Raw genomic sequence first — 279,838 nt, forward strand, 5'->3', positions numbered from 1 at the left:
TCGTTCTGTTCTTCAGGCATATCGAGCTAATTGGTGATGTTGAGGAAAAGCACGTTATGGAGGAACGCACATGTTCACTCCAGCTAGTAGTCGGTGGTATGGCCAAAAATGTTACTCACAGTATAATTCAATTCTCGGACGGTTCAGTATATATATATATATACACACACACATGTACATACATTTATATAGTAGCGTCTAGGTGAAAAAGGAGACGGTGGAGAGACAATGATTTCTGCTATAAGAAGTGTTCTACAAGAAGATCACTACTAGCCATAGTTCTTCATTCTTAACAGCTAAAGTGAACCTGAAATCACAACTCCATTTCCAAAAGAAATTGGGACGCTCTGCAGAATGTAAATAAAAATAGAATGCAATGAAATGCAAATCACTTAAACCATATTTTTAAAGGAAAATATTACAAAGACAACAAATCAAATGTTGAAATTTATTGTTTTTTAAAAAACATTTGCCCATTTTGAGTTTGATGCCAACAACACGTTCCAAAAAAGTTGGGACGGGGGCATGTTTACCACTGTGTTTCATCACCTCTTCTTTTAACAACACTCTATAAGCGTTTGGGAACTGAGGTGACTAATTGCTGTAGTTTTGAAAGTGAAATGTTTTCCTTTTCTTGTTTGATTTAGGATTTCAGCTTCTCAACAGTTTGGGGTCTCCTTTGTCATATTTTTCATTTTACAATATGCCAAATGTTTTCAGTGGTGAAAGGTCTGGACTGCAGGCAGGCCAGTTTAGCACCTGGACTCTTTTATTACAGACCCATGCTGCTGTAATACATGCAGAATGTGGTCTGACATTGTCTTGCTGAAATAAGCCCAAAGATCATGGCCAGCAAATACTGGTTTTTGGCCTTGTCCCTTGCATACAGAGATTTCACCAGATTATCGGAATCTTTTAATGTTATAATTTACCATAAATGAAAAGTTCTTTGCTATTTTATGTTGCACTATTTGTTCATACAGTCTTTCACAGAGTAGTGAACCCCTCCTCATCTTTACTTCTGAAAGACTCAGCCTCTCTGGGATGCTTTTTTATACTATATTTTTAAATCATGTTACTGATCTGTTTCCAATCAACCACAAGGTGTTTTTTTTAGCATTACACAACTTTACCACCCTTTTGTTGCCCCGTCCCAACTTTTTTGGAATGTGTTGTTAGCATCAAATTCAGAATGGGCATATATTTTTCAAAAAACAATTAAATTTCTCAGTTTCAACATGTGATATGTTGCCCTTGTACTATTTTAATAGTACTAATTAAATATAAGGTTTAAATAATTTGCACATCATTGAATTTTGTTTCATTTACATTTTGCACAGCATCCCAACTTTTTGGGAAATGGGGTTATAATTTTACTGTGCAAATAATATTAAAAACCTGAACTGAACAATATCTAAATAAATATATTGTGCTATAGAGAAACCTAGACTGTTAAAACTATATTGAAACAATATTGTTTTCAGAACCTAACAAATGCTATAATGTAACCTTTTAAGATGGAATGGGAAATTGAAAAAAAGCTGGAGAGATTTCTCAAGCAATTGGCTCATGTATGCATTTCTGACTGTCACAGAGGCTGCCAGAATTTGGTAAATAGGTCATTCATGCCACATAATGTTATTTAAATTTGATTGTTGTTTTTTTTCAGTTTGTTTTAATAACAAAAATCAGAAAAATTATATTAAAATGTTTTTTTCATTCTGCAAAACAAGACTGTATACACAATAACTTTACTAAGTTCAGATCGTATTAAAATAACTTCTACTACAAACACAAATGTGGTATCAACTGCAAATTTAAAATCTACACTTTCAGAATGTCTTTTCTTTACTATGAGTGAAATGTAATTAAAAACATACGAAAAGGAGGTTTGTATACCACGCACCTAGCATGGTTAAGATGACAGGCGGACGTCTGCGCTTAGCCTCCTTTACAAAACCATAAAAGACTGCTATGTCTTGACCTTCTGTTCTACATGTGTTTTCATCTCATAAAAAACTCACTGATATCAGATTCAGCAGTTTTGCACTTTGCACTTTTGGGCTGCACTGGAGCATAACGGCGTAATGTACGGTTGACTTTTCTCAGTAGTTAAACGAAGATAGCTGTTCTGCTATTTACAGATAGACGGTGAGGCGCGGGTGGGTTAGAGTAGTGGGAGGGGGAGCAGCCCACTCTTCAGTAAAATAGCAAACATTTCCACTGACATCATGGCTGTATGTAGTAAGGAAAAGGTGAAGAGAACGAATTAGCTTCTGCACTGTGGCATACAGACCCTGTCAGATCAGGATCACTTACAGTTGTAATTAACATCAGCTGCTGTTCTACAGGCACAGCACAATGCTCTACGTCTTTCTTCTAGCTCAACCTTTTCTCCTTCACAGGAACAATTCACATAATTTAGTTTTCATTACTGTAAACTCACAAACATCCTTTTAAAATGGTTAACTCCTCCTGCTTTTTATGACTATGTAGTTTGGTATTTGTGTCAAATGTGTTACCACAGCACAAATTTAAATTTTCCATTGAAAACACAGACTTTCTAAGCACTTCTGTAAACAAATGTAGGGTGCTACATATCACCTTATTTATTTATTTTTTACATAACAAATAAATTTCAACTTCTGGTCCAATATACTAAAATAGGCTAATAAGAAGATTACAATGTGGTAATAGTGGATTTGGGCTACAGTGCATACCTGCATTAAAACAGCTAAAGTTTTTAATGTTTGGAGAGGGCAGCAAATAGCTGAAGTAACTAGTGAACAAAAGCTAGCAAGCCAGCCCATCTGCCTGCTTTTCTATCACTGGATTTTTCATTTGTCAAACTGACCATGCTAGCATTCCATGTGTACATCAATCAGTGTGAATAGGCTTTACCTTCTTTAAGGCATCACTACACTGAGACTTTACTGAATGTCTAATATAACACTTTCATTTGCTATCAAAAAACATTTTGATGTTTTACATTTTGTTCCCTAAGACTTTAAAGCCTTCTCTTTAAAGTGACTGTTCAGCCAGAAATCAAACTTTCCACTGTCCCAGATGTAAATGTATACTCCACCAAATAGCATCACATAAACTGCATGTGAAAATCACACTTTCTTCAAATCGCATCAAATTTTTAACACGTTCTTACTTGGTTTCTGACATGGTATGACATGCTGTTATCTATAAAAACAAACAAATCTAAACCTGTGCTGTATCTGCTTTTGGCCAGTTCACATAAACAAAAATGTAGATATGCTTCCCTGTTTCCTTTCCATATTTTTGTTTTTTATGTATTAGATTGTTTCTTTGATCTGTTTATCTATGCCATGCTTTCTTTAGAATATTTTAAATATCTGGGAAATAATTTAGAATAAAGAAGAGTTTGTTGAACTACTCTGATAATAGGAATTCGTCTCTGACAGCATAGATTTGTGTGCGGATTTCCCTACTTTTTGGATGCCAAAAAAAGGCTATTGAAATTATTTATCTCTCAATCCCTCCATTAAATGCTGACATTTCACTTTCTGCAGTCACGGCAGGTCTCCAGGAAGAAATTCACTTTGCTAAACATTAGTGACAGAAGCAAACTAACTACTGTTCCAAAAGCGGCTTGGTTAGAAGCATTTCTGCTCTCAGGCCACACTGCTGGTATTATTTATCATCTGTGAGGGGAAACCGAAGGCCTTCACCTGCGCACTTCCTGGAATCCCTCTATTTTTTTTTTTTCGACCTATAAAATTATGGGAGCTGTATGGGAAGCCTGTAAAACCACATGCTACCTCACAAATGTCACCTCGTTCCATCTCACAAACTATCTGAGAGAGCATTAACACCAAAGTCACTGTGTAGCCTCAACTGCTTTTGATAGGTGTTTATGGCACACCACAGAGCTGTATCACAGTGGCCTTCCCCTTCCTCAAACGCTGTAGCGGCCCCAGATGCATGATCTACCAGTGCAGCTTATGCCAAGTGTACACTACAAGATTTTAACTTTTGTTCCAAATGTTTTTACCAAGATAAAATTTACAAGCAAAAATATATAAGTATTAAAATGTTGAAAAATATTTGTTGTAAATACAAATGATAGGAATTTGACCAACCTAGCTAGCTATTTGTATAAATTACACAGAAGTATACTGCTAGTCTAGCAAGCCCTTTAGCAAATGCAGCTAGTCTAGCTAAGATAGCTGTGAAACTAGTAACCTTAATTCTGCAAAAACAAAATGTGTTCTAGCGACATCTAACAAAGTACACCGACTTTATGTAAATGATGATGTATATACTGTAATGTAAATGCAGCTAGGCAGGAACAGCCAGAACAAAAATAATCATGGTGAAGGCCACTTGCATTCTGTGTAGACCCAGAGGCTGAAGAGCTTTGGCAAGAGCATGAGGGTTTGTTGGATGGTTGGATGTGAAACTAATATGTGTATATATATATATATATATATATATATATATATATATATATAAAACGCAATGTTCTGCTTTTTTATGCACAACCGAGTACAGAGATGATTACAAAATCAAGTTGCTTGGGCTCCATTTTGGCAAAGTCAGATGCGCTGGATCATGCAGCTAGCATATCCACTGCCATGTTGACAAGACAGTAGACTGCAAGTAATAAAATATTGTGTAGTGTGAACAGTGGAGTAATTGAGATTTTGAGAGGTGTGTATTTCCACTTGGATTAACTGATCGGTGCCAGCCCTCATCTGTCATACACTTAGACAATTCCATGCATTAAGGGGTCCAAGTTGTTTATTCCTTGGGTAAATAACAGCAGGGAATGATTAAATCCAATGTGTGAATGTTCACTGTCTTGTAAATGGAGCCACCTGTCTTTAAAAAGCACATTTTGTAGATTTGTTGATGTGCCTTCTGAGAGAGGCAATTATATAAGCAGTAAATAGACCAACAGAAAGGTGCTGTAATGACAGTAAGTGTAAGCTTGTTTTTGAGTCATTTACGGTCAGTGATCCTAGTTAGCCATGTAACGTTAATAGACAGCTGTGTGACTAGGTGAATGCAGTTTATAGAAAACCTGTAGAAATCAAACGAAGGAAACCTTTTAGTTTTGTAAAACCAGTAATTGCTTTCATTTTGGCATACTATTTAAAGTAATTGCATTACCACAGATACATAATCAGTTAGATTTACTTTCTAACCTGATTCTGTTACAACACTTTTTCTGCTTGTTGCGATGTAAACAAATGACAAAACAAGGAGAAAACAAAGGATGTTTTTCTTTCTGCCAAACAAGACTACACAACAGATTCATCAACTTAAAATCATAAAATATTTTCTCTAATACACAGAAACACAAATGCAGTATTGATTAAAAGTTCGAATTTGCACTTTCAACAGAACTTCTGCTTGTTTCAATAAGCTATAAGTGAAAAATAATTCAAATAAATTACAATGGTCGCTATGTTTCTGTTAGCTGCCTATTACTGTGACTGTTGGGTAAAGAAGCTGCTGAGCAGTTGAAGTCTTTATACTACATCACAACCACCCGGAACAGCAAAACACTAATCACTATCATTACTTCTGAGCAGTCAAACTGTTATAGTCTACTGGGATATTAGATCATTTTCCATACGGTCATCCCCTCTCAGCTGTGGGCCTCTACTACAGTGAAGACAGGATCATATTCTTCCTTCAGACTAAAAGATCCCTGGAGATATGTGGGCTAAACCGCTCCCAAGATGTAACACACAGAGTGCATAACACACGAGCTGTCACGTGAGTGTAAGAAAACGGATGTTGCTTATCAGTTTGATGCTTTCACCACACTGCAAGACTTTTGTCCTTCTGTTACTTTCCCTTTGTGGGATGACGTTATGGTGGTGAAACAAGGAAAGTTCTGACAGAAGCTCCAAGTTGGTCGATTTGTTCTCGTCCGGGACCACTAACTAATGGGAACCGATTGCAGCCTCAGAACCAGACAAAAAAAGTGAGAAAGAGAAAAACAAAAGTAGGACCATGGGAGCCATAATTCCTCTGTAGTTAGGACAAGAAGGATGCAAGGCAACTTAATCTTCTATTATGCCTGCAATACTGCCGTTGCTACGGTCTTCACAGCGCCAGATTTTTCAGGATAAACATGTAACAGTGTCCGTATCACCATATTCATCACAGCATTCAGGGTTAGTGTGTTAGTAATCCTTTTCCAAACATTTATACTGAAGTTAAAGTTCCCTGGCAACGAGAACATGAAACATGAGGAAATTGCTCAGATTAAAGGTAAGCCCCCAAAAAGGGTTTCCCCTTTCATCAGAACAAATCTCTGAAACTAAGAGCAAGATTGTACTACTTTAATCGATGCTCTACCAATTTCACCCATTTTCATGATTTTCCACAATCTACAGCTGTTTCAGAGCCTGAAAGATCTATAATACTGAATAAACTAGTAAATCAGTTTTAGCAGTGCTGTTAACAATTTGATCGCGCTGTGATTGCCTCAACAGAACCATTATAAACACTATTATGCTGAAATAGCAACATAAACTGCTATTAGCACCTGTACTTTGACATGCAGTAATGAGATCTTATGCACAACCGTGTAACCACATGTAACCAGCAAAAAATGTACACGTACAGTACCTTTGTTCCTGACAACGTAAACACAAGTAGCCATGCCAGCTCCTTCAATTTAATGTAAAAAGCAGTAAGGATTTAACAGTTTTACTAAGAAGCATTTCAAAGGGGTGCTACAGTACCCTTCAATAAGCCTGAAAGAGTATCCCACGGTGAATGTACTGGTACAATTTTTTGACTTGTGTTTAAGTATTTGATATTTATAATGGGAGGTTGGAAAGGATACTCTTACATTGTCCAGGTTTGGACGGGCTACAACTCTCTTCCCCATATTCAGTAGGTCTAAGTAATTGTGAGGAAAAACCTGATAAAACTCTAAATCAACAGGTCCCTGAAGTGCTGAGCAAAAGACAGAGACCACCCTTCATTTATTTAATTTCCAGTCAAAATGACCTACGTTATTTATTTATCAGGCGATATATTTGTGCGGAGATCAGATTTAAAATAAATCTACTCGAATAAGGAAGGGAAAAGACACAGAAACAAGTGAAAAAAAAGAAGTTTTCAAAACCGGAGTTCAAAAAATTATTAAAAGCTACAGAGGAAATGAGATCACTAACAACAACCTGCAGGACCTGGTAGACACCAAAACTGTCCTCATCAGACAAACAGCACTTAAAGCTTTCATCTTTGAGAGAGAGGAGAAAATCAAGCTGCTTCAGATCTGAAAACATCCACAGGTGTTTCTGTCCATCCTTCCATTGTGAGAAGACAACTCAGCGCTATGGGTCTGAAAGGATGTGTAGCTGCCAAGAGCTGTCAAGCCCTCACTGAGAAAAGGGACTGAACAAAAAAGAAGAGCATTTGCAAATCAAATTGCTGGTGATCTCAGAACAACAGACTGATAACCCCAAAGACCAAACCTCAGCATCACTGAAAGTGCCTGGGTTTACTTGGATCACAACAAGCAGAAAATGCAAACTTTCAAGTAATGAAAAAATATCCCTTCAGATTCATGTAAAAAATTTAAAAGTAACACTCCTGAAAAGGACAGAAGCTGTAAAAAAAGGAAAAGAGCAGACTTATTAGTTACTCAACATGTATTTAGTTGTTGAGGCATCGTTTTCTGTCAAATATATGCTTTTTTTTCCTGATGTTGAAAAATGAATATCTTCTATTTAAAAGTGTTTTTTTTTACTGGAAACTAAATAAATAAAGGTTGATATCTTGACTTTTTCATAGCACTGTATCTTACTTACTGTAGCTTACTGCAGCTTTGATTGAAGTACTGGAATTTGGCATGCACATTACTGAAAGATCTGTAGTTGGCCCTAAAAGCGAAATTATAATGACACTGTGTTTCATCAGGCTTTGTAAATTTTATGACTCAACAGACACAACATTGCAGAGCAGGATAATATGCAATTATGTAACTAATTATTTCAGGAGATATGTTACAGATTATTGTTCCAAGTTGCAGGTGTTTTGCCTTTGTTTGTCAAAATTAATGCTTCTTTTGACATATAATGGAAGGGCCGATAACAGCCTATATCACACAGCCAGTCAAACCAAGTCTGACTGCTCTTTGGGTCAAAGGGCAAATCATATGAGAGAAACCATGTATCAAAGTACGTCTTACTAGCAAAGGTTTCAAAGAAGAATGATTTGCAGGATTAGGCAATTTACAAGAAAGCCACCACATGTGCACAGATCATCTGCTAATTTATTCTATGGAAAACTTTAGTATTTAAATGTCTGATTCTCCTATAACACACCAGATCATCTGTATAGTCTACAGCGTTACGAAAAGAGACATCTATCACGGGAGGGTTTTGTTTGCGCTTTGATGTCTAAGTATGACTACTCTTCATGTCATCTCTTTTTGTGTGGAATTCCTGAAAGCTGTTTTTCAACTGGGACTGTTTAGGTTAGAGCTCCACAGGAGACACACAACGGAGACTGATGACACATCTGCTGCTCGATGATCTCATCGACTATAAAACCCAGAAACCTCCCAAACACACTCATTAGCACAGAGCAGTAATCACTTCAGCCTAAATGACTGCCCCATTGGTCTACTGATCATATATAAAATTAATTTGGAACAGAAATGCTCAATTGAAGGATGATATCAGATATTAACTGTAGACAGTTGATGTTATTAGTTATTCAGCAAAGTCACAAATTATGTTTCAGCATCAGTCAAAACATAAACTGACTGATCACAAAAAAAGGTGACTGTGGCTAAATGTTTTTACATGTTTCTGAAGACTGCAAAGCATGTCGATATTTCAGGCATTTTTTCTGAGAACAATGGTCTAGAACAGGGGTCAGCAACCCAAATGTTAAGAAGAGCTATTTTGTCCTTTCAACAACAATCCAACCACCTTGGAAGCCACAACAGTTTATGTCCATTTTACCATCTTGGCTGTAAATATGTCTCAGTATGTGCTAATGTACTAGTATAGACCACAAAATATAATATAAATGAAAATGCAGGAAACATTTCCGCAAAAGCAGAACAGTTTCTCGTAAAATATCTCTCAACATTCAACTTTTTACAAGACTCATATCAGGTTCTCATTTGCCAGCTTTGCGTTCCAATTTTGCCATTCCACCATAAAAGGTGCCAAAATGTAACTGCTGTACCATTTAAGGTGGAACGAGAGAATTCGCACAAGAATGAGAAACTTCAGCTTCACATCCTTTTTTAGTGTTTTTATAACCAAATTATTGATGTTCATCTTAAACCTTTCTCTTTGCCTTTTCATTAGCCGCTAGTTAGGCAAGAGTCTTGCCTGCATTGCTACGGTGACCACCAGTCTGTGCGGCAACCTTCAGGGTCAGAACTTGGTGAATTAGCAGTTATACATTAACTCCAGCATTTAAGACCATTTATTCCTAAAACTGTGTTAAAACAAGCAGCAGAACTGTTCTTTTTCTGCAAAGGAGGATTATTTTGACCTAAAAAATCTAATTCTGCTATGGAGCTGCAACAAGGCAGTAAAGGAGCCGCACGTTGCCGACCCCTGGTCTAGAAAAACATATAATTCTCACAGATTGTTTAACATTAGCCCTGAGAAGTAACAATTATTGCCAACAACAAGCAGGTTGTAATTTAATTTAGTTATTTCTAACTCGTAGTTCTTTGAAGTACAGAAACTCTTCCAATCCATACCACTCTGTCTGTAAGAGATAATTTATAATGATGGGGATTTAAAGTTTCAGTTTTGCGTTGTCTCGTCTTTGCAGAAAGAAAAAAGGCTCTTTAGATTTTTTTGCCATTGTTGTTATTTTTTGATATTTGACATTTGAGAAAATGTCATAAGTTACTAATCTGTTGATATTTAATGAATTGCATTTCTTTTACATTCTATAATTATGTAATTCGTTAATTACGTTTAAATAATGAAGTTAAACCACAGCATATCTAATCTTTGATTAATAGTAAGGAATAATGAAACTGGGCTCCAGTTTCCCAATAGCATCTTAGTGTAGATGATAAACTGGTAGAGAGACTGTTCAGTATGACGCTTCCTCTACCATTTAAGAATCATGCTTGTGCCATGACGCTTTTGGGAAACCCAGCCCTGGACATAAGAGTCAACATTTGAAGCGGCAGTTTGTTATGAGGAAAATGGCCAAAGAATCATGTAATACTCACATCTTCTGTAACAGTAAATCGAAGAGTAATCTTTTGGTTTTAGAACTATTGTCCAGAACTGTTGTACTTTTTGATCACTTTTACTAGTGATGTGTTCCACAGACTTACTCATGAACATCAAAGAGCAAGTAAGCAGAAGCAGGCCTCATCTTCAGCGAGCATTCTGATTTGTGTTTATATCTGGAAAAAGTCCAGAAAAGTGAAAGGGCCAAAACCTTAAAACATAACATCCTGACCCACACAACCCTCTATCATACTCAGTCATCATTTGAATCCTGCCGCGGTCATTTAGACAGTGCATGGCCAGCATTCTTTCCGCAAAGAAAAAACAAGCGCATTGTCTAGCAATGATAAAGTTCTTTGGTGTTCCCCTCAGTAAATTACTGGGGTCAGGGGAGTCCTTCTTTTCCATAGGTCCTGCATCAGAGCAGTGATGACAAAAGCGTCTGTGTTGTGGCCTGGCCTTGTGTGTGTGTGTTCATAAAACATGTAGACCAGAGATGCACTCAATCTTGAAACTCTTTTCCATTTCCATGACTGTGATTCCCAGAACAGCAATAGTAAATTTCACAATGAGAGTTTAAAATATTTTCATGTGGCACTCGAGCTGTCATCCAATTACTTGTACCAAGCTATGAGCTATTAAGACTACTAAGGAAATATAAAGTCTAGCTAGCCTTAATATTTGTGTCACAAACTACTGCCATCACCATTTATTATACAAATCTTTGTTTTACTGCTGTTCTTAAGAGGCACTTCAATTCAAATGTGGTTTTAATGTTAAAATGCTTAAAGGCCTAAGAGTTCCAAAAATAATAGCCCAAGACGTATTTAGCGTGAAAGCTGAAAGCTCTTTCCATTTGATTGTTTAGTGTCCTGATAATCACTGACTAAGAATTATGTGACTGTCTGTGAATAATTACATAAGATTGGGCCACATCAGGGAATGACAACATCATTGAGACTGAGACAGCTGTTGTGTCACTGCTGCAGTCGGTTAATTTCTCAGTCATGGAGAACAGAACATCCTCCAGGTTTGTGAGACACTGGGAGGCACTCGAGTGCTTGGGAAGACAGGCTGAAACGGTCATTTTAGTTGCATAAACTAAACGCATTGCTCTAATACCACAGTGCTCCAATACCAAAATGGGAAGACATCTTCTGACTCACTGGACGCTCCCAGACCACAAAGCTATTTGACATGCCCATGAACCGCATGCTTCCTGAACACCATTGGTGATTCACAGTGGGAAAATGCTGTTACATGCAGCAGACAGTAGTTATAATGAGGACAGATACAAGTGTCTGTTAATGCAGATGGATGATGCTGTTAACAATAAGCTGCAAGACTTAGAAAGGATATATTATTCAAGAACACTGATGATAAGGAGGAGAAGAAGAATTGATAGCCACATAAGCTTGATAGATACATATATCATTTAAGTCTTAATTTTCTCACTAATTCATTTACATTAGGGCAAGGCATGTGAGACATTGTAACTATTTAGGGTTCAATCTATTTCTTTACTTTTACATGCACACCTATCGAACATTTATCCGATTTCAGCAGTTATCTGTGTAAGTGTTAAACATCATGTAAACATAGTGAAGATAGTGAAGAGCCACCCGGGAAACAGTTAACACTTATTTCAACACTACAATTGCAAAATGCCAACAAAAAACACATTATGTGCAATTTGGAGCCATACAAATTCCCAAATAAATATTTACCAGCGAAGGAACTCCATGTTAAAAAGAAAACTGAGGCAAGAAGTTAGAATTATGTCATGTGCTGAGCAACAATAAAGGAGCACATCATGTAGCTAGAAAGATATCTGACTGTTGATTTTCTCATCAGTTTATTGAAGTACCTGTAAACATTGTAGCATCAGTCCAGAAGTCTGCCATTTTTTGTAGGAAAACGTTCTTTATTGAAATAACAGGCAAACTAGGAGAGAGAGGGGAACTAAACTGCAGGAGAAAAATGGGGTGGGTGATCACCAACAGCCAAACACAAGATGGTTAAAAACTTCTATCACGCTAATTAGCTAAAAAAGACACGATTAAATGCAAACAACAACATTGATGTTACTGTGGGCGACGACAGCAGCAGCTGCACTCTTCTCAGCCACCTTCCACTTTCTGCGTCGTCCACCATGTCGTCGATGCTGGGTGCTGCCCATGTGCAATGCCCATGGCCCTCAGCCTGACAGCACACCCCGTCGGCTGTCAGGTCAAGGGAAACGTGTTCAACCGGCTTTGATGCTGCACGTTTAGCTCCTCCAGAGCCGGCCGCTTCTCCCATGGGGAACAAAGGCCAAACAGCCAGAGAACCCTGACTCTCTGTCTTGGCTCCGCTGCTAGCCGCCGCAACCAGCTTCACTTGTCCCATCTCCAAGCCCAGCTTTTCGTTCCCGAGGTTGAGCACGGCCCCAGCCACTGCGAGGAAATCCAAACTGTGTATGCACGCATCCTGTATAGGTGCGAGCCAGAACTCGTGCACTTGGCTTAGGACGCCGCACCCCGTCACTTTCTCCCTCTCATGCCGACTCAGCTGTCGGTGACTGACTTGAGTTTGACAGTCATCGCTTCCCAGTTGACAGGTGTGCTGCCCTCGTGGTAAGGGAGCATGCTTTGTCATAGCAGCACACCGACCAGCCGGTGTCAATGATGGCAGTGAGCTGTTTCCCATTTATGCTGCACTCGACCGCGGCAGCAGCAGGTATTCCTGGCTGGCTCCTGTTACCCCACCGGCTGAGACAGGTGCAACGTCCCCACTTTCCGCACCACTAGCGCACCAGTCGCATCACACCACTTGTCAGGGGCCGCTGGGCACATCTCCTCTCCTCCTCATCTGCATAGCATTGTGTTGGCCACTGCGATGTCATTACACCAAGGATGAATTCTGTTTTCCCTGCCTCAGCGGTGGCTACTTGGAGGCTGGCTGGTATAGCGAGCAGCACATGCTGTCTCAGCTCTTCTGGCAGCAGCGCATTCAGGAAGTGTTCTTGCAGCAACTCGAACCTTCACACTCAGCTCCAGTGCCAGCATGCTTATCTACATTCCCTTTAGCCTCCACCTCTCTGGGAGCAACTGACCAATAACGTTGCCAGCACCTGCTGGAAACGTTGCTGGGGGGTTGTGTTCAACAGCGCTAAGCTGTCATGTTGTTCCCATGGCAGATCCACAAGCATCTGTAGTGTTTTCACCTACAGTGCCAAACACAACCCCATCGTCACAACGGACACCATCCGGGCGTGATGCCAGGCGACCACTTGCAGCTGTACTGCGTACGGCTCCCAGGTGCCCTCACCACTGAAGCGTGGTAACCGGATGCATGCCATCTCTCTCTCACTGGGCACCAGCTGGGCTCTGCTGCTGAACCTCGCCACACTGTTTCCTTTGCCATCGCCCCCAGCCAGCCCCCAGCCAGCTGGCTGGCTGGACCCATTCAGGAGGGTGCAGGCATAACACTCGGTACCCGTCTTCTTTGCTGCTCACCTTTGGGAGCTTGTCGATGCACCGCTCAAGTTCCTCCAGCTTAACAGCTGCATCCCACTGCTGACACCAGTGTAGCATCAGTGCAGAAGACCTGGAGTCTACTGTTGCCTGTAGGAAAATGCTTTTTATTCGAACTACAGGTAGAAAACTAAACTAAACTATGGGGGGAAAATAGGATCACCAACAGATAAACACATCTTGAAGATGGTAAAACACTTCCAGCACACTAATTAGCCTAAAAGGACATAATTAAATGTTCACAGATTTCAATTTTAGAGCAACAACATCTAAAACATTAAATGTAAACGAATTACAGGCTGGGGAGAAGTACACAGCATTCTGAGAGTCCTCTGTGCACTCCTCTCTACTCTGCCACTTGGCCCAACCCCCAAGTCCGGTGGTGGCGCCATGTTATAAAACAAATTGTCATTGTGATTTTCTACAATTATTCGAATATTTTGTACATGTAAACCTACACATTCACTCATAGCAATAATGAACTGGTTAATAAAGTCCTTGAGGTAAAAATTCTTTTTCTAAAAGTCTAATTTTCAGAACTCTTAAATGTTTGAGCACAAAGAATCTTCATACTCACTGACTAAATTGTACAAAAGTGCTGAATTATATGTCCACAAAGGCAGACGCACTCAGTGCTGTTTTACAGAAGATTCAACAGCAGTACTGAGAGTGTTACAGAAAACCTTTTAGTGCAAGCAAGGCAAAGTTCCAATGACTACTGGGAAAGAATTTGAGGCTGAATTTAACTCACTGCCAACACTGCTGACATTCTTGCCATATACAGCAAGATCAAGGTTGAACTGGCTCATGCTCAATATTTCCTATGCATTACCACACAAATACTCTGAAATAGTGTTCAAATGTATTTCTCATACTGATATACCAAATACAAAGACAAAAAGTTTCCTGATTTGTTTTTTTTTATCTTTTATTTTGTAAAAAAGTGGAAAAATGTAAATCCATCAAACAGTTAAATCCTTAAACTCTAAGGGTCTGTATGTGGTTTCATACACTCGTGACTACAGAACTTATACATTACATTCATAGCAGATACTGAATAATACATCTTGAGATTAATAACTGGATGATGGACTAAGCCTGCAGCTTATGTAATAAAATTTAAAATTTGTGCAAACGTAATGATGTCCACTAATTTTTTTAGCCTCAATTCACAAAAAGAACTAGATGAAGAACCAGATGAAGCCCATGTGAGAAGATTCAGATGTACACTATTTGTCTAAAGACATACTGATACAAGAAACTCGCTCATCCAATGTTTTATCCAAAATCTAATTAATGGGAGATTACTCCATTAACAGTTTCTGCTCTTTTGACTAGATCAGGGGTGTTTAATCTTATGAACAAAGGGACAGTGTGGTGCAGGTTTCCAATCCAACAAAGCAGGAGCACACCTGATCAATTTTTTGGAGTTAATATTACTGAATTCACTAATTAGAAGGTGTGTGTGTGTATGAAGACATTTAAACTTTCTAGACTTAGACATCTGCTTCCACTCCACATATTTCTTAAGACTCCTTACATGTAGAACTCAGTGTTTTTAAAAGGAGTTCTTGTTTGTAGCTGATGGTGTGACAACCAGTGCTCTATATGATCTGTATGCTTGCCAAACTGTAGCTTCACCTTCAGCCTGAGGAGAACAATCATAACGGGTCAGAATGTCAGCACAGCTCAATCTATCAGCCCTTCAACTGCATGTATGAAACACACCAGCTCCAAAACCATTTATTTAACTTGGCTCCACTATCGGCAGTAATCATTCTCCACCATACAGGAAAAACAGTCTCAGTTGTATCCACATCTTACAGTGTTTATGGAATAATACAAAATTATCACGTTGCACACATAACTGTAAAGCTATAATCACCTAAACACAGAAAAGATGCTGCAGTTGCTTTTAGAGGATATAAAATACCTCTTTCAACAAATGGGCCTTATTCCATTGTCCTGCCTTAACTTACCCATGCAACACATTCAATCACAGCTACTAAACATATTGTGAAGTTGCAATTTATTGTGATGGTCTCCACTAGCTTATGTACAAATGCACAAATTGTTTATAAACTACATGATGAAACAAGCCATCAACAGTGTTAGGTTGCAGAAAAAAAAGAACCAGCTTATAGTTCTGAGCTGAGGTTAAGGTTTGGGTAGGAGTCAGCGTTAAAGAAATGTTAAGTTAAATTTAGTAGATATTTAACAAAATCTTTTTCAATAACTATCAAATACTAGCCATAAATACTAGCCATAGCTTAGGATCATATCTGAGCCCCTGCTGTCAGTAGGAAAAGTTGTATGTCACGTTATCTTAAGTGAAAGCAGAGTTTCAACTGCAAACAAAAACTGAATTGCAATCAAAAGAGCTTCAGATTCAGCTTATCCATTCAGAAAGCAAAGAAACTGACAGTGTAACTGAAATATTCTTGGAAAATACTTTGTTTTTACAGTGATGAAACAAAATTCAAACATAAGCCAATTCTAATTACATTCCCTATCCAATATCCCTCTGTTGTGTTTGTGCGTACATGTTGTGTGTGTGGTGTACAGTACCCCATCTGTTGTAAGCTACCCATAGCTTCTGACCTCAGAGCCACTCTTGGCTGGATATTTTTTGGTGAAGGTCCACTTTCAACCTAGCAGTGATACTCAACCCCAGCAACACCGTTGTGTCCGATACACTCATACCAGCACCCCCAACACACACGCACACACCCACTACCATGTCAGTGCTGTGCTAAGAAGATCTACAAACCAAAAAATAAATAGTCAACAGCAGTCCTGTGGTCCAAAACTGACCAGTGATAAATGGGGTACAGGGGGCTGATAAAACGTGCTGGGTAAATGGGCTACAGTCTGTAACTGTAAACATATAAGGTAGATGAAGCTAATGAAGTGGCCAGTTAGTAGAAGCACAAGCTAGTAGGGGTGGGTGATATGGCAAAAATGTAACATCAGGATACTTGGAGACATTTTCATGATACACATCACAAGAATTAGTGTTTCTAATTCTGTCAAAAACTGTGTGCAATGATTTTTATTTAACAATTCACAAAACTATGCTTTTATTCAACAGGACCAATTATACCTTCTCTGTAATGAAACACACAGTTGCTCAACGTCCTTTAAGTAAAGATGATAAATTATGTCACAATATGCTTTTATCACATTAATGATAAAATGCAAGTGCGTATAAACTAAAATAATGAAATCTGATTAACAATCAAAGAAAGAGAGAACCTCTAAGTATAGCATAGCTTCCCCAGAGCATCATTGAATCATCAAACTTTAGTCTACACTGGCAACGTACTCAGACGCACAGCAGCCACCATCAACACTTGCCAGTTTTGTACCTAAAAACTACAAACACAGACTACATCAAAACACTTAAGTAATCAAGAATAAGTTGCAGTATGTAAAACTGGAATACTTATTCATTTTCCTTTCTTTCCTGTTAGCCACCGCGCTTCGACCCATGCAGTTCATTAATTACCCTGGAAAGGGAATATGCTTCTCTCCAGTCATTAATCAAGCTTGCTTAGTCACCCTCTTTCCAAAGTCAACACGAGCCCGGGCCTTATTATTCACTCCATTAGCCTCTTCGCTATGCTGGACACTGCTACTGGTTTTCAGGAGGTGAGTCCCTACTTGTTGGCGGCTAGACTCTGGCTGAGAAAATGTGTGGGGGCCCATAGTGCAACAGCACAAAGCTACTGCAACTTTCCTTCTGTAAATTTTCCTCCCGCATGCCACACAACTGGCTTTGATTTAACAGCCACCATGGAGTAAACTAAACCCAATCGTATTTCAGAAACCGTTGGTCACTGTTTGAACACATCAGTGGAGAAGTATCTCACAGACATCCTCGGTATTGCGGTTTTGACATTCAACGGAATTGTCATGGAATAAGAATCTGTTTACAAATACAGCCACCATTAAGGCCGTGCTTATATATAATCCAGGTGTTATGTCTCTTTCCATGCTGACGTCTCAAGATGCCTACTGGAATATGCCCCGTGAGTGTTTTTTTTTCCCCCTTTCCAGAGCCAACCCAGCTATGAGATTGCATCCATATGGTTGGAGTGAATGAAGCAGAAGTGAATGGAAGGTTAAAGCAGCTGAACGGCAGCAAGGCCCTACTGCTTGGCCCCTGTGTGTTAAATGTCAGCCTGATGGAACGGCACACATCAGTGAGACAAATGCAAATCAGCACCAGCCATGATGAGTCATCCAATCCACGGGCATTACCGTGTTCTCCAAAGACACGGGGAATGAATTAGAACTGTTGAACAAAATATAATAAAAACAGTCATGTTAATGTGCTGCAGTTATGTGCTAGTAGTTTTTTAAAATGTATCAGAGATGAGCACAATAACCTACACCCAGAGTCAGGTAAATGCAGCTATTTCAATTAAATAATGATGATTCAAACTGAAGTAAAAATATCCTCACAAAAAAAATTCAGTATCAAAAAGTATCAGTATCCTCAAATCATGAGCTCCCTATAGAACTGCAGTGGAACGTAGTACATCCAACATCTATCAGCATTAAAACAAAAGCTTGTTAGTTTCTATTCTTCTCTGTTTGGGATCCTTTCGGTCCAAAGAAACACTAAAGCTCCGAAGCAAGAGAAATGAGCAACAGCAAAGCAACCAAAGAGCTGAACCAACGGAACCGAATGAAATTAAATCCAAAAAAGAAATCAGCAACATAATGTGAAGGACTGAAAGCAAACTAAGAAAAAAGCAGATTATTTTCCTTATTTATATATTTGAGTAGAATACTCTGAAAAGTGCAAATCCCTAAAAATAATATTGAAGTAAATGTAAGAGTAATGGTTGTACTAATTACTGCCCACATACAGTACTGTTCAGTACTTTTAAAAGAAATATGCAGGGATATTAGTTCACATCTCCAAAATTCAGTCTGAGAAGTTGGTTGCAATCTACTTCTCACAATCCATGTAAGCCCAAACACATTCAGTGATGCTGAGGTCTGGACTTCGTTCTGCGAACGCCAGCAGCTTTTCTGTTTGACTTGCAATTTTTGTTGCCTATTTGCTTTTCTCAGTAAGAGCTTTTTAACAACTACAAATCCTTTGAGAGCCATAGCGTTGAGACATCAAAAGACTTTAATTCTGCAATATTTATATGGCTGATGAAAAAGCATTGGTTACTTCATCTTTCACAATTACATCCATCACCACCATGATGTTCTAAGCCTATTATTCTACTGTAAAGAACTGATTTCAACTAATGTATTTTGGATGTACTTTTAACGCCAACACATTGGTCCATTAATGTACACCCAGACAAAGATTTCTTTTTCATTGTCCTTAAAACAGGAAAAAAGCTTCTTAGAGCTTCTTAGAGAATCACACAGCCAGTAGATGACTCCCACTCCAGCAGCCATGTGACCAGTGATGTGACAAGAAATATTCAACTAAGGCATAAAAAACAATTATTTAGTGCACTTTTCAATTTGGCAAAGTAGAGAGAACTATCTCTGTTAGTACTTCCAGAAGGTCCCTTGGAGCAAAAAGCCTCACGTATTAACGAACAGGTAGTAAAAGTAGACAGCTCATTTGTCTTGGATGAAAGGACTGAACTGTTAAAAGAAAAGAAGGAAAGAAGAAGAAATGGAATCTCTGATATTTTCCAGGAAATTTCAAAATGAAAATAAATTTCTTGTTCATATTCACTGTTTTGAAAAAGCAATGAACCAATTTATTTGTCTCTACTGAGTAAAGGTATGCCTGATTCTTTGGAAATGCAATGTCCTCCTGCTCCATGTCAGGTTACGGTCACTTTTATACCTGCACTGTTTGGTGTGGACCAATCAATTTTTTTCTTTACTGTGGTTCAATTCTGACTGATATGAAGCCTCCACCTGTACTTGGGTGCGTACCAACCAACTGAACCACAATCCATCAAAAATCACAGGTTTCCGTTTGAACCCTTGATCAGTTTGCAGCTGGTGAGAAAGCACTTTTACATTGCACCAAACGAGCCAATGCAATATCAGAGCATGCTTCTCTCTTCTTCCAGTGATACATCAGAAGTGTATTATCTGCATAATCTACCAGTTTAAACATTTAACATTGATATTATTGTTACTGCAACATGAGCTGTGACTAATAATGGCAAGCAGTAAGCAATGCATTTGACTTTGACACATTAAACGCTGAACGCATTTTGATAGTTGGGCCCAGGCATAAGCAATCTGACTGGTTAAATTTAAATGGAAGCCAGTGGATGCAAAAAATTAGCCCCAACTAACTGCCACAGAGGAAAATGTAGAAGTAAATCTTCAACATATTCCTGACCAATCAGTGGCCACGTTTACATGCAGCCTAATAATCCGTTAATAATCCGACTAACAGCTCAATCGTAATAAAATACCTCCATGTATACACTTCAGTGGGAATAGCCTAGTCTGATTGAGGCCATCCGAAATACAATTTCTACCTGATTGAACAAGGTGGGTGATCCTGTAAATAATCCATTAAATAGAAGAATAAGAGCCATGTAAACTGTATCCAATTACATTTCCAATCAGAACATGTAAGTACGTTTTGCGCATGTGCATTCGCATCATAGCAAAAGCAGAGAACTCAAACCAGCACTGGCTAAAGTCTACAATGTTCAACATGGCGGGAGCAGAAACTGGTCTGCAGAGGAGATGAAGTTTATGCTTTGAACTTTAAAAGACGGCGGTGAGACGGCGTATGTGTCTCAAAACATGACGTCTTCCTCTCGCCCTTCTTTAATAAGCACATGAGGTAAATTTTTCTGAGTCTGACATAATTTAAATTAATTAAAAACACAAGCACACCAACTGAAAACTCATCTCACTCTGACTGGACTCATGTGAGGTTCGTTGTCATGGTAACGTTTACTCTAAGTGGTACTCCATGCATGCATGTCATTTTCGATCAGATTACTTGTAGTGCCCATGTAAACGAAGATTTTCCATCAGATTGTTTAATAGAGTGTGCATATAAACACCTCAGTCTTAATCTATAATCAGAATGTATTCAATTCAATTCAACAGCCAGTGAAAGCTCACGTTTAATTTACATTCTTTAGCCAATGTAATGTGAAATGAATCAAGCCAAACGACACGATACAATGTCACAAAGAAAAAGAGTGCAACCGGAATCTGATCCCGGATGTTTTGATTAGGATGGCCAAGGTAGGACAGAGTTCATGAGGACCGTGACTTAATGAACACCAGGTGATAAAAAGCTGTAATTACAATAGTTTGACATGTTGCATGATTCAGCCTATGTAATTTTATGAATAATTTTCAGCCCACTGTCATGTTTATAGTGTTTTTTTATGTTGCAGGGTTGTGGTGGCCTTTATAGTGTTTTTTCATGGTTGTAGTTTTTGTTCTACTTTAATACTAGTGCACCACCATAATTAGACATGCTAACAAGAGCTGTGGCCTTCAACAACCACTTCAGATTGAACCTGCACATCTCTACTGTTCCATACTAGTTCCTGAAAAATAAATAAATAAATAAATAAATACATATTAATAATAATAATAATAATAATAATAATAATAAATTTATATTTAATAAGCACCTTTCCAGGCACCCAAGGACACTGTACGATAAAGATAACAAGAATAAAATAGCATGTACAAACATGCAAAAACAATACACAAAAAATACCTGTTTTATAACGCATCACTGTATTATTTTATAAATGTGCATTAGTGCTAGGTGTCTATAACAGTATACCAGGTTACTGATTTTCTGTGTTACAAATATTCATAGATAATTAAAAATACAGATTGGATCAGATACATCAAGCAGCATTAGATCCATAATAATGTTGTTTCAAAAATTGTGTTTAGTTTTCTGTAAATCCTGTTGTACATTTTACACATGTCCAAGATTTGACCGTTAACTGCAATGCATGTCATTTGCTGGTGCTTCAGACTGTTTGAAAGGACAGCTCAAAATGCATAAACAAACAGTAAACAAATAGTAATTTTCCTTCATAGAAATGTAATTTCCGTCTGGAATACTGTGAAAGGCTCCCTTTGGTGTAATTTTAAGAAAACAAAACAGTTCAGCCAAAGAAAGCTATGCCAGGTTTTTAAGATATTCCTTCAGCACAGTGTACCATGAGATCTAGGGATGCATCAATTGTGAATTTTTATGGCTGATTACGATTTCTTTAGCAGCATTTAAACACAGCTCAAGTGCACTTACCTTACGCACAATATCTGCCTCAGATAACTACAACACACATCAAACAAAATAAAAATAAACTTCCTGATCGCAGATTCCGATCTTGGACGATTTCAATCGTGCATACCTAATGAATTCATTAACTCTGTTAAAGCAAATTAAATTATATCAGATATTTTTGGAAAATATCATGGTATTGAATTTTATTAATACCACCCAGCACCACTTCAAATTCATCCGCAATATTATTGCAAATATTAGATGTCTTTGCAGACACTGGACATACACTACATGTCCAAAAGTATATGGCTGAAACACCTAAACTCAAAAATTAAGAGAAGTGTCCACAAATCTTCGGCCATATAATGTACATAAACATTCATCTCTCTTAGCTCTTCTTATACATTGGCTCAATTTTAATGTAAGGTCCCTTTAAATAATACAGTCAGGTTCATAAGCATTTGGACAGTGATCATTTTTGTAATTTTGCCTCTGTACACTACCACAAGGAATCTGAAATGAAGCAATCAAGATGTGATTGAGGTGAAGACTTTCAGCTTTTATTCAAAATTACTGCATTAACTGTAAGAATTACAGCTGTTTTTTTTTTACATAGTCCTTCCATTTTCACAGGCCCAAAAGTAATTGGACAAACTAACATTTATAAATACAATGACCCATTTTTAATATTTGGATGCAAATGCTTTGCAGTCAATGACTGCCTGAAGTCTGGAACCCATGGATCACCAAATGCTGAGTTTCCTCCCTTGAGATGCTTTGCCCGCAGGGGTGTAACAGTATTTGTCTCAAACCATCAAGATAAAGATGTTACGGTGCAGTGCATGCAGTTGTATGGAGAGAATGCAGTGTGTGCAAAGACGGATAAAGGTAATGTAGAACCACATTTCACAAGCATGAGTTTCAGCTGAAAACCTTAAGCTGCAAGACGTTGACAAGTTAGCACCGGTGGTCCACGGAGAAGCCTTCGTCATCAGCTAGCGCTACATGATTCGATCTATCGAGGGTTCATAACTCCTGATTCCCGGTCAGCTGTGAGGTTTTCACACTTGAAAGTCAGGACTAAGGTCTGAACCAAAATTTCTGTTTTTGTTACACTGTATACATCTGATTCAATTAGTGTTTCATGTTGCAATTTAGCGAGCACACTAAACAACTTTGCATGACATACTTACGTCCTCTCGTCATCACCTATCTGAACCTTGATGTTGATCTGGACTGAGACCACTTCTTTTGGTTAAACTAAATTCTAGTCCTTTGGCCTGGACCAAATCCTTTACACCAGCTATTTTGGTTCAGTCCAAACGGAAAAGTCTGAAGGTCCAGACCAAAAAAAAAATGGGTGTGAAAGCACCCTGAGTTTAAGGTGTTTGAATAGCGAGTGGGAGTTGAGGAAGGCAGCTGTCGAGGTAAATAAAGAGAGTAAATTTTTAAAAATAAATAAACAATAAATAAATAAATAAATACAAGCTGATAATGACTTATCCCTATCCACAGCCTGCAGTATTTTTGCACCTGTGAAGAGATTCAGCTCAAAGCCTTACACATTTTTTTGTGTCTTCTCTGCTCTTCACTTCAAAATTACAACTGTAGTTGAACCATCACCATACAAATTATTAAACGTTAGGGACTTTCCCAGTCGAGTGCAAATGACACACACTACAAGCTGTACCTCAGGGGGGATTATATCCTAGGAACAAACTGTAACTTGCACTACTGTCCGTTTGAGATAAATGAAAAGAATCCTAGCCTTATTTGTGTGGGTGTTTTTGTTGCTTTTTTCTCCCCATTGTACCAAACTTGTACAAAACTGTGATGTCCAAACCGCAGTGTGAACCGAACTGTGACTTCTGTGTACACTTACACCTCTTTTTGTCTGGCATTTACTGCAGCCACCTTCAGCTGCTGCTTGTTTGTGGGTCTTTCTGCCTTCAGCTTTGTCCTCAGTAAGTGAAAAGTATGCTCAATTGGGCAAATGACAGCCATTTAACAACATTCCATTTCTTTGCCTTAAGAAGCTCTTGGGCTGCTTTCGCAGTGTGTTTTGGGTCATTATCCGTACTGTAAAGCACCATGCTGTCAGCATTTGACTGAATCTGAGCAGAAAGTATAGCAGCTCTGTACACTGTAGAATTTACCCTGCTACTTCTATCAGCAGCCACATCATCAATAAACAATAAGCAGCCATTCATGCCCATGCCATAACACTGCCTCCACCATGTTTGACAGATGATGTGGTATGCTCTGGATAATGAGCCCTTCCTTTCCTTCCTTATACTCTTCTTTTCCCATCATTCTGGTTAATCTTCGTTTCATCTGTCCAAAGAACCTTGTTCCACAACTGGGCAGGCTATTTTAGATGTTTCCTAGCAAAGTCTAACCTGGACGTTCAGTGTTTTAAAGCGTTACCAGTGGTGTGCATCTTGAAGTTCAAGTTACATTTATTAAGGTGTCTCCTAATTGTAGACTTTGACAATGACATGCAAACCTTCTCTAGAACGCCCTTGATTTGACTAGATTTTGTGAAGGGTTTTTTCTTCACCACAGAAAAAAAAATTGCTATCATACACTTCTGTAATCTTCCAAGGCTTTTGGTGTTTCTGAGCTCGCAAGTGCAAAAGGGTCTATGTAAAAACTGGCTGTAATTCCTGAATGGCAAATGCAATAGTTTTTGTTACACCTGTTGAATTAAAGCTGGAAATCTACATTTTAATCACATCTTGATTATCTCATTTCAAATCCATTGTGGTGGCATACAGAGGCAAAATTTCCAAATTGTGTCACTGTCCAAATACTTATGGGACTGTCTGTAGATCATATTTCGCAGTCAGATCTGCTGAATAAATGTCATTCATATGAGCACTCTGTAGGAAAAAAAAAACACTGTATTTAACACACTTTAGAAAATAAAACTGATTCTGATACACAGCACTAAATTAAATAAAATTTCAACGTCAGATTGCAAGCTGAAGTTAGTTACATAGCTATGTATTTTCAATCTGTAGAAATGTTCAGGACTGGGTACACCCTTTCCTAATAGCCATTTTCCTAAAGTGGACTGCAGTTACATTTTTGCGAAATGTGGTTTGGACTAGAAAAATGATAAACATCGAACTACTGATTAAACTGGCTACTTGTTCTCACTAACGTTAGCTATATGTGAGAGGACTGCATGGCAAATTCCAGCACATTTATGGACGACACATCAGATGACAGAACTTCACGTACCTCTGCGTGTAGATGGGTCTTCCTACCTGTATGTCCTGTCATAAGCTGAAGACTCAACTGGGCTTCTCTTTCACTGTGGCTCGTTCTGTTTCCTGTCCCTCTTTTTATGAAGAAACTTTGCATATCTTGGCTTCTTTTCAAGCTGCCTATGAATATAACGTAATTCAGTCTCTAATGTAATTCAATTCTCTGACTTCACAGAGCATGTGTAGGCTATAATGCAAGCTAGCCAGCTAGATTAAAGTTACCTACCATCAAATGTTAACTGTTACTATTACAGGAGGATCATCACTTACAAAAAAACAGTTAGCTGCATCATTATTTCCAGCTGAAATCTGCAAAACGGTTTTAAACATCTTCAGTCTTGAGGTACATTAGTTAGCTACACAGGAAAAATGCACAGCACATAAAATGTCCAGTTAACAGCAGCAAATATAACGTAAAAAGCTCAATTTCACGTTACTTGTTTAGTTTGGAGTCCGACTGAGAGTAAAGCTAGCAAACCTAGTAAACTAGCTCCTTTAGTTGCCCTCCTATCCAGCTAATCTAGCTCAAGTTTGCTAGTTCGCTAGCTGGTATTTAGCTGGCTACTGAGCGCTAGACACAGTTTTTATACATTCAGAGAGAAGGTTAATCTTAAAAAAACACAGCTACTGTACATTAAACGGAACATACCTCTTAGGCTTTATTTTTATCCTACGATAGACGACCAGTAAATACCACGGAGGAATGTCATGACGGTTGAAAACGGCGCCATCTTTAATCAGCGCGCGCTTCCCCCAAATTCAAACCAAACAACAGTCGATCAGATTCCGAGTTGGCCAATGAAATTTCAAAGCATCTCTTGAAAATGCCTGTGCCTGTGACCTGTATGGCAAATTAGTAAGTGTGTATATTCTCTATGAAAATGCAGTAATTTAAATCGTTTTTTAATTTGTTTTATTTTTTAATTATTAAACAGGAATGGTAGGGATGGGAAAAAGTACAGTGAAACTGTACTTAAATGAAAGTGTGGGTACTGTATCTAAATCTTCCTCAATTAAAAGTGAAAAATGGCCAGTGGAGAGTCTGGACTGAGCCTTAAGCCGCTTGCCTTAGCGACAACACATTTTCACTTCAAGTACATAAAGGCATGAAAAGATGCCTTGATGTTTTCAAGTGCAGAGTTTGGAGCAGCACAACCTCTCTGTGGACGTTTCACTGTGAAGGCAGCTGCACGTGCGCTAAAAAATAAAACAACAGTGAAAAAGCCACTGTATTAAGTTTACTTTCATGTGGATATCGTAAAGGTCCAGCTTCATCTCTGATTATCCTTTAAATGAAGTCCTTACAGCCCGCGGTCTCTCACGTGTACACACCTCTGGTTTGCATTAACAAAATGTGCCTAACTGCCTGCACTAATCCACCAGCAGAAAGCAGGTTGGCTTGGGCTTCATGCTGCATGTTTATGTCTCTGCTATGAGTGACTGAATATTGGGAGCTGTTCAACAAGAAGCAGCGTTGACAGCAGGAGTAGCTCTCACAAAAAACAGCCAGCAAAAACACAGTAGGGTACTGCCACACTAATCAGGCTGCTCACTTCATAAGAAAACGATTCTTAACTCATGATTCTGACTCTGTTGAAATATTAAAAACAGCAGCCTGGTTGCTTCATATGACCTTCAAGTAAGCATTACTGAGGATACTATTGTCTTGCAATGGTAAAAATTAATTATTCAATTAATTAAGTAATTAAGTAATTACACTTTTATTTAATTTTTCATGGTAAAAGGCTGAACTGGTAAACCTGAACACAAAACACCATCATGTAGAGAATAATGAAAACATGTAAAATGTATCTAAACATAAATGAGAGAATGCCATCATGCAAAAATAACACTTTGAAATGACAATTTGTTTATAAATTAGACAAAACAAAGTTAATTAATAGAAACTGACAAAACAGCTAAAATGCTGGGAAACTTTTTTGACAAAAGACTGTTCACTCTGTATGGCCTATCCAAGTTAACTGATCTTAATTAGATTTACAGAAATTAAGGCATTATACAAGAAATAGTGCGTGTTACTAGAGTTGTATTAGTAATTTTAACCAATTAGTAAAAAAAAATGAAGTGCAGTTATAATGTTTTATAGCTAACTGTAGCAATGTAGGCTCACAACACTGCCGTGTTTACTAATTGTTTAATGACGCCTTGCATACTCATGGTAGACCACTACAACCATTCAAAATGTGATGTTAGATATGAGTAAGAGAAGCATGTGAATGATAAAAAGTCCTTTGCCTGCCAAACAAGGATGAGGTTGAGGTTTGCCCATTGGAAAAATATAGTACACTGTTCCAAAATACTTTCCAGAAGTCTAGACCCCTAATAAGCTTTGCCACAGGAGACAGTCAAGAAACCTCCCTAAGAGCGTGAGGAACAAACAATGAGAGGAACCATGTTTTAAATAGAGAAACTTCCTAAGAGCACAAGAAAACCACCATGTTTTAAATGGGGAAAAACTCCCTAAGATCATGAGGGAGAACCACTGAGCGGAACCAAGTTTTAAAAGAAGAAGCTTCTTAAGAGTATGAAAGAGAATCACTGAGAGGAACCAAGTTTTAAAAGGAGAATCTCCTTAAGAGCATGAGGGAGAACCACTGAGAGGAACCATCTTTTAAAAGGAGAAACTCCTTAAGAGCATGAGGGAGAACCACTGAGAGGAACCAAGTTTTAAAAGAAGAAGCTTCCTAAGCGTATGAGGGAGAACCACTGAGAGGAACCAACTTTTACAAAGGGAAACCTCCTAAGAGTATGAGGGAGAGCCACTGAGAGGAACCATCTTTTAAAAGGAGAAATTTCCTGAGAGCATGAGTGAGAACCATTGAGAGGAACCAAGTTTTAAAAGGAGAAACTTCCTGAGAGTATGAAGGAGAACTACTGAGAGGAACCAACTTTTACAAAAGGAAACCTCCTAAGAGCATGAGGGAGAACCACTTAGAGGACTCAGGTTTTAAAAAGAGAAGCTTCCTAAGAGTATGAGGGAGAACCACTCAGAGGAACCACAACTTAAGAGGAGAAACTCCCTAAGAGCATGAGGGAGAACCACTGAAAGGAACCAGGTTTAAAAAGAGAAGATTCCTAAAGAGCATGAGGGAGAACCACTGAGAGGAACCAAGTTTTGAAAGGAGAAACTTCTTAAGAGCATGAGGAAGAACCACTGAGAGGAACCATCTTTTAAAAGGAGAATTCATCTGAGCATGAGGTAGAACCACTGAGAGGAACCAAGACTCAAGGGGAACACATCCTCTGTGCCGCACCAGATCAAGGAACACTATTGTAGGTGACAAGTAAATCCAACTGATGTGTTGATTTTGCTCTTTCACAGTAGGGACAAAATGTAACTTGGCAGTGCTGGTTCTTCAGGCCAGGACTGCTCAGGACAGGGTGGTAAGGCCTGCATGAACTTTTTTAATCAGATATTCGGACATTAAAATGTAGTCTGCAAAGTATGTTTTTTCATTTGGCAATATTTTTTGGAGATGTTTTTAAAAACTTTTTAAAAAGCAAGTTCAGCAATACCAACTAAATGTGCATGTTGAGTCTGCCACAGATTAAGATTTCTCTGGTCTTTAGTTTGCACTTTGAGGTTAAACCAAGCCATATTTCAGCTCACATGATCTGTTTATTTACTGGTTTTGGTTAGGCGTGTTTTGGCTACTCCATTTTGTTTTCATACCATCAAAAGGCACAGTCAAAGCAAATTACTCTGGGATTTATGCTTAGCCTACATGTGACCTCTGTCAAACATGATTCACTTTGAGGGCTTGTAGAAGAGGGAGTCAGAGAAGCCTTGAAAGTTTAATGTTACGCCAGGCCTCATTCATCAGTCATTGGTCATGGACACACTTCAAGAAAACCGCTTCAAGGGAAAAACTTTAACAATCATTTTTTGTTGGTAAATGGGAAACGCCTATATGAGGACGAGACCAACCACATGGTGGGTGTGATTGGTGAAGGTAATGCTTACATAAGCTTTAACACACAGGTGAGAATTTTGGCTAAATACACTATTTGGCCAAAAGGATTTTGAATACACCTCCTGAGTTTAGGTATACCCATTGCTAACAGGTGTATAACATCAGGCACACAGCCATGCAATATCCATAGACAGGCCCAGGCAGTAAAATGGCTTGTACTGAAGAGCTCAATGACTTTAAATGCAGCACTATCATGCCACCTTTGCCACAAGTCAGTCTGTGAAATTTCTTTCCTGCTAGATCTGCCTCAGTTATTTGTAATTTGTTAGCTATTAGTGTGAAAGGGAGGCATCTAGTAACAGCTCAGCCACGAAGCAGTGGCCCATGCAAACTCACAGAATGGGGCTGCCAAGTGCTGAATCACATGAAAATGACCTATCATCTGTGGCGTAAAACTCCCTACAGAGTTCCAGACATCAGCTTAAGATCTGTACATCAGGAGCTTTATGAAATGAGTTTCCATTGCTGAGCAACTGTACACAAGCCTAAGATCACTATGCGCAATGCCAAGCTTTGGCTGAAGAGGTGTAAAGCACACTGCCACTGGACTCTGAAGCAGTGGAATCGTGTTCTCTGGAGGGATGAATTACGCTTCACTAACTGGCTGTCTGACTGACGAATCTGGGTTTGGAAGACGCCAGGTGAACACTACCTACTGGAATGTTTTTTAGGGTTTTGGGCCCCTTAGTTTTAGTGAAGAGTAATTTTAATGCTATAGCATACAAAGACATGTTAAACCATTATATGTCTCCCACTTTATGGCAACAGTTTGGAAGAGGCCCTTTCCTGTTCTGGCATGTCTGTACCCCCCTGGAGCTCCATGAAGACATAGTTTGATGAGTTTGGTGTGGAGGAACTTAAGTGGCTATATAGAGACCTGAACTCAACCACACTGAAAACTTTTGGCATGACTCAGAATGTCAACTGTGAGCCAGGCCTTCTGATCCAACGTCAGTGTCTGACCTAAATGTTCTTTTGACTGAATGGGCAGACTTTCCCACAGACACACTCCAAAATCTTGTAGAAAACTTTCCCAGAAGAGTGTAGGCTGTTATATATTTACAAAGGGGAGCCAACTCCATATTAATGCCCCTGGTTTTGGAATGGAATGTCCAACAAGCTCATATAAGTGTGATGGTCAGTTGTCCACATACTTTTGGCCGTATTGTCTACATTGTCCATTTATTGATTTATTCATTGGGCATACATTGTACATGTTTGTTTTTTCCACAAGAGCGAGATTAACCTAATTAGAAAGAAAATATGTTTTTAGGTTCCCTGGTGCTTTAACATATAATAAAGTGGATTAGCCTAGATAATACCACACTGATTTCCTTTCGCATTGTATGATTTCTCATGGTGTGTTTGGTATTTAGCATGAATAATTACATCTCAAAACATCTTCTGTTTGGAAATGGCCATTGTTCTTAAATGCGCTGATTATCACGAATTATCCTTAGGAATTTACAGAGTGAGAGTCATTTTGTTGTGTATCACACAAGAAGATAAGCCAAACTATGACCGCTAACACTGCCTCAGCCCTAAGCTTTAAATATATGTCATTTCTCATATGGATTCATTCATGCAAATTCAACTGATATCATGATTGCAAATACAAATTACGTACCATAAAAACACATTTTTTAAACATGTTAACGTCACTATGTTACATTTCCATTTTCTCAGATTTAAATCATTTCCAGTTCTCAGTCTTGCAGGTGTGGAAGCCTCTCTCTGGTGTAAGGGTCAGCGTTATGGGTCTATGGTGTGATTCTTGCAGGAGTGTTAGGTTTCAGGCCTCCAGCACTGTGCAGTCAGATGCTCTAACAAGCATGAGGTCATGACCCGAGTCTGGGTGGTTTTGTGTTGGAGGGGGTGATTGGTTTGGATTTTGGTTCCCACAAACCTGCTCAGTTCTCATCACAGCTTAAAGTGAACGAAAGAGAACTTTTGTTCTCCACATTAATGATGATTATTTTTTAATCAAATAAAGTCCTCTTATGAAAAGTGATAATACATTGGTTTACTACCTTTCACAATAAGTGTACATGGCAATTTCCACATCTTATAAACAATGCAAATATGTAAATATATACATATATATTTTTTTCCAATATAATGTTAGTACACTGTGTTTGTTTGTCCCACTGAGCTTAGCTAAGCTACATAAATCATTTCAAACGAAAGATGTACAGGCACATGATTCAAGACACAATATTGCATTTACTGCTATTAGTATCATGAATGTACAACAAATTTACATACAGCATAAACATCTATGACATACACTAAACATCCAAAAGTATCCAGATAGTCCTTATTAGTGAAATTCACCCCTAATTAGTGAATTATGCTACTTTAAGATGCACCCTCTCAGGACAAAAGGCACTGTTCAAGTGAATTTTAGTCCCTCAAGTTACAGCATGCATATATCCTCAAAGGCGCAACAATGTCCTAAATGTCCAGCTGTGTTCCTTAAATAAGTTTTAAAGGTACACTAGAATCACTTTCCCAGGGGAACAGGACACATTTCATAACTTTTTCATAAAGTTTTTAAAACAGAAAAAAAACATTGGTGTACGGAGTCAGTGCAACTTAAAAAATATAACTGCAACAGAATATCGTACAATTATGTTCCTTGACTTAAGATGTACCTTTAAGGGCACCACCCCAGTGACAACATTTATACCCTGCATTTGTACATTTTTTAGATGCAAAAAACCCACGTTTAACGAGATTGTCCAGGGGGAACTACTAGCACTAGGAGAATTCCCGGTCCGCCATTGAGAGAGTGAGAAAGAAAGAAAGAAATGCGTGGTCTTTCTAATGTAGTTATATAAATACAAGGAATGGAGACCACGACAAAAGGCCTGTACAAAGTGGATACTGGAGTGCGCAGACACATTAGTGGTCCACTGCATTCTCAGTTTGTGGCCATTGGCCGCTGCCCCCAGAACAAAGCATTATAATAACAACCGGGAAAGTTAAACCATGAAGGCTAGCTAGAGAGAGATGGAGAAAACTTCCAAAAGATGAAAGGGGAGGAGACTGATTTAAAAATAAAGTTAAGACAAGAGTCTAGACAAAAGTCAAACCACAAAAAAATGAAGAAATGAAAATACACAATGTGTTTGGATCTCAGAGTGAGGAACCACAGGGCCAAAGTGCAGATGCTGAATGTTAATGTATTATCATACACTGGCTAATTAACTAACTTAGCGAGCTAACTAGCAGTCGCACCAGCTCTCAGCCAAGCTGCAGCCTCTTTGACGTGTTCACACTCATGTTTTTTTAATGGATGAATCATGTTTAATTTTGTTCAAACATGTTGATAGCAGGCTTAGTCCAGGGTGGGGATGGAAGATGGGGTGTCGTGGTTGGGGGGAGGTCACTTTGGCTGTAGTGGGCTGGTCTAAACAAAAGTCCAGGGCTGAATTTAGTTTCCAGTCAAGCCCTGCTGTATATGTTTTCATAACTAAACTGTTTTTAAGTAAAAATAAATCAAATAAAAGGCCTGGAGTCAAGATAAAAAATATTACTATTATTAAATATAGTGCAGTTATATTCCTTAACTAAAACTACCAAAAATGTAAGCTTGAGGATACCACCCCAATGGCATTTGCACCCTGAAACAATTTTTTGCGAGTATAAGTTCAGTGGTCATTTTGGATAGTAAATAAAATGGCTTCTTTTGTGTTGTAGACATTGTGACCCCTGGTTTCTATCACCACCACTGTAAAGAAATCCAAGTCAGTAAATTTCTCTACAATGAACCACTTCACTTCAAACTATGACTTTACATCTCAACAATTGATTTATGTGGTGAAATAACTCCTAAAATTCCCTTGACTAGTGTACACATTTACAACCCCATTTCCAAAAAAGTTAGGACGCTGTGAAAAATGTAAATGAAAACAAAATGCAGCGATGTGCAAATCATTAATACCCTATATTTCATTAAAATACTACAAAGACAACATATCAAATGTTGAAACTGAGAATTTTTTTTGTTTTTGAAAAATATATAACAATTTTGATTTTGATGGCAGCAACACATTCCAAAAAAGTTGGGACAGGGGCAACAAAAGGCTGGTAAAGTTGTATAATGCTAAAAAAAACACCTGGTGGTTGATTGGCAACAGGTCAATAACATGCTTAGGTATAGAATTAGCATCACAGAAAGGCTGAGTCTTTCAGAAGTAAAGATGGGGAGGGGGTCACCACTCTGTGAAAGACTGCACAGACAAATAGTGCAACAATTCAAAAATAACGTTTCTCAACATAAAATAACTTCTGCTTTTTATCACCTACAGTACATAATAACATTAAAAGATTCAGAGAATCTGGAGAAATCTCTGTATGCAAGGGACACGGCTAAAAACCAGTCTTTTCTGGCCATGATCTTTGGGCCTTCAGACGGCACTGCATTAAAAACGGACATGATTCTGTAGTGGAAATCACTGCATTGGCTCAGAAAAACTTCTGAAAAACACTGTTTATGAAAACAGCTCGGCGCTGCATCAACAAATGCTAATTAAAACTCGTAAATGCAAAGAAGAAACCATATATAAACAGGATCCAAGAATGACGCCTCTGGGCTACAGACCTCCCAGCTTGTTATCAGTGCACAGTTCAAAAGCAAGTATTCATGATGGTATAGGGGTGCATTAGTGCACACGACGTGGGTGATGTGCACATCTGTAAAGGCACCATTAATGCTGAACGATATAAACATGTTTTGGCAACATATGCTGCCATCCAGGCGACGTCATTTTTAGGGAAAGCCTTAATTATTTCAGCAAGACAATGTCAAACCACATTCTGCATGTATTACAACAGCATGGCTCCATATTAAAAGAGCCTGGGTGCTAAACTGACCTGCCTGCTGTCCAGACCCTCACCACTGATAACATTTGGCGCATTATAAAATGAAAAATACAACAAAGGAGACCCCGAACTGATACAGCTGAAATCCTATGTTAAGCAAAAATGGGAAACCATTTCACTTTCAGAATTATGGCAGTGTCTCCTCAGTTCCCAAACGCTTACAGAGTGCTGTTAAAAGAAGAGGTGATGAAACACAGTGGTGAACATGCCCCTGTCCCAACTTTTTTGGAACGTGTTGTTGGCATCAAATTCAAAATGGGCATATATTTTTCAAAAAACAATAAAATTTCTCTGTTTCAACATTTGATAAGTTGTCTTTGTACTATTTTCAATGAAATATAGGGTTTAAATGATCTGCATTCATTTACTTTATTTACATTTTGCCCGGCATCCCAACTTTTTTGGAAATGGGGTACCTCTGTCCATACAGACCTATATTGTATATGACCATTGGATTTTCTTAAGGGTTCCCACAAACAGTGCCCCATCCTTTTTATTATGGTTTCTTAGGTTAGTAATACGAATGCACATCAGAATGTGAAACTTTATCACTTTCCCACTACAAAATATTAAATTACACGTTTTACCTGGACGGGTAAACTATGTGATCATACCCCATCATCCACAAAGAATCCAGCTGTAATCACCTGGTCTCTATCAGCTCATTACAATAATACATCATGGGGAAATACAGCTAATCTAAGTGATCATATTGATACGGCGTTAATGTGGAAAGTCTGCTTCCCACACAGAGACTGACCTCATTCCAGTGGGTCTAGGATCATTTGGAGGCAGCAGTCTGTGTCTCATTTGGAAAAAGCATGCTCAGACACACCAGGAAGTTCAACTTCTCCAGGGTGTCAGATTCATCCCATCACCATGACAACCAGCAATGTTGTCAACGCGGAGCCGGTTGTCATGGTTACTGACTTTCGTCCCACTTTCAGATGATTCACAGACCCACACTGCTCCCAAAAGCCTTACAGAAAGAGAAACATACACATAAAGGCCCTTTTATATGCGAGCTGAACAGAGTGCTGAGGCGTTCCCCATTTTTCAGCGCTGAATTTTCTCCTCTAGGAAATCCATCAGCGTAAGAACTAAAGATTTTTTTTTAAAACAAGGGCTTATGAAATTCCAGAAAGAAATCCCTTCCCACATTACAAACAGCATCCTCCCAGCTGGCCGAGAACGTGTGTGCCTGAGCAAATGTCCACACACTCAAACCCGACTCGCTAATAGTCAGCGGGTAATGATGTCTTGGAGAGACTTCATAATGTGGATTTCCAGGCCCCAAACAATTGAATCCAATTTTGTGTTTCTGAGCGCCGGAGAATACATCAGTCCGCACTTGTAAAAAGGGTACAGGTGCGGCTCTGTTCTGGTGGTCACGCGTGCACACAAGGGTAATTAAAACTGAATCATCATTCCCAGCAGTGTAAATGAAAAAATTAAGTTGCTAATTGGTCCATACAGTGACCAAGATGACGAAGCTCCTTGCAGATTCTCTGCGTAACTTGGTCCAGTTTGGCTTCTACTGTTTGCGCGTTTCTGGATAAAATTGCCTGACACTCATTGGCACGCTTACCACATCCACTTATCACCCATAGCACTGTGCAAAAGTCAGAGACGACCCTTTGTTCCTTTATTTTCCCACTGAAAGCAGTCATTAAGTACAAGGAGAAACTTCTGAGGGAGCAGATATAAGATAATCCACTTGCACAAGGAAGGAGAAAGTCAAAGGAAAATAAGTGAAAGAGTTTACAAAACTGGAGTTCAAAAAATGATTAGAAGTTACAGACAAAATTTTAATCATGGAAAGAGTTCTTTGAGTGTTCATGGTTCTATATAGAACCACTTTCTTTACTAAAGAACACTTGAAGAACTGTCTTTTTTAAGAGTGTAGAAAATTAACAAAATATGCAGGGGGCACCCAAGGGGCACTCAAACTTTTGCATACAACTGTAACAAATGATAGTCGTGACATGATAGCATGTGTTGCACTGATATGAGTAGGTTTATCTACCACTTGTAGGTTTATCTAATAAAGTGGCCAGAGAGTGTGTGAATACAAGTAAGTGTTCATTTGACTCCACTTATTTTCAATGAATAGCCACTGTATATCGGCTGCATGGTTTCTGTTGTCGACAGTGGAAGTTTCAGGAGATTTGAAAGCTGCAGCAAATTTGCGAAATGCTCTTGCAGCAGGCCTACAGCGTCACGGCCCAGATTATTTGAGCTCTGGAGAACGTGTGGCAGCGTTTCAGTACGGCTTTGTTTTAAAAACATGTCACAATAAGATCCTTAGTGAACAAAAGCAGAAGTTTTAAGATGCTACCAGATCCAGCCTCACTGTTCCGTATTCTCTTCTCCAGGCGTAAAAGCCTGTGCGCTGGAAGCATTGTGTTTTCTCCACACCTGCCTGGGTGAAAATGGTATGTTAAAGTCTAAACAGCCCGTGGGAATGGCGGGGTTGCTGCAGTGTGAAAATGTGCGGAGCTGCATGTAGTTATCCCCAGCTGTGCCCTTATGAGGAGCAAGCCATGGGCCAAAGTCACAGGGTGCAGAGGAGATTCTCATTTATCTCATTCTGCATTTTTCTTCAGGGACACGAGACAGTAAACAAACACATAAACTCCAGCATGGCTGGCAAAGCTGCTTTGGTATATAACATAATCAGGCGGTCCTGGGCTTTTATAAACGTTGTCCCAGTGTTTTGGCCCATGGCCTCTGACCAGATGATGGTGTTGATGATTCTTGGACATTTTCATAAAGTAATAACAAATCACTATAAAAACTGAACAATGCATGATGACATACTTACACAGGCTCACGTTTGGCCTCAGTCTGGGTATTTATGGGGTGAAACTGTTCTTGGTCTCTATAACTGAGTCTAGGTCAAAGTCTCACATCTTAATCTCTTAAGCTAGCTGTGCACAATATAGTCATGATATATTATGTATCAGTTAATGGCAATTTTTAAATTATTACTATTTGTCCAATATTGGAATTATAGACGATGACTCAACGCTCCATTTTTGCCCATACATGCATTGGTGCGTCTATAGTCAGGATATGGTTCTGTACAGTGAAAATCTCAGCTCTGTGAACGTTTTTCTTGATTTCAGCAGAGTACAAAAGAATATTAGTTTGCATCATATATTCAACTGAGGCAGAGTGAGGGGGATCCATGCTAAATATTATCAATATCACTAATCTAACTAGTCATTTAAATGTTCTATGCAGCCTAAAGAATAGCCAGCTAGCTTTAGCCAGTATGGAACCCTCAGTGAAGGCCTAATGAATTCTGGGAATTAAATAATGTTTTTTTCAATTTTTTTTTAAATTGTTGCCTAATAGTATCATCATACTTCTTGTTTTCAAAGACTGTAACTACCTTTAATTCATTGTTAGGTGTTCTCCAATCAGAATTTTTTCACAAAGGTATATAGGCAGATACAGCCAAATGAGCTCTCCCATTGGTTAGGACTTCAGGAGCTGGACAGAAGGTCTAATGAGTTTAAATAAGAATCACATTTTGATTTACAATGGGTGGGACTTATTTTGTAAGCAGGCTTCTGGAAGTTCTAGATATGGCACAATCTAACTAGGTTTTAATGGAAAACAGCAGAAGCATCTCTACGTCGGGACTCTTAACTGAAAGAGTCACTGTAAAACTCATACAACTGATACAATAGAATATATTTTAATGTCTGTTTCAGGCTTCAAATACATGTGTAATACTTTCACAAGCTATAAATGTCTGTGTTTAATCTAGAATGGCTGACTTTAATATTTATGGACCGGAGGCCTAACTCTCATAGTCGTGGTTCGCCACCAGCATCAGCAGTCAGCATGTAAGAGTTTCTCCCTGTTTTAAACTTTCTGAACTTTATATATCCCACTGACTAAAGTCTGAACTTCATTTACAATGTTAAAAGCTAAATCATCAGCTGTTGCGTGGATCCAGATAGCAGTCCTTTGGTTTTTAACCCGGACATGCAGGCCCTTACAGGAGTGTGAATTTGGGAAAAGCCGGTCGGATGTTTTTCATTCCGCTGCGCTGTCCGCTCGTGTTGCACGCCAACTCTCACAGACACACGTGTTCTCAATGAAGAGATTGAGTTGGTCATTTGTTTATTTACAGGGAATCCTTTGATGTGGCAGATGATATCTCATTCCAAACACTTTTTCAATTTGAAAAAAGAAGGACATGTTACGTATGTAATCAACACAAAGGAACATTTCCTGTAATGAGGAGGAACGCCTGCTGCATCAGAGATTCGCAATGTCACTGACCCGAACATGTTTTGAGTTTCTGACATCCTTCGCTGCGTCATTTATTAGTAACGAATCAGACATGTACACTCAGTTTGTCTAATATGGTTGTATAGAAAAGATTGGTGAAAATAGGACAGAAGCCAGCACCACACACACTACCATGCCAGTGGATTATTGTTTACAGTGTTAGGATTGAGGTCTTCGGTTGAGGTTAGAGTGCTGGGTTTAGATTTAAAGCCAAAGGCAACTTAAATTCATGTTTTCTTGGGTTAATCCTGCTCACAGAGCATACATGTACAAAATGGCTGATGTAGGTTGTCCGGCAAAGCTGTGTACCCCTAGGGTCTTCTTCTCTCTGTTCGTCAGAAAAACTTACCATAAGAAAGCTAATCATAGCAAGAAAATATAATTTCAATGGAAATATAAATATAAATTCAATGGTCCCACCCCAGTGACAAGAGGGGTACTGCCCCAGTGACAGTTTGTTAGCGGTAAGCTAACAGCAACTCACGTTATCATTTTTGGCCACTTTAGACTAAAGACAGACATTTAAAGTTTCTAAAAGAAACTCCATGTTTTACTTGAAGCTGACAGACATCTTAGTATATCAGTTTCACAGTGACTCAGCAGAGAGTAGAGCTGCTGCTGCTGTTTTCCGCTTGTAACAACCCATTGATTAGGCTGGAGTGACATTTTTTCTCATGAAATTGCTCCTTCATCTGTCATGTCATAATCATGTTGATGGTTAGGCCTTCTCTTTAGCTCTTGAAGTCCTAACCAATGGGGTAGCTCAGCTATATCTACCTTGATACCACAAAGAAATTGATTGGCCAATTCCTCATTGTATGGATTTATATACAAGCTTCTGAACACATTTTTAAGTATTTTTAAGTTCCCAAAAATCATTTGGTCCCCTTCACTGACTTCCTAGAAGGCCCCGAGGGCTCCTCTCCGGTTTCTGGAAATGTGATCTGGCACTTTACGTTTGTTGTCACTGGTTCTGTTTCCCTGCAGAACATCTTTTATCACTGTAGTTTATAAGCTCGGCTCTGTTCATGGTCTTTTACTCCAGTATTTGTGACACTGACAACATTCACACACTCCCACTGGGGTCATGCAGCATGGTCAGAAGACACAGTCTGGACAACCGTCTGACCACATTCGAGTGAACTTTGGTTCCAGTTTTCCAGGAGATTCTCACACCGGCACATTTTCCATCACAGGGCAGATTCCTGAAGCTCAGTGAATAAAGACTCCCAAAACACAACAGTGCGCTAATGGTGCTTAGATGATTTACTGTGGACTGGAAAATCCAGACCACCCTCATATTATTCCACATACCTTGGCTGGATAGACAATTATTCATTAATTCATTTCTTCATTCATTCGTTCATTCAGAATGTGATTTTACTGGTTTTCAGTTGATCAGTTCATCGGATCCAGTTCAGCCTGCGTCCGGTGGAATCTCACAGACGTGTATTGCGAAAGAAAGCTGGAAATAAAAAGCAGAGAGAGAGAGGGGAGAGAGAAAACTGGCAAACATTTTGGAATGAAAATGGCAGACCATTTCCATTATAAAGGTTATCCAACGTCTCTCCCTCAGACATGCCACTCATGTCTTATTAATTCAACAGGGTGAGAGCGACGGCAAGTCTGAATTATTCGACCATTTTTCCAAATCATTTGAGCATTATGTTTTATTATACAACTTATGGCACAAGTATTTGTTGTTACATTTTAGAGGGACTCTAAGATTTACTCCCAACTCATACCTTCTTAATGTCCCCTCTTTAATCTTAACTGATCCCCCTGAGCTCAGAGGGTACGGTTATGAAAGAGAAACAATAACGATGCTTATGCAAGTTTGCTTTGTGCACAGTGTGCAGTGCTCAATAAAAGTGATCCAGCGCTGGGGGACCTAATGACTGCCGCATTTGTTCTGCATTTATGTGCTGCTATTGTAATGCAGATGTTGAGCCTGATGGTCACGCTCTCCCTCAGCTTTTTCCCCTTAATTGCTCATACAGTGCAGATTTACGGCTTTAGGATGTGTGCTGGGCCTTGGCAGAAGTTCTGATGGGACCAAATGAAGACACGTCGGATCACTGGAGTCTGGCTAGAACAGGCCTCCGGTGAGACCAGACAATTTATTGTGATACTTCAAGCTGTTTTCTTCTGGATTATCATGTCACATGCTGAGATTCACAGTAAAGGACTGAGGATGCAGTTCTGATTTGTGTGTCTGCAGTTCTCAGCAGTGACAGCGCCATAATTGGTGTGTAACATGGTTTTCATTGGTTACATGCTGCAATGACAGATGTGATGATGCAGTTGTAGTGATTAATACTCAACAGAAGTGGCTTCAGAAGCCTGTTCTGCATCTTCAGAAAATGCGGAAAATAGCAACAAATCAGCTGCTAATGAGAGTAAGTCCATTGAAAGGTTTCCCATCTGTCCCAAAGCTAAACACTACTTTAGCTTTAATTAAATGATAAATGTGGCTGCTATTCACCTCCACAACATTCAACTCTGGCCTGAGGTCAAGTCTCCATTAATCTAAATGGATTCAGGCATGCCGTTAGGCTGATTTCTGCAGCTGAAGAATACGCCTCGTGTCACGGAGCACTCTACCCAGGTTTCCCCTTAGCCTCTCTGACCACAGCACGGCTAGACAGAGTTATCACTTAAAGACAGGGGCAACGTTCACCTCATTCATCACTGGCACTGACAAAAAGGAATCCACATGTTGCAGAAAGTGAAACAGTGCTGAAATACTCTGAAGTAAAGTCTTGTCTGCATGCTGGATTAAATGTATTAGAAAATACATACGAGGAAAATCAACTTATGCCATTACATTATAAGTTATATAATGCTATAAGTCAAGTAATGATTGTAATAAATACCTGATCAAAGTACATGTTTGATTTTCTGAGTACAACCCCATTTCCAAAAAAGTTGGCACGCTGTGCAAAATGTAAATGAAAACAAAATGCAATTATGTGCAAATCATTTAAATTGTATATTTATTTGAAAATACTACAAAGACAACATGCCAAATGCTAAAACTGAGATATTTTATTGTTTTTTGAAAAGTACATGCCCATTTTGAATTTGATGGCAGAAACACGTTCCAAAAAAGTTGGAATGGGGGCATGTTTACCACTGTGTTTAACCACCTCTTCTTTTAACAACACTCTATAAGCGTTTGGGAACTGAGGAGACACTGCTGTAGTTTTAAAATTGAAATGTTCTCCTGTTCTTGTTTGATATAGGATTTAAGCTGCTCCACAGTTCAGGGTCCCTTTTGTCGTATTTCTGGTTTCAGAAAGTGCCATATGTTTTTTCGGTGGGTGACAGATCTGGACTGCAGGCAGGTCAGTTTAGCACCCTGACTTTTTTACTGCAGAACCATGATGTTGTAATATGTATCATTCAGCATTAATGGTGCCTTCACAGATGTGCACATCTCCCATGCCATGTGCACTAATGCACCCCTAAACCATCATGAATGCTGGCTTTTGAACTGTGTGCTGATTACAAGCCTGATTGACCAAATGTCCATGATTTCCAAAAAGAATTTCAAATTTTGATTCAGCAGGTGTTACGTGCCTGCGATGCATATATGTTTTGTTTTTCTTTTTTTTTTCCTTTCTCTCTCTCTCTCCTCTTTCACCCAACCAGATCGTGGTGCAGGTGTGAATAAAAGGACCAATGTGGACAACATATGCTTGGCTGTGCTCTGCCCTCTACCAATCCGGATGGCTGCTTTCTGCAAAGGGGCGGGCCTTGGCAGATAAAAGGACTCACCTGAGACTAGTTATGGAGGGGAGTGTTTAGTGTGCATGAGACTTGTGGTGTCAAGCTGTGTTACTTTAGCCGTGAAAATGTAACCAGTAGTGCTAGTCTCCTATGCTCCCTCTCTAGTTCTCTCTCTCTGCTGCTTTCTCTCTCCCAGCGCATGTGTGGACAGGCAAGTTGGGCGCGCCTATACATATGCATACACAATAGTGGTTGGATTGTTTAGACACATCAGGTAAGGGGCGAGTGCCACCCGCTGTATTTTGGTGAGGATTAGCCTTGGCTAGGCAGATTAGATTTTGGTTTTCTTTGTTTCATTTCTTTGGCACCGTCCTCCGTCCACCCTTGCGGTTGGTTGGGTCCCCTTAGTCAATGTTCTTGCATACTTGGTGGTTAGTTGACTCCTTTTCTTTTAATCTATACGCATTCAGCTCAGCTTATTATATTAACTCTCTTTTCTTGCAAATATATTGTTCCTGTATCAGACACTTTTGCAAGTGAGAAGCAAAACTAAAGACTTGATTGCAAACACCACTATTGTGTACTTGTGTCCTTCCTTTCCATCTCCATCACATGCCATGTTATTTCCCCTCCACCCCTAGCTACATGTGAGGGGAAACGTAACAGCAGGCCACAGAACATTTTTCCACTTCACCTCAGTCCATTTTAAATGAGCTCGGGCCCAGAGAGGGTGGCAGTGTTTCTGGGTCCTGTTTATATATGGTTTCTTCATTGCGTTTTAGAGTTTTAACTTACATTTGTGGGTGCAGTGGATTTCTGAAGTGTTTTTGAGCCCATGCAGTGATTTCCACTGCAGAATCATGTTTGTTTTTAGTGCAGTGCTGCCTGAGGGCCCAACGATCATGGCCAGCCAGTACTGGCTTTCAGTCTTATGCCTTACATACAGTGATTTTCTCCAGATTGTCTGAATCTTTTAATGATGTTATGTACTGTAGATGATTAAAATCCCTAAGTTCTTTGCTATTTTACGTTGAGAAACATTATTCTTGAATTGTTGCACTATTTGCCCGCACAGTCAGAGTGGTGAACCCCTCCCCATCTTTACTTCTGAAAGACTCAGCCTCTCTGGGATGCTCTTTTTCTACCCAGTAATGTTACTGGCCTGTTGCCAATTAACCTTCAGGTGTACCAAAACTTTTTTACCAGCAACTTTACCAGTTTTTTGTTGCCCCTGTCCCAACTTTTTAGGAACGTGTTGCTAAAAACTCAGTGGGCACATATTTTACCAAAAAACAATACAATTTCTCATTTTCAATGTTTGATTTGTTGTCTTTGTATTATTTTCACTTAAATATAGGGTTTAAATGATTTGCATATCATTGCATTTTACACAGCATCCCAACTTTTTTGGAAATGGGGTTGTAAAAATAAGTTAACGGGGAGGAATTCAAGTACCTTGGGGTCTTGTTCATCAGTGATGGGATCGTGAGATCGGCCTCAGACTGGGACAGCGGTTGCTGTACCGAACTGTAGTGGTAAAGAGGAAGCTGAGTCATAAGGCAAAGCTCTCTGTTTACCAGTCGGCCTACATCCCAACCCTCATCTGTGGTCAGGAGCTTAATGACCGAAAGAATGAGATCACGAATACAAGCGATGAAAATGCGCTTTCTTCGCAGGGTGGTGGGCTACACTCTACTTGATAGGGTGAGGATCTCAGTCATCTGGGAGGAGCTCAGAGTAGAGTCGCTACTCCTCCACATTGAGATGAGCCACTTGAGTTGGATTCAGGCATCTGATCAGGATGCCCCCTGGCCACCTCCCAGTGGGGGTTTACCAAGCACAGCCTACTGGCACGAGACCCCGGGGTCGTCCTAGGACCCACTGGAGGGATTATATCTCTAAGTTGGCCTGGAAGCGACTTGTGGTCCCCTGGAATGAGCTGGGGGAAGTTGTGGGGGGCAGGGTCGTCTGGGATTCTCTGCTCTCCCATCTGCTACCATGACCCAATCTGGATTAAGCGGTTTAAGATGATGATGATGATGATGATGATGATCCTCTACAGAGAACACACTTCTGCACACTTTAATGCACAATTACTGTTTATTTTGCTGAATTTAACATACTGGGGAAATACAATAAAATGTGGCCTGTGCAAAAGCACTTGATGCACTTAAATTTGATGAACTTCATAACTGTTGGTCAACTCAGGAGAATTAGAATTCAGAACCATTAGCCAACATATATGCACACTAGTGAACACACACACAAGGGGGCAGTGAGCACACTTGCCCGGAGTGGTGGGCAGCCCTATCCACAGCGCCCAGGGAACAGTTGGGGGTTAGGCGCCTTGCTCAAGGGCACTTCAGGCACGTACTGTCAGCTGAGGGGATCAAACCAGCGACCTTCTGGTTACAAGGCTGGTTCCCTAACCTCCAGCCCTCGACTGCCCCCAGGAGCATCAGCTAGTCAGACTTGTGATACTATTGGCTGAGACTCCCCAGAGTAAACAGCCAAGGTAACTATCTAAACAGTAGAGAGTAGTTCTACACAGTTCCCAAACTCCTTAAGATTCTCTAAAACTGGCAACCCCTCAACTTCCCCAGAAAAATATTTTGCATGATGAGTTCAAGTTCAAGTTCTAAACGCAGAAAAAAAACATGACATTACTGAACAAAAAGAAACAACAACTATCTGTGTTTGGCTTTAATTTACATTTATTGGGAACATTTAAATCATCTGACAGCTGTTTCACAGCACCATTCTGAACAGAGCTGTGTCTACTTTATAAGCTGAGTAATAGGCAGAAACAGGTTCTGATAATGAGGTAACTGAACAACCTGCTTCAGATGGCTTTTCTGACTTTTTCTGACAAACCAGCACTCCAAATGTAGTTGGTTTGTAGTGTAGATAAACAGTAGTCACACTCCCAGAAGTTAGGCTGTTTGGCTAGCTGAGTGCTCACTGCGTGCAGTGTGACTTTGTTCATGCAGCCGCTCTGTTTAAGGTTACAGTTAAATTCTTATATCACAGGTGTGGGAGTCTCTCAAAAATATGTTATCAGTAATGAAGGCTATGTAGTAAGTATTTATAGCTATTAATGAAAATTTTGATATGTGCTCTAGTGATAATATTGTTCATGAGAACTTGTGGTCACAAGTCTGTCCACAAGAGGCGTAAGTGTTCTAAACAAGCATTTTATCTACTCACTGGCCAATTTATCAGAAACCTCTCTCTTGTATCTCCACCTTGCTGGTGTGCAGCTCATCCTCATAAACGGTCAGAGCTGCTCCTTTGGTCTGGATATTTTTGGGTTTTGATCCACTCTTATTCTCTAGTACCACACACAGTACCATTTCAGTGTTACTGCTGTGCTGAGAATGGATCAGTACCCATACAATATCTGGACAACAGGGGTCTTTAATTAAAATTCAGTAAGGTCCAGTTAGAGAAAATATCCTCAAGTAAAGGTCCAGAACATCATAATGTCTAAGTTGCATTATGATTCAGTGCCATATACTGTTTACTGAAGTAGCCTAGTAGTTATATCAACATCTTATGCAGTCAACAACCGAATGTCAAATCAAATAAAGTACAACTCAGTAATATTTCAACAACATTTATTGTCACTTTTCTCTTTTTAGATCACACCATGTGAAATAACTTCCCTCTGACTCACTTTCTTCTCCGACTGCTGTGTCTCACCTTGTCCTTCCTCTGTGTGTGCATCACTCACTAGAGTCTCAGTGCTCATCATAATGCACAGATCTGATTGGCTGAGTAGCATCACGTGTGATATTTACAACACATGCGATTGGTCTGTGAGTCTCCTGGGCCGCTAAAGCGGTACTGTAAAGGCTAGAAAAGTTACGCTGATTAAAATAGGACCACCCTGTCGAAATTAAACAATTCTCCATAGTTTATCGGTTATAGGTCCGGGTCCACACAGGACAGCGTCTGGATCTGGATTCGGACCGCGTTCCGCCTATTATTGACATCTGCTCTGTTGTATACACTATGTAGTATGCAGTTAACTGCATACCATTTACAGTATACAGGATACACCAATCATCATGTCTCACTAAACCCATTATTTTTATACGTTTCTACAGCGACAGGAGGCAGAAAGACCAAAGTAAAAGTGAATGTTGCCTTATGCACCAAACACAAAAGGCTACATCGACTAACATAAGAGGGTTTGAATGTATCACTCTATATTGGCTGCATTGTAGGGACGTGCTGTACTGGCTGGCTGCATTGTAGGGATGTGCTGTATATTGTGGAAAGATAAATTAGCATTTGCTAATAATTACGTGGACATATCTAGTTTCATGAAAAGAGTTACTGGTAACAGCTTATTCATGGTTGAAATTCCCATTTTGAAAGAGTTTAGACCAACATAACACTCAAACTAGTTTGTGGAACGACATTTGGAGTTTCCAGAATTGCATTTTAATTGAGCTGCCCTGAACAAAACACTATTTTGAGGGTTAAGTAATTACTTTTCTGATGTACAACCTGACGGCTTTTATTGCCTTTTGATATCAAGGTTTGCATTTTGTCAAACAGCTCCACTTCTGTGTTTGTAAATTCTTCTCCAACTCCTTGTACCATATTATGACATTAATTTGAGAATCTCTCTGGATGATGTAACGTGAGCCTCAACATTGCCTCAAGGCAAACCCTGTTTTAAAAAGCATTGTCCACTCGCTAACGATACTCAATACTCCGCAGCAGAGCTTGCCACGGATACGGCGAGCAGGAGAACCCCCGTTGCCCAGCACCCACAGATTAGCACAGTGAAGAGGAAGTGGAGTGGCTCCTTGAGGAGCACCTCCTGTTGTGCAAACAGCCATCACAGCCAAGCTTTCTCTGCCTCCTCTACTCTTTCCATGATGTAACGCTTGGCAGGCGACGTGCTGAGAGTTTATAGTTCTGCTAAGGGCCTGAAAAGAAGAGGGAAAATCTTATATTGTACTTTGCTGGGTATTAGAAGCACTGGTGCACACGTGTTGAAAACGTTCCTCATGTGATTTCTTCTGGTTTGTCTCATGGACTGGACTCAGCCGCCTCCACTGTTACACAGTCTGATTGCAAGATTTAAACAATATACACTGCCTGGAACATACGCGACATGTCAAAAGTTTGGGGACACCCACAAACATTTCAAAATGTGTTTAAAGTCCTTTTGCACTTGTAACTGATCCAGAACTAATCATCCAGCATCTGTACCTGACCTCACTAGTGCTCTTATGGCTGAATGCAATTAAAGCTTTTCCACAAGAGTAGAGACTGTTACTGCAGCAAAACTCCCCATTGATATCTTTGATTTTAAAAGAAAAGCTGGGTTTGCAGGTGTGCACAAGCATTTGGACATACAGTGTAATAATTCCTGTAGATGTTCAAAATGGCTTTGAGTAGTACTGCATCATGTTTGGCCAACTCTAGCTGTGCATTTGCTCATGAGGTGTTGCATTATGATTATGATTTTTCTTGTATTCATTAGTTTGTTTTCCAGAGTGTTGCTGATTGTCACACTGAGCTCTTTAAATACCCTCTCAGTCCGCACAGCTCAGAGCCTGTGGTAGGACTTTGCTGACTCAGCTAAGAAACTGAGTTCATGCTTGATGGATATTAACTCTCCACACTGCAAACAACCACACTTCAGTTGCACTTCAGTTCAACACTGCTAACTTTACAGAACTAGATAAAAGACGTGAAGTGTTTTTTAGAAGTGTGACAATGTCCAATTTCTATCTAATAAACTGTCAAATATGAGTTATAAACTGTCAAAAAGTGAGCTACGCTAGTGATGTACTGTCAAAGCAACAGTAGATTAGCAAAATAGTAGCTTCACACACCACAGCACAGGTTCAATTCCAGCTCACTGAAGCTCCACTGATGCAACTTCAGAGGACGAGTCGAATTTAAGAGGGTGAAGCTGTGCTGTTGCATGTGGAGCTGTTAGCTAAGCTACTCTTGCTCCACTATACTGTCCTCGTTAGCATTAGACGCTAGTGCAAGGTTGCCAACTCTCACGCTTTTGGAATGAGACTCATGATTTTTGGTCTTTTCTTAACAAACCCACACACTCAGAACTATTATATATTTGTTCTGCATCCAATTAGTTCACATTGTAGCCTACTGAGAGGACATCAGCTGTATCTCCCACAGTTTGCAGTGTGTTTGCAACACACCAGATATTTAGTGTTCTTGCTTTCAGAACCATCGGCCTACATCCTACTAACTATGAGTTGAGGTTCAAATTAGTGCTTTATACAGTGTAAAAGTGGATACACCTTCATGCAACATTGGAAATCTCACTCTACAGCCACCTGAAAACCTCACTCGAGTCACCTCACCAAAGTTGGCAACCCTCTTAGCATTAGCTTACCAATCAGGCTGACACAGCTTTATGCGTGCTTGCTTTTATGCACAACACAGGTTCTGTTCTGGCTCTCTACTGCTTCAGTGTCACTTTTTTAGAAAGACTCAAAACTGAGAGCAAAGTCAAAAGGCTGGTGACACAAAGAGTCTAACCTGTTCTGTAGTGTGTTGAGCTACGTTATTAGCTTGCTAAGCTAGCGCTAGCCTAATCAGCTCAACTGTGCTCTCCTTAGTGCTATTCAACATTTAACAACTATTGTTCAATTTATGGTTTAACATTTACTGGTTGATTTATTGAAATATTACTAGTTTATTTTCTGATTATTAATGTTACAGTGGAAGCTTATTTTTATGTCTGTTGTGCTCCATCTCATCTGTTCAGTCTGTTCAGACAGTGACTGACCAAAGGTAACCAAAGGTAAAAGCTCAGTTTGTGGGGTAGTAGAGGGGCGGGCAAAGTTTGGAAACCAGGCAGCAAGGGGACATTTACAATTTGCATAATTGTGCATAAATTTTTGCATTTTTGCATAATCATCCAACATCAGTACCTGACCTCAGGAATGTTCTCGTGGCTGAATGCATTTAAATCATTACTCACAGCAGTGTTCCGGTATCTAATGTAGAGCCTTCCCAGAAGAGTAGAGGCTGTTAGTGCAGCTAAAGGGGACCAAACTCCCTGTTAATGTACTTGATTATGAAAGAAGAGCTGGGTTAGCATGTCCACTGCATCATGTTTGGCTAACTTTAGTTGGGCATTTGCTCATGAGGTGTTGCATTATGAGTAATTTCTTGGCTGTTTGCTTATATTTCTTGTATTCATTTGTTTTTTGTTTTCCAGAGTGTTGCTGATTGTCACACTGGGCTCTTTAAATGCCCTCTCGGCCGCACAGCTCAGAGCCTGCGGTAGGACTTTGCTGACTCAGCTAAGAAATTGCCAGAGTTCATGCTTGATGGATGTTAACTCTCCACACTGCAAACACCCACACTTCAGTTCCTCACTCTCATAAATCTTTAACGTACATATTAGGTTCACAGTAGTTATAGAATATAACAATAAGTCTTGAGTTTAATATCTGAGTAATAAACATGCAGTTTAAAGCAGTGCTTCAGCCAAAAATGTAATTCATACAGTTTCCCTCTGACCCCAATAATAATCGATCTACCCAGACTTGTTTGATGTCCAAAGTTTGCTTTTTTATTCTTGAGCTATGAGACTAATGAATGTGGTGTAGAAAAAAACTGTGACAGCAGCCATCTTCAGAGGTCTGGATTCTGTCTGTACATCAAATCACAGGCACAACCAACAAATTTGTTTGATTTGCAAATGTTATTTTTTGGTCTGTCTCCTTTTCACAGTGAGGCTTCTTGTCAGCTACACTTCCTTTCAGACTCATAGCGCTGAGTTTTCTTCTCACAGTGGAAGGACGGACAGAAACACCTGTGGATGTTTATCTGATGCTGACAGTTTTGGTGGTCATCCAGGTCTTCCAGGTAGTTGTTAGGAGTCCCATTTTCTGTGTAGCTTTTAATATATTTTTTTTTTACATCGAATTTCAAAAACTCTTTGACTTTCTCCTTTTCTTAGTGGATTATCCCAACCTAATCTCCTCAGAAAAATCTCATGAAAATGAATATGTTATACTTAATGGCTGCTTTGGCTGGAAATGAACTAAATAAAGGGTGTTCTCTGACATTTGCACAGTACCATATGCAAGTGCTACTACTGAGCAACAACAATCCATCAACAAAACAGGCTTTGAGTGATATCACTACATTACTTACAGCCTAGTCTTCCATTATAAGTTTGTAGGGAAAATTGATTTAAATGTTGCTGCATTTCAACCAAACAGTAATACATGTAACTTACAACCTAGGACGTTTGCTGGACTGCATAGGCTTCATTCCTCTGCCCTTCTAGTGGCATACTGTAAATGTCTGAAAGCTCATCAAAGGTGACTGGACAGTTAGTTATTTAGGGATTAAGTTACCCCCATAATTCCTCCATAGGGTTTTAGAAACTGTCTGGACAGTTTTTCCAGTGAGCTGCTATACCAAAGACTACATTAATAAAAATGGTCTCCCAGTGTTACTTATGTCTACATGTAAGGGTCATATAGTTTCAGAAACCACACAAGCAGGTCTATCTCAGATTACTTTGCATGATGCTAATTGGTGGTGTATAAGGTTCTTTTTAGCTTGATAGCTACATAAGCCTTGTAGCTCTGGTGTAAAACTAAAAAAGCTACATTTGGGAAAAAAAAAGATAGTGGAAGATCGATTTTTGGCTGAACTGTTGCTTTAAGGGTTTAACCCTATTAACTCTTAGCCTTCGGCAGATCTTCACTGATGTTTTGGATTTCCCCCTCTCCAAAGATCACGTCCCACTCTGCATTCCTCCACAGGGCAAGTCTGGATTACAGGACGACTTCAAAGGCTCAGTTCTGATAAGAGTAAAGCTCAGTACTGTCAGTCAATCACAGCTTCCCCCCACCTGTCCAGCAGCACCGAAACAAGTCAGAGTAGCCTCATACTCATGAGGAGCTTCTCTAAATCACTGAGGACGATGCCTAAGGAATGAGCCTATATCCTCCAGGGAGAATCATGTGTTTTAAGTAAATCTAAGTCATGCTATTATGTAACTGGGTTTGCTATAAATCAGTCAAAATTGGTTCTAATCTACAAGGAGATACTGTAAATATGAGGGAACCCTTTAACATATATATATATATATATATATATATATATATATATATATATAGAAGAACATAAGTGACACCATGTTATATTTTCAGTAGTTTTATTGAAAAATGCCTCCTCTGGTTCAGAAATAAATAAGAAAATAAGGCTGTGGAATTCACAATTTGCAGTTAAAAACATGAAGCAGCAATACTATATCCATAGTCTTGCACACAAATGCCAACTGCATTCGATACTGATAAAACAACAATGACAACAACTATATTCTGATTTTTTTTTAAAAAAAGAAAACAGACAAATAAACTAAATATACACCACAGACATGCAATTCCACTTTTGGTAAAATCAGCTGTGTGTTCAAATTAGAAAACTGATAAATGTTTGGTTTAAGATAAAGTAATGGAGGCCATGTGTTACCATACCGCGGACGATGACAAAAACAAGTATTTCTCAGGCGATGAATACCGATATAGTGAAAGACTGGCGTATATGAGGGGTGTGTATGAGAGAGCCGTCATGATTTACGATGAATGAAGCATGGATGAAGGCAAAACTTGTGAAAGTAGGGGTGAATGTATAGGCTGTCATGTGGCAAGCGTGTAACTACCAGCAACACTGCTGGGATTTAGCATAAGTGACACATTAATAACTCTAATGTGGTAAGTATTTAATGAAGCAGATCATTTACAAGCGCACAAGGGGAGCAGATATAGAACAAGTTGGTCAAGAAAGTCTGGATTTGGTCACACACCCAATCTACCCTGCTAAATCCACACACACTCTAAGGTGTTAAAAGGATCAAAAAATAAAAAAAAGAAAGAAAAAAGAAAATGTAGTACCTCTGTTACATCAAGTGTTCATAGATCTTTATAGTGGCATTTGTGAAAGAAACTTTAGAAAAGAAAAAAAAAAACTACATTTATGCAAAAAACTTTTTTTTTTTAGAATTTTATCCATTTGGTTTGTCTTCCAGATAGCGATCTCTTGCGACGTTCGCTGGGTGTAAGCTCAAAGTCTTCCTCAGGTATTACATGTGGTTGGGGCTCACGTGGAAGCGGCTCTGCTTGGAAATACGGTTGTGGCCAGTTGAGCATGGGAGTAACATTACACTCAAAGTCAACAAAGCAAAAAGAGCAAAAAGAGCATTGTGTTACGTCTGTCAGTGCTGTAATGCCACAATCACTAGACTAAAACCACAGCAGAGACATAGGAAAAGACATTTGTGAGTTAGAGACACTGATAGAAAGGGTAAGTAAACAGCTCAGCACTTTCTGCTCCGCCCCCCCCTTTGATGAAACTACTGAGACATGGGAATATTTAATTCAGCTGAGAATATTCAGAAATCACATAAAGCCCTATTGTCGCTGGATGAGTTTTCCCATAAGAGGTTGTGTATAATAATTTGTTGGAATTTAAAGTCATTGCCTGAATGTTTACATCAGCATTACCCCACAGGCCGTGTCTATTAGCAGGTTTTGTTATTCCATTAGTGTGAGGTGCGTTAGATTAGGACTACTTACTACTTACTGAGGGAGCTTTGGGTTCAGCCAATTACAGGAAACCATTTACTCAACAATTTTTTACTGTCAGACTGCAAAAACTACACGCATTGCAGATTCACACTAGATTCAGATCCCTCCACCGTTGCAAAAGCTGCACACAATGCAGATTCATTCTGGACTAAAATCACAGGATCACATCAGTAATCACTTAAATCACAGCACCTCTCTGGTAAAACTAATCCAGCTCCAACAAGGCTGTGATTCCACATGGAACACAGCTGAGCTACAGCTGGCTGTACGAAAACTATTTTGACTACAAATGATGAGAACAGGATCGTTCCTAAAAGTACATCTGGGCTAGTGTGCACACAAAGTGATTTTTTTCTTTGAAACAAATCTCCAAAATCACTTGTACAAAAAAGCACATGCTTCAAATCACCCCTGAGCAAAATCTGAGGGTACATCACTTAAGGCACATGGCATAAAAAAGAGGCAATCATGTTGGCATTCAGCAGACAGCAGGACACAATGCAGAAGCTCACTATTGGTGTTAAAAACTACTTTTAGTGGATTTGGGTTCATTTACAAGGCACAATTAGTTTATTTACAGAAAAAAAACCTTAGGAGTTAACAGGTTAAATGACTGTCATCTTGGCTACAAATCCTCTTGGTTAGTAAGTGTTGTTGTTGTTGCTGTTGTTGTTGTTTGTGTTTTGAATCATGCTCCTCCACCAGCCTGTCTGCTGTTTGGCTTCAAGATGCAAACAGGCCACTATGTTGCTGCCATCACCCGTTGCTTTGGCGGTTTAAGTTGCTGTGAACTGTTGTTAGTACCAGTCCGCTATTTATTTATTTTTCTTTGTTGAACTTGTTTGTTTTATATTGTTTTCAATAGGTTCGTTAATCATTTCCTTGGTGGTTATCCTCATAGAACACATCAACATGTGCGAGCACAAAGCTCAGAATCAGGCCTTTCTCACGATTTCAGCGTGAAAAGCAGCACAGGCGCTTTAGAATGCTTATGAACCTGAAACAGGTCAAAGAGGGTGTTAGAGTTCACTGAGCTTATAAACTACATCATCAGGCTTTGAAACACGGCAAAAATGATATTTTGGCTGGTGAAAGCATGTAGGCAATGTCTCTAGTATTTATTATTAGATTGTTATAAGAATACTGAAAGATTATTCAGGCTACTTCTAGATATTTTAAGTCTTATCAAGTGAAATAATCTTATTGGAAATATAATTTGAAGGAAGAAAATATACGTAATATACATAACAATGTCCGGAAAAAGTTGAATTATTTTAAAATATTCTTATATTCTAACATATAATGCAAAATTTTACATACATTGCCTACATTCAATTCATTTGCCAAAATATTATTTTTTTTCCAGTGTGTACCTGATGGCTGTTTACTATGTTAAAAAACAACATGCTAAAAAAACATTCTGTATCGCTGCTGTCATCAGGAAACCACTACTGTAACAATTAGGTAGCTAGCTCTTCATGCACTACGCTAAAACATGCTTTTAATGTTATTAGCAGTGTTTTTTAACGTCATGCAACAGGCACGTCTATGAAAAAAGTGTACGTACCTCTGTATCCCTGTCCGTTGTAGGGGATACCTACGCACTGAGAAGAGTCGCAGTATCCTGGTGGGCCAGGTGGGCCCCTAGCTCCTGTGACACCGTTACGACCAGGAGGGCCACGAGGACCTGGAGCTCCGGAAGGACCTGGGGGGCCTGTTCTAGACTCACCTGGAGGTCCTGAAGGATACAGAGGGAAGCAAAACTCAGAAAACTGCACTGACATCGCTGTTTAAATCTACTGCAGGACTTGGCCAGGGCTGAGAGAGAGCTGCTCAGTAAGTCAGCACAGAGAGCGAGAGAAAGAGGTTTAAACCTGGAAGGAGAAAAGAGTTATGCCCTTTTTTTCTTAGTTTCTATTATGTAACTGTGAAAGCACACTCAGGGTCATACTTCTGGGATGTAAAATAAATCTGGCTGGGCTAAAAGACAATAAGAACTGCACCAGAAAAATAGAAAAGGCCCAGAAAAAACAAGCTCCTGCTACTGACACAAAGTTTTCATTTTGTGTCAGTTTACATTATAAAATTAAAAAAATAAATAAATAAAATAAAATGGGAAATACCTGTAAGAACTCTGCTGACAGCTATTGAAAGTGATGCGAACAAATTAGGCACGTGTCTAGTGTGTGTGTGCTTGCATGTGCAAAAGAAAACAAAAAATCCTACCAGGTGGTCCAGGCATGCCTCTCTGTCCTCTCTCTCCAATTCCAGGACTTCCCCTCTCGCCCTTCTCTCCAGCTGGGCCTGAATAAAAGGAGTTCACATTTGTACACACATAAATACCAGCATGAGAACAAAGACAAACCTCAAAAAACACAACAAAACATGTGTACGCAAAAATTGCATTGATGAAAAACCTGTGGAAAGCCTGCACTGAGAGATCTAGAAATGGATTCAAGAAAGAAAAGCCACAGCAGAGTCTCTTAAGCTGTGCAAGGAGAAAAATGTGGGAATCTCCCACGATGCTTCCATTTCAACAAAATCAGAGGACTGTAGCATCACCTCTACTGCAGTGTGACAAGTGCACTTATGAATATTTTTGTATAGAACCTTTCATATTTGTACTATTTATTTAGTTTATTCTCAATTCAGTATGACATTGAAATTAATTTTCTTTGTTGTAGCTGCACTGCACTGTTGCTGGGGCTGTGCAGGATTTCGCTGATCTTTTGTAAATTTTTATTTCTGTTTAAGCTGTGACATTACAATGAATTCAATCTAATCTAAACATGCAGATACTGGGCAGTGCTGCACAGGCCATAGCTCTTGAAGATGTGGGCAGTAGATGTGGAAAATGCCTACAGCCCTTGTCGGTGCTGTTGCAAGCAGTGACAAAATTTTACAGAAAAGCTGTTAGATAGAATTATTAATTGGACAGAAAGTACTTTGCCTCAGTGTCATACTCTGATCTGATTCATGCTAATAATGTTATTTAAATAAATCAAAATCAGTAATAAATATTCATGATTGGTGCATCCCTAACTGAAACTTTGTGAGCTGTAATTTCTTTGTAAAAAACAAAGCTAGCTAGTCAGCTGATGTTAGAGAAAATTGTCATTCTTGCGCACAATTTATCTGTGTAACTATCTATGATTGACAAGTTCAAAAACTTTAGTTTTACCTCAAGTCATTAAATTGATGCATTTGGCCCAAACTAGTTACAATGTTCAAATACAAGGTCAGTGGCCATAGAGCAAGGGGTTATTGCTGAGTTGAATTAGGGCTGCAGTTCTTTATTAAACACTTTCAGTGTTAATTCAACACAAGGGATGCCATCAGGTGGTATCAAGACCTACAATTATATGCACAAGTTTGAATACCCCCAGTCTTATTTCATGTTTTTTTGACACAGAACTGGGTTTCAGGGTTAATTGATTACCTTTCTTTCCTGTGCTAACATTTCACATATAAAGGCTAGAAGTGTATCACTAAATCACTAAATGCTCTATGAAATAGAAAAGAAAAAAAAAAACACACCTCTGTCTCCCTGTCGGCCAGGTAATCCCGGGGTTCCTGGGAAGCCGTTTCGGCCTATCCGTCCAGGCTCTCCTTGAGGACCTGGAGAACCAGGCGGCCCCGGGGGGCCTGCAGGTCCGGGACTGTTGCTGCGCACCTCATTGGGGATGTGGTTCAGCATGTCATTGAATCGACCCATCTGACCTTAGAGAAGCACAGCAGCCACATATAAACAGTTACTAGAACACAATGGAGAGTGAGCAAACGAGTGATTGTGAAATTATAATTAATGCGTACACAAAGTTGAACGTACTTCTGCAAGCACAGCCTGTTTGGCTTTGTGGTAGTGCCGGACAATGCAAAAATGTATCTAAATAAATAAAACTTACTGTTTACTAGCTGTTCGCAGACTTGTCTGGCAATAGAACGCATCATGCCCTGAGAGGCAAGGTCACCCTGAGAGAAATAACACAAGAAATCCATTTTGCTCTTCTTCAAAAAACGTCTCATGCAATTAAAACGAAATGAGAGCAAATATTGAAGCCATCACTTACTCTTTCACCTTTGTCTCCCTTCAGCCCAGAAGGTCCCTGCGTAAATTAAAAACAGTATCGCAGCTTTACATACGCACCACCACATTAGAACCCGCAAATCCTGCTAACGCTTAAATTACCCCCTAAGCATACTGTCTCATCTGTCTGCCCTGTGATGGACTGGCGACCTGTCCAGGGTATTTCCTGCCTTCCACGCTATGAGCGCTGGGATGGGCTCCAGCACCGCCCCACTCCAAAAAACCAGAAGGATAAGCGGTTTAGAAAATGTGTGTGTGTGTGTGTGTGTGTGTGTGTGTGTGTGTGTGTGTGTGTGTGTGTGCATATTGTCTCCCAGTGGTTATATTTATGCCCCCAACCTCACCATTCATTTAATCTAAAAACTATCCATTCACTTATCCAGAGAAGCATGAGCTCAAGAGGCCATTGTTTGAACCTTAGCGAGTGAGTTGCTGAAATGTCTGTATTATGCCTGCTGTCTGTCTTTAAGGTGAACAAGACTAAGGAGGCTGTAGGTTGTATTTCACACAGACTTTTGACAGCATAATGCTATGCTGTGCTGGAATGCAACTAATTTCATCATTGCATACCACAGTGCTACACATCAAAGCAATGTTTTGCAAGCAAAAGATAATATCCAGTTCAGTAATCATCTGTGTTAACATACCTGATGCTTTTTTTTTTAAACTCATGATTTCAAAGGATGTTCTTGGCATACTTACAGGAACACCATTATCACCAGGATTTCCAGGCTTTCCAGGAGGTCCTTGCATTCCAGGAGATCCAGGGGGTCCCTAAACAAAAAAGACACCAGAAGCATTCATTTTCCAAAAATCCATTTATGGAATTTGCAAATGGGTCCAAATTCAACCCAGAGTAAGCAAGCAATATGGTGGGGACGGGCAATATGCTCCCGTTATCGTGATAAATTACGAATAAATTACATAATCACTAATATATTTCACTTTTGTATTATAAACAAGACAGAGTTAGACTAATTACACTAACAAGTATACAGTAACTTACATAGTAACAAGCAGCTGATTGGATGTCAGCCAATGATAACATTAACAACTTATTTTACTAATTTATTTTTAACAACTGTGTGATTTTTGCCAACTTCTTTTTCAAGAAACAAAGTAAAGTGTCCAGGTGAACCACTTGCTAATACAAATTTTACTGCAAAACCCACATTTGAACTTGGAATGGATGTGTATGCGAATGCACAAAGGAACATTTTTTAACTGTAAGCTAATATGTAACCAGAGACAAGTTCCTTGTATGTGCAAATATACTTGGCCAACAAAGTTTGATTCTGATTCTGAATTTGTGTGAACGCACCATCGGTCCTGGTGGTCCTCTGGGTCCAGCCGGTCCTTCCTTCCCTGGAGGTCCCTGCATTAAGTGCACATACACAATTAGATCCAGATTTCTTTACTAAAGGCTGATCTGCTGTTGTACTGTAGTGCAGTGTAGTGTACGCAGTGGCAAAACTCACTCACCCTCACACCAGAAGGTCCCATAGGGCCAACAGCACCGGCTTTGCCAGGTGGACCCTGAGAGAGAGAAACACAGACTTAGAGCCAGACACTGCACCCCCACTTGCCCTAGACAGCATTAACACAGCTCACCTATCTTTGTCTAAGCAACTCAAAGCAGTTTGTTACACCAGAATTTTCCTTCTGTGCTTAAAATAGTAAATCTTTATTTCTGATTTGCGTTTAAAAGACCTCAGCAGCTTGCTCTCTTCTTTCCCCCCTTTTTTATCCTTCCCTCATCAATCCTCTCTTGCCTTTGATGCTTTGGCATAAGATTTACAGGCAACATAATATATTCCAGATCCATTTTACTGGCCATTATAAACCTGGACTGCGAACTCTGCAAGTCATTAAATGCATGTTGCTATAGCATCTGCTCCAGTATGCTTCTGCTCATCTGCAAAGCAATGCCCAATTCTGGTCATTAAAACTGTGATTTTAAAGTGGCTCCAACATAACAAATGCTTTCTTCTCTTGCTACAAAATTTAGAAGGTTGTGCAACTGCAACAATCTCATTAGCCTCTTCCAGAAAACTGACTTTTGTTTCACTTCTTTGCAGCAACTGTCATCGCCTTATTTTGCCTTTTATTTTGAGCCTTCAAACTACTGTCTCACTGCTAATCCACAATAATTGATTTAGTCACCTAACCACCCAAGAAACACAAGGGTGGGTGAGACTGGGTGGGGAGAGATGAGACGGAGTGAGTCTTTGCTTGTTTCATGATGTTTCTTGTCTGGAATGTAATGGTCATAGTAATTTCATACCACCATGATGCATCTTATGCATCTTTCTTAAGCGAAGTGCCATCCAATGGCAAAAAGCTAATGGCAAAAGCACACCTAGCCTGCAGCCAGATTTTATAATTCGCTGTGGAATTTACACACATTTATCTATGAGTACATGGCGCTTAGCCTCACTAAATATCCACTTATCTGCATGGCAGCAAGCAGCCATCAATGTTATTAATTCATTCCCTAGGCCCACACATGTTCTAAATAAAAACAACCCAACAAAAACTGCAGAAAAGCACCAGGCCAGACACATTACAACAATTAATATTGAGCTCAGCTAATCTGCATTTCAACTCAGATGAAATGTTAGAGCATGATCTAAGCCTATTGTTCACTTCTGCCTCCCTTCTAGCCTCCCCTGCACAGATACGATCTGAGCTTTGCCATATGGAGCCTGTCCAGAGTAGTAGCAGGGTCTGTACAATAAGAATTATCCCCTCGTTCTCCTTTCCAAGCCACAAAAAGCTCTTTGAGCCAAAAGAGCACTCACTTTCTGCCCAGGTAGCCCAGCATCACCGGGATCGCCTTTCGGTCCTGGACGGCCCTGTGGAAAAAAATAGAAGAAGAAAAGCTTATAGTAAAAACAAACTAATGCAAGTCTTCATTTCAGTGAGTGAAGGAGGATGTGTACTGTCATGCCGTTGGAAACCCAACACATCAATCAAGGCAGAAAGTCAGGATTTGTGGAAGTGGATTTTTGGGCAAACTTTTTGCTCCATCCTGACTAAAAAAGGACATGAGTGGAAGCAGCTGAAAGAAGGGAGGGAAGAAGCTCTATTCGAACTTACGCAACTGAGTTTAGGATTAGATGCTTTCAAAGTTCTCTGATATTGAGTGCAAATGTCCACAGACATGGAAGAATGCAGGATGCTGAACCTGTTGCCATAATTACTGTGTAACTACAGTTCCTGGGAAAATAAATGGTCGGAATAATCCCTGTTCAGTGCACAGAGGCACTCAGAGATTTACGGCTGGCTACTGAGAACTGGCGGAGCGCAGAGACGGCGGATAGAGAAGGAGATATTAAGCAGGAAGAGTGAGGAGGGGGACTTACAGCCTCTCCTGGAATGGAGAGTCCACTGGGGCCCTGAGGTCCAGGAAGACCCATTGGTCCTGGTGGTCCTATATCGCCACGAGGCCCAACTGGACCCTACAGAAACACATGAGAAAGGTGTTCACAGTCGAATTTGTCTTTGGTTTCTCTATAGGTGCATGTACAAGACGGCCTATAAGAAATAAATAAATAAAAGACACAAACACACTTTAAAACCACACACAAGAATAAGCATCATGGCAACTGATCAGCATCATAGAGTACAAAGACCTAGAAACCCTAACTATAGCAATTTAATGATTGAATAGCTTGTGGGACAAAAGACTTTTTATGTTCTTGCTGGCATTAGGGACCCTAAAGTGTCTACCACAAGGAAGCATCATAAACTCAGAGTAAAGAAGGTGAGAAAATTGTTTAATGTACTTTTTGCCTTCCTCTGCTATCAAAACTCAGTAATCCAGTTTCATTAAAATTGGCAATAACCACCACACTAAATGATAAGGAAAAGCCATGTGCGCAAACATTAGTCAGGCTAAAAGGTTATATTGAGAGAAAATCATGGGGTACATGGTACTTACAGCTGGGCCGGACTCTCCTCTTTCACCCCGAAGCCCCTTGCTACCAGGTGCACCCTGGTAAAAGGAAAGTGTTTGGACAAATTACAGAGAGAATTCTTTAGCTATCTGCTCATCCAACTAACAATCACCTGTCTACACTCTAAACTTGAACCGTCTATAACCATGAATGAATGACTGAATGAAGTGACTTGTGCACATGGTAAGTACAACATTTCTTTCAGAAAAACATTTGTGAAATTACTGTACTTTGGGACACAGTATGTGTCTAATGAACAGCTTGTCTGAATAGGTTGATAACCCAACGCAATTTAAAGAATTGGTACCTTTCAATCTACATACTGTCTACCCATCGATACGGATTATCTTGATGTTCTCCTAAATCATACATGTAGGGTTCACACTTCAATTCCTCACTCTCTCAACTATATAACGTGCACAGTAGTTTCATAATAGTAACCGAACAATTCATAGTAGTTAAAAATAAACTCCTCCAAAGAGGACCACAAAAGCCTCTTACCACAGGTCCCATCGGTCCAGGAGGTCCTGAGCTGTCAGAGGTGCATGTGCAGGCATTGGGAAGAGGTGGACACTTGGCCTCATCTCTCTGGAAGATGACGAGGGAGTGTGAGAGGTTAGTGAAGATGATTGAGGGTCTGCATACATAAGAGCAGGACTCTCTCTATAGCCTTGAGGGGAAATCTTATCCACACCCACAAACCCAGGATTGACTCTTTCTCACCCTGGAGAGCAAAGTACAATGTCCCATGGTCAACCCTCTACGTTCAATGTAAAAAAGGGGACTATTTCTGCAGTTTAATCTACTCTGTGCAACTAATAACGTAATGTCACCTCATATTCTGGCAGCTTTCAGTAAAGCATATACTCAGGTTAAAAAATCTGGTCTCTGTGCCAGGCTCTGTGAGCGGGCAGAAAAACAAATTATGAGGACCACCAACATCCAGCCATTCAGGATATTGGCTACTGAGTTTCAAAACTTTTGCCAAAAGATTAAGATTGCCTTTAATGCCAAGAATGTGTAAAAGAGGTATGGCTTCAGAACTCCAGTAGGTGTTAATATAATATTGGTTTGATTGATTTGCTATTTATAATAGGAAAGAAAATCAACAGTGGTAATATTAATGGCCACAGAAAAACAACAGTCAAACTGCTATTTCTTAGAATGTATTGGTGCTGTTCCTCAAATGAAGAGAGAGAATGTTCTGGAGGTAGTGAAGGGATTTAGTGTAGACATGGGAAAACAAAAGTTCAAGCAACTAAGCAAAAATGACACTTGCACACATTAAAAAGGTTTTTTTTACAGAGCAAAGCCTGTTACTGATGACAGCATCAGTGCCCACAGGGCAGGCTGGACTGGATTAAGCACAAACTTTGTGATGTGCAGGCAGAGTTCTTGCTGACAGCCTTCTGACAGGGTGGCAGTGGTGTGTGATTCATGTGGTGCTGCTAGAAGTAGCCCTTTTTTAGGCTGTCATGAGAGGACTTTTGCAGTTTCCCCAGAGTGATGAGGTACTAGGCTACACTATTAAGCCTCATCACAGAGGGAATACAGCAAATCAGGAGAGAGAAGAGAGGAAAAACAGCAAATCAGTGACACTCTCATTGACCATGGGCTGTTCTGAAGCTGCAGCTGGACTGTTTAAACACTTTTTGTCCTTCAGCTTTCAGGAACTGCTAATCACAACCAAAAGTGCAATTTCATGTTCCTTCAAAAGCAAGGATTTGCAAAGTTTGCTCCAAGAGCTCAGAAAAAAAGAACAGTACAGCTGTCCTTTAATAGATGCACACCCTGCATGGCAACCTTTACTTTCTTCTTGCAAAGAAGATTCAAAACATTTAAAGCAGTCCCATGCAAGCACTTGGTGTGGCATGATAACCCAGAGGGTATGCCACATATATATATGTTAAAATTCTTAGTTAAAAGTATCAGTCAATGACCCTGTTAATGACACAATAAAGGGCTGACTGGGTCAAACTGTACAATAGCAGATGTTCTTGTAACTGTTCCATTCCTCTACACATGTACTGGTTATGTCAGCATGTCCTTCAGCAAAGATGAGTCATTGTTCTGCACATGTCTAGTTCAATGGGGTTCAGTTGACAAAGCAAGGGTTAAAAACACATGGCTTACAGGATGTTAATACAAAATCACACTCATGTCATACGCACAGACAGCAGTTGAGCTTGAGAAAGACCACCCACAAATATTTGACATGGACATAAAGACTGACTTTGCGTGGGGATGCAGATAAGGTGCTTTAGACAGGGATAAACAGCTGTACAGGAGTCTTTTTTAGGTGCTTCTTACCATTGAGGGAAGGTCACAACATCTGTCCCGACTCGTCCAGCCCAAGCTGCAGATAATATCAAACATCTGGATCTGGAACTGTGCACCACAAAATGAAAGAGGTTGCTGAATGTGTCTTTGATGGATGCTTTGCATTTAAAGTTAGCAAAAAAAGAGAACACAACAATAAATGAAAAACATCAGATGAAGATAATTGACACAGGCATCACCACAGTGAAATCCATCTGTGAATTAGGTGCCCCAAGCTTAATAAATGTCCAGGGTTGTACTGCAGTAATGTACTTACTGTTGCTGATTCTCCTTTTGAGCCAATGGATTTGGACATTTTGCCTAGCACCTGATAGCCATCTGCGGATGTATTGCCAGCTTCCTTGATCTCCTTCTCAGCCACCTCCTTGCAGTCTATGTTCAGTTTGACACTCTTGGAGGACACAAGGATGTGGAGCTGGAGAAAAACAGGATTGTGAAATGGGCCACGTTAGACTCCCAGTGTCTGTCCCACATCCTGATTCTCAGCTAATCTTTATGCAATCTAGGGTTAGCAATCTCTCCACGGTCTTGCTTAACTCAAAAACCTTTTTATCATTTGACACTTAATTGGAAACTGACTTTAAGTGCACTAAAGCACAGATCCACGCACAAACTGAATACAAGGCCATGTTGGAAGGAAAATAATTCCTTAAACAACCAGACAGAAATTAAAATCAGATGGAAAACTCTAAAGTTAACAAAGCTCTTGTCAGCATTAAAACTGGAGATGGAAATTAGCAGTTAAAGTGCTTGTGTATTCTTCTGTATTTCTTTTTTTTCTGAGCCGGTTACATGGTTTTCGTCATAATTTTATGGATGGGACTGTATTAGTTAACACAGCAGTATCTCTTCACAATGCCAGGATGGAAATGAACACCTTAAGTGTCCCAAATTGCTTTGTTTTTTGTGTATGTTGCCCCACAGTCACCCACCAAAGCTTTGCTGTTTGTAAATGACTCAGCAATCATCCGTATAAGTGTTCCAGACCAGAACAACATGCACAGTCTGACAGCAGACCGCACACCATGCACTACAATAAGAAAACCCCCTTTAAAATGAATCAAGAGTGCCTGGTGACTTACTAAAATGACCACTTTTTTCTACAAAGTTCTCTATTGTTTCTTTTCCATTAGGCTTGCAGTTTGCACCATGCTAATTGATGGACACTTACTTGTTTCTACCCTAGCCTCATAGCTCCAATGCAAAACTAAAGAAGAAAACTTCAGACAGCAAATATCTTGGCTGATCGACTACATCTGGGCTAAGGGGTGAATTGTGTAAATTTGATTGTCTGGCAAACAATTCCTTTAAAGACGATTCTAGCTCAGTTCTTTCCAGAACTGCATTCCACAGCATCAGCAAAAACCAAACTATGGCAATTCCCAGGTCAACACAGCTTATAATGATGATGATGATGATTATGGAGCACTCTTTCTCCTTCTATGCGTGTACACCATCCGTTCCATTTAAATCTTAACAGCAGAACAGCAGCGGCGTGATTCTGTTCACTCTCTGGCAGCTGCAGCTGCCTCTCACTGAAACAGTGTGATCTTAAGCACTTGGCATGACTGGAGGATTCTGGTCAACATCCCTGGAAGAGGATGGCTGAGTTGAAGTGACCACTGTTTGGACTGTGATGGCTGTGGAATTCAGACAGTCTGCAGGCAATAACGAAGACTCATCATTTGGGAACAAGGGGTAAATGAGGTGAAGAGAGTCAGCACTGAGTGAATGGAAAGAATAGATTAGACCTAATGGGATGAGCCCACTGTCTCTGAGTGAGAGTCAGCGAGTCTGTGAGAAACCTTACTCAGCAGACGTTCAAACTCTTCTCATCTAGCTCTGCTTCATTTCCACCTCAAGCCAACGTGACAAATGGAGCACAACATCATCCAGGATCCACTTCCAAATGTGTTCTCAAGTAGTTTGTCATTTGAACTGCATTCAGCACCTAAACTGCACACTGGAGCAGAAAACTTTTATTTTCTGAGGTTATTTACTAGGATGAAATACTATTTTGCAGTTATATTGTTACATGTTGCAACTGCAAAAACTTCAAAAGAAAACTACCTACTGTCTGCAGTTGTTCAGGATTTGCCATCACAATACAAAAACACTGTAATTGGTTAGAGGGCTCATTTGCATCTTGAAGCCGTCTGCAACATCTGCACTGCAAAAGCCAGTACTGCCATAATGTCTAACAATGTATTGTGCAGACATACAGTAACCAAAAAACTGTGTTTCTCCTCTAATCAATATATTTAAGCTGGGACAGTGTGCCAAATGCTAATAAAAGCAGAAAGCAGTAATTAATATATTCTGATTGACCTCTATTAAATTGAAAAAAATATTGTATATTTCCTCTTTTGAATTGTGCTGTTTTTTGATGCCTGCAACACACAAAAAATGTGTTGCTCCAAATATGTTAAAGTCTTTCATTGTTAATGATGCCTTCACAGATGCAAGGACAAGTAATCCATGCTATGGGCACTATATCATGACAATCTCTGGTTTTTGACCTTTATGCTAGTAACAGTCTGGTGGTCCTTTACTTCTTTGGCCTGCAGACTACGACATCCATTATTTCCATAAACAATCTGAAAGGTTGACTCGTCAGACCATGACACATGTTTTGACTTCAGCTTGAGCCCAGAAAAATTGGCTAAGTTTCTGGAATGGTGTGGTGATATCCATGACAGAATTAATTCAGTGCCGTCTGAGGGATCAAAGGTTACAGGAATTCAGTTGTGGTTTTTGGCTTTGCCCTTTATGCACAGAGATTTCTCCAGGTTTCTCTGAATCTTTTGATTATATTATGCACCACAGCACCTAAAATCCTTGCAATCGCTCGTTGAGGAATGACATCCTCAAACTGTCAGACTATGTGCTGATGTATCTCTTGGAAAAGTGGCGGACCTTGACCCATTCTTTCTCATAAAGTACTCGGTCTTTCCTGAATGCTCTTTTTATACCCAAGGAGGACTGCATTGCTAGTTTAATATGTTTTTTGAACATTTCTCAACTCTCCTAGTCTTAACTTGCCCCTGACCCAACTTTTTTGGAATGTGTTGCAGACATCAAGTTAATATTGAGTTTATATTTACACAAAACAATGATGTTGATAGATAACACATTAAATATCCTGTCTTAGTCCTATTTTTGTTTAAATATAGGTCAAAGTGGATTTACAAACCATTGTTTTCTGTTTTATTTGCATTTCACATACCTCATAACTTTTTCAGAATTGAAGTTTGTACTTTCTCCTCACTGTCCGTCACACAGTCTGCTCTGATAATTACAACCTCCTCCAGCCATGTTCTCTTTGTAAGCAATATAATGCATATTGCCATCCCCTAACTTTCTGGGTGTTCCCATTGTCTGTAATTTTTTTGCTGTTGGCATAATCTTCATAAGCTTCAGTCAGTCTGTTTGACTACTTAATGCACCACTCTCTAGATTGTGCTTTAGGATCACAAAACTTGAAGATTCGCCATGTTAATAGCAGACATGTCAAGAGTAATGTGATAGCACACTAATTGGGAACATGACACACTAGGGTACCATCCCCATTTTATGTGAGCAAGAAACTTTAACAGTTGACTAGTTGCTGTGGCTTTCACTAAATTTCTTTCGCATCAAGCAGCTTTAAGAAGTACTGACACTGCTATTGCCTCTGCATCATGTCTTTTGTAGTGTACTGTCCACTTTAACGCACCTGAATGAAATAATCAGGTCATTAATAATGCTCAGGAGCTGAGCTTGCTGGGTCAGTACAGGAAAAACCCAAAAATTTCCAGTGAATTGTGTCTCAAGGCAACTCCATTTATAAATGTCTGTGGTCAGCTTTAACAGTGTAAAATGTGGGCACATGGATACCCAGTGATATTCCAACCAAAGATGGATTGGACGTAGCAGACTCTGCCAAAGAGGCTTCCGGAGAATCTAAAGAATCCAACTGCTGACGGATATCTGTTCCACTCATCCTTAAGCTCTTTGGTTTCTTTGCTATTAACATGTCCGAAAGAGCCGCTGAATGTGCTCTTTTGGCTGCTCTGGGAGACAAACAAACAATAAATCAAAGCTTGGTTTTAAAAACTGCTCTAAAAACTCAAGATGCATAAAACTCACTGAATACTTTAATACATCAAGCCAGAGAGCATTAATCAAAAAAAGGAGTGAATGCATAGGCCAGAGCTAAACCATCTAAATCATGTTTGTTTATCCAGCACACACTGGCAGCATTTTAATGGTTGACTAGCACAGAAAAAGACTTTATAAGTAACAGTGAAAAACGAAAGCATGCCAGCGCTCATACACTCGATCACTTATGTCTTTAAAAACATTCCCACTGATGGATTACTCTTCTCTAGAGAGAAGAGATCTGAAGCATGACAGACAGTTTTAGCATCCCCACTCACTCCTGAGAAAAGCTGTGAGTGAAAAGGATGCACTACTCAATTTCATTTCGTCAGAAGCCGTCATTCATGCTTTGTCCTGAGTGCTCACATATGCTAAAGCAATAGTTCTGCAAAAAAACAATATTTCCCTTTAGCTCAAACGTGGTCAATCAGCCAAGACATGTTTGGTGTTCAATGTTTGTTTCTTCAGGTTTGAATTAAAGCTAAAGACTAATCTAGCAAATTAGCATTGTGCAAACCGCTTGCCTACATTCTTACACACTTGCTTCAAACTGTGTCCAGTTGTTACATAATCTCAAACAGACTTTGTTATCTGGTTTTTTATACTGTATGACATACTGTATGCCATACAGCTGAAAACAGTTAAAGCCTGAATTTTGTCATTACTTCAGGCCATTTTTAGACATAGTATGTATTACTGTCTGTTTAAAAGTACATAAAACTCAACACTGTCTGAAACAAGCATAAGGTAGGGCACAGGGACCCTGTAGCTCCAGGGCAAGACTAAAAGTATGCTACTTCATACAGCCTGAAACAGAGCCAGGATGCAGTCCAGACCTAAAGACTGACATGGAGGTAGAGATGGACAGAGAAAGACAGACTGCACAAAACTTCTCCCCCTTCTTCGCCTGGCATTTCTCTGCATTTCCGAAGTAATTGTTTAATGGCTAATGCAGCAACATTTTCCACCCCTAACGCCAGGCAACAACTTCACTGTGGTTTTAAGAGCTTCCCCAGACACACATATAGATTCTTGCAAATGTGAGAGACCTCACTAGGTCTCACCATTATTCCCAGGAGGAGATGGTATAAATAACTGTCATCCAGTCTTGCTGACTATTCTGGATGCAGACATATAGGATGACGCACTTTTCATTTCAGAAAGATTATCAGCTTACAAGAGGCTTTCTGCACTGGCAGATCCTTAAAGGCCCAGCACACAGTATTTTCTCTTCTTACTCAAAATCTTAACCTAGTAGCAAGTTTGTAATTATGTGCATAGTCTGCAAACTACATAAGTTGTGCACTGAATATTTTACACTGCCCTCTGACCACCTTTTTGGATTTGCATTTATTTTACTGAATACAGAATATCATAGTCTGTGGTGATTCAATTAAAGTTGTGAAATTAACTTTTCTTCCTACATCACCCCACCTAACAGCGTACATTAGGGTTTACAAAAGTTCTGAAGTGTAAGAGGGAGTTATATGGTCACTCTCTCTGCTCAGTTTCAAATGATAAGACTAAAATAGTCAGAATTTTCTGTGGGTCTGTAGTGTATCCTGGTGCTTCTTTGATCATTTTTGGAAGAAGACTGATAGATATTAAAAAGCTTTAATTTTTCATGTAGTTCAGAGATTTCTATTCTTTTCTCAAGCATCCACAAGAAGCATCTAATATCCCCTACCTTATGCAAGGCATACATGGTATTAATTAAACTGAGAAACATTTAGAGAATGGACCTTACGCACTCCAGGCACTAAACACTCCATAAAACATTCTGCCTAATACAATTCAACTTTTTATATAATGCATTGATTTATACAAATCTACCAATTAAACTTTCACCATCGGAAACCAGCCAAATAACAATTTTGATTACCCATTTCTACCCCTTTTAGAGCATGGTTTGGATTAGTTTTACTGATAAACAACTATGAATTTTTGCCACATTCAGGAATTACACCATTTCCTTTGATCCATAAATATAAGTTGGTTGTGGAGAGTATCGGCAGCCAAGAGTCACTGAAAGCGTGGATAGTTGCTTACAGTTTTCCAAAGAGGCTGCAGGCCAATACAACAAACCTTTGGAATTCAGTGACCTATCCTTAGAAAGTGATCATTATATTGTTATACTTGTAACTTCAAATTCATTTATGCACAGGAGTTATGAATTTGTGACTAAAACACCCTTCAGGCTTGTAGTTTTTGTCTGAGCAGTTGTGTTATGCAAGCCATTTCAGAAACAAATCCAAAAGGAGCTGGGCCATGCATAACTACTACTATCCCCAATATAACAATGTTCCTGTTTTACTTCAAGCTAGTGCTTGGCGATATATTGCCTATATCAGCAGCATCAGAGGTACTGATAGTTAACAAAAACTTGAGTATCTGCAGTGTCAGTTACTTGGTGCTTTAGAGGTGTAAAAACTAAATAAGTTTCCTTTCTAGAAATGTGACTGTTGTCTGGTTAATGTTTAGAATATTATGTAATGCTTCCTTTGGTGTAATTTTAAGAAAAGCAGAACAGGACAAAACGGTCCAACCACAGCAAGCTCCATCATTTGTGCCTCATTCCTTTACGATAAAGAACCCCTAAATCATTATGGCTTCATTAGCTTTATTCATGCAATTAAGATTTATTGCCATATTGCAATGACACATTTGGAAAGTACTGTGATATTGAACCTTATCAAGAACTCCCAGTACTACTCTGAGCATTCCTGAAAGCGTGACCATTGTAACAAGTTATTCAAAATCCTTTTACGACAGCATCTGACTCTTTCGATAACACACTGGATAACACAGCTTGCACTGAAAGCAACATCTGCTCAAGAACAGACATTACTCTGAATCACCTGTAATCTTAACATCAGGAATGTTCGCTATTCCAAAACTCTATACATCCTCAGGTCACTGAATGCAGATAGGCACTGGAAAACACTTTTGACTGATGTGCCACACCCCAACCTGCCTAGGCATTACTTTATGTAGCCATTTACAGGGCCACATAGACCTCTAGAGTGACAATACACAGAAGTGTTTACCTTGTGGAAGCTTCCATGGAAGATTTTCTTCACTTGATGATTGTCAAATGTGGCTTTCTGGATCTCTCCCCGTGTGTCCTTGTTATAAAACGTTACAGTCTGGCTGGAGGCTGCGCGAGAGCGAGAGAGCGAGAGAGAGCGAGAGAGAGAGAGAGAGAGAGAGAGAGAGAGAGAGAGCGTCAGACAGGCCAACTTCTTATTAGACTCACTTATTAGACTAGTGTCACGCAAAGCTCCTCAAACCAGAACCAGCACAAAAGCACTTATCAGTCAAACAACCCTGAAATACTGCACCACAAACAACAACATACAACTTGGACTGAGGAGCCAGACAAGGCCAAGGCTCCTTACTGAGAGGGGCTACAGGCTTAAAGCATGACTTTAGCCTGTACTGAGAGGGGCTACAGACTTAAAACCTGGAGCCCATTAAGTACCACTTACTGTGATGGGAGCAGGACTAAATCAAATGGAAGAACAGAAAGAATGAAAAAAAAAAGAAAACAAAGAATGAAAGGACACAGCAGATGGGTGTCTTTAATCTTTTCAAATTAACCATTAGAATTAGCATTTTTTGCCACTAATAACAAAAAGCATGTTGTAATTTTATATTATTTCTCACTTGTACCACATTGAACCAAGCAAAGAAAGTCTAACATACATTTTAACATATCATTTGTATTCATAAGGAAAAGATAACATACTTTACTGTGACTTCAGTTTCATGAAAAGTTATTCCTGTGTGAACAGTCTTATTTTTTGGAAATAAAAAAATCTCTTTCACATTTTTGCATTTTTTTTGTTATTTTTTCATATGGAAAAAAGTTAGAAGTGTTGACTCTAACTTGAACTTTTTTGGTTATATTGTGTAAATGCAATTGCATAAATAATTACATAATTATGTAAAGAATGACATTTATATGGTATAGCAAAATAACAGTAATAACTCTAGACCTCTGTGGGTTAATGGCATCCAAACTACTCCACTCTTTAGGATTACTTGATTTGAAGTACTGTGGTCAGACTTACGGTCAATGGTGACGCCAACCTCAGGTTTGTGGTTCTTGTCTGAGACTTGCCAAATATCAAAGGCCTCTTTTGGTGAGTCAGAAAGAAGTCGGAACATCAGGATGATGGTGTAAGCTGCGGGCAGACCATCAGGATGGATGTCTCTGTTGAACCCAAAACTAGAGTTAAAAATGCAGCTTAATAAATAATTACTGACACCTGATAAGGCCTAAGCTGCTAGGAGCCTGTTTTCACATTAGGTTAATGGCACTGTATGCATGAGTTCCCAGTGGAGGTTTGAAATCAATGCTGGAGTGTGTATGGTAAAAAGATCATAGAACCGTGGATTATAACGCTTTTTGGAACATGTGGCTGAACAGGGGCCCAAAACTGCAGCCTTCAGGAAAACAGAGCTCCAGGGCAGGTCATATTCTTTTACAAATGTCACGACCTGTCAGGATTGCCCAGGCAATCGACTTAACAGAGTGTTGTAAATCTGCTGACCCAGTTTAGGCGACAGTGGGGTCTAAGTGTCTGGCTAAGAGAAGCCAGGCAAGACGCATCATGTTGAGTGCAAAGTAACAAAACTCAAAAAGCTTTGCTCCATAACTCTCTAACTGCATACTTTCCACAACAAATTGTGATTACACGTTAAAGAACATTCGGATGCAATGCACATTGCTGGAACATGATCATTAAACACAGTTTATCACATTTTTTTTTCCATAATTGCCTTAATCTAGGTGCAGTTCCTCTGAATGCTATTCATTACTTCAAATTAGGATTATCATTCAGCAATTAGATTAATTTCATGGTCAGCTAAGGACATGTAAAGAAAATTCCTATTCCTGTGCTAAAACTGTCTGAACATACTGCAACTAGCATGAACTTTTGGGCAAAAAAATACATTTAAGATAACAGTATACTAAGCAAGTCTATTTGAGATTACTTAGCAACTCGATGCTGTTTGAGAAACATTTAGGGTGATTTACACATACCGTTTGACAAAGCAAATTAGATATGAGCTATGGTATAAGGTGGGTTATAGGGCTATGTTAGCCCTGTAGTTTTGTAGCTCCAGTGAAAAACTGAAAAAGTAAACTTTGGACACCAAACATGTCTAGGCTGGTTGGCTATGTTTGGGATAAGCAGGGAAAAGATTTTTTGCCAAACCGTATCTTTAAATGCAGGGGCAACTGGAGACACAATGATATGACAAAACACAGAGGGGTTCAGAGGTCTTACACTGAGGGCTGACTGAGGAATGCATCTTTGTGCAGCCTGTAGGCTGTATAGCTGTTGAAGGAACCTGGCTCCATGGACACTCCCTTGGTAGCAGCATACGTTCTTTCAGTCAGATTGAAAGCCTCCAGCATTCTGAAACCTGAGAGGACACATTAACATTTCACTTTATCTGTATAGTCCTCTAAAACAGGGGTCATGAACTCCTACCTGGGTCCAGCAGTTTGGTAATTTACCTGTTGAAACAAACCCACTAAACCAGGTAATTAACAGATGAGCTGAATCAGATGTGTCTGAGCAAAGAAATCACCTTCGTGCTGGATTTTTTGAGACTGCTGCTCTAAAGATTATTTAAAGATGCTAAAAGTGTTATTACCTACATGGTGACACTGTGTCGATTCTAAACAGAGCTGTGGTTAGGACCACAGTTAGGTTTAGGTTAACTTTAACCAGCTAATTAGAGCTATGAGGCTAAAAAGCAACGGAAGTCTCTATTCCATTTTACATCGCTTTGTACCTCCAGTGCCACAAAGAAACTACAGTGGACTACACATGAAGAAGTGAATTACGGAGATAGATGTACAGTACAAATCAGCAGAAAAGACTTGACTGGGGTGGATACTTGATTATATTTACCCGGTGATGTGAAGCCGTTCACGTAGATCAACGGACACGCTGTGAAAAGACAGAGTATACAGAGATCTTATAAACTGAGCAAAAAAAAAAGCAAAAAAAACTGAACTGCCTCATATAAAACCTTGTATATGTATAAACTTTATGTCCCCACTATCAAACCTCCAAAACTGAAATATCAACATCATCTTAAAAGCACAATTAAAATATGGCAAAAATTGACCCTGATGTCTGATGCTAAGCATTAACTATGACTAATTTACTGGGTTAATTTTCATTGTTTCCTGGTTTCCACAAGAGACTGAAAAGTGTACCAGCGATTCAGTTTTACCCCAGTTTTACACCCTTAATACACGCTGACATTGAAAAGCATCTGTAACAGACAGTATGATTAGTACTTACAGGATGACGCAGTCTCACAGATGAAGGTGACCAGATTTTCCTGTATTGTGGAAAAGGCATCAAAATCATCCACAACGAAGATGTGCCGCTCACTTGGCTTGCTTCCAATGTTCTGGAGCTCGGCAAAGTCCACATCAGCCACACCAATCACGAACACACTATAACCTGAAATGGGAGAACACATCTAAGTTAATGTTCAATTTACAAGCTTTACTGCTCAGTTTCGCTTAGGACCCATATCTATCATATCTATCAAAGGACCCACATGAGCACCTTTTTGAAGTCTATATGTGACAGTAGATGATGACCACAATGAAGTATGATGTTAAAACACAGAAGAAACCTCTTAAAGCTGTAGTTTTTCCTATTTGTGAGTAAATTTTGATGGTAGTGGTACCTTGGTAGTCTGAGAATCTGACTGAAGGGCTCTGAGCTATGGCTGAAGAAATCATAGGTTCTGATGAGGGTGGCTACTATTTTGTCCTTGATCAAGGCACCTGATCCCTAGTTGCTGCTAAGGGAACACACTTGTACTTGATAATATAGTGATTTTGGACAAAACTTCAACAAAATGTGAGTGCCTTACCAGCATGTTGCAGCTTGGCAGCGTTTTTCTTCACCTCATCCTGAGAGCGTCCATCAGTAACCGCAACCACAACCTTGGGGACATTTCTCCTCATTCCATTGTCTGAAGCAAACACCTTTTCCTGTACGTGTTTCAAAGCAATGCCTGGATACCAAATACCCAGAGACAAACTGTTAGAGGGTAGTACGAGTTACTTGTTTTGTTATGTTTTATGAGATTTATGAGATTATAAACTATTTTTTTTTTCTAATCAGTGGAGAATATTTTGTTGCAGTCATAAAAAAAAACTTGTAACATTTTTTGAATTTTAATTTTTCATACCATTTGAAACGTCAGTTGCCCTTTACATTGTGTGAATATTTAATGTCAAAAGGCCGCCAGAACAGCTGTCAATTGGCCCTGCACTTTTTAAAGCACCCATCACTTTTGCTGGGTTCAGGCTACTTATTTTAGAAGAAAAAAAAACTTTCCCTAACCTCAGGGACCACTGACTTACAAGCATGAACAGTTAGACAATCAAATTTAGTGGCAGAATCTATTATAATCTGTTTAAGTAGGGGGTGGGGTTGAGGGGGGGTTAGCGAGAGGACTGCTGCATCTCATTAATCTGTTAAATTCTTATCCTGTGATGAATGAGCTAATATTTAAGCAGTGCATCATCCTATGTGAAATGTATTAAATGTTGAGTGAAGCATTTTTACTGCTACCTTGATAAGCCAGGATTTTAAGTTCTTAAAGATGCTAGCTAGTAAAATTAGCAATCTGAGAGGATTCCAGTGAACCAAAAGGTCAAAACAAACAAACCAACACTGACAATGTTCATTATAGTGACATTATAGCTATAACCTAAACCATATGTAATGCTGAAAGTTATTTTTGTTATTTAACGGGTACTACAGTCAGTGGCTCTGATTTTTGCCAATTTAGAGAAAGAGATTAGCACTTTCTCTTGTCGCTATGCCAGAATTTGCTATGCCAACTACCTTTTTCTGTACCACAAAATCAAGTATTTTTCCTCCTCATATAAAGTTACCATCTATGGAAAGTTACCTTGGTGATTTATGGGAAGTGAGTATAGAATATGATGTTTTTGCCGGGAAAGTATCTTGATGGCTGTTTGTGAAATACAACACCTGTCTTTGTGTTTCCTCCTTTGTAGTGGATTAACTGAGTGGCTGCCAGTGCAGTGCCCTTGTCATCGTAAGTGTTCAGCTTGTACTCTGTCTTGGCATCATCGCTGTACTGCACAAAAGAAACCTGTGTACCCAAACACAGGGAGAGAATCAGACACCATAAATTCAAACTCATTTAACCCCTACAAGTTTCAGTTAATGCCAGTGATAAAAGTATGTTGTCAGTTTATATTAATTATTTGCAACTTATAGCCATACGTGAAAAGTGCAGACTTTAAACAATCAATCCATATCCATGTTTGTAAATAAATGAAGAGATATTTTTTCTTCTTATTTGAATTTATTGCATGTACAGTTTTGTGGAATGAAAAACCATCCTTTACAATTTTGTCATATTGTTTGGGTAATTTTCTAACATTGAAAACAAATGAGTTACAGAATGTAACTCAAATGTAAATAATTCATTATGTAACCATGTAATAATTTGTGTAATTATGTAATCACATTCAATTAATAAAGTAGAAAAAATAATACCTCTAAGCATTAAAACAAAATAGGAGTAAAAAGGTTCGTAGACACATTCCAGGTTAAACATGTTCAAAAAGTATTTGGTTGAAGGTTCTCCTCTGAAAGTTCCTTGTACTGTTTTAAGCTGAATGGCTCATGGTAAATTCAACGAGGTCCCATACCTGCATTCCTGATGGGCCAATAACATCAAAGGCTCCTATGATACTGAAGATGAACTGCAGCACTTTGTTGAAGCTTTCTTCGCCAATACTCCACGAGCCATCAATGAGGAACACCACATCTGCCTTGGCACCTTTGCAGACTGAGGCAGAAAAACAACAGATTTAAGTGCCATGATTTCCCCCTCAGGCTTCCTCATGAAGACCAGCGTAAAGCACGGGCTTCTAATTAGAGTCAGCCAGTCAACAAAAGTTGTGAGGGGAAAAAAAGACCTTCAGAATTACACAAACAAAACCACTGACATAATGAACCTATACATTGCAATTACTGCTTTAATTGATCACACTTTCCTGTGAAAATAAACAAAAGTGGGGGGAACATTTGGTGACCAGAAGGACTGGGAATGAGCTGAATTTAATGGCTTTTTTTCACTCAACGGAGAGCTTGGCAAAATTTTAAGATAATGTTTGCCTGATGCATTGCGGCGTAGTTCAGCATCCTCAGCTTCCCTTACACAGTCTCCAGAAGGCACATTTTCAGATTTTTGATCTCTTCCAAGGTCACAGTGCTTCTCTAGTCTCACTCAACACCATAAAACGAAGAAAGTGTACATGAAAAGGAAACATTCATGGCCTTCAACATGTGGCCACTATGGAAAGATTCACATTCAGTAAGGAAAATCAATTTAAAGAGAGTCCAAGGTAGAGTTGGTGTCCATCCAGTTTAGTGGAAAAAAATACTTGGAGTTCCACTTTTATTGGACTGGGCTATCCAGCATACTAAACTGATTTGAAAAAATCTTTGTCCAAGATCCTTTAACTGTGTTTTTTCAGGCCTGTAGATAAACGCTCTCTCACTAGCCACTTCATATATCAGAGTCACTTACTGTAATCTTTTAACTGTCAATCATTCCAGACATAAAAGTAGCAGTCACATATCTCAGAAGCCAACTGCTTCTTTAGTTCCTAACTACACACAGGCCCAATCACAATGACTGAGTCACTGTACTATCAAAGTATGCCACATCTACAACACTGCATTTGAGTCTAGCCACTGCATATGGAAGGCAATCAGGTTTGACATTCTAGTGTAATGCAGAAGTCTCCCAAAAACTTCAAACCAAGTTCTAACGGTTCCCTCTGCACACCACAAGGATAGACTGAGAATGTGGTTCTCACTTGCAAATGTTATATTATACACTTTCCAAACTGATTTAATTCTGAGGTTGAATAGAGGTGTGGGTCATAAAATATGGAATATATAGCAAGTTTTTGACTTGTTCCAAAATCTAAATCTATTCCAATACTGTACATTTAGGAAAACACTTACCTGCCCAGCCAGGAGGAATGGTGGGTGGGGGTGGAGGAGTTGGGGGCAGAGTTGGCACTGGCGTTGGCTTGACCACTGTAAGAGACACAGCCAGTTAGAAAGGCATTCACCAGGATGTTAAACCTGATGACTCATATGAGCTAATGTTGCTACAGAAACAGAGCTTACATGTGCGCTCGTTTTTGCTGACTCCAGGCCCTTCCAGGTTGGGAGTCTGTACAAACACAGTGGCACTGTACAGCGAGTCTGGACTCAGGCCTTCGAAGCAGTAATGACTCTGAGCAGCTGTGATGGTGACCTCCTGCTGCCCTTTGGCTGCAGCTGCAACAACAACATTAAATGCGTGATACACTGATACAGAATTTCTGGGCCAATAATGAAAACCGATACCAAATGACTGATACCATTAATACCAATAACAGATGAACTTAGTTTTGCTCCAATAAAAAAAAATAAAAAATGACTGTAATGCATAGACTACATATGGTGGAGTGAGCATAAAATAAGCTAAGTGATAATGTTAGCTGCATTATATTCTTTTGGGTATACTGATCACTGGAATGACAAGTTTTCAAATGACTTATTAGACTCAACTAGATAAAAATAGGGCACCAAGTTATTGAATGTAAATATAGACTGTAATCTACATTTCAGACCAATATTGGTGAATAATATATCGCTTGCTGATATATCATGCACCCCTAAATAAAACACAACCATCAGGACAAGACTACAGCTGAATACCGCCGCATGCTACTCTGGTGCACATCTAATGCCACGTTCTATTGAGCCAAAGTAATCCTCTTTGGTTTAATTCTTTAAACTCCAAGTCTTTTTCAGGAACACACCAAGCAACAGCTGATTAAGACTCTTCTGATTAAGACGTTCTTTATTAATCCAAGACTTTTGTGGTGAACTAATTTCCTCTTTCTCACAGCCCTCTTGGCATGATTTGCTGTATTTCGGTGAAACCGCTAGCACGTTGTTTACTTCTCGGAAACTTGGCGAAAGGGACCCTGACTGTCAGGCTAATAACTACCATGAACACTTATAGATACTCCAACATCCTGTCTTTAACAGCCATCTTTAATCTATGTATGAATATAAACCAGATGGATTTAAGAAAAAAGAAGGAATTCAAATGTTCTCACTCATTCGGATTAGTTGGTGGTTGAGTGTATTTTGTGTTCTATATCCAGCTACAGAGAATAAATAAAGATTAATAGTCAGTCTAGACTTAGTCAGAGCCACTCATGTGTTGTCATACCAGACGTCTGATGAACACACAGCAGTGGGCTGTTTAAGTTTCTATAGCAACGATCAAAAACAACTTCATCTACTTACATACACAAACAAAGGAAAAGGAAGAGGTAAATTAAATGATCCAAATTAACAGAAAATGACCAGAACTCATGCAGGATTAGGTTGTGTGACTCACGATCCAGAGGTTTCAGTTTGATCCTGTAAGAAGTTGCAGCTCGATGAGGTGACCACCTGATGCAGAATTTGTCATGATCTACATTGTAAGTTTCCAGGTTGGTTACATTGAGGTATACTGCACAGGAGAAAGCGAAAGAAATAGTCAGTAGCTGAACATCGTCACTCCACAAAGGAGAACAGGGATAAAGTGTATGAGTCATTACACTTACATTTAGAATTATTCATGACAAATTCATTGGCAAATTCAAAGCGACCACACCACACAGAACAAGCACCACACTTCAGTGCAAATGCTGGAAAGCTATGTTTCTAGGATGTTACCATAATAATAACAAAGTTGCCCCAGAATAACTTTTGAGTTTACTTTAAATATCTACAGCATGGTAAATGTACCTGCTGTACTGTTGTTCAAAAGCCATTGTTACTCCAGTTGTAAAAACACATGCAATTGTGCAATTTCCTTGCCAAAAGCCTGATTTGGATTTTAACATCTTAAGAGACCCCTCAGCAACCAGATGTAAATTTATTATATATACAGGTAGTGTGAAAAAGTTCTAGGCGCCTAATTTAAAAAATATATAGATATTTTTTTGTCAGCAACATTTATTTGCTTAGAAAAAGCACTAATTCTAACCTCTCTTTCTGGCAGCCCAGTATTGTTTTTATTTATTTGCATTTATTTTGAGAATATATGGTGATCTTAAAGGCAAAACACACATATTGTCAAGATAAATGGTCTTAAATAATGTGCTTAGGTGCCTACGACTTTTGCACAGTATTGTATGTTACTGCATATTTAATAGGAAAATAATAAGCCTGAAAAGTAAGCCTGGAGAATAAGGGCTTAACTAACAAAGCAATACATGAAAGAAACGATCAGACACGTACGTGTTGTTCCCTCTCCTGTTAGTGCTCCACTCAGCCCGCCGTCGTACTGAGCATACACTTTTACATCATACGTCGTGCCAGGGAGCAGGTTGTGAAGAGTGTAGGAGGTAACATCGCCAACAAACACTTCCAACGACTCATCTTTATCTAAGCAATGAATATCACCAAAGTTGTAAAAAGCACATAAAAAAAGACAAATCTGTAAGTAGCATACAAAATGAAGTATGAGTCATACTAAGGATTACAGCTGACAGAGATACTCTGACATCACAATGATTTAATTTTATCATAATTATTTAGGAAATGATTCAGTACATCATGAAATCTCACATTTCATGGTGTTTTGATTTGATTACTTTGGTATGACTCAGGATTAAAAACACACTAAATACATGTGTAACTGGAGAAACTATTTACACAGTAGCAGAATATAGACAATAAAATCAATACACCAAGCTTCTTTTTGGATTTTCAAATTTGAACGTAATTTTATTTTTGGCCAAAAAATGAGCCCATCCTAAATATTATTATAATAGATTATAAAAAACATTCCAAAATTGATGTATCAATGTATCAATATATCAATGTATTTTCAAACATATTTTACACTACAAATAGGATAAGACTTGTATGTACCTGTGGGCTGATAGACCAGCTTGTAGCCCATCACTGGAGCTGGAGCAGGGTCCCAGGCCACACGGAAGCGGGTGTACCACTCATCAGAGATACGTAGGTTTCTGGGCTCCAATAGGCCAACTGTGGACACACAAACTGGATGACCCTTTCTACCAGTTACTCAGCAAAAGCAAACTAAGGCATGACTCATTTCCAAAGTGCTAAGGCAATCCTAATTGACATGACACAGCCAGGGCCGCTACTGAATGCCCCCCATGATTTTCCTTTCCTATGTTTATGCTGCCATTATGAGTAATGTGCACATTTATTTTGGGTTTATTTTGCTCTGGTTTTGCTGAGGTAGCTGGGTAGTGGGTAGGTCAACAGACAGCATTTCTGGAGCCTAGCCCATGCTAACTGCCAGGCACAGTACCAAAAAATATACAATGGAAAACTCACTCACAATGTTGGCTACCAATCAAAGAGTGGGCTGTGTACTACCAATAACCAATTTCAAAAACCTTTAGATATGTGCATAGCACACATATATAAACATGAAACCAACCAATGCTGAGAAATGGCCTAGATACTCCGAACACAAACATGCCTAAAAAAGATCTAATGTGACTGAAAAGATTGTGAATTGCAAATAAACAACAAGCAATTTTACTCAAAAATCTTAGTGTTTTGTGTGGCATTTACGTGTTCTTCCATTTCCAACGAGAGAGCCTCCTGCTCCGTCCGCATAGATTGCCTGCACTGTGATGTTGTAGGGGGTGTCAGGGAGCAGACCTTGGAGGATGGCATTGTTTCTGTTTCCAGGAACAACAGTCTGTTGATAAAATCAACAGACATATCAATTAATATTTCACCTAGTGATTATAGGAGCAAAATAGAACAATAATGTCAAACAGCTATGGGTGGTATGCAGCCTCATACACAAGGTCCAAAGCTCAAATTTCAAAGCTTAAGTCAAGGAAGGAAAAGGGGGAGCTATTACAGAATGACGTGGTCCTGGTTTAACATAAGCTTAATAATGATTTCCCTCAACAGTCACTGAAAATAAATCAGTTAATTTCCCTTTTTAACCAGAGCTTCAAACAGGTGCTGGAAGAGCATGTATGACATAAGAGCAGCTGGTAATTTACCTAGTAAAGGCTGGCCTCTGCCCACACTCCTACAGTAGTAATACTGATGACAGTAAATACTCTTCTAACCACATTAATTCACTGTATTGGCCATGTTAAAATAAAAGTTGGACAAATAAACATTATTAATGCTTCTTAATGTTAATGGAGAATTCTTATAGACACTTGTGAAACTGAAACAGAGGAGAAAGATTACTTTATGTGAATACTCACAAACTGAAAATGCATGACTACTCACAAATTCTGTGTCTGATGGTGTAAAGCATTATTTCCTGCTGCTGGTGTACTCATGCCCTGAATGTTTTAGTGTTTTTCCTGCTCTAATGCTCCTGATACAACCAATGAACTCATTCATAAGTTGGGAAACACTGGCATATTGTGTGTGAATACTTACAAACTCCGTGATGGGGTCTCCGGTGATTGGAGCATATGCAATCTTGTACTGCTGTACAGGACCCTCAGCATGGTCCCAGGCGATACTGAGAGTGCTGGTGGTGGCATCAAACACACGCATGTTCCTGGGTCCGGCCCGTGGCACTGAAACAGACACATCACTTACTGTTAATGGACTATATGCACTAAGGGGCTAAAACAACTAATAAACAAAATGAATTATGATGAGAGGTGATGCCAAACAAGTGCTTTATATATGCAGTCACTTCAGGAAATGTAGGGCAATGTAAACTGCTAGACAAACAGACAAAACTTTGAGTAATGATGGGGAAAACTGGAGAGCCCCCTACAGACATAATGGTCTGTATAGCTGACTAATCAAATAAAAATCTAAATATAAGTTAATAATCCCTGGTTGCAGCCCTAACTAAAATGCAGACACTCACACACACAGGACCTCAGATGTGGCAAAACGACAGTTCCGTCATGCATTCCAGTGCGTCCTCATAAGTGTTAGCGAAAGTGTTTACATTCAGTGTAACCAGTGTGATGGTAAAGATTTAGCTCACATGTTTTTCCGTTTCCTTTGATTTGTGGTCCATCTCCATCTGCGTACACCGCCAAGACATTTACAGAGTACGGCGTGTCAGGGATTAGCTGATCCAGGAATGCATTGTTGACGTTGCCTGGAACCAAAACCTGCATAGAGTATTATCATCCAGATAACATGCAGATGAGCACAGTTAAAAGTGTGTCTTACTTTACTCAATCAGTTCTGCAACCTTCACTAATCTGGCAACACAAATATACATAATGACCTCACTGTTAAACCCCTGTTTAGATTAGCAGAGCAAGATAACATTTCTAAATAGATGTGTAATGCAAACAAAAGCTCTCATGGGTTAAATGCTAAATAAATACTTTCTCCTCTACATAACTGCCTGGAGCCTGCTGCCATCTGAGGAGGTCCACCTCTTGCACAAGACTAAACACATCCCAAGCTAGCATTAAGCGGCTGTCGGGAATCCCGTCTTTTACCTGTCAAAATGTTGGAGGACAATCGCCCCATCGGGTATCTGTTTATCTTTGGATCATTACATCATAGGGACTACAGGTGTGAGTATAGTAAGTAAGTAACAGTCAGAAGTACTAAGTCATATTACTATACATTATTATTGCCAAAAGGCTGAAAAATACAGAGACATACATTTTTAACTACATCGCCCAGCAGTACAACAAAGAACACCCTAATTATAAGTCTATCCTCATTATCTTTCAGCAGAGCCTTTGTTATGTCCACATACAAAGTTCATCAACGCTTCTCACACATGTGCCGAGGACATTTTCCTATGATACAGTCAAAACTGCATTTTAGGGGAAAAATTTGCCCTGTCTTTACTTCCTAATCCAAGATCCACCCATAAATCCATGCACATTATGTTAAAGACTAAAACCTCAAAATGCAGGATTTCCGCATTCATAAAAATCAGGCTTGCAATTACTGAACATCTGTGGGACCAATAAAACGCCAATCTAAGAGCATTTACGTTTTCAGGGCCCTGAGAGAAAAAGCAGAGCAGAGCCTGGACTTTTGCAAAGGCTTTAGTGCTGAGTGAGTGGGATGGATGGGGCGGGTTGCTGCTGAACGTAGATGCTCACACTTCCTTTCTTCACATCCTCTGCCTACGAGCAAGTGAGGCTATTGTTTGACCCTTAAATCCAAAGGTATTTCTCCAACCATGTGTACATATCTCAAAGCCATTAGCCACCTGGCACTTATATCTAATGCAAACTGATCTACTACACTTCCATAATAGCATAGTAGGAAGATGACAAAATAATGAACTAATATAACACCAACGCAATTACAACGAAATCTAGGGCTGGGCGATAAAACGATAACGATAAGTATTGCGATATAACCTTTCCTCGATAGAGCGATAAGACAGGTTTGATAAATGTTCGATATAACACACCATTCTCACACTTCCACATTTTAGCGAAAGCCCTGGTGGCGTTTTCTACTGCAAGGAAAGCGACACTACTCTGCTGTCACCAGGAGAGGGCGCATTTCCGAGTTTTTCGACTTGATTAGAGAGGGAGGAGGCCACGAGTAAAAAAAGGGTCGTCAAATATACTTCAGCAACATCTGAAATGTGGAGTTATACATTCCCTGTTTGAGTGGAGCGACCGGCGATCTGTTCTCCTGTGAGTGCGAGTGACGAGATAAGTGACGTAACTGTACTGTCCTACGGTGAACTCACCTCTTTCCGTACATCCTAACAACTTTAGCGGTGTTAAATCACATCTGCAGCGCTGTGTTACAGCGCCAAATCGTCATATTTTAGTATTAGTGCATTCTCGACCAACGAAAGTGAAAGAAAGAAGTGGGTTAATGTTAGTTACAGCCCTGATTTAAATGAAAGTAAACTGAGGAAGCTGTGAGGCATTGGAGAGCGGGAGAGCGCTATCTTTCCAGGCTAGCTGTTTTTAGCTGCTGGCTAAGTGAAGCAGCCAGCTCCGGCGCTCCGGCACAACACGGTGAATTGATGATACGGTAGATCAAACACGACACAAAATCACTGCTTTCAGTTTAAACATACCTAAAAGGAGGACTCTGTGACTGGTGCGAGAGATTCACACTGCAGATAATGCTTTTACACAGCGAACGTCAGATATACTGCGGTTCACAACTTAAACTACTACGATAGCACAGAGAAATCCAGTCGTCGCTAGCTGGTGTCTGAATACTGTGATATGCTCTGACATGGATGTGGTAGGAGTGACAGCAGTGACCTATCGAACCGAGTTGACGTTGTTGAGAAACTAAAGAGTTTAGCACTGTTGTTGGCCACTTGTTTAGCATTTGTAACGGGATAGCCGAGCGCTCGTCACCAGACAGCTAAAATAATCTGTTTTCTTTCTTAAATTATGACTATTACAAAAATTGCAGCTGTGCTTTTCCAGCTGATAAAAACAGCTCAGAAACTTTCTCCCACTCTCCCAAGACAGATTTGTGAAATGTTCCACTGTTTGCCGAGTGTTTGTCATGATCCGACCATAAGTGATAGTTTAAACCCACAATTAACCACCCAGGAGCAAAATCAGCCTTCAAACGTGAAAGAAATAATGATTTGACATTTATCGCGATATTTATTGATATCGAACGATATGAATTTTGTTTATCGTGATAAAGTTTTTGGCCATATCGCCCAGCTCTAACGAAATCTAACAAAAACAACTTCAAGTGTTCATTTGATGGTTGATGTGTACACAAGAGTAATGTTTTTCACCAGCTCATCTCCATTAAAAAGTTTTAGGTCAGAGTTAGATTTAGATCATGCATCGCATAATCAGGACAAACCAGAGATGTGGTTTTAAACTGCTATTATATTTTCATTAGGTAACATTAGCTACCTTGTTAAGGCTGGTTAGGTGCCAGCTTTGTTCTTCCAGCTAATAACTGCATTTTGTTTACTCAGTTGTTATTTCTACCACACTATTGATAACTTAGCTAGCTTTAGAGCTAGGCTAGCTAACGTTACAGCTATTCAGATAGTCTCTTTCTCCACAGAAACTTTCACGATTATGTCACAACAACCAGCGGCTATTACAGACAGGGTAAGAGACAGACAGAGAGACTCACAAACTCAGTTGGCCGGACTCCACTAAGAGGTGCATAGAGGACCTTGTACTGCTGCACCTGGCCTGTGGCTGGCTCCCAGCGCACATTCAGGCTGTTGGGGGTGGGGTTGTAAACCTGGATGTTCCTGGGTGGGGTGCGAGGAACTGCAAGAGGACATGAGAGAAAGACAGGAGGATGTAGAACTAGTCCTTGAAGGCAAAGACACAAAAATGCTCATTCTAAGCTAGGAATTTAAGATTCGGAGGTTTGCTATACACAGGAGGTAGCTCTATAAAGCTGGGGAATAAATGCCGAGCTAAGCAGTCAACAGAAGCACAGTGGTTTTTATGGTGCACATGCTGGGAAACACAGAGGTTGGGGTACAGTTAGGCATCATGCCTAAACTAAATACACTTTTAAAACTGAACCAGATGTGGCCTTTTGTTTAATAGTTCAATAGAGAAACTCCAAGCCCTCAAAAGCTTGTTGTTAGAACAATTGCCCCACTGTCTGTCATGTTGTGTGACATTCCACAGTAATGTGTGAGCACAAAATGAAACATAAATCTTTTGTGCACTGGAGTATTGAGTACAAGTACAGTAGGGTGTAGTTTCTTGCCAAATATACATACTGTGCAACGTAGACTGAGCGAACAAATTTCCGCTCTGATTGACTGAAACTTGCTTAATGAGAACTTGCCAAATGTTGCTGTGATTAATCAAACATCGATATGAAATAAGGACACTGTACATTGTTGGAATTCAGCAGGTTGTGACAGACGTGGGGAGGGAAATGCACATAAATGCACAGTTTCGTGTTGGTTTTAGCATTGCTCAGTAGGGAGGGGGAAGGAACTAGGGATTCGTTTCATGCCATAAGCTGTGCAGCATTCACACTCCAGTGAAAATCAGTCTTCTCTGGATAAATCATCCGCTGAGTAAGCATGGCATGCAATAAGAGCCAAAATAAGATCAATGCACAAAGCATAATCAGACCCAACCCTGAACTCAGCAAACAGCATTGAGATAAGGCTCTAATCTTTCCACATGCTTGACATTTTTGCAAGAAGTAAAGATCTGGCTGGTGCCTAACCGATTCCATTTCCTTATCATCAAGACCGTAGGCAAACAGTGCTGAGGGAATTGAGCTTCTCCCAGCACACTTACGTGTCTTTCCATTCTCCGAAAGCCGAAGACCCTCTCCCTCAGGATACACCGGAGCCACGGTTACAGTGTAGACTGTATCTGATAGGAGGTTTCTCAGAACAGTGTTAGTGGTTCCTCCAGACACTTGCTCCTGTTGACACACAAGCGAAAGAGTCAACATGAACAAGTCCAGGTGCACTAATAAAATGATTTTTTAAAATGACTTGATTTGCATTAATAAAACATGTTACAAAATATTAAAATAAATTTTTTAAATCACTCATTGCCAAAAGCAGGTAATATGACAAACCAAAATTGTTAATGTAATATATTCGCCTGAACCAAGGTGCTTCATTTAACATGGAACAGCAGCAGACAAGAGGCAACAACACAAGGCTACAAAATGAACACAATAACTTAACTTAACAAACTATTCATTACCACACATAACTATGTTGAGCAGTTTTTCTGAAAAGGAGGAAAGTATAGTGATGGCCCCTTTCTCACCATGTCTTCAGCCCCTCCAGAGGCAGGGACGTAGAACAATCTGTACTGACGCACATTTCCTTCAGCAGGCTCCCAGCGCACCCGGAGTGAGCTAGTGGTGGGATCAGTCACTTGCAGGTTCCTCACCCCACCCAAAGGCTCTATCAATAACAGTACATTGGAGTACCAAAGTCAGTGACAAGACCATTACCAACCTTACCTGTCAAAAGCAAAAACATTTTGCTTTCTTTTGAAATGTTTAATTTTCTTGTTCTTACTTTTACAATTAAGTAAAAAGGGTTTGTTCTGACAAAGAAAACATGCTCATTTATATTAAAAGCATTTGTGAAAAGTCAAATGTGTTTGAACGGTAGTACATGGTATTGGTAATATGATGTTTTATGTATACTATGAATCCATTTGTTCTGTTTGGTACATACTTGTCTTTCCATTCTCTGACTGTCTCTTCCCCTCCATATCTGCATATACTGGCACCACGCTGACCCTGTACTCCGTGTTCGGCTGCAGGTTCCTCAAAACTGTGTTGGTCGAAACTCCAGACACTTGGGTCTGTAGGAAAAGTCACAGTATTAAGCGACAGTGTAGTAGCTAATTATTTGCTGCAGGGGCATAACCTACTTGTGAGGATGAGGGACATGTCCCACTCAAATAAGCCTAAATATAATTAAAGCTAAAATCACATTCATTTTGAAGAGTGCAATTACACCTTTGGAGGTGCTTTCCATTTTGCATTTATACACTGTTCTCCCCTGTCTTTGGTCACAGCTTAAGCCAATGTTATTAAGAAACTACCAGACAGAAAGACAATTTAGCAAATTCATTGCTCTTCCAGGTTAGGACAAAGTCACCAAGCACTGTTACGTGACCATTCAAGGTCACCAGAATGTAAACTAAAATGGAGTGTTGATGTGTTGATTGTAATTTTTTAAATGATTGCTTTGTGAAGAGTTTGGTAAAGTAATATTACAAAGTTAGGTACATAATGGCAAATTTATTAGCATGTATGCTAGCTGCTACCCCAAATTATAAATCGCTGCGCCCTATTTCGGGTATATATAATGTTCAGTATAATTTTGTCTTTTCCCACATCTTTTCCTACTACACTGATGATGTCCTTTATCCTTGTGTGGTGTTGATGTTTTTGTTACTCAGTGGTCTGGTGAACCCACCGCATTATTGTTTTTTTTTTTAAATCAATACAGCCATAACAATTTGTGTAAAAACACCAGATGTTTAAAATATCACAAGTGGCCAGCATAGGGTTCTCCTTTAGCAGCTGTAGCCAGTTAGCAGCCTGTCCACGTTGTCCACCCTCACACACACACGCACACACACACACAAACACACACACAAACACACACACACATATACAAACACATACACACACAGACACACCCTAACAGCAGGCCATGTATGAGGAGAACAGAGTGAAGGGACACAACTCCTCCACACTTTTATTCCCCACAGGTTCACCCCAACACCACATGTGTAATATAAACGTGTGGGGGGGTATACAGTGTGAAGTCATTGAAAATGAACACCACACAAGGGTTAATAGTCCTTCATGGGTCATAGCTAGAGGCATGCTGTGACAGGTTTCCATACCATGCTTTCAGTGCCCCCTGCAGCAGGCACGTAGAAAACGTTGTACTGACGAACGTCTCCATCGGCCGGGTCCCAGCGTACCTTCAAAGAGTTTACAGTCGGATCTGTCACCTGAAGGTTCTTCACCGTACCCAGAGGCTCTGTACAAAACACAGGCCATTGTGAGGCAACCAAAATTAACCGAGGCTATCCATATAAATCTGCGGTGTAAGCCACAGAGTACAATGCTAGCAAGCTTACTTACTTGTCTTTCCATTTTCAGATTGACGTTTGCCCTCCACATCTTTTTCATATATGGGCAGCAATGTGACCTTGTACACTGTGTTAGGATTCAGATTGCGCAAAACAGTTGTGGTGGTGCTGCCAGAAACTTGTTCCTGTTTACAAGTTAGAAAAGAAATGGAATAAAACAAAGAGAGACAAACTGCTTTGAAAGACAAGCCTGTTACATAACAAAGACTAAATAATCACTTAAAATTCTTATTCTAACAATTTAAAGCTGGAACATGCCAATCTATTATTAACTCTGCTTACTGGTTCTTTTTTAAAATATAGTCAAAAATCAGTGAAGCTTAAGACTCAAAACAGTAACAGCTGAATGATTAAATTAATTCCCAACAGACAAGACAAACACAAGATTAGAATCATACCATTTTCTCCTCTGTTCCTGGCTGTGGAACATAGAAGACCTTGTAGTGCCGAGGATTTCCATCAGCATGATCCCAGCGTACAGCCAGGGTGCTTGTAGTTGGGTCTGTTACTCTCAGATTCTGAACTCCACCCAATGGTTCTATTGAAAAGAACAAAGTTCTGTTAATATCTGCATCCTAATTTGTTTGCAATCACAGTATAGACAAGTGGTTCTCAACCTTTTCAAGCTGTTTGTAGACACTAAACCAAATGTTACTTTACCTATGACTAATTATTTACAAAAATAGAACATCAAATTTAGGTTGACCTAATTTATTGGTCTGACAAATTTCTCTCTATGTTCACATTTTCAGTGTGAGTCGTTTCTCTTTTCGGTCGTATAAATTCTATCCATCATGGATAAACTGTTACAAACAGGGTTCTTAAACAAGAAAGACCCTGAGGCTGGGCCACCTAAGTGAAACGGCTACTGTATCTCACACTGAGAAAACCAAGAAACCAAGTATAAACCAAAAGGACGAAAGGTACAGCTGTGAGTAAACAGCCTTAGTATGCTGTGACAAAAACACATAAACAGGTGGAATGTCTCCAGGTGACCTTTTACCCCTTTTCTCCTCACAAGACAGACAAATGATGACACTGAGTGGGCTTCTTTCCGTTCTGTGAAGTTTCAGACTGTCAGATTACAGCTCAGACTGTCTGTAACTTCTGTAACGTCTGTAACGTCTACACCATTCGTGAGGAAGCAGAAGGCAAACAAATATTGTTGCCAATGACAGTTCACAAATAAAATAATGTTGTTTTTTTGCCATACAAAAAAATCACATTTGGTGTGCAAGATATTATAAGTTCTACACATGATCAAATTAATTTACTGTCTTTCGAAAATACTGCACGAATAAATCATGTTCTGTCACGTCACTGCACAAATAAATCATGTTAGTTTGCTTTAAGCTTTACATGTCCGAGAACAGAACATGAGTAACTACTGCTGTGTGCAGAACACTAAGAGGTCTTTTTTAAATAAAGCCTTAAAGCCAAACACATTTTGTCATCAGTTGGACGTTAAACAAATATGCATTTAAACCTATTAAACTGAGCCAGACTTTTTTCACAACTATCGTTTCTTCAGCACGTCAGTAGCTGCCAAACAACATCAGCTAATACATTAGGTGAGTTAGAAAATATTCAGTTATTTATTAGTGTTTATTGTGTTGTGTTACGTTACAAAATCAAACAAAATTGATAGGCTACGTTGACTATCGTATTATATCTGTTTGCACTCTAAATGATCTGGTTGGTAAAATATTGTGGGCCGCGGATCCTTTTGTGGTCGGTTGTGTGGGTCGCGAGTCAGAAAATATTGCCACATTTCCATAATCAGAAATGAAAAATAATAAAACATATAGACTGTTGATAAAAATGTAAATGTAAGATCAAAGAATAATCACACATTTTTTTATTCATTAAGTTATATAGAGCAAACAGATTGGAAATGAAAAAGCTTAATCTACAAGGTAATACTGGTTTGGCCTCAGTGCCCAAGTGTATAAAAGATTTTGGTTTTGCAAAATATGCATTTTATGGCTTTCCAAAAGAGAGGTGCCCACCGACATCCAAAAAACTTCACACAATTCATTTGGTTTAAAAAAAACTAACGTGTAATGATTTAGTTACACATCTGTTGCATCATAAAAGTAAAACTAATACAAGCAGGCTTGCAAACTAAAATCCACTGATTCTTGGTTGTTCGTTCCCAACAGTGAAAATAATAACAATGGACAAACAGAAATGATCCAAAATTGCTCTGAATAAAATCCAACTACACTTGGATGGTAATGTGAATTTAGACCAATGATTTTCGCAATAAATTATATCACTGTGATCCAAACTTAGTTATGAAGTGAAACATGTGAGCGTTACAGAGCCTTATCACTGATAATAATATAGTTACTATATAATCACCAACTGGGCTAGCTTCTAATATTACTTAATAATTTATAATGATAACTATATTCTGCATAGACTGCATGCAACACTGGTGATTTACTGCGTATGTTTGATTGGAAACCAAAATATTGTCAAACCGGTGCACTGGCATAACTTTCCTAGATAAGATCATGCATTTCACTCCCTACCAGAGAGCAGATCTCATGTACTGGAGTTTCTTTGTTTAATTTTACCTACTCCAGAGTTCTGAAAATGTTCTTTATACTGTATGTGTGCAGTTAATTAGTTGATGTTCTGTTTGTATAGCATATAATTAAGTGCATTTTTTCTATTGTATACATTTTTAACTAAACATAGATTGGGATGATTGTACAAAGAAAATGGTTAAATAAAGGCAAAGTAATAATTAAATGATATTTTTAAATTATTGCGATATTCAGTCGTATCAATTATTGGCCCAAGGCGACTTGTAAGTCAAATAACAGAATCCTTTTTTCCTTTTCTTGTGAAGTTACTATTTCAGAGATGTAAGGTTTTCTTATGACATACTGATCTTTTTGCAGATGAAGGACTTACTTGTCTTTCCATTTTCTGACAGACCCTTGCCCTCCATCTCATGGTAGACAGGCACTACAGTGACAGTGTACTCTGTATCTGGCTCCAAGTTCTTCAGGACAGTAGAGGTGGTGGTCCCAGACACTTGTTCCTGTTCACACACAGTGGATGTGCAGAAAACAGTGACGGTGAGATATTTTTTAAAACCCAAATGAGCCACGCTACTCTTTCACTAAACCTAAATTATTTTTCCAACATTGGAATTTAAGAAGAGAGAATTATTCTTTCAGAGAGTTTCCGTATTCCCCAGAGAGCTTGAAAAATGAAATGACATGATTCTGGTTCTATTCCCAGTCTTGAAGAGACATGAAAATAGCATTTTAATGCTTCCTCACCACGTCTTGCTCTCCACCAGCTGCTGGGGTGTAGATGACAATGTACTCCCTCACACTGCCCTCAGCAGGGCCCCAGCGAACATTCAGAGTGCTTATGGTTGGATCTGTAACCTGCAGGTTCCTTACACTACCCAGAGGTTCTGCAAAGAGTAACAGAAACAATGTCTGAGCTGATAACTTTAACTTGAAATTGGGGTAGAAAATGTTTTACTTATTTTTTTATTGATTTATTTTTACATCATTTGAAATGCCAGTTGCCCTTTTTATTGAATAGAAATGTTTTTTTAGTTACACTAATGGATGTCAAGAACATTTGTAAATATCACTACAGATTTTGGCTTCAACATAAAATATTTCATAAACTTTTGTCAATTTAAAAATTTTGATGAACTAATAATTTATTCATAGCTATAAGAAGATACAAGGTTTTCTTGGGAGAGCAGAGAGTGTACAGTGTAGATCAATTTGCTGTAATTCATCATAAGTACTCACTTGTCTTTCCCTCCTCAGAGAGCCGTGGTCCATCTCCTTCAGCATAAACTGGCAACACCGTAACCGTGTACCGAGTGTCTGGTTTTAGGTTTTTCATCGTCAAAGTCGTGGTGCTTTCAGATACTTGTTCCTGTGAAGATTAACATAAGACATCACAGCACATGATTTCTGATGATCTGAGCTGTCGAAGGTAGAAATGGAAAATCTTCCACTTCTCAGTCTCCCAGTGTGCTACAGCATTTAAGTATTATCTGAATTCATCTCTCTTCTCCTGGGAATTCTAACTCAGACCTCATGGCATACGCCTGCCAATGGTAGATAGGTAAAGAAAACAATGCCTTGAGGATCCTTTTTTCAAATGGCAAGCAAAACCAATTTAATTTTGAATCAAATTTTGGGACTGTTCACACTCGGTTTGCTCCAATTCATCCTGAACATTGGCGTGTCAAAGTGGCTCTGCTAGACCTCCATGTTGAGCTGTAAGATCTCAGCAAACTTCTCTTCTTTCTGAGGCAAGACCCCATTTAAAACACAACACAAAAGGTTCCACTAGCTTTGTCACTGATCAGGGCCTATGCCCAGCGCTTACATTACACATCCTGAAGAATCTGTGACTGTCAGCACGTGTGCCAACATTAGAGAGTTGAGAATTTTACCACAAGCTCAGGTCCCCCATCTGTGGGGACATAGATGATTTTGTAGCCCTGAACATTCCCATCAGCTTCGTCCCAGGTTGCTGTGAGAGTGGTGAAGGTGGCATCTGTGATCCGAAGGTTCCTCACACCACCAAGAGGCACTGAAAAGAGACAGGCAGGCAAGAAAAAATGATTCTACAAATTAAGCTGCTTTAAAAGTCTTGACCATCATAAACATAGATAACAGCAGCAGGAGAGTTGAAGCTCTGAGCTGAGAAGATCACTCATCAAAAACAGAAACACTGACCAGTTGCAAAATATGGTACTTTGAAAAGTCAGACCATCATAAACTTATATCCTATTCTGATGTGATCAGTTTTCCAGGCAGCGATAATGAAGTAATGTTACCACAGGATGTGTGTAGTAATTATGACTGAATTGCATGGAATAATAGATAAGAGAAACATGGGCATGTATATATCTCTCATCTATTTTTCTATGCTATGGAAAGCTATGAAATACGTAGTTTCCACTCCCCATAAGCAGAAAACATGTCCAAGCCTTTATCTTAATTTATCTTATCATATCCATCTAACTATATCGCTATCTTCAGTGAATACAATGTGCATTTACTAAAGATGTTTATTAGTTAACCATTAAAATCACCACATGAAAGCAAGCTACAATATTTTTTAGATCATATTACAAGTTTTAACAATCAGCGACATATACTTGAGGTATAGCAACATCAGTTGGATAATTTAGACCACAATGAAAACAAGTAATTGTTTGGGTCTGGATCGTAGTACAGATGCATATTGAGTGAGAACTGACTTCAAGTTATGGAGTGATAAGCAGGATGAAACTGAAACTCACAGGTTCTTCCATTCTCAGACTGGCGTCTACCCTCAGTAGCTGGGTACACTGGCACCACTGAAACAGTGTAAGGAGTGTCCGGCTGAAGGTTCCTTAGTACAATGTTGGTTGTTCCTCCAGGAACTTGCTCCTATTTGAACATTAGAAAAATATGTTTAGGGTATGAATAATTTATTTTTGTTTGTTTCCAAAATCCCACAGTCTGCAACAGTTTAAATCATCTGGGTGGAAGAGAGCCATTAACTCTTCTACTAAGGCTTATGAAGACACCACATCTTTCTGAACAACTAAACAAGCAGCCCTGCTAAGTGTCCCATGACCATGCAAGTGGCTGGCTTGGAACATCCCCTGGCATCAAGGAAAAGAGGACCTGCCATGCTTGTATCCCAATTCGAAAATGAAAGGTTTCCTAGTCATGGACAGCAGAGAAACTGACCTTGACAAACTCATATGACCTTCTTGACCCTGTTTAAGACTTCACATAATTTGGAATAAGATAAAATAGAGCCTGAAATTGAGTCAGAACTGTTAAGCTCAGTTTGGATGCCTTGGTCAATGTTTGGTATGTATCTGTGTTGTTTTTTGTACATGAACCCAAGAGGAACTGCTCAAATAAAACCATGAATATCTAAACCAATAAAACAGAAAGCAACTGAAACTGAAAACTGAGAGTGAGTTTGAGTGAGCCCCACCATATCTTCAGTGCCTCCGGCTGTAGGGACGTAGAAGATTTTGTATTGGCGAACTGCTCCATCAGCAGGTTCCCATTTGACATTAAGCGAGGTCATGGTGGGGTCAGTAACCCTTAGATTCTTTACTCCGCCCAAGGCCCCTACAACACAGAACCATATTTTTCTGAATAAAATTAACACAGCTTCCACTTTTGCACCCTGCCTGTTACATCCCAACACAGTAAACAACAGTTACATTTCAGTACTTTAAATTACTGGACGACAATGTAAGTAATCCCAAATGTAATTTTGAGTATTTCGTATTTTTGATGGACTATATTTTCAATCTGTATATGAAAATGAATACAACCAAATCAAAATCACATATGGCTCGTTATTTGTGAAAAAGTAAATGACAAAGCGATAGCTCGGCAAAAAAACTAATTTCCTCCTCACTCAAATATAATTAATTAGCCAAGACATGTCTGGAGTCCAAAATGTGTTCCTTTATTTTGCACTGGAGCTACAATGCTAATGTAGCCAAGGGGGGAATGTGTGAATTTGATATTTTGCAGAACTATTACTTTAAGAAAAGAAAAACTTACTTGTTTTTCCATTTTCTGACATCCTCTTTCCATCACCCTCAGCATATACTGGGTAGACAGTGACAGTGTAGAGTGTGTCAGGCTGCAGGCCTCTTAGAACTGTGTTGGTGGTGGTTCCTGACACCTGCTCCTGTTCATCAAGTGCAATACCAATGTCAGTGTATCTGAATCGCAGTAACAACAACTCAGCAAATTACTTTGCAATCACTGCCATTCCTGTTTTTTGAAGCAGAATCAGTTTGTTGCCAAGCATATGAAGTATAGCAGGAAACTGCTTTTGTGATATGGCGAACATGCAAGAACATACCAAACATATCCATATAAAACCTTGTAGCCCCATTTTCTCAGTTTCTATATTTTTTGCACAATTTGAAAACAACAGCTGTCCTACACATTGCATAAAACTTTCTTAATAAATGGGGCAAAAGAAATGGGCCAAAATTACTTACATGCATTACAGAACATTTTGCTTTTCTCCAGTAATGTTTACATTTGAGAGACACAAAGTTTAGTTATGACAGTGACAAAACAGAATCTACATTCATTTAGATATATTTATTCATACTTTAGGGTGAAGATGAAAATAAAAGCTAACACCAAAGTGCAGAGAAATACAGGGAAATACAACCCTCTTTCTATCATAACAAGCTTTGGCAAGTGCATACTTACAACTGTTGTAAAGCAATAGGACATATATCAGATAATACGAGTCAGTATGTTGACACAGAAAGAGCAGAAGGGTAGAGAGTAGACAGAGATATGAAACAGAAGCAGCAAGCTGACAGTCCTACCAGGCCTACCATGCTCTCAGCACCTCCAGCTGTCGGAACATAAACGACTTTGTACTCCTTCACTTTTCCTTCTGCTGGCTCCCAGCGCACATTCAGCGTGGTCATGGTGGGATTAAGAACCTGTAGGTTTTTAACTCCGCCTAATGGCTCTGTGAGGAGACAATTACCAGCATTTAGATAATGCAGTCTGACTCCTTCATTGTTCTACAACTAAAATTATAACCCTCTCTGACATCAATCTAAATGAAGGGATGGCCAAAAGCCTGACATCTAAGAGGAATACCTCCTTAAATCACACTAACACTTAAGGAGGTTTTTTCAGAGCAACTTACTTGTCTTTCCTTGGCCAGAAATGTCCTTGCTCTCTCCACTGCGATAGACAGAAGTGACAGTGATGGAATAAGGAGTGTCAGGAGTCAGCTTCTGAAGAACAACACTGTTCTTCTTTCCCCCAACCTGGGTCTGTTTGGAACAGATGTCAGCAGTCAGGCACTTTTGTTTGCTTTGAATTAACGAGTGCAACTCCCACCCAAAGTTTAATTGCAACTCATGTCAACGGTGTAACCGTTGGCTGACACGTAACACTGTTTCACCCACAGTGCCAAACTTCTTTCTGAGTGATTTGTCTGGATTGACTCCAAGTCATCAACTTCAGTATCACAATGTTAGCCAAACATGCCCAGTGCAATCTCTCAGATCCTACTGACTAATATGAGTGCAGACAGTACAAAGCATGATTTCCCTGAAAAGCAAAAGAATTCTCTTAAAATTGCAGCTGAGCAGCGATTATCCGATCAGCACATCCTTGCCAATCCATTCCTTCCCCAGTCAAGGATCAATGCTTGGTCCTGTGCATTATTGGTGTAAATAATGCCTGTCTGACCCTGTCTAAACAACTTTAAAGAGTGTTTTGCACGTCATGTACCCATAGATGCTTTACAAATGCTTAACAAACAGTCAGCTCAGTTTCTACTAAATTCTAGTTAACTTTTCCCTAACCCTAAACCTAACATTCACAATCATCCTAACCTTCATCTCAACCCAAAACCTAAACCTAACCCCGGCACAGTTTTTCATATGCCAGGCGGGATATCAATCATGTCTGTTGTGATAACCACAGGGGATTGTCACTTGCCATGTGGAAAGATCTTGATTATTAAACTGATTTATGTTTGGATATCTACATGTGATTTGAAAATTTAAAAATGCACTTTTCATGTTCAAATTCAACTCAAACCTCAAAGATGAACTCAAAGTGGCATTTAAGTAAGAATGTGACCTCTATGTGTTTATGTACATCCAGTCTGTAATCCACTGATGTCACAATCCTCCCATGATTTGCCTTTGAATTGTTTTGCCAATCTTTAGCTGCTATCATTTTCTCTTCTTATTTGTGTTGAAGTGTTCCTGATTTCACTGGATTTGGTAGTTCATGTGAACTGGGGACTTGGCCAGCCCAAAATGTACCACTCTTTTCCCCTGATGAGCTCTGTAGATGCCTTGGCAGTGTGTATTTTTTGTGTTGTGTAGTAAACCGCAGTCCAATGCATCTGCAGGCATTTTCGAGTACATAGATGATGTTTCTGTACGCCTCTAAGGTCACTGTGCCAATTCTAATCCTGAATCTTTAGTAACATAAGAAACAAAGGTAAGTTTACCCAGAGTCTGGCACTAATGGACAGGATTAGCATACGTTTTGATACTACCTCCACCATGCTTTGAACAATGTAGTCTGTTTTGATTTCTCCAGAGTTGAGTCTTCTTGAGACTCAAGGGTTTACATTTATTTCCTCCTTCTCTTAATTCTGCAGGCTCATCTGTGCATGTGATTTGGAAATTTAAGGGCACTCTATTAGTTATTCAGGAAGTTGTGCACTTGAAATGTAACTATGGCCAGTATTTACCAATACAAATCAAGCATATTAAACGAAAAATTCTTAATGATTCTTAGTGATTCTTAATGATTGTATGTTCTCCCTTAAAGGAATAAAATGAACATGAACAAAATACATCAGGAAGATATTAATGAGATATGAAATGTTTCTAACTCCCAAAGTCAAAGTTTGTTAGTAGGAAAGGTCATTAGTTTTGGACATTGAGGAAGTGTGCTGGGTTTTTTGCAGTTATATCAACTAAGAACATTCTCAAAAGTCCCTTCCAAAGCAACATCCATAAGTGGTCTCAATTAAGTTATCACTAAAGAATGTCTGGCAATGATTCGCAGACCTTGTCTGACTTAACAAAGAGGCCATGAGACAATGTCATAACCTAAATATTAAACTAATGATGTGAGAGAAGACAAATGGCCTGCCATTTTCTTCCTCTCTCTGTGAAGTGTACATCACTGTCATTTAATGAGTAACGTGTTTCCCCAGCTGTTATTAAAGCCCTGTCAGGGAAGTGTTTATATTTGCCTGTGTGTGGATTGTCTGTATTTATTTAACCCCATATAATCATGGTTTTCTAGCCTAGTATGTGACGACTCCCAGCCAAGACAGTCTGTTCTATGGCAATTTCTAACAGTCTTAAGTCAAATGATCTAAGCCTTTTTCCACCACTATTTGAGAAATACTCTGAGAAATATCCAAGAAAATGCAGAAGCATGCATAAAAAAAACTTACTCAATGAACTCTCAAAAGAATGTCTATTAGCTTAGCTTTACTCATACTTACATATGTGAAGTTTCTATGCCTGATACAATTCTCGTTCATGGATCAATATAAAACAAATGCTTCTCAATTTCTGACGTAATTACAGTCTCATAAGGAGCCTCATTTTCTGCCAGCTACTTGGAGATTTACACAGAGCAGTAAGCTGAACAAATTAGCACCATAGGCATTGCTGATTAGGTTTAGTACAGCAAATAGGCCTTAGAAAACTGGAATCACCATATTGGCTTTACAACACAAACTGCTCATTCAACATTTTTAACAGGGATGGGTTTTAGCGTGCATCTGTGTGAGTATGTGTGTGTGTGTGTTCTTGAAGGGTATAGGAAAGACCTTATGGAGCTGATGAGTCAATTCATAACAATTAGTTGTTCCTGTCTTGCTTCCAGCTTTCCAGAGGGTATCCTACTGTAATTAATAACATAAGGACGAAGAAGCTTGTAAAAAACATATTTCATGTTACCAGTGTGGAAAGTTCTGCTGGGCATAATCCAGTCAGTTAAACAAGCCCATTACCTCCTGGTTGTAAAGATATGCATGCCACGGAAGGGGGCTGGTGGTGGTGGTGGGTAGGGTTACTGGGTGCAGTCAAACTTACAGACAGAATTTTTCCACCAGCCACTGCCTGAAAGTTGATTTTGTAGTTCTGTACTGGGCCTGGGGCGTGATCCCACTTCACAGTCAGCGTGGTGGTGGTAGCATTGAACACTTGCAGGTTCTGAGGAGGTCCAGTAGGAGCTGTTAGCAGACACAAGTTCAAGTTAGCCAAGTCATGGTGCAAAGACTAATTGGCTAGTTTGTTATACATCAGGCACTGCTACATTAGCATAATACTGCTAGTAGCAGGCATTATTAATCAATCCGTGAAGCTGAATGGAGAATGGTTGTGATGGAGACATGATGGAATTCACAATTTGAACACAGTGCAGCCGGGCAGGTTATGTATGCACATGCATGACAATGGATAATGACAATGCAAGCTAATGACGCCAGCACTTAACGGCACTGACGACAAATGACATTAATGAGAGATGATACAGGACAAAATGACAAATGACGTGAATGATGAATGGTTGATGGAGAGTGTTTTTGGTGGAACATTTTCTGCAAGTCTTTTTTAGCATTTGCAGCAATGGGTTCTGAAATGCACATGCAAATTTTTAAAAGTGTGTTTTTATCAACACTTTCATCACCATCCTTAGCATCGCCATTACAGGTACTATAATGGCAATACTTCCTCTTGTTTGAAACAACATACCAGGTGTAATGATCTTTGACACTAGAAAAAGATGTCAAGAGAACAACACATTATTTCATTTTGGTCCACTGATAGATATTTTCAATGAGAGGTGGTATGCGCAAATATCAGCTTTTTTGCATGTGTGTGCATTTGGGTCTTTGTGTGTGTACATATCTTACATGTGCGCTGGGTGCCCATCAGATCCTCGCTCTCTGACTCATCAGGGTAAATAGCCGTGACCGTAACATCATATGGAGTGTCTGGGTCCAGGTCAGTCAGGACATGAGTGGTTTCTTCATTGGTGAGGATAGACTTCAGAAAGCCCACAGAAATCCCACCCATTTAAAAACAGGCTTAATACAATTGTCAAATCAGCTGACAATAAACAATACCTAAAAGTTGTTCCACATATTTTTCTATTTTCGTAAATAGCAGTATCAGAAAACACATAAGCAATCTAATACTGTCTATTAAAAGTCTATTATTTAACACCTTCATATGGTTTGAGTCAAGTGTGTGATGACTTAGGTATGCAGTTTGTACAATGCTAATAGGTGGGATGTTAACTTTCATTTATTGTTAGCGACATTAAGAGGGCAAAACTAAAGAAGCAAACTCCAGACACCAAACATGTCTTGACTGATCAACTACATTTAGTGTTATGTAGTTACAACTGCTAAAATATTTATTATTTTGTTTTATTTTCATTTGGAGAACTTGTGTTAAAAAGGTGCTATAGAAATAAATATTATTGTATTATATTTCATGCAAAGGTAATTTCAATTTTTTGCTGAGCAATCGCTTTAACTGCACATTGCCAATCTCAGCTGAGTTTAAACTGGAGCCAAAGTTAAGCTGATCCTGCAACTGTTTTGAGTCAGCTCAGGTACACTTACATATTGGAAGTTGCTATCTCCTTTCTTGGTCCAACCGATACGGTACAGGGCCACATCTGGGGCTCCGTGTTCCCATGTAGCTCTAAATGATGTCTGTGTCACATCAGAAAATCTCAAGTTTTTCGGAGCTGGAACCACATCTGTGAGTGGACAGAGAACATGATCGAAGATGTAATTAGGAGCATACAGTCAGGGAAATCTGGGTCATCAGTGGGACACTTAACTAAGTAAACTGCAGTTCATTGCCAACCCATGCTCCAGCATGTCGTGTTTCTGAGTGCTGGTGTGTTTTGGTGTAAAGGGATGTAATTTGTGTGACAGGGCAAAAATAAGAGAATCAGATGGGATTCATGTAGAAATGCTGCCCCATACAATGACCAGTTAAAGAAATACAAATCATTTTAACGTCCAACTGGACAAAAACTATTAATACTATTAATACTATTACTATTAATACTATAAACGATAAAACTATTACTTATATGCCCACCTGTGATCTCGCTGCCAATCATTGTGTTTCCTGGACCCTCATCATATACTGGAGTCACAGCAACATCATATTCAGTTTGAGAACGCAGACTAGTGAGAGGCAGGGTGGTAATGTCACCCTCAACCTCAACCTGTTGATTAAACATAAACCAAATCAATAACAAAAACATGTCAAGAGGCATGTGCAACATGCAAAACTGAAACACTTTTCGCCCTTCATGATCTCATACATTGGCCAAACTGCCTTGAGACAAGAGATGGAAACTGGTCGGCATTTTGAAAGGGGTGTGAAAAAAAAAACAAACCCATAAATAAAGCCTTTGGAAAGATTTTGTCAAAGTGAGTGCACAGAATAGTCGCAAATTGAGAGTTCAGTCTGGTACGTCAGTTCTGTGATAGACTGGTTCTGTATTTTGTGAATCAAGTTATAACGTTACACTGTATTTCCATACAATGGTGAAAAAAAAAATACTGTATCTTCTCAACCAGAAAAATTCTTAAAGCAATAGTGCAGTGATCCATCAAATGTACACAATTTTCCCCTTACAACATATGCAGTCATGACCCAAGACATATCTGCAAAAATGGACAAAAGCATGTCTCAAAGATAAAAATTCACCAGCATTCTTGAATCCTAAGATTTGACTGTGCTTTTATGCAATTTTACAGAGAACAGTATGAAATACAGGGTCAGAAATACACAAATATTTACTCTCAAAATAACTTTCAAAAACAATATTTATGTTTCACAGTTAACCATAATTTTTAAGCATGTCCGTTACTGCAGTTCAAAAAATATGTATTCAGTAAGCGGCAATGAAATATTAATAGTCAGGCTGTAGCCCAGCTGCTTGTATGTTGCTACAGAAACCGTGTGAATGTAGCCCTCTTGTTCAAATACAACTTTTATGAGTCACATATTTACTAAAGTTGTAGCTTTAGTTAGTTAGTTGCCTTTATTTATTTTATAGAGCTATTTTATTTGGCTAATTCGCCATATTCCATTACAGAAGGCAGCAGTGAGGGTGGCACGAAGGCTTTCATCTGAAAGGTCCACTTTGGAGGCAGCTTGGCAGGTACCCCTGGCCTGGTGCAGCCTATCCTCCTGGACCTGGTAACGAGTTCTGAAGCAATGGGACCTCTAAAACTGTGATCACTTCACCCTGTGGAATGTGGCTCCTGGTCCATGACTTAAGGGTCACTGGCTAAAGTGAATTTCACTCCTGTTCCAGACACTTCTGCCTGGGAGCGACCACAGCAACTTCATTCACTGCCAGAACTTACCACAACAACAACGTTTGAGGCTCTGCACGCCCCAGTTTATGAAGTATTAAATGAGCTATACTTATACTTACTAAACAAGCTATAATTTATTTAGTTTTAACATTTTCCATCTATTAACAATAACTGTTCTATCTAAAAACAGTTTTTGTGGCTTTAAAGAGAATCTAATTCCAGCATAACGTTTTTACACTGCTAACTGGTAAGGTATAATTTTCCATTACTTGACAGCTGAATTAGCCTTGTGCCTTCAAAGCAAAAGCAAATAAGCAATATTCAAACACTAAACAAAAAAGAGGAAAGAGAAAAATTGTGTAAATTAGATTTTCTGCTTGCATCTTGACCAGGTTAAAACCTAGTGAGGGAATGTTAAGACCTTTCTAAGCTCCTTGCGAGAATTTCTCAGGTTGGTGCCTTCAGTCTTATATCTTGGAATTTTTCTTGGCCTCCAGCCAGGATCAATCTGAATGCACCCAAACATCTTAGTATAGTGTGTCTGTGTGTTCTTGGCCCTTTTTAAACTTATAAGATCATGACTGATGTCTTCTGTCAGTCAGGATAAGCGGCAGCTTTTCTGTCTTCTTATCCAAACAATCTAAAGCTGTGATCCTTCCTTACTGATTGTCTTCAATACTTTACATTCTCTACATAGCTGGGCAAGAGAAATAAAGCCCTTGCCCAAACCTGAGATCCTTTTCGAGTGTTGAGATGTCTAATCAGACTCTTACAGTGTTATTTCAGTTCTATTCCCCTAAGCAATGCAAGCAATGGAGTTTGCCATTTGCAAAGGAGACACATGGGATTTGTGAACTAACACCACATTAACTTCTGGTTTCTTCATTTCTTGTACCTCATGAGAAACTAAAGAAATAAAGTAATATAGAATACCTCTTTTGGCTCTCCACCCTCAGCCTTGTAGGTGACAATGTACTTTCTGACTTTTCCTGGAGCCGCATCCCAGTGTAAACGCATAGAGCTATGGGTCACCTCATTGATCCGCAGCTTACCAGCAGGAGGCAGGGGCACTGAGAGAGAAAAAAGAGACGGAGAGAAAGATAGAGAAAGAGAGAAAGTCACACGGAGAGACAACACAGAGAAGAAAAAGAGACAAACAGAAAATACAGAAAGAAACATATATTAATTAAAAGATGATTAAGTCAAAGAGGTATAGAGATAAACAGTAAAAGAGAAGAAGGAGTGAGAGAGACAGAGAGGGAGATGATACAGTGAAAGAAGAGTGAGAAAGAGATGGTGACAAAGATGAAGAAAAAAAGAGAGAAACATGGAGAGAAAAAGAGAGAGAGAGAGATAGAGCATGATTAAAAGCTGAAATAAACAACTACTGGGGGACATGCTTAGAACTGCTTAGAAACAGATCAGTGGAAACTCTGAAGTCATTAGGACGGAAGTGGAGGCTGACGTACAGGTGACTCCTTGGTCCATGAGGGGATCGCTGGCTGCCTGTCCATGCAGGGCAAACAGGGAGAGTGTGTAGGCTGTGTTGGGGAGCAACTGTAGCAGCTGGACATCGTTCACATCTGCCCCAACTACCATCTGTGAGGAGGGGGGGGAGGGGTGGAGAGACAGAGACAGAGAGAGAGAGAGAGAGGTCGGATGTTAGCAAAAAAAAAAAAGCAGCATGACCAGACAGGACTTGTCAGGACATTTTTGAACACCTGGTCCAAAGCGTAAAGCCACACACCCCAGTTGTTTCCTAAGGTATGTCTGCTCTGCAATGACTGACTTCACTTTGGGGGCTATTTCTGGCAGCACCACTTCTTACAGCCCACAGAAGAAGAACAGAAAAAAAAATTCTGGAGCATCTGTTCAAATTCTATTTGGTTCATATCATCTCATGACTTCAGGGGGGAAACAGGGCGTCACGCAGCCAACATGATCTAATCCTTGCCATTACCTTCTCAAGTCCAGAAAGTCTGCTTTTTGTAGACCTTGCCTGAACAGCACTGTAAAATGCAGAGCTTCCTGCTTTTCTGCGATCGCTGCATTTTGCCATCTGGAGTGTGTGAGGGGCCGTTGGCAGAAGCCCTGGTCTACACACTCTCAAGGCCTTGTAAAGTGGATGTGGAAAGGCTGAGCGAGTGGTTGGATATAGCTCATGGCCGCTCACCTCTTTCTCCACGGTGGGCACTGTGGCGTTGATAGCACTGTACAGCAGCATGTAGCCGGTGGCGCCAGCTGCTTGCTCCCATCTCACCCGCATGCTGGTCAAAGCCTCATCATACACAGTCATGCTCTTCACAGCAGGCAGAGGCACTGTGGAATCAAGAAGAAATCTATGAGATACACCTGGATAACCGTGCTATGCCTTAGATAGAACCTGTACTATGTCAACACCTGGATAACCGTACTAGATGGACAGATGGACAATGCATCAGTAACGCATAAGTGGACAATCACACTGTACCATAGCTGGACACCTGTACCATGTCGTAGTTGAACAACATAGCTGTGTAGTGGACAAAAACTGACATATATACAAATTGGTGGAGCAAAGTAGCAGGAAAGCCCACTGTACTGTTCCACAGTTAGACAAATTTAACATGTCATAGTTGTTGAGTTACGCAGCATCGGTTAGTTGAAGTTATGATAGTTACACGGGTAGGGATGATTTAGATTAAGTGTGGATAGTGGACAGTAGGTAACCTTTAGTAGTCGTTATCACCAACAATAACAAAGGCTTACTGTAACTTTATGTTAATTATTTCTTACTCGTAGCCCGTTAAAACAAGCACTTTCAATCCATATCATATTTGTCTTTGTGTTTTTGCCATGTTTTGTCACTTCTTCACATCAAAAGAAAACAAAAACAGAATGTATACAGAATGTATACAAAATGTAATTCACAATGCAACTGTATAATAAATTATAAAATTATGTATTACGTAATATCTTAACAATATTTTTTAAAATAATTATTAAATAATATAGCAAAACAACACTAACAACTAAAATAATTACAATAATAACTAGAATAGAAATGCTTTCTAAGTGTTAAGTGTTAAAAGTGTTTTAAGTTTGGTATAGGTAAAAGGGTATGTATTATGTATGTATCATTGGTATAGCTGGTTACCATATCAAGCCAGTCTTTCTACCATCAAAACAAAATTCCACTTTGCCTTTAGAGCACTGCAGCTTCTGAGTTCTTTGATAGAGCCATATTTTTCACTCGTGAAACTAGAGACACTGAGCTAAGTAGCAAGCTCCAGTTTGTCAATGCAGACCATTCCTTCCATCATCAAATTACTGTGTAATTTTCTAGAAAAAAACACCTAGAAAAGAAGTTTCAAAAGCATGTCCAAATCATCTAAATCAAAGATGTTGGATGAAACTGGATCTGGATACTAATAACAAAACAAACAATGCACCAGGCGGCATTTCAAACTCTCTGTTCCTTCTACAATTTTAAAAGACAATTTCAGTTTTAGTTGTCCTTAAGTCTATAAATTTATGCGGATGATGTGGAAATGATTAACAATGACAAACTAGGGACACCTCAGATTGCTTCTAAAAATATTTTAATTCTTTATCATCCTAGATATTGCAGCTGTCAACAATTTCAACAGTGAATACCTTCTTTGTTAGGATTGTTATTTTGTACATTTAGCACACATCAAACTTAACTGACTCAATGAAGATTAATCACCTTCAAATGAAATGTGATGCTCACTCAGCTAATTAAATTTTTAAATGTAATAAAACTGTAAAATCACTTTTAGTTGACTCAATATTTCATTTTTACAGTGTGGAGATCTGTGCCAAGAAATCATAAGAACCAAACGGGGAATACATTGGATCAAGATAGATGACCTGCATGAATATGGACATTAATTTCAGACACTGGCACTTGCTGAAGACAACACTGTTCTGAGAAAAGTTTAGGGAAAAGAATCTAACACTTTAACTCTATGTGAAGAGGCTTGGCACCACAGCTTAATGGGCATCCACAAAGAATGCTGTGACCAGCCCTCAGGCCCACATCACACACTTCAACAGGGTTTAACCCATGAGTGGTGAGAAATGCAGCCACACATTACAAGCAGCGGTTGCTCAGGAGAACGATGATCCAAGCTGGAGTGTTAGCTAAAAACGTGTCAATAAAGAAAGCCACAATGACCTAAGAACACTGTCACGTCCAAGTGGCTCAAGGCAAAACAATGAAAGTGATTTTTTATGATACTGGTCCTTGATAGGTCTTGTAATGGTCATTATAAACACACTAGTTAGGATAATCAGAAAGTATTTGCACAAACCATAAAATGGGGGAGGGCAATATAAAACGTTCAGGGTACTTTATATCATGTAAAATTGCCAAAGTTTTCTTTATCGGCTCATAACTACACTGACATTACAACATTCTGCTGCATGCCTGGATGAAGAAAAAAGATTTCTGTCGCTCACTAATTTTCCAGCTGCTGCATGTGGGAGTTATAGCAACAGCATTTCAATTACAATGAAATTTTGGAACTAAAAGTGGTTCTTTAAGAGAACATCTCCTCTATGGCTCTGTCACTTTGAGACTCTCTGTGAAACTGGTACTAGACAAAAACATTGTTTCATCTGGCTGGCTGAGTGATAAAATTATCTCTCTGATTACTGTAAATAATAGTCTATCTGTGATGTATTTTTCATCAAGTTCTACATATATGTCCAAATAATCTGTAATAGTAAGACATTAAAAATATTGACTATCACACCTTTAATATTTGAAACCACACCACTAAATCTGTCTTCTGGTAAATATATTTCTCCTTAAATGATACATTATATATTATATCCTTCTGCATAGTAGCAGACAACTTCAACATGTGCGTTTATTCATCCAGTAAAGAGTTTATTTTGTGTAACTGAAAGTAGGATGAGTGGGGAAATTGGGGTGAGTTAGACAAACAGCAGAAAGGGGTAAATGTTTGCATAACTTACAGGTGGTTTCTGTGCCTTTGAGAGGCTCACTGCTGTCATCTCCAATCACAGAGAAGACATTGACCACATACTCGGTCATGGGGGTCAGGTTGTTCAGCACCACAGTGTTCTCCTCGCCGTCCACATACACCTGCGCAATATCAAAATAAATAAACCTGTCAACTTGCAACTACATGTGGATAATAGAAGATGAGAAAGAGATAACATGACCAAAAAACGACCTCATGATTTTGGCAATAGCCATTTGGTAACTGGACAGTTCTGGAATCTTTTTCCAGTGTGGGAAAACTGATATGTGATATACTGCACACTTGGACCTCCTGTTTGCAGTATGAATTTGAACTATTAAATAACAGTAGCTGTTTCCACTATAAGAGATCCAATAAAGAGTAAAACCGATGTGTAACCACTTATGTAACATTTAATTAGCAATGCCACACATTGCTCTTGCCCTGCCGCAAAACCTGATTTTTACAACGTCTCTAATGGGCCTATGGAAAACCATGGTATCCAATAATAGAAAAAATGGTTCAAACATATGAATATGGTGGAAAAACCAGGCATTGTAAATCTGTATAACGTAGCTGTTCCACAAACATAGAACATGCTGTTTGTATGAGTGGTTTTATGTCTTTTCTTGAACAGTCTTAGTGAATTCCTCTTAGTTCCCCATGGCCTGTTCACCATGAAACTCTCTACTTACACTTTGTTAAATTACTTCTCACATGTATCTCACTGAAACAAGCAAAGAAATTTTGAAAGTATGGATTTAAAACTTTCACTACATACCACATTTGCCTTTCTATGCCAATTTCTTTTACTTTTTCAAATCAATAATTCTCAACTTCTCGTAGTTATTGAGTGCAAAGTGCGAAGAAGGATGTTACAGTTGTGAACTGCTGTGTAACTCACCACTTCAGTCTTGCCTCCAGCCACAGGGACATACTCAATGCGGAACCTCTCCACAGGCTCATCGGGAGGGAGCCAGGTGGCTCTGAAAGAGTAATGGGTCACCTCCGATGTCTCCAGGTTTGTTGGAGTCCCTGGGCCTGTGTCTTGTTTATGAGCAAGCAACAGAAAAATGTGAACTGGTGTGTCAAACAGCTCTCAAACTAAGAAATATGTGAGCTACAAATCTACCCCAGGTGTATTAGTTTCTTAAAAAGGCTAAGTTGGCCTTATATCAGCTGGTAAGGCCTGCTTCAGGATCCGCTGTAACCCTCTGTACTTTGTGCTAAATTACTGTTTTCCTCCAAAAAGGTTCCAAGCTCAACCTAAAGTCTCTATCATAGAGATGCAACACTTTTATACGTTCAGCAAATTCTACTTGGGAAAAAAAAGAAACTGGCAAAAAGGCTTGAGTGGCAACAACCACAGTGGTTGGGAAGCACAGATCAGCCAAGCCATGCAACTCTGATTTAGAGATCTTTGCCTCCCTTTACAGTCTTATTCTATAACAATGCAGTAGAAGATCGTTCTCAGCATCTGCATTCGGAAGTATAATCCAATAACTGTCTGGCATTCAACACAGTACAACAGTATTATTACCAATATCAATAGTCTGTAGCATGCGGAAAACAGCTTCAAGCCATACCTTAACCTTTAAATGGCAAAAAGTGGCTATTTTTTAATGTATTCTTCTCCTTTTACATGATTCCTCAAAGCTGTTATTGGATATAATAAATTGTTGCGATCTTTTGTCTAACACTACCATTTTGACTGAGCTAACAAATGCGTAGGAATATACTTCATATTTCATTGGCTTTTGATATGATAATAACACCTTAGCTGTCTAATGGGTCCCTAGTACTCTGGGGCAAATTATAATGAAAAGGCCTCTCTGTCTTGCAGATAACAATTTAGATAATACAGTGTTAATCTTGAGGATTTTTTAAATGGCACATGTATGTAGACATTACCTGGTCCTTTGACGCTGTTACAGAGATTAACTGTGAGGTCATCCACAATGTCCAGAAGGAAGGAGAAATCAGCAACATTGTACATGTGTATCTCATCCGGGTCAGAGGCGATGGACCTCAACTCGTTCTCATCAGCGTTCTTCACACCTGAGTGTCAAACACAACCAGAGTGTCTAATGACTAACCATGCTCTATTAAGGTATGACAGCAGAACTTCCAGATTACAGATACCCTGAATGTTGGTGGTAAATTAAATTCTATCAGCTAAAGCATTCATCACATACTTATCACTATACAACATTTATCTAACAATAAACAAGAGTACAGACAAAATTCAGGCTTTAAGATGCCTGCTAGTACTGTTTGTAGCTATGCAACGTACATATGAGGCAAAGTTGAGATTATTTATTGATGCAAAGTTGCATGATGCTAATTAGTGTACATAAGCTTGTATTACTTGTTAAATACATTAGCATCATGGCACCAGTGCAAAACTAAAGAAGCAAAGCAAAGACACCAAATATTTTTGGCTGACGAACTGCATTTGGAGAGACATTTGTACACAAGTTATTTCTTACTGACTTATAGCTTAAAGTTCTTTTGTGTGTCTGTCTACTCTATGGAAAGATTCTTTTAAGAAACAGCTTAAATATTCACCAGTGGCAAACAAGAACAACTGTATTTCTTCAACAAAGTGAACTGACACCAATGAATTTGGTACATGTGAAATTGTGCTCATATGTATGTCACCCACCAATGGCGTAAAGTTCAATGCCATCGCTCCGCAGGTTCTGAGAGCTGATGATGATATCATCCTGAGACTTGCCGTCAGTAATGAGGACACCAATTCTACGAGAGTCAGGTCGAAGACCCACATTTGGTTTGAAGTTGTTCTGGAGGATGTAGTTCAAGGCCAGACCTATTGAAGAGCAGGGCATAAGAAGAAAGAAAAAAAACTTCAGCAAAACTTTCGTCATCAAAGTTACCATTCATACCATTGCAAAAAAGATGTTGACATGCTTTGCAATGAACTATTATATGCCTCTAAGGGAAAGTTGGATAAAACTAGCCCAACATTTCGAATGGCTCTATATCAGTCGCTACCATAACAAAACTTCATAACAATATTTGAAAACACATGCTGTCCTTTGCTGTGTTTCAATATTTAGTGATAAATGCACAAATTGGTCCAAAATTAATTTTAAGTCTTTACATTAGTTACATTAACAGATATTAAGAAAGTTTTTTTCTTTCTATAATAAAGTTAAAGTTACTTTTTCAGATATACACTGTAGCCACTGGCTAACATAAAGCAAGGTGTGATACCTGTCATGGTGTTTCCCCCTTTATAAGGCAAGTTGGCCACGGCTTCCAGGAGGGCTTCGCGGGTTGGATGTGCGTTGAGATGCCACTCAGTCTTGGGGTCTCCACTATACTGAGCCAATCCTGAGAATCAGGCAGGGTAGATTTCATTTTTTAACACATTTACGGGAAGCACCACTGCAAATTCCAGGTAATAACTCAATTTGGGGCCCAGACCAAAGCTCTCACATCTGGCGCCCAGAAGTATTATTGTCTTTGCAATAAATCCATTCTTTAACAGTACTCCATCCTTCTCCAGCAAACCAACCCAACACACTGGGCTGGTGCCATGCTTGTGGGAGTCTCTAGAATATTTTACCCTATTTATACTATTCTAGAACATTCTTCTGCTGATCACACTGCTCTAGAATGATCTTCTCCATTCATACTGCTCTAGAATGTTCGCCCTTCATTCACACTGTTCTAAAATGTTCTTTATCATTCATAATGTTCTAGAATGTTCTCCCTCATTCATACAGTTCTAGAATTTTTTTCCTTCATTCATACAGATCTAGAATTTTTTTCCTTCATTCATACAGATCTAGAATGTTTTTCCTTCATTCATACTGTTATAAAATGTTCTGCTGCATAGTGTTCGAGTGTTTGTCCTCCATTCACACTGTTCTAGAATGTTCTTCATCTATTCATACTGTTTTCAAAGGTTCTTCCCAATTCACAGATTCTGAATGTTCTTCTTCCATTTACACAGTTCTAGAATGTTTTCCACTTTCTTACTTATTCACATGGTTCTAAAACACTATTCTTCATCCATTCATACTGTTTTTAAATATTCTCCTTCATTTATACAGTTTCAGAATGTTCTTCTTCCATTCATTTTATTCACACTGTTCTAGATGATCTTCGAGTCATATTATTCTAGAATGTTCTGCATTCATTCATATTGTTCTAAAATGTTCATCAGTTCACACTATTGTAGAATGTTTTTTTCTTATTCACACTGTTCTTCAGTGTTCTCTCACAAAGTGTTGCAGTATGTTCTCCCTCATTCACATTTGGCTTGTCAGTTCTTGTTCTGGAACACTTAAAAGTTGACTGCCATCATTAGAATGTTGGTGTTTGCTGGGGAATGTTGGATCAGTGTCCCATGGCCTGAAAAAAGCACCAAAGCAACAGGAGGCCTTACCGATTTGAACCTTGTTAGGGCCAATGTCGAAGACGCCCACCATACGAGCGATGAACGAGCGGATGGTTTTGAAGTTCACGCGGCCAATGCTCCAGGATCCGTCCACCAGTAGGACTATATCAGCCTTGGCTGTGGTTTTACACTGAGCATCTACGGAAGATGAAGGACACCAGTCACACAGAGAGAAAAAGCCAAGAGACAGCTTGAGCTCCAATCAAATAACAAACCCTGAAGTTAGATTCAGTTCAAAGGGAAGATAAATGTTAGAGGAACCAATAAGAAAAACAAAAAGCAGAGGACAAACAATACAAAGGCCAATGGCAAAACAACAATGCCTAGCATGGCCACACTTAATAATCATATCACAAGCTGATTAAATTTTTGTTTTATTTCTTTTCTTGAAGAATTCAGTTGAAGTTTGCACAAAGATTTATATCTTCTTTCCTCTCCCCACATCTTTCTCTGCTGTATTCAGTCCCCTCTGGCGTCTGGCCCCGAGGCCATTTTAGCTGGAGTTGACATGGCTTCCTTCTCTGCAAACAGAAGAGGGTCTCTGCACGAGTGAAATACGAGCAAAGCTCTTTCTGAGTTATGGTGCATTCCTTCTTCGTACGTTTCTTTTTTTCATGGCTCCAGACACCTGCAAAGTGGCGCGAGATATTCCACTTTGTTTCTCCACTCACTGATGCTCCAGTGAGTCTCTGCAATTGAAAACAGTTTATATCACACTGAATCATCCACCACTACATTCAGTCAGAAAAAAAGAAGCCTGCCTGCTGTGTGACAGTTTTAGATAGGGATGTCCTGACCAATTCCTAGTCCTTTAAAATCCTTTAAAATATGTGGTAATAAAGATGGATCAATTGTATTTTTGTAAATAATGCTACACCATGTAAATACAATGTGACCAGTCCAATTTAATAAATACTTATTAGATTGTCATCTACTAAAAATGCAAAAACCTACAGTGAAATCACTTCATTTTATGTTTTTTTATGTTTTCTAGGAGTATTTCAGTATTTTTGGATTACTTTTTAGAGATGGCCATTCAATTTAGTGTTGAATACACCACATTAGAAATTTATTTTGGTCTAATATGAGCACAGTATTTGTTCTTTTCACACTTTTCAATGCACTGAGTGAGTATTGCACACAATAACCCTGATATACAACACAGATACTACAAGTGGCTGTTGGGCTGTTTTGTTTTCCATTTTAAAAAGGTTAACAATGCAGACACATTGCTTCTGAAAACATGCTACAATATGTCATCTCAATATCAGTGATGTGAAAATGGCAGAATGGGGTGAAACAGCCTTAACAAAGAACTTGAACTGGAAATGCTCAATATAGTCAACATTGTTCCATTTAAATATGCTGAGGTCAGCCCTTTCAGATCACCCCTAGTTTTAGGTGTAGAATTACAATGATGTACAGCAGAATAATAATTTGGTTGTTTATGTCAAGTAAAGCCTCATACATTTGGATCCTAAGCCCATAGACGCAAAACGTACTGCATCTCTAAATCCCTGTTTTTAGCTCATCTCTGCGGGTTGTGTCCAAAAAGGTTATATAAGGGCAATAAGGGTTTCATTAGAAAAAAAGAGGTAATAAAAAAGAAAATGCACTCCAGTGTTTCCTGGTTGGTCATTAACAGCAAAATAGCAGATCACCCCTGCAGAGAGCTGTTTCCACTGATTTAGCCCAACAGCAACTCTTTATCTATACGTGGCTGTGGCACCCCTTGAGATGAAAAGTCACAATGGAACGTTATGGAACATAAGGGCACCATATCTGCTCTTTATAACAGCGGGAATTTATGCCCAGGGTCAGCATCTCTCTAGGCTCTCATAGCAGAACCATAACATTTTCCTAGCTGCCTGCTGGGCTTGGAACCAAAGAGAGGCTAGCAAAATCTCTCTCTCGCTCTCTTTCTCTCTCTGTCCCCCCAATTCTGTCTCTTTCCTTCTCTCTCTCTCCCTCTTACTCTCTCTCTCAGCTGTTAATAGCTCTAACTGAAAGCAGAGCATTTTTCCCATCATGCTTGCTTACAGCACTAAGGAATTAAAGAGTAAGCACAGTGAAGGACAATACAAAATGCTTGTATATCAAGGCGTTATCATGTCATTTATGTATTCATGTTTTAATGATTATAGATGATAGATGCTACACTTCTTATGCTTATTTCTGTGCTTAGGGCTTAGGGCTATCGTGTCATTCATGCTGAAACATGGCGTAACTTTCCACCTCTGGCAAATTATGATCAATGAAAACAACAAAGAGTCAAAAGTCTCTAAAGTACAAACCTAATTCCAAAAAAGCTGGGATAGAAGGTAAAATGCAGAGAGCAGCGATTTATAAATCTACTTTGACCTGCATCTGAATGAAAATAGTACAAACTAACCAAAAACTACAAATGAATGCCCATGACGTTCGACCCCTCAGACGGCAATGCATTGAAAATCGTCATGTTTCCTGGATGGATACGACCATGGGCTCGGGAATAGTTTGACAAAAAGTTGTTAATAAACACCCTTCGTCACTGTATTGTGATCTGATGAGGTTACCTTTCAGACTGTTTATGGAAATAATGGACACTGTGTTCTTTGGGCCAACAAAGAAACACGCCACCCAGACTTTAAAGCCAGGCTCTGTCATGGTATGGGGGGTATTAGGGAACAATTTGCACATCTGTGAAAGCACTATTAATGCTGAACACATTTTGGAGCAAGATGTGCTGCCTTTTAGGTGCCATTTTTTTCAGCAACACCCATGCTGATTTCAACCTGACGCCAACGGAACGCCAACAGAAACATTCTGTTGTGTTAAAAACACAAAAGTGTTACAAAAGTATGGCTTCTTAATCAGACAGTGTGGATGCTAGACTGGCCTGCCTGAAGCGCAGAAATGTCACCTATTTGAAAATGTGTGTCTTATTAAGCTCGTAAAACAACAAGAAACGCCTTGCATGGTTGCACAGGTGAAGACTTGTATGACAGAAGAACGGCAAAAAATTCAAATCCGGTTCGGTTTGTGTCTTCAGTACCCAAACAATTATTGAGTGCTGTTAAAGGTATAGATGATAAATTTGTGTTATACATTTCAAATTGAATTTACTAATCACTGCTTTCTGTTTTATTAGCATTTCAAATACCCACCCAACTTTTTTGGGAATGGCTTTGTATAAATCGTAGAAATACATTATCAAATATACACACTGCAAAACAAAGGATGCCTTAATTCGATTGCTGCTTGTCAGGTAGACGGTAATGCATTCTTTGTGTTCCAGATGTCCACAAACCCTTAATGGGCTACATCTAAGTAAGCATCAGCTGTTTATATAAAGCCTTGCAAATTTGGATGTCTAACTCCTTTAACGCATAAGATGTACTGCAACTATTGTCTCTAAATCCCTGTATTTAGCTCAGATAGAGTGGTTTTACCAGGAGGGTCCATGGGTGGAGGCTCAGGTGGGTCAACAAGGGTAGTCTTTTCTTCTCCAGCCAATGGCAAACTCTGGCCTCCATCAAACATTCCAAACACAGCCACGGAGTACTTAGTTCCTGCTCTGCGAAAAACAAAAACACAAAAAAACATAACAACAATATTAGAAACCCAAAAGAGGTCTACAGAAATAAGACCGCGCTACGTTACTACTCCACTTTATTGCTGTCAGAGTTCAAAAATTATATACACTGCAGATTCATACTGGACTAAAATCACTCCACAATAATTACCGTCAGACTGTAAAAACTGCATACATTGCAGATTCAGTGAATCAGGTACAAATAACACAGCTTCAGTAAGAGTAAAGACTGAACATAAACATGAGTAAAACTCTTCAGTGGTTTTGACCCTACCTGAGCTCCTCCAGGACAACTGTGTTGTCATATGGTCCCACTAGTAGCTCTCCTAGGTTCAGCTCATTATCAGAAGGGCGAAAAGTGACCTTGTATCCTCGAACTTTGCCAGGTGCAGGGTCCCATGTCACACGGAAACTAGTTTTAGTTGGTTCGGACGTCTGCAGGTTTCTTGGTGCTTTGAAAGGCGATACTGCATGAGAACAGAGAGACCGCAGCAGCGATCAGAGCGCATGTCAATGATGAACAGACTCACATGAACACTGGTACCACATCATAAACAAGAGAACAGACACTCACAAATCCCAAAAACAAAAAGCAACCTAAAGCGATAGTTGGGAGAAGAATCAAAATAAGACAATTTTCCCTCAAACATAGTCAATCAGCCAAGGCATGTTTGGTGTCCGAAGTTTGCCTCTTTAGATTGGCAATGCAGCTACAGGGCAAAAAAGCTTACCAGTAATGGACGTTTATACCCCACCAATTAGCATCAGGCAAACGGCACGCCTAAACTGTCACACACTTGCCTCAACCTAGACTGAGTTGTTAATGAATTACAACTTACAAAGATTATGAGGTTGACAACAAATTGCTTTCTATAAAAAATGGACAAAAGTATAGGCAAAATTTAAGCTTTAAGAAGGCTGCTATTTTCTACATGTTTATAGATAACAGCATGCCATATGGTGTCAAAAACACATAAGCAAGTCGATTTAACATTACTTGACATCTCAATACAGTTGAAGGCAAGTGTGTGATGATTTAGACATGCAGTTGCAATACAACACTAATTGGTAGTGTATAAGTTATACATCAACCTCATAGCTCCAGTGCAAAACTTCCAACATTAAACACATCTTGGCTGACTGAATATATACCGGAGAAAGGGGAAAACTGTGTAAATGTAAATACACTCCCACATTTCACAGCATTTTATTGGAAAATATAAGACAAAAAATTGTGATAGTAAAGTACATAACTATTTAAGAAACAGTGCATGTCACACTCTGTCAACAATCACACACACACACAAACACACGCCAACCTGACTCCCACAGTAAAAGTACTAGCACAGATCTGTGACTTATGGGCTTTGAAAAACGTACGTGTTGTTCCTACTCCTTGCCTTGCTTTGCCTTCTCCACGTTTGTAGATGGGGTGGACAGTGATGTCATAGGTGGTCATGGGCTGCAGTCGCTTCAAGACAGTTGTGGTTGTGTTATGTGGCACTTTGGTGATCACTTCCTTGCCACCCAACTGGGGAGAGTAGGCCACCCTGTAGCTCAGCACTCTACCTGGCGCAGCTTGCCATGTCACTTTCATCGTTCTTTCGGTCTCATCAGACACAAACAGTGCTTTTGCTGCAGCAGAAGCTGGTGTAAGGAAAAGTGGTGTAAAATAGAAGCAATACACTTGATTTACACAAGTACACTTGATTTAGTATTCAGTGAGCAAATTACTACAATCTTTGGCTAAAAAACAATATTTCCTCTACTACACTGTGTGCTCTCTCTATATTTATGATTTAGTGAGAAAACGACTACAGAAAAGCAATGTCTTTTTCTAGCACTGTGACATTTCAATCTTTGCAGTATGCTAACTAAAATATTTGTTGTACTCCTCTGAAATTGTCCAGGGACGGCAAATGAAATTAACTTCCGCAATAATAATAAACTCAGCAATGTTCCTGTTAAATAACTATATGAATAAAATAAAATGTCACATGAGTTTTGAGTTTATTTCTTTAGGAGAAATTCCATCATTCTGTATTATTATTTGCAATGAGTAGCTCTGGAGCCTTATTTCCTGTTCACTGGTACCAGAAACTATGTATTCTATGTATGTTTTTTGCTCATCCTCTTCACTGCACAAAAACAGAGGCAATCTTTTCCAAATTGTTCTTGCTCCCAAGAAAATACTCTGACTACAAGATTTTACTGGGAGGACTTTTACGAATGGAAAACTTACTGCAGGCCAACTTTGCAATATGCTGATTGACCTGAGTGGACCTGTGGATCCTTAACCACAGAATCAGCTCTATTCAAATATACTGTGCAGGGACTCTTTTTTTCAAAAGGAAATGAAGGAAAGAACCCCAAAAAGATGCTAAGTTAGATACAAAACCACAAGACAGCAAAAAAAAAGAAAAAAGAAAAAAAAAAAACAAAAAAACTTCCTCACATCTATTCGTATTGTGTCAAATTCCTCCCTTATGCAAGTTTCTGCTGCTATGTGTTCCCCTGTGTGTCCGTGTGGAGCTGGAGGAGACGAGACGTACGCTCCTTAACTAAGCGTGTCCAAAGCCTGTTAGCCACCATCTCAGACATTCGGCCCAAATTACAGGCTGCAGTGCACAGATGCATGGCTTTAAAACTCCTTTACTCCATTTCTGTGACGCTAACCCCCTCCCTTCCCAAGCACCCTGGCCACAGCCATCATCTCACATTTTCCACTGAGGAACAATCACCACGGCACAGAGACTCCGACTCAATTTTATATAGCGAAAACCTGAGCTCAAAAGCACATTCACTACTTCATGTGCACTTTCTGTACAGAAAAGAATCTTTGACTAAAGATTGTTATTTTACAATCACTTTATCAGGTACAGTGGTGCTGCTGGTATTTTTTGACACATGACAGTGTCATTGCTAGGTTGATAGTGGTCCACCACCCAAACATATCCAGCTGAAGGCCACTCTGTGGTCTGAAACAGACCACTGATAAAGGACTTGAGGATAGCCAACACATTGTGCATTAACAGATGGGGTGCAGTTTCCAACTGTACACCAGATGGGTGGAGCTACAAAGAAAGGGTTCCTAATAAAGTGGACGGTAGGAGTATCCGTTACAGGCATGTGATTTTAAGAGTTAGGAAAGCTGGTCAAATGAAAATCTAGATGTTCTGTATTTTTTAGCATCTTTAAAAATTTGATAAGAAAACTCTACGTAACTAATGATATCAACAAATTTCTTTCAAACTCTAAATTGCTGGTTTATTTAAATCAGATTTTTAGATTAGATTAAAAGAATTTTATACCTAAGAAAGATAACATACCATCAGTGGTCTCCTCTCCCACCAGTGGCTCTCCCTCTCCAAGGCCATAAGCGGCGAAAACAGAAACCTGGTAACGTGTCTCTGGGCTTAGGCCCTCTAGTAGGGTGCTGGTCACATCTCCAGGAACCATCTTCTCTCCAGATTCATCGCTGAACTGGGACTTCCAGCGCACACGGTACTGCCTTACCCTCCCTGGGGCAGCTGACCAAGACACCATAAAGCTGCTGTCTGTCACATCACTGGTTATCAGGTCTCTGGGGGAGCCCAGTTCTGTGGAGAAAGAAACCAATTATGCATGCACAGATCAGTAAGGTAGAGGTTCATTAGGAATTCATAGTTTTCATGTACTGTCTCCTTCCAAATACACATTATGGCAGTATCTCATCAGAATTCCACAATATATTAGCAGAAAAGTGATGAATCAAATCTTAATTTTCCCTCACCCCAAAAAATAGTCAATAAGCCAAGACATTTTTGGTGCCTGAAATCTGCTTCTTTAGTTTTACACTGGATCGACAGGGCTAAGTCAGCTAACAAGTATCAGAAGCTACCCCACTAAAGAACTTTGGACACCAAAAATGTCTTGGCTGATCGACTATATTTGGGGTGGGGCGTGGGGTAAATATGTTTGGATACATCTGTAGCAGACAAGTAGTCATTTCTCGTCATCACCCCTCTCCCTCTTGTCATACAAGCAGGTGTGCATGGACAGAGGGTGCACTATAGATAGCATAAATTAATTGCATCATAAACATTACACCTACACTGTGGAAGCACAAGAATTCCATAGAATGGTATGTACATGTCGAATAAACCAATAATTATGGCCAGATTAAAGTAACTACACTGTAAAATCCCTATTGTGATCAGAGATTTGAGCATACTGCACTAGGTTTACATACATGCTGATTACAGACCCAGTGCCATATGGTTTTGTAAACAGGAGTCTGTCAGGATTTTTTGTACAAACATCTGCTCTACATATCCAGTATATGGTGTAACGGACATTAGCTGGAAACAGAATATCAGGGTGTGTGGCCTCAATGTATGACATCAGTTCAGAACAAAGCGAACATGTGCTGTTCTAGACGGCAATAAATGGAGACCTAGGAGAATGCTAGCTTAGACCTACATTGATCCAGTGTTATTTATAAGACGTTGCAATGTGAAGTTGAATGGACAATTAGTTAGCATCAGTTAGCATCATTTGGCAGATGCCCTTATCCAGAGGGACATACGACTTAATCTTGTTACATACAGAATTGTAATAATGCATCACTACATTGCAATGCTGCAGAACTGTGACAATGTGCATCGTGGAGAGTGATAAAGATATGCATTGTTCAAACGCCAAGAAATCAGCACCAATCAACAAACTCACTCTAGCACTTCAGATTTATATCTACACAGAAAGAAGACTAGCCCATTTATGTACTGCTCATTAGTTAAGCATGCCTACAGTTCTAACTGTTCTACATGCTTGTTTACACTAGCTCTGTGCAATACAACTCAGTAACAACATTTCTTTTCCATGTTCATTGGTAATGTGCTCCAGTATGACGAAGACAGCCTATCCTACAAAAACGTCCATTCAGCCGCAGCTGATAATGAGCTAACTAGCTGAATAGCTTCAATATGCTCTCACATGCAAGCGCAAGTGTCTAAAGGACTTGCCTGGCAATACAGCTAATTTTGCAGGAGACCTTCTCTTTTGAAGTCTGTGCTTCAGCTAAAACTACATGAGTCGGCCACTAAATGCAAAGACGTGACATCCCCTCAGTTCAACGCGAACATCTCCTTTCACGCTTAAAAATATATGGAAAAGAAAATGAGGACGTATTCCTTTTTTCAAATTGGACTAGGGAGGTTAGATTTACTTTAAGCGTGTGTTTAATTTTAAAGATCAGCGAGCAAGCTACAACTGATGTCAAAGCAAATCTTTCCAACTGCAATGCCAAAAACAATCTATCACACACAATATTCCCCTTAAGCAGTCATTCCAGTTCTGGCGTAATTTTCATTTCCTTATTTTAACTGCACATGTGCAGCAGCAGCACACACAGGCTCGAGCACTGCTGCCTTCTTACAAGTTCTCATTTTCTCATTTTTCCTTTGTAGAGCTTCAAGAGTGTGTGTTCGGAGGCAAAGAAAGGGATAGAATATGCCACACCAAAATCCTGCCAACAATCCTGTGGCCGTTTTCTCCAAAAAGCATTCGTTTGGTAAAAACAAGCAAAATGGTTATAAAATGACACATGCTATGATGCCCCGAGTTTCTTAGCCACCTCCCAGACTTTCTTTTCTTTTCCCTGTCTCTCCATTTTGCCACTGCATACTAAGGCACAAAAGCATTTCTTTTGAATTGTTTGGCAAAAAATATCATTTAAACACTTTTTCACCTTATGCCTATGCTTCCATTACTTGTTAGCTACATTAGCCTTGTAGCAACAGCACAAAATTAAAGAAGCAAACTTAAGACACTTGACTGATCTTGGCTGATTGACCACATTTGGTTAAATGAAAAACTGTGAGCATTTTTTGCTAAATTACTCCTTTAACCCAGAGCCAACTATATATATATATATATATATATATATATATATATATATATATATATAGGTTATAAAGCAGGGGTGAAGTCTTGTGGAATCAAACATTCTTGCTAAGTGAGTAGATTTCTTGCTGTATTTCAAAGCTTTCTCTTGCCTTTCATTGCCAGTCACTTGCTATTACAGATATCTTGAACAAGATGTTCATAATGACTTTGAACTGTCCAGCAGGTTGCTGCAGCCTGCTTCAGACATGCTGCCTCCTCCAAAATGTCAAGCTGCCCCAGGAGTGTGTTCCAGACAAAAAAAAAAAATCACAGTCCCAAGACCCCAAAGCTATGCACATGCAATAAATTTACAGCAAAAGTATATGTTTTTGAGGTCTACCCCCATGAGCTGACCACAGGAAAGGGTAAGTGCTGAAAAGGCATGCAGTATTTGCTTTAATTACTTCCCTGGGGTTAAGAGCCAGAGAGCAAAGCCCAGCTTGAACACATTATGCGCTTTGACAAATGCCAGAAAGGGAAGGGTCATCCTTGGCTAAAGATTCTCAGGTGCTGTGGAAAACCCTGTTGCGGGAAGCCACCTTTTGGCCCTCCTCTTCTCTGACTGATTGAGACTGATTTAATTTCCACATCTCCCTTTTTTTCCCTCCTAATCTGTCTCCTTTTTGCTTTTGTTTGAAACCATCCATCTAAAAGAAAGAGAAAAATAGCAAGGATTCCCTTTAGAACGACCTCCTCTCCCTGCTTTGAAGTGTTCCACAGGTAACACGTTCCATATGCTTTGGCTGTTTGAGCTTCTAATATGATAACTCTTCATTTCTCTTGATTTGGTTCAATTCCTTTCCAAGTATGAAATTTAATTAAATTAGGAATCCATTCCTTTATGTGCTTTTCACCACACACTGTCAGAAGGGAACTGATTTCAAGTTCCTTGTTGGTTCTGAACCAGACCACTACCATGCTTTTTTGCTGGAGAATGTCTTGGAGAATGTCTCTGTTTGGGAACATTCTATGGTGTTTTCTTTGTGAAATGATGTACTTACTGAGCTGGGAGTCTATGCAGTCATGCAGTAAAGTTGCACGAGTTGTGTCCTTCTCCAAAAGCTCAATGAGTTTTCAGAACTGATTCAAAGCCATTAGCTTTGAATGCTGTAAAGTCTCCAAACACACTCCAAGCAGCTTTGAACTAACCAGAATGGGGGTTCAGCACAATTGTGAGGTCAACGACAAATATCAGAAAATTGAGGTGATTCAACTTGGGTAAAAAACTGCAGACTACACTAGTCTAAAAGAGGCTTCAGCTCAAAATATTTTTCTTGCATGGATGAAAGGACCATCACAAATCTCTACACAGAGAAGTGATAAAATGTAATAAGTATTATAATGTCACACAGGTTTTGCTTTGTTCTTTTCTTTTTTTAACGTGGGATCCTAAAGCGATTGCTCAAGTCTTTCAGTCCTCAGAAAGGTTTGGCAATGCATTTCCCATTTTTAGCAAGGTGAGGACAGATGTGAAAAAACGTCCTCCCATCTCACAGGGCAAGTACTTATAGAGGGAGTTGATAAGTGTGCCTTGCCAAGACAGCATGAACAGATTCAGAGTGCTAATATCTTAGCACACATTTGCAGGCTGCACATGTCCAGCGAAGATGCCAGCTGTCCTCCTTTAAGTAAGCTTCAACATGCCATTGAGTTAAAGGTCAAAGCCCGACTAAACACCCACTATAATCCGAACAGTGCAGGAGGGCTGAAGTACGTCACAGACTCTGCTTATTTTAGTTAGGTGTGGAAGCTTGGTTTTTTTAATATCTCTAAAGCAACCTACATTGTCCTTGTTGCACTACTACTACATCTCTGTTCCAGCAGCTGCATGTTTACTGGATTGTGTAAGCATCTGTGAGAGCGCCCAGCCCAGCGCTTTCTCTGTGTTTGTCAATGGATGGAGGAAGGCTGTAATATCACACATATGTCATAATCAAAGGGATTTGATGGCCACCGGTTCAATTGCTTCCACACAGTTAAACAAACAGTTTAGGGCAGGAAAAAGGCCAGACTGTCGGCGACGGAGCAATCAGACAGGGATGGAGGACAGGTCCACTGCATTCCAAGCAAGTCTTCACAAGGTAATGCTGCATCAGGAGAAAATGACTCACAACCACAGCCCATCCCCCTCACCATCACTATCATCACCACACACACATACTCTACACAAGGAAAGGCCAGGCCAGGCCAAATTCCTGCTCCACCCAAGCCAGAGTTCAGCTGTGGGTGCAGTACAAGCAAGGGCAACGCGTGCAAGTTCATCAACAGGACACCTAGTCTTCTACCCATCCACCCAAAACACATTCAGCCTCCCTTCAGCCAAGATTCACAAACAGCACATACAGCGACAGTATGACAGAAAATCTAATGTACAAAGTTTTGCACTTACCTTAAAAGTAGTCAATCATCCAAGACAGGTTTAGTGTCTGAGGTTTGCTGGTCTACTTTTGCACTAAAGGCACAAGACTAATGTAGCTATCAAGTAGCAGTGTGCAAAGTGCATGCTTCAATCATTACATATTTGCCTAAAACAGTCAAACAGTTGTTAGGTAATCTCAAATAGTCTGCTTCTGTGGTTTGTAACAGTGTACAACATATTATCTATAAAAATGGAGATGCCATGTAACATGTGCTTTTGCCCATTTTAATAGAAGTCAGTATGTCATACAAAGTCAAAAATCCACATAATGAGTGGATAATACTCAACCACTCAACACAGCTGAGGCAAGTATGTAATGATTTAGGCATGCTATTTGCACAATGCTAGTTTTACTTCTTAGTTGCAATAGCTTTGTCATTTCTGTACAAAACTAAAGCAGAAAACTATGGACACCAAACACGTCTTTGCTGATCTCCAGCAAAAACGGTGCGCATTTGATCTTTCACCGAACTGTCCCTTTAAACATGACAGACAGCCCATAAGTGCCACTGTCAATCAACAGCTCAGCCCCCTGCTCCGAATGACCCTGTCTGTCAACTCTGAAACTTGACTCAAAATCCCTTCTCCGCAGACACCCAATTCAATACCATGGTTCACTGACCCCCAAGTTAGCACAGAGGCTAAGCAAGACGGGTACAGATTTGTTCTGGTTATTTCATTAAGTAGATCCAGTAGCTGAGTGTCTGCGGGTGAGCCCCCAAGCACATGCCTGGGGCTCCTGTCTCCAGAGAGGCTGCTGTCACAGTGCCTCCAGACGTCTCAGTCTATTTGTTATTCCTGTCTATGAGAAGGTAAATGCTTTGAAACCGACCTGGGGCCCATAGCCAGTCAAACACACACTGCTTGGTCTTTCTGAAGAAAACTGGAAACATTAGTACAACATTGAAACAGTATTATAGTAATACAGTAATAACTGTCTCAGAGATAAATGGCTGAAGCTGCAGGTTCCTCGTCACTAGAATTCACAACATGGACAGAAATTTGTCAATAAGGAGGTGCAGGTCAGATGAAGCTTTTCAGATTCACAGTGATGTACAAATGAAAATTGAATGAAAACATATTGATGAGTGCTGTATTTCATAAGGTACTCTTGAAAAAACCACTATATATACTATCAGCAAATTGACACACCCATATGCAAATATGCACTTGCACACACTTGCACAAATGCATATTTAAAAAAGAGTTCAGCAAAAAGTTTAGTTTTGCACTATAAACTTGCTGAAAAATGGACATTGCATAACTAAAAACAGGAATATTGACGTGTGAATTCTGTCTATACTTTTGTGCATTTGTTCAGGTAACAAAAAACAATAAAAGAACGCGGAATGGTTGCGCACCGGTTGCTATGATATCCCAGGTGGTTGCTAAGGTGTTGCTATGCAGTTACTGCTAGGCAGTTGCCATGATGTATGAGGTGTTTCTTAAGTCTTTTATAGGGAGTTGCTAAGTGGTAGCTACGCATTCCTGAAAATAAGTGGGAGTCTATGTGAGCAACAAGGGATGAAAAAATGACACATAGAGGAGCGTGGGTCAGTATGGCTGTGGATTAGAACATGGGGACCTGCCCTGAGTCCAATGCAGCGCTGTCACCCCTGACAGGCCTGTAGGTCAGCCTATATCTGACCACTGGGCCTGGAGCGGCCGCCCAAGTCACACGGAAACTGTCTGTGGTCTCCTCAGACACCTGCAGGTTACCTACAGTTCCTTGTTCTACGACAAAAAGGGAAAACTCATGTACACTACCATTCAATAATGTGGAATCAATATTTTCAATATCTCACTGCCCTGAGTGAGAACATTTACTTTGGTGGCTGTCGGGAAAAAGAAAGATTATGACTTTGTTGGGAGTAAAAATGAATGGGACTCTATGGGAGGAAGGAGAGATAAACAAACGACAGACATAGGAGCGCGGGTCAGTGTGGCTGTGGATTATAGCTTGGGGTTCTGCCCTGAGTGAGTATATGCATTTTGGTGGCTAATGGGCAAAGGAAATAATAGGGCTTGCATGAGGGCAAAAATGAATGGGACTCTATAGAAGGAACGAGGGATGATAAAACGACACGCAGAGGAGTGTGGGTCAGTATGGCTGTGGAAAAATCCTCAAAATTCCATTGCTACACAGAATCCATGCATCCGATCAAAAAGCTGTATACAAGCACACATCACACAATCAGACCGGACAATCTGGAGTTGGAACGGTATTGATATCTCGAAAACTGTGGGACGAGTTATGTAGCAAAAATCCGGCGGGAAAATAAGAATAAAAGAGAGGAACAACAATATAAATCGGATAACAATCGATTTAACCGTAACCAGTATTTAAGAACTTTATGTTGGAGGTGTATATAAGTTTTGTAACCTCTAGCGAAAATTTAAAAAAGCAAGTTTCAGACACCAAACATGTCTTGGCTGACAGAACACATCTTCAGAAAGAAGAAACATGTGTAAATGTTATTTCATTAATATTCTTCACTTACCTTCCAGAGTGGTGCCGGTCCCCTCCAGCGGCTGGCCGAGGCCAGAGGAGTATTGAGCTCTGACGGCTAGCTGGTACTCAGTGTCTGGCTGTAGGTTTCTCAGCAGAGTTTCGGTGTTCTCTCCTTTCACCGTCACTTCCCTAATCTCTCCACCTGCCGTGGGCTGGTAGGATACCACATACTGCTGTACCTGGCCTGGAGCAGCCTCCCAAGCCACACGCATGGAGGACAGCGTCTCATCAAACACCCGCAGGTTCCGTGGAGAGCCTCGTGCTACAAGTCATAAACATAGCAGATATAATGCATGGCTACCTCTAAAATACAATGCAACAGGCTTCAAACACACTCTAAGGAGCAGCCTTCACCTTTCAAAACTGGAAGCAAACTGATAAAGTCAGAGACAAATACTGGAAATTGGAGTCGACTAAACTTGGTAGGAGTATAAAAATGCACTCATACACCATAATGCATCATGCTTAAGGTGCTGATTCAACTGCATTGATTTAGGAATGCTGGAAATAATTATACTAATATTCAATAGTAAATAGTATCTTTAGCCACATCTGTGTATTTGTTTTTTTTTTAAGTAATCTTGAATCATACTAAACTAATTTAACTGAATGACAGTAAACATTTCATGATGCACTAAATATGAAAATTGTTCTGAGGTCAGAGATTTACATCACAAAAAAAAAAAATGGAACTGGGTCAACTGGGTAACCCTCAGACAGTACGCCACAGACGTAATGTAGGGTGCTGATCAGTTATACTGGTCGATTCTCGTGAAAGATCTAAATGAATCTTCACACCAAAACAAAGAAAGGAGGAGCTTTTGTTAGAATATTAAAACCGTTATAACCGTCACACAGATCTGCAAGTGTCTGGCAGACAAGGTCTCATGCTGCTGGACACAAACACAGGCTCTTGTTTCTTGTAAGAAACAAAAGCAGTCCAGTGGACCTAATGAAAGATAGTGTTCGACTACTAGATAAGATCGCAATGTCTTCCTAAATGTTCCGCATATTCCTTCAGGAAGCAACACAAAGAAAAGTGTTTATTCATGTCAAAACGCTGAAATCTTGAGGAAGCAGGAAAGGCAAGCTAAAAACTTTTTTCCCCATACACAATATGGAGAAAGTCTAAACATTATGAAAGGAGAGTTGGATGAACTGCTCAGCAAAGTCATACCCTGGGATATGTTTGCTGCTTCTAATAGAAGCTGAAAGTATCACAGCTGCATTGGTGAAAGTGGCCTGCTAGGAGCAGCTGGACCATGGATACTAACTGCATTGGGCCTCGATAGCAGTTGTTTGGAATTCTGTTGCCTTGGAGAATGGAAACGGTTTTTGTTTATTTCCGTCAGCCTCCCCAGAGAGTTGGCTCCCGTGCTAACGAGTGTGATCATTTCCTGGGTAACGTTTCATCACAGAGGAGTATCTTAGCCCTTACGTGTTGCGTTCCGTTGTGAACATTCCACAGTCAAACGCCCTATGCCTGAGGTTCACACTCCTCTGCCAAAGGCTTAATAATAGAGGTGAAACTTCCATTACTTGTTAGCTACTAGGGCTGCACCATATGAAGAAAATACTAATACTGCATTTAAATCGCATGCAATACGGTTGTTGCATCTTAAATATGTATTAGTAAATCAATGATGTGACATGGTTAAACACTAGTCTGCATTATCCTGACTAATATAATTGTTAGATTATATGAACACCTTCATTCACAGCGCACAGTAAAATGTGTTGTGATTGGTTAGAACCACATTTACATTTTACCCCAATATCAGTATTGCAAAGGCGGCAATCACAATGACAGTTAACACACAATATGTTATGCAGCTGTTAGCTACATTAGCCATGTAGCTCCAGTGCAAATTCTTATGCTCTGTGTTTCTTGTTGTGAAAATTCCCCAACTGAATGCCGGAGGTTAACGCTTTGTGCTGACTTCCCTCCTAAAGGCTGGCTTAATAACATGCCAGTGCGGTTGGAATTTTTTAACCGGCAGGATATCAGGCACATAAAATAATTATGAGGGGAAAATATGCATCATGTCTACCATACCGTGCCACCCACCTTCTTTAGTCGTGCCGTCAATGTGCATCTGTGGCCCAATGCCTGATGGGTATTCGGCTGCCACGCTCACTCTGTAGGTAGTGATGGGGGACAGCTGCTTGAGGATGATGCTGGTTTCGGTGCCCTCTGTGGCTGCCTCCAATGCAGCGCTGTCACCCCTGACAGGCCTGTAGGTCAGCCTATATCTGACCACTGGGCCTGGAGCGGCCGCCCAAGTCACACGGAAACTGTCTGTGGTCTCCTCAGACACCTGCAGGTTACCTACAGTTCCTTGTTCTACGACAAAAAGGGAAAACTCATGTACACTACCATTCAATAATGTGGAATCAATATTTTCAATATCACAAAATTTTATAATCATTTTACAGGATCTTAGTTATTTGAGACGGGTCCTTATATTTCACAGTCATATTATGCCACAGTAAGCAAAGTGTGAATTGGGTGTGCTGGGTTGGGCAAGTAAATGTAAATAAAAAAAAGCAGTAAATACATTCACTGAGACATGTTGTGGGACTTGTGACAACAAGAAAAGTTCTAACCTCTCTGTGTTTTAGAGGGCTGTGCAAGAAATAGAGAGAAGTCCAAGAAATATTTTTAGCATATATGATGTCTGTGATAAAATGAGTGATTTTCTATTATATTTTCACTCTCAATAAATAAAAGCAGCTTTGCTCTGCATATGATTCTGTGTAACTGTGGACATTTTTGACTGTAGTTTGTTATTTTGAAAGTACAACCAGTGTTAGCTACTAAGTAAACATAACTAGGAAGCAAGATGGCTAAAAAAAGGAAAAACCAGACTAGCTGATTAGCCATCTTGCTTCCTAGCTATGTTTACTTAGTAGCTAACCCTGGATTCCGCATTAGTAGTTGTGGGCAATGAACAAGAAACGACAATAAAATTGTTAATTGGAATTATTTATGACAGTTAATCATCAGCTAAAATTTAATGGTCATGACAGCCCTTTCAATCAAAGTCATTAGTAGGACGTTTGAAAGCTGTAAAAAAAATTAAGAAGCTGTGGAATATATGTTCTGAGTTGCAGATATTTCTAAAACAAGAGTTAAATAGTATCAAGAATGAAAAGAGGGGAACTGATATAAACTAGGGGTGTAACTTTCTGACCTCACAATGATTTCATTTGATTCTGATTTTTTAGAAACAACTAAATGTATTATGAAGTATCAAACTTCATCAAGGTTCGATGTGATGCGGTTTTGATTCCGAGTTTGGATTTTTTCTAAAACAATGCACTGAAAACACAAATATATGATGCACATGATGCTGAAGGTTGCATTTCGTTTCCATTGTGCATGCTACAGGCAGCGTTACTTATTACACACTCAAAACCTAAAAGCATCCACAATTCTCTGTAATTTGTGAAAGAGGAACTGACCTTCCAGTGTAGTCTCAAAACCAGTGAGAGGAAAACTCTCTCCTTTATCATACTGGGCGTAGACATTGACTTCATACTTCGTGAGGGGGGTGAGATGGACTAACATTGCTGTGGTGGTGTCGCCTGGTACTGAAATAGAGACATATCCTGCGGCTGGATCAGCAGTAGGCTTGTACTGAACCAGATAGGACTCAACATTGACTGCATCTGTGGCCCACATGGCTCGGAATTGTCTGGAGGAAATTTCAGAAAAGCTCAGGGACTTGGGTGGGATCAGTCCTAGAACACAACGACAATTCACAAAATTAGGGTTCATTTAAACTGTCATGTCTAACCACGATCCATGAGCCAGCATTTAATCGCTATATTTGCCATTATCTAAGCATTACATATGCCAAAACCTCTAGTTGCACAATTTGCTGGCATGGACGCCTACCTATTGAGCTTTGTAATACAGAGTGACTTAGATTTGGCACCTACATTGCAACATGCACCAACCATTTACTCCTGAAAAGATCTTTACATGTGTCTACCACATTTTTACTAAGCCAAAAAGCAAAAAGAACAATAATCATAGGAGATGCACTTTTAGACACACATAATTATTAGCATTACTACAAATGCATCAAGTTAAGAAGGTAAAGCTGTAAATTTACATTTGTGGCATTTGACAGACAGTCTTGTCCAAAGTGATTTACAGTTTGATCGTTTTACAGAGGTAGACGAAGCTATTGTTAGGAGTACTGCCCAAGGATTCTTACTGGTACAGCACAGGTTGCTTGCCCCAGCAAGGGATCAAACCTCAGTCTGCAGTGTGGAGGACAGAGATGTTACCCACTACACTATACCAACCACATTTTTCTGGTTGGCATATTGGTAGACACTGATCATAAACCCCATGTAAACATTTAATACTTGGTATTGGGATCTTAGGTCAGACTGAAATATCAACGTAAAATTGAACTTAACCTGTTAAACTCTAAGAGGCCTGTCAGCGAGTCTAGGTTTCCAGTTCTCACTCACAGAATCACATACTTTAAACAGTAATTTCATAGTAGTTACTAGGATTATGTAATACATCATTTGTTAATTGTTATTGTGATGTTGGCCTTTTCCAGAAGACTGCAATATGCAAGTTCTCTAACCAATCACAATGTTTTTCACCATGTGTTGTGAGCATCTTGACTAACCACAGTTCCAAATTTGTTTCAAACAAAAGTTAACTATTTTGGTTTGCTAATATGCCTTGAATATATTACAAGGCATACCGTAATCACAATTTGATATTTTGTTCACATTGTGCAGACAGCTATTATGTAGTGCATAGTACTTGCTGCATAATAAGCCTTAAGATTAATAACTGATAAGCCTAGAGTTTAAAGCCTAGAGTTTCTCCTTGTCTCCCTCGATGTCCACAGCAGTAGATCTCCCAAAATAACTTTACAACACTATAGAACACAAAAGCAAAAAACTACAAAAGGCTACTCACTTCTCTTGTTGATATTTATAAGCTCCTGCTCAATGCGAAGACAGATGGACTGGGTCAGTTCTTTGGAAATCCTCTGGAAGGCATCAAAGTCCTCTACAGTGTAGACATGAGTTTCTGCAGGAGGGTTTGCAATGGCTTCCAGTTCTGACCTCACAGCATCCTTCACTCCAACAGCAAATATCTCCACATCGCTATTCCTTAGCCTGGTGGCTGGGTCTTTGAAGGCATCTGATGATTTTCCGTCAGTGATGAGGATCATCACTCGAGGAACACTATGGCGAGCTCCTCGGTTTGCAATAAAGATTTTCTCCCTCACATAGGTCATAGCTTTGCCAGTATTGGTGGAACCACCTCTATACGGAAACGTCCTCACTGCTTTAACAACTGCGCTGTGATCGTGGTGTGTGTTCAGGTAAAACTCGGTGTGTGGGTCCCTGCTATACTGCACCAGGCTGATCTGAACCTTGTTTGGTCCAATGTCAAAAGAGTTGACCAAAACCTCCAGGAAAGCTCTCACTTTCGCAAAATTGGCCAGGCCTATACTGTACGACCCGTCGACCAAGAGGACAACGTCAGCCTGGACATCCACTCCAAGAGAACATTCTAGAACAATAAATGTTATAAAGCACATGCTCAGTAGCTCGATGGTATTTTAGATGCAGTATGTCCTTTACCAACAGACATGCTCTGCCTGTCAAAGGTTTGAGGAACTTAGCTTTTCAAAATGTTTTTAATACAACTGGGCATGTTTTATTTGTTGGTTTAGAGCCTGTCATTCAAACTCAAACCCAGCATTTAAACCTTTCAGGTGGGTCAAGAGTTTCAATATGGACGTTTAAAATAGTTTGAAAAACAAAACAGTCACATTATTGTTTAGGATAAACCTGCAAGCAAGATAATTTGACACACATAAACTTAAGTGCAGCAAAATATACCTGAAGTATTACAAAAACATTCAAAAAGACTTTGCAGGTATTCATTAATTGAGAAATAACAAGGAAAATCAAGCACTACTTAAAAAAAAATACAAAAGAAATCAAGGTGTCCCCAAACCTTTGATGGCTGGTGTAACTTATGGTTCATACAGTGTTGCAGAGGATAGCACTATGGTTTCTGTACATACCTAATGAGACTCTGACTGGCTGGGTCTTTTGAAAGGTTATGACGGGCTCACTGGGGGTCAGGCCTCTTAGGGCGAACAGGCTGATTTCGTACTCAGTTTCCGGGATCAAATCTCTCACATTCACAGAGGTCTGAGTGGGACCCACATAAAGGTCCTGCCTCTTGCTGCCCGCCAGCATGGGAACCAGCTGTAGTTTATAACTGGTCACTTCACCCAGAGAAGCGTCCCACGTCAGCCGCATGGATTTAGAGGCCACCTCCGTCACTTGCAGGTTTGAGGCCGGCTCCACCACTGCACAACATGAAGGGAGTGAAATTTTACAAACTTCATTGATTCTGAATGAAGAGTCATCTTTTTGTGATCATCCATCCTTGTCCTATCTTGCTATTTCAGTGATTCTCATACACAGACAATTCTTTCATATTTTGTCTTAATATGTAAAATTTAATGGGAGTTAGTTATGGATTAACAAGGACACAAAGAGACAAAAAGGGTCACTGATGCGTAATCTTAATTAGAGCAACAAAAGCGCCTCCTTGTGGACAATCTTCATCCTGCTAAACAAGTGTGAGTGAGTGCATGAGTGAGTGCATGAGAGTTACAAGTCAGATCTATAAGATGTTTTTCACCCAAAAAAAATGTTGGTGGGACTATAAGGGACTGTTATCAACAAAAGAAGTGAAGGTTTTTTCCTTTAAATATTTTTGAAAAATCACATTTATTCTATACCTTTGGCCTATCTTGTAGTGTCTGTGATGGTAATGATGTGTTTGCTTTCTTTTTTGTGTGTTTGTTTTTTTACCTTCCTCGCCACTGGCCAGTGAGCTTAGCTGGTCTTCTATTCCAGCACACACTTGTGTGGTGAGAGATTTCTGCACATTCCTAATCAGATCAAAGTTGGACACGGTGTAGACGTGCGCGCTGTATGGAGTGGAAGCCATTTGCTTTAACTCTTCCTCATCAGCGTCTTTGATGCCTGATTGGCAAAGGAACAAAAAAATGTGTTAAACATACAGCACATGGTGCCATACAAAATGAGGAAAACGTGGAACTGTCTTAATTTTGATCTCTAGCCAAAGCCAGGAAGTTTACTCATTTATGTTTTAAACGTCAACACCTGTAAATCCCAAATGCTTCTTGTAAAGCCAATGGCAGCATGTGAAAATGATCAAAGATTACTAACTTCTTTCAGGTTTCACAGCTGCAAAGAATGTTTCGAACTAGTTGTACTCTATAAACATGTGAAACGATGCAGCAGCTTATCATTTCCCACTTTTCAAAGCAAATCCAGCTGGATTAATAGTGTGCCATTCAGCCTTTTTGAAATAAGGAGGTCAGGTCAATGGAAAACATTTGAAAGGAGCTTATTTTTCCTTCAGAAGTAGGAAACTATGATAGTACTGAGGACAGTGTCTGCAAAAACCATTTGATTAGTCTTTGACTGCTCAAGGTTTTCATGATTCCCTGCAGGAGATGTGAAGTGTGAGCATTAAAGAGGACATAATTTTCTGCAAGACATTTAGACTCCCACATACCCAGGGTAAATATCTCAACTCCACTGTCCCTCAGTGTTTTTGCATAGTCCTCAACCGGGTCTTGTGATTTTCCAACCGTGATCACCACTGCAACCTTGGGGAATCCTTTCCTGGCACCAGCCGTTTCAGTGAAAATATTTTTGTGCAGATAGTCCAATGCATCACCTACACAAACAACATTAAATAATATGCAGGAAACAGAGTCAGAATGTATTGGCGACAATTGCTATTGTGATTCATTTTGAGGTAACAGAGGCTCTATATCAAACTTTACTACAGCTAAACATCCACATTGAAAGTTACAAATGTCTAAATGTGATCTGAGAGATTGTAGAAGATTATAACAGTTGCTTGCATGTTCACGTGTTATCATAGTAATGATGCAGGGGTATGTAAACTGATTAGGCCTGGGACAGGAACCAAAATATGCCATCCACCAAATGACAAATGACAACGGACTTGAAGTCATATACAAATTTTGGAAAATGTTGTATTTCTTGAGGATTTCTGCAATTCAAAATGCAGAAAACAAACAACTCAGATTGAGCTGCCTGCCTGAAGAAAACAAGAGAAAGCATGGAGTATCAGTGTAAAGAGGGAAGTTGAGGCCATGAGTAGATTTTGGCCTTGACCGCTGAACACTTGGCTGGGAGTCTCCATCAGCAGCCATGAGCTCAAATCAGACAGACAACACAATGCTGACTCACTATTACACAATGCAGTCTGCTTAATAGCAGACGAAACTGTGTGCATGTGCAGCGGTGTGTGGACAGTTGTAAAGACATTAAAGTAAGTATGTATATATGATTTGACAATTTGTGATGAAATATTCAGTCTTTTCACATTAATCCTTAGTGAATTAAATGGTAGACAATTTCGTCTCTAGGAGACTGACTCCCAATATCATCATAAATCATCATCAAATTTGACAGAATAATTGGCTCTTCAATCTCAAAGCCCCAGCAGTTATTCACTGGGTGATTACGATCAAATACCATGCATGGCTTTGCATTTTCAGAACAAAAATTTCCTGACTTTGTAGAGAAAACAGAAAAAAAGCTATAAACTACAATGTCTGGAGCAGCACACTGGCCCTGACATTTTTTTTTACAAAAGTTCTGTTTCATTTTTTTTTAATGAAATGGTTAAATAATCTCTTTTCCTATACCTAAGGTAAGGATTAGGTTTAACATCAGGCTCAGAAAAATCTCATTATGTATTACACATAACATACTTACACAAAATACACATGGGACATATTACTATTATTACATAAATATAGTTATACAAACAATTCATACTGGAAAGCAAATGTGTGTGCATGTAGGTGTGGAAAATACCTGTCATGGTGTTTCCTCCTTTGTAAGGTAGACTGTTGATGGCTCTGAGCAGCTCAACTCGTCTGAGATACTGATTGAGGGTGAATTCTGTACGGGCGTCTGTGCTGTACTGAACTACACCCACCCTGCTTTTATCCTCTCCAATGTCAAAGGCCCCAGCCACGGTCGAGATGAAGTTACGGATGTGCTTGAAATTCTCTCGTCCCACACTCCAAGAGCCATCCACCAGGAAGACTAGGTCAACCAGCGCACTGGCGGAGCATTCTGGGAAATGGGAAACAGGTCAGCGGGCATAGTGTCAATAAAGAAAAACGTGCTGTGCGCCAGCTGTACACTAAACATTAATACCCCTTAGTATACACTGTCTAGTTTATTTTTGGTTTTCTCAAATTATTCTTTCTATCGTACTGCGAGACAGCAAACATACCGCCATAGAGGAGTGCTGTTTTATTAACCAATCCTATAAGTCCCTGTAAGTCTGGGGTTGGCCTTCTTAGTTAGGCAACAACATATTCTACGCATGCATGTTGGATTTGTTCTGTATGCTCAACTTTTGCCCTTGGGAATACACAGTAAACTATATACTCAAAAACCAGTTAGAATAAGTATAAGTGTTTAAGTGTATGCCATTGGGACACATAATTACATGACCTCTGCAGAACAAACTCAGGCTGACCTTCACAGTGTTTTTGACATGGAAGTTGCATTTTAATGAAGACATCTCCAGGGTGTAAATGTAAAAGCAAATGCAGCAAAGATTTCAGACCGTTTCCCGTTTATAAAATAACCCAAATCTCATTCTATAAAACTAAAAATCCATGCTTTAATTGTGCTCTGCAGCTGAGCTAACTTACACTGCAACAAGCAAGGCAAATCAATTACTGTCTTTCTATTGGCCCTCTTCTTGGAGAATGCAAGTGCAACATATTTCAAACTGTACAGCCCTCAGGTGACAATGTGCGATGAAAAATGTTGCTTCTGTGCAATACCCAGAATAATTAAAGGAGTAATTATTACTGCCGGGGTTCCTCCCCACTAACCCAAACTACATCACTCACATGATTTGGAAAGTTACTCAGCGTTTAATCATCTCACAGGCTTGGGTTGTTGCACTTTACCAAGCTGTTTAATGGCCATTTCTTTTATTTTTCTTGTATTCTTCATCCATGCAAGTGTGTTGTATTGGTCTATATGAGGGTAACGTACATAAAGTAAGCTTATACCCCCCATTTACCACTGTGCAAACTACATACTGTTATAGATTAAAGTATCCTATACAGCATCAGAAACCACAAAAGTAAGTCTATTTGCAATTACTTAACAGTTCAACATGGTTTGAAGTAAGTGTGCAATGATTTAAGCTGCGGTTGCTATGCGAATTGGTCAGGTAGCACGATTACTTGTTAGCTACATTAGCCTTGTCATTGCTGATTGAGTATATTTAGGCCAAGGGGAAACTTGTGCACATTTTATTTTCGCCCAACTGTTGCTTTGTGTGCTTCATAAATGAACTTGACTTAATCAGTGTGGGAGGAATCCCCTTTACCTTAGCAGAGAAAGGAAAAGTGAAAAATTCATTAAGGGGGAGAGCACAGTGTTCTCATAAAGTGTGCTGCTGTAATGCCTTCCACTTCTCTAACTGTTTTCAGTGGGTTGTCTTTACTTAGGCCAGGCACTAGGGACCTACCGACTCAGACGCTGAGTGACTCACTTGATCAAGCTGTCTAACAAGCTAAGTGTTATCAGGACTCATTAAGAAGGGTAAAAAATTACAGAACATTTCTAAAGGCCACAGTCGAATGGAAAGAGCCTAGAGGCTAAGGAAGGCAACAGATTAAAGGTGGGGTGGAGGGGTGAAAAGAGAGGAGCGAAGAGAAGAGAGAGAGAGAAAGAGAGAGAGAGAGAAAGAGAGAGAGAGAGAGAGAGAGAGAGAGAGAGAGATGTACTTACTGACTACATCTGAAACCTGTGGTCTTCTAGGAGCTCCTTCAGACCCACTTGACTGAACTAAAAAATAAAAAAAAATAAAAAAATAAAAATGAATATATATAGGAAAATAAATAAAACAACACAGCACAGACATTCAGCACATGACTTACTTGTAATCTGGCCAGAAATGGGTAAACTCTCCTCTGATCCAGAATACGAAGATATTGTTACAACATAATCCACATCAGGGGTTAAGTCTTTAATGGATGTCTTTGTTGTAGAGGCAGGAAGCGTAAACTCTTTCACAGGCTCATCTACGGTGGGAGCAGACAGAAAAAAATGACAGATGATGCAAACGACAGTGTTAACTACAAAAACGTGGGAGTTACGTTGCTTCATTTCTGTTCTGTTCAAATTTCTGCTTTTTTCTTACGGCTGCCATTGCCAAGAAAACAATATTTGACATGAGCGGCTATGTACTGCAGTTATAATTGTTATGAATTTATTCATGCTTTTATTTAAACATCACAGGTTGTACAAGTTGAAGGAGACTGAAATGGCTGACGGTTTCAACTAAAATACAGCTCCAGCCAAAGCTGAGCCAACATGAACGCTCAGAAATGATTACCTACCTATATTTGACACTACTTGTATTCTGAAGCCCTCTATCCTTGTCAGGGGCAGCTTCCATGTCATCTGTACTGTGCTCTCATTTAAAATTTTAAATCTCAAATCCGACGGAGGCATTACTGCAAAAAGAGGAGGCAGTTCAAGTCAATGTAAGGAACAAGTCAAACAAAAAATGTATTTCTGATAAGAACACATAGGGACCCCAACAATCAACACTTCATTTCTGAAGTTGTCAAGTTCATTGTTGGGGCAGGAGTCACAGCAAGGTACAAAAAGAAATAATGCCATTTTTGATCAAATGACATCTGTTTGAGCTGTCTGGCCACAGAAAGGCCACGGACTGACTCAAGCACACACACAGACCAAAACAAGTGATCCACAAAGACCTGGAGAGTGCCAAGTTTTTCACAGTTTGCATGCAGTCAAAGCAGCCAGTCCAACACAGCTGAGTTTACTGTGGTGAACTGCTGTACAACTGTTTACAATGACACATATTTGGATATTGATTGTACAATGGAAGAGTGTCATTTGAAAACAACATGTCAGTTCATATTGCACACAGTGACAATCCATTGCAAACCTCATAAAAGAATACACAACGTCAGTGGTGACACTTGTGTACGTTCTTTTTCAGAGTTAAAGTCAATGACACAACTTAAATGAAGATAACACATGAGGTGACTGGTACGAAATTAAAATAGGACAAGTGAAACGAACAGAAACAAACAAAAAGGATCTAGGTGGAACAGGTCGTTGGTCACATTGGGCAGACTATGGCAGGGTCTTTCCAATGCACATGTACATGAAAAGTTGTTTGCAACAACTTGTAGGTTCCATGTACAAGACGAACTACATGGAGAACATATTTACAAATATTTTAAAGTGATATTCTTGCTGTGTTGTGTGGTATATTTGGCTGTATAACTGTATGCATGTGTGTTTGTTTGTGTGTGCATGTACTTTAAGAATATCACAATAAAATATTTTGTGAAGCAATGGCTCAAGCCAAATAGTGACCAGAGCCAAAGCTTGACCAGGGCAGGGACATTTTAAAAATAAAATCCACCAACCTGGTTGACCAACTCAACTTTGATGCTGGCTTCCATTTCTGAATCCAAATGGGCCCCAAATCCCCAACCACTAGCTTTCAGCTCCTCATAAAAACACACTTACTTATTACTGTGCTCATCCATGCCATTCAGCTGCCTGGATGCAGTTGATTTTAACGTAATGTTGAAATATTTAAAATAGAGAATCATCATTTTAATGATTTCTGCTTTTCGAATATCTGTATTTATAAACCAATAGTATTCAATTACCCAAAAGTAAAAACTATTTTATATTGTTACGATAAAAAACATGAGTAGTTTAACATTTGTGCAGCTAGCATAAGAGGTGATCTGTACCTGATCGTTTGTTTGATGTTGTGATTTGTGTTTCAGGGATAAGTGGTTGACTTATAAAACAATAGCTTACACATCTATACATATTTATCATCTTTTTCTTTGAAATACTCACATAGGCAGCTCCACTGAAAGGCATAGCTCAACCATGCTATCAACAAATCAAAGCTAGGAGCCTATACGGATAATATCATTTACATAATGCTAACTGGTTACTATTAATTTTCATTGTTAGCAACATTATCTTTTTGACTTAACTATTCCTTTAACATGGGTTGCAATTTCGACCGTATCCTTATTTGCTCTGCAGTGTTCATATTGCAAATTCTGTCGAAAACTTTATCAACTCTGAAAGTTGATATATATTTATATATACATATATTTTCTAAATATAAAATAGATAGTTTATTTCATTGTTATTGCAAACTATACATGGCCTATTGAAGTAACTGGTTATGTAAATCAACACTAAGCCAATTAACTACTACCATCCCAATTCAATATGTGAATGTGTTAAATGATTAATGTAGAATTTGCCTTACCAAAACCTATTTGCCTATTGCAGATCATGTTAAAGCAGCATTTAACTTGTCAAACGCCGTCGTAGAAGTTTTTTGGCTCCTAGTGGTCATGATCTTTGATAAGGCCTTCTCTTGATCCCTTGTATCTTCATCTATTCAACATCATCCTCAAATGTAACGTCTCAAACACATGAATTATACGTAAACAAATTGAAATCACATAAACATAACGACTTCAGATGTTACTGATTATTAACAAAAATGGCAAAATGTCACAAATTCAGAAGATAATTCAGGAGACACTCTCTTTTCTTTGAAAAAAGACATAATTTTGTCAATGTGCTCTGTAGGAAAGGAGAAAAATGAAGGGGAAAGTTGGCCTCCAGACTGCGCTCAAGATGAAAGCAGTAAAATGTTCCATCCGGCTTTTCACTGAACACCAGCAATGCCGTACTGTTTTACGCTCAACTGTGATAAAGTCCAGTTGCAGCGTTCATTTTTTTTCTTCCTTTTTAGACAGTATGAATAAGTGTTCTGCCACATGATATAGATTACCTGTCCTTGGTTGAGGAACAAAAGCCTTTTCTGAGAATTATATTTTCACAAAATTGTATTTGAATAAACTCACTGGTTTTATCATTTTTTGTCTTGCACTGAAATATTTCTTTCTTTCCTTCTTTTAAGCACTAAATTCTCTCCACTTAGTGGTCAAGATCACACATTACACATAAAACCCCATCTGCTGGAGGCTGACTGAGCCTAATGCCACAGCTGGCTGTAGAGTGGTACAACATGTAAGATTAATCTGCTGCCTGAGTTTTCAGCCGTGTGTTGTTTAACTTTCATGTTTTTTTAATCCAAATAAGTCTTAGCTATTAGACACCACATCAGAACACTGACAAAACGCTCAACATGGATGTACCATTTTGAATAAAGTAGGGTAGCACAGAAAAAACATATTTCACTTATATTTACAAAAAATATATTAAGAAATGTGTAATTAAAAAGAAATACATCTAAATACAGATGGTAGAATAATACAGATACATACACATGATAGAATTAAAACAAAACAAATACATTTAAATACAGCTGGTTACTAAAGTGCAAATAAAACAAGTGAACTAAATACACATAACTAAATATTTTTATTTGGAAAGAAGCAAGATCATATTATTACAGAAAGAAAAATAAGGTGAGAAAAATATAGATCAATAGATCAACAGAGAGAGAGACACTTTACAAGAGAGAGCAAAACAGAAAGAGCAAGAAAGAGAGTGGAGAGAGAAAATGAGAGAGGGAGGGAGAAAATTAAGGGAGAGTTTAAGAAAGAGAAAGAAAGAGACAAGAGATTGTTTCAGGGAGAGAGAAAAGCTTAAGAGAGCAAAGAAATAGTGAGAGAGATGGGAGAGAGAAAAAGAGTGAGAAAGAGAGAAAGGGAGAAAAAAATTAAGAGAGTTAAAGAGAAAGAGAGATAGAAAGACAAAGAGTAAGCAAGAGAATGGTTCAGGGAAAGAGAGAAAACCTTAAGAGAGAGAGAAAGAGCAAAAGAGAGATAGAAGCAGAGTAGGAAAGAAGGTTGGAGACAGAGATGGTTTGCTTTACCTTGATCTTGAGCTTTAATAGATGACAGCAATGTCAGTGTGATGAAGGCAGACACCACTTTTGCCCTCATCTTTATCATCATCGTTTGTCTGTCTCAGCAGCGCATGAAGGATCTATAACACAAACTCACAGTTACACTCTATACAGCGAGTGTTATATAAAAAATTAACCATCAGTGATCCACAGAAATTCACTCTCACTATCTCTCTGTCTCTCTCTATGGCTTCCTCTCTTTAAATGGTCTCTTAATTTCTCTCTCTTTGTCTCCCTTAAAGGTTTTCTTACTACCTATAATGTTCCCCCTCTCCCTCTCTCTCTGTCTTTCTTCCATAACATTTTACTCTCTCTTTAAATGGTCTTCTGTGTTCTTATTCTCTTCCTTTCATTCCCTCTCTCATTCAAATGTTCTGTCTCTATTTCGTGAGTTTTTAGTCCAGACGTCCTGGACCTTCACCCAGTCTTTTTTAATGCTGTTCCTAATACACTGGAAGCCAGTAATCCACATTTACAGCCCATTTTTTACCGGCTATAGGTGAGTTTGGAGCTGTAATAGAATAAAACGTGGACTGGACTGGAATCTATGAGGACTGCAATAAAACCTCTGAACTAAACCACAAAAATCTGGGACTCAGCTACAAAAGGATGCAGAGAAATAAACCTAAAATAAACTACTGTACATTGTAAAAAGGCAATTTCTTTGAATCTTCAAGTGTAATATTCACTCATCACCTAAAATAAGCCCACAGACTAGAAAAACTGACTGAAAATCTTAATCGCCTTTAAATGTTCTTAGGCAAGGTACCTCCTGTATAATACCTCTCTCATTTGTGCTCCTGGAGAAGGTTACAGCTACCTGACCAGTCACTTTTGTTTCAATGGTAAATCGCACAAAAGTAACTTGAGTCCAACACAAGTAATCCAAGTCATATTAACTGGTCTAAAGACATTGCAAAGCATCATAATTAAGCTTTTAACATTTCACTATAATAACCATAATTTAATTACAGGTATTTCTAAAGTTGTGTGAATGATTTTTTAGAATTTATATCATCAAATGAAAGAAATGAGCATTAATCACAAACCAAAAGACCCTACAATATATAAAAAACACTTTAAAATTTCCTATCAGCTCTTTTTCTTTGAAAAAAAATCCTCCACTGTAATGCAGACTCTTAATATGCTTTTGATATTCAAAAGTATTGCTGTTACTTCAACACTTACCAAATCCCAGACAGTGTCCAAAGAAACAATAATCACTTAATACATCACAAAATCTCGCAAAATCAAGATGATTCTGACCTGATGTGACAGCTTTCCTCTGCCTCGCTTTAATGTTACTGTGAAAAAGTGCAGGTTTCTGCAGAGATGCCCCTGCTGCAGTGTGATGATTTCTGGAGGAGGAGCAGGGGGGTTTCGTCCCAGGACGTCCCAGATAGGAAGCCTGTTTCCAAATGGGCAGAATCTCTCCACAATCTGCTACTTAATAGGGGGCTGTGCCCCAACTCCTGTTTCACTAGTGTGAGCTCTTACGACATCCAGTTGTTTGTGGAGAGCTGCCATGAATTGATAGGCTTTGTAACGGCCTGGAGTATGGAGGGGGTGGGGGGGGACACACTTCTGGAAACTTTAGTTGCATTCCTTTGGAGTGATGGTCATCTGCGTGTGTGCGTTAGTCCCATGCAGGTCATCTGGAATGAAGTTGGAGTTATTCTAGAGCACAGACACCCTTACTGCGCACACACAAATGGAAATCTGTAAACATCGTCGTCACACAGAGTTATAAAACGCTTAAAAGAACAATCTCTGGAAGAAGATCATCACTGGAAGAAAACGCTGTAGACAGCTGCAGTCAACAATCAGAAAACAGGTTTTGAGGAATGGAGGCACACAATAACAATCCAAGGCAATAAAAATAATCATAAGAAGAAAAATTATATTTACAGTACCAATTTACAAACATATAAATAAAGATTAGCCTACTAATACTTTAAAACCATTATTTGGAATTCCAGTGTTCTCTCTATGTTTAGGAAACTTTAATCCTTTCTTTATCAAAGTAAAAGTCTATCATAGTTTAACTGAGTATCAATAATCACATGTAAACTTTTTCCTCTCACTTTGAGTTGAAGATCACAACCAGATTGACTATTTCCATTTATGTGTAGACAGTGCCCCCTATCGTCTATGCAGAGGAATATATAGTGTTGTAAGTATAGTAATATGCTGTTAAGTACACTGTATGTCCAAAAGCATCCAGACACCCCTTGTAATTAGTAAACTCAGCTACTTTATAATCACCTTTTGCTAACACAGGCATTCAATTGCACACACATAACTTTTATAATCTCCACAGAAAAGCAGTGCCAATAGAATGGGATGTTCAAGAAAAGCCACCCAGGTCACTATGCCCAGTGTCAACTACAGGGGTGGAGCGGAGCAGTGGTGCTCCGGTAACTGGAGTGATGGCTTAGCACGTACCTCAGGACTGACCTCACTGATGCTCTTGCGGCTGAATGCAATCAAATCCTCATAGAGTCTAGTGTAAAGCCTTCCCAGACGAGTAGAGGCTGTTACTGCAGAAAAGGGTAAAAAAATCATTTATTAATACCCTTGACTCGTTGGAAGAAGCAGAAATTTTTGACACATAAGTGTGCTATTTATAATTATATCACAAGGAGCTGCACTGGCCACGTTTATTCCATTAAACTACTGCAGTAGTGAGTCGCCGACAACAGACATTGCATGTGGTTTGCTCTGTGATTAAAGAAGATGCAAAGCCTGTCTTTTATTACTGCCATGCTTGCAAGACATGGGTTTAATAATCTGCTGTTATAGAGAGAGCAAGAGACCCATGGCTCTCTCTGACTATTGACTCCAGCTGACCCCACTTAATTTTTTACCAAGACATTAAAGGAGAACTCCACTGATTTTTTAGAAATTCTACATAATGAAAAGGTTGAGATGCAAACAAAGCCACTCAGAGTGCTTTGACGTGAAATGCTCCGTTCTACTAACACATACTGAGTCAGAATTGTTCACAGTGGTGGTGATGGGAACCAGACGTATTAAGAGTTTGCCTCTGAAAGCTCCCTTTCGGAACGTTATTATATACAGTAAAATGGTTAGATATATGCTGTCCGATGTCTGACACATTGTTTTGGCCTACAATGTATTCTGATTCATTTATTTCAATCCATTCATGGCAGAGGGGCACATGCAGGGTGTTGTAAGGCAACAAAATATTTTCCACTATTTTACCATCATCAACATTACATATGTAAACTCAGAAGACACGTATAGGTTCACTGGTGGTTTTGGATAGTAAAAAAGGGGCTATATTTGTGCTATAGACATGGGAACCCCTGGTTCCTATCACCACCACTGTAAAGAGGTCTCTACAAAGAACCATTTTACATCAAACCAATCTGAGTGACTCTGTTTACATCTTAGTGACTGAATTATTCAAAAATTCAGAATTCCCCTTTAAGACTTTAGATAAATGGATAAAACATCCTAAAAGTAGTTTTGAGTCTCTACAGACAACCACGTAATTACTTGAACACGTTTTAAAATGCCACGCCGTTTCATTCCATCTCCACTTCATGTTTAAAATAACACGAAGTCGACAGAGCTGAAGAGTCGACTCCAAGCACTTCGACTCTCAGAGTCGTTGGCCAAGAGTCGAGTCGGAGTCGACTCCCCATCAGTATTGAAAAGATTAACGTTAGCCAGAGACTCCGAATATTAACCGAAATGCCTTTGATGAATGCTTTGATGTTACTGTAATTTCAGTTTAGCGACTGAATAAAGATTCGTTTAGTTCTCGTCTAACGTAAACAGTTAACTATACAAAGTGAACCGTCTGGTTTACTTACTTTTACAACACAAGCTGACGCTAACACGCATTAGCTAATTCAGTTTGCTGCCTGTGACTGAGTGACGACGGATTAACAGCTAATTTAACTTAACGTTACCGTTTGAAATATCCTGAGATTAACTGCTATTAAATTACACGACTCTGCTTCAAATACCAAACAAAAATAACAAACTTACCGCCAGTTTAAACTACTTAAGCAACAGAATCTTATTTGGATAACCTTAACTAGCCTGGCAGGCTAAATTCACAGTTAACGTTAAAGGGGAAACACCAATTTTTCCAAGTGTCTGAATAATTTAGTCCTTGAGATTTCTTTCCAGTGATGGTGATGGGAACCAAGGGTTGCCATGCCGACAACACAAATACAATAATTTAAAATAGTGCCGAAAAATAGTATTAACCTCATATCCAAAACCACCAGTGAACCTACACGTCTCCCGATCTAACTATTTGTTAGCTATCTTAATGTAATAACTTCCTGCGAGTGAGCTTTCAGAGGTAACCTAACCTAGCTATTAAAGTCTTCAGATGTCTGGTTCATCATCACCACTGTGAACAACTCCGACTCGGTAAGTTTCTGTAGAACAGAGCATTTCACACCAAACCACTCTGAATTACTTTGTTTACATCTCCACCATTTAAGTATGGAGAATTTTTTGAAAACTCGGTGGAGTTCCCCTTTTACTTACCTCACGTTAACGTTGCTACTATAGCTAGGTTAACTAGCTAGTTTACCATGAACTAAAGCTCACAGTAATTTGATAAACTCATAATTCAACATAATTATAAACCATTTTAACACACTTCAGGACAATAATTGTGAGAACTAACTCAGAAGCACAGTTTGAAGAGTTAAATAACGTTCCTCAGCCAATGCTGTTCAGCTTAACAGTCGGCACAAACAACCGTTGAATTTGAAATTAGTGATTTTGCGCGCGGGCTGCCGTTAAAGAGTACTTAGCTAGGCTGAATCCCAAATAGCTCCCTGCTCCCTACGTAGTACACTATTTATTTATTTTTTAATAGGTCCAGCATCCAAACAGTGTAAAATAGATTTAACCAAGAGCCATTTATTATTCTGCCACGAGTACACAATTCCCTCTTGGATATGTAGTTAGTGCACTATTTAGGAGCAGAAGCCAAAATTTTAAAACTCACACAGTGCACTATGTAGGGAATAGGGACACATTTGAGATTTAGCGTTAGATAAGTAACTGCTGTATCACTAAACGCCAACACAAATTGTTTAAAATTTGTTGAAAGTAATAGAAAAATAAGCTTTGTACACACACACACACACACACACACACACACGTTTAGATATAGTATGCAGACGTATAACATATAAAAAGTAGCCAACATCAGCTTCAAAAATTAATTTTATTTCTACTTTTGTATATTTACAAAAATAGAAATAAAATGTAAAACGGTACACATATTCATCTCCTTAACAGATTTAGCGAAGGCAGTTGATTTCATACAGTGCTAGGCTTCTATTACAAGTCTGATAAATTCTTGTTTAAAATGATCACATTAACATTTGTGAATGTGAAATTCTGCCAGAAAAATAATTAGATAATATAATCATCTTTTATAATCACTGAAACAATACATTAATTAACCAAAGATTACATTCAGTCAATATAGTCAATAATAAATCTAAAAATCTTTCCAGCTACCGTATAGTGTATTCTGAGCTGTGATGTACATTTAAAAAAAAAGTGAAGTTGTGCATGTAAAGGATGCTTATGCACATGTGATAGTCTAACTCAGATTTATGATGTTTGCACTAAACTCCTAAAAACATCCCCACAAAATGCCATTCCCCCCGACACTCCTTCTCCTCTTACATTTCGTAAAACCCAGATGGGTTAACAGTTTGGAGGTAATGTTTGGTTTCACTACACTACAAATTACTGCTTTGCATTTACTTGAGTCATTTGCACATAAATAAAACACACTGGGTCAACACAGTACTAAAAGTAAAAAGTCAGTTCAACTGAAAGGCAGCAGGTTTGCTGGTGTGGTAAATGCACACCTTTAGATTAAGTATGTTCAATTTAAAGCATTTTATTATTATGCAGTTTACCAGCTTCCAGTAAGCTAGCCAAACAGCAGACGTAGTCTGAGCTAAAGACACTCACAACAGCAGGACAGACATTGACAGAGATTGATTTTCATATTTTGGAGGACAAGAAGCAAATCAATACTTACTTACTTGGCTAGCTATCATATAATATATATATATATATATACACACACACACACACACACCCTTAGCAGCAACAACTGCAATCAAGCGTTAGCGATAACTGGCAATGAGTCTTTTACAGCGCTGTGGAGGAATTTTGGCCACTCATCTTTGCAGAATTGTTGTAATTCAGCCACATTGGAGGGTTTCCGAGCATGAACCGCCTTTTTAAGGTCATGCCACAGCATCTCAATCGGATTCAGGTCAGGACTTTGACTAGGCCACTCCAAAGTCTTAATTTTGTTTTTCTTAAGCCATTCAGAGGTGGACTTGTGGTGTGTTTTGGATCATTGTCCTGCTGCAGGACCCAAGTGCGCTTCAGCTTGAGGTCACAAACAGATGGCCGGACATTCTCCTTCAGGATTTTTTGGTAGACAGCAGAATTCATGGTTCCATTTACGACAGCAAGTCTTCCAGGTCCTGAAGCAGCAAAACAGCCCCAGACCATCACACTACCACCACCATATTTTACTGTTGGTATGATGTTCCTTTTCTGAAATGCTGTGTTACTTCTACATCAGCTGTAATGGGACATACACCTTCCAAAAAGTTCAACTTTTATCTCGTCAGTCCAGAGTATTCACGATCAAGATGTTTTCTGGCAAAACTGAGACGAGCCTTTGTTCTTTTTCTCAGCAGTGGTTTTCGTCTTGGAACTCTGCCATGCAGGCCATTTTTGCACACAGGGCCCTGTAGGTTTGGATTTCTTTTTCCCTTAATAATAAAGACCTTCATTTATAAACTGCATTTTGTATTTACTTGTGCTGTCTTTGTCTAATATTTAAATTTGTTTGGTGATCTGAAACATTTAAGTGTGACAAACATGCAAAAGAATAAGAAATCAGGAAGGGGCAAACACTTTTTCACTTTTTCACACACACATACATAGCTGCTGTTGGAAGAAAACCTCATATCCCCATTTTTGTCGTTTTTCAGTTTTTGACATAATTTGAAAATGCCTGTTGGCCTTTGCATTGTGTGCACATTTCTTGATGAATGCATCAAAATAAATGACTCAAAATTACTTGGGAAAGAAATTCTGGTTCCATTGACATGCATTAAAAGTAGAGTATGATTTTTCCTTTTCCTGTAAAGTTACCATTTTGGAGATACAATATGTCCTGCATGTAGAATGTTGAATAAAAATCACTGTATTAATAGATATCTTTTTTTTTTTTAATGTGGCACTACTTTGTCTGTCCAAACTTATTAGATGTCAGAAAAAAAAATTGTGTATTGTGAAAACGTCTTGAAGTACTGTGGTATTACATTATCGCTATATCAGTTAGTTCTGATTTAAAGGTACTTGCCCGTTCCATGTGCTTTTCTTCATTGTTCTCACAATTTTGTTGGGCAATAAAAGCACTAATAACTATAAGGATACCGAAACAGAAATCTACAGCAAATACTGATAGAGGTGGCATTTTAGCTTAACAAATGATATGAGAGAATCTGAGTTTGCATACAAGGAGAAATGCTGGTTGGGAAGTGGAGAAAAGAAAATAATATTTTTTGTAAGTGTCGAGACACACAAAAGGATTTCTCACCGATTACCCTGAACGACACTCAGAAGGCAAAAGGTTATGGGAGACAGATTTTATTGTCCACCGCTACACACATGTAGATTGGTCCCATAATGAAAAGAATAAATATACTCCATGAGAATACATCCTTATACTCCTTACAACTTATACATGGACATTAGGGCAGAAATAAATCCAGGAGTTAGAATCATTCTTTCTTCTGTGGAAGTGATGCCTTGCCCAGTTCATACAGTACGAATAAGGTTCCTACGAGAGAAACAAAGAAGTTACAGAAGAATCAGACTTAAATTAGCTGTGCAGAGAACTGGGGTCAAACTGTATTCATACAGGAACACATAATTTGGTGTTTTTCTAGTCGAACACACATGACTGAACTCATCTTTAACTCTAGGGCTTGATAATGAGTCACCACTGGGGTGTTTCTGTTTAACTGTCATCGGTTCTCACAGATAATTTTACTGTACTGTGGGGAAAAGTGGGATCAACACAAACTGCAGATGCAGCGCCACTTCTGGGACACACTATGAATGCTCAAACCCAGAGGTTCCCAAACCTGGTCCTGATGATCTACCATGCTGGAGAGTTTACTGTCATCAGTTTCATTTTACACAGTCTAGACACCTCTTCTAATTAGCAAATTCAGCTGCTTTAAGGTCAACTACTGCTGACACAGGAATTTAATTACACTCAAAAGCTCGTATAATCGCCATAGAAAAGCTGGGATGCTCTGGAGCAGCTGCGCATGAGCCTTAGGTTGCCATGCCCAATGCCAAGGGCTGGCTAAAGGTGTATAAAGCCCCCCTGCATTGGGCTGTGGAGCAGTTCTCTGGAGTGATGGAGCTCTATCCAGTATATTTGGGATGAGCTGGAATGATCAAGAACTGATCCTGACCTCACTAATGGTCCAAAATCTAGTGTAAAGCCTTTCCAGAAGAGTAGAGGCTGTTACTGCAGTAAAGGGGGACAAACTTTCTTCACTTCAGAAGCAACACTGGATGTGCAGGTGTCTACAGGTTTTGGACATACAGTATATTTGGCTCCTAAAGGCCTATTATCCGGGTTAGGTATGTTTAAGATTGGAGCTAACTCTGCAGGGTGGTAGACCATGAGGACTAGGGTGGGCACCCCTATTCTAACCTGTTAACATGGGAACTGAAACGAAAAAAGTTCCAGGTCACTTGCGCTTTTTGGCTCCTCCAATCATTCTTAACATTTTGCCTGCAGATCTTTTAATTTTCTGCCACAAAACACTCCAAAGAAACATGGATAAGTTGTTATTTTTCACCTACCCAAGATGGTGAGGCCCATGGTGGCACGATACAGGACGGCATCGCCAGCTCCACCCTTCAAGTGAACCGGCATGCCATTATCCGCCTATAGAGCAAACAAAACCAGATTTCAACTGATGATCCACAAAACAAATCAAGATGTGCTTTTTTTCTGCACACCATCACCGTTAGCATTAACAGGATTCTTGTCAATGGCTAATAAAATAGCAAGGATGATACGTAGCCTACTTGTGTATCAACTAGAAGCGTGAAGTAGATCATTATGCTGTGTCCAAAGCCAGGTGATGCTACTACTGGATTAAAAACGGAGCTATTAGACTCACACAAATCAACACATCATGCGCAAGTTAGTGTATTAGTGCCTTGCTCAGGCAAAAAAATACTTATCTGTCCTGCTACGTGTCGGACTCATTTCAAGTGTAATTGACCTGAGTATGAAGTGAACAAACACACACACATGGTCTTCTAATGAACACTGAGGCCTAAATTACTGATCAGCTGTATGATTTGAGAACATGCATTTAGCAATCTTGAGTGAATGTGTCACACTTATTGAATGTTACACTTTCTGCTAACCAGGCTTTGGTCAGTTTTATAGTTGTTAATGCTCAATTAGCTGGTAAACTTTGCGACCAAATTAAGCTCTCTAAAAGGCCCAGTCCCACCTGCGCTTATCAGTGAATTTTCATGTGCAAAATTACATTAATTTCAATGAAATTTGCTATGATGAGGAATTTCACATTGCAAACTTCTGGCATGAAAACATTTTATGTGAAGTTAAAATCTGGTGAGCTTTGAGACACAAATTTGCATTATATAGTGCTACTGCCTCCACTGTACTGACCTCTGTAGGTCCTTTATAGCACTGAACCCCCAAAATGAAGGAAATGCTATTTTAATCAGTATTGCGCATAAATCTTCTATCATTTCTTCCCCGCTGTGTATAAACAAGCACATGAAAGAGACTAGAGATGAAACGGTAACCGGTTTCACGGTAAACCGTGGTAAAATTAATGACGGTTAGTAGTACCGTTTGAACTTTAAAGTATCGTGAAAAACTCGCTTTACAGAGTCAAACAAAGGCAGAATCATCTCTCAGGCACAGCTCTGTGTGTGTGTGTGTGTGTGTGTGTGTGTGTGTGTGTGTGTGTGTGTGTAGAGGGGAAGGGGGGGGGTGAGAGGGAGAGAAGAGAGAACATGGCGGAATGTAGTGACAGATTCGGAGATATTTCAGCCTTCTAAGAAGACCAAGTCTGACGTTTGGTCATGTTTTGGGTTTTATAAGGATGCAGAAGGAAAGTTAATTGAAGATGACCACCCTGTCTGCAGATGACCACCCTGTCTGCAGAACAGGCCGAAAGAAAATAGCGGCGAAAGGGGGCAACACATCAAACCTTACGAGTCATCTTCGCGACCACCACCCGCTACTTTTTAGAGAATGCAAAGTTAACTTTAACTGAGAAGTCTGTGGGGACTTTGAAATAGAAGAAATGTCACGGTTTGTGTGGTTTAACGTTTTGCTTATGGTTCGTTAATAATATAAAATGAAGCTTTTAGCGTCAAAACAATCGGTGAATCAACTGTGAATCGAAACGAAAGCTTTTAACACATATTTCTGTGGAGCAGAGTCTCCAAAATGAGCTCCGAGTTAACAGTCACACAAGCTCTGGAACGAGACGCTGCAGAGGTTCAATCTGCACAGCTCCCCTTTCTCGCTTGCAGTGTTTACTTTCTGAGAAGAGAATAACTGTCTCAAATCACTGTGTCCCCTACAGAGGGCGCTACTTTTCGAACAAACACGATCATCATTAACAAGCAGTTGAGTTTTAAATAGGGAATTTGTAACCTGTTGTTAATGTTGATTATAGATGACTTAGTCGAACGTTTCACGCACTCTTTGGGTGAAGGATTTGCAATTTCATGATCTACGAAGTGCACTAAGATAGTGTGCTTTGAGACGGGACCTCGCGCGAGTAAACGCTGTGTGCCGCTTTTGGGAAAAGCAGAGTTTCAGAGATTAAACTTTAGGAGTGTTTCTGCTGCAGCTCAGATGCATGTTAATTTTAAGTTATGTTTTAGTTTTAAAATGCTTTTAGAGAAGCAGCTCCACAGGTGGAGACACTGTGTGAGTTCTACACTGTCTGCAGCTCACAGCGCGGTCACGCAATTCCTCTGTGATTTTGGCTGTTTTTCCTGGTGCGCTGTGTCGATTAGGGGTTCAGCGCCACAACGGCACAATAATGCTGCAGTTGCAGTTCGGACAGAAATCCCCCGAGTGCAGCACTTCTTAGAAGTAATAATTTTCCATTAAGACCCACCTCAGAGTTGGTGGAGATTTAATTCTCTATGCAGGGAAATCCCTAATTATTGTAATTATTATTATTATTATAATTAATAATAATAATAATAATAATAATAATAATAACAACAGCAGTAATAATAATAATTTACAACAGTAATAATAATAATAATAGTAATGGTGAAACGAATTTCAGTTTGTGTATCAGTATTTATTTATTTTACTTTTCAACGCTTTTGAACAATATCGCGATAATATCGATAATCGTGATAATTCTGGTCATGATAATCGTGATATGAAATTTTAATATCGTTTCATCTCTAAAAGAGACACTGCATGACATGTACACAGTCAGAAGACTATATTATCATCTTTACTTTTGTGGTTTTACTGTTCAATTTATGTTAGCCAGCTTGCTCCTTGGCTAACTGCAGCTGCACACAATTCACTCCACTGCCGTCGACGGCACCAGTTATCCAAACCTTTTTACTACAGATCAGTGCACAGCACTATATTGTGGCAAGCAGACAGTTATCTGATTTAATTATGTTGACTTTTGTGTTTTTACTGTGGTAACCTTTGTGTTTTTTGTGGTAGGTGAGTTAACTAGCTTGCTAACTGCACCAACAGGACATTTTTTGCCAATCTTCCAGTCCGGTATCGGCTCATTTCACAAGGCGATGCAGACTGCAAATGTCTAGTGTGACTGTGCCTTAAAGCTTTGTTTTGGAAAGTGTACAATGTAATTTCAGTCTTGTTAAGTTGAAAGGATGCACGCTGTACTAGTGACATCTGGATTAAAAACTGTTCACAGAAAAAAAAAGAAAGAAAAAGCAGACAAATTGACAGCATAGGATATTTACATTCATACGGAACCAGAGCCCAACCGATATATCAGTTGGCCTATAATAATCAGCCGATACTGATGTCCCGTAGTTTTATCAGTATAAGAAAAAAATATTACCAAAACTAAATTTTGATAGTCAGTGAAGAACCCATGTGTCACCTTCTTTTTAAACATCTCGCAGCAATAAAGACTGAACTGGTGAATCTCAAAATGCCATCATTGCTGGAATAAAATAGGTAACTTGTTTAAAAAAAAACAAAAAAAACAAAAAACAAAACAAAAACAAAGAAAATAACATTTCTTGAAGAGAACTAATAAAAATACAAAGGTTTAACTAAAAAATGCATCTAAAAAAATGCATCATTTCATAAAAGCGTGTTGAATTGGACATTTTATTTATCAAATTTATATATATATATATATATATATATATATATATATATAGTACATAATAGGTAAATATAAAAACTCTCTCAATCATACACACACACATACATATATATATATATATATATATATATATAAATTAACATATTTACATATACAAGCCAATATTATTTGTTATCAGTATTTAGTCATAGTTAGTGCTGTAAACGAAAACAAAAACGTTAATTCACAAATACCTGTTTACATTTGTATGCATTTTATTCATATATTAATTTTATAGGTGGGAATAACACAGTTAACATACCTGGAACAATTTCTGTTTCTGCGGCACTTTGTTCTCCACTTGCCTACGTGCGGTGGTGGTGAGGGTCCGCCGCGCCAGCTGCTGCAACACCTGCCAACATACAGTTCAAAAGCTCATTCTAAAGTGGAAGAACTCAAATAATGAGGCTCAAGCAATTATTTACAAAAACATATTAAGTTAATGTTGCAAAATAAAGTATAACAAAATCCTCCAATTCTGAGAAACCTGTAGACCTGCAGTGGATCTTCTGAGTCCATCCTGCCTCTATCAGTATATGAACTGAAGAGTTCTAAACTCTGTTCTTCTCTTCTGGATCCTTTTAGTGTAAAATAAAATGCTCAAGCTCAAAAGTAAGTAAAGCAGTCCAGCAGCTGAACCAACAAAACAGAATTGAACTACATGAAAAACAGAGATTTAGAAACTAAACTAAACATTAATATCTAAAAAAAGGGAACTGAGCAAAAAGCAAAAGGTTGATTACTTTCCTTACTAAGACACTTAAGCAGAACTAAAAACATCAGCATTTGAAAATAGTGAGAAAAGAACAAAACCAGCAAAACTGAACTTGAGTACATGTAAGCAAATCAATACAACTAGTCACTACCCAACTCTATCCATGTCCACATGAACCTTACAGCATTACTCAGTATCTGTGTGCAGATACAGACAGTGTCTGTATAGCCAACAGGCCACATGACCGTTTTTTTCTTATTAACTTATTCCTGACCAACAACTAAGCAACTAACTTACAACACAACTTACTGTGATAAAGAAAATGTGATGAAATTGTGTATAGTTATAGCTTGCATAAACCTCTAACTACACATTTTTGGGATTATTTTTCATACTTTATGTTTAAAATCAAGCACATGGCGATGTAATCTCCATAGACAAACAGTGGCAGATGAACTGGAGAGCTTTGTGACTTTAAATGTGGAACAGTCACAGGATGCCACCATTGCCACAAGCTAGTTTGTGAAATTTCTGTCCTTCTAGATCTGCCCAGTCAAGTGTAAGTGCCATTATTGTGAAAATGAAGCATCTAGGAGCAACAACAGCTTAGTCATAAAGCGGTAGACCACACAAACTTACAGAGCGAGAGCTGTGTACTGCGTAAAAATCGCCTATCGTCTGTTTTATCACAGAGTTTCCAACTGCCTCTGGAAGCAACATCAGCACAAGAACAGTGTGATGGGAGAGTCATGAAATGGGTTTCCACGGCCGATCAGCAGCACACAAGCCTAAGATCACTATGCGCAATGCCAAGTGTGGACTGGCGTGGTGTAAAGCCTGCTGCCACTGGACTCTGGAGCAGTGGAATAGTTTTATCTGAAGTGATGAATTACGCTTCACTAACTGACTGTCTGATGATGGACAAATCTGAGTTTGGTGGATGCCAGGAGAACAATACCTACCTGAATGCATAGCGCAAACAGTAAAGTTTGGTGGAGGAGGGATAATGGTCTGGGGCTGTTTTTTTACAGTTTGGGTCCCTTAGTTTCAGTGAATGGTAATGCTAATGCTACAGCACACAGAGATGTTTCATACAAATTATATGCTTCTAACTTTGTGGCAGCAGAGAAAGCCTTTCTTCCTTCCAGGATGACTACATCCCTGTGCACAAAGCGAGCTAAATAAAGATATGGTTTGATGAATCTGGTGTGGAGGAACTCCAGTGGCCTGTACAGAGCCCTGACCTCAACCCCACTGAGCACCTTTAGGATTAATTAAAATGTCAGGCCTTCTTAACCAACATCAGTGTCTGATCTCGTAAGTGCTCTTTCGACTGAATAAGAACAAATTTCCTCAGACACACTCCAAAATCTTGTGGAAAGCCTTCACAGCAGACGAAGGGGGGCCAACTCCATATTAATGCCCCTGGTTTTAAACGGGATGTCCAGCAAGCTCATAAAGGTGACATGGTCAGGTGTCCACATACTTTTGGCCATATTGTGTAAATCAATCCTCCAGTTCCTCATTTTGTTTGCTGCTAACAGCTCGAACAGCTCGTTCTTTACACGGCTTAAGTTGGCTTCTTTTCCGAATTTCCCGTATTTCCCGTTCCACCTTAAATGGTGCATCCATTTAAGGTAGAACGGGAAATTCAAGCCAACTTCAGTCTCATTCGTCCTTTCCGGCCTGGCAAAGGCAAACTAGCAAAGCAGCGCCACCCGCCCTGAAAACACGCTCAGAAAACAGAGTCTGCGCTGCGAGCAGATATTAAACAGCGCTAAATGTCCTAATAAAACAAACTGTACGAGTTCAAAGTTAAAATATCTCACCATCAGATGCCCCTTCATTCTCCTCCTGCTGAGTCTCACAAGCCAAGGACACTGAAGTGAAACTCAGTCTCTTTTGGGCTTTAGTAGTGAGCTGCTGCCCCCACAGGTCTGGAGAGGAACTGCAGATTTATTACAACGCACGTACACAGGCTCCGTCTCAAATGGCTTCCTATTCCCTACATAGTGCACTATTGAACTTGTGAAATCTTGGCTTCTGCACCAAAAACAGTGCGCTGTATGCCCTGTACGGAGCTGTGCGCACGAGGCTGAATACGAAATGGCTTTTTGTCGTAGTTAATAAGCATTGTTTGAGTGCAGGAGGAATTCTTTTAAGACCTACGTAGTGCACTATGTAGGGAGCATTTGAGCACAGTCTGTTATAGCAGTAAGGTCATTCTGCCATAAAAGTCCCTTACATTAAATGAGCGGTTTAAAAGTTAAACATTTATGCATCTTCTGGACAGTGTAAATGTTAAAACCGTTTACTCACATTAAATGAGAAACTTTTAACCTAAATTTCATTAGTGATATTGTCATCAGTTTCAGAACTACATAATTTATTTATTATTTATTAACAAATTATATACAATGTGTTTATTTATTTAATAACCATTATAAATTAGAATTTGTAATGAATTACAAATTATAATTTAAACATTGCATGGGGTGCTCATATGAGTAAATAACTGTAATAACAAAGGAGGATATTTCATAATAAACCTGAATTATCCTGTCAAAATATAATTGACAGAACAAAGAAATATTTATTAATTCATTCAATTATTTATTAGCAATAGTACTAATAATAAATGTATTCTTCTTCTTTTTATCATCATTATTATTATTATTATTGTTGTTGTTGTTGTTTAAAAATATTTGAACATTTAAGTGTTGATGGTACAATCAAGACATTGAGGTCAAAAACAACAATAGGTTCAGAATGCATACATTATCATCTTTTGCAATAAAAAAATGAATTTGTGGAGAGGTGTGAATTGTTTCCACAGCAGGGGCTTCTCACCCCTCCCCTCTCCCCTCTCATTGCTCACTAGCAGTTCAACACAGAGTCTCAACACATAGAGACATCAGTGTCCTAGTTCATCTGATAACAGAGTTACAGGGTAAAAATTATATGATTTTATTATATTAATTAATAATATCTGAGTTGATTTCCATTCCACTGGCCACAAGAGCGGTCTTTGCACTAGGTGAAGGTAGGCAGCCACCTAAGGTCCCCATGAGAATGTAAATTAGATATACAGAACATGTTGATGTTAAATATCCTATTCTGAAATATATACACCATAAAAAATCTATCACTTTTGGTTATATTGCATGATGTCACAACTGCGCAAAGAGAGATGGTCTGAACAAGGCAATTAACAATCAACATTATGGAGAGGAGGTTGTTCAGTGTGATTTTTTTAGGTGTTGAGAGAGAAAATCTAATAGAGGTATCTAAGTGCAGCCGAGAAACACAAAAAGAGGGAGGAAAGCAACACTCTTTAAGTTAAATTTGTCCAGTCAGAACAGAGCACTGCACTGGCTCAGCACAGTACAGAATGTTAGCATTGTTAGTACAGATCGCTCCAGCGTTGGACCCGTTATCCTCATCACAAAAGGCTAACTAAGTTTCTCAAAATGTTACAGCAAGATGTTACTTACTACTTCCTGGAACAAGTGATCTCGTTACTCTGTAATTATCTCACTATATTGACAGATAATATCTCTTTCTTTTCTCATAACATTCTTACAACAATCTCAAAATCAGATATTAAATACTAGGTATTACTGACTAGATGAATTCACTTGCTGGACATTTATATAGCAATCCAGAAGCAGCAGGTTGGGTCCAATTTTATTTCTTTCTCCAGATATTAAAGATGAATACATCAACCCGAACTCTTATAGAAAGCAAAAACAACAAGAGCTGGTTTGGGTCTAATATTAACCTTTATTTCTTCAGAAACAAAAGACAAACATCTTCGTTAAAGAGAACAAAATAAATGACTTATAAAAGCAATGGCAAATCTAAAGTGCAAATACAGTCGTATGCAAAAGTTTGAACACCGCTGGTCAAATGACATGTTTGTGACATTGTTAACACATCCTCTACAGAGAGCTACAGAGGCCTGCTGGGGACATCCCATATAAATAAAAATGATACAACTTAATTATCTTTTTCCAAATTGACTGCAGCTTAAGGCATGGTCTCAACTTAACTGTCTCGTTCCCATGCCTTACTAAGTCGTGGCCACGAATTAGGATCTTGTTCCCACACATTAATCCAGCATAGCCATGCATTAGAGCCTCATTCCTACACTTTACTAAGTCATGGACACACACTGGGATCTTGTTCCCACACATTAATATGGCGTGGCCACGCATTATTTTTATTTTTACGCGATGTCGCCAGCAGGGCTCCGTAGGGAGGACATTTAAATATGGCATCTATAAGCAAATTTTAGCGCACAAGTTTATTTCAATTTATTTGCTGAATTTATTTTATGCTGGGAAACAAAAATAATAGTAACTTTTGCACAGGCCACATTTTGCATCTTATTTATTTCCTGATATGTCTAATTCAGCAAATAAACTACATTGAAATGTGCAGAAGTGTGTTCTCAGTAGAGGAGGTGTTTACTTTTTTTTTTAAAAATGAACAAAATATTTAAATTGACCGGGGCTCCCAAACTTCTGCACACGACTGCAACAGTTGGACACAGTATGGACAGGATGACCTCTGACACAGATAAAAACCTAAAACCACAACAAATCTCCCAAAACCGTATTAAAAAGAAAGAAACAAAAGAAAGAAACAAAACTAAAAGCCATGTACATTTGAATAATGCGAACTACAGATCTGAACATCTGAGTGAAATCAATGCTCAAACAGACCTGTGAGATTTTTCACAAACGATTTCTCTGTTTAGCTGGATAAACAGAGCCAAAAGTGAGGACTGTCTGACAGGAATACTCATTTTCTTCTACAGGACAGACTTGAGCTTTGGTTTAAGTTATCTGGGTAACTTGAGTAATCCTGCTTTGTGAAATGCCCCTGAATCTGTGAGCAACATGGATTTTTTTGAACTGTTTGGAGACCTAACATGAACAAATCCCTTAAAATTACTGAAACCTTTGCGGGGTGATTTCCTGGACTAAACTGCAAAACCAGTGGTGAATTAGCATTGGAAATTAATTGTTGGACCAGCTTTAGGTTTAAAAAAAGAGAAAAATCGTTGTAAGTGAAGGTAACTAGTAGTCACACACCTTGTAGAACTATTCTCAACATTGTATATTGTATTATATGTTACTTTCTTTAGGCAGCGAGATTTAGGCAAGAATTGGACTTAGATAATTAAAGCTCATATACATTCATCCGGTTTAAAAGCAATTCTCAAGTAAAAGTGTAACGCTACGCTTGCCTGTATTCAAATATATACATTTCAGTTGAAGCATAGCCATCAGATATGAGCCCCAGAGCCACAGAGAGATCACAGAGTAAAACATACATCTTAACTTACATCAGAACTTCTGTATAACCTTCAAAAATAAATATAGAATCAGATATGTGGTTTCGCCGTCTCATTCAAACAGAGCCTGTGCATTACCCTCCGAAGTGCTGCCAGGCATCTCTGCGACTACAAGCACACTATTCAAATACACATACAACACACTGAGACATGCTCGGACTCTAAGCGGTTGGCCTTCACCATGCATGTGGAGGGATGCAGAGGGCAGAGACAAGTTAGTTTGGAATGTCGGAGCTGTTGTTGCGGTTTCCGTATTTGTGGTGGATGAAGAGCAGCACCACTCCCAGGACAAAGCAGATGGAGCCCACGGTCATGTAAGCGATGCCCAGGAAAGGGTTCTTTCCTCCCATCCACGAGATGGTGCTCAGGATCATACGCTTACGGCCCTCAAAGCTGCGCACGGGATAATCTGAGATGAACGGGTTAGGGAAAAACAGCAGCATCCAAACCGGCAATGAAATTAAAGGCGCTGAAGCGAGTGCTCACTGGCTTCTATCATGAAGATACTTATTGTTGATGTCACAACAAAACCTTGTATCTCCCAAATTTTCATTTTACAGGAGAAGGGAAAAAAAGCTTTTTCTACTAACTCTTCTAACAAAAGTAAAAATAAGTAATTTTGGAGCATTTCTGTTGGTTCATTCAACATAAAATTTACACACAATGTAAAAAACAACCAGATTTCAAATTATGTAAAAAAAAAAAAAAAAAAACAAAAATGAAGATACAAGGTTTTGTTCTAATAGCTGTTCAAAAAATGCTGGAGTATTCCTTTAAGCACAAAACACATTTAAATTATTATTCAAAATGCCCAAGCCTCTCTTCTTTCAAGGCGAAACCTAAAGACAAGTTAAAGATTTTTCATTCAACAGTACATATTAAATATATAACAGTTTTAAAAAATAAATAGTAATCTTTGTACACGTTCTCCATTCTGGTATAACATAATGACAAAAAAAAAGTATAAACTACTTTATAATTTCTAATTTACATTTTATATTTACCTTTATTGTTTGACATATTTTGCATTTTATTTTACAAAACTACTTATAAACAGTTTTTTTTCATTACAAATTATTGCTTTGTAATGTTGTTTATACATCCATGCATATACAACTATCAACATATGTTATCGTTTACAGTGTTTAGTCACTCAGTTCACTGGACGTGACATGACCACTGTGTTGTCACCTGCATTATATTTATGCGATTTTACGTACTTATTTTCATACTGCATATCATATTTTATGGTTGTTTTAGTATCCGTTTTATTCTATATGTTCTTCTATTCATGCATCTGTACATGCACATGGCAATACTTTTGCTTTTGTGTTGCTCTTTACTGTACTTTGTGCTGCTGTAATAGACGACTTTCCCCTCTGGGATTCATAAAGTGACCGATTGGTTGAAAACTCAGCTCACTAAATCCTCTCAGCTGCCTGTGAGAAGAATGCTAAAAAACCTCTCACACTAATAAAAACCAGGAAAAGCACAAAAAATACAGGCTTGAAAGGGTTTCAGTCTTAGTAACAAATCTATAACTGCATAGCCCACAAACACGGAACAACCCTGTATAGGTTTGTGCACCACAAGGGTCACATTCTTCACTAATTACCACACCCCCAACGGAGCAGCATAGCTTTCAGTCTGAATGGTATGCTGAAAGGATACTGTACGTGACTTCCAGCGTGTAGTTGCCCCTGGGTAGCGTGGGCGTCATGTTGTTCTTCTTCTGGATAATGCGGTAGAGTTTCCTGAAAGTGGGCAGGGCAGCTGTGCGCATCCAAACAATGAAGTCTTCATTGATGAAGCCGTTGTTCTCTGGGTCAGTGTCCAGCTCATAGACTGGCTTGCGCCAGTTGACTGGCTTTGTGGTGCCTGAAAAAGGAAATATTTGCTTCAGAGAGGCAAAAGTGCAAAAGCGCAAACCAGTTTTAATTAATGTTCTATCAAAAGCAGTTACACATGAATGCTACAATAAATTTGTTATGAATATGAATTGTTATGAGTTGCAAATCCATAATCAGTTGCCTAAATCTATAACTTGACTTGTAACACAGATTTTGTGTGCACACACACTTGTTACTAGGCATGTGCCAATATAAAAACCTAATACCACAATAATTACTCAACCTTTTATTACTATTTACAATATCTTTATTGTATTAAGAAAAAAGTATTCATTAATTTCAAGAAACTTGCTTTTTTTTGGACAATCATGTCTTTAATTTCCCCAAGATTTTTCAAGCGGTGTGACAGACACTCAATTAAAGTATTAAAGTATTAAAGGAAGGCACTGCAACCTTTACCATGAGCTGTGAACATTCTCAAAAAATGTACAAACACAAATTGAGTTTTGATATCTCTTTTTATTTAAAAGTAACAGTCTGCTGCCCCCCATGCACCAGACTCCATAGCAATAAGAGTCCTTGGACAAGACTCCTAACATTCACCTAGCTCTGTAACAGGATTGAATCGTACGTTGCCCGGCATAAATGCAGCAGCACGTCCACATACGTTTGAACACCCCTGGTGGACATGTCTTATTTTCACTTAGAAAATCAACAACACATCCTCCACACTGAACACACTTAAATTAGGCACTTTTCTGCAAATTTTGTGCAAGATTTTTATTTATTGTCCAAGTTTGACATTGGGGAAAAAAAAATTATATAACAACATAAGCCATAACTTTCACACAGGCCACATTTACGTAAAATAGTAAAAATGTAACTGTGTAGATGTGAGTTCTGTGTAGAGGATGTGTTAACAAATTTCCGCTTTCAATTTCAAGATCATTTGCCCAGGGGTGCTCAAACTTGTGCATACAACTGTAAGTTTCCATTCAAAATTTCTGATCACAGCAGGAGTGAAATTAAAATTTTTATCTAATACTGCTGTCCATACTCTATAACTGCCTGCCTAGCACATCTGCAATACATTCAAATTTTACCTTGGAAAACAGCTGTCAGGTTCGCGTTGCTGCCACCAGGGTTCCTGAATTTCACATGCTTATCCGTCCACCATGCAATACCCTTCTTCATCAGTGGAATCTGGGTTCGGGTTTCATTGGGATCGATGTAAAACAATTCCAATGTGTCTACGGGGATTAGGAAGAAACTTTTTTAGAAACTGATTAAACACCCTGGAAATTCATAAAGGTTTTGTAGAATCCTTTATTGTATTGAGGTCTCCCTTTGTCTTACCATTAAACATGCTGTTAGCAATTGCTCCACATGGGGCAATGGGCTTGTTTTCATTTGTGCGATACGGCTCACATTCTTTACTGGGGTCCTGTGATTGAAACAAGTCCAAAAATCAAGCTAATTCAAAGAAACACATTCATACTAAGTTGTAGTTCTACACGATGATGCTTTATTCTGCAGCACTAAATGTTTGGCTGTACCTTCAGTGATGAGAGGTCTCCATTCAACTGGCTGTCATCTCTGGATTTAACATAGCGACGATGGTTTTGGTAGAAATTTGACAGGCCATAGTACATAAACACATTGCCCTGAGAATACAAAGGAAAAAAATATTGGTGTACATTTTGTCTTCATGTGCCCTTTAAAACAACATTTCATCAGGTGACATCCTGCTTTGTTAGAGAGAAAACTCTGCGGATACGACCGGACACCCCTGATCTAAGTGAAAATAAGTTGATACATCCTCTACAGAGAACACACTTCTGTACATTTTAATGCACAAGTACTGGTTATTTGCTGAATCCAACATTTTGGATTAAAAATAAAACATAAAATGTTGCCTGTGCAAAAGTTATGGCACATTTTATATTTTTAAAACTTTAACCTCAGCAAATAAACAGAAATTGAGTGCTCAAATTTGCAGAAAAAGTCACATTTAAGTTTGTTCCCATAGAGGGTGTGTCAAAAATGTACTGCCCTACTTTTTTCACATCAGCATGTTAGCTTAATGTCACTATTGCCTACAGAGCATTTAAAACCCTTGCAGCTAGGGCTGGGTGATAAAATGATAACGATATATCACAATTTAACTTTCCTCAATAGAAGTATAAGAAATGTACGCTCTGACATGGATGCGGTAGGATTCATGGCTGTAAGGCGGTGTGATCCATCACTGACGTACTGAGCCAGCTAATGTTTGCTGTTCATACTAAGCTGATGTTGTTGAGAAACTGAACAGTTTAGCACTTGTAACCAGATAGCCTAGCACTCGTCACCAGACAGCTAAAACCAATCTGTTTTCTTTCTTAAATTAGGAATATTACAAAAATGGCAGCCATGCTTTTCCAGCTGGTAAAAACAGTTCACCAGACACTTTCTCCCACTCTCCCATGACAGATCTGTGAAATGTTCCACTGTTTGGTGAGTGTTTGTCATGTTCTGATCATACAGGATAGTTTAAAACAGCAATTAACCACCCAGGAGCAAAAAATCAGCCTTCAAACTTGGAAGAAATAATGATTTGACATTTATCGCGATATGTATCGATATCGAACAATATTACATTTTTTATCATGATAACATTTTTGGCCCTAACGCCCAGTCCTACTTGCACCCCATCACTTCGTACCAGTCATGGTCACAACACTTTTGCATAAGCCCGAATCAGAAAATAGCAGTCACCAAGTAGCTACAGCTCAGCTTTGGAATGCATTTGTTAATTCCATGTCTATCAATATGTGAACACATTAATCAAATAGTTTTCCTGAACTTTATTTCTTTACTTCTTATTCTTATAACACATGTCTGAAGACAGAAGCGATGTCCGCGAAAGCACAGTCCCGAATAGCCGATAGAAATAAAGCTGGCAGGGATTAGGCCAATCTGCCTGCTCACCTCAAAGGGCTGATCAAGAGAGAAGTTCAGTGTACACGTGCACGGTGTTGTGCTGTTCCAGCTGTTGCTCTGAGAGCAATTGTAGCACGGACTCCACACGTCTGTCCCAGTGTAATCGATCTGTTAACAACAAAAAGAGGGGATCAATGTAATTCCATTTTAAGCCAACAAGCTGAGTCACAGCAGAAAAACAGGAAAAAGCCCAGCGAAGAACAGCTAGAGGAACATGAAGGTAATAGGTGTAAGAAGAGGAAGGATTAGCACAGGGACAACACAGTACTTCTCAGTACTACTGTAGAAACTCATAGGCCACAGACCTCTGAGGTCATGTGTCATTCTGTGGTTGTCGTCATGCCTGTATTAGGAACTCCAGGTCTAGGCCTGGTCCAGGTCTAGGGGGGTAAAATCACTGCTGCCACGTCGAGGGGTAAACAGAAGTTCACCAAAGCCGATACGTTTTGTCACACAGACATTTATGCTCTAAATGTTGCCGGACCCTCTGAATTACCCTGTCTGCACACCACGAGTGACGAAAGCAACAGTGCAGCCAGGAGGCGTTTGTTTTTAATGGGAGCCGGTGACAATCAGCGGCATGACAGTCGGTGACGCAATGAAGCGATCAGCCCTGCTCAGCTTTCTGCAAATAAGCAGTGACATAGAGTGATATTTAATCATGAAAGATTTACTGACTTTGGTTTCTCATAACTCGTGGCCTTAATATATTAACTTGTGGCCTCATTATAGTAATTTGTGGCCTCAATATATTAACTAGTGGCCCCATGACACTAACTAGCGGCCTCATTATATTAAATTGGTGGCCTCATTATATTATTTTTTGTGACCTCATTTGAGTAATTTGTAGCTTCAGTGTAGTAATTTGTTACCTCATTATAGTAATTTGTGGCCTCACTATGTTAATTTGTGGCCTCATTAGAGTAACTTGTAGTGTCAAAATATTAATCTGTGGTTCCAATATATTAATTAGTGGCCTTGATATAGCAACTCGTGGCCAAAAATAATCACACGGAAACTTAGTGGCTCTAGTCGGCAGACCGTAGCTACTGCTTCCGCTGTCTTTGTTCCTGATTTACCTCGAACTCCCTGATGTTGTTGGAGGTGACGAACAGGCCAATGCCGATGGGGATGAAGATGAGGCCGATGATGAAGAAAGCGGGCAGCACGGTCCCCGCGGTCAGGATGGGCTGCCAGGCCGGAAGACGCTGCTGCTTAAAAGCTGTGTTGTCGGGCTTTCTGCTCCTGTTGGCGCTTCCCCCGGGGCCTGCAGCCCCGGCCCGGTGTCCGTCCTCCTCCTTAGCGCTGTAGCTGGACGCCATCGGAGAGGTAAAGGCAACTTGTCCTAGCCTAGCTGTTCTAATTCAGCCCGAAAAAGCAGCCGTCCGCGACTCTAAACCTAATCTCTACCTCTATCAATATCACATACGGCTTCTATAACCCTCCGTCTCCTTCCTGAGCTCTTCTGAGGAGAACCGAGCTGTTGTTATGTGGTGTATTTTCAGGTTTGTGATCCTGAAGCTCAGGCGCTTCTTCACGGAAGTTTTGACAGCGGTATGTCCGTGCGTGATGACGTCAGACGTTCAGCTTTCAAAACGCAGACGTGATAGCAATTTTAAAGTAAAAAAAAAGGTGATTTAAGATACAATCTTCTCTTCTGAAACCTATATATATATATATATTTTTTTTTTTTTAATAAAAAAACACTTTTATATTTCGTAGTAAAAACCTAGAGACTATTATTCATTTATGTTGCCACTGTCAGCATGTGGAACTTTATTCTGCATAACATTGATTAAATGGTCAGTTTATTATGGATAAGTGTATTATCAGGTGTTTTGCAAAATATATAAAACAATACATATGCCTGCATGATAAATCTTATACTTTTAATAATATATGATATTTACTTTTAATAATACACACGTATGTGTATATGTATGTATTACACACACACACACACACACACACACACACATATATATATATATATATATATATATATATATATATATATATATATATATATGTGTGCAAAATAAGAGAACACACTTATGCACATTTTAATACACAATTACTGTTTATTTGCTGAAGTTAACATATTAAAAAAACTAAGACATAAAACCTATGCAAAAGTTATGGCACAAGTTGTGTTTATGTTTTATTTTTTCCAATTTGTTAAGCTCAGCAAATAAATTGCATATGTGAACATTTTTGTCTGTGATTGAGTAATTCAAATTTACTGAGAAAGAGATGTTAAGATTTGCTCTGAGTTGTGTATGTTTAATAATATAAAAATATTGGATATGAAAAGTATGAAAAGTAAATAGAAAATATGATATGGCAGGAAATATATTTACACCAGATCTAAGATTTAAAACAATTATTGGGATATAATTAAACAGAATGATTGTATATCCTTCAATAATATTAAAATTATGTAGATCACAATATAACAACATATGATGACTATATAATTATGTCATTATTAAACATGCTGCCCTCATTCACTCAGTCTCGCTTTCAGTCTTTCTGGTGAACAGTAATAAACACAACTTTGTCACACCTCAGACACGCTGACAAAATGTGCTTGTTTATTGAAAGTAACTTCAACTGTAAGTTCAGTGTGTGCCAGTCCACTCAGTCTAAACAAGTTCAATCATGACTCTACGTGATGTGCAGGTGAACTTCGGCCTGCACGTCCTTCTGCTGTTACCACTGTCAGTATTCTGTCCCAGAACACATTACTGGACTGACCAGAATGTACCACACATGATTAAAATCATCTTCCAAAGAAGGCTTCCCCCTTTTACAAACAGCGAGGCTCACTGTGTGCTTCTCCTTCTCAGTCTAAAATCACACAGTGCTCGTGTATGTCCACAGCAATGACACAAAGAAACAAAACAATGGAAAAATTATTAAATCAAGATAGCAATTACAGACTAATTGTAGGTCCCTACAGTTCTGAGGCCTTTCCCCTTGATTATTGAGTCACTCAGAGGAGTCCAGTCCTGGTCCTGGAGATCTACCACCCTGCAGAGTTTAGCTCCTACCCTGATTTAACACACCTGATCCAGGTGCTTAAGGCCTTTAGAGGCGTCTGAATATCAGAGCCAGGTGTGTTGGATCTGAACTCTCCAGGTTAAGTCTGAACACCCCTGATTTAATGTATTTGATTTGTTGTTTTGGGGACAGTTGGCTGAATCTTAAGCAAATATCTCTTTTCTTGGAACCACATGCATTAACTTTCCATTTTATAGCCCATTTTCTCGTTCCATGAGAAGAGGCCCTGCTGAAAAAACCTGTAGAAACCATTATGTGTTTCTGTTGGTTCCTGATGGTTTTTGTAATGTGTTTTGGCTTTTTGAATGGGTTGGTACCACAATGTAAAGGATCCAACAGGTGTAACAGGTGACCAGTGGCTGATTCTAAATGCATTTGATGGTTTCCTAATGAGGTCTAAAGGTGTTCTACAGGAAAATAGTGGTCTCTATTGAAAAAGATTAAGCCAAGTCCCATCAGAAAACAGAACTATTAGGTTTTAATCCTAATGGTTTTTTATAGTCCTTTTTAGCAGGGGCACCAATTGTGTCTACAGCAATCCAATGTAATGAATAAGAAACAGAAATCCGATAATAAGTTTGTCAAGCTTAAATATATTAAATCAAAGTTCATCATGTACACAATGCACAAAAAAAACCTAATGTAAGCAAATAAGGTTCGTGGTTTGTCTTTATTCTTAAAGGAATATGGGCAATCTTTTAGTTCAGTCTGAAATATTAATAAATAAAAGTGATTTTTACATCAAACCTGTGGCATGTGTATCTGTCCCTACATTAAGACTGCATGATTTAATTCAACATGAATACAGTACATTTAGGAACAATATAATTTATCTGTGTGCTTTTTTGAGTTTGATGTGTTACTGAGTCAGATCTGTTCACAGTGGTGGTGATGGGAACCAGACATCCTTCTCTAAAAGCTCTCTCACAGAATTTTGCCTGATGTCTGAGACATTGTTTCACAATAGTTTTGTGATATAATTTTGGCCTGAAATGTATTTTAGGCTATTTACTGTACGTATATGAGGATGTGAAATAGTCTCAAAAGAAATGCAATTTTCCATCAACACATCCATATAAAACTCAGATGACATGTATTTCAAAGGTGGTTTTGGATAGTAAATAAAAAAGCTCTATTTGTATTGTAGACATGGTGACCACTGGTTCCTATCACCACGACTGTAAAGAAATCTGAGACATCAAATCACTCTGAAGGACTTTGTTTACATCTCAACCACTGAATTATACAGAAATTTAGAAAAATGGGTGGAATTTCTCTTTAAGTGACTACAAGAAGAAATGACCCCACTTAGGCCTTCAAAGATTTACTGTTCAAAAACTGACATTATAAGGCCTGAGTGGGGTCATTTCTTCTATGCTATGTACACTAGTGGAATAAAGACAACAACAAAAACATCAGCCTTTTCTTGGCATTTTATCTTTGAAAAAAGCCTGAAATTAGTTTTTGGCTGAAAAAATGAGCGCAAACTTTATTAAATATTATTATAATCCATTATAATCGACTCTAACATTCCAAAATTGATGCAGATGAACCGCCACCTTCAGCTGCATTTACACCCGTAGTGTATCGTGAGTGTTGCTTCGTATTCTTGCGCATGTCACCAACACGCACATTTCACCAGCTTCCCGGTGTAGCTGGGCTCCGGAGGTTAAAGATCAGAGCGGCTCTGGTGTTGAACCCTGTGCCAGTGGATGAGCGGACAGGAAGGCTCCGTATCTGAGCTGTGGAGATGTTTACAAAGCTGAAGGCCTTAGTGCTAAACCACAGTCTCAGCGCGGCTCAATAGTCATGTGGAGCACAACATTTTCTGTGGGTGAAAACAAGGACAGTGAACAGACATCCTGAAGTCACAACCGCCAGAGAAACCTCGGCCTGCTGCTTACTCACTGGAAGATACTGTGCAGGATTATTGATGGTGCTGACCAGAAGTGTATAGATTAGCCTACAGTCCAGTTTTTTTTTCCCACAAATGGCCAGTGTGGTTGAAGGTTTACATTCCAACAAAGCTAAAGCTCTAACTGATTAAACAAGTGGGATCATGTTTGTTTCTGCTTGATTGGAATGAAAACCTGTAGCCACACCAGACCTTTGCTGATAAGACTGGACACCCCTGACTGGACATCACCCACACTCCAGTAGAAGTTTTGTCGCTTCTGTGATACATTGATGTGTGATACAATTTTTCAAAATTTTTGCATGATTAATTTGTTGAGATGTAAACAGAGTCATTCAGGGTGGTTGGTGTGAAATGCTCTGTTCTACAGAAACAAACAGAGTCAGAACTGTTCCCAGTGGTGGTGACAGGAACCAGACGTCCACCTCTAAAACCTTCCTTCTATCTAAAACCTCAGAAGACGTATAGGTTCACTGTCCATTATGGATAGTAAGTAAAATTCCAATTTTTGCACTGTAGACAACATTTACCCCTGGTTCTTATCACCACCACTGTAAAGAAATCGGAGTCTCTACAATCAACCATTTCACACGAAAACAACTCTGAATGACATTGTTTACATCTGAATGACTGAATTATACAAAAAATTCTCCTTTAACTTACAGAACTCCAATAGAACTTCTAAGCACATCCAGCATCTATCAGCATAAGAACCAAACCTGTTAGACTCTATTCTTCTCTCTTTTGGGAAGATACATTCTCACTAAAATCTAATCTAATATTTAAACCAGGACAGACTCTCAAATTAATAGAACCTGTACGTTATGAACCCTTAAAGGGTTCTTTAAACTCACAACCTTTTTTCTTTTTTTATGGAATCAAAAGTGTTTTGTTACTTGAACCTACACACATGCTAAATAGGATCTCAGGAGAAAAAACGCAAGGAATGTATAAAATGAGCATTTTAAGTACACACTTTAAGAGTTCATTAGTAAAGGCAATGGTTCTATTTAGAACCCTGAATTCTGTATAGAACCACTTGTATGCTTGTATGTTTGTTTGGAAGGTGAAATTGTTCTTCAGATTGATGGTGAACGTGTTGTATATTATATCTGAAAATTGTTCTATATAGAACCTTGAACACTCGAAGCCTTTGCATGATTTAACAGTTCTTTGCATGGTGAAATGTTTCTTCAGATTGATGGAGAATGTACTGTAGATGGTTCTATATTGAAACTTTTTCAAAAGGGTTCTATACAACACCAAAAAACGGTTCTGCTAGTTTTTTGATGTCAAGCTTGTTACAATAGAAGAACGCTTTTTGGTGCTATATAGAACCATTTAGGCATAATATGGTTCTATGGCTCTAAATAGCCACTGAACCCTTGAAGGACCATCTTTTTTAAGTATGCAGATGAAACTGAGTAAATGGGACCGCTTACTACTGGCCTCTGGTGTTGACCCTGAAATTCATTGGGATTGTCAGTTTTCCTGTGTTGTAATAATTCTTTAGCAGATTTAAATGTGCTGTAAATCAGCTTTTTAGTGACCATTATAATATCTTAATAAAAATCAGTGTCATTAATATGTAACCAGTCATACATATGACTATAACTCATGGCTGTAGTTTTTGAAATTCCTGTAGAGTTTGCAAAAATTCAGTCCTGATTATATATTATTGACCAAACACGAATATGAGATGCAAAATATTTGCTCCTAAAAACAGCTTATATTACAATCCCATTTCCAAAAAAGTCTCAGGGATGTGCAAAATGTGAATAAAAACAGAATGCAATGATGTGCAAACATCTCTGGGTTGTAACAAAAGTGGAGCCCTTTTTTGGTACTATATAGAACTCTTTTCAAAAACCACCTACAACACATTCTCCATCAATCTGAAGAACAATTTCGCCATGCAAAGAACCATTTAATCATACAGAGGGTTCTTTCAGTGTTCATGGTTCTCTATAGAACCATTTTCTTTACTAAAGAACCCTTTTTAAAGAGTGTATATTTAATTGAAAATGGTGCAAAGACAACATATCAAAGGTTAAAACCTAAAAATATATGCCCATTTTGAATTTGATGCCAGCAACATGTTTCAAAAAAGCTGGGCCGGGGGCAACAAAGACACCTGGTGGAACATCTCACAACTAATTAGGTAAATTGGTAACAAGTCAGTATCATGAGTGAGAAATGTTATTCTTGACCTGTTGCACTTTGCCTTTGTAGTTGACGCCTCTTTTTATACCCAATCGTGTTACTGACCTGTTGCCAAGTAACCTAATTAGTTGTGAGATTTTCCACCAAGTGTGTTTTTTAAGCATTATGAAACAGAGAGTTCCAGGGCTAAAATCTGATTGGCTGAGCTGCGTTCGAAGCCATTGTAAAATCCACAATATACGCACACCTATGACACCTCACAACAGCTGAATTATATATTACTGTGCCACGGAACGGAAAAATCCTTGTGCTGTTAATGGAATAATCTGTGCCAGTAAATTTAAATTAAACCAGTGTTTAAATTCCTACATAGTGCACTATGTTGGCAGCAGGCAGACATTTGAGATTTAGCCCCAGTGTGAGAAGAGGGGCACTGTTGGACTGCTGCTAAATACGACTCGGTGGTAATTTGGTGACCAAAAAGTACTTATAAAGTGAAGCATTAAACAGTGCTGTGTTATCATATGTTCATTGTTATACGACAAGTTATAGCAATGGGCGACCAAAAATTCTTCTCCTCATTCAACAGTTCATGGTTGCTTGGCAATGATACCATAATCTAAAGGAACTGCATTTCTTGGCGGAATACTTGTTTATGTTGATAATTATTAATAAAAACAAATTATTTTCCGGAAAAAATGTGTATTTTTTCATAGTTTATGTCGGCTGCCATTTTATAAAAGCAATGTGTGTTACTGCCTCTTGTGGCTTATTGCTTTATTACACAACTTTACCAGTCTTTTGTTGTCCCTGTCCCAGTTTTTTTAAATGTGTTTCTGGCATCAAATTCAAAATGTGCCTACTTTTTCAAAAACATTTCTCAGTTTCAACATTTGATACACAAACATCTTTGTGCTGTGATCAAATAAATATAGGGTTTAAATTATTTGCACATCATTGCATTCTTTTTGTATTTACATTTCGCACAGCGTCCCAACTTTTTTGGAAATGGGGTTGTATAAACCACAAAGGAAAAAAAGCAGTGCAACATGTTGACATTACATGTAGAACCTTTCATTCATATAACTGAACTTTTTACTGAGTGTAAAACAGCCTTTTCAATCATAAGCCGCTTTCTGATGGACAAACAGCCAAATGATGTTAATGGATAGGAAAAGATTAGAAAATGAAGAGTATCAGCTTCAAGCTAATGAAATGATGAGCATGAAATCAATTAGAGAAACAAGCAGCTGCCTTTGATGGACCTTCTTTTTTCTCAGCTCCTGTTTGTCATTCCACTCCTGTGTTGAGGTCTGACTGAAACACAACGCTGAATTCATCTCAGGGGCTTTTTTATTTTAGTTGTTTCGTTTGTTTTTAAAACATGAGCAGATCATCACTGTCGTGCAAAAAACTTGTAGCTTTATCTTTGTTGTTTTTTACTTTTTGGCATATTTTGAAAGAGTTCCTTTCTGCACTGTGTTAAAATCTAAAATTTCATGATGAATGGAACAATATAAATTACCCCAAATTACTGTAAGAAAACAGTTAACTTCAATTACGAGTTAAGAATGTTTTCTCCTTCTCCTGTAAAAGAAGCATTTTGAAGGCATAAGCTTTTGTTCTAACAGTGATGACATTTCTTCGCTGTTTTGCAACAACTAAATATATCAAATATATCAAAGACAAAGCTGTTTAGATTTTGTAAGAGCAGCTAATTAAAAAAAGTCCTACTTTGGGAATAAAACCACAGACTGCACATTTCCCCCCTTATTGTGATGTCAGCACTTGTCAGCACTCAAACCTTTCAGGTGTTTAAATCATCTTTGGACCAGTAGTTTCAACATGTGCTTTCACATTCCCCCCCTCAGGATCAGCACATAGCCGCTTTATGCTAACAAAACCTTTGGAGCTGCTTTTCTTGCTTAACTAAAAAGGTGTGCCCAAACTTTTGACGGGCAGTGACTGGGCTGGACTCTTTCTGTTTTCTCCTATAATCATTTCAGTGTAGTTTACTAAAGTGCACAATTAGATTTGATTCCCCGACACGTAATCTGAGCAGCTCTGAGGTGAAATCTAATATGTAATGCATTGAAGTGTGCATTGATGTAGTATCGCAAAATAATGACCTATTGTCTTGACATCATTTAATATCTCAAAATAATGCCTGATATTCTCAAATGTTTGACTCAGTATCTCAAGATATTGACCTATTTTCTTAAAATAGACATAATATCTTAAAATAATCACTTATTTCCTCAAAATATTGATTGGTTATCTTGTAATAATTGTTTATTTTCTTGAAATATTCACTTAATACCTCAAAAGAATAACTTTTTAAAAAAAATATTGACAGTATCGCAAAATAATGAAATATTCTAAAAAATTATCTACAAATATTAATTTAATGTCAAAATGTTGACTTAATATCTCAAAATAATGACCTTTCTTCTCAAAATATTGACTTAGAATTATGAAATAATTACTTATTCCCTCAAAATATTGACTTAATATACTGAAATAATTACTAATTTACTCAAAATGCTGACTTAATTTCTCAAAATAATGACTTATTTCCTCAAACTCTTGACTTAATTTCTCAAAATAATGGCTGATTTTCTAGAAATATTGACTTAATATCTCAAAACGACTTTTTTTCAAATTTTTAAGATACCATGTTGAAATAATGAATAAAATAATTACTTCAGGAAACTGAGGTGTTAATAAGCCTAAATTTTGACATAATGCTGCCAGAAACAGAGAAGAATAAGTCATAAGCTAAACTCTGCCTGGCAGGAACCGCCTTCTATATGTATGAAAACTTCAAAAGTACGTATTTAAAACCATCAGCTGCTCTTTACATTATGTGAACATTCCAACCAGAAATGTTCCAAAATTATTCATTACATTCCAAAATCTCCTTACATTAACATACATTAAACATTTTCCTTCTTCTGCAAAGTTACCATTTCAGATGTATGAAATTTTGTTACCGTAAATCAATGCGGAGATGATACAGACACTTGAGTTGACTACATTCAATGCATTACTTTTCGGTTCATCATTGTGGAGCTCCATCCAAGGCTTCTGTGATCCACATCAGAAATGCAACCCTGAGCCCAAAGAACAGGACCTGAACCCAACATGGAGAGCAACACTGAGCTGTTGCCACTCAGCCCTCACACGATTGTTTGTCTGTGTCCCAGATGCCTCTAATTAAGCGCAAAGGGAACACAGGACGCTTCTGATAGTTGTGTCTCCGGTGTTGCGCTTGTATAACTCAACAGACTGTGTGTCTTCATTGGGTCATATTTCGTTACTGACGCACTGGAAGAAGGACATCATTTTCAAATCAGGCTTTTTGGCTGCACAGCATGGCTTTCAGAACAGTTCAAATGTGATGAAATGAGCAATTGCGACACAACAGATGTTTGCAGCTAACGTAATAGTCGGACAATGTGGCCTACTTGAACCATCTTCTTATGGCCTCAATGGAAAGAGTTTTTAATGTACACTCCATGACCAGAGGGGGGCGCAAGATAGCCAAGAAGTGATGAGTGATGAGTGAGGAAAATCTGCTTTGAGAATAAACTCATATTTAGAATAAAAACACAGAGGGTCACATCACTCAGTGGGTGACCTTCTTGCCTTTTTATAGGTTTAAATACCAACACTGGACACATTTGGTAAAAGCCTCTGCTCCTGATAATTATTGATGATTGGCATGTCTAGTGAAGCATTTTATGATGCAGTTCCATTGCAAATGCAGTCAAGCATGCTTGATGTACAGATGAGTCTATTAAATACAGCATTATGGATCATGTTGTATTTTATGGAGGTTTCCTAATAAATGTTCACAGTAACACGTCAGTATAGGGGCACATTCTGATGTCCTCGTAATACTTTTTTTAAGCATTAACAACCCATTAGCTGGTAGTCAACAGACTGTTCATTACGACTTTATTAAGCAACAACTAGAGTGAAATGAGCATTTTCAAGTATATTTGTGTATTACGCATCATCTTTTGCACAACATATGTCCTTGCTGTGCTTTGTAAGGCCAGGAACTGCTAATTAACTGCTAATTACTACTTTATTAAGGGGAATAAAGCATTTTTCAGGACATTGCATATATCACAATCTTTTGCACAACATATAAGTGTTCATTGTTATGTCATTGGTAAGCTTATTAAGCCTATATCTGCTAATTAATTGGTTGCTTATTACTTTATTAAGCAGTAACTAAAGGGGAGTTAAGCATCTTCCACAGCACTTTTATTTGCATATTATGCACCACAATCTTTAGGTTTCCATTGTTATGTCCTTATTAAGCCGATTGAAGCCAATAACGTCTAACTGGGTGCTTATTACTACTTTATTAAGTGGAATTAAGCATCTTCCAGAGCACTTTTATTTGCATATTATAAATCATAATCTTTTGCACAACACTTAGGTTATGCCGTTATTAAGCTTTATGAAGCCAATAACTTCTAATTGTTTTCTTATTACTACTTTATTAAGCAGTAACTAAAGGGAATTTTCAAAGGCACTTTTATTGTCCTATACATCAAAATCTTGTGCTCAACCAGCACCCGAGCTTTGGTCAATAAGAAAATGTGCTTATTAATGAACGCTGCAAAGAGTATGTTCTTGCAACGCACTTATTAAATCTTAATAAGCCAGTAGTTGGTAATTAACTGGCTTGTTAGCTTATTTCATCTTAGGTTAGCTTAAATTAGCTTAATTCCCACTAGTTTTTAATTAATAAAGTAGCAATAAGCAGCCTGTTAACTACCAGCTACTGGACTGTTAAGGCTTAAAAAGCCACTATAAAGTCATTATGATGCCCCCCACGCTGAAGTGTTACCATATTGACAGCTGTATTGACAAATCTTCTAATAGTCTGACATGAAAATGGTGTGAGACCCGAAGAAAAAAGAGGCAAAGTAGCAAAATTCAGGGTTGAAAAAGCCAAAATGATTTATTTACTCTTGATGTGATGAAATCAAAGAAAACGTATTATATTAATTTTTTTTTCCTGGAAACCTCCACAAGCAACTCTCATATCAAACAGAACATGAGTGAAATGATAAATGAAAACAGCTTCAGAAGAAAACCCAGCTAAGGGGTTAGTAACATTGTGCTGTAGTAGAGAAGAAAGATGACGCATTCAAGCCAACCATGACATGCAGAGAAGTGTCATACGGTCTGTATATACACTGGAGGGTCTTTTGAGACCACATATTTACAACAGGTTCACATTTGTATTTATCATAAACAGTGGAGAGGATGGTGTCTGGCTTCCTTTCTTTTGCATTTGTGCCTTCTATGATAGTCAGTAGTGCTTAGGTTAATTCTATGGCCTTCTTAGCAGCTATCAGAAAGTGCTGGGCCCTCAGCACTTGCCAGCTGTGGTGGATATTGAGCTGAACACTGCAGACTTCCTCAGTTCAATTTTCATTGACTGGCTCTCAGAGCGAGTCTCTATCCTGGATACTGTGGCAAGGCCCAAAACTGCTTTGCCTGTTTTCATACCTTTTGACATAGGGATTCGCGTGGCTGCCGACCTAGATGACTGCACATCCGTCCCGGACTGGTGGCAGGAAAACAGGGAAAAGGAAGAGAGAGATATTGTTGAATAGGAGATGAGAGTATTTGTCTAGATTGGTCAGACACAAACAGCTACTGCTGCAATTCACAGAGTACTTTTTATAGAATTAAATCAATATTTGAACCTCATTAGAGGGGAATTCTACAGATTTTTCAAAATGTCTGCATAATTAAATAGTTAAAATGTAAAGAAAGTCATTCCGAGTGGTTTGATATGAAATGCATAATTCTAAAGAAACTTAAGAGTTAGAATCGTTCACAGTGGTGGTGACAGGAACCAGACATCTCAAGAGTTTAATGCCTCTAAAAGCTTCCTCAAAGCAAGTTATAACATAAAATGGTAACAAAAACATTGCATTAAGCATGAGACTTTGCTTTCTAATAGTTTTGAGATAAGATTTTGGCCTTTCGTACTCTGTCTTCATGGTGGAGGGGTATGCAGGTCGTTATAAGGCAAAACAGTCCCCAAAAAACCTTTTTTTTTTTTACCACTTTCACCATCATCACCATTACATATAAAGCATGTGTAGGTTCACTGGTGGTTTTGGATAGTAAATAAAATGGCTATATTTGTGTTGTAGACATTGTGACCCCTGGTTTCTATCACCACCACTGTAAAGAAATCTGAATCGGAAAGTTTTTCTTCAATGAACCATTTCATATCAAACCACACTGAATGACTTTGTTTACATCTCAACAATTGATATGCTGAAATATTGAAAAATCAGCTGAATTCCCCTGGAAGGCAAGCCCTTTCATTGTGGATGTAATGTCCCCCTCCCCTTTGCAGAACTATTTGCTGCTTTTATTTGTGTACAAATTCCCATTTTCTGCCATAGTTCTGTAAAATTCTGGAAAGGGATGGCCATCCACCTTATCAGTGACAGTATTAGATTTGCCATACTCTAATATTTCAAGCGAGCGGGAGTTGTTCAATGCTCTTATTTAATAATTACATTTAAAATTTTCAAAAAGTGGTTCTTACATATAAATATGATCTGATATATGATATGTTTGCAACCTATGTCATGCATCTCCAAAAGAGAAATGTACAAACCCCGTTTCACCTAAAGGGACACCTCTCAGTTAGCTACTGTGATTGTTTTAGTAGAGGGTCTTGTAGTGCCAGAATATGCATGCTAGCTCACTTCTGGTCAGGAGCTTTTGCAAAGTGCTGGTCAAACAGTTCAGGGCAATTTCATAACAAGTTAAACATGAGGGGCTTGGTCAGTTGGTGCCAGGTGAAACTATCTCAAGAGGCCAAGATGACCTCTTTCAGGTGGGCTTGGCATAATGGCTCATTCCAGTGTTAGTTAAATGGGAATGCCACCAATTTTTTTTGCATAATTCAATCGTTGAGATGTAAGCAAATTCATGAAGAGTGGTTTGGTGTGAAATGGTTCATTGTACAGAAACATACTGACTCAGATTTCTTTACTGTGGTGGTGATAGGAACCACATATACCCTGCATGTACCTTTTCCAAAAAAACATAAGTATCTCCAAAATGGTCACTTTAGAGGAGAAAAAGACCCATTATTTTCCTTTTAATACAAGTCAATGTAGCGAGAAGTCATTTTGACCATTTTTATTGGTCCATTCATCATGAAATTTTGACACAAGGAAAAAGCCAGCTGCAGTGCTCAAATAATGCAGAGAATTGAATAAAATGAAGGTACATTTTGTTTTGAGTAATGATAACATGCTTTATGCCAAAACCTTCTCAAAAATATCATCAAACAACGTCTCATGCATCAGACAGTATGTTCATAACCATTTCACATAAAGGAGTTTTTAGGACATTAAACTCTTTGGACGTTTGGTTCCTATCACTACCACTGTGAACAATTCTGAATTTTGGTAAGTTTCTCTAAAACAAAGCATTTCACATCAAACCACTCTGAATAACTTCCATCTTAACAATTTATTATGCAGAAATGTTGAACAATTGGTGGAATCCCCCCTTAATGGTCATTTGTTAGGAAATAAATTTGACTGATCTATACCTGGGCAGAGAACTATCTAGGGAGCAGACGCCCCCTGATATCATTTTGAAACATTTCAGAAGCAACTGTAATGTAGAAGATTACACATGATTATGTTGTTTAGGGTCACAGATTCACACAGTCCTATTAACTGCTAAACAGCTAAGCAAACAAGGGCATCTACAGATAAATTTTACGAAAGTTAAAGCCACTCACCACAGACTGGGTAGGTCTGGAGGGAGCCGAAGTTATTGGGGTAATGGTGATGCTGCTGGTCATTTTGCCAGAGACAGTTTTCCCTGCAGATGTGGAGGTTTGTCGAGGTGAGCGCAGGACAGTCCCGGTAGATGTCTCCTTGCTCTCTGCGGTCACACTAAGAGGCCTTACTGTGAGCGTGTGTGGACTGCTGCCAGCATCCTGAGTCCTCTTGAACTGCGAACCCAAGTGAATGTGTATTTTGTTATCCTCTGTCGTTATGATGTTGGCGTTGGAGTTAAATTTGCGGATTGGTTTCGGCACCGCCTGCTTTTCTGGGGTCACCTTAAACACGGCTCGGCCCATGGTCATCTCGTGAGGCTCTGGAGAGACAGACGCCTGGGCCACAGGGGTTGTGCTGACCGTAATGACTGAGACAGGGGAGATTGGGCGGTCAGAGTAAGAGCCATTGCTTCCATCTGGGGACTTAGCTCTGGAAATGGTAGTAATGGTCACTGGAGACTTGGTCCTCTCCGGTCCATCACATGCACTCTTCGGTGATACCGTGGTAGGCTTGGGAACTATAGTGATCCGAGGCTTCTGTAAACCCAAAGTGGGGATGATGGTAGTGCTTGAGAAGAAGTCCTCAGCACGAGGACTAGTGATCTCCAATGTTGCAGTGCTGTTTTGGTGATCTGGAGTCACTCTGATATGCAACGGCTGCCCTGGTTTCTGAGGCATGGTCAACTCAGGTGATGCATCTCCATTAATCTTATGGGTTCCCTTGTCTGAGCCATCCTGTGCATCAATAATCCCGTCCTTCTTCTTCATCCAGGGTATCCATGATTTTCTCATACTTAGCTCTGTTGCTGCAGGTGGATAACGTTCCAGCACTGCTGGTTTTTTGAGGCCTTTCTGTCTCAAATTGCTCATGACATGATTTTCTTCCAGAACCGATTTCCTTATGAATACTGCCGGAGTGTCCTCTTCAACAACTTCGCTACTTTCTGCGTCTGTCTGCACAGCCGTTGAGGTAAGGGGAACATCCACCATCCTCCTTCCATTCATGCTAGGTCGCAGTGCCCGACTGTAGCGCTTAGTGACCTCTAACTCCTTGGTGAGGTTTAGGATCTGTTGGCTCATACTTCTCTTCCTGTCCTCTTCTTCAATTAACCTCTGCTGGAGAATGGTGTAGTCAACCTGAAGCTGAGATAACTGGTCCTCCTTGTTCATTAGTTCATGAATCTTCTCCTTGAGGGCCAAGACATCTGCCTGCAAATCTCTGGTTCTGGCTTCCTCCATCTTGCACCTCAATCTTAGCTCAGCTTCTTGGCTCACAGCCTCCCCTTTTTCTATTGCTTTGTTTCTGGCAATCTGCATCTTCATTTCCTCCAAGAGCTGCGAAAGCGCGTTGGCCTTGTCCTGCTCTGTTCTGAATTTCTTTTCAAGCAAGTCATACTCATCCTCAGTCTTCATTAAATCGCCTTCCACAACTTCAAGCTGCTTCAGACGATTCTTCAGCCTCTCAATTTCATCTGTTAACTCCTTTACCTTGTTGTCCTCTTCAGAATAACTTGCCTTGTCAACATCAACCCTACTTCTCAAGGATTTTCTCTCAGTTTCCTCCAAACAATCCATTCTTTTCTGCATTAGGCTGACCTTTGCACTGAGATCCTTTCGCTTCTCCTCTTCACTTACAAGTCTGGCCTTTAGGTCTTCTTTCTCCTTTGTGAGAGCAGACACTTTCATTTCCATCTCTGACTTGAGTTTCAAGAGCTTTTTGCTCTCTTCGATCAGTTTCTCCGTGACTTCCATGACCTTGCATTGCTCAGCCTTGAACCTCCTGCTCATGTCTTCACTTTTTTGCTCTTCTTGTTTAATTCTCTCTGCCATGTTCTTCCTCTCATCTACTAGTATTACAGTAAATGACTTCAGTTTTGTCAAATCATCCTTCAAGCTTACTTCAGCCTTTTCCAGCCTTGACTCTGCGCACTCAAGCTCTTTAACACGATTTTTAACTGTGTCAAGCTCCCTGGCTAAGTTCTTTGTCAAATTCTTCTCTCGCTCCAGGTTTGTGTGAAGTAGGGCACACTCTGACTTGCTCACATTAAAAGCTCCCTCAAGTTTCTCCAGGTCCACCATCCTTTTCTGCAACTTTTCAATTTCAATTTTCAGTTCACGGCCGTGGTTCTCCTCATCTTGCAGCTTCCTCCTCAGTTCCTTACACTGTGCCTCTGCTTTTGTGATCTCTTCATCCTTCCCCTCCATCTCGAGCACTCTCTTACGCAGGTTCTCCAGCTCAGCCATGAGACTTGAGTTTCCACATTCTCCCCTGCTGATTTTGTCCCTCAGCTCCTGAAGATCCTCCTCAGATTTCTGCAGCACCTTATTGCTCTCCTCAAGCTCCTCAATTCTCCGTGACAGACTTGCCAGCTTCATGCGTAACTGCCGGCTCTGCGCTTCCTGACTGGATAACTTTGCTGTCATCTCTTCGTGCTCCAGCGCAAACTTTGCAGCCTTTTGCTCTAACTCCACCTCCAACTTCTGAATCCTCTGACTCTCCTCTTTGGATTTGTTGGAGACACTCTCAAGATGTTGCTCTCGCTCCTGCAGCTTTTTGTTGAGGTCCAGGATCTTCTGGCTTTGCTGATCGATCTGGTCAATATGGAGCTGTCTCTCGTCCACCAGCATCAGTGCAAAGGACTTAAGCTTCACCAGCTCTTCTCTTACCTTTTCCAGCCGTCGGCTGTGGTCCTTGTCTTTACGGGCCTGGTACGCCTTCTCCTGCTCCAGCAGTCTTTTTAGTCTGGCAGAAACACAGGAGAAAATAGAAAATTGGATTAAACTGTCAGCGAATTCTCCTTCAGAAAGGCAGTGCTGCAAAAGAAAAGGACTCTCTGTAATCGTAAAGCAGTTTATAGAGATTGCAGACAGGAGGGTCAAGGCTACGAACATGACATCAGCCACATACACAGCTGACACGCCCCAAGTAAAACTTTAACTAACATCAAAGTCATTCATAGATTTCTGATCAGGGCAAAAAGAACACAATATCATCCACAGAAACAAGTCTTTACCACAAGCTTTTGCTTCAAACATTTACCCGGAAAAATGAATCAGCATAGAGTACTTTGGAAAAGTCAGAGACCTTCATTTAATTTCCAGTTAAGATGGCCATTAAGTATGAGTTATTAATTTTTCATTGTCAAGAAAAAGCAGTATATTAAACAAAAAATAACTATAATAATATAATAATATATATATGCAACATGCAGTATGACCACCCTTTTTTTTATTACAGCTTCCATTCTTTTCAACAGACTCATCTGCAGCCACACCTCCAGTTACACAACCTTTCAGACCCATAGCGCTGAGTCATCTTCTTCTTACAGTGGAAGGATGGACAGAAACACCTATGGATGTTTTCAGATCTGAAGCAGCTTGATTTTCTCCTTTCTCTCAAAGAAGAAAGCTTTAGGTGCTGTTTATTTGATGGGGACAGTTTTGGTGTCTACCAGGTCTTGCACAGTTGTAAGGAGTCTCATTTTCTCTGTCGCTTTTAATAATTTTTGACCTTTAGTTTTGGAAACTCCTGTTTTTTCACATATTTTTATTTGACTGTCCTCTTCTCTGTGCAAGTGGACTATCTCAGAAATATCTCCAAAAATACAGATAATTTGTACTTAATGAGACTTATTGGCATGTTTGACTGGAAATGAAATAAATGAAGGTTTCTCACTTTTGTACAGCACTATATGGCGTGTCTATGAAAATCCACAAAAATAGTGATGGGATACAAAGCAGAGAAGCAGAAAAGGGGAAAAAAGCTTGATATCAGAGAACAAGAGAGGGAGGGTCAGTGCTGATTCTAAGCCCTCATGTGATTGTCTCTGACAAGATTACTGTGCCTCACATGCTTGTATGATCACTGAACTGCAGGACCGTATGAGGAACCAGGCACAAAAGACCAAAATACTCCAAAAAGGATCCTTAAACACTTACTCCTATGTGTGTTCTGCTGTCAAGAGCAACTAAAAACTGACCATCTGTGATGCTGGTAAATGTTTACCCTGCCTCAACTCTGCAGGAGACTTGTGCGTCACAAGTGAACCAGAGCACATTAGAGTTCAAAGAGAAACTTGGTGGAAAAGTCGACTTTTTGAAAGAAGAATGTCTTCTCTGTCAATTACTGTGAACTGCAGATTTTACAAATGACCCCAAACCACAAACAAAGCTGAATCCAGCCTGTACACTGTTGCTTGCACACAAACATCCCTCATTTTCTAAACAGTGTTCAAACTCACCCTCTAGCTGGGAAGTATTCCAGGTGGGTCCATGCCTAGCTTGTTTTGGACTACGACTGTAGCTGTGTAGCTGTGAGCTGCTAAGATTTCCGTGGGGTCGGACAAGGGCCCCTGCTCCCTGCTGAATTGGCCATCACATTCCAAGCATGTCATGAGTGCACAATGAAAGGTGAATGCTGTGCAAAAAGGCATTGCTCCACTCACTGGTGATATCATCCTCCCATATAAGGCACAGGATTGTTCTGCCCTTCTTTGGGCAGGGGAGGAGGGGCCTGAGCCAACGGGGCACGGCTTATTTCCCCACAAGTCTTTCCTCGCTCTCTTTTCACTGTTTGCACAGAGCCAAGTCAGGATGTTGTTTTAGGAAATGGACAGAAAAACAAGCGGTCAAAGTACCAAACTGCTTAAAGATCTTGCTGTCCATGCCACACGAGCAGGGGGTCCAGCATGACCCAAATATTTTCCTCCTCTCTTGCAACCGAGTGTTCCCATGGAAACCGGACAACAATGCAAAAGAAAAAGTTTTGTTTTGTTGGGGAACAATGCCAGAGCTGCTCTTTGGCTGGCTCAACCCCTGTCTCCCAGAAATGCCATGGGAAAGATCTTTTCTGAAATGACTGGAATATGAATGAAAAAGTAGCATAAAAACAAACATGGAGTTTAGGCTTTAAAGTTGGATGTTTTAAAAATGTCTCCATAATTCAATGGTTACGATGTAAACAGACATTCAGAGCAGTCTGATGTGAAAAAAAAAAACAAGAAACAGAGTCAGAACTGTTCACAGTGGTGGTGATAGGAACCAGACGTCTGAAGATTTTAATGCCTTTTCAATTTTAATGTCCACTGGTGGTTTTGGATAGTAAATAAAATGGAAAATGGCCGTATTTGTGTTGTTGTCATGGCAACCCCTGGTTTCTGTCACCACCACTGTAAAGGAATCTAAGTCAGTAAGTTTCTCTACAGTGAACCATTTCACACCACACCACTCTGAATGACTTTGTTTACATCTAATTGGGATATTTGAAAATTTGAACCATATGATTCCCTAAATGTCCAAAAAGTCTGAAACGATGACTGCCGCATTTCAGAGCAGTGTTAGTCTCAAACCATGTGAATACAAAAAGAATGATGTCACTTCTGATCTTAGCTGCAGACGTACAGGTTGACCTTTCCCTAATCTGCTGGAATGACCAGTGCAGTAGACATCCAAGCTATTTCGACTGAAGATACGGTTTGTCCTGCTGCTGAAGGGCATCTGAATACAGCACACATCTGAAGTTTCTGGCAATAGTGAATCCAGCTTAAATTTTAGTAAGTTTTAAAGGAATATGATCTGTGAGTTATCAAAACTTCAGCTAGATTAGGGGGTAGCTTCATATATAACGCTAGCTTTAGCTAGCATACGTGCTATCCAGTTCAACTGTTTCAAAATTGTTTCACCTCTTTCCTTTAAACACCACCTTTGCTCCATCAGACTACAGGTTTTTCTATAGTGAAAGGCTCGATATTCAAAGCTGTATTGAACCTGACGGTGTTATGAGCTGCAGGAGAACAGCATTACAGTAATGACTGTGCATGAACATAGCAAAACTGACAGGCACAATGCACATGTAAGGCTGGAAACGAAAGGCTTCCCTGATTAAATGCATTAATGTTGCTGCTCCTAATTTAATCTGTTTTTTTCTCAAGCTGAAATTTCAGTCATAAGTTTGAGTCGAGTCAGTTAAGGGTGACTCCGAGTCAAGTCATGTGTCAGTCAACATGTAACTCGAGCGTGACTTGAGGCCCCATTACTGCCAGTTATGCTCTTTGTAATATGTACTGTTTAAAGATGGTTCTTCAAGGGTTTTTTTAATAAAGAAAATGTTTCTATAAAGACCGATGCACTCTCAAAGAACCCTTTGCATGATTAAAACGTTCTTTGCATTGTGAAAGCGTTCTTCAGATTGATGGAGAATGTGCTATAGGTGGTTCTATATAGAACCTTTTTGAAAAGGACTCCATATAGCGCCAAAAAGGATTCTTCTGTTGGTACAATGTCAAGCCTGTAACAATAGAAGAACCCTTTTTGGTGTTATATAGAACCCTTTTTAAAAAGGTTCTAAATAGAACCATACACAACACATTATGCATCAATCTAAAGAACGCATTCACAATGTAAAAAAACATTTAAACATTCAGAGGGTTCTTTGGATGTTTATTGTTCCATACAAAACCAATTACTTTGCTGAAGAACCCTTTAAGAACCACCATTTTTAAGTGTGTGCAATTGGTCAGTACTGATGGTATCCAATTTGCTCAGAAAAGCTTAATGTGATATAATTCATCACAATATGTATAAAGTAGCATATTGTCACTGTTCAAAGAAAAACGTGCCTCCATTTTTGCCAATTTTTTTTCTCTCCATCGTTTCGCCTTCTGTTCTTCACGTTTTTGGAAATTTCATGATGATTTCATGAAAATGAAAATTTCATGAATCACTTGGAATAAAACGTCTTTTCATTAACTTACATTACGTAGTATTAGACAGGGATGCACAATGATGTCAGAATCATTCAGTTATCCGAAGATAATTGCTGTAAAAAAATGATCCGTGTCAGATGTTTAGATTTGATCAATACTTCAAACCGATATTTGATGATGTATTATTGTACTGTGGAAGAGCGATGAGGGCAACTGCCCTAAGATCCCTACATTTCATTCATTTTACTACATTTAAGACCCTACTGAAATAAATGTTATATTTCTCTGTAATGTACATGAGAAATATCAGATATTGACATCTTCCCACAATTACCATATCGATACACCTCTGTAGTGTTAAATGTCTATTCTGAGTTGTTCACATCCATAATGTCAAAAAGGCAAGAGCGCCTGGTGCTGATGGAGTACAGCTCTAGAGAATTAACTCACCCGCATGCAAACTTCACCTCCAAACTTCAGTTTCACTTTTTAGATAAACAAACGAATGGGAGATCAAACTGCAGCTAATAAAATAAGCTAATGTTCAGAGACAGAAGCAGCGAGCGCAGTTAGAGCTCCTCTGATGGAAGTGCCAGCACAATAGATTTTATTGTTTTGAGGGGCATTTCCCTTAGTACCCTGCTGACCAATCACAGGTGCTGCTCGGTGGGTATGAAGGTATGACATCACCTGGGATGAATTTCTGAGATGAGAGGATCAGAGAGGAATGTGCTCACACGTTGCTGAAAGACTTGCACTCAGGCTGAGCATGAGGATATGTGAAGAGGGGTCAGTGGTGCAAGCCTCGGCCAAATACTGATTACGGTTCAGCTGGTGTCTTTTTTTACTCAAAGCAAAATTCTCTGGTTTAAAAAGGTCAGAATTGCAAATAGCTCTTAGCTCTAATTATAAAGTTACTGAACAGTTGCACTAACAGTTTCACTAAGGACTGAACAGGTTCACCAACAGCAGACAAGGTGGAATAAATGCACATTTACAGTACATTTTGTCGCTGTTGTAAGAAAAACTTGTATCAACATGGTAACTATACAGCAGAAGGAAAAACATTCCTACCTTTAACGCATGTAAGTATGAGATTTTATTTAATTATCAGACCATTTCTACTGGTCTTGAAATGTTTACACAATGTAATGCCAGTGACAATTTATAAACCACTATTATTTGTAGGTTAAATATAATTCTATGCAAATTCACTTGAAGTTTGGTGAAAAATCTAATTTGTACAATTTCCCCTTGCTCCAGAAGTGGTTGATCAGCCGAGACATAACAGTGGTCCAAATTTTGTTTCTTTAGAAGTGTAGCGACGAGGATAAAATTTATAGCATTCAATACAATTCAATGGTTACCCAAACCGCCCAAACTGTTTCAGTGAAAATACACCACCAAAACTTCTCTCAACTCACTCAAAATGCATCCAGGACTTCATTAAGGTCATGCAGACTTGTCGATGTGGTTTCAGACACGGTGTGACTCACTGTGAACTATACAAAGGAAAAAAAAAACTGCAGACAGCCACTTTAGACAACAGGGTCTATATACACAAAGCACCTTAGGATGTAGGAGTGAGTATGTGTGACAACAACTGTCTTAAATACAGAGTAATCTGATCCATTATTAGTCTTGCTTTGTGAATATCAGCACTGGTGTGGTCTGAAACAGCTGCTTGTAGCAGTGGAGTTTTGCTAATTTTTATAGTTCACAGTATGTCATACTGTGCTCTAAACCACACTGGCAAGTCTGTGCCACCTTACTGAAGGCCTGGCTATGGTTGGAGCTGGTTGAGAGAGATTTTGGGGATGTATTTTTTCAGAAAAGATTTAGGCTTTTAGTCAACATTTGCCTCATAGCACCAGCTCTAAATTAAAAAATTAAAAATTAAAAAACATGCCTTGGCTGAACAACTACATCTGGGGTAAGTGGAACGTTGTGTAAATTTGTTTTTCTATTCCTTTAAAGGGGACATGCTGGCCAAAATGAAGAAATTAACCATTGCCTCTACTGTTCTGGACATGCCTGCTCTCCTCCTGCACTGGGGGCACAATAGTCCCGACAGTGAGTTTTTCAAGTGTGAAAACTTTGATGATGTATCCAGGAGGTGGGCATGGCTATGAGTCTGTTTGGGGTATAAATATGAAAACTGTAATTAAATGATATTTTGCTAGGATCAAAAACACAACTAAACATAATCATTCTTCACCCATAATTTGAAATCTGTTTCCAGTTAATAACAGTATGTTTTTGCTCCTTGTAGCCCACTAGCTATTAAAGTATTACCTCCAAACTCTAACATGTTTTTTAGTCAACATAACGTCTCGTGTGATTTAATTTAGTGTACCATTTTACAGGCATTTTCAACCCTCTGGGGTCTGAGGGCATTTTCTCGACTTTTGCATATCTTCTTAAATTCTCCTTTAAAGGTTCTTGCATATAACATGATACCCATGTTTTATACTAAAATGCTGCGTTATCTTCATTGCTACTTTCCAAAACCGCTGCAGCAACTTCACCAGCTGTAAACTCTGTGCACACCATTTCACGTGTTTCCTATGTGGAGTGAATGAAAAATGAAGGGTTTCCGGCATGATGGGTCAGTATTTCCTGAGTGTCCATTGGTCAGTTTCACACAAAATGTAGACGGACACACGAGTCCACCAGTTGCACACAGTGAGAAGCAGATATGTATCTCTGCCCCTCTTCATAGCCTCATAACTCCGGATGTCAGTCAGGTACAATCTCATGATAAAACAGAAAAGGCGACTTATCACAATGATAGAACAACATATATAGAAACATCGAAGTAGTTGTGTGGCCGAGTTTGTGGACCCCAGAGAGTTAATCAGTCTGTTGACAACATGCAACAAAGCACTTGGACTTACAGTAATCATACCAATCTCTGGTAATTTATTATGGCTGCTTCATAGCCATCGGCATGGTGGCACAGTAGGTAGCGCTGTCGCCTCACAGCAAGAAGGGCCAGGGTTCAGTTCCGTGGCTGGGCGATGAGGGTCTTTTCTGTGTGGAGTTTGCATGTTCTCCCTGTGTCTGCGTGGGTTTCCAAAGATATGCAGTCAGGCCAATTGGACACGAATTGCCCCTAGATGTGATTATGTGTGTGTGATTGTATATGTCTGTCTGTCTGCCCTGCAATGGGCTGGCGACCTGTCCAGGGTGTTTTCTGCCATCTGCCCAATGACTGCTGGGATAGGCTCCAGCACCAACCCCAGCTACTCAGGAGGATAAGCGGTTTAGAAAATAAAAAAAAGTTTTTTGGAACCTGCTATTATATTATATTAGGCCTACATACAGCCTGTGGAAATGAGTGGAATTAACTTGTTTTTCATTTTGTTGTTATCAGTTTAAGAACCTTATGTTGGGGTTGGAAACGGGTATGTTAAAATATTGGTCCTGCTTGGAGCGAACGGAATGATTTTTTATTTCTGTTTTTGAGCTCTGAACGCAGTGGGAACTTTTGAAAAACTACAAGTGCTTTGGGGCGGAAACTTAAGGCCAGCCTCAAGTTTCTTTTGCTTGTTTGTTTTCTAGCTAACGTTAGTAATAAGAAGCCAAACATAATGTCTCTATCTACATCAATGTTTATGCTAGCTATAGGGATTTCTTTATTGCCAGTGGGGATTTCCAGTGTTTGTATGATGAATTTGCATAATGCACGCTGGGTATTGTAGTGACCACCAAAAAAGGATATAAAATTGTGACTTCTGTCAAACCGATGAAGCAGAGGGATGAAATGCTGCCCTACAGAAATTGTATAAGATGACAATTAATATATTGAATGCTAGTTTTGAATGAGAATGCCCCTTTAAAGACACAGATTTGTTTTCAGTTTGTTTGTCTTCATGTTCTCCAGACAGTCAGCCTTAAAGGGGAAATTAGCAACTTTCTCCAGACAGCTGGCCTTAAAGGGTAATTAGTAAATTAGCATGAGGTCATGGACTGTCATCTTCAGGCCACGTCCGATAGACCGTGAAACCACAGGCTGCTCTGTTCATAGCAAGTATAAACAACACGTCTGAGTGAACGTACACAAACACTGAACATGCTGATTTGATATCATACAGTATGATGATACTGATCGCAGCGTGAGTTTACGTACAGCTCCTGGGCAGACGAGGGAAGCATTTTGAAGTTTTTATAGCACGTTAAAAGCAGCTGCATGCTTGCTCCTTTGGCTAGCAGGGTCCTCATGTCAACTCTCCATAAACATCTGAGGTGCCCTTCGTGTGAGTTCAGTGCCCTTTTAATGTGAGCAACAAAAATTTTATAACACAGGCGTGCGGTGGAAGCTTAATGTACTTTTCTGCCATTGCACTTTCCAAGAACTGCTGCACATATACTGGATAATTAGATTAAGCTGTAATAGTAAGTAACTTCAAACCTAAATGAACAAATGACTTTTTTTTGCAGGGCAGCTCTTCTGTCTTTTTGCTCTTTCAGTACATGAGCTCTGCACATCCTTAACCTCAGACATGCATCTTTTTTTGCAGCCAATTATTTTTTTGTCATATTTTTTATATACACACATATATATATATATTCATTTTGACACAATCATGGGGGAGTTTTGGAGTATAGAAGCCCATTCCCAGATAGAAGAGAAAAAAGTGCCTATGTGTGATTCTCTGTTTCGGGCAGCAATATGTCAAGATATTGACTTAATATCTTAAAATAACAACTTGTTTTCTCAAAATATTGACACTACTGAAATAATAATAATAATAATAATAATCACAATAATAACAACAACAACAACACCACTTAGGAAAGAAAGTCATTACTTCACAATAAGTCATTATTAAGAGATATTAAGTCATTATTCTGACAAATTAGGTCAATGTTTTGAGAAAACAAGTCATTATTTCACAAAACAAGTCAAAATCTGGTAAGTCATTATATCAAAAGTTTTTTGGTTTTTTTTTGTCAAAATTCTCACATACTGCTGCCAGACACAGAAGAGAACCAGTTGAGACTGGGCATCCATTGTGTAGAAAGAAGAGAATTTGGCTTTGAAGGAAAAACATTTCTTTTTTGGTTTTGTTTTTCTAAGGCGAGAAGTCCTTTCATCCTTTCCCAAAATATTATTTGCTGAGATTTTCATCACAAAGACACATAAAGACATGAAGTTGTTCACCGTAGTTCCTCTGATTAGCTAGCATTAGAATAATGCAATAGCTAAAGTGAGGTTGGCTAGAATTAAGGCCCAATCCCATTTCACCCCTCGCCCCTACCACTTAGCCCTTAGCCCTCCGTTTTGCGTGTTCACTCCTAGGGGTAGGGTGTTCCGATTTTTGTTAAGATAGAGGGACAGGATGAAGTGTTAGGGCTACATGGCCCTCCAAACTGAGTTCTTTTTCAGTGGCACACTCCAAACAGAGTGTTATGAGGAAAAAAGAAAAACAGACAAGATGGCTGCACAAGCAACCAAAGAAACACACAAATACGAGTAAAATTACGATTACAATCATTTTGATTCTGATAATTATTGTATTATCTTAGTTTAATGTCGTTTCAATGCATTATGGTTCTTTTCTGCATAACAAGCATAAAAATCGTTAGTAGTATGCTGATGTCTCAGTAGCTAGCCAGCTAAATTTGTGGTCCACCTTAAATGGTGCAGCAGTTACATTCTGGTGCCTCAGGTGTCAGAAACGCTGCATAATTTAAGGCGAAACGTAAAAATTCAAACAATAAGCTGCCGAATAGCTGACTTCAGCTATCACTGCAGACTGGCAGGGCTGCCTACAGAGCACTGCTTGTAGCCTGATAACGAAGTAATGTTCTTTGTTATTTGAGGGTCGACCCATTTCATAGCAGAAGATTTCAACCACCACCCCTTGTAGCTCAGTTCCAAGAGGCAAGGTGACACTCATAAACAAAGAGTAGGGGTTAAAATAAGAAATGGGATTGGGCCTTAGTGAAGCCATGTTGTTGAAGAGGCATAGTTAAAGGCACAGCGAATCTGGTGTATCATGTGCACTAATTATTTGCACTTTAAATGCACTTAAACAAATAAACACTAAAAAAAACATAAACATAATAATAATGATAATAGTAATGACAATAACGATAAAATGATATAATGATAACAATGAGGGTCTAAATTAATGCGTCTCAGACGGAGGTAGACGGTGGAAGGAAAGCATCCTGTTGTGAAAGCAGCGAGGTACTGTGTATTGTAGTGATGTACTGAGCTTTTGGGACCCTTGATTTTCCGCTAAGTGAGAATGCAGCTGTGCGTAGCAGCTTAGGCTCCCATATCACCACCGGCCCCCCAAACACACGCTCCATAAGCCTGATTGCCATCATCTACTGTACGGGTCTTATCAGATGGGCCCGGGACATTAACGGCACCCCTGTCCCGACTTGTTGAGCCTTTTTAAGAACTGGAAGGACGAAGCTTTGGGATGCTTCAGAGATCCCTCAGCCAAGCGAACAAACACAACTCTGTATTTCAGCCTCTGCTCTTAACCCTTAACAGACCTAGTGATATCACTGCAATAACAAAAGCATGATGTAATTTACATTTACATTTACATTTACAGCATTTAGCAGACGCTCTTATCCAGAGCGACTTACAAAAAGTGCTTTGTCTATCCAGAGAAAGTATCTTTGCTAGTTACCAATAGGTTAGAGAGAAAGCCAGTCCTGAGCTCAGATACTGCTAGAATCAGAAAGTCATTATTGACACCTAGAGATCTTACATTAAAGGTTAAGTATTTTTTGCCTTCTCCAGTAAAGTTTATAGTAAAGTAAAATGTTTTTCTTTGGACAGTGACCATAATATTAAAGATATTATTATTAAAACTTTGTGTTAAGTGGAGAAATTGTGTGGACAGTGCAGATTCTAAACTTTTAGTTGTGTTTGTTAAGCAGAACAAGAAATATTTCACATATATTTAGTGAAAAGGTATGTCAGACACTCTTATTTTACATAAATAAATAAACGTCTTTACATTTTTGCCACGATTATGTCATTATTTGAAAAAGTGCAGTTGTTACAGAATGTACACTGAATGTAAATACACTTCATTAAGTAACAATTTTATTGTTCACTCATTTATTGTGTAATTATTTTATTACTTTTAAATATTATAGCATCATAACAAATAACTCTAAACTTCCAAGGGTTAATATTTTGATGCAGCACTGATGTCATCTGAACTCTATGTGCCATCAAGTTCCAGCACCATAATCACCACATATGTGGTTTACGTATGTGAAAGTTTGTGCACCCCCGGTCAAATGACGTTTTGTTGATAATATGTTGACACATCCTCTACAAAAACCACACTGAAATATGGCATTTTCTGCTAATTTTAGTGCACAATTTCTATTTATTATTATTGGTTATTTTATTGCTGAATTTGACATATTGGGAAAAAAACACAATATAAAATGTACCATACCATTTGCACAGGCCATTTTATTTTTTGTTTTTTCTCAGTATGTTAAATTCAGCACATAAACTTACTGTATGCTTTACTTACTGTACATATTTTTCATGCTGCTGTACTTTGGCTTTGTTGTTGTTTTTGTAGTTTTATCATGCATTACTGTGAAAAAAGATCACCTTCAATTGCCTTAGTTTCCAGTCAAAACAGCCATTAAGTACAAATTGATCATTGTTTAGCATCAGGGAGAAAAGTAAAAACATATATTTAAAAGAAAATTACTCAAAGCCTCAGCAACTAATAAAAGTTCAGTCTTAGAAGTTGGTTAATGATGAGGTCTGGACTCTGGGGTGGTCAGTCCATTGTTCAGCTTCTTTGTTTGATGTGTCCGTCTCCTTTTCTCAGTGAGGCTTCTTGACAACAACACATCCTTTCAGACCCATAGCGCTGAGTCATCTTCTCACAGTGGAAGGATGGACAGAAACACCTGTAGATGTTTTCAGATCTGAAGCAGCTTGATTTTCTCCTCTCTCTCAAAGATGAAAGCTTTAAGTGCTGTTTGTCTGATGGGGACAGTTTTGGTGTTTACCAGGTCTTCCAGGTAGTTGTTAGGGGTCCCATTTTCTCTGTAGCTTTTAATCAGTTTTTGAACTCCAGTGTTGGAAAAACTTATTTTATATGTCATCTCCTCATTTAATGGCTGTTTTGACTGCAAAGTAAATAAATTAAGGGTAGTCTCAGTGCTGTTTCTGGATACTGAACACACTAAATTAAATTCCAAACTTTATTTGTTTGACAATAAATATTGAACCTTAAATCTTCTGAGCCCCAGCACTATAATCTCATATTAGCGTCTGTGCTAATTGGCTACGGATCGCTGGCCTTTGTGCTATGACATCTCACTTTGCCGCGAGCCGCTATAAAAGCTGTTTCCCGGAGGTGCTGCCTGTTGTGTCGTTTGCCTTTGGGTGGCCTCTTCATCTTTCACTAATCAGAGGGGCTTTAGGGGGCCCACTCTGGAGCTCCTTCTGCTTCATACACTGCTGTGTGGGGGTCTTTGTGTGATTTAACCAAAGCCCATGCTTATGGAGACTGGAGCTGCAGTATATGTTACATATACTGTCTCTTTTGGGACAAAACCTTCTAATGTAATGAAACTGCCAGCTGCCCTTTACATTGTGTCAAAGTTTTATATTGAATGGACACATACAAATGGCCCAAAATGACCCCGAATAAATAATCTCTCCATTAACTTCCATTCAGAGTTAAGCATGTTTCTTGCTTCTCCTATAAAGTTACCTTTTGGAAATAAGAGGTTTTGTTCTGACGATATGAATTTGCTCAATTCAAATGAAAACTTTCAGCTTCCTCTTGGTAATGACTGTGTTCATGTATTTTAGTCATGTGGAAATGACGTACACATTTGTATTGTGTAAAATCAGTGCCGCTCTGTTTTTAGGGTGGTTGTTTTCTTTAGACCACCCGCTGTGTGTGTGAATTTGCCATGAGCTTTATGCTGTATGTGAATGGAATGACACACATATACTGCCCATCATCATAGCTGTTTGGGGACAGCTACCCATTCTGAATGTCTTCATACAAATAAGCATTTCGCTGCTGTTGCAACAAAACCTACACTTTCAATAAGGTTGGTTCTTCTAGGGCTCTTTAGTAAAGAAAATGGTTCTATATAGAACCATCAACACTCAAGTAACTGTTTGCATGATTAAAGATGATTAAAGGGTTCTGTACAATGTTGCAGAATGTGCTGAAGATGGTTCTATATAGAATCCTTTTGAAAAGGGTTCTATATGGCACCAAAAAGGTTACTCTATTATTACAAGCTTGAGGTCGTAACAACAGCAAAACGCACATACATTCAACTATACAACACAATCTCCATCAATCTGAAGAACTATTTCACCTTTCAAAGAACGATTTGAGCATGCAAATGGTTCTATACAGAACTCAGGGTTCTAAACAGAACTACTGCCTTTACTAAAAACCCTTTTTTCAGTGTGTACTTAAAGGGCCCTATCATACATCTCCTGAGATCCCTTTTAATATTTGTGTGAGTTTATGTAACAAAAACAGTTTTGGTTCCATGAAAAAGAAAAAAGTTGCAAGTGTAAAGAACCTTTTAAGGGTTCATAATGTAAAGGTTTGGTTTTGGTGTTATATAGGACCATTTTCAAGAAGGTTTCATATAGAACCATCTACAAGACATTCTCCATCAATGTGAAGAACAATTTCACCATGCAAAGAATCCTTTAATCATGCAAAGGTTCCTTGAGTGTTCATGGTTCTATATAGGACCATTTTTCAAAGTACCCTTAAAGGACATTTTTCAAGAGTGTAGTTTCTCCAAAATGATTTGACTAGTTTCCAACCTCTCTTTATCCCTTACCATTAAACAGGCTGTTTTTTGTTACTGTGCCTTTAAGACTGATATATGTAAATAAAACAGAGGCGATTGGCTGTCTTCTGTTGTCTCTAATTTAAAAAGCAGTCCAGGTGGAAACACTCCTTATAACTTCAGTGTGAATGGGCGGGGCTAAATTGCTGTAGGCTGAATAGACGGTTATGTTAAAATGTGTTGATTTCTGTAATCTCACAGAAACAGTGAATTCAGTATTAATTTCCATATACGGACTGTATGGACTGAAGAGTGAACAATATGTTTTATAACTTTATACAAAACTCAAACTCTTTTTTTTCAAAGTAGTAGTAATTCAGTTGTCTATGATTGGGCCCTCTAATGGAAGTTAATGGATTATGATTTTGCTCCAAGTAATTCTGGAGTATTTCTATTGGTCCATTCATCATAAAATTTAGACATAGTGTAAATGGCAGTTGGCATTTTTAAATTTTTCTAATTTTTAAAAGAAAAAAAAAACAACAAATGGAGATTTTACTCTAGCAGTGACAACACTTTCTTTGTCATTTTCTAACAAATTTACATATTAAACACTAAGCAGTTGGCCAAAATGTGCTTTTAACAATAGTTTGGAACTGTCAAACTAGAGGTTCTCCTCAAAGCGTGCTGAGCTGTCCAATTTTAGTTTGAAAAGATATGGTGGAACTTCCTGTGTCTCAGAGGAAGCACAATCTAGCCTTCACCCTCCCAACTTGGTAGCATTGTGTGATTGGGGAGACCTAGCTAGCAGCCACAATTCTGCCTCCAAATTGATTCAGCAATTTGATAGTAATTGCGCTTCAAAATGTGCAGAAATGTGTTGCCTGTAGATGCTGTGTTAACTTATTTTCACTTACGGAATCTGCAAAACATAATTTGACCAGGGACGCCCAAACTGTTACACTGCCTGTAAGGCTGTCCTTCTGCAGGGCCTGCAAGATTTGATGTTTTCTTTTTAAAAGTAAGAATATTTAGAAAATCTAAAAAGCCCAAACTTTTACTGAGCACACCCCCACTCATTCAGTACCTCTCGCGCTCCTGCTCCAGCAGGTTGGTGAAGTCGTCACTCTTGTTCATGAAGTCGGTGTGTTTGCGTTTTTCGCTGTCCAGTTCATTGATGGTTCGGCGGTGGCACTTCTCAGCCAGGAGCAGCTGCTCCAGCATGCGCCTGTACGTCTCTCTGTGCTTCTCCTCTAAACGGTCCAACTTCATACAAAAAAACATATTCATGTGAATAAAGTAAAATCCAAAGTTCAAAATTCAACTAAAACTGCTCAACAGCACTGAAAATGCACCTGTCAGCATCTCACATGATGAGTGCAGGTGTTCATTTAAGGAGCCCATTGTTCTTGTATTTATTTTTTGTCATAATTCATTTTTATATGACAATTTTTAACCTCTCTATGTCCCTTAAAATGAAACAGACTGTTTAAGCTCTCTTTAACCATTGCTACATGCCTACTTGCCTTATACTGTGATGCCACAACAATCCAGAGAGTGAGATTTTCTGGTTTAAAGACTAGGAAAAAAACCCTTCAGATCTCAAAGGTGGGAGGAACTTTTTGGGTGGATACTTGAGGGCAGGCTCTGTTTTTTCCACTAGCTGGCTAACCCACATGTTTACATCACTGGCTCCAATGTGGCAGAGGCATCTAAGTGTTGGCCCTAACGTCAGATAACTGTGATGCCATATTCAGACATCCAAGAGAACATAACTGTGCTCTCTCTGTCTCTCTCTCTGGGTGGGTAGGATGGTCCTTCCCCTCCCGTCATCATTTAGTTAGCTGATGTAAGAGGATTGAAAAGTGTTCTCCACCAGGTGTACTGGGCTGTCCAATGATGTTGCATTAGCAGCAGTTTTGAAAAGCTCCTAACATGCTTCACCCTTCCAGCTTTGTAGCGTTGTGCGGTAGGAGGAGATCTAGCCAACAGGTAGTATTGGCCAAGACTAAACTGGGGAGAAAAACTGGGCGAAAATCCCCAAAACGGCTAGTTCTATGCCAGAACCCCCTTTAAGACTTAATGTAAATGAGCTCTGTTCTGATTGGCTGCCCTGTATTGTTCCTTTATCAAACTGCTCGAACTGAAATTCTCACTGATGTTATAAAACAAAGTTCAGCCAGCCACTTCATTCAGGTTTACAGCAACACTTGAATATTAATGAGCAGTCATTCGTAAAAGTGTTAATGATTGCATGATAAATTAAAACTTTCAACATTTAAATTCAACATTTAAATTAAGTCTTACTTCAAAAAGCAAGGAAACTAAACTTTTCCATGACACGTGTTCTTTAACGCTGATGATTTTGCTGTGAACATGATGAACTGCATTGTGCTAACAGAAGGCACGCATTTAAATGCATTTCCCTTGGTGTGTCTAACCTCCAACATGGGGATCTCATAGACGTCGTCCTGGGGAGCTCTGTCACAGGTCAGCTGGTTGTCCCTCTGCAGGGCCTGTAGGGGTTTGATGGGGGCAGCCGAGCCATAATAAGCCTCAAGGGCCTCAGGCTGTGTCCGCTCTGACTTCAGCATGTGGATAATGTCCTCACGAGCCTGCCAAAACAATCCATCACAATCATCTTTAGTCTCATTAAAGAGTCCCAATGGCTTAATAACTGCATCAAAGGGTTGGATGATTCACCAGTAGTGTCAGTAAGGTCATAAAGCTGGGACTTAATGGAGTCCAGCTTGGGATTATGTAAGTGCACTACCCTACAGTACCCACAAGAGGGAGCCATACACTTTGAGGCCAGTTTATACACACTCACTGGCCACTTTATTTAAAAGACCTACACACTAAAAAGATGTTTCTTCAAGGGTTTTTCAGGACAATAGCTCTATTTGGAACCATGAGTTTGATTTAGAACCATTTGAATGCTGAAATGGTTCAGTGCATGGTGAAAGTGTTCTTCAGATTGATAAAGAAAGTTGCATATATGGTTCTATTTAGAAAATGGTTCTATAAAGCACCAAAAAGTGTTCTTCTATTGTATGCAAGCTTGACATTGTAACAAAAGCAGTTTGTTTTGGGTTCCATTTCCAAACAGGTTCTATATAGAACCATATGCAACACGTTCTTCATCAATCTAAAGACCCATTTCATCATGCAAAGTACAAAACGGTTCTATAAAGAACTCAGAGTTCTAACAAGAACAATTGCCTTTACTAAAGAACCTTGCACTTTCACTCACTGGCCACTTTATTAGAAATACCTACCTTGTACTTCCACCCACTGGCCACTTTATTAGAAACATCTACGTTGTAGATCCACTATATTGTTGTATTCACCATTGTTCAGTTTCTTACCACAGGACCACTGTTGTCCAAATACTATTAAGGTTATGGACCACCAGTTACAAGCAGGGGTTTATGATAAGGTGGACGGAGAGTGTAGTTTTAAGAATTAAGGTTTAACGGTTTAGCCCATTAAAATTCTGATGGATGTTAAACAATAAACAATATTAGTAATATTAATAATATTGGATGTTGAGTAATAAGAACAAAATGGTTGACCTTAAAATGGTCACAGAGCCTCTCTGCACCCTTAGCCTCATAAGGATTACAAAGATCTATGAATACGCATGTTTGTGCAAATTGGAAATGCCCTGTGTCCTCCAGCCATCCCAGCTCTACTACCCTGGTTATGCTACGCTAATCACCATTGGCAAAATAGGTTATTGCAAAATGGCAATGAGGAAATATAACTGACTCAGAGTCTGAAGAGAATACATCAGTTCACAAAATTGATGCAGACCCAGCTGTTTGATTGCTAACTGCACTGTTTCGACAGCACTAACATTAGCCTGAATGTTCCACAGCTGGGCTGCCCAAAGTGGGGCCTGTGTGTTGTGTCATTTCACTGTCATGTTGCCTTCTTCAGCCGTTGACGGGCAAGTTAAAGACATCCTGTACATCTGCCATATAGATGGCAGAAAAATAATGCAGGTCATTGTTACACAGGCCCAGTCACGCTTTGACTGAACATCAACTGACTCAACAAATTGCTACTGGGGTACCCTGTGCTCTTTGGAAATGTACAACAGACTTATCTAATGAATAGTTGTATATAATTAATAATGAATAATTAACTGCCGCTGACCAAAAAAAAAAACAAAGCAAAACCTACGATAAGCTACAGCCCTACGGTCAGTGGACATCTGTAGTCCAGGAGTGAGCTTTACAACCTTTATGAAGTAGAACTTTCTTTAAAAAGACACAAAACATGGGGGCTCCTGAGTGGTGCAACCGTCTAAGTGTTGGCCCTATCATCAGAAGATCATAAGTTCGATCCACGGTTCGATCTACAGCCATCTGTGGCCGGGACTCCAAAAGGTCCCTCTGGGGGTGGGCAGGATGGCCACTGCCCCTCCACCACAACCCAAGCAAAGATGCTTTACATGACTTAGAGGAAGACTGTTTTTGCCCTTGCCCTCCTAGCGCTGGTGGTACTGTGAGATTGGGGATACAAGTTTGAAAGAAACGATTTCATTGGTGAGTGAAAACGGCATGCATTACAACACGATGATGAACCAAAGGTAATAAAAACATTCTGAGCTTTGCAAAAAGCCATATAAGCCCACCCTGGCCCCACCCGCACTATACCTTTGATATTAGACAGTCATCATTGCCATAGCCACTGTCACTGTATCAAATGAAATTACATTTATGATGATATTTCTGATGTACTCATAACTCATATTGAAACCTTTATTTTGGCCCTGCAAGGTAACTCCACACTCTTCACTTCAGCTTATATTCTCATTTACTAGGCCATTACAGGTTAATCTCACATTGTGACGTCAAAAAATCAGCTTGTACTCCAGCAATCATTCTTACAGGAATGTTGAGAAAGTCTTCAATAGAACAAAGTGAAACTGATGCTGTGATAAAACATCTGACTTGAATTTGCACATTATTGAGTGCTTTTAAGGGTCTTTAAAAGGTGCAGTGTGTAAAATTTAGTGGCATCTAGCAGCGAAGTTGAGGCTTGCAACAAACAGAGTACCCATCCCTTACCCCTCCCTTTCCAAACGTGTAGTAGAACGGTGGCCATCAGGTGTTCTGCCTTCGCCTATACCAATTTCGTTTTGCCTCTTCGTGTTTTCGCTTCTTTGACAATGAAGATTCACCCTCCCTTGCTTTTTACTTGTGCTAGATAATAAGTATAATCCTTCATGTGACAAAATTAGGGTCCTGAAACTTCTCACAACACAAAATAATTAGCCAGTGCCAGCAGCAACCACTGATTCTTCGTCTTTTTACGTCATCCAACCAGAGCTACAGCAACACCAAATTCAAGTTGTTGCTTCACCATAAGAATGTGAAAGGCATCACTAGAGGCACTGTTTGGTTGGTCTGTTCTGGGCTACTGTAGAAACATGGCGACACAACATGGCGGCCTCTGTTGGAAGAGGAGCCGCTCCCTATGTTTCGTAGGCTCATTCTAAGCTAACGAAAACACAACAATTCGTAGTTTCAGGTGATTATTTGCTAATAAAATCATGGTTTTGTATACTATATTCCATTTCTGCTAATAGATCCCCTAAATCTTACACACTGCACCTTTAAACCAGTACAATTCAAAATGATAAATATTAGTCTGATTACCTTAACAGAGACTAAAAGTACATATATCAGTAATGTCTTACCTGTACCTCTCCCTCCATGATGCTGAGCAGGCGGACCAGCTCTTCTTTGGAAAGCTCCATCAGTCCTGCTTTCCTCCTGCACTGATCTGTAGGTTTCTGTGCTCTCTTCACCGTTCCAGGAGCCACATTCTCATCTTTTCTCTCCCTCTCTTTCTCCTGCTCAACAGTGACGGTTTGCTTCATCAGCTCCTGTATACTGTCCCCGAGCTCCTTCTCTTTCTGGAAGCTTTTCCTGGGCTGTTTGACCTGCAGGTGCCCGCTGTCTGGAGACTCCATTCCATTCGTCCTGGACCTCATTCTGACCAGCAGACAGAAACAACAGCTTTCAGAATTGAATATTCACCACATTTGCACACAGTAAGCAGGATGTGCACATTTAACCTTGAAGACAATGATAGAGGCCTATGTAACTGCCTCTAGAGCTCCTTACAGCTCAGTTGTTGGAAGATGCTTTTCTTTGCAAAACTTTTAAGCACCTTAAAAAGCTGTTTATTTGCTTAGTAAGAGTTTATTTGCTTGGAAAAGTACTAATATAAATAACACAAATTAAAAAAGTAGTGATTAGTAGTTAATGTAATTGTTTGTGTCCAGTATTATTTAGTTTTCATTCAATTCCTGGCTAATGAATACTTTGTTAAATCAGTTAAAGCAGTGCACTTGTGATGGAGTCTATGTGATAACTGGGGGCATCCAGGAGAAATCTGGAACCAGACCTTATTCTTCTAAGTAGCTCACAAGATATAAACTAATTACGTTATTTCTCACTTACAGTTATTATTTTTGGCATTGCAATGTTTTGCTTACCTTCCTGTGGAAAACACTTTTGAAAAGAAAAAAAATACTATATACTAAAACAGATGTTTCTTCAAGGAACCGGCTCTTAGTAAAGGGAGTGGTTCTATTTAGAACCATGAGAATGTGTTGTATATAGTTCTATATGGTTCTATATAGCAACAAAAACGGTTCTATTGCTACAAGCTTGACATCATAACAGTTGAACGCTTTTTGGTGCTATATATAAACCCTTCTCAAAAAGATTCTGTATAGAACCATATACACATTCTGCATCTATCTGAAGAACACTTTCACCATGCAAAGAGCCGTGCAAATGGTTCTATACAGAATTCATGGTTCTGAATAGAACCCTGGAAGAACCATATTTTTAAAGAGTGCATATAAATAAAGATTATTATTATAACTAGTAGTAGTAGCAATAGTGGTACACTCTTAAAAAGATGAATCTTTAAGGGTCCTTAAGCAGAGAAAATGGTTCTATATAGAACTATGAAAACCTTTTGCAAGATTACAGGGTTCTTTGCATCACGGTAGCGTTCTTCAGATTGATGGAAAATGTGCATAAATGTGCTACGGATGGTTCTACATAGAACCTTTTTGAAAGGGTTCTATATAGCACCCAAAAGCGTCCCTCTATTGTTACAAGCTTGACATCATTACAATAACACATTTGAGTGCTATTATAGAACGCTTTTCACACGTCTCCTGCAAAGGTTCTTTGAGTGCTCATGGTTCTATATAGAACCATTTTCTTTACTAAGGAACCCTTGAAAAAACGTTTTTGTCAAGTAGAAGCAACTTTTTTAATGCATCTCATGTCAGTATTTTACATTTGTATTCTGTTTATCTTTTAAAAAATCCCACATATCTATAAGTAATCACATTCTCACTCCTGTTACTGGTTTATCTTGTAGTTAGAGCTCTGTCAGTGATCTTTACAGAACCTTCAGCCTTGAATTCTGCAAACCAGCTCTCAGTGTCACTGATCTGTTACTATAAGAACCACACTATGTCGACTTAATCTGAAAAGTGTTCTAAAGTCTCAGTCCTAACAGTGATGCTGTTGTATTTGAATGTGTTTAAAATCGATACAGTCTCCGCTTGACCACAGGTGCTCACTGGCCTGAGTGAAGACCAATGCAGCTGGGTCATTTGACATCACCCGGTAACACTGAGCGTGTCGGAGTAAGTCGAGCTTTTGGCAGTCAGCGGTGGCTCTCTGCTCTGCTGAGCTAATGCGAGGGCCATGAGGTCACCGCAGTAATTAGGAAACACACCCGTGCCTCAGAGTCTCTTTATCTGCTGATGGCATTTTAAACCAAAGGCCAAAGGTAAACTGGACAGTCAAACCCTTCAATGTCTACATTCCTGCCTGATGTGCTCATCTGTTTATATCAGCTTATTTACTTTGGGCTTCTCATTCAAACATCTACTAAAACAACTGTTCTTTCTTTATTGTCTGGGGTAAAAGTTAAGGGCTGTCTAGTTAGCAATAGCCAAAGCTACACATCAGAGAGTAAAGCAAACTACTTGAGAAATTGGGTAAAGACAAAACTTTTCTAAGGAAACCGGCAATATCTTTTGGCAGCTGTGATGATGATCAGCCAGATCACTCAGTTTCATCATTTACAAAAGACTAAGCTGGAAAAACCAACATGACTGTAAAGAAGTGACTAAAATTAACAGCGCTTTCAGGAAAATTGTTGGCCTAGTTAATTAGAAGTGACTTTTAACATTACATTCTGATAAGACTACTGTTCAAAAGGTTGGAATCACTTGTCATATTAATCATTTTTCATTATTTTATACACAACAATAACTTAAATATTATAAACTATTTAACAAAAAGTACTTTTAAGTGTTTTATTCAATATTTCAAAACTTCATTGAACAAAAACTGAATAAATGATAACTTATACACTGTTATCTGTGTCTAGTTACATCCACATTTTCTCAGTTATCTGCTGCGAAACTGCATCTCTATAGTTGAAATATAATGAATTTGGGATACTTATTTTATTATAACTTCATTTTCAATGTTCAATAGCTTCCTCAGTCATTTTAGAGTCTTCTACATCTCTGTTCATCATTCTGGATCATCTAATATTTCTTCATTTTTATTTACAGATTCTTAGTGATTATTAGATCATTAGAAACATGTGAAATTGTACAGATTAGAAAAAGATCACAATTATTTTATACATTTATCTGCAACCAGATATTTATCATTATCATATCATTATATTATCATATTATCATTGAAAACAATGATTTTAAACTTTTGAATGCTAGTGTATGCATATTTTAAATACTGCAACATTATTTGCTGTGTACTGCACTGGTGCGCATTATATTTTTGTCTTACAGAATAAAACAACAACATTAGCTGCCTTTTTCAGTTTTTTAGAATTGTCTGCTGTTTTCTTTCAACATTTAGAAATACTAACATATAATTAACTGAGTTTCATGTTGTCTTTTTGGCAGAATCCCAGCCCGACCACTTTATACAGTACCTATCAAGTCAGGTTTTCAACTTCATAATATATATATATTTTTTTCATTTTGTCCAGTTCCACACACTGTCAGATTTCTCTGACTTTTATAGAATATAAGCATCTTTTAAACATCGTCTGATGGTGGGGTGGGTGGGATGAGAATAAAAGGCTTTACCTTATTTCTATGCCTTATATCATATGCTTGTTTATCACTTTTATCAAACTCAAATAAATATTAAATTACAAAAAACAAACCCTGTCTGACATACTTTATGATCCATTCAGTTAACTAAGCTCTGTCCTGCTTGCTTCTCTGTTATCTGCAGTTGTTTTGCTCCATGCTCTTATTTATTATTCTCATGTGTACAACATACATCACTTACATATTTACTTTTTATTTCTTATTCCAGGTGAAAGTATTTGCATTTTTTCTCATTTTTACTTCTGCTAACTCTGTATAATAAAATGGTTAAAATTAAAAGCCGTTCAGAGTGGTTTGGTATGAAATGCACTGTTCACAGTGGTGGTGACAGGAACCAGACATCTGAAGAGTTTAATGTTTCTAAAAGCTCCCTCACAGAAAGTTATTTCATGAAATATTTATGAATAAGCTGCCAGTTTATGGTTTAAAACATTTTTAAAAAAAACACATTCAAGAGGAACATGCAGGGCATTAAGACAAAACAGTCACCAAAGAAAACTAATTTGTTTCAGATTTATCACTATTTTACCATCAACATTTCATATAAAAACTCAAGTACGTTCACTGGTGGTTTTGGATAGTAAATAAAATGGCTATATTTGTGTTGTAGACATTGTGACCCCTGGTTCTTATCACCACCACTGTAAAGAAATCTCTATAATCAACCGTTTCACACCAAAACACCCTGAATGACTCTCTTTACATTTTATCCACAGAATTATATAAAATTTTTGAACACTGAGTTTATCTTGTCTTTTACTCTGTTTTATTGTTTTTAAATGTCTTTCTCCCTCCTGTTGCTTGTACGTGTCATAATATCCAAAAAGTCATTTCCAAAAAAGAATCAGACAGTGCTCCCTTAACCTAAGAAAGGGTCTTAAATTGGAACTGAAAGTAAAAACCGAGCCTTTCCCCACCAATCTCAGTTTGTCCTGTAAAGCTGTGTCCAGATTCAGGGATCAGAGCTGCTAGAACTAAATGCTGAGCAGCGTGTGCACTCGTCCCCACGTCTAATTTGTTTTCCTTCGCAGTAAATCTACATTAGCCCTGTTTCTCGTGTTCCCAGGCACTGGGGCACCGCTGTGATTTGTGAGGGGGATTTCCCCCCAGAGAGAGAGAGAGAGAAAGAGAAGAGAGAGAGAGAGAGAGAGAGAGAGAGAGAGAGAGCAGTGAGTGAATGCAGAGCTAACACAGCTTTATGTAATCTCTCCAATAAGCTGGAGTATGACATCAGGATTTTTGATCAACAGCAAATCCACTGCGCCTCCCCGATGATCTCATACAATGACTTTCGACCCCTTGCTTCAGAGTCAGCAACTGCACTGTGTGATGCAGATCAGCTTACTTATAGTTACATGTCATCATACAAACACACAAGGACATCTGTTTACAAAAAAAATCTTCCCAGCATAATTCTAACAATTTGGTTCTGTTTCTGTCTCCCTAAAAGAAATATTCTCTGTAATAGAACAAACTTCAGTGCAGCACTTTCAACTACAGCAGCTGCTACAGAGTTTAAAGGGCCCATATCATGGAAAACTGGAAACATTTACTTCACTTTCTTGAAATAAAAGAGCTTGATGGAGTATGTAAACTACTTTAGTATGTAAACTAAAGATTCCAAAATGTATCATTCAATCCTCAGTCCATACAGTCCATATATGGGAACTAACCTGCCAAAAAAACAGCCCATTTTGAATTTATTGTTTCTGTGATGTAATAAAACCCAACACATTTTCATATATCTGCCTATTTAGCCTACAGTTATAAGGCCCTGATCTCTTTTCATTTACATATCGCTGCTGTCGAAAACAAAACCTCGTATCTCCAAAATAGTAACTTTACAGGAGGAGCAAAAAACCTTCTTCAATGTCAACGGAACCAGAATTTTGTCCAAGTTGTTTTGGGCCGTTTCTTTTGGTCCATTCATTGTGAAATTTACAAACAAAGTGAAGGGCAACAGGCATTTTTAGATTATGGCAAAAACTGAAAAATGACAAAAATGGAGATACAAGGTTTTGTTCCGACAACAGCGATATACAACCTGTTGAATTCTAAAGGATAAAGAGAGGTTGGAAAAATGGCCTTCTTTTTGGTACATTAAAGCAAACACACAATTTTTTTAGGTTCTTCAGCTGAACTATTTAGCGCATGCTGAAATACATTCTGATGCAAATGTGTATGACTTTCTTATTATATGAAGAAAGCTGCAGTTATTCTTTCCATCTTGTCACAGTCGTCTTAGTGGAGAGGTGTGAACTGTTCCACAGCAGGGGGGTCTCATCCCTCCCTTTTTGCCCCGCATTGCTCACTAGCATCTCAACACAGTCACATTTCACATACGGAGACCTATTTCATCTGATAACAGAGTTATGGGGAAAATATTCTATTTGATTGTATTAATAAATAAGATTCATGTCGATTTCCACTCCACTGGTGGAATGGCCTCTAGGGGGCTGTCAGAAGACTACGGTGGATATATATTTGTGACAAGCAGATTATGGCCAACAACTTTAATACACTGATAGCATATATATATATATATATATATATATATAGTATGTATATATATATATATATATGTATATATATATATATATATATATATATATATATATTCTGCACTGAGAAAACTAATGCACTAAATTTATTTGATTCAGATTTTTCACAAATGAATTACATTACATTAAAACAGTTATAGTCCAAAGTAAGTAAACTGAAAGACAAACGTGTGCTGATATATTTTATTCATGTGAAAATTCATTTGAATCGAGTAAATTCACTGTGTTGCTTTTTTCAATGTATGAGTAATTCACACTTCCCTTGCACTGTGCGCTGTCATTGCTCTAGCGCACACGCTTTCTGGCCGCTTTGCTGGACATGTGTGATTAGATGTGTCTGACCCTGTGCTGCTCTGTTCTCCAGCACAGCCCATGTCCGCACAGGGACCTTAAACAAGATGTCTCGCCAGCAAAGCCCACAGCACTGGACACGTCAATGGCGGTAGCATTCAACAAAAACATAACGTTTCCAATGTTACAAAGTCTACAAAGATCAGCAGACTTCAGATCCATGTGCGCTCTAATCTTTACAAAGCCATACAATAACCCTTAGAAGACCCCTTTAAGAAGTTAATAACTTTAACCTAGCAGTTATGGCTAGTGATGAGCATGTTCTAGCTTTATGTTATTCCTCACTCGTAGCTCATTAAAACAAGCAGAGAAATTGTGTGGAAACTGCAGAAACTCTCAGTCCATTTGTGTTTGTAGAAAAGATATTTTATTATTCATTTTGTGAAATGTCATTGTTGTGCATACAGTCTTTTACATTTTTTAAGTTTTGGTCACTGTTTACCATTGAAACAAACAGAAAAACTGTCAACAAGTGCCAACTAAAGTCTGTTAACACAGAATGTAAATCTATGGAAAGTAATTTATTTTGTAACAGATTTTGTAACTAATTATTTGTAATTATGTAATTACATTTATATAATACAACTAAACAACAATACAATTTAAGGAGCAATTTGAGTTTTACCACAGCTGAAGATATATATTTGTCCTGTCTTGTATTTTGGTTTATTACGTCATATACAAACCTTTTAAGTCCTTAAAATGTCGCTATAATGGAAAACCAAACTGTGTTTTTAATAAGAGCGTGGCCATTTAGAACAGAGGTCATTTACATGTATCTGTCTTAAGTTATAGTAACAGCCTGTTTAATACTACGGTATAAAGAGAGGTTGGAAAATGTTGACTGTTTTTGGTAAATAAAAGCACACAAAATATTACAGGTGGGCTTAAAATTCAAGAAAAAGTATGATATTGGATCCCCTTACACGGGATATGGGAAATTGACACAAATTACATTACTAATCTGACCTTGTGAGTTGAGCTCTAAGCTTATCACGTATTTCACACCTACTCTGACATCACTTCAGTGTGAAGTGCTTGAGTCCAACTGTAAGACTGAGGGCTTCACTATGGAGCCTGAGTCCATTGTTTCCATTATCAAACCAAGTCATACTCATGGTTTCCACTGCATGATGCCTTGCCTTGTTTGGTTCTGACCTGAGGCCTGAAGGCATCTGGGCGTTTTTCTTGTCCTGTGGTAATACAGTGGAATCATGAGCATTCTGATCTACAGGGACATGCTAATAGTAAGGCTTAGGATCAGGGCAATGCGGTCATTATCTAAAGTCATTAACAGGATGTACTCCTGGGGCAGTGAACGCTGGGAGAATCCACTTCCAAGTATGACAACACCAACATCCTGATACATCCAAATCTTCGCTGACGTGATTAATGATGGGCTTACGTATTGCCTAAATTGGAGCAGGTTATTTGGCAAGCAGCTTTATGACCGTTTCTGGTAAGTGTAGTTCACACAAATGCATGAGTGCAGCAGGCCTGAAGGAAGAGTCCTGAGCCATAGCATCCCTCAAACAGTCATAGACCCACTGATGAAACCGGCATGTGACTCAGGAAAAGAAAATGCTGGCAGTGGGTAGGAAGCTGCTAGTTTACTGTTTGAGTTATTAATAGTTGTTAGAGGGGAACAGTAAGGCCTCTCCTGCGGCTGCTGTCTTCATTTTGAGTGTCAGTTTGATTTGTGCAAAAAGTCCTGCGTAATGTGGTCAGGGTAAAATACACCGGCCTGCTGTTTACACAAAGATCGTGTATCAGATAACTTTATACGAGCAACGGTTCAAAACAGCAACACTTGTTATGTTTATTCAAGCAACAGCATTTCACTCGAATGCCACTGCGGTTTGGCTAGCTGGATCCCCTCATATATTATTACACTCACTCACCTCACGCAACATTTGTTTATAAGGAAAAAAAAATTGTTCCATTATAACAACAATAATGATTCATTTCTTGTTTTGTCTCCATGAAAGACATATCTGGGGTACTTTTAGGGTATTATGCATCTGTAATTCAGATCAGCATTGAATTATCACTCTGAACTCAACGACCTCTACAGAACTCTAAATTAATGTGGGTAAGCTGACTTTGTCTGACTCCTGACAGTTACCCCACTTCTAATAGTGAACTCACTTCTGACAGTTACCCCACTTCTAATAGTGAACTCACTTCTGACAGTTACCCCACTCCTAATAGTGAACTCACTTCTGACAGTTACCCCACTTCTAATAGTGAACTCACTTCTGACAGTTACCCCACTCCTAATAGTGAACTCACTTCTGACAGTTACCCCACTCCTAATAGTGAACTCACTTCTGACAGTTACCCCACTTCTAATAGTGAACTCACTTCTGACAGTTACCCCACTTCTAATAGTGAACTCACTTCTGACAGTTACCCCACTTCTAATAGTGAACTCACTTCTGACAGTTACCCCACTTCTAATAGTGAACTCACTTCTGACAGTTACCCCACTCCTAATAGTGAACCCATTTCTGACAGTTACCCCACTTCTAATAGTGAACTCACTTCTGACAGTTACCCCACTCCTAATAGTGAACTCACTTCTGACAGTTACCCCACTTCTAATAGTGAACTCACTTCTGACAGTTACCCCACTCCTAATAGTGAACTCACTTCTGACAGTTACCCCACTCCTAATTGTGAACTCACTTCTGACAGTTACCTCACTTCTAATAGTGAACCCATTTCTGATATCTACCCCACTTCAGAGTTACCCCAGCACTGATGGTCATCCCTCCCCTGATGGTTACACCACTCTACATAGTTACTCCACACCTGATGGTTACCCCACACCTGATTGTTATCCCAATATCGATGGTTACCCCACGCCTGATAGTTACACCCCTCCTGATAGTTACCCCAGCACCAATGGTTTCTCCACACCTGGTGGTTAAACCACTCCTGATATTTACCCCAGTATTGATGGTTACCCCACACCTGATGGTTGCACCACTCTTGATAGTTACCCTACTCCAAACGGGTATCCCACGTAGTGACCCCACTCCTCATGGTTACCCCACTGCTGATGGTTGTCCCACTTAAGATAGTTACCCCATTCTTCATGGTTATCCCACTCCTGATGGCTATTCCACTTATGATAGTTACCCCTTTCCTCACGGTTACCCCACTCCTCATGGTTATCCCACTTAAGATAGCTACCCCATTCTTCATGGTCATCCCACTCCTGATGGTTATCCCACATATGATAGTTACCCCATTGCTCATGAAACCCCACTCCTGATGGTCATACCACTTATGATAGTTACCCCATTCCTAACAGTTAACCCATTTCTGATAGATACCCCACTTCTGACAATTACCCCACTTCTAATGGTTAACCCACTTTTGATGGTTATCCCACATTTGACAGTTACCCCATTCCTCATGCTTACCCCACTCCTGATGGTTACCCAACTCCTGAAGATTATCCCATTCCTGATAGCTAATGAACTCCTGAAAGTTACCTAACTCCAAATGGTTATCCCATTTCTTATAGTTACCCTATCCCTGATGGTTACCTCACTCTGATAGTCACCCTCTTCCTGATTACCTAACAACTGAGAGTTACACCATATCTATAGTTATCCCACTCCGGATGGTTATTCCATAGTCACCTCACTCCTGATGGCTAGCCCACTCCATAGACTTATACCATTCCTATGATTACTCCATTTCTGATTGTTTGATATATTCATGGCTTTGCATTTCTGATCCCTTTTATCTTAATGTAAACAATGCCATGCATGACTTTTATTTCTGTACAGACTTTCATCAATAAGACAAAATAGTTTAAGAAATTGTAAGAATTTGCATTTTTAGTTACCCTACTCCTTTGAGTCACCCCACACCTGATGGTTACCCCTTTCTGATAGTTACCTCACTCCTGATGGTTACCCCACTTCTGATAGTTACCTCACTCCTGATGGTTACCCCATTCCTGATAGTTACCTCACTCCTGATGGTTACCCCATTCCTGATAGTTACCTCACTCCTGATGGTTACCCCACTCCTGATAGTTACCTCACTCCTGATGGTTACCCCATTCTTGATAGTTACCTCACTCCTGATGGTTACCCCACTCCTGATAGTTACCTCACTCCCGATGGTTACCCCACTCCTGATAGTTACCTCACTCCTGATGGTTACCCCACTCCTGACAGTTACTTCACTCCTGATAATTACCCCACTCCTGATAGTTACTTCACTCCTGATGGTTACTCCCTTCTGGTTTGCATGCACAGCATCTTGAACATGGAGTTAAAAGATATTTATAGGGACCTCCCCATTTGTGCCCAAAGCTATCACTTTATCAGTTATCATTTGCCAAAGCATCAGTTTCACTCCACAGCTGCAAGGAACCAACTACACCAACCATTTGTGAACTGCTAGAGGTCAGATAACTGAACTTGGTATACTCGCTGCTCTTGCAATAATTAATTCCTAGGATTCTTGAGGTATTTTAGAGAAAGGCATTCGGCACACAAGTACGCAAAGAAACATTTATATATAGATAAGGATACTGATAGACCTTGTGTACAGACACACACATGGACGCACATACAAACACACACAGGCCTTGTTGGCATGGCAGTGAGGCTAAACTGGGAACACAAAGACTAGCTCTTGCCAGCCAGGCATTGCTGCCGTAATTGCTGTGGGATATAAACAGTCATGAGGCCACAGTATTTTGTCTTCTCCTGGGTTAGCGTCCACCTGCCACCCTCTCTCAGGCTGCTCTGCCACATACGTCAGATATGTGCTGAAAGAGACAGTGCTTCATCCACTCTAGAGATTCATGGCCACTTTCATTCCATGCAAACATTCCCCTTTCCCCTTTTTTATGGATTTTTTTTGTATAACTAATGTAAAAGACACAGACAGTGGATTCTACTTAAGGGACTAATGAAGAAAGACACTAACACATTCTTGCCATTTCCACCCCCTTGGCCTGAGCTGGAAAGCATTCTAGTTAGCTACAATAAAACAAGGTAGTGACAGGTGGTGGCAGTTGTCCAACCTCCCCCCATCACCACGATCCTCTAGTCCTTCAAGAAAATGTCTGAGAACAGAATTCAAGCACACAGGGACAGCAGGAATGTGACTAAATAAGGGAATAGCAACATGAAGAGGCCAGAAGTCCTTTTGCTGAGGCCTTAGATTTAGGTTTAACATTAGAGGTTAGCATTTAGCATTAGCATTCTAGTGGACTGTAAGGTCAAAGCTTCTTTTAGCTTGGTATGACCTTAGCCCAAACTCACATTCTCAGAGTCTTTATGGTTCTACACTCTTTAAGGTGCCACAAAGGGTTCTTTGAGCTATGCCACAGAAGAACCATTTTGCTTCCATAAAGGACCATTTTTGATTAAGAGATTTGTGCATCCAAAACTATTTAAATGTTTAAAGAACCTTTACATAATGCATGGGCTCTTTACCAATTTAAGTGTTTCTTCTAGAACCTTTCCAGTTTCTTTGAACTTCACATTCACACACCTCATTTGCAAATATGGTTCTCCAAGGAGCCATTCATTAAAGGGTTCTTTGGGGTAACCAAAAATGTTCTAAACCCTATTTGGCACTTTTATTTTTAAGAGTGTCGTTTTATTGACACTACTGCTGGGTTTGAGCAAAGAAAAAAGGAACATTTGCGAAGCCATAACAATTTAACAGCCATCAAAAAGAGTGCTTAACCGTGCTGAATTGCTGCGAGGGGTTGTTTTAGTCCGTGATACATTGTTTGGGTTTTGCAAATCCTGCATTGGACACAGTATATTGGATTCACAGTCCCGAGGAGACTACTGTTACTGAGGCTGAGGGATCATGAGAAGGTCAGCAGAGTTACTATGAGGTATAACTTCACTCCTCCTGAAAAAGACAGCACTGGGGCTTTTTTTCTTTCTCAGACACACCTACAGCATTTCTCCAGATGACCTCCCATGACCCCTGACCAGAGCAGGGCGTGGTAGAGCTGAGAGGAGCTGCAATGATCTCGGAGGTCCAGCCTAGTAGAGTGCGTCACAACAAAAGCGTGTAGACCATACATAACACTGTTATCTTTATCTTTTAAAGGTCTAGAGTATTTTATTATTTATTTGGCTATATTTACAGTTCACATTACACAATTATTATAATATAATTTTACAGAACTATAGTAACAGTGTTATGTAAAGCATTACATTTACATTCGATTTACATTCTATATTGACATGTTCAAGTTTGCATTTCTGATTTTTCCATTCATTTTAAGGTAAAACAATGACAGATATATGACTTAAATGTAAACCACGATTTTTCACAATGAACAGCAAAAGAATTTCATAAAAACTAGCATAATAAAATATCTCCTTTTCTACTTACAAACACAATGTGGTGTGGACTGCAAGTCTAGAATCTGTACGTTCCACAGAATTCCCCTGCTTGTTTCAATAAGCTATGAGTGGGAAATAATTAAATGAAATGTAAGAGACATTTTAAAGTGTATACACCATCAGGGATCTAGGAGGGTTAGGTCACAGTTACAGAGAACGGAAAAGATTTTCCACTTTAGCTCAGTTGGAGAAACATGCATTGAACATTCTTCATCATCCAGCAGCCTCCTCCTGAGCGAACGCTCTCAGTCTGCCCGTGTTCGTCCCGTTAAATTTCTGTCTTCAGAACCTCACACTGTGAGTGGGACGTTTTCCATCTTGCCTGCTATTAATACACGGCGTGTGGAGTGCAGCTGACGCACCAAGCCTAGCCATCACGTGTGAGTCCAGGTTACAGTCTGTGAGGATAGATGATAAATACAGCACTCTCATTCACGCAGCTTTAGGCTAATTACTTCCTAACCATCTGTTCTGTGCCATCATCACTTGGCGTTTATCTCTAGCCGTAGTGGAAGATGTCACACCGCGTTTTCAGGTTTCGATATCTATAAATGCAACATCCAGAATGTTAATATTAAGAGACCGCTAACTTCACCACTGATTGGCTTGGATCAATTATTAATAATAAAGGATCAGCAGTCAAGAAACACAATACAGATAGGCTCTCGGCAGAGCAAGGATGAAGGAGCTTGAAAAGATCTGTAAATGTAATAATGTGTCTCTACAAACAAAGTTGTCAAGGCTGTGGTCTTTTCTGCGGTTGTATAGATGTGAAAGCTGGACAATAAAAAGGCAGGACAGGAAAAATATTGATGCCTTTGGACATTTCTGTTGGTGAAGAGTTTTCAGTGTATCTTGGATGGCAAGAAAAAAAAACACACAGATCCCTGACCAAATTAAGCCTCACCTCTTACTTGAAGTTGATAAACAAACTGAAGCTCTTATTTTAGACATATTATTGGAACCAGTTCATTGGAAAAGACAACTGTGCTTGGAACAGTTGAAGATAAAAGAGTAGGAGGGTGGTCAGCAACAAGATGCATGGAGATAATCAGAGGAATCACGAATAAGCCAAACAGAAGACGAGAGAAAAACTATCCAGATGGTCGCCAGACGTCGGAACTGACTTGACGGCAATTAATAATAACAATGCCACTGTACATTGCAAAATGCATAGCATGACAAGACGTTTGTGCACTCACACATCTAACTTGGTACAAGTACAGTTATATACAACACTGAAGTGAACTTTGGCAAAAAAAAAAAATCTACACAATTTACACATTTTTCTCTTTTATCCCAAATGTAGAAGTCTGAAATTTGCTTCTTTAGTTTTGCACTGGAGCTACAAAGCTAACGTAGCTAACAAGTGTACACCACCAATTATCATTGTCAGGGGTACAAATTTTGTCTGAGAAGTATGGGGACCAATATAAAACTAGGTGAACAAAGAGTGTCTACATTTAAATATCATATTATCATGACATCTAAAATGCTTTAAAAATTATCAAGAGGAATAATAATGTAACAACAATAATAATAATGTAATAATCATTCTTCAGTATAGAGATTAAATTTTATTGCCTTTTTAATTTGAAAGTGCCTGTCTTTTACATTGTGTGTACATTTCATGATGAATGGATCTTAAGAAAAGGTCCCAAATGACTTGGAAAAAATTTTGGTTTCATTGACTTATATTAAGAGTAAAGAAGTTTTTTTTTAAAGAAGGTTACCATTTTGGAGATAAGAGGTTTTGTTCCGACAACAGCAATATGCGATATGGTGTGATATGATGCTGGTCAGCAGCAGTGTAAGTTGTTATGCTGGTCACCACTCAAACCAGCATAAGCTATGCTTTGGATCCTGGGTGACCAGCTAAACCAGCACCAGACCAGCATAAACCAGCTTAGATCTGCATGGACTTTTTCAGCAGGGAGACAAGATTGCGATGATTTAGTCCCCATGTGTCTAACACACGGCCTGTTGGCCAAGTCAGGCCCGTGGCACAATCCTATTTGGTCCACATAATTATTTTAATTTTCTATTAATATTAGCCCATTTCACCATAATCTGCACTATAGTTCCAGCATGCAATGTAACGTGTGCTCCCACCCCAACAACGACCTATGGGACAGCACCACCAAAAACAACAAAAAAAAGATGGCCGGTGTCTAGTTAAAGCGAATGGGCAGTTTTCAAAAACCTACTGTACATTGGTGACATTTAAAGGGATTTAACAGTTATCTGCAGCTAATGTAGTCTACTGTTTTATCTAAAACAATTTGTTTTTATTTAAAATGATTTTTCAATTGTTCAAGTATTCAGTGTCTATTTTTTATTGTATGGCACATTTTCAACAAACAATGGCCAGTTGGGGTCATGGCAAAATGTTAAGTAAAAACTGAATAGAACACAGCTGGCCCACAGACTTGTTAAGATTTTTTAATATGGCCCTTTTAGTGGTTGAGTTTGACACCCGATTTAGTCATTCAGTTAGCACAATGCCAACTATCGGTTACAATCCTACTGTTTAGCAACTTTAATCTGTGCAAAACTAATGAAGCAAACTTCAGACACCAAACATCTCTTGGCTCACTGACTATGTTTGGTGTACAGACCATCACTTTAAGCGAAGGTGAACAGAAGGTGAACAGATTTATACAGTATCTCTCCCTTTTAGCGCACTGAGTTGATCCAGAAGTTACTGTAGCCTGAGAGGGACTTTATTCTGGAGTCCATTTGAGCCGCCCTCGCAACAAACGTGACCCCATTACAGGTCACCTTACACGGGGAGCTGGACGAGGGACTGAAGCTCCAGAGTGGATATAAAAATAGGGATCATAAAAGCGGGCCTGGGTGAACGCTCCTTCCAAAAAAGCTTCTCAGGAGACGTCTCTCATGCACTGTAATTCCTCTAAGTCAGCGCGAGAAACACGGCTGAAGAATGCTGTAATTGTATAATTATTGGCTTCGCTGCGTTTCATCATGTTTCATCAGACATTTCGAACAGCCTCAAACGAGCGAAACCGTATGGGGGAGGAGGACGCGCTGGCTAGCGCTAAAGTGCTGGCTAAGTGGATGACTGTGATGGATGAGTGAGAGCAGAGTGATAAGTTTTGAGGTTTTATCTTCGTGAGCGTGTTCTGCAGAAGCAGACTCGTCCAAAAGAGTGACATCACTGGCCAGATGTACTGCTCGAGCAACCTCGTCTCAAATGCCTTTCTGCTGGGATGGAGATGAGATCACTTCCCTCATAAAGTAAATGGAGAGCGAGAGCGAGCGAGAAAGAGAAAGAGAGAGAGAGAGAGAGAGAGAGAGAGAGAATCAATGCAGTCATAAGTCTCCACCGTTATCTTGTCGTCTCTTTCTTATGCCGTATTCAGCTCAATATCTGGTGTCAGCAAATATCTGTATAATTATAGAAAAAGTCTGAGGGAAGTTTGAACAGTTAGCATAAGTAATTAGCTTGGAGGCCAGCTCAAAGCAACAGGGGCTGGGAGAGTTACTCAAAAACCTATTCCAGTACAAATGACTGATTACCTGTAACCTAATCCAAAGAATTACTGTGTTAAAGTGGTAACACTGTATTCTGCAGTCTTTTTAGTTCTATACACTAAAAGGTTCTTCTACTGTTACAATGTCAAGCTTGTAACGATAGCAGACCCCTTTTTGGTGCTATACAGAACCATTTTCAAAAAGGATCTACATAGAATCATATACAACACATTTTCCATCAATCTACAGAACAAATTAACCATGCAAAGAACCATTTAAGCATGAAATGGTTCTACACAGAAGTCATGGTGTTAAATAGAACCATTTTCTTTACTAAAGAACCTTTAAAAACAGCTTTTTGAGAGTGTAAGCATTAATCAGGTAAGTGTGAGGTAGAAACTCCAAAGTACATACTTAAAAACGATGGCTCTTCAAGGGTTCTTTGACTAGAAAATGGTTCTATATAGAACCACAAACACTCAAAGAACCCTTTGCATGATTAAAGGGGTATCTGCATTGTGAAAGCGTTCTTCAGATTGATGGAGAATGTGTTGAATATGGTTCTATTTAGAACCTTTTTTAAAAGAGTTATATATAGCCCCAAAAAGGGTTCTTTTATTACAAGCTTGACATCGTAACAATAGAAGAACTCTTTTTTTGGTGCTATATAGAATCCTTTTTCAAAGTTTACAAAAATAAAACAGCAGGAAAAAATAATGTTGCACTTTTGCCATTTGTAACGTCACATTTTCCTGTAACTGTCATGGATTACACTTGCCTAGTTTTTTGTCCTAATTATGTAATGCCATAGGCATGTGATTAGCCTGATGCTAACTGGTCAAGTATAAGCTTACATTACTTGCTAGCTACATTAGCCTCATTGCTCCAGAACACAACTAAAGCAGCAAACTTCAGAAACCAAACATGTCTTGGAAAATTGTGTAAATTTGGACTTTTTCTCAAACGTTTGACTCAGTAAACAGAAGGCAACATTTGAAAACACTTTTAGGAGTTTGTAGTATAGATATGATGGTTACACTTAACTGAGGGGCAGCACTCCTAAGGCTACATAAGGCAAGGCAAGTTTATTTATATGGTACCTTTCACACACTGCGGTCATTCAATGTGCTTTACAAATGATGAAATACAAAGAAGAAGCAACAAATTAAAGGAGAACAGAAATTAGACACGTGATTAAAACAGTACATTTTAAAAGAGAATGTAAACAAAATAAAATCAAAACAAAACTAAAATTAGGATAATAAAGTGCCGTTACAGGAGAGAAGTGCAGTACAGCTGACAGTGACTGTGTTTACATGCACTTCATTATCCGTAAAACTGTAGAAAATCAGATTTTGTCAGTAATCCGAACAACGCGTTAACATGCACTTGAGAAATCAGATAATGGGGAAACTACGGGTCTCTGTGAGTCAGACAGTAATTGGATTTCTGCTTTACAACCAGCCAATAAACTCACAGAAGAAGATGTGATGTAAACATAATGTAAAACTCAAACTTCATGCCATTGTTTAAATCGCACCACTTTACCTAGAAATATTTAAATCCTTTATTTCGTCAAGCATGCAGTTGGTTTCAGCATCGCTTCAGAAGTGTTTAGCTGCCATCTTGCAGCAATGCCACTTTCTTATATCGTAGCCTGTTTCGCACATGCGCAGACTGAGAAATCCGAAAGAAATCAGAGTAAGAGTTTACCTGTACTGAGAAATCTGATTACTGAGCTGAAATCCAGCTTTTTATCATATTTTTTAATCAGATTTCTAGACCTTACTCTAATCTAAGAAATCGGAGTATGCTGTTTACATGACCATTTGAATAATCAGATAACTGTAGAAATCAGATTATGATCGGATTATTGAGTGCATGTAAACACAGTTAGTGCTGTCAACTGAGCTGAAAGCTGCTCAAACAGTAATGTTTTAAGGCTGGATTCAGAAGTGTCTAGTGCATAAATCAGTCAGCATAGACCAGTATGTCTGGTTACCAGTAAAACTAGCATATGTTGTGTTTTGGATGCTGGTGTGCTGGTCAACCATCATGACCATGCTGGGTGACCAGATAAACCAGCACCAGACCTGCATAAACCAGCAAAAAACAACATAGACCAGCATGGATTTCATGCTGGTCTGTGCTATTTAGACATTTCAGGGCTTAATATAACAAGTGCCAGTTATCATAACACTTGTGGAGGTGAAATTATATTAAAAAATGACATAAGCAGCCTTTATGACAACTGACACTTGTTGGAACAAGCCTTTACGAATGTTGTAGGTTTATGTCAGTTGCCATGCCTTACGAATGCTGTCCTTCAATAAAGTTTCTTGATATAAAGTGCTATTGTGCACTGTTAATATGTAACCAAACACTGTTCATTACGACCAATGAATATTTAGAATTCAAGGAGTTCAGAATTCAAGAACAATTTCTTTTAAAGATGATGAACGAGATAAAAATTCAGAGATATTTTTTCGTTTTTATTTAATAACCACATATTTAATATCGCCTGAGCAGATGCCTGACTAACTCTATGTTCTAGTATGACAGTATATTTTGATGTGTGGGTGGTCTGCTGCCTTCCACAGTGATATGTTATACAGAGTCAGAAAGAAAAAATACCTAAACAAACACAACTCATTTATTCTGTCTGTGTTATGTTGCCACGGCTACAGCCCGGGCCACTGTTTCTCTCTCTCACTGAGATGTTTTGAGCTGAAATAGGCCGCTGATCTCAGAGCCCAGGCCTTATCACTGAGCCCTCGGCCACAGCGCTGGGGTTCAAAAAGAAACAGTGAGTGAGTCATTCCTGCGGCCAGCACAGAGAGGCGTTTAAGATGTCCGTCACTTTTTATGCTAGACAGGGGGTGCCAGAAAGGCCAGTGAACTTGGCATGGTAGGGCAAACATTAAGCAACAAATGAGGCTAACGAGGAGTGTGTGGGTATTGGAAGATGTAAAATAATAATATGAAATATGGACGCATCACTTACTTCAAGAGACTGTGGAGAAATGTAAGAGTGCATTTCTCAGAACATAAACTTCTATTAAACTGTCCTGCACTGGAAACAGGCCTCTGGGGTCCTTTTTGAGAAGAACAGCTGACAAAATTAGACTTACTTAAAAGAGAAAACGATTTGATGAATTTATGACCGCATCAGAAAGCAGAGTTTTATATGGAGACACAAAGTACCTCTCACTGCCAACTGAAAACAGAGTATAAATGCTGCACAATTTTGAGAAACATTTTCCTCTGCGACCTTTCTAACACACCAGTCACAGTACTACAGGAATTTTTAATATTATAGAGCCCACAAGGGATCTAGGCAGAGGGGAACCCCTCAGGCCTTCTAGGCCATCTCTGGTTTCTGGGAACTAGAGAAATAAATGTCTGTAACTTTAAGTTTTTTTTTTTTTATTCAGTAGAGCTGTCATGCTTGTATTTTTAAACCCTATTGTAGTAGTGCGTTGATACTCTTATTTCATTGTTAAGATTTGGTTGGAAATAAAAGGGTTTAGTTCTCGAAACATCCTATGGAAGATTGTCCAACCAGGATTTTTTCCTTTGTGATATCTTGTTAGATACAGCCAAGTGAGCTGTCCCATTGGTTAGGACTTCAGGAGCTCAACTGAAGGCCTTACTTGTTAGATTACCAACATAATTCGGAGGTGACAGAGGAATCAACCAATCACGTTTTGATTACAATAGGTGGGATCAATTTTGAGAGTCACTCTAGGTCTTGTGGAAGTTTTAGATACATCACTGACTGTGAATATGAGCTGAAGTCTAACCAGGTTTCAGGTAGTTGTTAGGAAAGGAAAGCAGCGGCAGCAGCTCAATGGCAGGACTCTACTGAGAGTCACTGTAAAACTGATACATACAAGCTCAAATATATGTTAATGTCGGTCACAAATTTCAAATAAAACGAAAAGAATGTCCTTTACGGTAATCAAATATCTGTGTTCAGTCTAGAACTGTCAAAAAATATGATTTTTACCATCTTTTTGTTGCACTGTGGTGTAATCAAATATCAAAAGACGTTTTAGAGGGGCTCCCGAGTGGCGCAACCGTCTAAGCGTTGGCCCTATCATCAGGAGATTGCGAGTTCCATCCCTGGTGATGCTACAGCCATCCGTAGCCGGGAGCCCAAGAGAGCACAATTGGCCTCGCTCTCTCTGGGTGGGTAGGATGGCTCCCCTTCTCCCCCCATCACTCAGCGCGATGCTAGTCAGCGCAGGCGTCTGTTAGCTGACGTAACAGATCTGGCGGTTGGCGCTTTCCTCCAAGCGCGTTCGGCTGTCCGATGACGTTGCGTGAGCGGCAGCTCGAAAAGAAGCGGTGGCACTTCACAGGTCTCGGAGGAAGCCTGTGTTAGCCTTCACCCTCCTAGCGTTGATAGCATCGTGTGATTGGGGGAGTCCTAACTAGCGGGTGGAATTGGACACGACTAAATTGGGGAGAAAATTGGTCAATAAATTATTAAAAATAATAATAATAAAAAAGACGTTTGTAACAAAAGTTGTAGCGATTTTGAAGGACGATTACAATAAATAAGACTTGTCTTTTGACTTTTGTTTATGAATCATGCTTAATTTGACCAAAGACATGAACTAACACAGTAAAAAAGGTCATTTTTGATTTCAAATTGACTGTTCCATAACATGTTTTCTCTTTCTCTTTATCTCTCTCTCTTACTCTCTCTCTCACACACATTTGTTCTCTATCTCTCTCTGACTTTCTCTTTCTCTCTTGCTTTCTTACTCACACATTGTTTTTCTCTATCTCTCTCTGCCTTCCTCTTTTTCTCTTGCTTTCTCTCTCTCAAACACTTTAACACTCTTTTCCTTTCTCTTTTTCTCTTGCTTTCTCTTTCTCCCTATATAAAAACATGTTGTAAGATGTACAGAGAAATGTCAACATATAAAATGTAAATAAAGTATGTCTTCATTAAAATGAAATTTGGCAGATTATCACTGCACTCTTAGCAAAAAGGGTTCTACAGTTTATTACTTACAGTTGTGGAACCCTTTTTGGGCTATAAAGAACCATTTGTTAAAAGGTTCTTTAGAAAACAATATCATTGCTGAAAAACTGTATCTAAATTTTTGTCAATTTTTATTTTTGTATATCATTTAAACAGGGCAGCTGCTCTTTACACTGTGTGAAAATGCCATAATAAATAGACCAATAGAAACGTTCCAAAATCACTTGGAATAAAAAATTCCTTACCTTAATTTACGCTGAACGCTAAAAAATCTTTTTCTGTCTCCTGTAAAGTGGCTAGTTTTGGAGATACATGTTTCTCCTTGGACAGCCACGATATATAAGACATTCTCAATTACGAAAAAGAACCATGTAAGCATTCAAATGATTCTTTGAGTTGTCATGGTTCTGTGTATAACCACTGACTTTCCTAAAGAATTCCTGAAGAACCTCTTTTTCAAGGGTGTATACTTATACATAAGTGTGCAGAATAACTTAAAGCATTCAGGTGGTTGTATTTACAATATATCACATTTTCTAAGGCCTCATGTGGCCATTTTTATTTCTCCCCCTCCTCTGTCTCTCTTACTGGAGAGTAATGTGTCTGGTTCCTCAGCACGCGTCTTTTGCTCCATGAACTGAACTGTTTGGACAGTTTTCAGCGTCCAGAGAGATTGTTGAGTCGCAGTGTCTGAAAGCCGGAGTTATGACCACATCGCTTTATCGTTTATGCTCTCCCCCACGTTTTGCAATAAACTCTCCCGGGTCTGAAACCACTCGCTGTTCTGTTCTTAGACAGAATCAATGAGAGAAATCCAATGAACAGAGCTTCAGCTAAAACCGCTGCTTGTGTAAAGCATCTTAAGTGAACCTTAGTTCATAAGTTTTCACTTACATGCACATTTAGATAAAGTGAGCTACATAAAATCACTTCAGGGAAATACTGAAGTTGAAACTAAAATATACTCAGTCTGAGATGTAAACAGTCATTCAGAGTGGTTTGGTGCAAATTGGTTCACTGTAGAGAAACTTAGTGACTCATTTCTTTACAGTGGTGGTGACAGAAACCAGGGGTCACCATGTCTACAACACAAATTTTGCCATTTTATTTACCATCCCAATGAGCCTACACATGTCTTCTGAGTTTTAAGTCATGCTGATAACGGGAAAATAGTGGTAAATTAGAAAAAATAAGGTGTTTCAGAACTATGTTACCTGCAAGTATCTCCCCGTCATACATTTTAGACACAAAATAAACATTTTAGGACAAAACTGTCTTTGTAAAACAATGACATTACATGTAATGACTTTCTGTGAGGACACTTTGAGTCATTAAACTCTTCAGACGTCTGGTTCCTATCAACTCCACTGTGAACAATTCTGTACAGTTGGTATCTCTACAACAGAGCACTTCACACCAACCCACTCTGAATGACTTTATTTACAACTTTACCATTAAACTATGCAGAAATTTTGAAAAATTGGTGGAACTCCCCTTTAAGGACAAATGGAGTTTTAGAGCTTAGATTTACAGTAGGTTTCGTCACTCATGGTTTTGATAGTTGCAAGAAGACTGTAAAACACTTAAGTGTAACCCTTAACTAGGAACAGCAATAAAATTTAAGTATACTCTTTTGTTTTATGTTAGCAGCCACAAACTTCAGTGCTAGACGACCGTTTCTCTCCAGAATTCTCAAAGAGTAACTCATGCAGATCTTACACCAATGACTCAAGTACACATGGTACACGTTTGGTGATTATCATTCCCATAAATGTGAATCAATACCAGAAAAATGAAGGCCAAACTGTGGATCTTAGTGAATAAACTCTGTACCCTCTTCAAATTAAGTTCTATTAAGACTACTGTATTTGGCTACCAACATGGAGACTTTATAACACATGCATAAGCAATTAATAATATATTTCTAAAGCAACACTTGAGTACACGTGAACAGCCATTAATCCTAAGATGCCATAAAATGCTTAGTGAAGTAATGACATTGTATTTACACAAGGGGCCTTAAACACGGGTTATGAAACAGCATTACCAAGTAATGGTAAATCATAAGCCTAGTTAATAATTTTGTACCAGTCTATGAAAGATTGTGATGAAAGAAAGTGATCATTTCCATACATATTTTATACGCATATTTGTATAAATATACATATACATATACTTTTTTGAGTAAAACTAAAAATACTCCTGGTAAAATATTACTTGAGTAAAGTAATAATAATTGAAATCATTTCCACTTGAGTACCAAACACTGCTTGCTTTTCAATGTATTTAAGTATCTAAACTATTATCCTTATGCATCTAAACTAATTCTCCCTAATAGAAATTGTACATTTATATTTTGGCTCAAGTAGAAATACATAAAGCTGAAATATTGTGGTCCTGTCTAGATCAATTTCTTGTAAATGATGCTTTATAACAGTGTTTCAAATTCAGTGAGTGTCTGTCACTTTATTTAATGCCCCTTATGTGAACAGTGTCATTTATTTCATAAAACATCTACGTTATCCTGTGATTACTGGCATAAGCTGTTCATAAATACTCAAGTAATGCTTTTTAAATACATTATTTACTGCTTAAACATGTGTTATAACATGACCTTTGAAGGTGTCCTTCAAAAACGGAGTTACTAAAGCTTTACATTATGTAGACATTCTTTAAACTGTAAACAGTTTTTGTAATACACAGCTTATTTACACAAAATGGGTCTTAAAGAACCATCAATTGAATGATTCTTTGAAAAAAGAGTGCTTTTTCTATGGCATTATCCCAAAGACCCCTTTTTTGTGTGATTTTTAAGAGTGAAAGTGAAAAACTGAACTGCATCAATGGAAAAAGCTACTGGACTTCTACATGTATTGCTTTAATTAACAGGTTTTCCGCTTTGTTTACATTGAAAGCTGTTGTATGACTTTAAAGGGGAATTCCATTGGTTTACATTTTTGTTTAATTAAAAAAGTTAAGATTTAAACAGTCATTCAGAGTGATTTGGTGTGAAATGCTCAGTTCACTGGGATACATTCATAGTCTGATGTGAAAAAAACAAGAAACAGAGCCAGAACTGTTTACATTGTTGGTGATAGGAACCAGACGTCCACCTCTAACAGCTCCCTCACAGAAAGTTATTACATGAAATGGTTTTGAATTGACTATCAGATGCCTGAGACATTGTTTTTCGATAGTTTTAAGAAGATTTTGGCCTCAAACATATATAGTTGCTTCTGTGCAAAAACCTTGTATCTCCATTTTTGCTGTTTTTCATGTTTTGTGCTGTTTGAATACACCCGCAGCCCTTTGCATGGTATTAAAATTCATAATAATTAGGCAAGTAAAAAATGGTCCTTAAGATGGTTATTTAACAATGTTTTTGCCATCTCATGCAAAATGATCATTTTGGAGACACAAGGTTATGTTCTGACAGTAATGATATATTTTTTAATCCACAGGGGTGCATGCAGGGTGCTGTAAGGCAAAACAGTCCCCAAATAAAAATTATGTTTTCAGATTTATCACTATTTTACCATCATCAACATGACATATAAGACGCGTAGAAGACATGTGTAGGTTCACTGGTGGTTTTGGATAGTAAATGAAATGGCTATATCTGTGTTGTAGACATGGTGACCCCTGGTTCCTATCACCACCACTGTAAGGAAATCTGAGTCTGTAAGTTTCTCTACACTGACCCATTTCACATCAAACCACTCTGAATGACTTCATTAACATCTCAACCACTGAATTATGTGGGAATTTTCAGAACTCTGCAGAATTCCCCTTTTAATTACCACATCTAATGGATTCAGATAGAGTTCAGTCAGCACGGACGGACTTCACAACTGCAATTCATGTTGGCATGTTTTCAGTGAAAGTCTAACAATCCTCGTGGTTCACTTTGTGAATGATAACTAACTTCTCTAACGTAAGCTGAGTGAATAAGAAAAGTGTCCTACCTTTCCACAGTCACTCCCAAGTGTGAGGACTTAAAGCAAATAAAATCCTATAGAATGACCGCTCCTTCCCTTTTGACTTCTGCTTTAGTCTGACCACCCAGACAGAGGCACCATCACAAAGTAAGCGTTTTCCTGCCCTCTTCTTCTCCTCTCTTCTTCTTCTCTTCTCTTTCCTTTCTTCACCTCCTGCTCTCCCTTCTGCTTCCAACCCCAGCAGCGTGAGCGTGTGTTTTGTCCTCCCTCAAAGTGTGTGAGCCAGCAGAGAGACTCTGACATGCTTACGAGAGAGAGAGAGAGAGAGAGAGAGAGAGAGAGAGAGAGAGAGAGAGAGAGAGACCAATCAGGAGGAAGAGGTGGTCAGAGTTTAAAAGTGGAGTTTTCTCTTCACTTACAGGCTTAGAGAGTTGTGGATAGTAACTACTTACATTCACTCAGTTTTATGTACCTACACTATAGAATACATACTGATGAACTCCATGGAAAAAAACTGTACTGTAATTTGTATCTAATTCATGCTGTTTCCTGCTGTTGCTGGTTTTCTTCATGTAATTCTTTTGATAACGTTTCTTGGAAATTGTAATTATTCAAATGAATACAAAAATGAACACAAACTTCTTAACGTTATTTTGACTCTTATCGTCTGCTTTAGCCCACTGATGCTCCCATAATCCCACTGCCTTACATGACCTAAGCCAACAATTCACCATATCCCAATAACAAACTCCTGCAAATTTGACCATGAAGTGAGTAGCTGTGTGAATGTCAGTTAATCGTATGTATGTGTATTGTCACGAAACGCATGCACAAATCCAGTACAACACCAAAGCTGAGCTTATCACTTGTGAACATGTTCACTACTGAGGAAATTGTTCAGTTCAGTCATCCCATGATTTATCAGTCTACTCAGGCTTTAGCAGAGCTCAGTAACACTGAGATTAATAACTGATCATCACATTGATTTATCAGTCTACTCAGGCTTTAGCAGAGCTCAGTAACACTGAGATTAATAACTGATCACATTGATTTATCAGTCTACTCAGGCTTTAGCAGAGCTCAGTAACACTGAGATTAATAACTGATCATCACATTGGTTTATCAGTCTACTCAGGCTTTAGCAGGCATTTTTGTAAAGAAGCCGTTTTGAGTTCTTCTCTATTCCACAAATAAATCGAAACTGTGTAATAAACCTTTTAATTATGCTCTCTATAGAGGATATGTTAGCTTATTATTACTTAGAAAATCAATAAAACGTCATTTGACCGGTGCACAAACTTATGCATACAACTTTATTCTTAATAAACTAACTAAACATTTTACAGTGCAAGAAAATTACAACATGATAATGAATACACTCAATTTTTATTTACAAACATTTTTGTGTTATTTTATTATAATTTCTCACTGAAGCTAACTGTGTTCCTTGCTAACTACAGAACTGATGAAGACAGAACTAGAAATATTAAAGTAATTTTATGCATTTATCTGTGACCGAATTGGTTTTATATCACTGAAAACATTGATTCTGAACTTTTGAACAGCAGTGTAAATCAAATTATGATTCATTTATATTTTTCAAATGATAATACTTCAGCTAAATTCTTAAATTTAAAGAGTTCTATGAATCAATTCCATTGATTCAACCATTTTTTTCCCTAAAGTACTTTTCAATGGATTGTTCTTTAAAGAGTAATTTCTGTAAATGAAAAATAACCTTTAGAAAGTTTAAAGATCCTCAACTTAATGTAAAGGTACTATAACAATTGAAGGTTTTTCCTTGAACCGTAACTAGAGACCTTAATTTTTTAGAGTTCTTCCCAAGTTCCACTTTAGTTGTGTTGGTTCAGCTGCTGGACTGCTTTACTGTTGCTCACTCCTCTCACTTTGGAGCTTTAGCATTTTATTTTAGACCAAGAGGATCCCAAAAGAGAAGAATTAAATCTAACAAGTTTCAGTTCCTATACTGATAGATGCTGGATGGAGTAAGATGTTCCACTGTAGTTCTATTTAAAGCCTCAGAACTTAAGTAGTTGATAGGTTTTTTTTTTCTATTTTCTACTAGAGTCACTGCTTCACTATGGTAACAGTACTTTTTTGTATTGTAGTTTGGGTTCAGACCCCTCTGCTCTTCTTCTTGTTGTACTGGTGTATATGGAGCAGGGTTACAGCTATATTTAAGTCATGCTCTCAGTCACTCATCACTGCTAGCAGCTGAAGAGATTGCAGCAGACTTTTCCAAACCCCTCTGACAGCTGAGCTCCACACTGCCCCACAAATGCTCGTCCACCTCAAACAGTGCAGCAGCCCCACATACAGCCAGAACTGACACACAATTTCATATCAATATTAAATAAAATATTGTTAAATATTCCGATTCAGTATTTATTTATAATGGGATAGTCTTCACTGTTCACTATTAATCAGCTTTAGACAAAATACAAACCAAGCTAAAATGGACCTGTTACATGCTGGCATACAATTTGATATAAAACCATAAGTCATATTTCTATTACATATTGTCACTGTTATAATAAAGTCTGTTATAATAAAGTCTTTATTATAACCCTAAATTATTACAATGTTTGTATCTCTAAAATGGTAACTTATAGGGCAACGGTCAGAACTAATTTGTCAGGACCACCACAGAGCAGGTATTATTTAGGTGATGGGTCATTTTCAGTACTGCAGTGACACTGACTTGGTGCGGTGTGTTAGTGTGTCTTGCGTTGGAGTGGGTGGATCAGACACAGCAGTGCTGCTGGAGTTTTAAACATCTCAGCGTTGCTGCTGGACTGAGAAACAAAAACATCCCGCCAACAGTGTCCTGTGTCCACTGATGAAGGACTAGAGAATGACCAAAACAAACTCTGCAGCAGTAGATGAGCCATCGTCTCTGACATTACATCTACAAGGTGGACTCACAAGGTAGGAGTGTCTAATAGTGGACAGTGAGTGGACACAGTGTTTAAAAGTGATCCACTCGTACCAGCACAACACACACTAACACACCACCACCACGTCAGTGTCACTTCAGTCCTGAGAATTATCCACCACCCAAATAATACCTGCTCTGTGGTGGTCCTGTGGGGGGTCCTGACCAATGAAGAACAGGGTAATAAAGTATGCAGAGAAACAAATGGACTAGAACTACAAAGTGCTCCTAAATGGTCAGTGAAGCTGATAAAATTTACAGTGAGAGTAGAAAAGAGGAGGAGGTTTTATTGTTATGGCTGATCAGTATATATTTTAAGACTTATTCAGCAACTATGATAAAATTTCCCAGAACTATTCAAATTAATTCAGTAAGCACTATGAAATATTTAATTACTACTATGAAACTAAATTGTAAGTTATGTTTGTATGAAAACAGACCCTTAGCCTTGAGGCAATCTGTGGACAAAGGACTTTTTCCAGAGTATATTAACCAGCTTTGGTGAAACAGACAAACAAGAGTTGTATGACATTAGGCTATCAGCCTTTTCCAAGTCTCTCTCACTGAAGTGTAACCCATCCAACACCACGTCTACACACTCACACTGAGGTGTCTCAGGTTCCATTCACTGAGGTGACTAAACTTGTGTTTACGTCCATCAGCCATTAATAAGGTGAGAATATGAGAACAGGATAGAGTTTCAATTAAGTTAACCTTGATAGGTTAACTTAATTGATAACCTGGATGTTCATGTCAGAGTTTCCCACAGAACACACTCACTAACAATAACAACACACCACACGTGTGTCCCGCTGTGTCTATTAACAGTCTTTATTATTCCAAATTCCAGAATGGACCAGCAGTCTTGTGGCCAGAAACTGACCAATGATGAATGGGGTGATAACTGTGCAGCAACAGATGAGCTACAAACTGTAATTGTACACCTATGTAGTGCAGATTCATACTGGATTAATATCACTCCATAATTATTACTGTCAGACTGTAAAACTACACACACTGCAGATTCATACTGGATTAATATCACTCCATAATTATTACTGTCAGACTATAAAAACTACACACACTGCAGATTCATACTGGATTAAAATCACTCCACAATTATTACCGTCAGACTGTAAAACTACACACACTGCAGATTCATACAGGATTAAAATCACTCCACAATTATTACCGTCAGACTGTAAAACTACACACACTGCAGATTCATACTGGATTAAAATCACTCCACAATTATTACTGTCAGACTGTAAAAACTACACACTGCAGATTCATACTGGATTAAAATCATTACACAATTATTACCGTCAGACTGTAAAACTACACACACTGCAGATTCATACTGGATTAATATCACTCCATAATTATTACTGTCAGACTGTAAAACTACACACACTGCAGATTCATACTGGATTAAAATCACTCCACAATTATTACTGTCAGACTGTAAAACTACACACACTGCAGATTCATACTGGATTAAAATCACTCCACAATTATTACCACCAGACTGTAAAAACTAAATATGCTACAGTTTCATACTAGATTAGAATGAAAGGTCTCTTTCGTGTTTACTTACATTTTTGATGGTATAGGCTTTATCTGGCCTGGACAAACAGAAACACTGCAGTGGTTGAGCTTGAGTGATGATGTGCTTGTGCCAAATTTCAGTCATTCCTTAACTCCTTTAACTCAATTAAATAATCAAGAGACATAATGAGGCAAGATTTTGTCTTGCTAATTGCTCAGCTAAAGTGGGGCTTTTACACACGCCAATGTCACTGCTGTGCTGAGAGTAAACAGTCATTCAGTGTTTTGATGTGAATTGCTTGACACTGCCTGATATCTAAGACATTTTCATGGTAGTTTTAAGATAAGATTTTGACGCAAAACATTTGTTTTAAAATTCATTTATGGTAGAGAGGTAGATGCAGGGTGTTATAAGGCAAAATCATCCTTCAGAAGATGCGTGTAGTTTCACCGGTGGTTTTGAATAGTAAATAAAATGGCTATATTTGTGTAGACATGGCGACCCCTGGTTTCTATCACCACCACTAAAGAAATCTGAGTCTGTACGTTTCTCTACAGTGAACCATTTCACACCAAACCACTCTGAATGACTGTGCTGACATCTCAGTGACTGAAATATGCAGAAATGTTCCACGGATCCAGAGCATACTTAAATAAATCTGTAGAACTTGTCAAAACAATTAGTAGAATATAAGTTTTTTCCAAAATGAAACACTTTTGCACTGCAGTGATAAACATGTACACAGAAAATTCGTCATATAAGACAGCTGTGTACATTAATGTGTTGTTGCACTGTGAAATTATGGAGACATGCTGAGTGTGTTTGGACTAAACTTTATTATCCACACACCCATATGACGTAGGGAAGCAGTTGTAATGGTAGAGTTGTTTATTGTTGTTCAGCAGTGGGCTGTATTTATAGCCCAGACCTGGTGGTCTGCTCTTAGTGTTACATTCGTTGAGGAGATGACTCATCTGTAATAAGGATGAGAATGTGACTGAAGTATTTAATATGGTGGAGTTACTGACAGTGAAAACCTGTAACTGACCACAGCAGAAGGATGTGGCCTGACTACACTGCTGCTGTCATAGTACTTTTTTATGGAAAAATGAAAATAGATGAAGAATATATATGTGTACTTTACTGTCATTTTTGCACAATTATTTTAATCACTTTAAACATTGTTGAAGATATTGTTGAATCAAGCATTAAAAAATCACTAATGTCTCAGTAGCTAGCTAGCGAAATTCCCCATTCCACCTTAAATAGTCCAGCAGTGCTGATGCCTGAAGTGCCAGAATGTCACTGCTGCTCCATTTAAGATAGAACCAGAAAATTTAAACGAGAGACTAATAAAAAAGCTGACTTCAGCTTCATATCAAAGAGGAATTAGGGATGGGTGATGATAAATGATCGCACCCCCCCTCTTTGAAGGCATATGATGCCCAAAATGTAACTGAAGCCCAGCAGTGAGGTTTCCGAACTTTACCCTCCTCTGCTGTCACTGCAGACTGGCAGGGTCGGCTACAGAGAGCACCACTAGTAGCCTGTTAATGAAGTCATGTTCTTCTTTATTTGAGGGTTGTTCCATTTTGTAGGGGAAGATTTCAACCACTACCCCTTGTAACTCAGTTCCAGTGGGCAAGGTGACACTCAAAAACGAGGAGTAGGGGTAAAAATAAGAAATGGGATTGGGCCTTAAGCACTATTAGTTTTCCCAGTGGACGTTTATAATGTAACTTTTTGAGATTTAACTGGCTGATTAGTTTAGGATAAATAATCTGTGTCATTTCTCCAAATTTTTACTGACATCTCAGATTGAGAGATCATAACCTGGATGTTCATGTCAATGTTTCCTGCAACACACACTTACTAACAATAACAACACACCACAGGGCCGTTTCTATTAACAGTCTTTGTTATTCCAAATTCCAGAATGGACCACCACCCAAATAATATCTGGACAACAGCAGTCTTGTGGTCAGAAACTGACCAATCAGGAATGGAGTACTAACTGTGCAGCTACAGACGAGTTAGACTATAATTGTACACATATGTAGTGCAACTATTAGGAAGGTGAAGCTCATAAAGTGTCCAGTGAGTGAAAGAACAAAGTTGGGAGTTTTAATATTACACATTCTGATTTTGATTCTCTTTGTGATTCTGATCATGATTCTGTTCTGTTTGTGATTCTGATTTAGCTTGTGATTTTGACTTTCAGTCTGTCCTAATTGTGATTCCAATTTAGACAGTAATTTTGATTCCGATTTTAAACACTGATCCTGATTGTGATTCTAATTCTGAGTCTAAGTGTGACTGTGACTCTGATTTTGATTATGATATTGAGTCTGGATTCTGATTTGATTCTCATTGTGAATCTGATTGTGATTCTGATCAGGATTCTAATTTTGATTCTGATTCAGATTTTGATTTTCACTGTGATTCTGATGCAGAATTTTGATCCTGATTGTGATTCTGATTTTGGTTGTGATGCTGTTTGTGACTGTGATTCTAATACTGATTTTGAGTTTTGATTCTGGTTATGATCTCTATAGTCTGATTCTAATTGTGACTGTGAATGTGATCCTGAATTTGAGTGAATCTGATATTAATTCTGACTGTGAATCTGATGGAATCTCTCATTGCAAATCTGATTGTGGTTCAGAACATGGTTCTGATTTTGAATATGATAGTGATTATGATCATGATTTTGATTTCTATTGTAATTCTGTAACTCTCTAGGGAAGTGTGTTATTCTACTTCAGACTGCTAATGCTCAGAGATAATATCCAGAGTTATTTCTACCAGCCAGTCAGACTAACTTCAGGTCATTTCTCAAATGGTAATAATTCAGGCGATGCCATCACAAGCCTGTCTGGTTATTTTTCTCACAAACATGTCCCACCTCACAAATGGCACCCCACCGGCAACCAGAGCCTCCAGAAACCTCAGTCATAGTTCGGTAATCCACCGCACCTTAAGGCTGAACAATGAACATATAAGTTGGCCTGTACAAGCCCAGGCAATTCAGTCCACAGGCCTAGTCCCACAGTGACACAGCATGCTTGTGGTATGTGAAACTGTGAAAGAGTGATGCATGAGAACAGCCAGTGCTGCAGCATGGAGTAATGAGTGAAACAAAGAAGAAAGCAAGCCCAAGTTAGGTCACTCTGTCTATCTATTTCATAACTCAATTTTTTATTTAGATTTCCCTCTCTTTCCAGCTATCTCTATCTCTCCCTGTCTCTCTTGGTTTCAGGCAAAAGGCCAGGAGTGCATTAGTGGCACACAGATAGCGTGCTCATTTTCAGTAGTCTAATGCATAAAGGAAATTAGAGGCTCTGAAAGCAGTGCGCATTAGAGCAGGGAAGTGGTGATGAGAGAAATTGGATTGTAAAACATGACATCAAACATTTTCTAAATTCATTGGCTAAACATTGTACTGCATGCATTTGCATAAAAGTGGAAGTGCAAGCCTTTTTAAGCTTTATAGAAACAACACACAATCACTTGTTTTTGCCACATTTTTATTTAGATGAGCAGCACCTCATGGACCTGGCTTAAAACTCACTTGTCCACTATCACTTCCTATTTTTTAAACTCTAATGAATAAGACCTTCGTTCCAGCTCCTAAAGTTATAATCAATGGGCGAGCTTGCTTGCCTGCATCTGCTAAGATACCACAGAGAAAAAAATCCGGATTGGATCATTTTCTGTTGTTCAAGAATTGAACCCTTTTGCCTCCAACCAAAGCTTAACAATTAAATAAGAGAATTACTGCAATATTTGCAGATTTTACATACAATAAGCATGATGATTCTATAATATAAAAATGAATTAAAAATTACACTTTTGTTTTTTTTTACAGAAACCAATAGGCCTTCTCTTAAGGCATAGGACGCCCTGAGGGGTCTGTTTAGACTGGAGCTTTTTTCTATTTAAGATTTCCAGTTTCATATTTTGGTACACTCCCTGTCCACTTTATTATAAAATTATATCTGGACCGCCGTCGTCCAGATATTATTTGAATGGTGCTCCATTCTCAAGACAGCAGTGACACTTGCATGGTAGTGTGTGTGGTGCTGGTACGAGTGTATCAGACACAGCAGTGCTGCTGGAGTTTTTACACACATCAGTGTCACTGCTGGACTGAGAATGGATCAACACCCAAAAACATCCACACAAGAGCGGCTTTGTGGTCAGAAACTGGGATAGAGGATGGAAACAAAAACTGTACGTCAACAGATGAGCTACAGTCTATAACTAAACACCAGCAAGGTGGAGCTACAAGAGAGGGGTTTCTGATAAAGTGGCCAGTGAGTGTGTTTGTGAATATAGGCAGTCATGGCTGGTTTATATTGAGGGCTGGAAAGCTGTTCACTTTATTGACAGCATAAATCTAATGTAACATCTGCTCTGTACTTTCATTCGTCTTAAGATCAGTCACTTGATTCTGACGTCAGTGGACTTCTCCTCTATAAAGTGTCACTCGAAATAATGACTCACTGGACCGCAGCAGGGTGTTTGTATGTTGGGAAGGCTGACTGGAAACTATGGTGCATGTACCCCTACATTGCAAAGATCAGTCTCTGCTGCACTGGAGGAACACAGGAGATCTACTCACAGTGAAAAAAGTACCTCAAACGTAGCCAATCAGGCATGACATGTTTGCCTCTTGCCTGAAATCTGGATGTACTTAGCACATTTTTCTAGATAACAGCATGTAGCACTGTATGGATCTATGTAGTTTGAGGTGAGCGTGTCTTGAATTAGGCATGCAGTACAGACATACAGTTTTATGTTGGTATATTTTGGCACAAGTGTAAATCATTACGCATTAGGTGCTTGTTCACATGGGCTGAATCTCCGTCTTCTAGCCAATGCTTGACCACGCCACAGACTTTTATCATGATCACACAGGCTGCATCTCAAATTCCTTCCTACTTCCCATCTAGTGCACTATGTATTTCATAAATTGATGGCTTTTATCCCAAAATAGTTTATTATATCAAATGGAAAGCTATTTACATTCAGCTATTAGCTGGACAACACACTTTCTAAAATTTTAAATTCTTGGCATTGGACATGGTGTCTCTTGTACACCTGCTCCAGAGCATCCTATTCAATTGCCAATGCTTTTCTTATCGAGATTATATTTGTGTGTATATTTGTGTGCATATAACAAGTAGGAGAAAAAAGGACAGCAGAATGGTGGGTGAACCTTAAACACAACCTTACAAAAGATGTTTCTTCAAGAGTTCTTTAGTAAAGCCAATGGTTCTATTTAGGACCATAAGTTCTATATGGAACCATTTCATGTTTAAATAGTTCTTTGCATGCTGAAATGGTCTTCATATTGATGGAAAACGTGATGTATATGGTTCTATATAACATCAAAAAAGGATTCTTCTATTGTTACAAGCTTGACATATTTTTTGTGCTATATAGAACCATTTTCGATTTTCCATATAGAAGCACATACTACACGTTCTCCTGTGGTACTGCGGCTCTGCAGACCCTACTCTTCTTAAAATATGTGTTTTGGAAAAAATAAAGTTTTCTTTGAGTAGTTTTCCATCACTTTATCGTTTCATAAACAGCAAAGATTTGTTTATTTTTTGGCTCATTTTAACCCCTTCAAATCCCAGGCTTTTTACATACTAAGTAAACATACTAAATACTATTATTCAATGACTATATGGGATGTATAAGTATTTGAGCTATTCTTAGGTTACAAAAGTGTGTAATTAAACTTTGGCCATTTAATGGGTTAAAGTCAGTGTGAATGGAAAATCAAAACATTTTCCTTTCATACAATGATGTGAAACACAGTAGAGAAATGTGACTATTAAAGCTATGCATTTACTTTGAGCCATGCATGTCAAAACCTAATACTTAAAAACGATGGTTCTTCAATGGTTCTTTAGTAAAGAAAATGGTTTTATACAGAACCCAGAACACTCAAAGAACCCTCTGCATGATTAAAGGGTTCTTTGCATTGTGAAAGGGTTTTTCGGGTTGATGTATCTGAAGAATCCTTTAATCCTGCGAAGGGTTCTTTGAGTGCTGATGGTTTCATATAGGACCATTTTCCCTACTAATTAACCCTTGTAGAGCTATTTTATAATGTGTACCTCAACTGGTTATTATAGTGGACAAGCACTCATTTGTTTGCTTTCATCCAACATTTTCTCATGCATAAAATATTACAGCTCAATTTCTATATAAGCTTTACATCTTCATATCTGTTTACAAGACACTACACAATACACAAGTGAGACACGAGTGAGAGTGGGTGAACACATTCCAATCGTTTCTGCATCCTATTACAGCTATGACTTAATCACAGATAGCAGAAAAATACATGAAGCTGAAGATGAATGTGAGTAGCAGAACAGAGTGCATATTCAGAGCACACAGAGGCTCGATTCACACACACCGCTGAGGAGAACAGCAGTGAGTAACGTGTGATTATTCGTAAGCGTGATGTCGAACATTTTTCGGTCAGTACATCAGCTGACAAACACTAAACATGCTGGAGCCAATTAGATAAATAAGTGAAAAACCAGGAGTTTTTAACTCCTAACATTCGTGTTCCTGGTGGACGCCAACACTGTCCCCATCAGATAAGCAGCACTCAAAGCTTTCATTTTTGAGAGAGAGGAGAAAATCAAGCTGCTTCAGATCTGAAATCATCCCCAGGTGTTTCTGTCCGTCCTTCCACTGTGAGAAGACAACTCAGTGCTATGGGTCTGAAAGGATGTGTAGCTGTCAAGAAGAACCTCACTGAGAAAAGGAGACACATCAAACAAAGAGGCAGAACAACGGACTGACCACTCCACAGTCCAGACCTCAACATCACTGAACGTGTTTGGGATGACTTGGATGGTGAGAAGCAGAAAATGCTAAAACAACTTCTGAGACTGAACTTTAAAGGTGGTAAAAGCATCCCAGCAGATTTATTTGAAAAACTAAAAGCAAAGATTTCTCTTTATGTTTCTATTATATATGTTTTCTGCATTTTCCCTGATGCTGAAAAGTTAATAACTTGTACTTAGTGTCCGTTTTGACTGGAAATGTTGATTACAGGGGGAACAAGAGCCTATCCCACCAGTCACTGGGCAGAAGGGTGACCATGAAGGGTGGTCTCTGACTTTTGCACACTACTGCATGTAATTGATGGTTTTTTTGTATTCATTTTTGTGTGTCTGATGTCACCCCATGATGGCCCAATGAAATTTAAGAATTATCTACAGTTCTGTTCATCATTCTGGACTCATCTAACATTTATTAATAATTTTTACAGCTTCTTAGCATCCACTAATTAGGCTGTGGAGTTATGACTTGCATGATAGAATAATTTATACATGTATCTGCAACCTAATTGCTTTTATGTTCTAGACAACATTGTTTAAAAACAAGTACATACAAACTATACACTGATCAGCCATAATGTTAAAACCTCCTCCTTGTATCTAGACTCCATTTTATCAGCTCCACTTACTATATAGGTGCACTTTGTAGTTCTACAGTTACAGACTGTAGTCCATCTGTTTCTCTGCATACTTTGTTACCCCTTTTACCCTGTTCCACATATCACATTTAGTTCTACATAGGACCAAAAAGCTTCTATTGTTACAACATATTCAACAGCAGAAATATTTTTGGTGCTATATACAAACATTCTATATAGAACCATATTCAAAACATTCTCCATCTGTCTAAAGAACCATTTCACCATGCAAAGAACCATTTAGGTATGCAAATGGTTCTCTGAGTGTTCATGGTTCGATATAAAACCACCGTCTCTTCTAAAGAACCCTTGAAGAACAATCTTTTTTAAGAGTACTAGTGTACCTTTCAAGTGATTCAGGAAAGAAGCTCCTCACAGATCCACTGAACAGCGTATCTTTAGCGCCATCTGCAGGATGCTGTGCTGTAAGTAACCCGTAGTGCATACAACTGAACATTAAAACAAATTATTAATTTTATTAATAGTACATTAGTCTCTGGATCATCCTCATTTTTAAAGTGCAGGAAAGAGACAAAAAGAGAGAAAGCGCCATAAAAAAAAATGCAGCATGACAAGCTTTTCAAGCGTCTCCAAGACTGCGCCGAGTCTCACTAACCCCATCCAGAGTTCTCATTTCTCACAGAATTACTGCTGCTCTCTTCTGGCCACAGTTTTTGGTTATATAATCACAATAAATAATTAATTTTATTCAAAACATCTTTAAGGCCTTTACAGAAAGATTAAAAGACATAAGCTGAGATGCAATCAAAGTACAAAGGAAAAAACCTGGCAGACAAATTAGAGATTAAATTAGGATAAAACATGAAACAGAGCATTTGTTTCGAGTATGAACACTTCAGAAGTGTAACTCTCAGGACATTAGGAAATATATACCCAGACATACAACGCTGTTTAAAAGGATTTAACTGAGCAGTGTGTTTTTGTGTGCATAACTACATAACATTAGAATAAACACAAAGAAACAAACACAGTAAAATCTAAGAAGAATATGTTTTTAAGTAACAATACTAATGTGAAGGTTAGATGAATACAGTAGATGAATGAAGAGCACAGGTTTGGTTCCTGCACTCTAACGAACACATAGATTTGTCAAATTCCATCAGCAGCACCTGAATTACTTAATGAAGGACCGATTAGATAAACTAGGCACTGGATGGTGACTGTAAATACTGGACTTCCGCAAGGAGAGATCTGGCAATAGATAAACTAACACTCATACTGAAAACTCACAATGAATTGTTTATTTGTTTAACTGTATTTGTTCTAATATGAGTGTTTTTGAAGAGGGGCATCAGTCGAGATTCATGGATGGGGGGCTAAGCCTTTACTTGAGGAGGGTATTTAGGGGTGGGCTCCCCAAGATGTGTTTTTTTTAAATGGCCCAAAAATACCTGCTCATCATGAACTTTTAGAGTAGCATTTGGCATAAACTGATCAAATGTGACTGTAGTGAAATTGTATTAGATATGGGTCTATTACAACTTAAATCCTATCTATCCACTTACAACAGGCACAGAACAAGCAACAGTACTAAAGTCAAGCAATGCTCTGCTAGATAAGCTGCAGATCCTAAATATGTTATCCAAATATGTGGACTGTAGAACAGTACCTGATCAGATCTGCTCTTTCTGCCCTATCAGTCTCCTTCAGCTTCTTTCTCTCCCTCTCCTCGCCTGTTTAATAACATATTACCTTTAAAAACCTCAGATTTACAAGAACTCCAGGCTTTGCAAAAGATCAAACCATTAAAAATTTTTTATCTGGCAAAAAATCTCCTCGCCTGACCGTCCAGCAGAGCGGCAGCCTCTCATAAGGACATTTCGAATATCCATCTACAGGTTAAAAACTGAGGCAAATAAAACTGCATTATGATCTACATTATGTGACCTTTTCACTGACATTAACTTACCGTAAATATCAGCCTGTGGCTAAAGCTAACGTGACTGTTTCTACTATTGAAGAGAAATGAAAACAAAGAATGTAAAGAGCTGTCACTAACGTTATTTCTGTCTCGTTCGCTCTTTCTTAAAATTAAAATATAGTTAGCTTGTCAGCTCGCTAGCTCACATCAGTGTTAGCCTAGCCCCTTTTCTTAAACCTGAAGTTAGCTAGCTAGCTAACAAGCAATCGTTAAAAACGCAAGCTATATCGATCACAAACCCACCACAGGTGGGTATCTTCACTCTGTAGCTACTTACTGTTTCACTCTGTATACAATATATTTTGAATAAAGCTTAAAGTTTATTCTAATAAGCTTTTAACTGATATTCTGTGGCAACTTCAGTGGTTGACGTTGCCAGACGTTACTTTGCAGAGCTAGTAGCACCAGAGACCCGCCCCCAGGTCTGATATGATTGGATTACAACTGACGAGGTCTGATATGATTGGCCGAGCCGGGGTCAGACCTTTCTCCTCTTCTGTTACGTCACAGAGCCAGTTTATGCGGACCCCGGTCTCTTCCTACTTTTAATATCAAAATGGAGGACGCCTGCCAGCCTAAAACGAAAGGTTAAAATCGTTTAAGAAACACAAAAGACTACAGAGAGGTAATTCTCCTCTATACAGGCATAGATATACATACAGACATGGGTATATATATCTATGTATACAAGTCCTCTGCCTCAGCTGAGCGCCTCCTCTAGGTCCAGTGCCCTGCCTTCACTAGTAAATTGTGAATTTGGAGACAGCTAAATAATAAAGAATGAGAAAAATGAACGGATGAACAAATGGTGTGATTTTACGGAGCCCTGCTGGTGACATCCCATATAAATAAAGGTTAACACGTGAGAACGAGATCCTAATGCATGGTCACGACTTAGTAAGCTGTGGGAACGAGATCTGATTTTACATTTAATTAAATCAGAAATTATATTGTTACATGTAAAAATGTACTACAAGCTAAAATTCCAATTATTACACTGTTTGAAAATACAAATGTATTCATTTCATACAAGAATACAGCATCTTTCCTTTTTATGTAAGAGCTCTAGTTTCACTTTTAACACCTGTGAACTTTCAAAATCTCAAAATGTAACTTCTACTCATAAAAACTGTCTTGGTAGATGATGGAATTTAATTCATACTAGTATAAACTGTTCCACTGTGATGTTTTAGTTATCAAAAACTCTTAAAAAGATGTTTTTTCAAGGGTTCTTTAGTAAAGAAAATGGTTCTATACATCATCCAAAAGGGTTCTTCTGTTATTATACGCTTGATGTTGTAACAATAGAAGAGCTCTTTTTGGTGCTACATAGAACCATTTTCAAGAATCCACAGCACATTCTCCATCAATCTGAGGAACCCTTTAATCATGCTAAGGGTTCACTGAGTGTTCATGGTTCTATAAAGAACCATGTTCTTTACTAAAGAACCCTTGAAGAAGCATCTTTTTAAAAGCGTACAGCCTAAATAGTGCAAAAAAGCTAAAGCGACTTCCCATCCTGAGGAACTGACGCTGTAATTTTCCTCCTACTCAAACCTATTCATGAGGAAATTTCTTTTAAGAATGACAGTAATTTCTTTTTTATGCTTACATTAGCAGCAATATCTGTACTGCCTTGAGGTCGCACCTGTTTGGAGGATTATTATGCTATTTTAGGCTGAGAGTGAATTAAAAAGTGAAAAACAGAGTTTAACTTCAGTTCCTGTGCTAAAAGATACTAGATGTACTAAGATGTTACACAGAGTAAGGTTTATTGAACTGATACTTTCATTAACTTTTACCTGAGTCGATAACATACAGACCTAACAACACTTTAACATAGTTATGGGTTTCGGTTGTTGCACCCACTTCCAATAAAGCAATAAGCCACGAGATGCCGTGGGTTACTGCGGTAGTAATCGACATAAACAAGTATTCCGCCAAGAAATATAGTTCCTTTAGAGAGCGGTATCGTTGGTAAGCAGCCGCTGACCGCTAAATGAGGAGAAGAACGTTCGGTTGACAGTCACTGTAAACTGCAGACATTTCACGATTTTTAAAACTTTTTTCGTATAACAGTGAACATATGATAACACAGCACTGTTTAATATAAAAAACAAAAACGTTGATAAGTACTTTTGGTCACCAAATCACCGCCGCGGGTCTTCTGCCAGTCTGACGACGCCACTTTTCTGAGGCTGGGGCTGAATCTCAAACGGCTCCCTGCTCCCTACATAGTGCACTAGGTTGAAATTGAAATACTGACTCTTGCACCCTAACAATCCAAAATATCGCTAAAAATGGTCATTTGGGATTCATCCACATTCATACTTGACAAGCAATGCATTATTTGACAGAAGCTAGAAAATATATACTTAACATTACACAGCACACTATTTAACGAGGGAGTACGGAGCCGTTTGGGATTCAGCCTGGGTTTGATGCTACTTCTGACTGAAACACGGACATTTGAAGCGTGTAGGTTAAGACATTCGGGTGACATTCTTTAGACTTTTATATTGCCGTTTGTCAGTAAATCATATCGTGAGTACTTTAATTCAAGCCTGTGGTATTAATGTTGGAGTTGTTTAGCATGTTTGCTATCTTTTAGCCTGTTAGTTAGCTGACCAACCTGGTTCTAGTAAAGAAAGTAAGTTTTCAGCCTCTCAGTTTAAACGAAAACGGGTTCTTACTTCATCACAGTGAACACTCTGTGCTCCGTGCGATCAGTCACAGATTAATTCATTAGCTAGCAGCTGAAGGTTTGTTCTTGCCGTGGCGCAGTAATACACAGTTCAGTTGTTGTGAAGCGGTCATAGCCGTGGTATGTAGTGGATTTTACAACGGCTTCGAACGCGGCTTAGCCAATCAGATTTTAGGACCGGAACTATCCGTTTAATAATAGTGTATACATTACAGATGGGCGATGTGGCAAAAGTATAATATCACGATACTATAAATGTTCAAGATACATGTTATTTCACAATATTTATTTTTTTTAGATATCTGATCAGTTGGAACTGAGAAAAAAGAATCAGTAGTGCTACATTAAAAAAAATACTATAAAAAACCAATACAGTGATTTTTATTCAGTATTTGGCACTAAATTCAGTTAAACTTGACTAATGTTGCTCTCTTTATAATAAAACATGCAGTTGGTCAGTGTTTTACAAGTACTGACGATATACACAATCTATTCAGAGAAGTATATTTTACTGTATCGTGACATATCATGTTAATGATATGTATTGTCATATTGTCCAGCCCTACACTTAAAAATTATGGTTTATCAAAGGCTCTTTAATAAAGAAAATGAACCATGAACACTCAAAGAACGCTTCACATGATTAAAGGGTATTTTGCATTGTTAAAGGGTTCTTTAGATTGATGGAAAATGTGCTGTAGATAATTCTACAGAGAACCTTTTTGGAAATGGCTCTATATAGCACCAAACAGTGTTCTGCTATTGGTATGATATCAAGCATGTATCAATAGAAGAACCCTTTTTGGTGCTATATGGAGCCATTTTCAAAAAGTCTCTATATAGTATAGTCTCTATATAGTAATATTGTATACAAAATTTATCTCCATCAATCTGAAGAACCATTTGATGATGCAAAGAACCATTTAATTGTGCAAAGGGTTGTTTGAGTGTTCATGGTTCTATAGAGAACCAGTTTCTTTATTAAAGAACCTTTAAAGAACCATCTTTTTAAGAACATAGAGTTTCTTAAAAAGATGCTTCTTCAGGGGTTCTTTAGAAAAGGGAATGATTCTACTTACAACCATGAACATTCAAAGAACCCTTTGCATGATTAAATGGTTCTTTGTGTGGTAAAAGGGTTCTTCAGATTGATGGAGATTCATGTTGTATATGGTTCTATATAGAGCCTTTTTGAAAATGGTTCTCTGAGTGCTTATGGTTCTATATAATAATTACATTTAAGTTTTTTAAACACCTCAGTGTCACCAAAAATATCCACCCAGCAGTGTCTTTTGACCACTGATGAAGGACTAGAGGATGACCAACACAGCAGCAGCAGATGAGCTATCATCTCTGACTTTACATCTACAAGGTGGACTGACAAGGTAGAAGTCTCTAATAGAGTGGACAGTCAGTGGACACAGTGTTTAAGAACTCCAGCAGCACTGCTGTGTCTGATCCACTCAGACCAGCGCAACACACACTAACACACCACCACCACGTCAGTGTCGCTGCAGTGCTGAGAATGATCCAAAACCCAAGCGATACATGCTCTGTGGTGGTCCTGACCAATGAAGAACAGGGTAAAAAAGTATGCAGAGAAACAGATGAACTACAGTCTGTAATTGTAGAACTACAAAGTGCTCCTATATGATCAGTGGAGCTGATAAAATGGACAATGAGTGTAGATACAAGGTAGGTGTACCTAATAAAGTGCTCAGTGAGTGTGAATTGTCATATTGCCCAGTCCTAGCGTAAATCATGAATGAAAGCTTCATACTGAACTCCTCGAACTACATTTCCCATGATGCCTCACCAACAGCTTGATGTCAACATTGCTGTTGTCAGTCAGACAAAAGGCGGATCAGTCAGAGACTGAGAGCAGAAGGAGGCCGGACAGGCTGGAGATTCACTCCAAAAAATAACCTGCAGCATTCTGGCACTGGCGGTTTGAAGGCGGTATTAAATGGTCTGGCGGGCTGGGACATTTGCAATACATTTAGGTAAAGGCAAAAGCTTATTGTATTTATGACGGGATTAACTTGCTCGTAGCAGCAAGCTAGCTAGCGTGCTAGCGGCTAGCTAACTTAGCTTAGCTAGTTTTATCGGTGTAAAGACTTGGACAACTTAAATAGCATTTTTTACAGTGTGGAAAAAAGTGTGTATGTGTTGGGAGAAAAGGCGAAGTTGTGTTGGTTGCCAGACGAGATTGAAGTTGGCTCCTTATTCGAATTTCCCGGTCCACCTTAAATGCTGCAGCAGTTACGTTCTGGCGCCCGAGGCTCCAGATCCTAAATGCTGCACCATTTAAGGTGGAACGGGAAATTCGAGTAAGGAGCCAACTTCAGCCTCGTCCAAATTGGCTAGGCTAAGCTAGGCTAAGCTAAGTTAGCTGTGTGCTGCAAGCTGAGCTGCAGTTGGCAAAAAAGCAGAGTCAGATTTGGCTTTTTGTGGGTGGAAAATACATAAAATAAGTAGAAATGAGATTAAATGTGACGCTTTTGCAGGAGGAGGGAGCAGCTTTGGCCATAAAATGTGTGTTTTTTTTAACGAGCATACTTTGTTATGGGTTAAATGTCCTGCTGGAGAGTTTTTTGATGATGTGAGTAGAAGGGTTTTTTGCAAAGGTCAGAAAATAGAAAACAGGAATAGATAGTCCTGACTTTGAAGTGATTATGCAAATGAGCCCTGAATAATCTGAAAGAAGTGCTTTTGTTTTTGTCAAATGTCTGAATGAGGATCTTGAGCAGCAGGCTTGTCCTCTCCTCTCCAGCAGGATAATGAGATGCTGTAAATGTGGGGAATTTTTTCCTTTTTTTTTTGGGAGCAGGATTATTCTGGGCGTTTCTTGCAGGTCGCCATCATATGACTTGAATAAAAGCAGACGCTTCATATCTCTTCCTGCGCTCCTGACTGCCATCCTGAGCCTGGGGGAGACCTTAATAACTCTAGGTGACAGATTCCCATACCCAGATTCCCAGATTAAGCCTGGGACTAGAGTAAAAAAGGATTTTAATGGATAGTAACTGTTAGCGTTGCCGATTAATCCAAGACTGGGTTTAATCCGTGTTGGGCTTTAAGCCACTATGATTTGTGTTTAGCGGTATTCCTTTAGGAAAGTGCTGATATGAGTAGAATGATAGAAGACAGTGGGCAGGTGCTGAGTATTCCTTTAAATTCCAGTGATGTGTGTGTGTGTGTTTTTTTCTGTTTAATTTAACCTTTAAAGGTACAGTGTGTAAGATTTAAGGGGATTTATGAGCAAAAATAGAATATAGTAAACAAAACCATGTTTTCATTATTGTCTAATTTAATTACAAGTTGTGTTTCCGTTAGCTTAGAATGAGCCCTTCATATCTTCATAGAGAGCATCTCCTTCCAGTATGGACAAACCAAAGACTGGCTCTGACATGTTTTTATGCTGGAGCGGCAGCTTGAATTTGGGGGCAATTTAGCTTCGTTCGGAAGATTTAGAAAGAAGAAGTGGTTGCTGCCAGTGCTGGCTAACAATTTTGCGTGATGTGAGAAGTTTGAGAACCCAAACTTTGACAAACGGAGGATCATACTTACCATTTAGCACAAGAAAAAGCGAGGGAGGGAGAATCCTTGTCATCAACGAAGTGAAAACATGAAGAAGCAAAATGAAGTCGGAACAGGCGACAGCCATTGTAGGTTCTACGGCATGCTTGGAAAGGGAGGTGTGAGGGAGGGGATTCAGTGGGTTGCAGTCCGCAACCTCACTGCTGGATGCCACTAAATCTTACACACTGCACCTTTAAGATGTAAACAAAGTAATTCAGGGGGCTTTGATGAGACATTTACTTTCTAGAAAATCTAACAGTGGTACTGATGGGAACCAGATGACTGAAGAGTTTAAGCTCCCTCACAGACAGTTATTACATTAAGTGCTTAGGAATACGCAGCCTGATGTCTGAGATATTGTTTTACAATGGTTTTGAGAAGGTTAGGTGGCCGCCAAAAAGTATGTGGACATGTGTCCCATACTCCAAAATGTGTTAGATTCATTGTGTTACAAAAACAAGTGGCATTTATTTTTAAACAAACCATTCCTAGACTGTAATGTTCTTTGCCAAAGTATTTCCGAAGGCTGCTGGTGAGTTTCAGATGATTTGATTGTTTTAGTTGTTTCTTTGCAGACCTCTGCAGGCTTGCATCTAAAATGCCTTCGTGCTCTTCTGAGTTCATGATTCCATTGATGAACACAAGCTCAGGGACACCACTGTAAGGAAAACAGTCCCAGATTTTGACTTTTCCACCTTTGTGCTTTACATCATTCTTAATGCAGTGTGGTTGGAATTCTTCTCCAGCATTTCTCCACACCCAGAACCCACCATCAGGTTGATCCCTGCTAGAAAAGCCAGCCAGCAAAATCAGCATGTGTTGTGTTTTGGATTCTGGTCAGCAGCAGTGGACACTTTTATGCTGATCACTAGCAAAACCAGCATATGTTGTGTTTTGGAAGCTGGTATGCTGGTCAGCAGGAATGGAAGCTGTTAATGCTGAATGCCAGCAAAACCAGCATATGTTGTGTTTTGGATGCTGGTGTGCTGGTCAACCAGCATGACCGTGCTGGGCGACCAGCTAAACCAGAACCAGACCAGCATAAACCAGCTTAGACCGACAAGGAATTCAGGTGTTTTTTCAGGAGGGATGTTGTACTAAAATAGTTTTATCTGAAACAGAAATCATTTTATTAAGCGTTTTATGGAGCAACCTGAAGAGCTTCATTAAGGTTTACCAATGGTTAAAGTGTCCAAATGCTTTTTGGGGCCACTGTACATAGTAAAGTAGTGCCCAAAGAAAACTTAATTTTTCACTATTTACATTTTTTATCATAACAAAACCTCACACGTGTAGGTTCACTGGTGGTTTTGGATAGTAATTAAAATATCTGTACTTGTGTTGTAGTCATGGTGACCCCTGGTTCCTATCACCACCACTGTAAAGAAATCTGTACAATCAATCATTTCACACCAAACCACTCTGAATGGCTCTATTTACATCTCAACCATTGAATTATGTTGAAGTTTTGTTAAAAATGAAGGAACTCAACTTTGATGTATGACTTAAAACTAATGAACACAACTTCATTCTTCAACCTAGAACAAGCTTTGACCCTAGTGGTATGTGCAACCTGTCTCTGCCATCTAGACTTGTGTCTTTCAGTATTTTTTTTTTTCTTAAATTACCCCAAATACTCAGGCATTGCCTTTATAGAGGTTGGTCGGACTTAACTGAGTAGCATGCTTGACCTTGACCTTAGACAGTACTTCAGATGTGTGAATAAATAATCTTTCATTATAATGATGGTTAAGACAGAAAACAGTTTTGCGTACACAGACGTGTAGATTGGGAGTAGGAAGCTCCTTACAATTTGATTTTGAACCTTAAATGCAATTATAAAATCTTCTTCATGCATCTTGATTTTTCATTCCAGTAACATGCACTGAGTTTTTCCTGTCCATCTTTACAAGTAGCATTGGCTTTAGTTTAATTTGAGTGTAGCTTTCACAACCTCAGTTGGCCACAGTAAAATGGATCAGTATGTGTAAATTAGAGCTTTTTGTGAGTTAGATAGTTTCCTATCACTGTGTAAAAGAAGCTCTGTGCTGCCTTTATTATTAGATGTACTGTGGTAGTTTCTGAGCAAGCGTGTGATGTTCCTTTTTAGCACAACCATCCAGGGGTTTGTTCTGTGATCAGGAGATTGAGTTTGAATTCTGGCAATTCTGTGACCTCAGAAAACGCTAGTGGCGTTTTGGAAAGAATTGATTATTTTTCTCACAATTACGATGATGAGGAACTGCTTGTTTGAGTGGTTTATTTTGGTAGAGTGGCACGGCAGGTGTTGTAAAGGTTCTGTTTTAATTTTAATTCATGTAAAATGATTTAAATGATAAAACATTAATTGGTCCGTTCATCATGTTCACACAATGTAAAGGGCAATTGGGTTTAAGTGATGTAGAAAAATAAGAGTTGAAATAAATGGAGATATTTATTTATTTATCTGTCAGTCATAATATTCATAATATAGGACTGATATTTCTTGTATGTATAAAGTCTCTCTCAACTTTATATCTCATTGTTTCATGAAATTATAATTATTATATGTAATTACATAATTATAATAAATGATCATTTGAAGTGATTCTGAGAAAAATAGATTTAAAAATCTGTTTATATGTGCAGCTTTTATTTCTTTCTTTTTTTTTTTCATATTGGATTTTTACCCAGTTTTCTCTCCAATTTAGTCGTCTCCAATTCCACTTGCTAGTTAGGACTCCCCCAATCACATGATACTATCGAAACTAGAAGGGTGAAGGCAGCAAAGGCTTCCTCCGAGACCAGTGAAGTGTCACCGCATCTTTTCGAACTGCTGCTCACGCAACGTCATTGGACAGCCGAACGCTACGTCAGCTAACAGATGCCTGCACTGACTAGCATCACGTTGAGTGATGGGGGGGTGAAGGGTGGGGCCACCCTGCCCACCCAGAGAGCGAGGCTATTTGTGCTCTCTCGGACTCCCGGCTACGGATGGCTGTAGCATCACCAGGGATCGAACCCACGATCTCCTGATGATAGGGCCAACGCTTAGACGGTTGCGCCACTTCATAGCCCCCCATGCAGCTTTTATTTGCTCAGAAAAGAAAACTCTAATATTAGAGTAAATACAAATGATATGAGTACAATCGGTAGTTATGCTATGAATGTTAATGTGTTTGTTTACCCATTTCCAAGCCTCTCCTCGAGGAAGCCCATTATTAACTGAAGTTATCATCCAACATCTGGCTTGGAAACATCTGGAACAAACTAGCTCACAAGATTTTTTTGAACATTTTTGCCATTTACTGTTTTTATGTTTATTTGCATCTATTTAAATGTCGTGTGGTGTTTTTACAAGCACAAAGACAAACTGCCAACATAAAAGGATTTAAATAACATGCTTAAGTGCACACTACTTAGTTCCTGTTTAACACACAAAATAGCAAACCTCAAATCTTGACCTCAGAATAGGCCTTTTCAAATATGACAATCACCTGATCTCAATTATTTAAGCTAATCTTAATTGTTTTATTTTTATTTTTTGTTTTTTATGTGATGGGTCTTATGAAAACAGAAAGTTCCTGTTTATGACTGCTGCTATAAAACCTCTAGAGGGCGCCAGTGTGTATTGTTTGTTTACTTAAACTTGAGCTGTTTGTCTTCTGTTGGGAGCTACTTAGGCCCAATCCCATTTGTACCTACCCCTACCCCTTGTTTTTGAGTGTCACTTTTGCCCTTGGAACTGAGTTACAAGGGGTAGTGGTTGAAATCTTCTGCTATGAAATGGGACAACCCTCAAAAAAAAAAAGAACATGACTTCATTAACAGCTACCAGCGCTGCTCTGTAGGCGACCCTGCCAGTCTGCAGTGACAGCAGAGGAGGGTAAAGTTCAGCTCCTCACTGCTGGGCTTTGGTTACATTTAGGGCATCAAAGCCTTCAAAGGGGGGGGGGCAATTATTTATTATCGCCAACCCCTAATTCTTCAGTGATATGAAGCTGAAGTCAGCTATTTGTTAGCTTCACGTGTGAATTTTCCTGTTCCACCTTAAATGGAGCAGCAGTTACATTCTTGTGCGTCAAGCATCAGACATTAGTATATCATTAGCAATTTTTTTTTATGCTTGTTATGAAGAAAGGACCATAATACGTTGAAATGATATAATGTACAATATATACAATGTAATGGTTACTGTAATTTTTAACAGAGAAAATTCTCACATTTGTGGGTTTCTTTGGTCTCTTGTGCAGTCGTCTTGCCGGTTTTTCTTTTTTTCTCATAACACTCTGTTTGGAGTGTATCTCTGAAAAACCTCCGTTTGGAGGGTCCTGAAGCCCTAACGCTTCGCCCTACCCCTCTATTTCAACAAAAATCAGGACACCCTTCCCCTAGACCTGAATGCACAAAACGGAGGGCTAAAGAGTGAAATGGGATTGTATGTAAAAAGTATTGACGGCTAGGACATAAAATAGCTAATCAGACAATTTGCCACTTAAGACTTCAGTAGCTGCACAAAATGGACAAAAACAGACATTTAAATTGTTAACTGAGATTATTTATATGGTGGTTAATCGTCAGCTAAAATGTCATAATTGTGACAGACTTTTCTCACTAAACCTGAAAATATCGCTCTTAGTTATGAGGCATATTTCTTTGAGTGTGCATAATTCTGTCTTCAAATCTTGGCTGTGAGGCATCCCTGACATATTGTATGTTCGCGCAGTGACTCAGGAGAAAATAATCGCTTTTCTCCGAAGCGTGTGCTGCAGTGTCTTGCAGCAGTGGTCTACGCTGCTGTTGCGCTGCAGCCGTGTGTGCGTTTGTCCTCTGAATCTGCTGTTCATAAATAGCCCTGCAGCAGCGGCGGCGGCGTCGGTCTGCAGTGCTCTCTCTCTCTGTCAGAGCTGCTTTACAGCCTTGAGGAAAAAGTGGATGGACAGAACTGTGTGGTGAACTCAGACGTGTGTGGGTTCGGTCGCGCCGTCTGCCAGGAGTGACAAAAAAGAGGAGAAGAGCTGAAGGAGTGAAAGATCGCTCTTTTTGTGCTCCACAATTATGGCTCTGAGTCAAAAGTGCTGTTTTGACAACAGCATGCAGAATACTCCTGTCTCTCTGTCTCTCTCTCTGTCTTGCTCTCTCTTTCTCTCTCCCTGTGTCTCTTTCTCTCTCTCTCTTTCTGTTTCTCTCTCTCCCTCTGTCTCTCTCTTTCTCTAAGTCTCTCTCCCTCTGTCTCTCTGTGTATGTGTATATCTCTCTCTTTCTGCCTGTCTTTTCTCTCTCTTTTTCTTAGTCTTTCTAAGTCTTTCTTTTTTACTTTTTCTGTCTTGCTTTCTTTCTTTTTTCTTAGTTTTTTTCTGTCTCTCTATTTCTGCGTCTTCTTTCTTGACTTTTTCCTTCGGTCATTTCTTTCCTTCTTTCTTTCTTCCCTCCATTTTCTGTTTTTCTCTTTTCTTTTTCTCCTTTTTTTCTATTTCCCTTCTCCCTTCTCTGTCTTTCTCTCTTCCTTTTTCCTCCCTTTTCTGTCAGTCTATCTTTTTTTTTCTATTCCTCTCCCTTCTTGCTTTTTTCCCTCTCTCTCTCTCTCCCCCCTTCTTTTACTGTCGTCGCCCCCCCCATCCACATTCGTCTTTTTTCTCCTCTCACATGCGTTCTGTCATGCACTCGTCTCTTTATGTAGTCTATTTTTAGGGAGCTGCAGTCCTCTGGGGGAAAAACTGCATATTACATATTGTTTCATCTCTTTGTGTGAGTGTTTAACGGAACTAAGTGAGAGCAGATCAGTGTGTCGTATACAGAGTCTGGGTGTGTTTATTACACCTTCTGGGTGATTTTTGAAATTATAAAATGATAAAACCAAAAAGCGTTCTTCTGCTGTTACAAGCTTGACATTGTACCAATAGAAGAACCTTTTTTTGGTTCTATATAGAAAAGATTGTATGTAGAACTCTATACAACACATTCTCCATCAATCTGAGGAACCTTTTTACCATGCAAAGAACCATTAAGCATACAAGTGTTTTTTAGAGGGTTCAGAGTTCTATATAGAACCATTGTCTTTACTAAAGAACCCCTGAAGAACCATCTTTAATAGTACAGTGTTGGTAATATGACGATATTTATTGCTGTTGTGATAAATTACATCAGAGTATGTTTTTTTCTAAGCATGTCGTGGATATAAGTACCTAAAGAACTCTAAACATTTCATTATAAAGAGAGCGTAAATAACCCTGTTTGATTGGATTTAGTTCAGCGCCAGATGTGAAATGCTGAGTAAAAATCTTTTTGTACATACTTTTATTTTTTTAATTGAAAATTCTGTTTCTTTTTTGTCTGTTCCAGCTTATCAGCTGTCAGAAGATAATATTGTGACATATCGTGTATCGTGAACATGTCTTGACCTATTGTGATATTACAGCCATGTTTTTAAATTATAATTGTGTGCTATTTCCTCCCCCTCAGACTGTCTGTTGTAAAGCAGTATATATGTTTTGTCCCTGTGGCGGTGCAGGTTAACGCTTAACCAGTGTCAACACACCGGCTGAAGGGTGATGGAAAATGGAAAGGCAACTCAATTCACACTGTTGAACAAACAGACGTGTGGCAGATGGGCTCTTCCGTTAGACTCGGCCGTTAATGGTGTGGCACGTTGCTCTCTCGCAAGCACCATTAAACTCCTTTGTTCTCTATTAATATAAATGTGGTTGAAATATAACCAGCTAGTTCGCTGTCCTGGGCTGAATATCAAGACTAGGCTGCTAGTTGCTTGATCATTAGCCCGACATTTTTGTTGTGTTCATCGTGCATTGATTTGCATAATAAAAGCAACAGTACTCAATGAACCAGTTCAGTTAACTGCTCTTTGTAGGCTAATTCAGTTAGCATAATAAATTGAAATGTTTCAAAATAAAAAAGAAAAAGTTATTTGGACCCAGCAAAATTATGAAAACATGGTCTTTTATAGAACCTTCATTTTCTGTGGAGAGTGTGTGTTACACATTACCATTCAAGCAATTTTTATTTTATGTGCAGTAATAATTTATCCAATGTAGATTTCTATGTTACAAACTAGTCACTTACGGTTTTATTTAATAAGTTAGTAATTCTGTGAACAAAGTTATTAAATGATCTCTAATCCACTGTAATTATCTATTAATAATCATATTTTGTATGACCCATGAGATTTGATCTTCACTTTTGCAATATGATTCATTCTGTATACAATTTTTTTTAAACTTTAAAGTTCTTGATGCAAAAAAAGTTGCACAGGACTCACATATTAGAATTATTTATACACTTTTCTGCAATCAGTTAGTTTTCCTATTAGTGAAAACACTGAATCTATCTTTTAAATGGTTGTGTAGTTTGTCAAAGAACCTTAAAATGGTTCTGTATAGCATTAAAAAGGGTTCCACCATTGTTGCTATTGGTACTATATAGATCCCTTCTTGAAGAGTAGAAGTCTCATAACTGTGAAGTAGCCATAAATGTTAGAAAATCCTAACGGCGGTTCTCCTGTGCCTCTATGGTTTGGGCCGAATGAGTGAAATATCTTGATGCACCATAACGGCCAATCATGTTATAGGCGGCTTACGTTCCATGCGAGGAAATTACATATTGGAGCAGAAGAGTTTCCATGACAACAGCAGAAGTGATAACTGTGGGTGAGCCGTGTTAATGAAGGAAGAGTGGATACAGGCGGCTGGAATTAGGTCAGATAAAAAAGAATTCTTCTTTTGTTGTCAGAATGGCCTTGTCGCATCAGGACGGCGTTGCGCAGTCAGTCGTTTTAGCTCAACGTCTGAGGGGAAACCGCAGCTATTTTAAAAACTAGTCTTATTTTAGCCCAGCTGAAAGATTTGACCTTCAGTTGTGTATTTCTCAAAACTTATTCATGCTTAAGTATGATGTTTTTGTGCCTTTGCGGGGTTTTCTAGATAATCCATGTTTTTGCACTACAGTTGTATAAGTTGGAGCAGCCCTGATCAAATCTAACAATGGATTTTTAAAGTAAAAATTAAAGGGACCCACCGATCATGAACCTTTATGGCCAGTTCTGATTTCTTTGTAGCCAAATTGTCAAATTTTATTAGCCGATTTTCTTTATCTGAAGTTCACACAGTGTGAGCTAACTGAACATGTGAAACACACTACCACATTTCCAGTACTTTTATTAGCCGAATTTATTTACTATTTAATGAGCCAAACTTGCATTTTAAAATTTACATCAGTTGCTTGTTTACATAACATGAATTAAATATAGTGCTATGTTGACTGTACGAGGCATAATTAGTTATGTCTAATTTGGGTTGTGCTCTTATTCAAACATAGAGTGCTCTTACCTGACTCACCTTATTCACAACACAGAGCTGCAATAAAGATCTGCCAAAATAAAACCATGTTTTGAGGAAGAATCTGCCGATTCCGAACTTGCATCCTCAGAAAATAAGTACAGGTCCTCTACAGAGAACACACTTCTGCTCATTTTAGTGTACAGTTACTGTTTATTTGTGGAACTTGTAGGTGATTATATTGTTCATTCATCACCATTCTCATGTGCAATATAATCATTACAGCATGTGCAATTCGGGTAAAATATCTTTACAGTGTAAATATTGTTTTTGCTTTTTTATTTATAATGTTTAGAAAAAAGTGTATTTTTTTTTTGTCTTGGATGTTTTTGTCTTTAGTATATATTGTATAGTATATATATAGTGTATATATAGTATGTATTGTCTATACAGCAATAGTAACAAAGTATAACCTTGCTAAGTAACAAGTTACTTTGTTAATTCTCTTCTTGTTACTTCTTTTCTTGAGTGCCTTACTATCCTTTTGCTGCTGTAGCACTGTGAAGTTCCCCACTGTGGGTCTAATAAAGGATTATCTTATCTTAAATGCCATATTTAAAGGTGTTCTCTATAGATCAGGGGTGTCCCTGACTTATCTGCAAAGGGGCCGGTGTGGCTGCAGGATTTCATTCCAACACAGCAGGAGATCAGTTTTTTGTCTAAAACCAGTCGATCAAAGAAGCAGAGTCAGGTGAGCTCCTGTTTGTTTGAAATGAAAACCTGCAGCCACACCGGCCCTTTGCAGGTAAGACTGGACACCCCTGCTGTAGAGGATGTGTTAACTTATTTTCAGATGACTTTCAGAATCAACAAAACTTGGGATTTGACTGGAGGTGTTGGAGTTCTTGCATGTAGCTCTATCCCAGCTCACAATACACCTAGACAGGACGTTCATTTACTACGTTTACATGCACGCAATAGCTCACTGATTAAGCTCTTAAACCAAGAACAAGATGTTTATAAAAACTGTTCTAAGACTAGTCCATTTTCAGTCATGTTTACATGCAGAACAGCATAGTTTGACTTTACAAGTGTAGTGACTCTAAACGCTCCCTTCATGATACACCTAAGTTTATCCATGAGTTTTCCATCGTTTAAGACAGCTGTCCTTTTTCATCCATTGAAATAATTGAGTGTACATTTCTGACAAAAAGCTTAACATGAATGTTACAAATGTCAAACTCTTCATGAGATTTTGTGTAGCAGTCTAAATCATTACGTCTTTGTCTATCTCTAATAGTCCAGGCAGTATCAGCTTGGACCACGTGTTTTAGTTGCACTGAAATTTAGTTGACCTTAGTTGGACTATGACAATAGAACCATGCAGTTCACATGATCACATCTTAGACTAACAGTCTTATTTAGACTAATATCAAACCATTAGTGTGCATGTAAACATAGTTACTGTTTATGATTGCTTGTTCCAGGGGCCAGTTGCACCAGCAGTATGTAAGTTCAGATGTAGTCTAGTTATAACGTAAATGATTACTAAATTCCGGTTTACACAGTACAACATCAGAACAGGTCGCACAAACAAACTAGTTTTTAGCAGTTACTGTATATTCACACCTCCCCTCAGCAGGTGTAAGTGTTGACGAAACCAACAGAAACCTCATAGATAAGAAAAGGAAGACCGAAAACATGACCCGACTGATTTGGTTAAAGATAACTAACCTAAAACAGTAGATACTTACGGCTCTAATCATAGCCCTTTTAACTTTCAGCAGATGTTCTCAGCTCCAGTTCAGTGAGGCTCGGCAGGTGCCGAAATGTCTGAACAGATGCTGCTGTGATGCTGACGTCAGCCAGAAATCGCCATTTCTAAAAGCACAAACCATTGGTTAAAAAAAAAAAGCTGCTTGTTCTGTTGTAAAAACTAAGAACTGAGCCTGTAAATATGTACACATTGTAACTCTGATACTTTTCTTTTACATTTCACATGCCTTGACCTTTTTACTCAAAGCAATACAAGAAGGTTTGAATTTTAAAAACTAAATGCCGAATTTATGAGAATTGAATACAACCCACCCTGCAATTTAATCAACACACAGCTACATCTTTCTACAATGCAGCATTTCAAACATACATGCTTTAATGGAACACAGTCATCGACAGTGCATTTCAACAGTGAAAAAAGTGAAACGCAATACACGAGATTCAACAGCGACAAACGTGCCAAAATGTAAAGTGAAAGATCCGTTACATTGATTTAACATCATCTGAAGTATCTCATGGTGGAAGGCAATATAGCTGTGCCTTCATTACATTTCAAGGTGGATTGTATTCAGTTCTGACACAAATTCAGCAACTGTTTTTTAAAAGGTAAAAAAGCACAAGTTTTTAAAATGTAAAGCCTCAAAGAGGTCAAGCCATGTGAAACAGGTCAGTGACGTGAAAGCAATAATAGAGGTTTTACTTTTCTTTTTTGCGTGTATTCTGTTTGTAACTGTGGCAAAGCAATGCAAACATGACATTACATTTGACATTTTTCCACTGTAGTGATTGCATTGCAGTTTGGCATGTTTACCTCTCCATAGCTTTTAGCTATGAGCTCTGCTTCACTGATGTGGTTAGAGGCAAGTGATTATTTAGTATGCAGTACACAATGTTAATTGGTGGTTATAAGCTTTTGTTACTTGTTAATCACATTAGCCTCGTAGTTCCAGTTCAAAACTAAAAAAGCAAACTTCAGACACCAAACACGTCTTGCTGATCAGCTTCATTTGGGTTAGTCACACTTGAGTATAATGCTTTTGTGCCTGATGTTTTCTAGATGTTTCTCCATGGTTTTGCTCTACAGTTGTATAAGTAGTATAAGAACACACCTGGTCATGATGGATTTTCCAAGTAAAAGTTATAGATCTGCACCGATCATGAACTTTTATGGGCAGTTTGGATTTCTGTGTAGCCAAATTGTCTGATTTTTATTCAACTAATGTTTTGATTTAGTTGGTAACCACACTCTCTTTGTGTTTGCCCCCTGTAGGATGTCCCACTACACAGACGAGCCTCGCTTCACCATCGAGCAGATCGACCTGCTCCAGAGGCTGCGCCGGACTGGCATGACCAAGCCGGAGATCGTCCATGCGCTGGACACCCTGGAGCGGCTGGACCGCGAACACGGGGACAAGTTCGGCCGCCGCGTCTCGTCCGACTCCCCCTCCAACAACAACGGCTCCACCTCCACTTCCATGCCTGCCTCCAGCAACAGCGCCAGCAACGCTGCCACGGCAACCGCCTCCACCACCTCCATTGCCACTCAGACGCAGTTCTGTGGCGGCCTCTCGCCGTCGCCTAGCAACAGCTACGCCACGTCCCCACCACGGCCAGTGCTGCCCTCACCTGTCTCACTGGTCACCATGGTGCCAAACGGCCGGGATGCCCTGGCCACGACGCCTAACGGTAAGCTGTCGCCACCCCGTTACCCGGTGAACGCTGGGCCCGCTGTGAGGCCGTATGCGTTCGAGGGACCGGAGGAGGAGATGGACATTGACGATAAAGTGGAGGAGCTGATGAGGTCAGTATCAGGGACTCATCAAATTCTCATCAACTTTCCATCCCTGTTATTGCTCTTTTACTATTGCAACAGTCCTCTGGAGTCTAAAGCTTCATGGAAGAAAATGAAGAAAATGAATGACGTTCTGAAAAATTGTTCTAAAGCCGATGGGTTTTTTCTTTTGTACGTTTTTCCTCTGAATGTCCTCTGAATTATGAGATCATTAAAAAGTTTGAATATTGCTACATGCAGTCAGAAGACTGACTCATCTAAATGCCCCATACAAACCAGCAACTGTGGTATTAAAGTTGCTTTGGCAGTTTCAGCTTACAGTTAGAGTAGCTGGTTTTGTTGAATAATGTTTGTGTAATAGCAGACGTTTTAATGCACAGCAATGATAGCTTGCTTTGTTCATATATCAGCTACCTAACAACCTTGTAATTCAGAGAATTTAATGACATTGAGGGGAAAAATGTGGACAGGACAAAATGTATCTTCTTATTAAACACATTATTAAACACTTTTTGTTACAGATTTTAAACTGCTTAAAAAGTGCTAGTGGAGTATTAGAATTTTTGTGCCTCATTTTCTCAGTTAATGCAGTGTTTGTAGGTGTGGACTATATGGCAAAAATATAACAATACATTTTAACAATATGTATCACCATATTTTGGCACACTGTATGTAAAAACTACCATCAGAAACCCCAGGCAGAATGTTTTTTCCCAGCATTTCACACACTATGCTGCATTAAATCTGGTTAAACTGGCCTAATTATGTTATCTTTTTAATAAAACGTGTGGTTGTCAATGTTATTTAAAAACTGACAATATCCCTAAAACGCTCGGAAACGTATATAACATGGAAAAAAATGCTTTTTATTGTTTGGAGGAGCAGAAAAGGTCTGTATCACGAACTTTCATGGTTCATTCAAAAGCAATACAGATGTATAGTCTGGCACACTTCTGTTATTGCTATTCCTATTGAAATGTGGCTTGAAAACTGGAGGTATTCATTATTCATTTCTTCACACACAACATACAAAAATGCTGCACTTTGCAAGAGTGCTTTTGACTTTTGTGTTTTTTCATCTTAAAGGTTTTAAATGCCACAGAAAATAGCATTAGCAGAGAAAACAAACAGTTGCTGAGGGCCTTGGACCCAGTCCTTTACGTCTTGCTGCACTGGATCATTTGCACGATCGGAATGTGTGCATAATAGCTGAGATCTCATAAAACAGGCTCATCTCCACCCACGCAGCTCTAGAATAATGCAGTCAGGTCTGAGCCAACATGCTCGCTCTCTCATCCTGTAACGATTAATGCTGTGCTTAACACAATTTCAGGGCAGGGTTATTGATCTTGGTCTGTCCACCTCAGCAGACTTGGCGAAAAACCTTTTTTTGATGCGTTTCGGTAGCAGTGCATTAAGATTGTATTGGGGCGGTAATCAAAACAGTCAGTGACGTGGGAAATTACCATGGACTTTATTTACACCACTCAAACGTTTGGGTTGCCACCAGATAGTCACACCTTGACCTGCCACACTAACCATTTCCCAAAATAGCAGAATTAAAATCATTCTGTATTACGGCATTTGAATTGAAAACATTTGTCAAATTCAGTGGGAAAATAGGCTGTGACCATCTTGTGATCCCCAGGTTGAGAATCACTGCAGTTATGTATCTTATTTGTTTTCTTAGCATGTGGACAAATAATTCAAATGTGGTCAAAGATTTAACACACAAACAAAGAGGAAAAAAAAATTATTGAATTTAATTGTTGACCAAAATGTATTGTTTGGATTTCCAAGCTTTCGTGCATGTTGTTAAACAAACCTGCTGTTTTCAAAATGATATTATATAGCGAGGAAAAAACGTCCTTAACTTTTAATGTTAACATTAATTTAATGAGAGTTTATTTCTAATAATTTTGTGCTGCTTCTGTTTGTTTATTCATCACAAACTGCTCATACAATGTAAAGGGTAGGTGTCACTTTGTTGTAATAAAAAATGGAATATAAATAGTATTAAAAAAGTTAAACATCAGGTTATCATGAAGGCACCATTTGGGTTGAGCAATAGAATTTTGCATGGTTTTAATTTATTATGGTTTGGGATTTTTACCAAAGATCTTTGAAAGGTGCTTGAATTTTCTGTTTGTACTAGAATAGGAGCACTTAATTGGGGGTGAAACATGTGCCCATGTGAAGCTCTTCTTTATGAAAAGCTAGACCAGTTCAGATGCCACGTTAGATCGTTGTCTTGGTTTTGCCCAGGCCAGCATTCTGTGGTGAAGAAGCCCAGCATATAGATTCATAATGATTGTGAACGATGCTGAATCAGCACTTCAGCACTGAGATGCTTTATGAATGCAGCCCATATGGTGCCTATAAAAACCAAGGGTTGTTCTGCACTTGGGGCGAACGGTATGATATGATAATTGTCATCATAAATTGCACCACATTAAGCATTTCTGAGCATATTGCAGGTATCGTCTTAATAAAGTACAGTGATTTACACAGTTCGTCCCATAGCCCAAAATCATATTTGAGTCTTTAGTTTTACACTGGAGCTACAAGGCTGATGAAGCTAACAAGTAATGTAAGTCTAGGTTACTTAGAATCGTTATGTTATTTATTATATTAGCCTCGTATCTCTGTTAAATTAAAGAAGCCAGTGTTGGTCATCCTGCATACCTTGACCGTTTGATTACGTTTAGGCTAAGGGTGAAGTGGTGTAAATTTGTAGATTCAATTTTTCATAATGTGGATTTGGTTTGTTCTTGAATCGTTCCTTTAAAGTTTCAGCCTCTTTTTAAAAGATTGAGAGTTTGAATCTTGAGTGCATAACAGACCCTGCTTCAAAGAGATTTTTCCAAAGATTGCATAATTAAATCATAAAGGTATAAACAAAGTCAGTCAGAGTGGTTTGGTGTGAAATGCTCTGTTCTAAAGATAGTTACAGACTTAAAATTTTTCATGGTAGTGGTGATAGGAACCAGACGTCTAAAGAATTTAATGCCTCTAAAAGCTCCATCACAAAGTTATTAAATAAAAATATTTTTAAAGAAATTGCCTGATGCTTGAGACGTTGTTTTACAACAAACTTTAGCATAAAAGATATACTTTAAAGCCCATTCCTGGCAGGATGTTACCAGCATTTATATGTTTACAAGACTTGTGTAGGTTCACTGGTGGTTTTGGATGGTAAATAAAATGGCTATATTTGTGTTGTAGACATTGTGACCCCTGGTTTCTATCAGCACCACTATTCTTCCAAATGAAACCACTCTGAATAACTTTGTTTACATTGCAAACATTAAATTATGCAGACATTAAGTGTCTGTTTCCACTCATGAAACCTCAGAACAACTAAATATCATGAAACATGTTTTGTAGTTTAAAAAGTCTTGACTATATTAAGTGTATGGTTTTGTTTGTATGATTATGTGTGTGCTCAGGCGGGACAGCAGCATGGTGAAGGAGGAGATCAAGGCTTTCCTGGCTAACCGGCGCATCTCTCAGGCAGTGGTGGCACAGGTCACAGGTCAGTAGGAACATTTCACAAAATTTAGAAAAACATTTTAAAAGAGCATAAAATATGTGGGTACAAGAGGAGCATCCAGGAAAGGTCCTTGCTCCTTTCTGAGCAAGGTTGGCTCGCCACTTTGCCAAAAATACATCAGCAAACTGTCTTTAGCAGGTAGACGTTTTTACAGAGCTTTTGCAAGGTTTTTATTGAATAACTTGCACGTCTGTGAAAGCACTATTAACAGTGAAAGATGTATACACACATTTTGGAGCATCATATTCTGCGTTTTAGATGCTGTCTTTTTCAGGGACATATATATGTGTGTTTGAAGTTAATTGGACTTTTGTTATCATTTCTTACAAATTATATATAATATTATATTTTGTGGAATATACCATTAAATACATTGCCTAACACAATACTACATTGTCCGTGACATATTACAATAACAATGACTGTTGTAGGGAGAAGTTAATGATAATACACAGCCACATAAAATGGGGAAAATGGCTAAAAATACAGCAGAAAATAGCCAAAGATTAACTACAATTAATGACGTTCCATCAACAGGTTTGAAAGCAGTGTAACAGTATATAAACAGTAAACCACAGCTCTCAGTAACATTATTATTCTTTTGATGCTAGTAACATTTTCTGATAAGGAATTCCACCTTAAATGGTGCCTGAGTGCCTCAGTGGCCTGAGGCGGCAGAATGAAGCTGGCGAATAAGAAGCCAACTTCTGCTTTATGTGATTTTAGGCTATTAAAATATGTACAGTTTTATGTAGAGCTCTACTTCTGAATACATTCTACAATAGGACATTTTGACAAGACAGCACAATTTGTCTCAACACCTGTTAATCTCACACAGCCAGAGATGAGCTAAACTATATAAATAACTTTCACTACTAATATTTATAGATTAAAAAAAAACTGGAACAAATGATTACTTACTTACAGTGTCACACGAGCACAGCGGGTGATAGAATAAAGAAAGTTGTCTTTGGGATTACTCATTTTAAAAAGATTGAAACTTTCGTTTGTTTGTTTCATTTGTTTTCCAGATTAGACTACTTTTGTCTGTATCTTAGTAACGCGTCCATGTGTGCGTATCGGCGACGCCGCTGAAATTGTTTATTCTGGTTTTGTTGATGTTCAGTAATAATTCAGCTTCTAGTTACCTCAGACGGAGGCTTCGGACTCGTCTAGTCTTAACAAAAATTTTCACCTTACCCCAAGACTGAGACAAGTCCCAGTGAGATCGAGACCAAGACGAGACTGAGACCTCTCGTTTAAGACCGCACTCGAGTACTACAACACTAATATTATATATATTCTAATATTACATGTGAATATTCTTAAAATAATCAAACTAAATTTCCAGCCAGGATTGAACATACTTTAAACATTGTACATTGTTTAAACATATGCCGCCTTCTATACAACCTCCAGTTGTAGCTGTAATCATACACATCCTTGTTTAACTGGTCTGTTGTTCTCTCCCTCTCTCTCTCTCTCTCTCTCTGTGTCTCTCAGGTATCAGTCAGAGCAGGATCTCTCACTGGCTCCTGCAGCAGGGTTCAGATCTGAGTGAGCAGAAGAAGAGAGCGTTCTACCGCTGGTACCAGCTGGAGAAGACCACACCAGGTTGCGTCCTCTCAACCAAAGCTGCTGGAGTAGTGCCAGACACACTGCAGCAACAACTTTGTTTCCATCGACTTCATGCGCAAATTGCAAGCAACGGTGCAAGCACGTTTCTCTGCCATGTAGAGCTGTTTGAACGCTTTCCATTTAGAAAGGCTGTAGTCTTCTCCAGACGTCATCCTCTGTAGGAGCTGAAAAGTGGCAGCTCTAACTCTTCACCATGCTGTCGGTCATTGTTTGTGTTTGTTGTAAGAGGCACATGAGGGATTTTTTTTCATATGACACTACATTTATGCATAAAGGCATTATTTTTCCCAAAAAACATTTCCAGTGTAGGTTTTTTTGCAACATCTCAGGAATCAATAGACACTTTTCTGCTAAAGTTGAATGGAAAAAATGTTTTGTCAACAAAAGTACTGACAACTTGTTTCCATAGCCTACATCAACAAACATTAAGTGTTGAAATGCCCTAAATTCTCTAAAATTTGGCCCACAACATAATAAAATAATAAAATAAGAATATTTAAATAGTTATTGCTTGCAGATGGTATATTTTAGAAATATGATTGTTTAATAACTGCTTCTTGTGAGCTAAGCTTTCAAGAGAATCAAGAAAGGATTATTTGGAAGGTTTACATTATGTTTATGGAGCTTTTTTATTTTCAATTTAGTTTATTGTCATAGTTTTATTGTTGTAATAATCATTAGTAAGAACTGAAAGTGCATCATAATAATTGTACATGTGTGTAATAGTAAGTTTACTATGCTTCTCCACTTTCAGGTGCTACTCTAAACATGCGCCCCGCCCCTATGGCCCTGGAAGAGATTGAGTGGCGGCAGACCCCGCCCCCTATAAGCACCGCCCCTGGCAGTTTCCGGCTGCGCAGAGGCAGCCGCTTCACCTGGAGGAAGGAGTGTCTCGCCGTGATGGAGAGGTGAGGAGGAGGAGGAGGAAGAGGCCCGTGTGGATTTGAGAAAGACAGATGGACGCCTGAGGCAGAATGAATTAGTAATTAATTAGTGATTAAGGTTATTAGTGAGGTCCCAAGGTACAGTCGTGATATAGCTGTTATCAGAAGGTTCACAGGTTTTCATGGCTGCCTGATACTAAGTTTAACATAACACCTCCCTGTTTACAGGAAATTATCCAAATATATAAGGTGATTTTAAGGGTAGAACTAAAGACTTGCTTCTACTTACTACTTCTCCACAGCTACTTCAATGATAACCAGTATCCTGATGAAGCCAAAAGGGAGGAGATCGCCAATGCCTGCAATGCTGTCATACAAAAACCAGGTAGCCACTATGCATTTCACTATGCATTTGAGTACATGCTAGGCAGGTAAAAATGCATGGATGCATGATGATGCATCAGTTTGAAGGTGTCTGCATCAGTTCTGGGTTGGTATAATCTATTGTAACCAATTATAATAACATTTTTAAAAGTATGCAAAGTGCTCTGGCTGTTTTCAAACATAATGATACAAAGAAAGAGCTGCTGAATTGCATATTTAAATTGAGATTGAAAGAATAATAGTTGGATCAAATCTAATTTCATGATGCACTAAATTGTTTCCAAATCATATAATTTGAATTTAATCGGATTATGACATGATTTACTGCATCTCCTTGTCTGTACTTCTTGTGGAACAGCTATAGGCGACCCATTTAATATACTGTGGCATCTTATTCTCGGCTAGCTAAACATTAAGCTACCTTAACTTCTGCTGACAGGATGTTTTGGTGTTTGCAGGGAAAAAGCTGTCGGACTTGGAGAGGGTCACATCCTTGAAGGTGTACAACTGGTTTGCTAACCGTCGCAAAGAGATCAAGAGGAGGGCCAACATTGGTAAAGTGTTTAATGTATTTTGTTTTGCAATACAGTCACAGATTGATTGTTCTTACTGCTCAGTTTTATTAAAATAGTAGTTTAACACATCAGATTTATACAGTATCCCCCTTATCGCAAAAGGAAAGGGTCTGCAAAGACGTGCTTGGTGTCCAAATTTTCCTTCTTTAGTTTTTGCACCTGTTGTAAACACATTGAGATGTGCCTGAATACATCATTGGTACCCAAAAAGGGTTCTATTATGGTTACACTGTCAAGCTTGTAACAGTAGAAGAACAATATGCAGCACATTCTCCATCAATCTGAAGAACCCTGTTATGGTGCAAAGAACTTTTTAATCATGCAAGTAATCTATGTAGAACCATTTTCTTATTAAAGAACCCTTAAACAACTATCTTTTTTTAAGAGAGTAGGCTTGAGCTCATTTGACCTTAGCATTGTCAATCAAGCTGGGCCATTTAAATGTCCCAAAACACGCTGTTCGCTGCCTTAGGAAGCACAAAAGTAATTGTTTTTGTACTAATTAATCTGTTTCCTATTAACAAATTTTCTTTTAATGTGTAACTTTAGTCCTTGTCTTGAATCAGCCCTGATATGTTGACTGGCTTAAGAACGTTCTGTAGCAGCACCTGTCATGCATGTTAAACTGATAAAGCCGCACAGCAGCACGAACAGAACGGCTTCCCACACAAAACATGGATGGGGGGCTTAAAAGATTTTGACATAGTGATTGTTATGTATTAAATACAACAAAGCCAATGCATACAGTAACAGTAGTGATTCATACTCTGTAAACTTGTAGTTTATTTGTTTATTAATTATTTTAGCAAAACCTACCAGAACTACCAAACTATAGCTGAAACAAAGTTAGCTGACAGGTTTCTGACCAGAAAGCCAGTTTAAGCAGGGACAGCAGGTAATGGTGTGTTAACACGTAACCTGCCGTGCTCAGACGGGTTCTTAGAGAAAAGGTGTCGTGGACAATGATCCTTAGTCTGTCAGCGTAAAGCCCAATTCATAGTCCAGGTGAGAAGCATCCCTCGACAAAAAAATGACGTAAAAAGGCAAAATGTGCGTGCAAGTTTTTTATGTGTTAGCTACATTAACCTTGTTGCTCCAGTGCAAAACTAAAGACGAAAACATGATACACCAAACATGTCTTGGCTGATCGACTACATTTTGTGTACACAGTGTATACATCAGTGTATTTCATTTGGAAGTGAAAGCCATTGACATCAATGAGCCCAAGAAGTGTTTGATAGAATTACATCTACCATCTATTTAGTCTATGCACAGTAGATCCTATTAAATGTGCTGAACACTGAAGAGAAAAGAGACCAAAATGTGCTCCTATGTGAATGATGACTTTTCAGAACTAAACATCCAAAAAGTTTTTTAGAGCAGCCATCTATTTGCCAGTCCACTGTAAAAGGTCTGGCTTGAGTTTGGCGACTTGACCACTGTTAGAAAAGCTAAGACAGGGTTAATGGAGTAGTGGATGATTGCATTTTTGGTCGCGTGTGACAGTCTGTAGTGGGTTTTTAAGTAGCTTCAGATGTGTCACGGCAGGGTCTTTTTTCCAAGAAGCCACAATCCTGGAGAGCCATGGGATAGACGTGCAGAGTCCTGGAGGACACTCCAACAGCGACGACATTGACGCAACTGACTACACTGAGCAGGTGAGGGATTAACTGATAACTGGGATTAAGATTCTTCTTAATTTTTGAAAGAATGACCTGTATGGTGAATGGCAGTGTTTGGTGGCAAAATGTATGTTCTGTTCTCTCTCTGACCTCCACAGGGATGTGATTTGCCCTACTTTGAGAAGAGATCCATGACCCGACCGTTTGGTTTCTACAGGCATGAGCCTGAGCCTACATCGCCCACACAGGTAAAAAACTCCTTAAGAACTATCGCTATAAACTCGCTGGCAAAAACCCAACTCTTGTAGCTCCACTTTGCTAGTGTACAGTTAGAGACAGTAGCTCATCTGCAGTTTGTGTTAGTCATCCTGTAGTACAGGGGTCGGCAACATGCGACTCCAGAGCTGCACGCGGCTCTTTTACTGCCCTGTTGTGGCTAAACAGCAGAATCAGATTGTTAGGTAAAAATAAAATAATCCTCAGTAAAATAAAGCTCTGCTGGTCGTTTTAACACAGTTTTAACAATACATGGTCTTAAAAGCTGGAGTTAATGTAGAACTGTATAATGTATAACACTAAAAAGTCACAAACCTGAAGTCAGCTTCTCATTCGCCAGCTTCACAGGATGCAGCAGTTGCATTCTGGCACATCAGACACCATTTAAGGTGGACCTGGAAAATTCAAGCAAGAAGCTGGTGAATGAGGAGCTGACTTCAACCTTGTAAAAAGTTGAACGTTGAGAGACATTTTACAAGAAACTATTCTACTTTTTCAGAAAAGTGTCCTGCCAGAGATGTGAGAAAAGCGGCTATAGCTGAGCTAAAGCTTAAAGCAGAGCAAAGGAAGTCTGTGTTTTCGTTTGTGTTATATTTTTAGCCTACACTAGAACATTAGCACATACTGAGACATATTTATAGCCAAGATGGTAAAACATGGACATAAAATGTTGTGGCTCCCAAGGTGGTTTGATTTTTGTTGAAAGGATAAAATGACTCCGACCCCTGCTCTAGTCCTTCAGCAGTAGTCACTTTTTCACATACCCAGCTGTTATTTCCAGTCATACAAGACCAACCCCTAATCCATTTGAGTGTGGAGAGACCTAAAACCCTACAACTGAAAGCCACATTAATGTTTCCAAAACATTTCTGAAATCACTGGCACAATCTGGCAAAAAAATGATAAATAAATAATAAATAACATAAATAATATGTAGCGTTTGGCTCAGATAATTCCAGCTACTATGCATGTGCACGTCTGCATAACAAGTGGAGCTTTTCCTGCTTTAGCCATTCCCAGCACAGATATCATAGTTAAAATGTTTTATCACGATACTTGAATACATTTTCACGATACATATGTATCATTTATATTTTGACAAATAGATGCAATGCAGTGATAGTGCTGCATTTAAAAACTGCCTTTAAAGACTCCTTTCCACATGCTGTACTGCACTAATTCCAACTAGCAGTTTTAATTTTAAGCTGGCTTATTACTAAGGTGTTTTAGGCCTGTTGCTATGATATCCCTGGTAGTTACTAAGGTGCAGCTTGACCGTTGTTATGTTATTGTAGGAGGTTACTAAGGTGTTGCTAGGTTGTTGTTAAGGTGTTGCTAGGTTAAAGCTGTGGTATCCCAGGTCATTGCTAAGGTGTTGCAGGCCTGTTGCTATGATGTGCCGATGGTTATTATGGTGCAGGCTGGCCGATGCTATGTTATCCTGGATGGTTGCAAAGGTGTTGCTAGATTGTTGCTATGGTATCCCAGGTGGTTGCTAAAGTGTTGCTAGATTGTTGCTATGGTATCCCACGATGTTGCTAAGGTGTTGCTAGGTCAAAGCTTTGGTATCCCAAGTAGCTGCTCAGGTGTTGCTAGGCCATCCTTTGGTATCCCAGGTGGTTGCTAATATGTGCTGCTGTGATGTCAGTGAGGGGCAGTGTGAGAGATGTCTTTTGTGACATCACTTTCTCAACATTCCGCCATTCATTTCCTATGGGGAAAAAAACTGTTTGAACGAATGCTGTGTGAAAAACGCATGTGCAATCGATTCCAGAAACACAGGCGCACTATTCCTGTGTAGACTCTGTGATCCTACAAAGTTTTGTGGTTTAAGCTCTACTCATAAAAATGGTATCAAAATGAAAGCTCAGGAGAGCAGATGAAGGACCCGATTCTGACTCGTCTGTTTTCTTTCTCTTTCCCAGGATGACGGCACTAACCATGCAGACCATCAGGACCCCATCTCCCTCGCAGTGGAGATGGCAGCTGTCAATCACAGCATCCTGGCTTTGTCCCGCCCGGGGGCCGTGCCCAGCGACATCAAGACAGAGGCACTGGATGATGACTGAGGCGGCCTGCTGGATGAGCGAGGGTGTGTTGTGCTATGTATGAGTGTGTTGGATGTGTGGTACTTCATGAATAGGGTGGTGGTCTACTATCGCAATGACCAAAACAATGACGCTCTTGTCTCTAGTTGTTAGAAGCGGTCACTCTTAACTCTCCACCCCCTGTAGTATGTTAAAACTGGCCCAGGCATGTGTCTGCTGTTCTGCACCGGGCTTGCATTGGGGGGAAAAGAAAACAAGAAAAAAAAAAGTTGGGTTCCAGCTTCTTCGGTGCTTGGACCCCTTAAAAAAAAAAAACCACACAACTAACAAAACGACAAACACCACAAAGTTCTCCTTTTTCTGGAATCTTCCACAGTGTGGGGCCACTGGTCCTTCCTTTAAACCCTGCCCTCCTTCCTAAACCCTCAGGCCACCAGTCCTGACCCCAAACTTTACCTCATTCCGCTCCGGGAGTGTATAAATCTGTGCTAATCGTGTTTTCCTGTTCATCTGTGTGCTTCCTGGAAGTGATGTCGTTGTGCTTCGGGCGTCTCTTGCCCTTCCTGTGTCGCTAGGGCAGGAGAGGTTAACGTTCGACGTGTGTGTGTGTGTGCGTGTGTGTGTGTGTGTGTGCGTGCGTGCGTGTGTGTGGGAGAAGAGCGACTGTGCCTGTGCACAGTTTATATGTGTACTGGACTGACCGCTCTGTGTATTTAGGCGATTAAACACTTTCATTCCCTTTCAGAAATGTTTTAGAGGAACACTTCAGCATTTTTTAAACCTAATCTTCATCTGCTGTATCTGTAGCATACAGTCAGTTAGCACAGACAGAAGCACAGAAAAACGATAGACTCGAAACTCATGATAGAAGTCAACAGGCAGTGGTTCAAGCAGAACATAGAGATACATAATGAAATTGGAAACATATCGGACTAATTGCTTACATTTAAAAGTAGCATCATTGGACAGATGTTTTGATTTAACCAATACCTCAAACCAATATTGGATGATGTATTTACTGTACACTGGAAGAGCAGAATGTTTAGGTGGTGCTTGGATAAAATAATGGTAAAATGATCATGTTACATTTCTCTGTAATCCAGGTGGACTTTTTATAACGTTTTATAAATGTTTATGTATTGGTATCAACAGATGTACGTGAAAAATATCAGACATCAGCATCAGCCCATCTGTCATATATAAGCGCACCCCTGAACTGTTCACACCTTTGTGCTCTTGAGTGTGTGTAGATGTAGATCTGTATTTACCTAAGAGCAAATCCCAAATAAGAAAACACTGGTGAATTTCAGAATCTTTGTGAAAATTGAATTAAGTGGTTTTAAGAAGAAATTTCTTCTTAACAGCGATTGGTGAATGAGGCCCAGTCTTATTACAGTTATCACGTTTCAAAAGAAAACTAGTGTTTAATGACTATTTTTATATCGAATTGCAGTTTGAAAGAGGGCGATTTTCAGATCACAGGAGCTGCAATTTTAATTATTTCTTACATTATTCAGTGTTGTTTCAACAAGTGTCTCCTCTATAGTCTCTCTCATCTCTCAATATTTATGTATTATGTTTTTAGTGGATAGCTTATTTATGGATAAGGCTTATTTTATAGAATTGCATTTAAATAGCAATCGCAGTATTGGTCAAAAACATAGCAATTAGATGTTGTCCCCAAATCGATCAGCCCTAAACCAAACTAGTGTTAAAAGCACAGTGTGGTTGGCCTGGATCTAAACAACACACGCGGACTGCGGCAGCTTTGACTTTTTATTCTATTTTAATCTGTATGCTTTCTTAAATATTAACTGTTTAAATGAAAGTCTTTAATTAAACCCACATATTAAATAATGTGATACTGAATCCAACATCTTTTGAGAACCTCTTTATCTATCATAATACAATAAACGAATAAACGTTACTGCAAACACGTGCATTCATGAGCTTCTTCTGCCACATGCAAATAGCACTCCCTGCTGGAGAAACTTCAGACTGCAAGTGATTTCCAAAACCACATCCACGTGCTTTCCACATTAAAAACAAGAAGTTTTCTGCTGTTACAGCAGCGTTTTCATAATTCAGCTGAACACCGGGACACTTAATCTGTTCAGAATATACTGCACACCGGCCGTAAACGAGGATCAGAGGAACTTTCTCTTCAGGTTAGAGTTAACTTAGCTGCTTCATGCTAACTTCGTCATTTTATTTTGTCTTTTTGCTGCAGCCAGTCACATCAGCTTTCATTTTCAATTTCATTCATGTAAAGTAAATTAAGGGGAATCTGTGCAGTAAATCAGTTATTTTACTAAAACAGTGATCGCCTTTTACACATCACTGTAGGTTTACTTGTCCATCATCGTCGATATCCGATTACATCGCCCTTTTGTCCAGGCCTACAGTGTAGTCTGATATAACTGTTGCCTAAGCAGGGATTCAAACACCAGACTCCCACATACTAGGCTGACCTGTTACCTGCAATCCTATTACTATAAACTAGTGAGTGTTAACTATTTAAGGGCCAGTGGAACAGAACATGAACTTCAGCTTCGATGCAACAACAGATTGTCGCAGATCGCAGTGCTCTGCTTTTTATAAAGGATATGAGTTGCTGGAATAAACTGAAAATAAACACACTACTATAATACTGTAATACACCTTCAGTATTTATTATGGAGTTTCCAGTCGTACCTGGCAGAAAGTCCACTCTGTTAAAAAAACCCTTCCTCTACTCGCTACTGCTGCTGCTTTCAGGAATGCTTAACACATTTTTGTTGAGCTTAGCAATCATAATAATAATAATAATAATAATAATAATAATAAATACATTAGAAAACAGACCTTTTAATTCTTATCCTTGTCCAAAATCATATACTTACACAAAAAACTCAATAAAAAAAATATATAAGAAAACAAACCCAAGCCCAATGGAAAAAAACGCCCCAAACCCCATATTTCATCGTGCCCGTTGGGATCGGGTCGGGTAGCCCAAGAGGGCACTGTCTGAGAGCAAGTAGGCAGGTGCACAAGTCCCCCCCATATGTGCACATGCCTGGCAAATGGAGATTAGGTTGAAAAATGCTGGAGTTCCTTTTAAGCTGCGAGTCTTTGCTTCATTTTTGTTCTTTTTTTAAGTGATTTTATTTTGTGTTTCTGTTTTTAACAGCAGTCAGTTTATCGTGTGCTTTTCTTTTGTAATGGGAATCATGTGGAAGAGGTAACGAGAAAGTGATGCTAATAAGACGTGATTTTGTAAATGCCAAGGGATGGAAAAGTCGTCCTGCACAAATCACAAGTCCCCTGGACTATAAATCAGAGGCTCTCCTGGACTCATTCAGGCTGCCTGAAAGAAGAGACCTCTGCACGTATAGACGTAATAGTTAATGGTGTTTCTCATTTTATATTTTATTTCTTAAATGTTCAGCTTTATCCAAAGTGGATTGGAGTAATCCTAAGCTTTTTTTTTCGTATTTATTTTCTTTTTCTACGTTCATGTCCGGAGATTTGTGAGTAATAAGCTAAAATCTCAAGACCTAAACAACACTTTGTGTGCAATTGCATCAGTAGATTTAAAATGTGACATTAGTATAGAGCATCAGAGCGTCCCTCTGAGTTTGAAGAGAGAAAGAAGACTGAGTGTTCTTATGTTTAAGGGGAATTCCACCAATTTTACAAAATCTCTGCATAATTAAATGGTTAAGATGTAAACAGATTGGTTTGTCATTCAGAGTGGTTTGGTGTGAAATGCCCAGTTCTAGAGAAACTTACCAAGTCAGAATTGTTCACAGTGGTGGTGATGGGAACCAGACGTCCACCTATAAAAGCTCCCGCACAGAAAGTTATTACATAAATTGCTTACAATTACACTGCCTGATGTCTCAGACTTTGTTTTCTGAAAGTTTTGTGATGTTTTTGTCGTGGGCCGGAGACGATGCTATGAGGCTAAACAGTCCCCAGAGAAAGATTTATCACTATTATTGTTGTTCTCTTAAACTGTGAAACTCGGTTCCATCTTTCATTAGACAGTCAAGCTTGATACACTTTTAAGAAACATCTGAAAATGTATCTCTTTAATTTAGCATTTAATTAAAATTCTGTTTCTTTTAGAAAAGGCCACCCTGCATACTAACTACTAATACTACTTAATTTAATCTGTCAATGATTGTGTTTACATGCATTTACTAATCTGATCATTATCAGATTTCTGCATTTATCTGATTATTCAAGTGGTCATGTAAACAGCACACTCTGATATCTTAGATCAAAGTAAGGTCTAGAAATCCTATTAAGAAATCCGATAAAGGCTGGATTTTAGCTCAGTAATCAGATTTCTCTGTGAATGTAAACTCTGATTTCTATCGGATTTCTCAGTCTGCGCATGTGCATAAACAAAACGCGGTACCGGAAACAGCAAGCAGTGTTTAACACAGCACCCATGAGATGACGAAAAGAGTGACACAGAAACCAAATACATGCTTGACGAAATTAATGATTAAAATATTCTTCATCTTCTAGATGATGTATGTTCATATTTTCAGGTAAAGTTGCGCGATGCTTTAACAAAAAGCTGCAGCATGAAGTTTGAGTTTTACGTTTACGTCACGTCTTATTCTGCGAGTTTACTGACTGGTTGCAAAGCAGAAATCTGATTTCTGCCTGACTCATGTAGACCTGGAGATTCCCCATTATCTCATACTCAAGTGCATGGAAATTACTGACAAAATCTGGCTTTCTGCAGTTATGGGATTATTAAGTGCATGTAAACACACTCAATGTCTTATATGATTTTAAACTAATACTCATCATTTCCTTTATTACTGTTAAGCTTTATCACCTGTCAGTAAAGCACTTTGAGCTGCTTCTGGTATAAAATGTGCTCCATAAATAAATGTATTAATATATTTGCATCGTAGATATAATATCACCACCACTGTAAAGAAACGACTGTAAATTTCGCTACAGTGAACCACTTTACATCAAACACTCTAAAATGGCTTTCCATCTCAGAGACTGAATTATGCAGAAATACTGAAAAATGGTTGGAGTTCAAACCTTAAAACCTTAAACCCTGATAATCCGGCCAGTGCATCGATTTGTGAGATGATAATTGACGCGTGAGACGACTGTAAAATGAGCTGATGCGTTTCTTTTCTGCTGTCGACTAACATAAGCTTGGTACATTTTCCAATATGTAGCTATTTTACTCTGGAAAAAAAATTCTAAAGATAAACCTTTTATGATTTTTTTTTTTATGTGACCTTTCTCTCTCCAAGTGTAAAATGATCTATATTTATGAAATGCAGAATTAACTAATCAAGGGTTCTTTTATTACCTATATCTTATTTTCGTTTGCATTTTTTGTTTGGATATTTTGTTTGTTTTTTAAAGAGCAGTCTCTCTCTTTGTGTGTCAGATTCAAATATATTTTGAGAAAACAAAGCACCCCCTATATGACATACGAAATAAGCGAAAGGCCGCAGTCGCTGCCTGACCTGTTATCTGAGGATGCTGGTGAAGATTAAGGTGGTCAGTTGTTCAAAGCTGAGAGAAGCTTATAGAAAAATAATATAAATAAAATAATCCCATATAATCTTTAACTTTGTAAAGGCTGCGGGGATGAAGAATCGGTTTGTTTCTTCTGCCGTACAGTGCTCGCTTATTGTAGTGTAATTATTGGGCAGCCTTGCTTTATTTTTTGTGAGGTTGGGAATTAATAGATCAATTTAAATCAGCTTAAATAAACAAACATGCAAACCTGTGCCAAACTGTACTTAAGTGAACTGGGCTTTATAAGCCACTTTATGAGAGACCTCATTCAGAACCCTAACACTCGACACGTCACACTAGTGTTGTGATATTTAGCCGTTCACTGAGCTTTTAATGCTTTTAATCAGGGGGTGCTTTGTGTTCCAGTCTTCAGGGTTTTCACTTTCATCTGTCCATAAGCATCTCTCTTCACAAATCAGCGATTCAATAATGATGTATAATAAATAATACAATAACTATAACTTAAAAATGGCGAATAAATAACTGTATTTCAAGTAATTCAAGTAAGTTTTCTTCTCAATCATTGTATGTCCCATTTAAGAATTTAGTGCCTTTTTTGGACAGTAGACTGTTCTGTAATTAAACTGTAGTATATATGAGCGTTTTTTTGTACAGTTTCTTTGTTTAAAATGACTTTTTTTAAAACTTGTGTTTATTTTAGTATTGTATCTACTAGAGAATAAAGGTATATTGATGAACAGACCTACAGGATCTTTCTTTCACCAACTGTCTTTGTTCTGTGCCAAAGAATGTGATAAACAAGGAAAAAACAATATCGTAAAATTTAATGATTTCATGAGACACAAATGTGGGATTCATTTTGAATGGAACCTCATACCAGAAAAGCCAAACAGGCTTCATTTTAGTGTTTAATAAAACAGATCAACAGCATCTGAGGAATAAATTAGACAAGATGCATAAAAACGATCATAAATTACTTGAAGAAAAAAATAAAATAAAATGCTGCTTTTATGTGAATACCCCTCTCTATCACATCTGAATCAAATTATTCTAAAAACAAAATGATTTTAAGATTTTCTTACTTTTTTCTCTCACACAGCTGTGAATTCAATAAAAAAATTATTAAAAGAAACGAGTTTTCCAGCGACAGCATGAGAATAAACTTTATCCTTTCACTTGTTGAAAAAAAAGAAGTGAAATACTTAAACTGGATCACACAGAGATGTGTGCAATGTTTTGAAGTTTCAGGTATAAAAGGAAGGCTTTCGTGTTCTCTGTTGTAGACAGGGTCAGCGGTGGTTTTGAGCTTTTGTTCAAACAGAAACATTTATCTGAATGTATATACTGTACGACTTACACCCCCATAAACACATTCAACTCACATAAGACATGAAATATTATTACATAACAGCTTTAAACCCAGAGGCCACAGAAACACATTCATATAAAGCAGCTCCCAGTAACCACGTCGAAATCAGCACCCATTCAAAAAGCTAGCCAACCGTCCACCACTGTATAGTGCATGTTTTATTCCCCTTAATGTTTAGGGCCAGTTTCCCAGACTGGGATTAGGACTAGTCCTGGATTTCGCTGGATTTTAAATGGAGATTTTCCATTGTTCAGCCCATGACCGCGCTTATCCCATCTAAGGGCTGGTGTCCCAGACGCAGATTAAGCTTTAGAGTAGACTAAATAGTACTTTATGGTTGGTTTCCTGACCCACATGAAGTCTGATTTTTAATAGCAAAACACCATTAGCATTAGTCCAAGACTAGGTTTAATCCAAGTCCAAGAAACCAATGTAGTCTATATGGATCATCACTGCCATTTCTGTTTAGTTCAGGTCAGTGTAGTGGTGTCTGGCACATTCAGTGTTTCACAAATCCCCTCCCGAGTGGGGGAAGTAGGTTTAGCCTCCAAATGAGTGAAGAGTAATTTGACATGTTGAGATTCTATTTAACTTGATTTTTATTTTTCAATTTACATGTGAAAATTTACTAATTAAATCATTTCTTACAAGTTAAAAACTGAATTGTTACTAGTCGAAATGTAATATTTATTAGCGGATTAATTTTGATTGTAAATTGAATTTCTAAGAATAAGAAAAATAGGAAATTAAAATTAAAATGGATTTCCATGGAAAACAGAATTTCAACATGACAATTTAATTTTGAATTGTATGTAAATAATGACCATGTTACACTTAAATTCTTATTAGTAAAACATGTTACTGCAGTTACAATGAATTGGAAAACAGCTCAAATTCTTACTAATGAGTAATGAAATCTAATGTAATTCCTACAATTAAAAGTTGAATTTTTTTTTCCCCTGTATACAAGTTTATATTTTATATACGTCTTTTTCCTATTGTCAATATTTTCTGAACAAAAAAAAACTTTGTTTCTTGAAGAAAAGTTAAAAGCATCTTTACCCAATAGTTAGCTATTATTTACACTTCTTACCTTAAAATTCATTGTTGAGAATTTAGTTTTTTTTTTTTTGCTTTGTTTCTGGTGAAAATAATGCACTGTGAAAAGACACCAGTGCACTATTCTTTTGAATCTGTCCACTTTATGAACAGGTTTTATTTACTGTGACATACATTTTGAGTACAATAGTGCTGTTTTATGAATCTGGCCCTTTATTTTTTACATGTGAATTTATCACCTTAAAGACATTTTGGCCCTGCTTTAAGTTTACATGTAAATGCAATCTCTTGGAAGAGGTTTTGGTGATACCTTCTCATAAATTAAAATAACGTGCTTGATGTGTTTGCTTCACTCCTACACTTATACCATAGATTAGCTGTAGACGGCAGTACATTATCCAGAATTATCAGTGATTATGAGCACAACAGCAGGAAAAAGGAATGCAACACATGCATGCTGGTCATTCGACTCTGTGGTCAAAATCAAGCATAAAATATCTTTAGTTATAGGTTTAGGTGGGTCACTGTACATTGTATACCTGCCTGTCCACCCACAGTTCAACAACTATACAAATACAAATTAAGTCCAAAAATTATACTGTTTTCTCATTATTTTTCTAGGCATTATTTGTTAAAGATCTGTTGCTTACCATACCAAGGTCATAATGTCAATGTGCAGGCATCTTTTAAGACACTGCATTTATTGTGACTAGAGGCCACTTTACCCACTATTTGGGTTCTACTGGCTCTAAAATGGCATGCTCGGACCCCGACGATTGCTATTTGTGATGTCGTTTGTACACGTAGTGGCCACAATCCACAGAAATAAACGCAATCTTTTTGCAGACAAAAACAGTCTGTAGCAACTGTCTTGGCTGCAAACAATGAAACTGTTGGAAAGAAAAAAAAAAAATTAAGAATATCCGAAAATTAAACCAACTTCACTGCTCACAAAACGTGGCTCTATTTTGATGTTTTGGTAACGTTATCTTGGTTCTGATGGCTGAATGACAATAAAAACACTGTGTCTGTGTGTTGGCTGAATAATGACTGTGAGCTGGTGCTGTGCTGTGTTTCGGGGAGAGGAGAGATTCTTTCTTTGAACTGTCTGCTGGCAGTAGATCCCCCACCCCTTTACCCAAAAAGTCAAACATACACGATTCACGTGAATTCAGCACTCAAAATGATGCCAAAAGTCGA

The 279,838-nt window shown here is 38.9% G+C and overlaps 5 protein-coding genes across 14 annotated transcripts; 1 reads left to right on the top strand and 4 right to left on the bottom strand.

Moving 5' to 3' along the window:
* Positions 1–51,314: 51,314 nt before the first annotated feature.
* On the bottom strand, positions 51,315–143,265 carry col12a1b (collagen, type XII, alpha 1b). 6 transcript variants are annotated; one of them, XM_036582168.1, is made up of 78 exons: positions 143,063–143,265; positions 141,764–141,876; positions 138,237–138,353; positions 137,775–137,918; positions 137,626–137,682; positions 135,676–135,939; positions 134,336–134,500; positions 133,603–133,776; positions 132,801–133,091; positions 131,678–132,280; positions 130,189–130,467; positions 128,792–129,067; positions 126,713–126,985; positions 119,197–119,466; positions 117,248–117,514; positions 116,142–116,334; positions 115,725–115,849; positions 112,282–112,431; positions 111,102–111,221; positions 110,530–110,694; positions 109,776–109,922; positions 108,769–108,911; positions 107,857–107,986; positions 105,044–105,189; positions 104,340–104,469; positions 103,804–103,940; positions 101,636–101,765; positions 101,146–101,285; positions 100,429–100,561; positions 100,268–100,288; positions 99,608–99,747; positions 96,673–96,802; positions 96,350–96,489; positions 95,550–95,679; positions 94,966–95,105; positions 94,274–94,403; positions 93,419–93,558; positions 92,763–92,892; positions 92,271–92,410; positions 91,897–92,026; positions 89,370–89,509; positions 88,964–89,096; positions 88,720–88,859; positions 87,534–87,663; positions 87,115–87,254; positions 86,629–86,758; positions 85,484–85,626; positions 82,407–82,536; positions 81,839–81,981; positions 80,999–81,128; positions 80,318–80,437; positions 79,682–79,828; positions 78,792–78,908; positions 77,522–77,674; positions 77,354–77,428; positions 76,027–76,166; positions 75,338–75,461; positions 74,205–74,348; positions 73,619–73,783; positions 73,220–73,258; positions 72,587–72,725; positions 71,363–71,505; positions 70,337–70,446; positions 63,406–63,564; positions 63,120–63,197; positions 61,311–61,397; positions 60,794–60,847; positions 60,216–60,311; positions 59,652–59,705; positions 58,333–58,386; positions 58,172–58,225; positions 57,553–57,624; positions 56,834–56,869; positions 56,669–56,735; positions 56,301–56,483; positions 54,990–55,067; positions 54,331–54,501; positions 51,315–52,291 (listed from the first exon to the last, which is right to left on the bottom strand). In XM_036582168.1, exons 2-78 carry the CDS (start codon positions 141,843–141,845, stop codon positions 52,173–52,175), a joined length of 10,959 nt encoding a protein of 3,652 aa, XP_036438061.1. In that variant the 5' UTR covers positions 141,846–141,876; positions 143,063–143,265; the 3' UTR covers positions 51,315–52,172. The 6 variants fall into 6 exon arrangements, with proteins under 6 accessions (XP_036438061.1, XP_036438062.1, XP_036438064.1 ...); XM_036582170.1 differs by lacking the exon at positions 51,315–52,291 and adding an exon at positions 52,645–53,760; XM_036582169.1 differs by lacking the exon at positions 100,268–100,288.
* Positions 143,266–149,472: 6,207 nt separating this feature from the next.
* LOC118815808 (cytochrome c oxidase subunit 7A2, mitochondrial) lies at positions 149,473–156,940 on the bottom strand. Its single transcript, XM_036582176.1, has 4 exons — positions 156,844–156,940; positions 154,562–154,651; positions 150,725–150,809; positions 149,473–149,681 (listed from the first exon to the last, which is right to left on the bottom strand). The coding sequence occupies exons 1-4, from the start codon at positions 156,859–156,861 to the stop codon at positions 149,623–149,625; spliced, it is 252 nt and encodes an 83-aa protein (XP_036438069.1). The 5' UTR covers positions 156,862–156,940; the 3' UTR covers positions 149,473–149,622.
* A 1,837-nt stretch (positions 156,941–158,777) lies between these two features.
* Positions 158,778–166,782, bottom strand: LOC118815807 (cell cycle control protein 50A-like). Its single transcript, XM_036582174.1, has 7 exons — positions 166,288–166,782; positions 165,197–165,316; positions 163,783–163,890; positions 163,583–163,670; positions 163,330–163,476; positions 162,048–162,254; positions 158,778–160,785 (listed from the first exon to the last, which is right to left on the bottom strand). Exons 1-7 carry the CDS (start codon positions 166,528–166,530, stop codon positions 160,592–160,594), a joined length of 1,107 nt encoding a protein of 368 aa, XP_036438067.1. The 5' UTR covers positions 166,531–166,782; the 3' UTR covers positions 158,778–160,591.
* A 2,865-nt stretch (positions 166,783–169,647) lies between these two features.
* On the bottom strand, positions 169,648–227,928 carry LOC118815809 (filamin-A-interacting protein 1). Of its 3 annotated transcripts, XM_036582178.1 has the most exons (7): positions 227,663–227,928; positions 202,399–202,696; positions 199,130–199,303; positions 197,776–197,954; positions 180,160–182,944; positions 177,885–177,942; positions 169,648–170,099 (listed from the first exon to the last, which is right to left on the bottom strand). In XM_036582178.1, exons 2-7 carry the CDS (start codon positions 202,693–202,695, stop codon positions 170,062–170,064), a joined length of 3,531 nt encoding a protein of 1,176 aa, XP_036438071.1. In that variant the 5' UTR covers position 202,696; positions 227,663–227,928; the 3' UTR covers positions 169,648–170,061. The 3 variants fall into 3 exon arrangements, with proteins under 3 accessions (XP_036438071.1, XP_036438072.1, XP_036438070.1); XM_036582177.1 differs by lacking the exon at positions 169,648–170,099 and having other exon boundaries at positions 177,227–177,942; XM_036582179.1 differs by lacking the exons at positions 169,648–170,099; positions 197,776–197,954; positions 199,130–199,303; positions 202,399–202,696; positions 227,663–227,928 and adding an exon at positions 184,443–184,552 and having other exon boundaries at positions 177,223–177,942.
* An 18,219-nt stretch (positions 227,929–246,147) lies between these two features.
* Positions 246,148–271,014, top strand: hmbox1b (homeobox containing 1 b). 3 transcript variants are annotated; one of them, XM_036582183.1, is made up of 10 exons: positions 246,148–246,302; positions 259,198–259,728; positions 263,169–263,254; positions 264,776–264,886; positions 265,665–265,818; positions 266,097–266,179; positions 266,637–266,732; positions 268,302–268,411; positions 268,534–268,623; positions 270,577–271,014. In XM_036582183.1, the coding sequence occupies exons 2-10, from the start codon at positions 259,199–259,201 to the stop codon at positions 270,718–270,720; spliced, it is 1,404 nt and encodes a 467-aa protein (XP_036438076.1). In that variant the 5' UTR covers positions 246,148–246,302; position 259,198; the 3' UTR covers positions 270,721–271,014. The 3 variants fall into 3 exon arrangements, with proteins under 3 accessions (XP_036438076.1, XP_036438077.1, XP_036438080.1); XM_036582184.1 differs by having other exon boundaries at positions 268,317–268,411; XM_036582187.1 differs by having other exon boundaries at positions 268,320–268,411.
* Positions 271,015–279,838: the final 8,824 nt, after the last annotated feature.

This window comes from Colossoma macropomum, unplaced genomic scaffold, assembly GCF_904425465.1.
Source record: "Colossoma macropomum unplaced genomic scaffold, Colossoma_macropomum, whole genome shotgun sequence".
Taxonomy (NCBI): Eukaryota; Metazoa; Chordata; class Actinopteri; order Characiformes; family Serrasalmidae; genus Colossoma; species Colossoma macropomum.

Bases quoted from the DNA above. Each gene is read 5' to 3' on its own strand.
- col12a1b (XM_036582168.1), bottom strand. From the start codon at position 141,845: ATGATGATAAAGATGAGGGCAAAAGTGGTGTCTGCCTTCATCACACTG. The intron at 76,167-77,353 runs GTAAGTGTTTTC...TTTCTGCCTCAG, and splicing joins CATTCCTCCTGGCTGGGCAG to TCTGCAAAGGTGCCAAGGCA. The intron at 71,506-72,586 runs GTAAGACCTCTG...TGGGTTCAACAG, and splicing joins TTCCTCAGTCAGCCCTCAGT to AGACATCCATCCTGATGGTC.
- LOC118815808 (XM_036582176.1), bottom strand. The intron at 150,810-154,561 runs GTATGTTAACTG...TTTGCTCTATAG, and splicing joins AGAAACAGAAATTGTTCCAG to GCGGATAATGGCATGCCGGT. The intron at 149,682-150,724 runs GTAGGTGAAAAA...TTTCTCTCGTAG, and splicing joins CATGGGCCTCACCATCTTGG to GAACCTTATTCGTACTGTAT.
- LOC118815807 (XM_036582174.1), bottom strand. From the start codon at position 166,530: ATGGCGTCCAGCTACAGCGCTAAGGAGGAGGACGGACACCGGGCCGGG. The intron at 163,671-163,782 runs GTACAGCCAAAC...TTTCAATCACAG, and splicing joins GAGACCTCTCATCACTGAAG to GACCCCAGTAAAGAATGTGA. The intron at 160,786-162,047 runs GTATCCTTTCAG...CGTTCATCTCAG, and splicing joins CACGCTGGAAGTCACGTACA to ATTATCCCGTGCGCAGCTTT.
- LOC118815809 (XM_036582177.1), bottom strand. From the start codon at position 202,695: ATGAGGTCCAGGACGAATGGAATGGAGTCTCCAGACAGCGGGCACCTG. The intron at 199,304-202,398 runs GTAAGACATTAC...TTGTTTTGGCAG, and splicing joins TCATGGAGGGAGAGGTACAG to GCTCGTGAGGACATTATCCA. The intron at 182,945-197,775 runs GTACTGAATGAG...TGTTTCTGCCAG, and splicing joins CTGGAGCAGGAGCGCGAGAG to ACTAAAAAGACTGCTGGAGC.
- hmbox1b (XM_036582183.1), top strand. From the start codon at position 259,199: ATGTCCCACTACACAGACGAGCCTCGCTTCACCATCGAGCAGATCGAC. The intron at 259,729-263,168 runs GTCAGTATCAGG...GTGTGTGCTCAG, and splicing joins AAAGTGGAGGAGCTGATGAG to GCGGGACAGCAGCATGGTGA. The intron at 263,255-264,775 runs GTCAGTAGGAAC...TGTGTCTCTCAG, and splicing joins AGTGGTGGCACAGGTCACAG to GTATCAGTCAGAGCAGGATC.